The sequence below is a fragment of the Oncorhynchus clarkii genome, chromosome 12 (genome assembly GCF_045791955.1).
Source record: "Oncorhynchus clarkii lewisi isolate Uvic-CL-2024 chromosome 12, UVic_Ocla_1.0, whole genome shotgun sequence".
Taxonomy (NCBI): Eukaryota; Metazoa; Chordata; class Actinopteri; order Salmoniformes; family Salmonidae; genus Oncorhynchus; species Oncorhynchus clarkii.
This window is the reverse complement of record NC_092158.1, coordinates 30,650,040-30,916,768: the sequence shown is the minus strand read 5'-3', so window position 1 is coordinate 30,916,768 and position 266,729 is coordinate 30,650,040. Positions and strand designations below refer to the sequence as shown.

General features: G+C 42.5%; 13 protein-coding genes across 34 annotated transcripts; 2 read left to right on the top strand and 11 right to left on the bottom strand.

The window, feature by feature from the left end:
- Window positions 1-5,699: 5,699 nt before the first annotated feature.
- On the bottom strand, window positions 5,700-7,264 carry LOC139421983 (probable E3 ubiquitin-protein ligase RNF144A). The gene is made up of 3 exons (XM_071173124.1): window positions 7,139-7,264; window positions 6,806-6,851; window positions 5,700-6,501 (listed from the first exon to the last, which is right to left on the bottom strand). The coding sequence occupies exons 2-3, from the start codon at window positions 6,830-6,832 to the stop codon at window positions 6,004-6,006; spliced, it is 525 nt and encodes a 174-aa protein (XP_071029225.1). The 5' UTR covers window positions 6,833-6,851; window positions 7,139-7,264; the 3' UTR covers window positions 5,700-6,003.
- Window positions 7,265-16,415: 9,151 nt separating this feature from the next.
- LOC139423042 (solute carrier family 12 member 9-like) lies at window positions 16,416-34,103 on the bottom strand. Of its 3 annotated transcripts, none has more exons than XM_071174635.1 (15): window positions 34,038-34,103; window positions 33,716-33,862; window positions 32,945-33,204; window positions 32,595-32,729; window positions 24,682-24,819; window positions 24,189-24,488; window positions 23,926-24,033; window positions 23,186-23,297; window positions 22,893-23,050; window positions 22,699-22,781; window positions 22,473-22,597; window positions 22,065-22,257; window positions 21,608-21,782; window positions 18,904-19,050; window positions 16,416-18,694 (listed from the first exon to the last, which is right to left on the bottom strand). In XM_071174635.1, the coding sequence occupies exons 3-15, from the start codon at window positions 33,144-33,146 to the stop codon at window positions 17,838-17,840; spliced, it is 2,733 nt and encodes a 910-aa protein (XP_071030736.1). In that variant the 5' UTR covers window positions 33,147-33,204; window positions 33,716-33,862; window positions 34,038-34,103; the 3' UTR covers window positions 16,416-17,837. The 3 variants fall into 3 exon arrangements, with proteins under 3 accessions (XP_071030736.1, XP_071030737.1, XP_071030735.1); XM_071174636.1 differs by having other exon boundaries at window positions 33,716-33,834; XM_071174634.1 differs by lacking the exon at window positions 34,038-34,103 and having other exon boundaries at window positions 33,716-34,035.
- Window positions 34,104-38,993: 4,890 nt separating this feature from the next.
- Window positions 38,994-43,956, bottom strand: LOC139423039 (uncharacterized). Its single transcript, XM_071174626.1, has 2 exons — window positions 42,956-43,956; window positions 38,994-41,748 (listed from the first exon to the last, which is right to left on the bottom strand). Exons 1-2 carry the CDS (start codon window positions 43,602-43,604, stop codon window positions 41,000-41,002), a joined length of 1,398 nt encoding a protein of 465 aa, XP_071030727.1. The 5' UTR covers window positions 43,605-43,956; the 3' UTR covers window positions 38,994-40,999.
- Window positions 43,957-55,313: 11,357 nt separating this feature from the next.
- LOC139423041 (guanine nucleotide-binding protein G(I)/G(S)/G(T) subunit beta-2-like) lies at window positions 55,314-64,722 on the top strand. The gene is made up of 10 exons (XM_071174633.1): window positions 55,314-56,239; window positions 59,832-59,939; window positions 60,240-60,278; window positions 60,521-60,627; window positions 60,769-60,832; window positions 61,234-61,396; window positions 62,160-62,226; window positions 62,395-62,596; window positions 62,781-62,997; window positions 63,298-64,722. The coding sequence occupies exons 2-10, from the start codon at window positions 59,883-59,885 to the stop codon at window positions 63,402-63,404; spliced, it is 1,023 nt and encodes a 340-aa protein (XP_071030734.1). The 5' UTR covers window positions 55,314-56,239; window positions 59,832-59,882; the 3' UTR covers window positions 63,405-64,722.
- Window positions 64,723-69,613: 4,891 nt separating this feature from the next.
- Window positions 69,614-102,789, bottom strand: LOC139423040 (misshapen-like kinase 1). Of its 5 annotated transcripts, none has more exons than XM_071174627.1 (32): window positions 101,762-102,038; window positions 98,986-99,051; window positions 98,342-98,524; window positions 98,030-98,140; window positions 97,784-97,874; window positions 96,758-96,888; window positions 96,629-96,683; window positions 94,175-94,253; window positions 88,297-88,472; window positions 87,524-87,593; window positions 87,136-87,349; window positions 82,076-82,183; window positions 81,412-81,498; window positions 80,879-81,058; window positions 80,405-80,575; window positions 79,697-79,960; window positions 75,306-75,385; window positions 74,727-74,830; window positions 74,516-74,616; window positions 74,181-74,204; window positions 73,833-73,984; window positions 73,474-73,591; window positions 73,187-73,303; window positions 72,924-73,035; window positions 72,474-72,629; window positions 72,117-72,260; window positions 71,749-71,883; window positions 71,467-71,567; window positions 71,187-71,336; window positions 70,713-70,872; window positions 70,463-70,602; window positions 70,101-70,325 (listed from the first exon to the last, which is right to left on the bottom strand). In XM_071174627.1, the coding sequence occupies exons 1-32, from the start codon at window positions 101,816-101,818 to the stop codon at window positions 70,242-70,244; spliced, it is 3,921 nt and encodes a 1,306-aa protein (XP_071030728.1). In that variant the 5' UTR covers window positions 101,819-102,038; the 3' UTR covers window positions 70,101-70,241. The 5 variants fall into 5 exon arrangements, with proteins under 5 accessions (XP_071030733.1, XP_071030728.1, XP_071030732.1 ...); XM_071174631.1 differs by having other exon boundaries at window positions 79,697-79,852; XM_071174629.1 differs by lacking the exon at window positions 74,181-74,204.
- A 4,159-nt stretch (window positions 102,790-106,948) lies between these two features.
- LOC139423037 (phospholipase D2-like) lies at window positions 106,949-138,810 on the bottom strand. Of its 5 annotated transcripts, none has more exons than XM_071174621.1 (24): window positions 138,685-138,810; window positions 136,480-136,633; window positions 136,194-136,324; window positions 134,338-134,480; window positions 134,074-134,167; window positions 125,358-125,423; window positions 125,209-125,267; window positions 124,830-125,075; window positions 122,047-122,190; window positions 121,831-121,914; window positions 121,384-121,462; window positions 118,133-118,243; window positions 117,747-117,965; window positions 117,438-117,612; window positions 117,192-117,310; window positions 116,911-117,027; window positions 116,675-116,779; window positions 116,194-116,282; window positions 112,742-112,855; window positions 112,479-112,525; window positions 112,004-112,138; window positions 111,078-111,231; window positions 108,273-108,390; window positions 106,949-108,135 (listed from the first exon to the last, which is right to left on the bottom strand). In XM_071174621.1, exons 2-24 carry the CDS (start codon window positions 136,619-136,621, stop codon window positions 107,911-107,913), a joined length of 2,916 nt encoding a protein of 971 aa, XP_071030722.1. In that variant the 5' UTR covers window positions 136,622-136,633; window positions 138,685-138,810; the 3' UTR covers window positions 106,949-107,910. The 5 variants fall into 5 exon arrangements, with proteins under 5 accessions (XP_071030722.1, XP_071030724.1, XP_071030723.1 ...); XM_071174623.1 differs by lacking the exon at window positions 138,685-138,810 and adding an exon at window positions 138,399-138,564 and having other exon boundaries at window positions 107,691-108,135; XM_071174622.1 differs by lacking the exon at window positions 138,685-138,810 and adding an exon at window positions 137,319-137,433 and having other exon boundaries at window positions 107,691-108,135.
- Window positions 138,811-141,654: 2,844 nt separating this feature from the next.
- On the bottom strand, window positions 141,655-153,928 carry LOC139423036 (acetylcholine receptor subunit gamma-like). Its single transcript, XM_071174620.1, has 11 exons — window positions 153,402-153,928; window positions 152,692-152,825; window positions 149,144-149,188; window positions 147,195-147,304; window positions 146,739-146,998; window positions 146,270-146,470; window positions 145,695-145,809; window positions 145,458-145,572; window positions 145,030-145,237; window positions 143,430-143,563; window positions 141,655-143,172 (listed from the first exon to the last, which is right to left on the bottom strand). The coding sequence occupies exons 1-11, from the start codon at window positions 153,481-153,483 to the stop codon at window positions 143,005-143,007; spliced, it is 1,572 nt and encodes a 523-aa protein (XP_071030721.1). The 5' UTR covers window positions 153,484-153,928; the 3' UTR covers window positions 141,655-143,004.
- A 16,713-nt stretch (window positions 153,929-170,641) lies between these two features.
- On the bottom strand, window positions 170,642-181,995 carry LOC139423035 (sodium/potassium-transporting ATPase subunit beta-2-like). Of its 2 annotated transcripts, XM_071174618.1 has the most exons (8): window positions 181,558-181,995; window positions 176,812-176,940; window positions 176,498-176,602; window positions 176,184-176,389; window positions 175,839-175,898; window positions 175,425-175,451; window positions 175,010-175,105; window positions 170,642-174,789 (listed from the first exon to the last, which is right to left on the bottom strand). In XM_071174618.1, the coding sequence occupies exons 1-8, from the start codon at window positions 181,646-181,648 to the stop codon at window positions 174,622-174,624; spliced, it is 882 nt and encodes a 293-aa protein (XP_071030719.1). In that variant the 5' UTR covers window positions 181,649-181,995; the 3' UTR covers window positions 170,642-174,621. The 2 variants fall into 2 exon arrangements, with proteins under 2 accessions (XP_071030719.1, XP_071030720.1); XM_071174619.1 differs by lacking the exon at window positions 175,425-175,451.
- A 4,871-nt stretch (window positions 181,996-186,866) lies between these two features.
- On the bottom strand, window positions 186,867-213,270 carry LOC139421981 (neuronal tyrosine-phosphorylated phosphoinositide-3-kinase adapter 1-like). The gene is made up of 7 exons (XM_071173123.1): window positions 213,190-213,270; window positions 195,260-195,507; window positions 191,862-192,241; window positions 190,025-191,743; window positions 189,582-189,827; window positions 189,068-189,174; window positions 186,867-187,506 (listed from the first exon to the last, which is right to left on the bottom strand). The coding sequence occupies exons 2-7, from the start codon at window positions 195,445-195,447 to the stop codon at window positions 187,081-187,083; spliced, it is 3,066 nt and encodes a 1,021-aa protein (XP_071029224.1). The 5' UTR covers window positions 195,448-195,507; window positions 213,190-213,270; the 3' UTR covers window positions 186,867-187,080.
- An 11,720-nt stretch (window positions 213,271-224,990) lies between these two features.
- LOC139421980 (zinc finger, HIT-type containing 1) lies at window positions 224,991-226,296 on the bottom strand. Its single transcript, XM_071173122.1, has 5 exons — window positions 226,275-226,296; window positions 225,741-225,911; window positions 225,556-225,635; window positions 225,267-225,436; window positions 224,991-225,124 (listed from the first exon to the last, which is right to left on the bottom strand). Exons 1-5 carry the CDS (start codon window positions 226,294-226,296, stop codon window positions 225,103-225,105), a joined length of 465 nt encoding a protein of 154 aa, XP_071029223.1. The 3' UTR covers window positions 224,991-225,102.
- Window positions 226,297-230,748: 4,452 nt separating this feature from the next.
- Window positions 230,749-233,686, top strand: LOC139423034 (C-type lectin domain family 10 member A-like). Of its 2 annotated transcripts, XM_071174616.1 has the most exons (7): window positions 230,749-230,863; window positions 231,009-231,128; window positions 231,826-231,921; window positions 232,551-232,646; window positions 232,911-233,050; window positions 233,267-233,376; window positions 233,477-233,686. In XM_071174616.1, exons 1-7 carry the CDS (start codon window positions 230,827-230,829, stop codon window positions 233,625-233,627), a joined length of 750 nt encoding a protein of 249 aa, XP_071030717.1. In that variant the 5' UTR covers window positions 230,749-230,826; the 3' UTR covers window positions 233,628-233,686. The 2 variants fall into 2 exon arrangements, with proteins under 2 accessions (XP_071030717.1, XP_071030718.1); XM_071174617.1 differs by lacking the exon at window positions 231,826-231,921.
- A 129-nt stretch (window positions 233,687-233,815) lies between these two features.
- Window positions 233,816-247,554, bottom strand: LOC139423033 (serrate RNA effector molecule homolog). 7 transcript variants are annotated; one of them, XM_071174610.1, is made up of 20 exons: window positions 247,512-247,554; window positions 246,605-246,729; window positions 246,339-246,483; window positions 246,116-246,262; window positions 240,369-240,557; window positions 238,679-238,848; window positions 238,302-238,486; window positions 238,050-238,184; window positions 237,634-237,829; window positions 237,360-237,526; window positions 237,119-237,180; window positions 236,902-236,980; window positions 236,563-236,757; window positions 236,310-236,480; window positions 235,994-236,147; window positions 235,711-235,904; window positions 235,393-235,549; window positions 235,061-235,150; window positions 234,215-234,317; window positions 233,816-234,067 (listed from the first exon to the last, which is right to left on the bottom strand). In XM_071174610.1, the coding sequence occupies exons 2-20, from the start codon at window positions 246,723-246,725 to the stop codon at window positions 233,992-233,994; spliced, it is 2,736 nt and encodes a 911-aa protein (XP_071030711.1). In that variant the 5' UTR covers window positions 246,726-246,729; window positions 247,512-247,554; the 3' UTR covers window positions 233,816-233,991. The 7 variants fall into 7 exon arrangements, with proteins under 7 accessions (XP_071030711.1, XP_071030715.1, XP_071030709.1 ...); XM_071174614.1 differs by having other exon boundaries at window positions 234,204-234,317; window positions 246,605-246,732; window positions 247,485-247,551; XM_071174608.1 differs by having other exon boundaries at window positions 246,605-246,732; window positions 247,485-247,551.
- Window positions 247,555-254,531: 6,977 nt separating this feature from the next.
- LOC139423032 (E3 ubiquitin-protein ligase RNF167-like) lies at window positions 254,532-260,270 on the bottom strand. 4 transcript variants are annotated; one of them, XM_071174603.1, is made up of 10 exons: window positions 260,203-260,270; window positions 258,916-259,075; window positions 258,687-258,767; window positions 258,461-258,604; window positions 258,212-258,299; window positions 257,900-257,990; window positions 257,361-257,466; window positions 256,630-256,723; window positions 256,311-256,391; window positions 254,532-256,205 (listed from the first exon to the last, which is right to left on the bottom strand). In XM_071174603.1, the coding sequence occupies exons 2-10, from the start codon at window positions 259,012-259,014 to the stop codon at window positions 255,778-255,780; spliced, it is 1,212 nt and encodes a 403-aa protein (XP_071030704.1). In that variant the 5' UTR covers window positions 259,015-259,075; window positions 260,203-260,270; the 3' UTR covers window positions 254,532-255,777. The 4 variants fall into 4 exon arrangements, with proteins under 4 accessions (XP_071030704.1, XP_071030706.1, XP_071030707.1 ...); XM_071174605.1 differs by having other exon boundaries at window positions 260,026-260,222; XM_071174606.1 differs by having other exon boundaries at window positions 259,969-260,215.
- Between the last annotated feature and the right edge of the window lie 6,459 nt (window positions 260,271-266,729).

Sequence of the window (266,729 nt, the reverse complement as noted above, 5' to 3'; positions counted from 1 at the left end):
GGTAGAGGCCATTTCCGTCTTCTACAAAGTCCTGGTTCTGGCAGGAACCATGTAAACTTGCATGTTTATATGTGTTTTGGATTATGCTATGCGCACCAACATTGCAGACTGCTGCCATAACTCTACCTGAACCTGGAAATCCCCATTAGTGGTTACACTGATCTGGTGGTGAGATTGGAGTCATGGACTACAGTTAGTGTGACACTGACATTGCATGCCAATGCTGCGTTCCTAACTGAGTGGGAAGTGGGAATTTAACACATACGGCTGGGAAATCCACTTGAACGGCCCTCCAACTGGGGAAAGAAACTCATCTATCATCCTGAGCTCCCACTTCTCCCACATGCTGACGTCACCTACTAAGGAAATTACCTTGATAACAGCATTTTTGGACGTTAAATGCAACAACAAAACATTATTTATAAAAAGCAATCTATTACTATGGTTTTTAAACACTATCATTTGTTTACAAGCATGACAACGGTACTTTGAGTTTATGGTTTACAGTTTGTTGGCTATCAACAATCAGTGTTTCTTTACGAGTTCAAAGCATGTGAATGCAACTGGTATTTACGACTTCACAACTGGTAAATTCTCAACTTCCACTTGGTTACGAAAGTAGCATGAAACAAATCTAATGGGCTTTGATTGGTTTAGATGTCCCTCCTTGTTCCCTCCCCTGTTCTTCAGCTCCGTCCGATTGCCTAACAACAGTTCCATTGGATTGGCATTGCACCGGCTGTGTGACATGGCGAAGGGGATTCCACTTCCTGGAATGGATAAGTCTAGCATCCTTTGCCATTACACCGAACCAATTACTTTGAGATCTTGATTGCATGCTACCATGAGTTCATCCTCACAATTTCACACAGGCCACTGAGCCCATCATTTGTTTCATTCATTGTTTATTTACTTTATTGTTCATATGATGTCTGAGTGCTATCTACAGGTGGTTACAGGTGCTCCTTACATAATGGCAGAGGATGAGAAGGGGGGCTTAAGGAAAGAGAGCAGCTTGTATTTAAAGTGGACAAAGACTGTCCTGGCTATGTACAGGTATGGGCATTAGTGTTGTTTAAGTGATATTTAGTATGAAAGGATGTTTTGTGAGAACAATCTCACCTTCAATTTACAGACACCAATGGTGGTCTGAAATGGTGAATCTTAGAGAGCTGAAAATGTTTAATCTGAGAACAGATGATTGACAACTTTTAAAGATGTGAAAATAAGTTAACTATTTTTTCTTTGACAGTTTACAATGTGTGGACAATGCTTAGCATAATTTCATTACCTACTGTGGCACACCACAACGAACAACACTCTTTGTGCATCTAACCACCAGCTAACCAGAGAAAGGCAAATCTAACCACAACGATGACTATAACTCAGGACCATAAGATATTTAGAGGACAAAGTGCAAAGTGGTGACAGTGATAAAGATACCACGGCTGAAAATATCTTGGGGTGAGTTACAAGTCTGTCTTTGGCCTTTTGACCCAAGCCAGCCCATAGATTCAGATGCAATGTGTATGGTAGGTACAGTATATGGATGCCTGGAAATGGCCTGCTATACAGATAGAGGGGGGAATGGCCCAGTTGATTGGGCTGTGACTGGCTGCTTCTTAGGAGAAATCTCTCACACATGCAAACACATGCACACATACACTCACATATTGGGAGAATGCTGTCATACAGCTTTCTGGTCATACGATCACAAGTGTGTTCTTCTATGTCACGACTGGTAGAGTCCAGTTAAAGTAATCAGATTAGTCAGATGGGGTCCTGCTAAACTGAGCCGCTACCTGCAAGCCTCTTAGCAGCATGTGGGACAGGCTGACTGCACTGACACTGCAAGGTCACACTTAGGGATAAAGCCTCAAAAAGCTAGCAAACCCTTGCACTGGCCCTTTAACTGTAGCAACCACAGAGAGAGCACCCAGGAGGTGCAACGAGAGAACATGCTCTTTTGACCCGTGGTCACAGTGTAATTTGGTCTTAATACAGCCCAGTAAGGTCAGATCATCTAGGGCAAACACACATCCATACACATCACATGTAAAAAAGTACAATTGTAACAAATATTGCAAAGTGACATTGAAACATCTACCTGCCAAAGAGAGGGCCCTTGGAATATATCACATATAACAATGCCTTTTGGTTTATTGTCATGGACAGTTGTTTGAGGTATGTAATTCCATTGTTTCAATGTCTCACATTGTTACAATAGAAACACTTAAATATTCAATTCTGGAGGCAACTCTCTAAAATCAGCATAGAGTAGAAGGTAGTAAGTAGGACACAATCCTAGAAAGGTGCACTATACTATTGGAGCATCTGTCTTGAACGGAATTCTCTCTTCTTCTTTCCTTCTCCCTAAGCTTTAAGTCAAAGTGGCCACCGGCAGACCTGTAGGTGGAGGGAACATGAAAGCAGCTTAGGTACACAGCAGACATCCCCCCCCCCCCCCCCTCCTATTGATCGGGTGACTACATCAAATATCTTAGGGAAGTAATAGCAGCTATTCTGGCTCCAGCATTAATCTGTAGGCTATATGGAGTTACTCGACTATGAATAAGCAGGCTAAAAATAGATGTGCGTGTGTGAATGATATACTGACGTGTAATGTTGGAGTAGAACTACAGGGCAATTGTTTAACGGTTAAAGGGTCACTATGAGGGTCTGAGGACATCATTGTGACACATTTGGCATCTAAAGACGCAGGTATCTTAGTGGTTAAGAGCGTTGGGTCAGTAACTGAAAGGTTACTGGTTCGAATCCCCAATCTGACTAGGTGAGAAATCTGTTGATGTGCCCTTGAGCAAGGCACTTAACCCTAATTGCTCCTGTAAGTTGCTCTGGATAAGAGTGTCTGCTAAATGACTAAAATGTTTAAGAGTAGGCTGCTGAATCCAAGTGGGGCAGCCAGCTATCTCTGGTCTCACTCCATAAATAAAGGCCTTATGAAACAAACTTAGATCCCATTGGAAAACGCCTGATTATTAATCTCAGTGACCTCTTTACACCTGCAGATTACCTCCTACTGCCAGACACACTACTGTGAACACACAGACACCTAACCCCTTCATACACACTATTAGCACACCTTGCCACTGGGAATATCTCTCTCACGCACACAAGAACAAAGACTTCTAGTAGTGCACTTACTGAAATAACAAGTGATGGGGTAAGTAGCATACTAAAGCAATAAGGGGGTGTGGTATATGGCCAATATACCATGGCTAAGGGCTGTTATGCATGATGCAACGTGGAGTATATGACCATATATCACAAACCCCTGAGGTGCCTTATTGCTATTATAAACTTGCTACCAATGTAAGTAGGGCAGTAAAAATAACTGTTTTGACATACCCGTGGTATACCCGTGGTATACGTTCTGATATACCACGACTGTCACCCAATCAGCATTCAGGGCTCGAACCACCCAGTTTATAAAAATCATAAAAATCAGCATGGAAATATATGAAATCCAAAAGCATTATCCAGTTATCTCGTACTGCATATAGTTTAACATTTTTTTTTTTAAATGCCACCCCAAGAAGTAGGCCTACTACTATTTTCCAGCAGTAGTAACCCTGCTCTGTGTTCTATAAAGCCTTGAATTTACACCAGATTAAATGTAGATGGCTTTAAGTCCCTAAGCAGCAAATAAGCCTGTGCTAAAAATAGTGGTGAAGTCCCTATAGTTCAGACATATAGGCTATTTAAAATGCCACAGCCAGGTGCCAGTTATGTATGATATTATAACATGACAGTATATAGTGTCAGAGGCCAAAATAATTATTGTTAGAACACTAGTCTGGAATGGACGTTCCACCATCTGTGGATGCGAGAAATGGCAAATAATACATACAGAAAAATAGAAAGAATACATAAAAAAAACTAAAAACTGCATAGTTTTCTAAGGACTCGAAGAAAGGCGACCATCTCTGTCGACGCCATCTTGATTATGTGCTAAATATAGAGAGCAACCTCTGCATGTGACAAATGGGTTCAGCAATCATATCATGTCATAGACAGTTTATAATCACATTGTTACCCGAGGAAATCTTAAGTCTTATTACATACAGCCGTGAAGAACTATTGGATATAAGAGCGACGTCAACTTACCAACATTACGACCAGGAATACGACTTTCCCGAAGCAGATCCTCTGTCTGGACCATGGCTATGCCGCTCGGCCACCGCTCAACCATATATTATATATGTACATATATTTAGATTTGTGTGTATTAGGTAGTTGTTGGGAAACTGGTAGGTCTGTAATATCTAACAAATAATCTATTGGAACTAGAAGCACAAGCATTTCGCTACACTCACATAACATCTGCTAACCATGTCTGTGACCAATACAAATTGGATTTGATTTGATTTTGATTTGATGCGCCGAATAAAACAGGTGTTGACCTGACCGTGAAATGTTTACTTACATGCCCCTAACCAACAATGCAGTTGAAGAAATATAGTTAAGAAAATATTTACTAAATAAACAAAAGTACAAAAATTATATCAAAAAGTAACACAAGAAAATTACATAACAATAATGAGGCTATATACAGGGGGTAACAGTACCGAGTCGATGAGTGGGGGTACGTGTTAGTCTAGGTAAATTGTACATGTAGGTAGGGGTAAAGTGGCTATACATAGATAATAAACAGCGAGTAGCAGCAGTGAAAAAACAAAAGGGAGGCTGGGGGTTGGGGGGGCAATGTAAATAGTCCAGGTGGCTATTTGATTAATTGTTCAGCAGTATTATGGTTTGGGGGTAGAAGTTGTTAAGGAGCCTTTTGGACCTAGACTTGGCGCTCCGGTACCGCTTGCTGTGCAGTAGCAGAGAAAGTCTATGACTTGGGGGACTGGAGTCTTGACCATTTCTTGGACCTTCCTCTGACACCAACTAGAATATACACTACTGTTAAAAAGTTTGGGGTGACTTAGAAATGTCCCTGTTTTTTAAATAAAATCACATTTTTTTGTCTGTTAAAATAACATCAAATTGATCAGAAATACAGTGCAGACATTGTTAATGTTGTAAATGGTGTTGAACGCTGAGCTGTGGTCAATGAACAGCATTCTCACATAGGTGTTCCTTTTGTCCAGGTGGGATAGGGCAGTGTGGAGTGCGATTGAGATTGCGTCATCTGTGGATCTGTTGGGGCGGTATGCTAATTGGGGTGGGTCTAGGGTTTCCGGCATGATGATGTTAATGTGAGCCATGATCACTGGCCAGTACGGAGAAATAAGTAAAACCACAAGTCTAATCCCTTCTCCATCCATGGCTAATTTAGGAAAGGGCCGATTTTAGCTAGCTAACAACACAACATTTTAGCTAGGACAACAACACAATAAGACGCAACAATTCAAGTTGTTTCTGTCAATTACATATTTCTCTTGATGCGATGTGATAGGAGTAAAGTCAAATACAAACTGGCTTCCCTTGAGACTTTTTTGTGTGCCAGGACCATTCACAGCTGAGCTCACTCAGTTTAGCTTAACGCTGATTGGCTATTCTTTCCCTTGCATTCAATGCTTTGGGCGGCAACAATGTCATACTCTTTATGACCAGACAGAATCAGATAGATGGCCATCACAGGGCCACTGTTTCGCTCCCTCTGATGCTTTCTCAGGTGAGATACTGTGCATTCAGCCTTTTGTGAATTGAAAAAATTATATGAAAACACAAACGATTTTATATGTTTATTTCTTTGAATTTTTGGGGGGGAAGCCTGGCTTCCCTTGGCATCCATGAATACACGCCACTGGTGTGAAAACACAAATGATAACTTCTGGCTTTATTTATCTTTTACTTGAGTATTAGACAGATTGCATTTAACTATACAGAAGCAATGCAGCATAGCAATATGATGTCTTTGTACCATAGAACTAATGTAATAATTCCAATAGTAATTACAATCAAGATGATTTCCTTTTGCAAGTGGTAATGAATGAGGCCGTAAAATATGTTCTACAGACCGTTGCATAGCCCCTACAGTTCCAACTCTCTGAGAGACTGACTGTTATCCACCACAGTGCATGGTAAAGGATACTCAAAATCATCATCATCATCATCTTCCTCTTCATAATCATAGCACTCCTCCTTCAAGCAGCGGAAGCAGAACTCCTTTTGGCAGTGGGGACAGATGATATTGGGGCATCCCTCTCCAGTGTGAGTGAGGATGGCCTTACAGTGAGGACAGGCCCTGAAGAAGGGGCATCCCTGGGCTGAACTGCTTGGATCAACAATGACCTCTGGGGAGAGGAGGGCAGCCCTGAGGGCACAGCCTGGCAGAGGGCAGGAGAAATGGACCCCTTGGCCCTCCAGGGTTCCTCCTGACTGGTGCCACTCCCTCCCACAGGCCCAGCAGAACTGGTAGACACGGCGCAGGGTCTCGGAGCAGCGCTTACACACAGCACACTGACCTTTGACCTTTCTGGCCCCAGCCTGGTGGCAACTGGGGCACTTCAGTGTGGTTGGAAGAACAGACTGGTGGGGAGGGGAAAGAGAGAGACATATGTCATAAACAATTAGTTGTGAGATTAAGATGAACAACCTATTGATTAAATTGTCTGTAAATACTGTGGGTCAATAAACATATCACATTTTGACGTGTGCACATAACACATAGCCATTGAAATGCTCAACTTTACACTGTGGACAAGAATACATCTTAATAACTTAATGCTGTCCTATAGTGGCTCTGGACAGCCCGACTTGCTTGGCACCAAAAATAGTGAGTACAAGGCGCTGAAGCCGTACTTTGTCTCTGTGGAAGTGTTACACAGCTTACCTGTGCAAGCAGGGGTGAGCCACTCATTATCAACTGTCCTCAGAGGCTAGGGAAATAGAACATTGAAATTAGGTAGATGTATTCTAAGTAAAGGGCTCTTCTATTCTATGAAACTTTCAGAAACATGCCTTTTTATTGATTGCTATATTAACCACATTTAAAGAGATTCCTTGTGAAGATGCAGTACATACTGTTATTTCAAAACACATATCTCATGAATCAAAGAACACAGTTCAAAGATTGATTATGACCTACTTGGACGTACACTCCCTTATTAGACATCGATCTACCAATCTGCAAACATACCAATGACATACAATAATTTTGTATTACCTTTTAATCATAAGTTAGTCCCAACAGAAAAAAATGTCAGCTCGTCTTCCTTTCTCTTCTCGAATTCACTGTGAGAGGACGATATGTGCTTTTGCATTTCATTTCACAGAGCGGGGGTAATTCCGGGACTTGAAATGAAAGTTACTTGACATGGCCATTACATTTTCACTTTCACTTAGAACTAATTGGGTCTAATGCAGAGGGATCTTGCATTATTGTTCACTACGACACCACCATACTTTCTGAACCCTGTAATACATATATGACACCCTGACATTTATAAACTCTGGTAATTACAGTACATACAGTGTACATTTATTTCCTGTTGCTGTGAACATGAAAGTGCCATTTGCTCTTTCCATTAACTTTTAAAAGTGTAGTTGCACAAGAGAGAGAAAGGTTTTCAGGGTATTTATGTAAATCATAGGGTTTATTTTAATTTCCTGAGGTGCAGGAACACTCTCCGTGACAATAGAGTGATCAAATTAAGATATGACACCTGTAAAACTGAGGTGCCAGTAGCCCTGATATCAGTCTCTTTGTCGGCTTCTTTTAGGCTAATGTGCCAGTAAAAGCAATGCTGCTGGCTCCCTCTAGTGTTGTGTAGCGTCTACAGTCTGACTTTTATCAAATCAAATTGTATTTGTCACATGCGTCGAATTCAACTGGTGTAGATTGCACTGTGAAATGCTTGCTTACGAGCCCTTGCCAATGATGCAGAATGAAAAAATAATAATACAAAATAGTAACACGAGAAATCAAATTAAATACACAAGAATGGAGCTTTATACAGGAAGTACCAGTACCCGATCAATATGCATAGGTACAAGGTATTTGTGGTAGATACAGTGAGCCCCAAAAGTATTGGGACATTGAAAATGTTTTAGTTGTTCTGGCTCTGTACTCCAGCACTTTGGATTTTAAATGATACAATTTAATTTGAGGATATTTTTAATCTATATCAGGTGAACCGCTTAGAAATTACAACACTTTTTGTACATAGTCCCCCCATTTTAGGGGACCAAAACTATTGAGACAAATTCATTTGTAGTGTATTAAAGTAGTCAAAAGTTCAGTACTTGGTCCCATATTCCTAGTATGAAATGATTACATCAAGCTTGTGACTCTACAGACTTGTTGGATGCATTTGCTGTTTGTTTTGAATGAATAAATTGTGAATAATGATGAGTGAGAAAGTTAGGCATAAATGTCATAACCCCCCAAAAATGCTAACCTCCCCTGTTGTTGTAATGGTGAGAGGTTAGCATATCTTGGGGGTATGATATTTGTATGTCTAACATTCTCACTCATCATTATTCACAATTCATTACGGATTATCCCTAATCATGATAGCATCCGCATTAATAGAAAAATGTTTAGAAACATATTCTATTCTTATTTACACTAAAACTGAATCCAAAATTAACAAAACATTATTTAACATTTCTATTAGGCACAAAATAATCTGAAACACAACCTAAAACAAACAGCAAATGCAGTCACAAGCTTGATATAATCATTGCGTGCTAGGAATTTTTATTTTACTAGGCAAGTCAGTTAAGAACAAATTCTTATTTTCAATGACGGCCTAGGAACAGTGGGTTAACTGCCTGTTCAGGGGCAGAACGACAGATTTGTACCTTGTCAGCTCGGGGGTTTGAACTTCCAACGCTCTAACCAGTAGGCTACCCTGCCGCCCCGAATATGGGACCTACTAAACTTTTGATAACTTTAATACACATCAGTCAAGTTGTCATATCAAATCAAATTGTATTGGTCACATACACATATTTAGCAGATGTTATTGCAGGTGTAGCGAAATGCTTGTGCTCCTAGCTCCAATAGTGCAGTAGTATCTAAAACAATTCATAACAATACGCACAAATCTAAAAGTAAAGAATCTTAGATCGAGCAATGCCAGAGTGGCATTGACAAAAAATCTGTAGAATAGAATACAGTATATACATATGAGATGAGTGAAGCAGTATGTAAACATTATTCAAGTGACCAGTGATTCCATGTCTATGTACATAGGGCAGCAGCCTGGAATGTGCAGGGTTGCATTACCAGCTGGCAGCCGGCTAGTGATGTCTATTTAACAGTCTGATGGCCTTGAGATAGAAGCTGTTTTTCAGTCTCTTGGTCCCAGTACTTTTGGTCCCCTAAAATGAGGGGACTATGTATCAAAAGTGCTCTAATTTCTAAACGGTTCAGCCGATATGGACGAAAATACCCTCAATCGTGATCCCTTGATTTTTGTCAAGTTCATGCAGTCGACATGTATGTGCAAGTCGGACAGTTCTGATCCCCATAGTACAACACACTTTTAAAGGCGGTGACCAACAATGTTCCCTGATTTGACAAAAGTGATCTGCTCGAACACACCCATTATGTACAAATTAATGTGATATTTAAGTCTCTCTCTCTCTCTCACATATTTTCAGTTTGTGAGTGTGTGAAATGGAGGTTGGAGACATCTTTATATTTTCCCCAAGATGGCGTAGCAGTCAGACGTGTGTTTGTCTTATCCTGTGTCTTATCCTGTGTAAATAGTCGTTTTTTCATATATATTTTAATCTCACTTTTTATCTACGAACTAAATATACTTTCCTGCAACCCGCCTCACCCAAGGTGGTACGGATCTGCTATTGCTATTCCTTATAACTGGAACCTCCATCAGGAGCTAGCCAGCTAACTAGCTATTAGTCTTCGTTAGCCACGGCTAGCGGTCTTCACCGTTAGCTCGGACAGCAGCCAGCTTTAGCTCGGACAATACCTGCTAGTCTGCACAGCGTGATATCAACCCCGAGCATATCGGACTGCTTCTCTCTACCACATCCCCAGATTCCTGCCGCTCTGGATCATTACACCGGACCATCGCAGCTAGCTAGCTGCAACCGAGTGGCTACTGTTAGCTAACGCCTCTGTCCCGAAGCAAGCACCAGTTAGCCTCAAGCTAGGCCCATATACCAGCTAATTCTTCGGCTACAATGCCTCTTTGGCCAATTGGCCTGGACTCTTTATTGTCGACACGGAGCCCCGCCAATCCGTTTCGCCTTGTCTGACAACATAATCGTCCAATGTGGTTTCAACAGGCTTTTCCGTTGCGATGTCACCGAAGGCCCATCTGCTAGCCCCGGACCGCTAGCTTTCTGAACGCCGTGTCTCCCACTCACCTAGCGTAGTAGTGACTACAGAACTGCTCCCTGACTTACCTATTGCTGCTCATTGGACACTATGATCACACGGCTACACAGCTGATGCTCCCTGGACTGTTTCAATAACACGGTACCTCATTTTGCTTATCTATCAGCCCCAGCCTCGAACTCAGGTCCTGTATGTACCTAACTGACCTGCTCTGCCCATTCATCGCCATTTACCAGTTGTTGTCTTAGCTCTCCCGATCAACACCTGTGACTGTCACCACCGATAAATCCACTATAATTGATCATTTCAATAAGCATTTTTCCACGGCTGGCCATGCTTTCCACCTGGCTACCCCTACCCCGGTCAACAGCACTAGACCCCCCATAGCAACTCGCCCAAGCCTTCCCCATTTCTCCTTCTCCCAAATCCAGTCAGCTGATGTTCTGAAAGAGCTGCAAAATCTGGACCCCTACAAATCAGCCAGGCTAGACAATCTGGACCCTTTCTTTCTAAAAATGATCTGCCGAAATTGTTACAACCCCTATTACTAGCCTGTTCAACCTCTCTTTCGTGTCGTCTGAGGTTCCCAAAGATTGGAAAGAAGCTGCGGTCCTCCCCCTCTTCAAAGGGGGGGGACACTCTTGATCCAAACTGCTACAGACCTATATCTATCCTACTCTGCCTTTCTAAGGTCTTCGAAAGCCAAGTCAACAAACAGATTACCGACCATACCTTCTCCGCTATGCAATCTGGTTTCAGAGCTGGTCATGGGTGCACAGCAGCCACGCTCAAGGTCCTAAACGATATCTTAACCGCCATCAATAATAAACAATACTGTGCAGCCGTATTCATTGACCTGGCCAAGGCTTTCGACTCTGTCAATCACCACATCCTCATCGGCAGAATCGATAGCCTTGATTTCTCAAATGATTGCCTCGCCTGGTTCACCAACTACTCTGATAGAGTTCAGTGTGTCAAATCGGAGGGCCTGTTGTCCGGGCCTCTGGCAGTCTCTATGGGGGTGGCACAGGGTTCAATTCTTGGACCGACTCTCTTCTCTGTAAACATCAATGAAGTCGCTCTTGCTGCTGGTGAGTCTCTGATCCACCTCTACGCAGACGACACCATTCTGTATACTTCTGGCCCTACTTCTGGCCCTCCAGAAAAGCTTCAATGCCATTCAACTCTCCTTCCGTAGCCTCCAATTGCTCTTAAATACAAGTAAAACTAAATGCATGCTCTTTGTAGTTGTCCACATATTCTAGGTGTCTGGTTAGACTGTAAACTCTCCTTCCAGACTCACATCAAACATCTCCAATCCAAAGTTAAATCTAGAATTGGCTTCCTATTTCGCAACAAAGCATCCTTCACTCATGCTGCCAAATATACCCTTGTAAAACTGACCATCCTACCAATCCTCGACTTCGGCGATGTCATTTACAAAATAGCCTCCCAAACCCTACTCAATAAATTGGATGCAGTCTATCACAGTGCCATCCAAAGCTCCATATACTACCCACCACTGCAACCTGCATGCTCTCGTTGGCTGGCCCTCGCTTCATACTCGTCGCCAAACCCACTGCTCCAGGTCATATACAAGACCCTGCTAAGTAAAGTTCCCCCTTATCTCAGCTCGCTGGTCACCATAGTAGCACCCACCTGTTGCACACGCTCCAGCAGGGATATCTCTCAGGTCACCTCCAAAACCAATTCTTCCTTTGGTCACCTCTCCTTCCAGTTCTCTGCTGCCAATGACTGGAACAAACTACAAAAATCTCTGAAACTGGAAACACTTATCTCCCTCACTAGCTTTAAGCACCAGCTGTCAGAGCAGCTCACAGATTACTGCACCTGTACATAGCCCACCTATAATTTAGCCCAAACAACTACCTCTCCCCCTACTGTATTTATTTATTTTGCTCCTTTGCACCCCATTATTTCTCTCTACTTTGCACATTATTCCACTGCAAATCTACCATTCCAGTGTTTTACTTGCTATATTGTATTTACTTTGCCACCATGGCCTTTTTTTGCCTTTACCTCTCTTATCTCACCTCATTTGCTCACATTGTATATAGACTTATTTTCCGACTGTATTATTGACTGTATGTTTGTTTTACTCCATGTGTAACTCTGTGTTGTTGTATGTGTCGAACTGCTTTGCTTTATCTTGGCCAAGTCGCAATTGTAAATGAGAACTTGTTCTCAACTTTCCTACCTGGTTAAATAAAGGTGAAATAAATCAAAGAAAAATTGCTTTATGCCTCTCTCTAATGTCAATATGCCTTGTCTACTGCTGTCTTGGTTAGTTCTTATTGTTTTATTTCACTGTAGAGCCCTCAGTCCCGCTCAACATGCCTTAGATAGCACTTTTGTCCCACCCCCCACACATGCGGAGACCTCACCTGGCTTAACTGGTGCCTCCAAAGACGAAACCTCTCTCATCGTCACTCAACGCCTAGGTTTACCTCCCTGTACTCACATCCTACCATATCCTTGTCTGTACATTATGCCCTGAATCTATTCTACCACGCCCAGAAATCTGCTCCTTATATTCTCTGTTCCCAATGCACTAGACGACCAGTTCTTAGCCGTACCCTTATCCTACTCCTCCTCTGTTCCTCTGGTGATGTCGAGGTTAACCCCTGTAGCCCCCAGTACCACACCTATTCCCCAGGCGCTCTCATTTGTTGACTTTTGTAACCGTAAAAGCTTTGGTTTCATGCATGTTAACATCAGAAGCCTCCTCCCTAAGTTTGTTTTATTCACTGCTTTAGCACACTCCGCCAACCCTGATGTCCTAGCCGTGTCTGAATCCTGGCTCAGGAAGGCCACCAAAAATTCTGACATTTCCATCCCCAACTACAACAATTTCCATCAAGATAGAACTGCCGAATGGGGAGGAGTTGCAATCTACTGCAGAGATAGTCAGAGTTGTGTCATGCTATCCAGGTCTGTGCCCAAACAATTTGAGCTTCTACTTTTAAAAATTCACCTTTCCAGAAATAAGTCTCTCACTGTTGCCACTTGTTATAGACCCCAATCAGTCCTCAGCTGTGCCCTGGACACCATATGTGAATTGATTGCCACCCATTTATCTTCAGAGTGCGTACTGTTAGATGACCTAAACTGGGATATGCTTAACACCCCGGCCGTCCTACAATCTAAGATAGATGCCCTTAATCTCACAAAAATTATCAAGGAACCTACCAGGTACAACCCTAAATCCGTAAACACGGGCACCCTGATAGATATCATCCTGACCAACATGCCCTCTAAATACAACTGTGCTGTCTCCAGGATCTCAGCAATCACTGCCTCATTGCCTGCCTCCGTAATGGGTCCCCGGTAATTTGTAGATCTTTCAGTCGGCAGCCATCTGCACTGTCGAACAAGACCGTTCACTTCGCCTAGCCGAGTTCTGCTAGGACCATACTAAACCTAGTATGCAGACGCCTTAACCCCTACACTTACCCTTAACCATAACCCGTACCTAACTCTAACCCTCCCCTTAACCATTTTAAATGTAAACTTCAACGACGTGATGTCAGAGTTGGACATTCCAAGGACCCCGGATAGCAGGACCCGACCGTTAGACCGATGACGTGTTTCTGCACATGAGCTTAAATAGGGTGGCAGGTAGCCTCACAGTTAGAAGGGCAAGCCAGAAACCGGAGGGTTGCCAGTTTGAATTACGGGTCCGACAGGGAAAAAAATATATCAGGAAGTGAGCTGGAAACCGGAGGGTTGCTGGTATCAAATCTTAGATTTGTCTGCTATTATACCCTTGAGTAAGGCACTTAACCCCGAACAACAACAACTCCCAGGGTGTCCAATGTAGCAGCCCCTCGCACTGCTCCAAAACCTGTCTTTCGGATCTGTTAGGTTAAAAACGGAAGTCACATTTTGGTTGAAGACCTTATGTGCAATTGACCAATAAAGTGATCTTAAACATTGCCTACAAGTGTGAGCTAAGATTTATATTGAAGAAGCAGTTTCCCCTTCCCTTTTTCCAGTGTTACGTTACAGCCTCAATCCAAAATTGATTAAATAAATCCTAATCCTAATTAATCTACATACAATAGCCCATAATGAAAAAGTGAAAAGTTTTTTTTAATAAAAATTTTTAAAAAATTATTCAAAATAAAAAACATGAATACCTGGTGCATCCTGAATACCAGGTGCATCCTGTTTCCATTGATCATCCTTGAGATGTTTCTACAACTTGATTGGAGTCCACCTGTGGTAAATTCAACTGATTGGACATGATTTGGAAAGGCACACACCTGTCTATATAAGCTCCCACAGTTGACAGTACATGTCAGAGCAAAAACCAAGCAATGAGGTCGAAGGTATTGTCCATAGAGCTCCAAGACAGGATTGTGTCGAGGCATAGATCTGGGGAAGGGTACACAAACATTTATGTAGCATTCAAGGTTCCCAAGAACACAGTTGCCTCCATCATTCTTAAATGGAAAAAGTTTGGAACCACCAAGACTCTTCCTAGAGCTGGCCGCCCGGCAAAACTGAGCAATCGGGGGAGAAGGGGCTTGGTCAGGGAGGTGACCAAGAACTCGATGGTCACTCTGACAAAGCTCCAGAGTTCCTCTGTGGCGATGGGAGAACCATCCAGAAGGACAACCATCTCTGCAGCACTCCACCAATCAGGACTTCATGGTAGTGGCCAAACGGAAGCCACTTCTCAGTAAAAGGCACATGACAGCCTGCTTGGAGTTTACCATAAGGCACCTGAAGGACTCTCAGACCATGAGAAACAAGATTCTCTGGTCTGATGAAACCAAGATTGAACTCTTTGCCTGAATGCCAAGCATCACGTCTGGAGGAAACCTGACACCGTCCCTATGGTGAAGCATGGTGGAGGCAGCATCATACTGTGGGATGTTTTTCAGCGGCATGGACTGGGAGACTAGTCAGGATTGAGGGAAAGATGAACAGAGCAAAAATAACTGTGCAGCGACGCTCCCCACCAACTTGACAGAGCTTGAGAGGATCTGCAGAGAAGAATAGGAGAAACTCACCCAAATACAGGTGTGCCAAGCTTGTAGCATTATTCCCAAGAAGACTGGAGGCTGAAATTGCTGCCAACGGTGTTTCAACAAAGTACTGAGTAAAGGGTCTGAATACTTATGTAAATTTTATGCAACCTCATTTGCACTCATTAGTCCTCTTTTCTGGCAGAAGCTTCACACAGTAGGAAGATTGGCTGTGCCTATCAGGGAAGAATATCGACAGAGCAATGTGCTGTGGGATGGCAAAGATATTTACAATCACACAATAGCCTAAATGCATATACTGTACATTCTGCTGGCTCCGTTTTGGCTTAAGTAACAAACAGTATACAGTAGTTTGATTGGACTATGAGTTGATAAGAGTTCCTACCTGAAGAGTGCAAGTGAGACAGCCACTGGTGTTTCTGGAAAGACCCACTGTCTTTCCATATCGTGTGCAATCAATTGACTTTACCACAGGTGTAAAAACATCCCAAGGATGATCAATGGAAACAGGATGCACCTGAGCTCAATTTCAAGTCTCATAGCAAAGCGTCTGAATACTTATGTAAATAAGGTATGTTTTATTTTTATAAATTAACACATCTGTTTTTGCTTTTATGGGGTATTGTGTGTGTGTAGGTTGAGGCACTTTCTTTATCCATTTTAGAATAAGGCTTTAAAGTAAAAAAATGTGGAAAAAGGGGTCTAACTACTCTCAGAATGCCCTGTATGTGGTGCTTTTACTTCATGTTCTGTACTTGCATTGACTGCCATTGAAATATATTGGTAATAGGAAGACTGTAAAGTTGATATTGTGATGTAGCCTAAACAAGCTGACCCCAAATCTATCATGTCTTGTCCTGACCTATATAGCCTGAGTGAAGCAGAGAATGATCTGTGGGTAATCACTTCCAAAGCTTGTATTCTGCCTGGATACAGATGCAACTCTCAAACAGCTCAAATAAACTTCTATACTACACATTCTAGCTATATACTGGAGTAATATACCGATAGGGATATAGACTACAACCAAACTGGACTGTTGAAAATGTGCATGTTCTGTGGTTGATTTGGTCTTTTAATATAGTACCACTTCTGATATCAACCGTCACAAGTCATTTTTGTGATCTTGAAATGTTTTAATAAAAAAGACAAATTACTATTGTATATTACGAACCCATTCACAAATTACTGTCATATTTGTTACGGTTTCCTCGAGACATATGTTACTCAGTATGTTATACGTTGTCTATTCTTATTTTTGAATAATGTATGTCCTGCAGAACTAGCTTGTGGCCTATCTGGCACTCAATGAGATATCCACAGACGCTGGAGAACAGTCTGTGTCACACAACGAGAGAACAGTACATGGATTCTGCGCAGTCAGAAACATATAGTAACTTCAGTACTCTTTATAGTCCTATTTCTGCTTAAAGCACAAAAGTCCCATAATTCTAGGTAAATGTAGAAGCTTTCACATAGCGCCTAATACATGCTTCAATTAGTATTTAAAAATAGCTTGCATGAATACAAAACGCCTTGCAGTAACTCCGTAACATTCTGTTTCCTACGTCTGTACATAAGAAAAGCACAACAGAAGAATTCAAATACTTTCCCCAAGTAATAAATGAACGGAATGCGCCTTAGCATTTGGCATAAAGTTGATACATAAAAAAATTGGACAAAATAAATTAACAATTGATATTTAATCTGCCTGTTAGTGCCTTGGTGGTTGTGTAACATTACATAATATTGTCAAGCATTAGGGACTCTAGTTAGGAGTTAGGATCTAGTTAGGAGCGGGGTCAGGAACTTTGAACTCATGTTCCATCATGGACCAGATAATAGTCCAGAAAAGCAGCATTTCAAGCATGACCAATTAATGAATGACCTAAAATCCTAAGAGCTCATGTGGTCCAGACAGTCGTGAGCTCTCCCAAACTGGGTCACAATCTGAAGAGGAATATGCTGGGAAAAGGGGTCAATGGAAAGAGAATGTGTTCAACATCAAATAAAAGAACACAAAATTCTAGTTTTCATAGCAAGTAAACATATGTAGCCTTTTCTCCATTTCAGAATCCAGAGTTGGAACTCAACTCTTCTTCTACTCCATTAAATTACAGTATGAACAAATAAATATACACAGTGTACAAACCATGTCAGACTGACCAGGTGAATCCAGGTGAAAGCTATGATCCCTTATTGAGGTCACTTGTTAAATCCATTTAAATCAGTGTAGATGAAAGGGAGGAGACAGCTTAAAGAAGGATTTTTTTACTGTGACTGACTAGGTGCCAAATGTGTTCATTAATGAAATTAGTAGATGTGTAAATGAGTTACATTACAAGATGTGACACTATGTGCCTACAGAACAGAGCTATACTAATAGGTCCTGTTGTGTAGCGTGCCTATGTGTTTATTGTCTAACACATACATCATGTACCTCATATGTTAAGCATTCAACAGACTGCCCTTTCTATTATGTTCAGGATTGAGTTAGCTACATGATATATTGATCCCATAAACACACAGTGACACACTCAAAGCTCAGTGCACGTGACTGGGGTGAGACCATGAATCAAGAGGGTTGGGCCTAAACCGTGAGTCACAGCTTCCAACTGACTAAGGTATTGTTGTGATTGGCCAGAGTGAGTAGGGGGGCGTGGTAAATACAGAAAGCGGACAGCAGCCTGAGCACTGTGCTCCATCAGCAGGCAGTTGACTGCAGACAAGAAGTCCTCTGAGAGGGCTGGGGCCGGCCTCGTCAGGCCCAGCTCCCCCAGCTCTGTGTCCTGTGTCTGTTTCTGTCCGTATAGCTGCACCACAGAGTCCCAAGGCACTATCTTGATGGAGGCCCTGATCCTCAGCTTCCTCAACAGCTCCCGGAAGGTCTCCTCTTTAACCACCCAGCCCTGGTCGCTTGACTCTGCCTCCACACACAGAAATATTCTCATTCTGGCATGGCGCCATCTGCTGGCCATGTTGAGGACACACGCCATCTGCAGCAGGAAAAGGCTGCACACGTCAACAGAGGCTGCTGAGGTGCTGCCCGGACGCAGCAGGTTGAGGGGCCACACGTCGATGATCCTCTCAGCCCCGTCCATCTTGGTCCCCATGCTCTCCCCCTGCAGCTGGAAGAAGTAGCGGCCCAGACACACGTTCTTACTCATCTTGATGGCATCAGAGATGATTCCCACATACTCCTCTGGCGTGAGCCAGCGTGGGCTCTCCACATGGCGGACTGGAGGGAAGTGGGCTTGCAGAGAGGGCAGATCTACACCAAAATCATCCCCTCCGGCCTCTTCTGACTCATAGAAGGCAGGGTCTTGGAGGAAGTAGTCCTCAGGGGTGCAACTGTCGTAGAACCCCAAGACCAGAGTGTTGGGCTTCATGCCGCCTTGAAGAGGTAAAGAGTGGAGGAGGATAATCAAATGGATTAAAGAATACATTGCTTGACGGGTTAAACTGTTTTATGTTCCATTTTCCAAAAAGTAATATTATTTTTAATACAGTATGTCATCGCTCTTTACGACACAGTTGTGTGTGAAGAGGAGGAAAACAACAAACAATGATCCAGAATGGTAAATAGGAGGTTGTGTGACTCACCCAGGCCAGTGATGCGCAGCAGATGCTGTGTGCCCTGCCTCACAGAGGAGGACAGAGTCAGGTCCACAAAGGCCTTCACCCCCAGCTTATCCACCAGACTCAGCCAGAAGTTATACTGCTGCTGGACAGGGTCAGAGGGCAGGGTGTCTGAAACAGAAGAGAGGCTGGAATGCCTGGATTCCCAAACAAGAGCAGAGCCAAACTAGTTTCCTTTAATTTTCTATGGGGTCTGAAATGATTGACACACTTGATAAAGATGAGCAAAAATGACTGAATAAAACAAATAATTCATATTCCTACACTGAGTATACAAAACACCTCTTTCCATGACATAGACTGACCAGGTAAATCCAGGTGAAAACTATGATCCCTTATTGATGTCACTATTGGAGTCATATTTTAAGATATTACAAGGGTCATTTATACAGCTGAAACTTGTTTTAAATGCAAACAAAACACATTTTATGATTTTTAATAGGGGAAAAAAGTTGGTTGAAAATACACTTGCACTTACAAGCTTAGGTGGTTTTCGAATTAATCAGGTCTCTGCATATAAATACTTAGGGATATGGTTGGATGATAAACTGCCTTTTAAAATGCATATTGATGAACTTTGTAAACGGCTAAAAATCAAGCTAGGCTTCCTCTATAGAAACAGGACATGTTTGTCCTCTATAAATAAAAGACAAATTGTGCAAGCTACTTTTATGTCTGTTATAGATTATGGGGATATTATTTACATGCATTCTACGGCATCAACACTTAAATTGCTGGATGCTACTTGTTTATCATTGCGCACTTAGGTTTATTACGGGTGCTAGCTACAGTACTAACCACTGTGTTCTATATAAAAATGTGGGTTGGACTTCGCTGTCCGTGAGACGAGAACAACATGCTCTCGTGTTTTTCTATAAAGCACTTCATCATCACTCAATATGAGTATATTAGAATTATAATTCCTAAAACCAGGTCTCAAGCATGGATTATTCTTGAGGCCCATGGGATTTCCACAGAGTTGGGTATGGCTGCCTTTTCCTGTTACGCTCCTTGCCCATGGAATAGCCTGCAGACTAAAGTTAAACTTGAGACTCTTGTCCTCCTTGCCCATTTTAAACATTTATTGGAGGATTTTTATTTTTGTATTGCTTGTAACTGTTTCAGGTAATACAAGTTCTTATGCTGTTAGGGGAATAACCTGTGTAAATGTAATAATCTGTTTGTCTTGTTTAGTTTCTTAATCATTGTACCTAAACTGTATGTGTAAACATAGGGCCCAGCTGTAAAAGAGACCTTGGTCTCAGTCTGTGTTCCTCGTTGAAATAAAGGTATAATAACTTGTTAAATCCCATTCAAATCATTGTAGATGAAGGGGAGATAGGTTAAATAAGGATTTTTAAACCTCAAGACAATTGAGACATGGATTGTGTATGTGTGCCATTCAGAGGGTGAATGGGCATGATAACAGATTTAAGTGCCTTTGAACAGGGTATGATAGTAGGTGCCAGGAGCACCGGTTTGTGTCAAGGACTGAAATGCTGCTGGATTTTTGATGCTCAACAGTTTCCTGTGTGTATGAAGAATGGTCCACCACCCAAAGGACATCAGCAAATTTGACACAACTGTGGGAAGCATTGGAGTCAACATGGGGCAGCATCCCTGTGGAACATTTCCGACACCTTGTAGAGTCCATGCCCTGACAAATTGAGGCTGTTCTGAGGGCAAAAGGAGTTCCTAATATTTGGTATACACTCTTTACATTTTATGCTCCCCAGAAAATTGGTAAATTATAGTATTTTAAACTAATGCAATTGCTCATATGGTAGGGGTCAATATGATTGACACCACTTTTTTCAATGCCTGACCTTGTGACCTTTTCAATTAGCCTTTTCTCAAAATGTGTTATGAGCTGGAGAACACTTGGGAAGTGATCTTAGACCATTCCTCCATATAGAATCCTTCCAGATCATTGTTATCCTTCGTCTGTGCTTATGGACTCCCCTCTTCAATTTCAACCACAGGTTTCCAATGGGTTTCAAGTCTGGCGACTGAAAAGGCCATGGCAAAATGTTGATTTTGTGGTCAATTAACAATTTCTTTGTTAGGTACTGATGTGTGCTCTGGGTTATTGTCGTGCTGGAAGATCCGCAAGCGGTCAAGGTTCAGCCTCTGTCCTGGTACTGGGTAAAGTTTATGATGCCATTGACCCTGACAAGGGCCCCACAACCACATTTTAAAGTAGATATGGGTTTCTTTTCTGCTTATGCATTCTTATTATGAAGCCAAACCCACCACTAGTGTGCATGGCCTAAAAGCTCGATTTTTATGTCATCTGACTGTTTCCAATCCAAGTGCCAATGTCATTTAGCAAACTCCAGGTGTTTACATTTGTTGGATAACATAAAAATAGAGCAGCTCTTAGCATTAGTATAGAATATTTTTTTGGAGCATACAAAATCCAGTTTTTGGAGCATACAATATAGCTCAGTATTTGAACTATTTATTTTATACAGTATGTGTTGCACATCTTTTAGCAAGGGTGTCAATCATTTTGGACCCCAGAAATATCACACTCAGATTACTCCTTTTGTAATCAAATAGTGGAAGCTTTAGGTTTCATGCAGTCATACAAATTACAAGCATTTATTGTAAGAATCATATTATACCACTGGTACCAGAACCCCAGTCACCGTCCCTATAATGTTACCCAGATATCCCAGCTTCACGTGTCCCAGCACAAACAGGCCGCCCTTCTTCAGCTGATTGACAAAGTTGATGAGCTGGCAGGAGGAGCGAGGGTTGGCCACCATCAACAACACCTGGGGCCTCCAGAACTTCACATGGTCCTTCCTCACGTCCAGCATCAGCAGATACTTACGCACCTACAGGAGAGGGGGAATGGGGGAAAGTAGATTCAAAGCACCAAGAATGATAGCGGTGACACACCACAGGGTCCTGTTTAGTGGGGAACACCATAGCAAAATATTTTGCATCAGAAAACCTACATCTGTTTTCTAAACTGAAAACCTTCAGATAGTTCTTCACCGTTTCAAAATGTTTCCTCCCTGCTGAACATGACCCAGGAACTGGCCCATGAGCGCATGTTTGCTTTGGTACAAGTATATGCGTGTGGTGTGTGTGCGCACGTCGCCATGTGTGGGTACCTGATGGAAGATGAGAGCCTGGCTGATGTATCCCCAACTGCTGGTGGGTGATCTGTAGTGCAGGAAGAGCAACAGCAGCAAGAGGAGGATGATGCTGGCTGAAGAGTAGACAGGATTAATGACAAACATCATCACCAGACAGCTCACAATGCCCAGCAGACATGTGTGCCAGGAGAACACCTGGAAGGTGGGCCTGGGGAGATAGAATGGCAAGGGAAACCGGGGAAAGGTGAAAGACAGGTAAAAACTAGACTGGACAATGATGGTCAAAAGAATTCCAGATAAACGCTACTTCACTAAGGACAACGACATCCAAACACAAAAAGAGGAACATCAGCGCAAGGTCATTGTCTTCTTTTTTTATTTTATTTTATCGGATTGTACAGCATGATACTAGGATCTGATTACCTGAAGTTGGGGGCCGATGCCCATTCCAGAGCCAGACAGGCCAAGTCGACAGCAGCATAGGCCAGCAGGTAGAACACGGTCACAAGGCCAGCTATTGCATTAAGTTGGCCTGCAAACACCACACACTACAACACAGTCACACCAAAGACACTGTCTCAGAGCCTGTTTAAAATGCCAAAAGTAGCACTCCACAGCTCAATACAATACACCCATGTCCTCTCATCACCTGTGCCAACCCCCAGGTGTACAGCACTGCCACCCATGGGTTACCAGAGCTGGAAGTGATAGCAGCAGGAGCCAATGGAAAACCTATGGGTAACATCAACATTACATCAACATTATGCTCCTTATTCTGTGTCAGGCCAAAACATGTCCTTTACTCTGTTACTCTTTGCGAAACAATTTCAACAACATCCTTACCAAACAGCTGGTCCAGTGCAAGGGCATGGAGGATCCGGGACGCCCCAATCAGAGAGCACATGGCTGCTGATAGGGCGGAACAGTAGATCCCAATGGTTACAAATGGCGGCCAGATGTTTATACGCTGGAAGAACCCGTAATCCTGAACCAACAGGGTCCTAAACAAAATACATTAATTAGTTAAATATTTGAAAGTATATAGTAGCTACAGTATGATGAATAGTCGGGCAGTCAATTATGAGCAAATTAGGGATGACAGAGTTCCCACCACTCCCAGCCTCATCCATTCAGACCTTTCACATGTGGAGCTGGCCAGGATGAAGAGCAGGACATAGACTATGCAGGTGTAGAGGACTGCAATAATGGTGCCTTTGGGAATGGCAGCACTGGGGTTCTTCAGCTCTCCTACAGAGAACAGATTAAGGGAAAGATAGTTGAACATGTCAAGTTTGAGTCTGTATGTGAAGCTTAATAAGATGTTATCTAACGGAGCTAAAATATTCCATTACCTTTAGTCAGAATGCATATGGCACAGGTAAAGTAACAGCTACACTGAGGCTACAAAATTTAAGAACTGCTCTTTCCATGACAGACTGACCAGGTTAATCCAGGTGTGATCCATTATTGAGGTCACTTGTTAAATCCACTTAAATCAGTGTAGATGAAGGGAAGGGGACAGCTTAAAGATTGACTTTCAAGGTTGTGTATGTGTGCCATTCAGAGGGTGAATGGGAAAGACAAAAGATTTAAGCGCCTTTGAACAGCGTATGATAGTAGGTGCCAGGTGCACCAGTTTGTGTCAACAACTGCAACACTGCTGGGTTTCACCCTCAACAGTTTCCCGTCTGTATCAAGAATGGTCCACCATCCAAAGGACATCCTGCCAACTTGACACAACTGTGGGAAGCATTGGAGTCAACATAGGCCAGCATCCCTGTGGAATACTTTAGACACCTTGTAGAGTCTATGCCCTAACGAATTGAGGCTGTTCTGAGGGCAAAAGGGGGGGGTATATGATGCGTGTGGAGAGTACCTGACATGTTGGCTCCGGCCATGATTCCGGTACAGCTGGTGAACATGACAGCGAACACGGAAGCGAATGACATTTCTTTACCGGTGCTATAGTCCACAGTGTAGCTCGCTGAAGAGGAAAAAGAGGAAGAACACTGTTGCTATAACAGCTCTCTTTCAAACCATAAAACTAACAACTCTATACATGTACAGTTTCACCTCCCCATCAAGGCTTACTATGCCTATAATGCATCTGAAATATGACCCCAGCCAGACAGTACTCACAGCCCAGGTTGTCCCTCAGTGTTGTGCCGTTGAAGCCTGTGTAGCTGGCATTGTAGGTGAGGGTATGGTTGCCAGGGCCCTGGTGGGAGATGAGGAAGTTTAGGGGCGTGGTCAGCGCCAGGGGGCTGATGTAGATGGACAGCAAGGAGATGGTCACCACCAGCAGGATGAGAAAGGAGGTGCGGGCGAAGATGTGGGCGCCCACTAGGCACACCAACAGAACCAGCAGGAGAACTATGGAAGAGTACAGCACTGTGTACCAGTATCCCTGGGGAAGCACCCGCAATGCAGAGGAGGACGCTAGAGTGGGAGGTGGACAAAGAGGACAAGATAAAACACTGGTGGAATGACTCATTTGAATGCATGTGGCACCAACATTCTAAGAAATATTATATAGAATTTGTTTTCAGCAGAAGTACAAAATCTTGGCATGCATGCTTGGAATTTTAAGTATTAGGGCTTAAACTAGTAATTATAGAATGTCAAGACTAACCTGAATCCTGACCAAATATGTCAAGTATGGCCTCTACCAGACCAAGCACATACACTCCACACGCGCACACCTTGGCAAGGAAGAACATGAGGCCAATGCTTCCTCCAAACTCTGGGCCCAACGATCGACTGATCATGACTGGCAGACATTAGGTCAAGGGGTTAAATATCACTGATCTGGTGTGCTTCATTAATAAAGGTTAGCAAAGTCACTCTGCTCAGCTGGTTAAATCACATGATGCACACCAGCTGTTGTCATCAGTGTATTCAGATTCTGTAATCCAAAACACTTATCTATCTTTTTGACTACAAAACATAAACACCCGCTGGCACTATGATGATGTTAGGGTGGTTCTGGACATGATGAATATGGGGTTGAAAATTGATTAAATTTCCCATTAGAGATATAAGGGCTAGAATTGTCTAAAAAATTATGTGGCATCAAGTTTGAATAGTAAGAACTTTTAAAAACTTCACTCATACTTCAGACCAATACACATTTGCAAAATACAATACCTTCAGAATGTATTCACACCTGTTGACTTTTTCGACATTGTTGTGTTACAGCCTGAATTTAAAATGGATTATATTGAGATTTGTTTTGTCACTGGCTACACACAATACCCCATAATGTCAAAGTGAAATTGTTTTTAGAAATGTTTACAAATGAATAAAAACTGAAAAGCTGAAATGTCTTGAGTCAATAAGTATTCAACCCCTTTGTTAGAGCAGTTCAGGAGTAAAAATTAGCTTAACAAAATAAGTTGCATGGACTGTGTGCAATAAGTGTTTAACGTATTTTTTTATGACTGCCTCATCTCTGTACCCCACACATACAGATAATTGTAAGGTCCCTCTGTCGAGTAGTGAATTTCAAACACAGATTCAACCACAAAGACCAGGGTGGCTTTACAAGGCCTCGCAAAGGGCACCTATTGGTAGATGCAAAAAAAAAAAAAAAAAAAGCAGACATTGAATATCCCTTTGAGAATGGTGAAGTTACACCTAGTTACACCTCAATACACCTAGTTACTACATAGATAAGGTCCCTACAAAGGTACAAGGCCCTCCTTTCAGCAAATCTGATCACGACTCCATTTTGCTCCTCACTTACTATAGGTAGAAACTCAAAACAGGAAGTACCCATGCTAAGGACTATTCAACGCTGGTCTGACCAATCGGAATCCACGCTTCAAGATTGTTTTGATCACGCAGACTGGGATATGTTCCAGGTAGTCTCCGAGAACAATTTTGACGAATGCACTGACGGTGACTGAGTTGTACCCACTGTGACTAATAAAACGTACCCCAACCAGAAACCGTGGAGAGTTTGCAGCATTCACACAAAACTGAAAGCTCGAACCATCATATTTAACCATGGCAAGGTGACTGGGAATATGGCTGAATACAAACAGTGTAGTTATTCCCTCTGTAAGGCAATCAAACAGGCAAAACGTCAGTATAGAGACAAAGTGGAGTTGCAATTTCAATGGCTCAAACCTGAAACATATATGTGGCAGGGTCTACAGAAAATCACGGACTACAAAGGGACACCGAAATCTTGCTTCCGGACAAGTGAACACCGTCGCCCGCTTTGAGGATAACAGTGCCACCGACGAGGCCCGCTAACAAGGACTGTGGGCTCTCCTTCTCCGTGGCCGACGTGAGTAAGACATTTAAGCGTGTTAACCCTCGCAAGGCTGCCGGCCCAGATGGCATCCCTAGCCGTGTCCTCAGAGCATGCACAGACCAACTGGCTGGAGTGTTTACAAACATATTCAATCTCTCCATTTCCCAGTCTAGGGTCCCCACATGCTTCAAGATGTCCACCATTGTTCCTGTACCCAAGAAAGCTGTTCCTGTACCCCGTAGCACTCACTTGCCATCATGAAGTGATTTGAGAGACTAGTCAAGGATCATATCACCTTACCTGCTACCCTAGACCCACTTCAATTTGCTTACCACCCCAATAGATCCACAGACGATGCAATCGCAATCACACTACACACTGCCCTGTCCCATCTGGACAAGAGGAATACCTATGTAAGAATGCTGTTCATTGACTATAGCTCAGTATTCAACATCATAGTACTCATCATTAAGCTTCATCATTAAGCTTGAGACCCTGGGTCTCCACTCCGCTGATCCTTAACACTGGGGCCCCACAAGGGTGCGTTCTCAGCCCCCTCCTGTACTTCCTGTTCACCTACGACTGTGTGGCCATGCACACCTCCAACTCAAATCATCAAGTTTGCAGACGACACAACAGTGGTAGGCTTGATTACCAACAACGACGAGACAGCCTAGAGGGAGGTGAGGGCCCTCGGAGTGTGGTGTCAGGAAAATAACATCTTACTCAATGTCAGCAAAACAAAAGAGATGATCATGGACTTCAGGAAACAGCAAAGGGAACACCCCTCTATCCACAATGACAGGACAGCAGTGGAGAAGGTGGAAATGTAAGTTCCTCTGTGTTCATATCACAGACAATCTGAAATGGTCCACACAGACAGTGTGTTGAAGGCGGTGCAACAGAGCCTCTTCAACCTCAGGAGGCTGAAAAAAATGTGGCTTGTCACAAAAAACCCTCACTGACTTTTACAGGTGCACAATTGAGAGCATCCTGTCGGGCTGTATCACCGCCTGGTATGGCAACTGCACCGCCCACAACCTCAAGGCTCTCCAGAGGGTTGTGCTGTCCGCACAACACATCACCGGGGGCAAACTACCCACCCTCCAGGACACCTACAACACCTGATGTCACAGGAAGGCAAAAAGATTATCAAGGACAATAACCCCCCGAGCCTGTTCCCCCCCGCTTCCATCCAGAAGGTGAGGTCAGTACAGATGCATCAAAGCTGAAAAACAGCTTCTATCGCAAGGCCATCAGATTGTTAGACAACCATCACTAGCACAGAGTTGCTGCCTACCTACAGACTTGATATAATTGGCCACGTTAATAAATGGAATACTAGTCACTTTAATAATGCCACGTTAAGAATGTTTACATATCTAACATTACTCATCTCATATGTATATAATGTAATGTATTCTTCACTATCCTTTCTTTACTATCTATTGCATCTTAGCCGCTCTGTCACTGCTCATCCATATATTTTATACCTATATATTCTTATCCCATTCCTTTACTAGATTGTGTGTATTAGGTTTTGTTGTGGAATTGTTAGATATTACCTGTTAGATACTGCTGCATTGTCGGATCTAGAAGCATAAGCATTTTGCTACACTCGCAATAACATCTACTAACCATATGCATGTGACCAATAACATTTTATTTTATTTGATACACCTGGCTATGAGCGGAGCCTTGTCTGGCAGAAAAACAGTTTGTTCAGCCTCATTTATTGCCTTAAAAAAAAAAAAACATAGCTAATATAGCCAACTTTCTTAATAAACAAATGTGGTTTCTACTGACAATTGAGATGTACAAACTATGTCAGCAGGGGACAACAAGCAGATAAGAGGCAATCCGTAATTTCGATTAAGACAATGAGCGAGCTAGGACGGACGTAGTCAATATAACTATTTGTTCAGCACTTTTGAAATGTACAGCGACAGAATTCAGAACATGGGCCGTTCTTACAGTGTTCTCCCTGTACACAAAGTCAGAGCCGTAGGATAAATAAAGGTGGAATATAAGCAGACAATGAAAGCTATTACAATATTCGATGATGACATTTCTCACAAACAGGTTGTAGGCTACATGTACACCACCAAGTCAGAACAGTAGGTGAAATGAAGAGGTGAAAATAGACCAAATTATTAGGGTGAGGCACAAGGGATACGAATAGTTTACTACACAACATACACTTTACTTTGTATTACTTTCTTAACTACAGTATACATATCTCCCTGACATATTACATCATTTTTGCAGCAGCATACAAGACATTTTTGGACTCAACTTGTTGTGCTGTGCTCACTTGAAAAGGAAGGTGGTGTGGCGGTCCTTCGTGGGCAAATTTTGTCATCATAGTCTGGCACTCTCTGGATTTATGGTGCTTTCAAGACAACTTGGAACTCTGAGAAAAAAAGTTGAACCATGATGATGTCAATGATCTTCAGGTCGTAGCTCTATAAAGAAGCCCGGGTTCCGATTCACAATTCCGAGTTGGATGAAAAATCAAAACATATTTTCCCAGTTGTAGCTCGTTTTTCCCCGAGTTCCCAGTTGTCTTGAACTCACTAAAGTCAAACTTTGCAATTCCGAGTTAACAGTTGTTTTGAGCGCATCACAAATCATGCTTAATTGACAGCATGGCCAATGTTGAATGTTTATAATAGGAAAATATACCCTTAATCCTTGATTTGGGACAACACAGCCACTCCACTGTGAAAAGCTGGCTAATGATTGCGGCTCAACGCTGTCGTGGAAATTTCCTCTATTTACCAAATCATGAGCGCAAACCACACACAAGTCAGAGTTAGTTATCAAAGTCCATCTTTAATTATATGAGCTCTATCACAACCCTGTGACTCTCAGATCAATTCAGTGTCTATCAATGAATTCTCTGAGAGCCCCTTACACATTGCAGCTGAGATCCTTTAATAGCAAAAAACACACATAGACAGCATAGACATAATAAATTGTTCAGCTTTGTCTCCTTACTCAAACCCAGAACCATAAACCAATCCTCCATATCAACAGGCATATATCAAATCCATCCTATCTTGGCAAGATCACAGAGACACACTGATTGGCACACAGACATTGTGGAGCCAAGAGATACACGCTTGACCTCTCCCCGGCCCAAATAACTTAGTCTTGACAGAGAACAGATACTGCAACCCTGCCACAGTATTATACAACAATAACATTCTGATGAGAAGTAATTTACAAACATATGAATATAAAACATCTTACCTATGTTACCACCTAATTCTGATTATTCCCCAACAACGCTCCGTATTTTCTGCTGGCTTGCCCCACCACCACAGAAAGCACTGAGCTAGGCTGAAACACCTGCATGTTGGAGCTGCCTTACTCAGAAAACAAAAAAGAGACCATGTTTGCATGCAGGCATGTTAACTATTATATATTTGTATTTGTTTTACATTGTTGGCAAACTGATGTGTAACACGTATTAATGTCAAAAGAACATGCAAAACAGGCAAGACCCCAAACATTTATTATTATTTATTTTTTTAACAAAAAATGTGGGCCTATAACAGAGCCCCACCTGCCCTGAAAGACGGGTCGCCACTGCTCATCTCATATGTATATACTGAAATCTATCCAACTGTATCTTAGTCTATGCCGCTCTGACATTGCTCGCCCAAATATGTATATATTCTTAAATCCATTCCTTTACTTTAGATGTGTGTACTGTGAAATTGTTAGATATTGCGGTTAGATATCACTGCACTGTCAGAGCTAGAAACACAAGCATTTCGCTACACCTGCAATAACATCTGCTAAACACATGTACGTGATAAATAAAATGTGATTTTAATTTGATTTACAGGCATCCTTCCTAACTCAGTTGCCAGAAAGGAAGGAAACCGCTCATGGATTTCACTGTAAGTCCAAATGGTGACTAAAACAGTTACAGAGTTGAATGGCTGTGACAGGAGAAAACTGAGGATGGATCAACAACATTGTTGTTACGCAACAATACTAACCTACTTGACAGAGTGAAAAGAAGGAAACCTGTACATAAAAATATTCAAAAACATACTTTAGTGCCTTGTTGCAAACAGGATGTAATACTGCAAAAAAAATGTGGCAAAGAAATTACGTTTTTGCACTGAATACAAAGTGTTATGTTTGGGCCAAATCCATACACTCTCCATATTTTCAAGCATAGTGGTGGCTGCATCATGTTTTGGGTATGCTTGTAATTGTTAAGGAATATGGAATTTTTCAGGGGAAAAAAATTAACAGAATGGAGCGAAGCACATGCAAAATCCTAGCGGAAAACCCGATTGAGTCTGCTTTCCATCAGACACTGGGAGATGAATTCACCTTTCAACAGGACAATAACCTAAAACAAAAGGCCAAAATCTACATGGGAGTTGCTTACGAAGAAGACAGTGAATGTACCTGAGTGACCAAGTTATAGTTTTGACATAAATCTGCTTGAAAATCTATGGCAAGACCTGAAAATGGTTGTTTAGCAATGATGGACAATGCATTTGACAGAGCATCAAATAATTTTGACAAGAATAAATGGGCAAATGTTGCACAATCCAGGTGTATAAAGCTCTTCGAGACGTACCCAGAAAGACTCACAGCTGAAATTGCTGCAAAGGTGCTTCTACAAAGTAGTAATTTTACTATATTGTAGAACAAATGTGAAGACATCAAAGTTATGAAATAACACATATGGAATCATGTAGTAAGCAAAAAGTGTTCAACAAATCAAAATATTTTAGATTCTTCAAAGTATCCACCCTCTGCCTTGATGACAGCTTTGCACACTCTTGGCATTCTCTCAACCAGGTTCACCTGGAATGCTTTTCCAACCGTCTTGAAGGAGTTCCCACATATGCTGAGCACTTGTTGGCTGCTTTTCCTTCACTCTGCGGTCCAACTCATCCTAAACCATCTCAATTGGGTTGAGGTCAGGTGATTGTGGAGGCCAGGTCATCAGATGAAGCACTCCATCACTATCCTTCTTGGTCAAATATCCCTTACACAGCCTGGAGGTGTGTTGGGTCATTGTCCTGTTGAAAAACAAATGATAGTCCCAATAAGACCAAACCAGATGGGATGGCGTATCGCTGCAGAATGCTGTGGTAGCCATGCTGGTTAAGTGTGCCTTGAATTGTAAATAAACCATAGACAGTGTCACCAGCAAAGCACACCCACACCATCACACCTCCTCCTCCATGCTTCGCATTGGGAACCACACATGTGGAGATCATCCGTTCACCTACTTCGCGTCTCACAAAGACACGGCGGTTGGAACCAAAAATCTCACATTTGGACTCATCAGACCAAAGGACAGATTTCCATCGGTCTAATGTCCTTTGCTCGTGTTTCTTTGCAGCAATTCGACCATGAAGGCCTGATTCACGGAGTCTCCTCTGAACAGTTGATGTTGAGATGTGTCTGTTACTAGAACTCTGAAGCATTTATTTGGGCTGCAATTTCTTAGGCCGATAACTCAAATGAACTTATCCTCTGCAGCAGAGGTAACTCTGGGTCTTCCTTTCCTGTGGCGGTCCTCATGAGAGCCAGTTTCATCATAGCACTTGATGTATTTTTGCAACTGCACTTGAAGAAACTTTCAAAGTTTTTGAAATTTTCCAGATTTACTGAACTGTCTTAAAGCAATGATGGACTGTCGTTTCTCTTTGCTTATTTGAGCTGTTCTTACCATAATATGGACTTGGTCTTTTACCAAATAGGGCTATCTTCTGTATACCACCCCTACCTTGTCAGAACACAACTGATTGGCTTAAATGCAAGATGGAAAGAAATTCCACAAATTAACAAGAAACACATGTTAATTGAAACGCATTCCAGGTGACTACCTCATGAAAATGTTTGAGAGAATGCCAAGAGTGTGCAAAGCTGTCATCAATGAAGAATCTCAAATATTTTTGGTTACTAAATGATTCCATGTGTTATTTTATAGTATTGATGTCTTTACTATTATTCTACAATGTAGAAAGTAGTAAAAATAAAAAACCTGGAATGAGTCGGTGTGTCCAAACTTTTGACTTGTACTGTATGTAAATTACATATTTCTGTAATTCATTTTTAATAAATTTGCAAACATTTATAAAAACATATAAACATATAAAATCAATTGAACCTATTTTGAATTCAGGCTTGAATTCAGGCTGTAACACAGCAAAATGTGGAATAAGTCAAGGGGTATGAATACTTTGAGGGCACTGTATATGTTTTTTTGTGGGGTGCGAAAGAACCAGAGTTAAGGATACAATAGGCCCCGCCTCCCTGCACAGCACCATTGGTGGAAATAGCACAGATGGATAAGATGGTGAGGGAGATAATGATGTAGGCTACAAGCAGCATCACAAGACCCTGCAAGAGCCCCGCATGACCAACCACAAATCCTATGGGGAAACATCATTATACAGTATTAGTATTGTTACAGGAACACAGTACAGTAGACTAATGCATTCACACATACACCTTCTTAAAAAGATCTATCATAGCTTGGAGCCAACAGCAGCTTGACCATCAACAAGCATCACTGTATGTTGCATGGTGAATAATTCCACATTCACAGCCTATATTTGTAATTGTCTGTCATCGACGCTGCACTCACCAGTTCTGAGGAAGAGGACTATGCTGAACATGGAGAGGACGGTGGGCACTATCACCCCGAAGAATGTGTTGAGTTTTCGGGGTACAGCATTAGGAGTGCTGGCCTCCCCAGTGCCCTCTGACCCCCCCATGCCACATACTGCTGTGTCTACAGACAGACCACACACCCCATGGGCGAGGAGGGGTGCGTGTTCATTAGACATGGCCTTCGGGAGAAGCCTATTGTATATTTAGATGGTCTAGACGTCCTTTTTTGTAACCCTGTTAAAATGTTGACATTCTTTGTATAAATTAGATCATAAAAATAAGTTGGTAACAAAACTGACAATTTGACAGATTCCTGAAAACACAGTATAGCTTTATATTTACGAAAAATAGTAGGTTCTGCAAACAAAACAATAACGGGAGGGGGGAGGGTTTTACATTGGAAAAACATCTTCCGACTACGATCCACCAGAAAAAAAAGTCAGGCATTCAAAATAAATAGCATACTTCAAAGACGCGCGAGTTAAAACACTTAACTACAACAAATCATGCAACATCAACATACATCATATTGCATTTGTTACAATTTAACAAGAGTTGAGTTTACGTTTCTTTCATGTATCCAAAAAGGGGAAGTGGAGCTGGGACACAGAACGGTTTTTGGTGAGGTCATTCAACAATTCAAACTCGCAATTCCGTACACTTGGTGTTTGACTGAAGATAACATTTTTGTTTACTTTGCAATCATGGCTATTGTAGCTATAGCCAGATGAAAACAGCCACTCACCTATTCTCCGTCAGTGGGAATAAGCGCGCGCACTTCCGGTTGTTAAACACTCACCGTCTGCATCTGGCTGCCTACTGTAGCCCACTGCTCCGTTATTTCAGTTTACAGCTGAATGATCTCTGCAAAGTAATATAAAAGCATACACAACTGTGCTTTGTTAGTTGATCTAACTAGATTAGAAAACTACTGGCTATAGTTAGCATAGGCTACAGATAAATTCTCCAATAGCTCATAAAAGGTAGAAATTATAATGCCGCAATCTGACCAGCTTTCATTCAAATCTACATGTGTATTCAACCTATTACAATGAACATTGACCTACTTGCACACATCTAGTTACTTGCTATTTGTTATGTGCTGGTCACGGGACAGTAAAAACTGTTCATGTGACTGCCAAAAAGGGGAGGGTGAAAATCTGTCTGTAGCTAGGTTTCCATCCAATTGGCGACAGATTTTCATGCGAATATTCTAAACTGCGCATAAAAACAATATGCTAATTTTCCCACCAGAGATGTATTTCTATCAAATTGATAGAACATGTGCGTGATGACGTTGTGCACATACAAATACCATGTGCGGTTAAATGGGGTTTCCAACTCTACTAATGGTTCTCTCACAAACGTGCGCTCTAGCTAACAATTGCTGCTAACAAATAGCTAATATGCACACTTTTGGCTAGAGCGCATGTGTAACCTACATGAGATTATTATGGCCAAAAGAGCGAGATTTTATATTTTTCTTAAACGGCAGCATAACATCGATTATGTCACCAGAATACAATCATCACCTTCACGTATTTAATCTGTAGTGGTGGAAAATGTACCCAATCTTCATACTTAAAAAAAAAAAATGCCGACAGTAAAAGTCACCCAATAAAATACTACTCAGTAAAAGTCTAAAAGTATTACATTTTGAACATACTTAGGTATAAAAGTATAAATAATTTCAAATTCATTATATTAAGCAAAACAGACAGCAACATGTGTTTTTATATTTACGGATAGTCAGGGGCACACTCCAAAATTCAGACATAATTTACAAACAAAGCATGTGTGTTTAGTGAGTTGTAAATTGTTCTCTTGGTAAGTGCGTGAATTGGATCATTTTCTTGTCCTGCTAAGCATTCAAAATGTAAAGAGTAGGCCTACTTTTGTGTGTCAGGGAAAATGTATGGAGTAAAAAGTACATCATTTTGTTTAGGAATCTAGTGAAGTAAAAGTTGTCAAAAACATAAATAGTAAAGTACTGATACCCCCAAAAATTACTTTAGTACTTTAAATGATTGTTACATTCACTATATATACAACATTATGTGGAGGAATAAGCAGCCTGTAAGGTACAAAAAGGGGAAGTGGAGCTGTGACAGAACGGTTTTTGGTGAGGTCATTCAACAATTCAAGCTCTCTTGATAGGTAAACCTATCAAATTCTAGATTTACAATTACTTTATTTCCCCAAATGGTTTAATGTGAGTGATGTCAATTCAGGTACATACAAATCCATTGTGCTGATTTTACAATATCCTTTTAAGTGAAATACAGTAAAGTAGATTTTTTTTTCCACAGATGTGTGGTGTTGCCCAGTCCTCCACCTACCTGTTGGAGTTAAAGACCAGAGAGGTGAATAGCGCAGGTTGGTAGAGAGGAGAGGATGGGTTAGGGGTGCGTTTGACAGAGAGTCTGTCGCATCCCCCCCATGTGTCCTGTCAAGAGTGCTGATCCACATTGCACAAATAAGCCAAAGTCAGAGAGACACTGTCTGTCTTCAACACATTGCATTTGTTGCAGAGCAAAGATAACTTTTGCAAGGCACTGTTTCATCCCACTTGGCGTTTTTCCTATTTGTTGCATTATAACCTGTAATTTAAATTGATTTTTATTTGGATTTCATGTAATGGACATACACAAAATAGTCCAGATTGGTGAAAAAAATAACTTGTTTAAAAAAATTGTTTTTTTAAGTGGTGCGTGCATATGTATTCACCCACTTTGCTATGAAGCCCCTAAATTAGATCTGGTGCAACCAATTACCTTCAGAAGTCACATAATTTGTTAAATTAAGTCCACCTATGTGCAATCTAAATGTCCTGTCACATGATCTCAGTAATTATACACCTGTTCTGAAAGGCCCCAGAGTCTGCAACACCACTAAGCAAGCGGCAACATGAAGACCAAGGAGCTCTCCAAACAGGTCAGGGACAAAGTTGTGGAGAAGTACAGATCAGGGTTGGGTTATAAAAAATATCAGAAACTTTAAACATCCCACAGAGCACCATTAAATCCATTGTAAAAAATGGAAAGAATATGGCACCACAACAAAGCTGCAAAGAGAGGGCCACCCACCAAAACTCACAGAACAGGCAAGGAGAGCATTAACCAGAGAGGCAATAAAGAGAACAAAGAGACCAAAGATAACCCTGAAGGAGCTGCAAAGCTCCACAGCAGAGATGGGAGTATCTGTCCATAGGACCACTTTAATTCATACACTCCACAGAGCTGGGCTTTATGGAAGAGTGGCCAAAAAATGCCATTGCTTAAAGAAAAAAATAAGCAGACATGTTTGGTGTTCCCCAAAAGGCATGTGAGAGACTCCCCAAAGATATGGAAGAAGGCACTCTGGTCAGATGAGACTAAAATGTAGCTTTTTGGCCATCAAGGAAAACTTTATGTCTGGCGCAAACCCAACACCTCTCATCACCCCGAGAACACCATCCCAACACCAGTGAAGCGTGGTGGCAGCATCATGCTGTGGGGATGTGTCTCATCGGTAGGGACTGGGAAACTGGTCAGAATTGAAGGAATGATGGATGGCGCTAAATACAGGGAAATTCTTGAGGGAAACCTGTTTCAGTCTTCCAGAGATTTGAGACTGGGATGGAGGTTCACCTTCCAGCAGGACAATGACCATAAGCATACTACTAAAGCAACACTCGACTGGTTTAAGGGGAAACATTTAAATGTCTTGGAATGGCCTAGTCAACGCCCAGAACTCAATCCAATTGAGAATCTGTGGTATGACCTGAGATTGCTGTACACCAGCGGAACCCACCCAACTGGAAGGAGCTGGAGCAGTTTTGCCTTGAAGAATGGGCAGAAATTCCAGTGTTTAGATGTGCCAAGCTTTTGAGACATACCTCAAGAGACTTGCAGCTGTAATTTCTGCAAAAGGTGGCTTTACAAAGTATTGACTTTTGAGGGGTGAATAGTTATGCATGCTCAAGTTGTTTTTTTGTCTTATTTCTTTCACAATAAAAAATATTTTTCATCTTCAAAGTGGTAGACATGTTGTGTACATCAAATGATACAAACCCCACAAAAAATCATTTTAATTCCAGGTTGTAAGGCAACAAAATAGGAAAAATGCCAAGGGGGTGAATACTTTCGCAAGCCACTGTACATTTAAATAAGAGTTTATTAAATGTACTGTAGAGCATATGTGGGAAACAGTATGGATAAATAAAAGGGTATTACAATCATATACCAAATACACTTCAAATTAGTGGATATTGCTAATTCAGCCACATGACAGATGTATACAATCGAGCACACAGCAATGCAATCTCCAAAGACAAACAGTAGAATGGCCTTACTGAAGAGTTCAGTGACTTTCAATGTGGCACCATCATAGGATGCCACCTTCCCAAAAGTAATTTCATAAAATATCTGCCCTGCTAGAGCTGTCCCGGTCAATGGCAAGTGCTGTTATGGTGAAGTGGAAATGTCTAGGAGCAACAACGGCCCAGCCGCAAATTGGCAGGCCACACAAGCTCACAGAACGGGACCGCCAAATGCTGAAACGCATAAAAATATTTTGTTCTCAGTAGCAACCATCACTACAGTTACAAACTGCCTCTGGAAGCAACGTCAGCACAATAACTGTTAATTGGGCACTTAATGAAATGGGTTTCCATGGCCGAGCAGCTGCACATAAGCCCAAGGTCAACATGCGCAATGCCAAGCGTCAGCTGCAGCGGTCTAAAGCTCACCGCCATTGGGAAAGGGGGATACCTAGTCAGTTGTACAATTGAATGCCTTCAACTGAAATGTGTCTTCTGCATTTAACCCAACCCCTCTGAATCAGAGAGGTGCGGAGTGCTACCTTAATCGACATCCACATCTTTGGCGCCCGGGGAACAGTGAGTTAACTGTCTTGCTCAGGGTCAGAACAACATATTTTTTTACCTTGTCAGCTCAGGGATTCGATCCAGCAACCTTTCGGTTACTGGCCCAACGCTCTAACCAATAGTCTCATTGTACTCTGGAGCAGTGGAAACGCGTTCTTGGGAGTGAAGAATCAAGCTTCACCATCTAGCAGTCCGACGGACAAATCTGGGTTTGGCGGATGCCAGGAGAACGCTACCTGCCCGAATGCATAGTGCCAACTGTAAAGTTTGGTGAAGGAGGAATAATGGTCTGGGGTTGTTTTTCATGGTTCAGTGTAGGCCCCTTAGTTCCAGTGAAAGGAAATCTTAACGCTACAGCATACAACGACATTCTAAACGATTCTGAGCTTCCAACTTTGTAGCAGAGTTTGGGGAAGGCTCTTTCCTGTTTCAGCATGACAATGCACAAAGCACAAAGCGTGGACCATACAGAAATGGTTTGTCGAGATCGGTGTGGAAGAACTTGACTTGCCTCCACAGAGCCCTGACCTCAACCCCATCGAACACCTTTAGGATGAATTGGAACGCCGACTGTGAGTCAGACCTAATCACCCAACATCAGTGCCTGACCTCACTAATGCTCTTGTGGCTGAATGAAAGCGAGTCCCCGCAGCAATGTTCCAAAATCTAGTGGAAAGCCTTCCCAGAAGAGTAGAGGCTGTTAAAGCAGCAAAGGGGGGACCAACTCCATATTAATGCCCATGATTTTGGAATGAGATGTTCGATGAGCAGGTGTCCACATACTTTTGGTCATATAACATACTTTACGCCACTGTTCATCTGTAGTCTAATAAACTGCACGCTTTCCAGACAAGTCGTAGTGGGAGGACCACACACCATATCAAGTTTACTTCGATATGATGGTTATTATATCAATATATGCACATAAAGGCTTTTCCACTGCCATTATTCGCATAATTAATTTTACCGACACATAAAGATCCTACTATGTTGAATAAACAAATGATCTGTCAGCATTTATAAAATTGTACTAAAACATCCTGTTTCCATCGCAGCTGTCGTGATTATTTTTTTATATGGTATGACTTTACCTGCATAAAAACTGTGGATGGAAATGTGGTTTATGAAAACACAACAAATACAGTACCAGTCAAAATTTGGACACACCTACTAATTCAAGAGTTTTTCTTTATTTTTTACAATTTTCTACTTTGTTGAATGATAGTGAAGACATCAACACTATGAAATAACACATATGGAATCATGTAGTAACCAATGAAGTGTTAAACAAATCAAAATATATTTTAGGCCTGATTCACAGTCTCCTCTGAACAGTTGATGTTGAGATGTGTCTGTTACTTGAACTCTGTGAAGCATTTATTTGGGCTGCAATCTGAGGTGCGGTTATCTCTAATAAACTTATCCTCTGCAGCTGGGTCTTCCTTTCCTGTGGCAGTCCTCATGGAGAGCTAGTTTCATCATAGTACTTGGCTTTTGCAACTGCACTTGAAGAAACTGTCAAAGTTTCAGGATTGACTATTAGTTTTTTTTATTTAACTAGGAAGTCAGTTAAGAACAAATTCTTATTTACAATGATGGCCTCGGAACAGTGGGTTAACTGCCTTGTTCAGGGGCAGAACAACAGATTTTTACCTTGTCAGCTCGGGGATTCAATCCAACCTTCCGGTTACTGGCCCAACTCTCTAACCACTAGGCTACCCGACTGACGTTTGTCTTAAAGTAATGATGGACTGTCGTTTCTCTTTGCTTATTTGAGCAGTTCTTGCCATAGTACGTAACTTGGTCTTTAACCAAATAGGACTATCTTCTGTATACCATCCCTACCTTGTCACAACACAACTGATTGGCTCAAATGCATAAGGGAAAGAAATTCCACAAATTAACTTAAGGCACACCTGTTAATTGAAATGCATTCCAGGTGACTACCTCATGAAGCTGGTTGAGAGAATGCCAAGCATGTGCAAAGCTGTCATCAAGGCAAAGGGTGGCTACTTTGAATAATCTTTAATCTAAAATATATTTTGATTTGTGTAACACTTTTTTGGTTACTACATGATTCCATGTGTTATTTCATAGTTGATGTCTTCACTATTATTCTACAATGGAGAAAAATCTTGCTGTTACATGATTGTACAAAACACAGGGCCCTAGATGAGCAATGCCAGACAGCAAGGACGGGTAGTATAGCTATCTGCATTTTATGATGTGTAGAACATATTGTAATAACTATATTTTATCATGAATAAACTTTGTGTCTTGGGTACTGTTTATGAAGTCATATTTTACTGTAACAATATTAAACAAAATAATCCAACACCACTCTGAAAATGCGACTTTTTTTTAGGTAAATCAAAAACGTACAACATAAATTCATTGCTGTTCAAAATGAACAGGCTAATGTAAACAATATACAACAGAAGCATCACGTTAAATACATATTTTCCCTTCAGTTTTAGCTTTATAATTATAGTGTTAAACTGTTGATAAAGATCTGCATGTAAATCCAACTAAAATACACTATTAATTTCTGTATTGTGCTATCAACTCAGCCAAAGTGTTCTGTATTTCCATTTTACCAAGTGTGAAGTTAACGAAAATCAACCCTTGATGCTAAACTGTTGTATAAACCTTTCCAGGCAGAATCTGCAGACCTGCTCATATCTGTGACTGCATAATGAACACCATTTTATGCCAATTAAGAACATTGTGAACAAGCAGTAATAGAAATAGATTATTCTTTACTTTTTTTACCCTCCTTTCTCCCAAAATTTCGGAACCGCTAGAGTGCGATGAGCACTAACCCGGACGACGCTGGGCCAATTGTGCGCCATCCTATGGGACTCCCGGCCAAAGCTGGTTGTGGCACAGCCCGGGAATGAACCCGGGTCTGTAGTAACACCTCTAGCACCGCGATGCAGTGCCTTAGACCGCTGCTCCACTCGGGAGGCCCAGAAAAGGAAAGGGTAACTAACCACTCACTAGCTTACCTGAAATATATGATTCTTACATGATCAGCTTGTGTACATTGTCAATTAAATAATATTCACTTTGATTAGGGTGAACTTAACACACAAAATGAGTACCATCATATCATGTTTACAAAATATGTTTGTATGAATGGGTGTACCAAATCCATCCTGATTAGGAATCCAGGGACTGTGAGTGGAGGTGTGGCCATGTATAGGAGGGCCCTGCTTGGAGTAGAGACAGTGCCACTACCGGGTGGGGTGTGGTGGGAGCAGGTGAGTGGGTCAGCCTGTGCTTCTTGAGCTGGCCTAGCTCCCTGAAACAGCAGCCACACTGGGCACAGCGGTAGGGCCTCTCCCCAGTGTGGATGCGCTGGTGCTTATGCAGACTGTCCAGGTGTCGGAAACGCTTCTCGCAATACCTGCAGGGATATGGCCGCTCACCCGTGTGAATGCGCTGGTGTGTCTTCAGGCAGTAGAAGCGGCGGAATCCCCGGCCACACACATTGCAGCGATGCACCTTATCCGAGCTCTCCCTTCGGACTTCAAAAGCCCCTAGAAGACCAGCGTCCCCTGCAGAGGGTGGGACAGACCCCATGAAGTTACCATCATTGTCACCATCATTATCAATGTGAGCTGGCATCTGTGGCAGTTGTTGTGATGACCCAGGGAGGTGGGACTCCAGCATACTTGGGACCTCAGGGTCGTTTTCAATTTTAACTGTTCTTTTAACTTCATCCACCTCATCGAGCACCTGGATCAGGCCCAGGTCATTCACATTGCCTGCTGGGTGACTCTGTCCCATCTTCAACTCAAAGTTGGTAATAGAAGTTCTGTGAGGGTCCTCTGCTGCCACTGTTCCTCCCTCCTGCTCCTGTTGAATTATTCCAGAGTCCTCTCCTCCAGTTGCACGGACTTTGTACTCTGAGAGATAAATTATATCATCATGATCAGTAGGAGACTTTTCATTTGTTGAGTATGTGAAAATAGGGGAATTCCATGCCAGCATAGCCTGAATATATTTTTGGTATCTCAGATTGTTCTGACAATTATCACATAGAAACTTAATTGGGAAGATGGATGTTTGATATGCTTTTTACATTTGTAATCATGATAAAAAATAATTAAAAAATAAGTGGCAATTTGAGCCCTTTTTAGACCTATACATGGACCCAATGATCCATGAACCGTACATGATACAGACAACAGCTTAATGTCGTTATACTCCTAATAGAGTGCTCTAAAATATGGAGAATCGCTATATTATAAAATACAATTTTACACATGCATTTATTCAACATTAAAACTAATATTAATATTTCAAAAGTACCCTTTTTGATTTGGTACATTTTTAGACATTGTTTTAAACAATATACAAGTATGTCACATTTCCTGAGTGGGGACTGTTACTTTTAAAGTTCTGATAAATTTTATGAACAATACAGTGAATGAAAAAATGGATTCAAGGGGAACACAGTGGTCCTCTGTACCTCAGTTGGTAGAGCATGGCGCTTGTAATGTCAGGATAGTGGGTTAGATTCCCGGGACCACCCACATGTAAAATGTATGCACGCATGACTGCAGGGTGAATTGGATAACAGCATCTGCTAAATGGCATATATTATAACTCCCTCTGATGGTGATTTGCTGAATCCTACAGGTGGGTGGTGGTTGGTTAATGAACTATAATGTCAATTTCTATGTATAAAATTGATCATTTCTTCAAAAGTGGCAGAGCCCACTCTGGAAATGTGATGTGTTTGATGAGTATATTGTTGCAAACAATGTCTAAAAAATAAGCCAAATCAAAAAGGGCATCTTATGTTGAATACATTTGTGAATTTTTTTCTAAAGAATATAGCCACACTCCATATTTTAGAGCACACTATTGAGGAGTATAATGACACCAACATGTCTGAATCATGTACGGTTCACAAATCATAGTCTTTCAGGAACCACGTGTCATTTTTTTCTCAAATTGTTTGTGAAAAGGGTCAAATGCATGTTAAACATCCTTTCTCCCAATGAAGTTGTGAGAATTAACTATAAAATCTGAGATACCCTAAATATTTTTGGGCTGAGCTGGAGTGGAATCGCCCAGTATAAATGTCTGTGTAGGGCGTAAGCCTACCTTTCTCTGCAACCCCATCGTCTGTAATGTAGAATTGACCCTCTGTATCCTCCTCAGTGTGATGAGATGAGTTTCCAACCTCTAATTGTGGCACTTTTGATGTTTGTGAGGGATTGGTAGAAGAGACAGTGGAGGATGTCCGTATTCTTCTCAAGTTTTCGCTGCTCCTGGGCCATTCATGCTGCACTGTTGGTAAGCAAAGACCTACACTGGGGAGTGACTTAGAAAACTGTGATCGTGTGGATGAGGCTCGAAACGACTTGGGGCCACGGGTCGTGAGCATATTGGAAGGACTCCCCGAAGCAGTGGGGGGAAAGAGAAAAGGAGACTCTTCCGAACCAGGTCCTAAAGCACCCGATCTAGGCTGGTTGTGATTAAGAAGTAAACACTGTTTGATGTTCTTTTCGGCTGCTGTCATGTAGTACCGTGTTGCTTTGAGTTCACCCTCAGATACGTCAAGTCTCTCTCTCAAACTTTGGTTCTCACGATGAGACTCAGCAGCAGCAGTCCGAGCTGCGGCCAGTTTGATACCGACTACTCTAGCAGTTTCCTTCAAAACGGCTTCTACTGCACACCTCACTGCCTGTTCGATGGTCGACGCAAGTTCATATTTGAGGAAAGAGACACTGGTCTCCATCGTCAAACTCATGGTAGTGATTAGCTTGACGTTATGTTATCAACAGTTCGAAAAAGTTTCAAATGCAAAATAACAGAAGCCTCGGGATTCAGTCCTTGTGGTTTGGTAAGCAAGGTAACTAACGTTAACTGGCCACCGTGTTAGCTAGCTAACGTTGGTTCGATAGCAAGCCGTCTAGTTAGCCTCTGGCCAGACAACATACTTACTGTTTGCAATTCTTAAGAAAATAGCTTTTAACTCAAACAAATAAACAGCTAAATGAGTCAACTTGTTTCTCAAACAATCTCACTCAAAAACGTGATTTTTTTTCTTCCGCCAACTCACCTCCCCACGTATTCGTTTTTGAGTGTCGCATGGTTATGACGTCAAACGGTGTATTCTTCTTCTTTAACAGCAGTTGGCATCCAACGTTATGGTGCATTACCGCCACCTACTGTACTGGAGTGTGGGGCAGAGACAGGGAGAAACTAAATCCCACCTGCCGGCCCCGTTGCTATTAAAAAAAAGATAACAAAATATTTGAGACTATATCTAATGACGTTCTACTCAATATACTTTTTAAACTAATTTCCTGTATCCCCTTCTCCCTCATACAAGATCTCAGCCTCTCTTTCCCTCTGATACTGCCCACACTGTAGCAATACATGCTCCACAGTATGTGTTTCATGGCAATAACCATACTTTCCTGTTGGATGCTTTCCTATCACATTTAAGGTGTTATTCAACCGGCTGTGTCCCACCCTTAATCTTGTAAAAATAGCCTCCTCTCTTCTGTCCCTTCCTGTCGTCCTCCCCTCCCCAACTTTCTTCTGTACTTGAAATAAATGCCTGCCCTTAGTATCTCTATTCCATTGCTCCTGTCATCTGTGCAGCATCACTGTCCATAACAGGCTTTTTTCCTCTGCCTTGCTCTTTGAAACTACTTTACTTTACTGACTTTATTGTCCCCATGGGGAAATTGTGTTGCAGTGTCATGTACACGTTTAAGTGGCGTTTAACAACATCAACATCCCCACTATTAAGTGCTTGTGCCCAAGAACACTAAGGAAACCTGCCTAAATGACTACCGACCCATAGCACTCATGTCTGTAGCCATGAAGTGCTTTGAAAGGCTGGTCATGGCTCACATCAACCCATAAACCCTAGACCCAATCCACCAATCAGATGGATCAACACCCTCCCTATCTTTCTATAGTATCTCAAACACTTCTAGATCAAATACTAGCCATGTTGAATTTACAGGAATAGCTCCCGTTGGACTAAACTCCCTTCCATACAGTCCCATCTCCTTCGCATTACCCACCCACCCAAAACTTATGTTCTGTCTTTGCTTATGTACCCAGCATGCCTCTAAAATCCCTTTCACAGGATGAGACACCCCATGTCCCTGTAGGTTGACCCAATAATTCATTGCCAGCTGCTGTCTCCTAATCTGCAATGGCATATCCCCCATCTCCACCTGTAGTGTGTCTCATCACTAAAATGGGCCAACATAACATAGTACACCTCATCTTTCCCAGGTGAAGTTAACCCTGCCTTACCTATTGCCCTTTTCACCACTGCCATGGTAAATGGTGCATTCAAGGCATAATTTACATTCTCCTTCCTATCCAGCACTCCAGGATGCTTTTCTCTCATTCTCTCTCTCCCCCTCTGCTCCAGAGCTATTCACTTGGACAAACACTTAGGCCATCATCTCTGCCTTCTCCTCATGTTACTGCCACATCCTTCCCACTCATCAACTGTGGATAATCCCACTCTCTTCTGACCCCACTCATCCTTTTAATCATCCCCAACACTTCTCCCACAGGTGTCGTCCTTCCAATGGCGTCACAGGACTGACGCCAACATGACCTCTTTCCCTGACGGATAGTTATCCTCACCAGAGCCTGCTTATATTGAATCAGATGTTGGAAGTTATGTGTCCTTTTCAGTACTCTAAATGCCCTGTTCCTGCTCCTCACAATATCCCCACACTCCTCCGTCTACCATGGGACTATTTTCCTTCTCCTCCTCCCCCTTCCCTGAACTCTTAGGTACAGCCTCAGTAGCTGCCTCCATTAACACAGTTCTCACCCAGTTATTCATATTATCCACATCCCCTCTCATATCCACCCGAGCCATCACCTGCTCACTCAACTCCTGAAACAAATCCCACTTTGCCTACTCCATCCACTGACACCTCCTCCTCCCTCCGGCCTACTGTGCACACTATGGAGTAATGATCACTCCCTACTGTTGAGGTCCAAGGCAGACTTCACCACCCAAAAAATCTCCCCCCCCCTCCCTACAAAGCGTTTTGTATGCATTAAAATCCCCACACCACATTACCATAATTCTATCTTGGCCCTCCACCCTCTCCAGCACCCCCAGGTCCAATATCTGACATTATAGTAGTTCACTACCAATAGCACCCCTCCTCTCAACCACACCTCCACCATCACGTATTCCTGTTCAATAGCATTTGGCAACCAACTTTAAGGTGCCTTACCGCCATCAACTGGACCAGAGAGTGGACCAGAGACAGTGAAGGTCTAAATCCTACCCAATATTCTCATCTCCATAAGGAAACAAAATACATCATTAAATAATATATTCCCTGAAGATTTACCCAACAGTTCACTTAATCCTGGCTCTTCATCCGCATTACTCCTCAAATATAATAACAATCGCTCACTTTCTTCGCATATTTCTGGCACTGAACAAGAACAGATTCCACTGTCTCCATCTTCTCCTCCCAGTCGGATGTTTTCCGACCAATTTCAATGTACTATTGACCCTTGTGTGTCCCAGTCTTAGCCTTGTGTTTACACTTTCCTCCCTTCTCTCTTGGCCTGAGGACATCCTGCCCCCACCTCTTCCCGTATCTTATACAGGTGTCTTCCCTTTCTCTCCCTGTGCCAAAACTCTTGCCATTTGGTTTTAACCACTGTTCTAATTAACCCCTAATCTCTGCAGCACTCCACCAATCAGGCCTTTATAGTAGAGTGGCTAGAAGGAAGCCACTCCTCAGTAAAATGCACATGACAAACCCGCTGGGAGTTTGTCAAAAGGCACCCAAAGGACTCTTAGATTATGAGAAACAAGATTCTCTGGTCTGATGAAACCAAGATTGAACTCTTTGGCCTGAATGCTAATCGTCAAATCTGGAGGAAACCTGGCACCATCCCTACGGTGAAGCATGGTGGTGGCAGTATCATGCTGTGGGGATGTTTTTCAGTGGCAGGGACTGGGAGACTAGTCAGGATCGATTGAAAGATGAACAGAGCAAAGTACAGAGAGATCCTTGATGAAAACCTGCTCCAGAGCTCTCAGGACCTCAGACGGGGTCGAAGGTCCACCTTCCAACAGGACAATTACCCTAAGCACACAGTCAAGACATTGCAGGAGCTGCTTTGGGACAAGTCTCTGAATATCCTTGAGTGGCCCAGCCAGAGCCTGCACTTGAACCCGATCAAACATCTCTGGAGAGACCTGGATATAGCTATGCAGCGACACTCCCAATTCAACCTGACGGAGCTTGAGAGGATCTGCAGAGATGAATGGGAGAAAATCCCCAAATACAGGTGTGCCAAGCTTGTGGAGTCACAACCAAGAAGGCTCGAGGCTGTAATCATTGCCAAAGGTGCTTCAACAAAGTGCTCAGTAAAGGGTCTGAATATTTATGTAAATGGAATATTTTTATTTATTTATTTTTATAAATAAAACTGTTCACTTAACCTGGAAGCCAGCCGCACCAACGTGTCGGAGGAAGCATCATACAACTGGCGACCGTGTCAGTGTGCATGCGCCCAGACCGCCACAGGGGCCACTAGGGCGCGATGGGACAAGGTAATCCCGGGCCAAACTGCGATGCAGTGCTTGAAAATTAACCCAATAAAATAAAAAATAACGAGGCTATATAAAGGGGGTACCGGTACCAAGTCAATGTGCGGGGGTACTGGTTAGTCGAGGTAATTTGTACATGTAGTTAGGGGTAAAGTGACTATGCATAGATAATAAACAGTGAGTAGCAGCAGTGTAAAAAACAAACAAATAGTCTGGGTGGCTATTTGATTAATTGGCTTGGGGGTAGAAGCCGTTAAAACCTCTTAGGGCTAGGGGGCAGTGTTCGGAAGTTCGGATTAATGATTTGCCCAAAGTAAACTGCCTGTTACTCAGGCCCAGAAGCTAGGATATGCATATAATTGGCAACATTGGATAGAAAACACTCTGAAGTTTCTAGAATAATGTCTGTAAGTATAACAGAACTGATATTGCAGGCGAAAACCGAAAGAAAATCCATCTGGAAAATGATTTTTTGAGGTCACAGTCCATTTCAATGCTTGTCTATGGGATATACAAATAAATAGCTCCACGATTGCAGTTCATATGGCTTCCACTAGATGTCAACAGTCTTTAGAAAGGGTTTCAGGTTTGTTTTTTGAAAAATGATTAAGTAGTTGTAGTTTTTCCAAGGTGTCTCTCATTAGAAATGTAGTTTTGTTGCGCGTGAATGAGGTGGACGCTCTTCGTTATTTATCTTCCCTATTGAAAATACTATTGTCCGTCTTAAATTTGATTGTTTATTTAGATATAGAGTACCTGAGTATTAATTAGAAACCTCATTTGACTTGTTTGGACGAACTTTACTGGTTACTTTTTGGATTAGTTTGTATGCATGTTGAAAGAGTGGTTTACTGAATCAAGCGCGCCAAATAAACTGACATTTTTGGGATATAAAGAAAGACTTTATTGAACAAAATTACCATTTGTTGTGTAGCTGGGACCCTTTTTGAAATCTGACAAAGCGGTTGGATTAACAAGAAGTTAGGCTTTTAAACGATGGAAGACACTTGAATTTTCATGAATGTTTAATATTACGATTTTGTCAATTGAATTTGGCGCGCTCCAGCTTAACCGGATGTTGTCGATTTTGATCCCGCTAGCGGGATCCGTGCGCTAAGAGGGGCCTTTTGGACCTAGACTTGCTTTGAGGTAGCAGAGAGAACAGTCTATGAATAGGGTGACTGGAGTTTTTGACAATCTTTTGGGCCTTCCTATATACAGTTGAAGTCGGAAGTTTACATACACCTTAGCCAAATACATTCAAACTCAGTTTTTCTGACATTTAATCCTAGTAAAAATTCCCTGTCTTAGGTCAGTTAGGATCACCACTTTATTTTAAGAATGTGAAATGTCAGAAGAATAGTAGATATAATGATTTGTTTCCACTTTTATTTCTTTCATCACATTCCCAGTGGGTCAGAAAGAAATTCGGCTTGTCACCAAAAGCACTCACAAACTTCTACAGATGCACAATCGAGAGCATCCTGGCGGGCTGTATCACCGCCTGGTATGGCAACTGCACCGCCCTCAACCGTAAGGCTCTCCAGAGGGTAGTGAGGTCTGCACAACGCATCACCGGGGGCAAACTACCTGCCCTCCAGGACACCTACACCACCCGATGTCACAGGAAGGCCATAAAGATCATCAAGGACATCAACCACCCGAGCCACTGCCTGTTCACCCCGCTATCATCCAGAAGGCGAGGTCAGTACAGGTGCATCAAAGCTGGGACCGAGAGACTGAAAAACAGCTTCTATCTCAAGGCCATCAGACTGTTAAACAGCCACCACTAACACTGAGTGGCTGCTGCCAACACACTGACACTGACTCAACTCCAGCCACTTTAATAATGGGAATTGATGGGAAATGATGTAAATATATCACTAGCCACTTTAAACAATGCTACCTTATATAAATGTTACTTACCCTACATTATTCATCTCATACGCATACGTATATACTGTACTCTATATCATCGACGGTATCCTTATGTAATACATGTATCACTAGCCACTTTATACTATACTATGCCACTTTGTTTACATACTCATCTCATTTGTACATACTGTACCCGATACCATCTACTGTATCTTGCCTATGCTGCTCTGTACCATCACTCATTCATATATCCTTATGTACATATTCTTTATCCCCTTACACTGTGTACAAGACAGTAGTTTTGGAATTGTTAGTTAGATTACTTGTTATTACTGCATTGTCGGAACTAGAAGCACAAGCATTTCGCTACACTCGCATTAACATCTGCTAACCATGTGTATGTGACAAATAAAATTTGATTTGATTTGATTTGAAGTTTACGTACACTTGACTAATATTTGGTAGCATTGCCTTTAAATTGTTTAATTTGGGTCAAACATTTTGGGTAGCCTTCCACAAGCTTCCTACAATAAGTTGGGTGAATTTTGGCCCATTCCTCCGACAGAGCTGGTGGAACGGAGTCAGGTTTGTAGGCCTCCTTCCTTGCACACACAGCAAAGCACCGCCACAACATGATGCTGCCACCCACTTGCTTTACGGTTGGGATGGTGTTCTTCGGCTTGCAAGCCTCCATCTTTTTCCTACAAAACATAACGATGGTCATTCTGGCCAAACAGTTCTATTTTGTTTCATCAGACCATAAGACATGTCTCCAAAAAGTACGATCTTTGTCCCCATGTGCAGTTGCAAACCGTAGTCTGGCTTTTTTATGGCTGTTTTGGAGCAGTGGCTTCTTCCTTGCTGAGCGGCCTTTCAGGTCATGTCGATATAGGACTTGTTTTACTGTGGATATAGATACTTCTGTACCTGTTTCCCCCAGCATCTTCACAAGGTTCTTTGCTGTTGTTCTGAGATTGATTTGCACTTTTCGCACCAAAGTACGTTAATCTCTAGGAGACAGAATGCGTCTCCTTCCTGAGCGGTATGACGGCTGCGTGGTCCCATGGTGTTTATACTTGTGTACTATTGTTTGTACAGATGAACGTGGTACCTTCATGCATTTGGAAATTGCTCCCAAGGATGAACCAGACTTGTGGAGGTCTACAATTTTTTTCTGAGGCCTTGGCGGATTTCTTTTGATTTTCCCATAGTGTCAAGCAAAGTGGCACTGAGTTTGAAGGTAGGCCTTGAAATACATCCTCAGGTACACCTCCAATTGACTCAAATTATGTTAATTAGCAGATCAGAAGCTTCTTAAGCCATGACATCATTTTCTGGAATTTTCCAAGCTGTTTAAAGGCACAATCAACTTAGTGTATGTAAACTTCTGACCCACTGGAATTGTGATACAGTGAATTATAAGTGAAATAATATGTCTGTAAACAATTGGTGGAAATATTACTTGTGTCATGCACAAGGTAGATGTCCTAACCGACTTGACAAAACTATAGTTTGTTAACAAGAAATTTGTGGAGTGGTTGAAAAACAAGTTTTAATTACTCCAAATTAAGTGTATGTAACTTCCGACTTCAACTGTAGGTCCTTGTTGGCAGTAAGCTTAGTCACAGTGATGTACTGGGCCGTACACACTACCCTCTGTAGCGGCTTACGGTCAGATGCCGAGCAGTTGCCATACCATGTCACATACACATGGTTAGCAGATGTTAATGCAAGTGTAGCGGAATGCTTGTGTTTCTAGTTCAACAATTCCCCAACAACTGCCTAATACACACAACTCTAAAGGTGTGAATTAGAATGTGTACATGTAAGTTCATGGATGAGAGATGGCTGAGCGGTATTTACAAGGTGCAATAGATGGTCTAAAATATAGTATATACATGTGATATGAGTAATGTAAGATATGTAAACATTATTGAAGTGGCATTATTTAGTGTGCATTATATAAAGTGACTAGTGATCCATTTATTAAAGTGGCTAGTGATTGGGTGCACCGGGGCCTCCCACTCCTCTTTCTATTCTGGTCACCTCCCTGACCAAGGCCCTTCTCCCCCAATTGCTCAGTTTGTCCAGGAGGACAGCTCTTGGAAGAGTCTTGGTGGTTCCAAACTTCTTCCATTTAAGAATGATGGATGCCACTGTGTTCTTGGGGACCTCCAATGCTGCAGAAATGTTTTGGTACTCTTCCCCAAATCTGTACCTTGACACAATCCTGTCTCAGAGCTCTACAGACAATTCCTTCAACCTTATGGCTTGGTTTTTGCTCTGACATGTACTGTCAACTGTGGGACCTTATATAGACAGGTGTGTGCCTCTCCAAATCATGTCAAATCAATTCAATTTATCAAGTGGTAGAAACATCTCAAGGATGTTTCATTTTTTTTATATACATTTGCAAAAATGTCTAAAAACCTGTTTTCACTTTTTCGTTATGGGGTATTGTGTGTAGATTGAGTAAAAAATGCATGTAATCAATTTTAGAATAAGGCTGTAACGTAACAAAATATGGAAAAATGGAAGGGGTCTGAATACTTTCCGAATGCACTGTATATGGAATTGTTTTAAGTTGATTTTGAATTTTAAGACCTCTTGAGGCATAAAATAAATATATACAAAAATTATTTGATACATATTTTGGGTCCGTTAGTGCTATTAGCCAAAGCAAACGCATTGAATAACAGATTCTCTACATTGAACAAGAGATATACCCCCAAATCAATCTAAAGGAAGTTTCTATCCTATATCTGATAGATATTAAAAAAAGATCAGGAAACATTTTATTCATTTTTTTTTACATGTATGTAACCCCTTATTTTTTGCACAAAACAGTCTCCATAAATGTTCATATTTTTTTTGACTGGTACCGGGAGACCTTCAGACAACTGTACGTGTTCGTGAGAGAGTCTCACCTTTACACAGATGGGTCATTTTAGTGTGTAGTAGCCCAAACTGTTCGGCCGCTACAGGCAGAAGTTGGCAGATCGGCTGTACCGACTTCAGACAAGTCCCAAGACGCTTGTGGGGGTCGTAGACTTTAGAGCTGTTATGTAAAATAGATTTTTTTTTAATGCTTGATTATATGCAAAGTTCCATTTCTGAACCATAAATCATCTTTCCTGGTCAATTTCCAAAAGTACTGTACTTATGTATTTCTTCTTCTTAGAATTAGTTCTCTCCCCTATAACACGGATGCCACTTCAAGGGGCCAAGGGGTCGAATACAAGTAAGTGAAGCATTATTCATGACAAAATCCATTGGAGGATGTATTCTCTCCTGCTAAGTACTGAATGAATTTCAGAGGTGAAACAAGCCCCTTTATTGTAATCATTCTTTCAATTAGGACAAGCATCATATTCCCCAGCATCATATTCACCACAGCAGCATGTGGAGGACAGCCACGTATGTAATTCATTCACTTTTCCCAGATCACGTATCCTATCTGTTCTTTTGTGCACAGTATTTCATTTCAATGTACTGTTTCAAACAGGGCCTACATTGAGACACTTCAACGTGCCAAATGATGGCGGTAGACATGAAGGTAAGAACATGAAAGAAAACAGAAAGAAAACAGAGCCCTTAGGGAAGAAGTTAAGGTGTTAAGGAGTGGGCAATCAGGTGAGAACATAACTTGCATATCTATTGTTGGTGTATAATTGTTTTTAGGGGTGTGACAGTAATTAAGTGCTTATTTTTTTCTATAGGTCCAGGTGGTATCGGACCGATGGGCCAATGGGTCGGTAGGAGATTTGTCCTTGCCTGATGATTTCAATCTCCCGATGGGGGACCGACAAGGACTGGAGTTGCTGGAGACCTCAGAAATGTATATAGCCATTGCTTTTTCCGGGAAGGAGCAAGAGACGTTCAACTTTGACCCTGTTGTTGCGACCGTTGTCTCGGATTTACATTTACTATGTTACTTCTACCTCTAAGTCCAGGTTGGAAATGCACATTTGTGACTGCACTGGGCCATTAAGGGTAGGTTTAGTGTAGCTTAACTTCTTCCAGTGAGAAGTAATTGGTAGCTTGGTAAACTATATTTTCAGAGTAGCTACACCAGCACTGTTCCTATCCTACTCTTACAGTCAGTGTCCTTAGGAACTGGGCTTCATATTGATGTGACCCAACAATGTATCCAAGGACTTCATGGCCATAGTAGGTGACATTCTCATAAAATAGGAATACATTGCATTTTATGAAAATGATGGTCTCTGTTTTGTTGAATGTTCACTGCCACCCACTGTTTAAGCAAAGAACTGAGCATCGAATCAGCATCAGCCTCTCTTGCTTGCAAAAAAAATGGAGAGCGAAATGCACCATTGTGTTTATCTAAAGGTTTAATCAAAGTTTTATGGTGAAAAGATAAGAGCGGTCACCTGGTTTTGGAATTGAATCCAGTTAACAATGCCCTTTTAAGTAAAGCATATTAAATGTGGACTTTGCTCTGATTAGGGTAGACCCTATTGGAACAAAAACATCTGATAATTTATGCTTATGTGTAGTTAAGGAAGAGATTTTTAGTGGCATGTATAATATTTGCATGCATGTGTATTTTCAATCTGTGGATGTATGGCTCCTTGTGTCCATCTCTTTGCTCAAGCCCTTGCTGTTGCTAGGCAACCTATCCTCATTTACTACAGTCCCTTATGGCCTGCAGAGGGACAGGGCAGGTGGGATATACCATTGCCTTACTTTGTGTAGGGGAAGGATGCTTGTCCCTGACTATAATATTGCAGCCTCGCTGTTTCACTTCCTTGGATGTCCAAGCCCTATCACCCCTTTGTCTGACAGAGTGCACTGCAGCCAGATCCAGAGATGGTAGAGTCTACTTTATTCTGTTGAACTTCAAAGTACACCTTTCGACTTTTCCAATGACCTTTTGCAATACACTGACACACAGAGTGTCAACAAGAGCAAATCATGCATTCTCTTTAGATGTGTGTTGATCATTTACCTATCCACAGACTATGGCAGATCCTGACTCCCATTCAACCAAAACCAGTCACTAGATTTCTGGGGTCAGCCCCCCAAATCAGATTATGAGTTAGCTTTTTTGACTGATCGAGGGCCTAGGTAATCCCCCACCCTAGGGTCATTATTATAAATGATCATTAATGGTATGTTTGGTTAAACAATGGCCTGCTCTAGTCAAACCATGGGAATATATTTCTCAGGCCCATATGGCCATTTAGTACCAGCTGCTTGGTTCTGGTTTACTCCTGTCTTACAAATGCATTAAAATATAAGAATATAATTATGATGTATATATTGTGTGTGTGTTATGTGGGTCTCTAAGTTTAATGACAGTTTAATGACAGTTTAAAAATGCATTAGATATAAGAATACTGATTATGCATACTATGTAGTGTGTGTGTGTGTGTGGGGGGGGGGGGGGGGGGGTGTGTGCATGCACAGACCTCTGACCTTTTTATCACACTGTAACCTTCACACAGTCTTTTGACAGTAAATAAAGACCAAGGTTTTAAAAAATCTGGACAGAGAGGATTTAGAAATGAGCGGATTACTCACTATCATGAATATAAACCCATGGCTTGATAAAAACCCATCTCTCACCAGCCTATGGCCTTGCTCTCTCACACCCACATCTGCTAATTATAAAATAATCCTTAGGTGTATAGCCTACATCTCCTGGGATAATACAGTGCTTCGGAGTAATTAGTCTACTATGAGGTATTAATTACACAAGTAGTTTAATCAAAACGTGAAGGGGACGAAGTAAGAAATCTGCTATGAGTGATGAATTGAGGCCGATTGGAGCCACTTCAACAGTTATATTTTTCTAGGTGGGTGGGCTCTTGCAGTAATTTTCCTACATTGGAAGTAGTTAACGCTATAAGTGCACACTGTACTGTGAGATATAGTCGTAGGCCTAATCAATAACTAAGACGCGAAAAGGGTTCTCATAAAGGAGACAAATGCGGCCCTGTGATGTTCAAGATCTGCAGTAGATCGAGGACCATCTGAGAGTCATCCCACCCGTAGCCTATCGAGTAGACATCAGAGGGGGGTTCTAAAATGGTACAGTCTCTCCGAAATGGGTGTGGTTGAATCGTGTTTACGAGATCTAACGTTAGCAAGCGCAGACCGGGTGATTTAATCTGAAACTACGTTATTTTATTATAATACTGCAATTTAGAGCTTTGAATACAAAAACACCTCATGCGAATATGCATTAGGCCTATTGCATGTTTAAAAAAAAAATTGTGTACCAATGGGTGGGTTTCCTGCTCCTCCGGCAAGATAGCCCAGTCGCTTTTAAATTATAATTTAAATTTTTCTCTCAAGAGTTTAAACCTCTGTGTTTGGCAATTTATTTAATAATTCATTTTTTGACGAGGAGGCGACGGTCATTACGAAGCGAGGGAGTGAGGGGAGAGAAGGAGGAGGAAGATATCCGCGAACTAGCAGAGGAGGAAGGAAGCGAGGATCACGAAAAAACACAATCAAGAGAAAAACAAAAAAGCTATTTACTAATTTCATATGGTTCAATGCATTTTCTTTGATGCGTGGACAGATTGAAATTGTGTTCAATCCGCTCCAACAAAGATGTTTTCGAGTTTATGAAGGTCTCGGGCGTAGAAAGGCAAACCATTCTGAAGAGGAAACGGGAACACAACAGCAGAACTCATCTTTTCAAGGGGTCCAGTCAAACGGAGATATGGTGTCTCTGTACTTCGATCTAATATTTATTTGATGTGTAGCCTACATTGGAGATTCACTGAGCAAAAATCTAGAGAAGACAAGGAGCCGAGAGGATATTGAAAATATCTGCATATTTCTGTCCCTATATTGTTTTATTTTCTAAGGAAAAAGGGGCCAATAAACATCCCCAGCCTTTTTGAAACATTAAATCCAGACTGTATTCGAGAAAGACTACCAACCTCATCGGAAACATTACCTAACAGGTAGCCAGCCATCCATTATAAAATGCTGTCAGAATTGTCATGGATGTAAGATGGCTGGATGATGTAGCCTACCAGTGATGGGCCTATTCATGACTAGGCTCATCATTTCGCTGAAATTATATTTCAACTGTATGTTTTGGTAGCCTAAATATAGACATATGGACGAACCTCCCCACTGTACCAAATGTTTTTATATTTGCATATAGCATAGCTTGCTGTACATTCTTGCGATAACCTATATTAACACAGGCAACCCCGTAAAGTGTTTGCATATTGAGCGGCTTGGAAAATTACACGGTTGCCAGGGTGTCAGTGCCATTAACCACGAATGCCAGGGGTTTACTGCTATAATCGTGGAATTATGGCCTTAAATTCATCAAGTAGCCTAACAGCTACCTATATCAAGTAGCCTCCATACATTTGTTGGTACTGGGTAGGCTACTGTTGCTTGTAGTGAGGGAGTAGCCTAGCCGTCTGAGCTGCGCCCCAAGGCCGATGTAAGCAACCTATTTGTTGATGAGGGAGGGCTATTCTACAGTGTCTATGCTGCAATTTGACCTTAAAATGGATTTGACATTTGATGCAAGGAATTTATTTAGAATTCTATTATAGAAAATGATGCTGTAATGCACTCAATCCAATAAGGTTAATATAATGTGCTTATTACTTTAGCACTCTTGGTTCGCTGTGAAATGTCAACCGAATAGACCAAGCAGGCTATCGTTTACTGAGCATGAACATAAGGGGTGGGGCCACACTGTATTTTGCATTAATTTTTTCCAAATGAGAAGCAAGTCTTTGACCTATAGTTTTAGGTAGCTTCTGTCTGTCAGTGGTCATGGGTAATATATTGTCTTTGACCTATAGTTTAGGTAGCTTCTGTCTGTCAGTTGTCATGGGTAATATATTGTCTTTGACCTATAGTTTAGGTAGCTACTGTCTGTCAGTTGTCATGGGTAATATATTGTCTTTGACCTATAGTTTAGGTAGCTTCTGTCTGTCAGTTGTCATGGGTAATATATTGTCTTTGACCTATAGTTTAGGTAGCTTCTGTCTGTCAGTTGTCATGGGTAATATTGTCTTTGACCTATAGTTTAGGTAGCTTCTGTCTGTCAGTTGTCATGGGTAATATATTGTCTTGGAGAAAATGCTTAATAAGCTATTATGGTGACATTGATGGCCACCTATTCAGCACAGGACATGTGCTGAGGTCCACAACCACGTATAGTCAATAAGGATCATTTACATTTGTGTTTTGCATCATTTTATACATCTTTCAAAATGATTTTACTAGTGGACAAACACTTCTTGAACCAATTCTACCAGAAATGCTCCCTTAAAATGATGTTCTTGAGGGAGGGTTAGGAACTGGAACGTGTGTCCAGACAACAACGGAATGGGTTGGTGACTGCCTGACAATTGCACATACTGTCCAGAAAGCATTGGGGAAAGGAGGAAACCAAAAAAGGGCCATTTCATGATGTCAGTGGGCGATGGTGTATCATCCCATCCCATGATGCCCAGTCCTCTCCTCTCCCACCCTGGTATCTGATGGTGATGCACCACCACCAACCCCTCAGTGCTTTATTGGCTAAATGAGCAGCTGTGCCAGGAGACTGGGACAACACCAATTTCCCCTGGTCGCCTTCCATTAGTGCTGTGTGATCCATCTGGTTGGAGGTTCCTACCGGGAACAATGACCCAGTTAATTTCTCCTCTCCCTAGCCTAGTAGATGGTGATGATGTGGATGTTCCTGTTTGTTTGTGTATGTGGAGTTGGAGGCCTTTAATAACATGGCACATGTGATGTGAGTGTTAGGTAATGTTAACATTGAGGCACTGGGATTAGAGGAAATATGGAAAATGTGAACACTAAATGTGATATTACCTGACTCTGCTGCATGGGCAGTGTACCTGTCTGTGAATGCATTTTATTTTTTTAATATGTGTTTTTTACAAGTACCGGTACATCGCCACCGAAAGAGGTACAGTATCGACAGTGATGCAAATCGAATGTGCAAAGCAGAGTACAATGGTCAGAGGTGTTTCATCGGTGTCTTAACGGATTTGAATAGGCCCACAAACTCATGCAAATACTAGTGCCAATTTTTGAGTAGGATTTTAATGTGAAACCTCTCTCTCTTCGAATTCCCTGTGCATGTGATCAAAAACACGTCTGTAGTGCTAATCATGTTGATATGGAAGTGTATGGTACAGCAAATACTGTTTTGGTGAATTTAAATAATACAAATAGGCCTACCATAGTATTTTCAGTCACATTCAACTGTGACGGTAACAATCGAGGTCTAGCGGGGGAAAAAGGTAGTAATTTGGAAATGTAGTTTGTGATAATGCTAGTGTCAGCCATTTCACTATTTGTGTATTTCACTAGATGATCGAGATCTTGCTGTAAAATAGTTTTCATTCGTTTTGATACTGCAGCTTGAACAATGACATTTTGTGTCCACTAGAATCGACCATAATCGCAGCAATGTTGAATCATTAACAAGTCCTTGTTAAAACATAGTAATAGCAAGATAATAACATAGTAATTATGCAAATATCCCACTGGCAAATTCCAAATGTAATGATAGCTATGCTAAATAGAGATTCAAAATGTCATTTTTAACATTTCTATTTTATTTATTCAAGTAGGCAAGTCAGTTAAGAACAAATTCTTATTTACAATGGCGGCCTACCCCAGCCAAACCCTAACCCAGACGACGCTGGGCCAATTGTGCGCTGCCCTATGGGACTCCCAATCACATCTGGTTGTGATACAGCCTAGAATCGAACCAGGGTCTATAGTGACACCTCTAGCACTGAGATACTGTGATTTAGACCGCTGCGCCACCCAGGAGCCCCCTTTTAGAACACAACACAAACACGCATACATTTTGTTCAATGTGCTTGTAATGAATGATAAATGCCTGCCTGCCTGCCTGCAGTAATCCTAATCTTGTTTCTGTGCATTAAGTGGTTCGTGGATATCAGAGAGAGCCCATTAAATGATGAAGCTCTCTCTCAGATTATACCAGATTAGAGATTATTCTCCACAGTTAAACCAGACAAGGCTGTACTAGCATAAATATACAGATTACAGAGCTTTACGTATTTTAGATGTGCTATGTTAGTAAACCGTGCACTTAAAATACTGAATTAAGTATTATTTTATATGCCCAATTTACTCTGATTCTAGCTGCCGCTCTGCAGCCATGTTTGTGATGGTGTTAAACAACTAGCCTCCAGGTGAAATATGCCAAAATGATTAGGATCAGATCAAACCCATTGATCAGGTTGAGACCAGCAGAGGACCACGAGACCTCTGATGTAGTTGGAGTCGATTACTCACCATGATAACACTGCAATCAAATCATGCAATCTGATACGCATGCCATGTACAAACATAGCGCATATTACATTACAAGCAGATTGGTTTGTTCTGACGCAGGCACTGTCCATCATTCTAATTGGACATTTCTGCTCTTAGATGGAGTCCTAATTTTGAACTTGATATCTCAGTCTGGGCGATCTACATGAATGTTTTAAGTTTAAATTCTCATGCTGTTTTTCCATCCTTTGTCCCCACCAGGTGACTGACTGAGTGACAGAGGACTTCGACGAGGCCAGGGACCAATCCAAAATGAGCGAGCTGGAGCAGCTGCGTCAGGAGGCGGAGCAACTTAGGAACCAGATAAGAGTATGTGTGTCAGAGAATGTTACTGATCTGGGCACACATTTACAAAGAGTCCCAAAGGCTAGGCATGCTGATCTAGGATCAGTTTTGCCTTTTCGATTACAGGATATATCCTAGATCAGCAATCCTACTCTGAAACGCTTTATGATCTCAATGAAAGCAGTAAAACCATTGGGTCTAGAAGAGAAGGGGGTTGGTGGAAAAGGGAGTAGGTCTAACACACCATATTGAGAGGTGGGATATTTGCTTGGGTGAGATTGAGAGAGATTGCTGATGCTTGTCTAACCACTCTCTGTCTCTTAGGATGCCAGGAAAGCATGTGGGGACTCAACCCTGACACAGGTATGTATCACAGATACCCACATAAAAGAGAGTATGGCTGTGTTTTGACAGCCAGCCCAATTCTCATCTTTTTTTCACTAATTGATATTTTGCCCAATCAGATCAGCTCTGTAAAAGATCTGATGTGAAAAGATCTGATGTGCGAAAAAAGATCAGAATACAGTGCACTACATTGACACAGTAACCCTGTGATGAACTTTTCTTCTTTACATTGCTTTTCTGTGTGTTTGTGTGTCAACCAGATAACGTCAGGTCTGGATCCCGTGGGGAGGATTCAGATGCGGACGAGGCGCACTCTCCGTGGCCACCTGGCTAAGATCTATGCCATGCACTGGGGCACAGACTCTAGGTGGGTGTAACGTTATGCCAACCCATGAGGGGGCTTCTCCCTCTCTTCACACTCTCTCACTCATATACCACACATGGCGGTACAAGCGGTGCTTTTTTTGATGAGGTATAACACAATGGCTCTACCTCTTTGTCTCTGCAGGCTCCTGGTCAGCGCCTCTCAAGATGGAAAACTGATCATCTGGGACAGCTACACCACTAACAAGGTGAGAGCTGCACCCAAATAACAACATCTCCCCTGGTCTCACCAAGGGGCCTGGAAAGGTTGACTCACTCTCAGCAAACTAGGCAGCCTTCAGGGATTGGAAATGAAATGGGAGCCGACTGTGTGCTTTGACTCATCTCATACTTCTACTTACATCATAACCTACCAGAGTCACTTTGCCATTCAAACATTGTAAATTATATTATGCAATGGCTCCCCCTGAAAAGATCCCACAAATTCAATATAGAGGAAGCACAATGAACTACTATTCTGCTCCTGCTCTGTCTGGATGTGGACTTGGCTCTGGACTCCTGCCTGGCCCCGTTTACGATACTACGCTCTCCTTGTCCATGGCCATGGCCATGCCTTTATTCTGTGACCAACTCTTATCCCCCCCTCCAGATGCATGCTATCCCCCTGCGCTCCTCCTGGGTGATGACCTGTGCGTATGCCCCCTCTGGTAACTACGTGGCCTGTGGAGGTCTGGACAACATCTGTTCCATCTACTGCTTGAAGACCCGCGAGGGCAACGTCAGGGTCAGCAGGGAATTACCCGGACACACAGGTGAAGAAGAATTACTACACACAAATACCTATGTGACTAAGCTTGAGTCATTTTGTGTTCATTTCTATTGAGAAATCATGGAAGTGTCTTAGCTAGGTTATGTGAGTTTATTTGATCCTCCCTGATTCTAACTTCCCCAGTGACACTGCATATGGTTGTGTATGCAGTTCAGTTGAGTATTCCTACCTGTTCCCTGTCCCACTGGGATCCCCAGGTCCCAAACCCCTAAACAAGGAAGACTTTAATTCACATGGCTAATTAGTCACAGGGCAACACAATTATAACGAGCTGAGACATCAGCCAGAAAACCTAGTGAGTCCCTTAGCTGTGTTACAGCGCTAGCTCACCTGGGGCTTTTAAATTACTCACATTCGGGAGGACGGGTATTGTTGAAATGAAGTCTTCCTCCTCGATCACACCTACAGCATCATTTCGCAAAATGGTACGCAGCATCATCTGGATATGTGTGCAACAAAAGTTCCAACATTCACGTTCTGCTACCATTTCTGTCAAGCCGTCTACGCATACAGTCTGACACACGCACACGTTCAATAAATCCAACGTATGCACAGCACAGAACGCACTGCAACTGCCTCTGCAACTCAATGCTGCAAGGCAAACGCAGCATTCCATTGGAAATGAATGTACTTCTGGTGTACCAAAATGTAATGAAGCTGTTGGTGTGATGGAGGCGTTAGTAGGAGCACCATACATTGATATGGTGTGGTCAGTGTTCTACTAGATGTTTTTATTTGTGCTACAGGTTACCTGTCCTGTTGCCGTTTCATTGATGACAACCAAATCATCACAAGCTCAGGAGACACTACCTGGTGAGTCCTGATGGATCGGTAACCAAGGCTGATGGAGAATGCAAATATAAATATACTACAGTATATTGTCTATACGTAACTAGCTATGAGCTAGCCTAACCTTACACTCAAAATGATCTGATAGCAGTTGTTAAATCCAGTGGGTCGCTCTTCTGTTCTCTTACCCAGTGCACTGTGGGACATCGAGACAAGCCAGCAGACAACGGTGTTTTCGGGCCACAGCGGTGACGTCATGAGCCTGTCCCTGTCTCCAGACTTCCGCACCTTTGTGTCCGGAGCCTGTGACGCCTCCATTAAGCTGTGGGACATCAGGGACAGCATGTGCCGACAGACGTTCACGGGCCATGAGTCTGATATCAACGCAGTCTGTGTGAGTGTGCTGACCTGATTTCTGGTTCATGTCATGGCAGTAAGCCAGGAAACCATACTCTAAGACATGTCACCTTTCCCAAAGTCCTTCATGTTAGCTGCACTAGCTAATTCTGAGTGTCTAATGTACCTAATGCTAGCTGATATAACCCATGGCTGTCACTCCCTCTCTCTCTCCTCTACAGTTCTTTCCCAACGGCAGCGCCTTTGCCACCGGCTCCGACGACGCCACCTGCAGGCTGTTTGACCTGCGTGCCGACCAGGAGCTCAGCCTGTACTCTCACGACAACATCATCTGTGGCATCACCTCCGTGGCCTTCTCCCGCTCCGGACGGCTGCTGCTGGCCGGCTACGACGACTTCAACTGCAACATCTGGGATGCCATGAAGGGAGATCGAGCAGGTCAGTGGGGTGGAGTAGGAGCGAGCGGCTGTCATTTAGCTGGCAGCCATTGTTGTATAGTTGTGTCTGGCTATGCATCAGACCCGTGACTGAAAACAACTGATAAAAAAGGGAATGTTATATCTTCTGATTTCATTGAGATGTTAGACTTCAATTCACAAGCTGATCTCAGTCAAATGTAAATCAACCCTCAAAGGGGTCCCCGTGTTAACAGTTCAGGAGTATTTCAAGATGGTGGATTGATGAGATAGCTAACCAGGACACCATATGTTAACACTTGTTTGTCCCTCTCTGTGTCAGGAGTGTTAGCCGGCCATGACAATCGCGTGAGCTGTCTAGGTGTGACTGATGATGGCATGGCGGTGGCCACTGGGTCCTGGGACAGCTTCCTCAAGATCTGGAACTGACAAGTTACCTGAGCCATGCACACACACACACATTACACACACACACATAGACACATACATACAGACACACACATAGACACACACACACATACCCACACGCAAACACAATATTGATCATACAAAGTATTCACATCTCACATTTTGGTACACATAGTTTGCACACTGTATTCACACTGTACGTAAAGATGTACACATACACACATACACATTAAAACATTGTACATAATATATATATATAACGCCAATTAGGTATGAGTTTACACAGACACACAAATGCCACTTGCAATTGTACATGTTACCAATCACATTGTATGCAGGAAGAGTCCACCAGAATTACAAACAAATGCCCACACTACCCACAACAGATATATAGGTACACAATACACACACACAGTTATAATACATTTGTAATTGGAACTACCATTAAAGACGTGACCAAATTAAATAAAATCCTGACATATGCTAAACTAAAACACGCATTTGAAATGTCACAATTTACCAGATTTTTCAACACAAATGTGTTCACACACACACACACACACACACACACACAAACTTTAAGTGCATGCACACATACATGCGCACACAAACATACAAAAATATATACATGCACACACATCTACAGTACATGTTTATTTCTGAGCGAAACTCCAACTCTTGGAGCTAAATGGGGGAGACAATTCTGTTTTTCGTTTGTTTACTCTGAAGTCCCAAATATCCTTAAATCTGATTTTCTGTGCTACAGTAGGTTTGTGTGTCTCTGTAACAGGGTGAAAAAAGTCACAGTTGAAGGAATAGAGAGTGATGGGCTGGAAAAGCATGGTAATAAGTGAATCCAATAACACTCAAGACACTACAGACAGAAAGAAGAAAGAAAGAATGCCCAACTTTCCACAGTGACATTGTTAAAGGAAAATCAAGATAAACCATCAATTCTTAAAGTTTCTTCTGGCTCAAACAAAATGCTATCATGTAGTTACTGTTTTTATAGATATGTACACCCACATATATAAGTAAATATATGATAGTTTTGATTTTGATGTTTTTGTTGTATTAATTTTTTACGCCTATTTTATTCATGTTTTCCCTGTGTGCCTCAGATACACTTTAAGGATAATTAATAGAGAATAATGATGAAATTAAACTAAATGAAATCAAGAAAATGAGAGATTCATAAGGTGAGCGAGATTATCAAGAGACAACTCTCGAATAAGCAGGGGGCAATATTCATACTTTGACTTTGTCAATATATTATGTCAACTTTATGATGGTATACATTGTACATACTATTAATAAATACATGTAGCCTCTCTTGCCAGTTTTGGCCAGTTGTGTACTTCTTTTTTAACATGGTAATTTCTGTTTAAAACCATGCATGGTAGTTTTCAAGGGAGATATATGGGGATCCTGTTCAGCACACAACTTCAACATAAACAGTGAATTGTACATGCTTTGATGACCCAATTTAACCTTGATGAAACCTACCTGATGTCCAGATTTCTGCTCTAATTTCTCAACACACTACTTACTATAGACTGATTAATGATATAAATAGTTACTGGTCATTTTTAGAATGCTCAGATAATGTATTCATGTTGCGTTCCGATTCTTTACCCTTTTTCTAGAAGTGTGCACGCCTTCCCTCCCCCACATGGGGATTGGATTGGTGCATACCAAGACCAGAGGGAGTTCCCAACAATAGTTTATATATACACTAGATGATAACCTGTTTTGAAGCCACTGTTCCTCCATCTTGGCACACCCAACCGTTGTAAAACATATTTTGGAAGCTAAAGAAATGCATTTATTTAAACGTCTAAATTTGTGTTGACAAGTTTATTATATTAGACGCTTTAATGCATACTTATATGTGAGCTAAACATACAAATAAAACAAATATTCAAATGTTTTCCTTAAAGTATAATTGTTTAAAGTTCTAATGTTACTGTCCCCCACTACAACATTATTTAAATACATGTCATTTTGTCCTTGAAACATTTGATTGAAATACTGTCGAATTCCATTCATTAATTTGGACTGCTTCATCCGGAGTGCCAATATGGCCGACCACTGGCGTCAAAGCATCTCATTCGCCAATACATAGCATCAGCAATCCACGGTTTATATACATCATTGGTTTCCACCATGTTCTTTAAACCAGTCTATTCCTTTTAATTCCACAAGGTGGAGTATAAATCCACACTTCAGGGAAATGGTTGAGTATTGGACAGCAAGCATGATTAATGTGTCTGTTGGAGTGAAGTCCTGCATGATGGTGGTTGGGAACTGGAGGCCATTTATACAACACATGCTTAGCCCATTCTCTCATTGGATTCATTGTTCCTCATGCTTTACACCCAATCTATGAATACGGATACTATTATAGACCGTTTAAGATGAGATCAATATAGTTTTATTTTTCAAACAATTCTTCATCAAGACTTTTACAATGAGTTCATTCAACACAATCTTTTAAAATATTAAAGTTCATCAGTCTATTTAATACAATCTGAAGTTAACCCCTCAAAACAGAAACACTAAACAAACATGGTAAAAGACATTTCATTTCTCAAAAACAAGAGATTGAAAAAAAAAAAAAAAAAAAAAAAAGTAGAAGAGATTATAGACCCATCCAAAGAAATCAGCTTTTTCAGCTTTCAGACTTTCACCTGTACTGGTTCCCACAAGCACCTATTAAAAATCACAAATCCATTCATACTTTAATCTTATTCTACAAGATCCAAGATTATGTTGTACAGCAGGGATTCCCAAACTCGGTCCTGGGGCACATTTTGGTTTTTGCCCTAGCAGTACAGAGCTGATTCAAATAACCAAACCATCAAGCTTTGATTATTTGAATCAGATGTGTAGTACTAAGGCAAAAGCCCTGTTGTACAGTATTACTATATAATATATGTGAATGGAGTGTCTGATTAGTGTGTGACTACATTGGGTGGAGCAGGTAGCAAGAGGCAGGTAATAAAACACTACACAGAAGCAGGAAACCCACCCAACTGATTATCATGTATTATCATTTATCATTCATTTATTCATCCTCCTCATAAAGGCAATTACTGGATAAACGCATCAATGCAAAACTAGCATCACAACTGTTAGTGATGTTTGTGTATTATGCTGACTGTGGATTACAAAGTTGATTTTCTTGGGATTAAGACAAAAAAAACTGATTAAGCAGTGTATGGGTATCTCTCAATTATGAGACACAGACAAACAGTCCATCTTACATTCAGTTTGCTAAAGGCCACGATAAACACCCTCCCACCAAAGTCACACAGACAGAGACAGCAGAGAATTCAATTTAACACTCATATTGCTTATGAAGGAGAAGTGTCAACGTTTGATATGGCAAGGACAGCCTTCGTGATATGCCTCTGTTTTGTGGGGCTGAAAAATTGGATTTGCGTAACAAAGCCCATTGTACTGTTACAACTTTGTCGTAACACTACACTTGACTGATACTTTATATTTAGGATTGACAATAGAAACGTTGCTATACAAAAATTAGATGGCTCACTTGATGACAAATTGTTGACCCTCTCCATCCACCCACCTTTCTGTCTCAGCTGGCTACTCCTGCATCGAACAGTACATGTCCTCAATAGACTGGTCACTCCTAACTAGTAGTCATAGCATGACTACTAGTTAGGCTGTATCAAGAGGAATCTGTACTTCATCTGGAAAGACACGCAGTTCAGCCATCACTCTCATGCATCTGTCACACCCCCCAAAACAGTCCAAACATTCAGTCTTAAGGTACACACCCACATTCATAGCTTTCCCCTCACTACTGTAGATTAGAATACATTGTGCTTAGATTAATTAATATACCAGACAGTAAAGTATGTTATAGAAATCTGTTTTATAGACATACATTCATTTATTTAAATCTCTCAATATAATTTACATATCCTTTAATAAAATAGTCCTTTCAGAATATATTAAGTTGGTTACTTTCCCACTGCATCTCAGCCAGTCCACACACTTGACAACCAGCAAAAACCTGCTTCTTTATCGCCATGTCTCTAGCCCCTCTAACACCAGACAACAAAACCCAGGTCACTGGCTTCAGTTTCATTTGAACATATGAAATACTATTAGACTATTCGCAACAAATGTGAAGTAGCATATGGCTTTTCTATGGTATTTTGGCCCCCCTCCCACCGTCTAGAGAACCATCAAATCAAGAGATGCATTTTTATAGGCATATCATTTTCTACATTCCAAATTGGTTTGCTGACATCAACTGCACATTCTCCCTGTGCCTATATTCTAGTCACATGAATGTGTCATACAAGCAGATTGTATGTATTGAGTGAAATTGCATGAAATGAACGATGGTTGAAATTCTCTAGAGAATGTTTCCTCTTCCACATGGTGGCAACAGATACAATCCCTGTGAGTCCATTCAATGTTTAAAGAGCAGTAGGTAAACATTGCAGTTATTATTACAGAATGAAATATATAATCATCGACAATGTAAAACATTAAAAGTAGTTGAAACATATTGGGACGTTCTGGTTTCTATTTAAGTGCACTTAATTGGCACAGAACACCATTCTTAACGAGGGAGGCAACTATTTATTATGTTGTTCCGTCTGTCAGTAACACCTCTTCTTCATGAAGTTCAGCGTTAGAAGATTGAGTGGGGGGTCATATTCACCCCTCCCCCAACACCCATCTCCCAGTCTCTTCCCTACTCCAAGGCACTGCTTAAACTGTAAACATGGCAGTTTGGCTAACTAAGATATGAGGACTTTTTCACAGCTGCCAGGGGTACTTGCTGAGTGTGTGTAAAATGTGACATTCGCGATATCAGTCACAAATGGCACACAGCTGATATTGAATGCACTAGGCTAGCGAGAAACTCATCTAAGAATTGATACGGAATTGTGATACAGGATAAATGGCTCAGATATGTGCATGCAAGCATGCTCACATAAGAGTAAAATAGACAAATTGTAACTGAACTAAAAAAGTGTGTCAATCGATTCTGTTCTTTACTTCCTTATATATTTTAATATAGATTTAATGTTATAATATATATAACATTAATTTAGCATAAGCTACATAACATACCCACAGCTTAAGCATTTCCCCTGATCTCTAAAATAATCAAAGCTGATTCATGTATGTCCAGAGGACAATTGGGAACTTTGGTAGGGAAAACAATAGCAATTACACTATATTCAACAACTTGTTGCCTTACAACTAGTTTAGTAAGATGATAAATGAAAGTGCCCAATGAGTTTGAGTCCTCTGGTTCAGTATTGCAGAGACAAATATGACACAAAACTGGGCCTGGAAAACATCAGTGAGTGGATTTCAACACTGGCTCAAGAATCACACAGCTATTGCTTGGAACCACACTGATAGCCCAGTATTATCCACTGCAGCCCTATCCCTACAAACCAACATCTGAGTACAAACGTAACAAGATCCATACCAATGAACATAAAATACATCAATAACAGAGGTTACAGACAGAGTAGATCTAGCAAGAGGGAACTATTTTTCACTGGATTACAGCCACCAGATGAGAGCCTGAACCCCAGCACAATCCCCCAGGTAAGGATCATGGAGACCTGCTGCCATTATAATATTCTAACAAGCACATCACTCGCTCACCCAATTCCTATGTCCTCTATATTACGGTCACATCAAAACCTTCATACTTCATCACCCCTCGACCCCCACATCTTAAGTCACCTCACTGCCTACCTCTGGTACATTTTACACACTACATATTAATTCAACCTAAACTCCCCTCTCGGAACAAGAACTGCACTAGAACAGCATATATATTGCAATATAACGGCAATATAACAGTAGAGAGTAAAAGTAAGAATGCCAGTTAGGCTAATACCAAATACAGAAACAGTACAGATAATATCAATTGTTTGCAGTGATATTGTTTAAATTCTTAACAAGAGAAAAGTTTAATATCATAAGTCTGTTCGATAGGCTCCTACAATGGTAAATAGCTCCATCCCCGATATGAAACAAGGGGAGATAAAGACATATGAAAGCATGACGCGTGAACACAGCAATATGTTCCATTTTACCAGGGACTAGAATGTTACTATGTTCACATAATGGATAGTCTGTCTTCCGAGGAGTACAAAAAAAACTCCTTCCAAAAAAACCCCATCAAAATAAAAACATGAAATCAAGTTTTAATCAAACACCTATTTTTCTTTTTGAATGATGAGTTGAATAATTAAACCATAGGGAATCTGAAGCATTTTGAGTGTTGCAACAATACCTTAGGGTGTGCCAGTGCAGTACATATATCAGGTCAGTGGCCACACCCTGAATGGAATGGTTATATACACGTCTGCCGGTGACTTCAATCTACCCATGTTCTCTTCCATTTAAACATGTTAGATACCGTCTATTTACAATTCAATCTGGACTTATATTGGCTGAATCTTGCTTTCATTTAAAATGTATTTCACCAGGAAGGAATGTTTTTAACATACCCCTAATAAGAAGGAACTAACTACGGTAGTTTACAACTAAAACACAGGCGCACCAACTGACTGAGGTACAACAATACAGGACAAGTATATACAGTACAAAGTAGAGATACTACATTAGAAGCCTGTAGTGATGTCTCATAGGTAGCTACCATTCCAGAGGGAGATCAATCAGACCAGGGGAGTCAGAAGATGGCAGGTGAGATGGACTCATTGTCGTGAAGATTTAGGCTGGAATGGATTTACAGTATGCTTGTGTGTTGGCGAGCGCGCGTGCGTGTGTGTATATATATATATATGTGTATGAGTGTTTTGTGTCTGTGTATGGGACTATGTTGCTTCACCAGTTCATGATGCAGTTCCTGTTCAGGGTCATGAAGTAGACCTGGCTGCTGCCTCCGGAGCGCACAGAGGCAAAGAACACCTGAGACACACATTAACAAGACATGAGGCTTATTACTCATATTCAATGAGACTCCAGTGCCTACAGCTGTACGTACCGGAGGCATAAACATAGATCACTTAAGTAATATTTTGAATACCAATGTGTCTGTGACCCACCTTGTCATTCCTCTCACAGAGGAACTTGAGCCTCTGGGCTCTCTTGTGCATGAAGACTCCGTCCAAGTGGCCTGTCTCTACAGCACGGATCTCTATGGCCTTTTCTCCCCAGCCCATGATCTGGTTAGAGCAGATATGTGCTGCACACAGGGAGAGGGAGAACTCAGAACATGCCAACTCAGAACATGCCAATTTCAAGAGAAAGAAGTGTGTGTGCCTGTGACTGCGTGCAGGTACACATGTGCCATACCAACGGAGGTGGGCATCTCGCCCCACTGCAGCACCACATCTTTGATGATGCGTCCGTAGGTGTTGACGTAGACTCCCTCGTCCTCGTAGCACAGCAGCATCTCCATGCCGTCTGAGCTAGGCAGGAACACGATGGCATGTGGCATTATCTGGATCTGGATCTGGGGACACACACAGGGGCGAAGGACTAGAATCTTGTTTTACCTAACAGTTGAATGCATTGATTCTACGTCGCTCTGAATAAGAGTGAAGTGACTAACATATTATATATATATATATGTAAATCTTGAAAGAAAGTGTTAGAATCTGTGAGGTTTTCACATCAATACCTTTCAGGTCTGGGCATCTAATCAACGAAACGTATCATTATTCATGTTCTATAGATATTTTAGGTGTGAATTAATTCCAAAGCTTTATTTGATTTGGAAGAATTTGTCTGCGTGCGTCTTGTTCCATGAGGAACTCCTCCACTCACATGCACTGGGATGTAGATGTCATAGTTGTTCCCAGAGTCGACATCAATAGCGTGGAAGCCAGCACTGGAGCCGTAGATGACCTTCAACCTCTGTCCTTCCTCCACTGTGAGGTCAACCAACTGGGGCCTGTGGGGCAGGTCACCAAAGGACTAGAGGAGAGTGAGAGAGGCAAAGAGAGAGGAGAACATGGGGTGTTTTGAATGTTGTTCTGGTCGACTGGTTGAGGGGAAATAGAACTCCTGGCATTTAGAACAATGAGGCAGGAAAGGTGAGACCTACCTTGAAGGCCATGAATTTGTGATAAGGCTTGGGAGCCCAGGCGTATACCTCCACCGCGTTCTTCATAGCTATCACCAGGAACTTGATCCTCTCATATTTCACTAGACACATACAAAGCGGGATTAGAGCCATTATGTGCCACTATAAATAAACAGTGCCAAAAAGGCAAAACCAAATGTGTAAATATACATTGTTAGAAAAACAGAATGCATTGATAATAGATACACGGTTCAATAACGGGTCACATCACTGTTACTCCGTCTCCTCCCTTCCTTTACTCACCCACTTTGTAGTGGACACATCCCTCCATCTCCCCTACAGTGGTCCAGCCCTGCTTCTTCTCCACCTCCGGGTCATTGTGGAGGATCTTGTTCCTCAACCAGGCCAGGTAGTACACACGCACCTTGTTCTTCTTACCTGGGATGGACACACACACAGTTATATAGTGGATAAAGGGCTTAGTAGCAACAGATGGAGTTTGTGATGCACAGGTCCTTTTCCACAAGGTTTATTAAATGAAGTGAAACGTTCAGAACGTCGCAGATAGAAATGCTCAAGTCAGAATCCTGTTAGCTCTAGCTGAAGGTTTTGTGACGTTGCACTCTCCCAAACAGACCCCAGGTGAGTGCAGAGCAGTACCAATCAATCACCTGATATGGTGATGAGCAGGTTGAGTCCCTCCAGGACGTCCATCTGTTGGAACCTGCGGGAGTTGATGAGGGAGTAGACCTTCCCCTGACCACTACGGTCCAGCAGCTTCAGACCGTTTTCCGTCCCCACCAGCAGGTTCACACCTGGGGACCACACACGCTTAGATACAAATATCCCCCTTAATGTAATCAATCAGGACGTACAATGTGTGAAAAATTTGATATTCAAGCTGGGTGGAACAAAGCATGTTACATGTGGTCATTGAAATGCATATCATTCTATATTTCATTTGAATTCTGTGGCTCATATGATTAGAGTGTGGGCTATAGCCAAGACCAGTGTGCCGTCTGTCTCACCCCAGAGAGCAGCACAGAGGATCTCAGAGTTGAACCTCTTCTTGTACTTGCGGATCTCGGGGGTGTCGCTGTGGGGGCGTGTGTTGGTGGGGTTCACATTCACCATGGAGCCTTTCCTCACCTCCATTTTCAGCTGCTCAAACCTGGAGCCCAGGCCTGGACACAGCAGGAGCAGAGTTTAGAGGGAGGAGAGAAACACAAGCCGTAGTTCTCTATGAATGCTAAAATGATAATATTGAATCAAGCTACTGTGGGCAACTGCTGCCCTCCTGCTTGTGAGACATTTCCATGAGTTAGATTTACCAACAGCAGTAAGTAAGAGATGCTGATGATTGTGAGCCAAGTACTGAAAATAGAGGGACTAGAATAGGAAACTAGGTAAGTGAAGGTATATAGGGGAACCTCATTTAACCCTTTATGATAATGACCAGTTCTATTGTCTGTACTTACTGCCCACAGAGATGGCATCCACAGGGCCTGGTGGTTGATACATGCCCAGGTCGACAAAGGTGGTGAAGGAGGACTTGCCACTTGACGCCTTGACTAGACCCCTGGACTGATACTGGGGGAAACAAGAAGGGAGTAAGAAATACCACTGGGAATGGGGTTTATGGCAGAGAAACATGTACATGGAGAGACAGATTAACAGTCAGAGACAGACAGAGAGACAGTCATAGAGAGACAGAGACAGACAAATGGTCAGACAGACTTACATCATAGACAGAGTCTTTCCCAGGGGAGGAGTGCGAGGCGGAGTCAGTGGGGGAGTGGGAGGGCTGCACCACGTCAGGCAGGTTGGTGTATCCATTGTGGCTCCGCTTCTCTGGTGTCTGCCAGGCAATGGGGACAAACCAGTCAAACTCCCAACACAACCGCTACATAAGAGTAAGCTAACCACCCACACACCCCCCCACGTCAGTCCTATAGGTGTGTGTTTAATGCAGATTAGTCCAGTAGGCTACTTCCTGAGAGACTACTTCCTGAGAGACAGATGACTCACCCTCTGCACCAGCATGGTCTGGTCCCCGTAGCCTCCAGCCTGCCCCTCCTCCCCTCCCTCCCCCTCCTCCTCATGAACCACCATGGTGTTGACTGAGTCAGAGTCTGCATCCCGGGGACTAAAGAAAGACAGGAGAGGAAGTCAGGGAGGAAGACGGGAAGGAAACAGAGGAAGGTGACAGAGCAGAGGGCAGTGGAGGATATAGAGTGGACAGGAAAATAAAAAGACAAGGAATGGTCAGGGTGGCGGTAAAAGTGGACAATGGGCTTTCAATAACATTAAGTAGCTATGTCTCTAAAAAGCAGTTCCTTTTTTCTTCTTCCTGTTTGTCTGTGTGCCTCTCCCACCCTGGTACTGACCGGTCTGTGGGGCTGTCCTCCTCCTCATTCCCCTCTCCACTCTCACTCTCCTCACTGCTCTCACTGCCTTCGGAGGATGAAGAGTAGTCGTTGGCCTTCACCGGAGGTCTGGGCTGCTCCTCAGGGCGCTCCTTAGCATACAGCCCATGGTCCTGAACACAAACAGGCACACACGCAGACGACACAGACACGCAACAGACATTAGGGAATCATAGAGCTGGGCGTTTCCTCAATAGTTAACGTACTTTGCCAGCATACCAGGACTATGGCAGGCTTGTGTAACTTTTAACACAGCAGCCTGACATAGTGGAAGCAAAAACATATCACAGCACACACAGAGATACTAACCTCTCCTATTGCTCTCTTGTAACTCTGTGCATTGGAAGAAGCAGTGGACAAACAGGGAAGTGAGTGCAGAGGAAAGGGTGTGATCAACAGGTACAGAAAATAGGATCATAAAAAGAGAGCAACTGTTAGTGCAGGTGTCAATATCCAGGTGTAGGGATTGGGAGTGAGTGCAGATATTACAATAGTGCAGAATAGTCAGTGAAGAGAGCAATATAGATTTCTACAAGTGATAAGTATAAAAGAAGATGAGTGTGATAAGGGTGTATAAAGTGTTGTCTGATTATCCATCACGCAGTGTTCAGAGTGGGGGGGGGTTACAGGTGAGGGGTACTTACAGCAGGGCGACTGGGGCGGGACGAGGTGCGAGACTCCCCTGGCTTGTGCCCCTTCATGCGCCCGTCATGGCCTAGTATGGGGGAGTCCATTTTGGAGGAGCCTGAAACCAACACATTAATATCACATCATTGTTGGGGATCACTTTCATTTTGTAAGAGGGATCAAGAGATGGAGAGAAAAGCAGAGTCAGCAACAGTGTGATTAACTCACTGAGTATACGGTGCCTCTCCAGAGAGCCAGTCTGGGGCAGATTGGATACAAGGTGCATGCTATCTCCTCTCTCCCAGCGGTCGTTGCGGCTGAGGTCTGGGTTGCTGTTAAGGAAGACACCAAATCAGTTATCTGGCCTCAGCAGTCAATATCATAACTGTGTCATGATCTACCACCATTCATGTGTCATGATTAGAATCAGAGTAATCTACCCTGACATGCATCTAAAGGCAAATCTGTGAGAAAGGGAGTAAAACAGTTTCTGATGGGTGTGTTGGAACACAGTCAGCTGATTATTTTGATGAATCACGATAAACCAGATGTGTTGCTTAGAGTGGGAACAGGGATTTTAGCCACAAAATATTTTTGTGGAAAATGTCAGATACCTCCATGTTGTCAGCATTAGCAAAAAATATGAATAAACATAGGTGGACTTTCTGGAGAAGGAAGGAGGCACGGGCTTTGTTGAGACAGATTGGGAAGTGTTTTCCTCCAGAACCTAAATCAAGTAGTGGGAAATTGTGCGTTCTTGACACCGAGATTAGACAAGAGTAGCTCAAATGTGTCCGCCTGAGTTACCTGGCTCTGACTGGATGCCTGATGCCAGACGAAAGGTTGGTGTTGAGAGCTGTGGCAATGGAGGCTGTCCTCTGGGGAATCTGGGAAAGATACAGTGAAATACCACATTATCATATAGATCTATATACCCTTTAGAGAGCTCCAGACTGTGAGCATTTAGTACCATTTTGTGACCCCTCGACTTGGCTGTATTCTACATGGTCGCTTCTCTCAAAACGTCTAAACCCATGATTTGGTCAAACAGTAAAGCACATTATCCTTATGATTCCTGTCATTAAAGTGTCTGCCTGCCCCTGTAAACTGGGGCCTGCTGCTGTGTCGAGGGGGGAAAAAATGCTGCGGGATAATTTTTCTTTCGGATTGTATAAGATTTCAAAATCCAATTGCGGGGAAAACACAGCTATCCGGTTGTCACGGTCAAAGAGGTGGTTCTCAGCTTTCTGTAGTATCATTTATATAAACAAGAGATAAAAGTAACAAGTAATTAATGAGCAGCAGTAAAAAGTAACAATATATACAGGGGGGGGCACAGAGTCAATGTGCAGGGACACCGGTTAGTTGAGGTAGTATGTACATGTAGGTAGAGTTAATTAAAGTGACTATGAATAGATCACAGCAGAGAGTGGCAGTGGTGTGGAGAGGGTGGGCAATGCAAATAGTCTGGGTAGCCATTTGACTAGATGTTCAGGAGTCTTATGGCTTGAGGTTAGAAGCTGTCTAGAAGCCTCTTGGATCTAGACTTGGTGGTCTGGTACAGCTTGCCATGCTGTAGCAGAGATAACAGTCTATGACTTGGGTGACTGGTGTCTGACAATTTTTAGGGCCTTCCTCGAACACCGCCTGGTATAGAGGTCCTGGATGGCAAGAAGCTTGGCCCCAGTGATGTACTGGGCCATTTGCACTACCCTCTGTAGTGGCTTGCGGTCGAAGACTGAGCAGTTGCCTTACCAGGCAGTGATGCAACCAGATGCTCTCGATGGTGCAGCTGTAGACATTTTGAGGATCTGAGAACCCATGACAAATCTTTTCAGTCTCCTGAGGGGGAATAGGTTTTGTCGTGCCCGCTTCACGACTGTCATGGTGTGCTTGGACCATGTTAGTTTGTTGGTGATGTGGACACCAAGGAACTTGAAGCTCTGCTTTCAACCTGCTCCACTCATCCGTCGATGAGAATGGGGGAGTGCTCGGTCCTATTTTTCCTGTAGTCCACCATAAACTCCTTTGTCTTGATCACGTTGAGGGAGAGGTTGTTGTCCTGGCACCACACAACCAGGTCTCTGACCTCAGCCTGTAGGGAGGTCTCGTTGAAGTCGGTGATCAGGCCACTGTTGCGTCTTCGGCAAATTTAATGATGGTGTTGGAGTCGTGCCTGGCCGTGCAGTCATGAGTGAACAAGGAGTACAGGAGGGGGCTGAGCATGCACCCCTGAGGGGCCCCCGTGTTGAGGATCAGCGTGGCGGATGTATTGTTACCTACCCTTACCACATCCTTAGCTTAGTGATGAGCTTTAAGGGCACTATGGTGTTGAACGCTGAGCTGTAGTCAATGAATAGCATTCTCACATAGGTGTTCCTTTTGCCCTGGTGTGGAAATGGCAGTGTGGAGTGCAATAGAGATTGCATCATCTGTGGATCTGTTGGGGCGGTATGTAAATTGGAGTGGGTCTAGGGTTTCTGGGATGATGGTGTTGATGTGAGCCATGACTATCCTTTCAAAGCACTTCATGGCTACAGACGTGAGTGCTACGGGTCGATAGTCATTTAGGCAGGTTACCTTAGTGTTCTTGGGCACAGGCACTATGGAGGTCTGCTTAAAATATCTTGGTATTAGACTTGGACAAGGAGAGGTTGAAAATGTCAGTGAAGACACTTGCTAGTTGGTCAGCGCATGCTCGCAGTACACGTCCTGGTAATCCGTCTGGCCCTGCGGCCTTGTGAATGTTGACCTGTTTAAAGAGCGTGATCACAGTCTTCCGGTAAAGCTGGTGCTCTCATGCATGTTTTAGTGTTATTTGCCTCGAAGCGAGCATAGATGTAGTTCAGCTCATCTGGTAGTCTCGTGTCACTGGGCAACTCTAGGCTGTGCTTCCCTCTGTTGTCTGTAATGGGTTGCAGGCCCTGCCACATCTGACAAACGTCAGAGCCTGTGTAGTACGACTCGATCGTAGTCCTGTATTGACGCTTTGCCTGTTTTATGTGGCTTTGAGATACGGAGCGCAGGAGATGCGCATAGGCCACTGCGATTGCACAGGCCTTATGTTTATTGGGACATTAACATTAGATTATTATGTGGCCACTAGCAGTGGATATTATATTTAGAGTTAACGATCTAGCTAATGTGTTTTGAGTTTCCACTTACTCAGGCAGTGAACTAGCCCCAAATAAATTTAAATATGGATAATTCTGTAGCCCTGTTTTAACAGTAAAATATAACAATAGCTTAATTGTCAACCCAAAATGCATGACAATCACTGGTTTAGGTTGCACATTAAAATATTTTGAATCAAAACATGAAAAGATGACGAAAAAGTATTTATTGAATACTGTCTCAGTAGTCTATTACACTTAAATAACGCACTGAGAGTGACTTTATAAGATGATCAAAAGATATATACAGTGCCTTGTGAAAGTATTCGGCCCCCTTGAACTTTGCGAACTTTTGCCACATTTCAGGCTTCAAACATAAAGATATAAAACTATTTTTTTGTGAAGAATCAACAACAAGTGGGACACAATCATGAAGTGGAACGACATTTATTGGATATTTCAAACTTTTTTAACAAATCAAAAACTGAAAAATTGGGCGTGCAAAATTATTCAGCCCCTTTACTTTCAGTGCAGCAAACTCTCTCCAGAAGTTCAGTGAGGTTCTCTGAATGATCCAATGTTGACCTAAATGACTAATGATGATAAATACAATCCACCTGTGTGTAATCAAGTCTCGGTATAAATGCACCTGCACTGTGATAGTCTCAGAGGTCCGTTAAAAGCGCAGAGAGCATCATGAAGAACAAGGAACACACCAGGCAGGTCCGAGATACTGTTGTGAAGAAGTTTAAAGCCGGATTTGGATACAAAAAGATTTCCCAAGCTTTAAACATCCCAAGGAGCACTGTGCAAGCGATACTATTGAAATGGAAGGAGTATCAGACCACTGCAAATCTACCAAGACCTGGCCGTCCCTCTAAACTTTCAGCTCATACAAGGAGAAGACTGATCAGAGATGCAGCCAAGAGGCCCATGATCACTCTGGATGAACTGCAGAGATCTACAGCTGAGGTGGGAGACTCTGTCCATAGGACAACAATCAGTTGTATATTGCACAAATCTGGCCTTTATGGAAGAGTGGCAAGAAGAAAGCCATTTCTTAAAGATATCCATAAAAAGTGTTGGTTAAAGTTTGCCACAAGCCACCTGGGAGACACACCAAACATGTGGAAGAAGGTGCTCTGGTCAGATGAAACCAAAATTGAACTTTTTGGCAACAATGCAAAACGTTATGTTTGGCGTAAAAGCAACACAGCTGAACACACCATCCCCACTGTCAAACATGGTGGTGGCAGCATCATGGTTTGGGCCTGCTTTTCTTCAGCAGGGACAGGGAAGATGGTTAAAATTGATGGGAAGATGGATGGAGCCAAATACAGGACCATTCTGGAAGAAAACCTGATGGAGTCTGCAAAAGACCTGAGACTGGGACAGAGATTTGTCTTCCAACAAGACAATGATCCAAAACATAAAGCAAAATCTACAATGGATTGGTTCAAAAATAAACATATCCAGGTGTTAGAATGGCCAAGTCAAAGTCCAGACCTGAATCCAATCGAGAATCTGTGGAAAGAACTGAAAACTGCTGTTCACAAATGCTCTCCATCCAACCTCACTGAGCTCGAGCTGTTTTGCAAGGAGGAATGGGAAAAAAATTCAGTCTCTCGATGTGCAAAACTGATAGAGACATACCCCAAGCGACTTACAGCTGTAATCGCAGCAAAATGTGGCGCTACAAAGTATTAACTTAAGGGGGCAGAATAATTTTGCACGCCCAATTTTTCAGTTTTTGATTTGTTAAAAAAGTATGAAATATCCAATAAATGTCGTTCCACTTCATGATTGTGTCCCACTTGTTGTTGATTCTTCACAAAAAAAATACAGTTTTATATCTTTATGTTTGAAGCCTGAAATGTGGCAAAAGGTCACAAAGTTCAAGGGGGCCGAATACTTTCGCAAAGCACTGTATTACATAACGCTGTGAAAAATTGGTGTGACCAAATCCTGGGCTGGTGCCACCAACTGAAAAATGTAGTGGCACAAGCGCCACCAGGGAAAATTTTAGTCTGGAGCGCTGTCTTTAGTCAACATCTAAAGACTAAAACCCAGCAGGTGGTCTCTGACCTTGGGCGGCTGCTCCATCTCTGGCAGGCGGATCCAGGGGCCGCGGTCCTCCCTTGTGCGAGGCTGTGGGGCGGGGCTCTCGGAGGTGGGGTCGGAGTTCTGTCGGACCAGCTCCCTGGAGTGGACAGGGCGGGGGGGGGGGGTCGGGGATAGGTCCTGGGTGGGGAAGGCGGACATGGTCTTAGTGGGCTGGTCACACAGGGACTGGGAGCGGGGGACAGGGGCAGCGTAGGGCTTCAGCGGAACCAAGTGGGCCATCTGGAACTGCAAGGGGGCAGCGGTGAGGAAGGAGGGAAGGGAGTGTGAAGGTGGAGGAGCGGGAAGGGTAAGGCAGTGAGAGCAGGCAGGATAGAGTGGGACAGGATTGTGCATGTTGAGGATTGAGGATTGTGTATGTTTTAAGTTGGGGAATAGAGGGCTTTTTGCCATTTTATGAAATGGCAATAAAACAATATGAAAGCAATAAGAAGGGGAGAGGGTGGGTCCAGGAGGAGAAGGGAGAAAAGGAAGGTAAATAAGACTGGAAATAAATAAAGTTCAAAGAAGCATTATTAGACAAGGGGTAATGCAGCTCAAGAAAGAAAGACAACGCAGTCGCCACTGTGCTAAACCAGTATTTGACCAAAATGTCTGCAATGTTGTAACACGGGAAAACATACAAATAAAGTACACACTGACTAATACATTTCCAGATGAACACCAACACACCTTGCCCTGTCCCCCCTGAGGTTCAACAGGCCGCTGCATAGGCGGGGTCTGAGTAGCCTGGCCCCCTCCGGATTGGCTGATGGAGTCGGAGCGTGATTGGATGGCAGTGTCAGAGACAGTGGTGCAGATTTTGGGTGAGCCCTGCCTGTTGAGCTTACTGCGCTCCTCCACCTGAGACAAAGGGAGAGAAGGAAAGGGAGGCAAAGACGGGGGACAGGAGACAGGGAGAGGGAGGAAGAGAGCATATCACACAGAGATGTCGATTCAGACTAACTTTCAGGAAAAAAAGATGACACCTAAGGTGATACTACATAACTGCTTGTATATGCTAGCTTGTTACAGGGAAATCGCTAAATGTATTCCACTGGTATTACTCCAGGTTATAAAACACTATGTAATGAATGGTGTGGTTCCTAGGGTTATCTAAGGAAGTAAGAGCATGTTCCACTGTTCCTGTCTGTGTGGTTATTGTACCTCTCGGGCCCAGGCGGGCTTGTTGTTGGGCTCCAGGTTCTTGCTGTAGTGGTATAGGGGCTGGGGCTTCTTGTCCTGTTGCTGCTGCTGCAGAGACACCAGGTAGGCATGCTCCTGCTGCAGCTGCCTCTGCAGACGCTCAGACTGCCTCTGCTCCTCCAGCTGCTTACGTTTGTACTCCTGCACACACACCATGATACGGTCAAAGCAGACTTACTAAGGACTGAGCATGGCTAGTACACAATACACAACGCTTTGACATGCCCCCAAAACAGACACAATCCCACATACAACGATGGGGACATCATGCAGGGTATACATAGACAAGGGCTGATTCTCCAGTTCTCTCAAGAAACGTTCTCATCAAGTAAAAAGCAACATACAGAACATGGAGTGTTTGATGCCTCTAGTGGTGAGAGGTGTGAAGTGCCAGTAGGAGGAGGAGGGTAAGGTAAGCCCTGCAGGCAGAGGTAGGGGTAGACTAGGGCTGAGGAGAGGAGGTGACTGCAGGATAAAGGAAGGAAGAGAGTTACCATGAGCAGTGCCTGCTCCTGAAGCAGCTGCTGCTGAAGGATTTCTAACTGCCGCTGTTCCTCCTCTAACTTATGTCTTATGAACTCCTGAAGAGAGGTGGAGGAGGGGTGAAGAGGGAAAGACAATGGAGAAGAGGATAGATATAAATAGACCACGATGTAGAGGGGGGGGGGGGGGGGATTTATGACTGTCATACACTAGTTAGTATACAGCCCTAGTGATTTGTCGTGGCTTTAAAGTTATACATTCACACTAAAAGCTAAAATGGTATTAGCTATTTTCTATTGAATATATACTGTAAAGACTACAATACAGTTCCATATAGGCATCACGTCTATCAGTACTAGATGCAGGTTAGTTATTGTGAAGAAACGGGCCATGGTAGGAGAGGTTGGAGAAAAGAAGACTAGGAGAGTAGATTATAAAACGTAGGTTGACTGTGATATAATGCCAGTCACTGTGTGGTAGAGGTAGAGCGGAAACAGAGCAGCAGAAACTGAGCTCTTGCACAGAAAACACACTAATTTAGATCCCGGCTGCCATGGCAACCAGCACACGGACATTCCACAGCTAGAATGGCTTGCAGTAGGCTGCAGAGTAGGCTACACCCACACCTCTCCCCAATTGGCTGATTGTGCTCCTGTGCTTCTCGTGGTTGGTTACCTGCTCCCTCTCAGCCAGCCTCCTATCCTCCTCCCTCCGTATATCGTCAAGTCTCCGATGGGGGCCCTTTTCTTGCTGTCTCACCATCTCTCGCTCTTTTCTCTGTTGCTGAGAGGGATGACAGGAGAGAGAAATTTGTGTTGAGGCCACATTTTTTTTTTACATTAGTTGTGGTTATAATGGATGCCTTGCATAAACCTTTAGTTTTTTTCCCCCTCCACCGCGAGTGGAAATGGAAAGAAAGAGAGAGGAAATGGTGAGCGAGAGAGAGCAAAAGTAAAGAGAGCGAGAGAGAGAGAGCAAAAGAAAAGAGCGAGAGACACCGAGAGAGCAAAAGAGTGAGCGAGTGTGAAAGAGAGAAAGAGCATGTTAGTTGTGAGTCACTGCCAGCCCCCGTTACCAACAGCCACTGCAGCCCTGCTCCTCTGCTGAGACCGCACAGCTCCCTGATTCAAACAATTGGCCAGTTGTTCTTTTAATTGTTATCACCCTGAATAGTTAAGCCGCCTTCTGAAAAGACACTCCCTATTAAAACAACTCCCTTAAGAGAGGATGCCTCTTAGAATTAAGATAGAACTTGCTAATGACACGTTTTACATTTAAATGTCCGTCTTCTCTTTTGTTGTTGAGAATTAATGATTAACAATCTCGAGACAATATTGAGCTATCATTTTTAGTTCTCTCCCTGACGCTAAGTTGCTTCCTGACCTTGTGATAATCAATTCCCATCTACTCCACACTGTATGCAGGTAATCCAACATTAATTGAGATTTAAATCCAGTGGAAGTATTTTAATTGGCACAGAAATTGTGCAATTATTCATAATTATCATTAATAAAAAATGTATTATAGATATCGTCAAACCGTTGGTGTTACCAACTTGCCAATTTTAGCAAGCTTCATATCCTGCTGTATTACGGTATCTCCCTAAACAGTGGTAATGTACATAACAGCTTAGTACAATCCCAGTAAACCTGTCTACTGTGAAAGCCTTAACTTGGAGTGACATAAATAGCTAGATAAAAGGCTTGTGATGATTCATTCTTTGTAAGGTGGGATCAAGTCAGCTGAACCATGTTGGTCACAGGTTTTACCTCAAAGGGTAAAAACATGGTTTGATTAAGCAAGCTAAAGAACACAAACTGCAGTTGATAAGGTTGTCAGTGAGTGTGTGTATATGTGTGTGTATATATATATATATATGTGTATGTGTGTGTGTGTGTGTGTGTGTGTGTGTGTGTGTGTGTGTGTGTGTGTGTGTGTGTGTGTATTAGAGGTCGGCCGATTAATTAGGGACGATTTCAAGTTCATATAACAATTGGAAATCGGAATTTTTGGACACCAATTCGGCCGTTTTTTTTTTTTTTTTTACACCTTTATTTATCCTTTATTTAACTAGGCAAGTCAGTTAAGAACACATTCTTATTATCAATGACGACCTAGGAACGATGGGTTAACTGCTTCGTTCAGGGGCAGAACGACAGATTTTCACCTTGTCAGCTCGGGGGATTCAATGTTGCAACCTTACAGTTAACTAGTCCAACGCTCTAACCACCTGCCTCTCACTGCACTCCACGAGGAGATTGCCTGTTACGCGAATGCAGTAGAAGCCAAGGTAAGTTGCTAGCTAGCATTAAACTTAACTTATAAAAAACAATCAATCATAATCACTAGTTAACTACACATTGTTGATGATATTACTAGTTTATCTAGCGTTGCATATAATCGATGCGGTGTGTATCGTTGCTCCAATGTGTTCCTAACCATAAACATCAATGCCTTTCTTAAAATCAATGCACAGAAGTATATATTTTTAAACCTGCATATTTAGCTAAAAGAAATCCAGGTTAGCAGGCAATATTAACCAGGTGAAATTGTGTCACTTTTCTTGCATTCATTGCACACAGAGTCAGGGTATATGCTACAGTTTGGGCAGCCTAATTTGCCAGAATTTTACGTAATTATGACAAAACATTTAAGGTTGTGCAATGTAACATGAGTATTTCGACAAATGGATGCCATCCTTTAGATAAAATACGGAACGGTTCCGTATTTCACTGAAAGAATAAACGTCTTGTTTTCGAGATGATAGTTTCCGGATTCGACCATATTAATGCTCTTATTTCTGTGTGTTATTATGTTATAACTAAGTCTATGATTTGAGAGAGCAGTCTGAGCAGTGGTAGGCACCAGCAGGCTCGTAAGCATTCATTCAAACAGCATTTTCGTGCGTTTTGCCAGCAGCTCTTCGCTGTGCGTCAAGCATTGTGCTGTTTATGACTTCAAGCCTATCAACTTCAGAGATTAGGCTTGTGTCACCAATGTGAAATGGCTAGCTAGTTAGCGGGGTGCACGCTAATAGCGTTTCAAACGTCACTCGCTCTGAGACTTGGAGTAGTTGTTCCCCTTGCTCTGCATGGGTAACGCTGCTTCGAGGGTGGCTGTTGTCGTTGTGTTCCTGGTTCGAGCGAGGAGAGGGACGGAAGCTATTCTGTTACACTGGCAATACTAAAGTGCCGATAAGAACATCCAATAGTCAAAGGTATATGAAATACAAATGGTATAGAGAGAAATAGTCCTATAATAACTACAACCTTTAAACTTCTTACCTGGGAATATTGAAGACTCATGTTAAAAGGAACCACCAGCTTTCCTATGTTCTCATGTTCTGAGCTTTCTTACATGGCACATATTGCACTTTTACTTTCTTCTTCTCCACTTTATTTTTGCATTATGTAAACCAAATTGAACAGGTTTCATTATTTATTTGAGGCTAAATTGATTTTATTGATGTATTATATTAATTTAAAATAAGTGTTAATTCAGTATTGTTGTAATTGTCATTATTATATATAAATAAATAAATAAATAAATAAATAAATAAATATAGGCCGATTAATCGGTATCGGCTTTTTTTGGTCTCCAATAATCGGTATCGGTGTTGAAAAATCACAATCGGTCAACCTCTTGTGTGTGTGTGTGTGTGTGTGTGTGTGTGTGTGTGTGTGTGTGTGTGTGTGTGTGTATATATATATATATATATATATATATATATATATATATATATATATATATATATATATATATATATATATACACACACACACAGTGGGGCAAAAAAGTATTTAGTCAGCCACCAATTGTGCAAGTTCTCCCACTTAAAAAGATGAGAGAGGACTGTAATTTTCATAATAGATACACTTCAACTATGACAGACAAAATGAGAAAAAAATCCAGAAAATCACATTGTAGGATTTTTTATGAATTTATTTGCAAATTATGGTGGAAAATAAGTATTTGGTCACCTACAAACAAGCAAGATTTCTGGCTCTCACAGACCTGTAACTTCTTTAAGAGGCTCCTCTGTCCTCCACTCGTTGCCTGTATTAATGGCACCTGTTTGAACTTGTTATCAGTATAAAAGACACCTGTCCACAACCTCAAACAGTCACACTCCAAACTTCACTATGGCCAAGACCAAAAAGCTGTCAAAGGACACCAGAAACAAAATTGTAGACCTGCACCAGGCTGGGAAAGACTGAATCTGCAATAGGTAAGCAGTTTGGTTTGAAGAAATCAACTCTGGGAGCAATTATTAGGAAATGGAAGACATACAAGACCCACTGATAATCTCCCTCGATCTGGGGCTCCACGCAAGATCTCACCCCGTGGGGTCAAAATGATCACAAGAACGGTGAGCAAAAATCCCAAAACCACACGGGGGGACCTAGTGAATGACCTGCAGAGAGCTGGGACCAAAGTAACAAAGCCTACCATCAGTAACACACTACGCCGACAGGGACTCAAATCCTGCAGTGCCAGACGTGTCCCCTTGCTTAAGCCAGTACATGTCCAGGCCCGTCTGAAGTTTGCTAGAGAGCATTTGGATGATCCAGAAGAAGATTGGGAGAATGTCATATGGTCAGATGAAACCAAAATATAACTTTTTGGTAAAAACTCAACTCGTCGTGTTTGGAGGACAAAGAATGCTGAGTTGCATCCAAAGAACACCATACCTACTGTGAAGCATGGGGGTGGAAACATCATGCTCTGCGGCTGTTTTTCTGCAAAGGGACCAGGATGACTGATCCGTGTAAAGGAAAGAATGAATGGGGCCATGTACCGTGATTTTGAGTGAAAACCTCCTTCCATCAGCAAGGGCATTGAATATGAAACGTGGCTGGGTCTTTCAGCATGACAGTGATCCCAAACACACCGCCCAGGCAACGAAGGAGTGGCTTCGTAAGAAGCATTTCAAGTTCCTGGAGTGGCCTAGCCAGTCTCCAGATCTCAACCCCATAGAATTTTTTTGGAGAGAGTTTAAAGTCTGTGTTGCCCAGCAACTGCCCCAAAACATCACTGCTCTAGAGGAGATCTGCATGGAGGAATGGGACAAAATACCAGCAACAGTGTGTGAAAACCTTGTGAAGACTTATAGAAAACTTTTGACCTCTGTCATTGTTATATATACCCTTTGTTGGCAAAGTATTGAGATAAACTTTTGTTATTGACCAAATACTTATTTTCCACCATAATGTGATTTTATGGATTTTTTTCTCTCTCATTTTGTCTGTCATAGTTGAAGTGTACCTATGATGAAAATTACAGGCCTCTCTCATCTTTTTAAGTGGGAGAACTTGCACAATTGGTGGCTGACTAAATACTTTTTTGCCCCACTGTGTGTGTGTGTGTGTGTATGTATGTATGTATGTATGTATGTATGTATGTATGTATGTATGTATGTATATATATACACACACACACACACGAGGTTGACCGATTGTGATTTTTCAACACCGATACCGATTATTGGAGACCAAAAAAAGCCGATACCGATTAATCGGCCTATATTTATTTATTTATTTATATATAATAATGACAATTACAACAATACTGAATTAACACTTATTTTAACTTAATATAATACATCAATAAAATCAATTTAGCCTCAAATAAATAATGAAACCTGTTCAATTTGGTTTACATAATGCACAAATAAAGTGGAGAAGTAGTGTGTGTGTGTGTGTGTGTGTGTGTATGAGTGAGTATGTGTGTATTACCTCTTCCAGGCGGCGGCGCTGTTCTTTCTGCTCCTCGATGCGTTTCTGTCGGTCGTGCAGCAGCTGTCTCTTGTGTTCCTCTGGATCTCTACGCTGGGCAGCCAGCTGGGCCTGCTGTCTCTTCAGAGCCTCCGAGCGCTCCTTGTTCTCTTGCTGAAGACGCAAGAAGTCCCGCCTCAACGTCGACTCACCCGGCACATTCAGGATGGAGGTACTGGATGAGAGAGAGGTGGAAGGGTTAGAAAGGAGGATTTAGATATGGAGGAATATAGCAGGATGAGGTGATGAGAGATCATAGTAGAGAATCAGGAGATTGTGTCATTAATCTCAGGACACTATATTATTATATTACGGGGGTAGTAATGTTATATGGGTAGTGTTGTGTTACCTGGACTCCCTGTCTTCCCCACGGTTCTCATCCTCCTCATCACTGCCACTGTATTCATACTCTGTCTCCTCTGAGACAAAGGGAGTGAGAGAAAGAATTAACAGAAATGAGAAAGTATATCATATAGTAGTGAAAACATACTAGGTAACTGCCAAAAAGGAAACACATGAGTAAATGAGGGATACAAAGTATATTGAAAGCAGGTGCATCAACACAGGTGTGGTTCCTGAGTTAATTAAGCAATTAAAATCCCATCATGATTAGTCATGTATAAAAATGCCCAGTTGCCCATTATTTTGGCTACTATGGCTAGAAGAGATGTCAGTGACTTTGAAAGAAGAGCCTTAAAGGACCGCAGGGGGTTTAAAGGGTGTGTGGTTGTGTCTCAGTCACCAGATCTCAACCCAAATTAACACTTTGGAGCAGTGCCCGAGACAGCATTTTCCACCACCCTCAACAAAACACCAAATTATGGAATTTCTTGTGGAAGAATGACATCGCATCCCTCCAATAGAATTGCAGACACTTGTAGAATCTATGCCAAGGCGCATTGAAGCTGTTGTGGCCCAATGACCTATTAAAGACACTATTTTGGTGCTTCCTTTATTTTGGCCGTTATCTGTATGTACATATAATGACAATAATCCACCCAATCTTCTCAGTCAACCTCAACCCTCCAACCACTATGCACACAGACATGTGCAAAACACAATATCTCATGCCCAACCCAAACAGGCCTCAGTCGGGCCCAGGCCAGCCCTTCCCTCGCTCACCCTTCTCGCCCCTCTTCTTGCGTGTGCGGTCGATGTGGTCTTTGAGCTGGATGCGGACCTGGCGCTCCGTGGGCTGGTCCCGGATGAACGAGTGCTTCAGGAGCTGCTCTGTGGTTGGCCGGCTGGTGTACGTCTTCACCAGGCAGCCCTCTATAAAGTCTATAAACTTCTTAGACCTGGAGGTGGGGTGGGTGGGTCAGGTGAGGAAGAGGGAAGTGTTGAGTAACAGGTGTTTGGTGGAGAGAGATGGGCGAGCTGGTGTGAGTGGGAATTTTAGGAGGCCTGGTATCTCCTGTAGTTCGCATGTATTTGGGAATGAAAACTATTCCAAGATGAGTTTTCAGAAAGAAAGGAGAAGAACAGGGAAGGTCTGTGTGCGTGGGAGTGAAAGAGAGACAAAAAGACAGTCCGAGTATCCATACATTAAATGTACAACAGTGCCTCTATCGGTAGATTTTTCACTGCTATTTTCATTAGGATGTACTTGGGTGTATCAATTGCAGTAAAGTTGTCCACATGACTTGTACTTGTAAGTACATAACTTGTAAGGTATGTACTATAGGTCAACCAAATGAAACATGTGCATTGAGCAACAACTTCATTCAATACATTCTTGTCTTAGTCATTGAATAATTTGTATGAGTAGTTTAAAATACGTGATTTGCAGATGACTCGCTTGTTTGAGGTCTAAGAATGTCTTCCTACATGCCTGGTTTGTCAGGGAAAGAATAATGCAAGTAAAAAACAGGCTACGTTAGTTTAAGTTAGGGCTGTTGTGGTGACCGTATTACCGCCACACCGGCGGTCACAAGTCAGGAAGGCAGTCAAATTCTACATGACCGTTTAGTCGCGGTAATTAGGCTTCTCCAAGAACTGATGATGGTCATTAGTAGCCTACCAAACTTACTAACTGCCTGGCACTCAGCACTATTGTCCCTCTAAAATCATTTCAAATTTTATTTGTCACATGCGAATACAAAAAAGGTGTAGACCTTACCGTGAAATGCTTACTTACAAGGCCCTTAACTCCATTTATTGAACTGCATTTTTGGTTAAGAAAATATTAACAAAAATGTACATTTAAATTCAAAAAGTAAAAGAAAATGACATAACGAGGCTATATACAGGCGGTATCGAGCCAATGTGTGGGGGTACAGGTTAGTAGAGGTAATTTATAAAGTGACTATGCATAGATAAACAGAGGGTAGCAGCAGTGTAAAAGGAAGGGGGAGGGGGGGGTCAATGTAAATAGTCCAAGTGTTAATTTCATTAATCGTTCAGCAGTATTATGGCTTGGGCGTAGAAGCTGTTAAGGTCCCAAACTTGACTCTCCGGTACCGGTTGTAATGCGGTAGCAGAGAGAACAGTCTATGACTTAGGTGACTGGTGTCTTTGATTTTTTGGGACTTCCTCTGACACCGCCTTGTATAGAGGTCCTGGATGTCAGGAGGCTTGGCCCCAGTGATGTACTGGGCCGTACGCCTACCTTACGGACAGATGCCAAGCAGTTGCCATAACAGACAGTGATGCAAACAGTCAGGATGCTCTCGATGGTGCAGCTGTAGAACTTCTTGAGGATCTGGGGATCCATGCCAAATCTTTTCAGTCTCCTGAGGGGGAAAAGGTGTTGTCGTGCCCTCTTCACGTGGCGGTATGCAAATTGGAGATGGGTCTAAGATTTCTGGGATAATGGTGTTGTGAGCCATGACCAGCCTTTCAAAGCACTTACTGATGAAGCCAATGACTCCTCAATGCCATGGGAAGAAACCCGGAACATATTTCAGTCTGTGCTAGCAAAACAGTCGTGTAGCTTAGCATCTGCGTCATCTGACCACTTTTTTTATAGACCTGGTGCTTAATTAATTTATAGACCTGCTTAATTTTAGCTTGTAAGCAGGAATCAGGAGGATATAAATATGGTCAGATTTGCCAAATGGAGGGCAAGGGAGAGATGTGCATGTGTGTCTGGAGTTAAGGTGGTCCAGAGTTTTTTCCCTCTGGTTGCACATTTAACATGCTGGTTGAAATTAGGTAAAACAAATGTAAGTTTCCCTGCATTAAAGTCCCCGGCCACTAGGAGCGCTGCCTCTGGAAGAGCATTTTCCTGTTTGCTTGTGGCCGTATACAGCTCGTTGAGTGCAGTATTAGTTCCAGCATCAGTCTGTGGTGGTAAACAGACAGCTACGAAGAATATGATAAACTCTCTAGGTAGATAGTGTGGTCTACAACTTATCATGAGATGCACGCCTGAGGTAGAGTAAAACCTTGAGTCTTCCTTAGATATCGTGCACCAGCTGTTGTTTACAAATATACATAGACCGCCACCCCTTGTATTACCAGAGGCTGATGTTCTATCCTGCCGGTACAGTGTAAAACCCGCCAGCTCTATGTTTTTCATGTCGTCGTTCAGCCACGACTCAGTGAAACATAAGATTACAGCTTTTAATGTCAAGTTGGTAGGATATAGGTGCTTTTAGTTTGTCCACTTTATTATCCAGCGATTGTACGTTGGCCAATAGTATCAATGGCAAAGGCAGATTAGACACTCGTCACCGGATTCTCACAAGGAACCCTGATCTCCTTCCGCATAACCTCTTTCTCCTGTGAATGACGGGGATGAGGGCCTGTTCAAGTGTCTGGAGTAACCATGAGACCTATAGTCCACGATCAATGCAAATGTATTTGAAAATATAAAATCAAACAATTAATGAGAGCCCATGAGCTCATGTTGCGGAACATTTCTATCCCATCAGTTTTCTATAGACTAGGCCATATTTATCTCTCAGCTTTCCTAATATTAAGCACATTACTTATATTTACAACAGGAGTACAGCCTACCTGGCTGGCAGGAAGAAAAAAGAAACAGGGAAAAGCATCCTCCATTCGCTATTTAAGTACATAGATGACATGCATTTTTCACGCTGACTGTTTCGATTCAGGTGCTTGATAATGGTCCCTTATAAATCAAAAGTGACATATTATTTAGTATATGTGAAGACAAGATTAAACAAGTGTAGTCTGATGGGTGATAATATTATCCTATCACTTGTGAATTATATATTATCACTTGAGAATGATGCCCAGCATAAGAAACACTGCCTTTTTCTTTGTCACTTGTTTGAATCATAGCCCATTAGGCCAGACTGTTCTAACAAGGTATGTAGCACAACTAAGGTGGTCAAATAACTTCTTAGAATTAAGCAGATTAAGCCGCTTTACAAGGGTTGTAGAGCCTAACTGGCATATATAACAAATACTTATATCTTGCACAGAATAGGTTGACTTTTGTACTATGGGGGACAGTGGATTGACATAGGCTAGTGCTTTTGCTGTTCGTTAGGCCTACTCATCTTGTTGGCTGATGAAAAGTACATTTTGGACAGTTCTTCCAATATCTTCAATATGCACTTCGGAATTGGATGAGGACGCGGGCAGTTGTGTCCCAGATGTGCCTGTCTTAATTTATAGCCTATGAGAAAGACCCGATCAGGTGATGGAGAACCGTGCGAGTGAGAAATGCTTCGGATTGGGCAGCACACTCAGGGAGAAGGGCACAACGCAGCACTCCGGGCCGCAAAAGGAATGGATTTGTTTAGGGTGCATTACAGCCACAAAGGGGATGCCACCGTGAAATTAGAGGCAATATCAAGTGCTTGTCAAATTGTGAATGGAAGACTATTGGAGTGTGTACAGCCTGCGCAAAAAAACTAAGCAGAGCTCATGCCTTTCAAGAGACTTTTTTCAAATCATCATTAGAGTCGCATCATGCAGCCTTACAATGTATTAAAAATCAAAACATATAGCCCAACGTTTGTAGAACTAAAGTTACAATAATAACTCAATTAAGCACATAGGAGTACCTAAACTCAGCAAAAAAAAGAAACGTCCTCTCACTGTCAACTGCGTTTATTTTCAGCAAACTTAACATATGTAAATATTTGTATGAACATAATGTTCAACAACTGAGACATAAACTGAACAGGTTTCACAGACAAGGGGGGGGGGGGGGGTCAAAATAAAAAGTAACAGTCAGTATCTGGTGTGGCCACCAGCTGCAATAAGTACTGCAGTGCATCTCCTCCTCATGGACTTCTCCAGATTTGCCAGTTCTTGCTGTTTGATGTTACCCTACTCTTCCACCAAGGCACCTGCAAGTTCCTGGACATTTCTGGGGGGAATGGCTCTAGCCCTCACCCTCCGATCCAACAGGTCCCAGACGTGCTCAATGGGATTGAGATCCGGGCTCTTCGCTGGCCATGACAGAACACTGACATTCCTGTCTTGCAGGAAATCACGCACAGAACGAGCAGTATGGCTGGTGACATTGTCATGCTGGAGGGTCATGTCAGGATGAGCCTGCAGGAAGGGTACCACATGAGGGAGGAGGAAGTCTTCACAGCGTTGAGATTGGACTGAGCTTGTCATTGCAGGCAATGATGATGTGACACACCGCCCCAGACCATGACGGAACCTCCATCTCCAAATCGATCACGCTCCAGAGTACAGGCCTCGGTGTAAAGCTCATTCCTTCGACGATAAACGCGAATCCGACCATCACCCCTGGTGAGTCAAAACTGCGTCTCGTCAGTGAAGAGCACTTTTTGCCAGTCCTGTCTGGTCCAGCAACGGTGGTTTTGTGCACATAGGCGACGTTGTTGCCGGTGATGTCTGGTGAGGACCTGCCTTACAACAAGTCTACAAGCCCTCAGTCCAGCGCCTCTCAGCCTATAGCGGACAGTCTGAGCCCTGATGGAGGGATTGTGCGTTCCTGGTGTAACTCGGGCAGTTGTTGTTGCCATCCTGTACCTGTCCCGCAGGTGTGATGTTCGGATGTACCGATCCTGTGCAGGTGTTGTTACACGTGGTCTGCCACTGCGAGGACGATCAGCTGCCCGTCCTGTCTCCCTGTAGCTCTGTCTTTTGCGTCTCACAGTATGGACATTGCAATTTATTGCCCTGGCCACATCTGCAGTCCTCATGCCTCCTTGCAGCATGCCTAAGGCACGTTCACACAGATGAGCAGGGATCCTGAGCATCTTTCTTTTGGTGTTTTTCCAGAGTCAGGCCTCTTTAGTGTCCTAACTTTTCATAACTGACCGTAATTGCCTACCGTCTGTAAGCTGTTAGTGTCTTAACGACCGTTCCACAGGTGCATGTTCATTAATTGTTTATGGTTCATTGAACAAGCATTCCTTTTTTGCTGAGTTTACTTCTTTGATAACTGCTCAACACAGAATAGTTGCATGTGCGCACGCCCTCAAATCATTGAGAAAATATTTATATTTTATTCAACTTTGTTCAGTTGTAATCGTCATACTATAAAATAATGCCACAGAATTATAGCAAATCTTGTCTGCTAAATGAGCTAGTGTAGCCCACAGCTATTTGTCATAGCCAGATCAGGACCTAACATGGATAACTCAGAGTATGCTATTCTGTTCTTCTGAAATAGACTATGTTTTCTTCATATCATGCTTCTTTAGACCTGTCTAAAATAAAGTGGATTTATTGTGAAGGTGTAGGCTATATTACATGGATTTATTATGTGTGGAAACTAGGAGATGCTAAATGTGTTTATGTTAATTAACTGTCAACAAGCTTAAGATCGACAGTTACTTGCTTGACAATCACCAGCTGATGAAATTTCGTGACCACCACAGCCCTAGTGATAACATTTCTGTCATGCCACTGTACCATGGCCAGCTGGTGTTGGACGTAAATAGCGCAGTAAAGCACAGCAGGGCTATGGTAAGGAAGGAATCTTATCACTACAAAGGGAGGGCAATAGAGGGTGGGGAGCCAAGAGAACATAGCTATGTCCTAAAATAAAACTGACGTTTTAGGAAAAACAACAGCAGAAACCAAACCGCACACTCACCACTTCTTGGACTTAAGTTTGGGAGGGGGGTTCCTCGGGATGAGGAATAGAGCTCTCATAGGGTGCATGTCACACAGAGCTGGGGGGAGAGAGAGAGGAAGATAATGATGGATTGGTACAAAGCATTTCAATCAAAAGAGCATTAAAATACTGCCTGTACACTACTATACAGTATAAACATGTAATGATCACATAATCCTTATGCATACAACTGTAGTCCCAATCAATATAATGTGCTCTTGATAAACCCGATCCTTATCCTTTCTTTGTTGCCTCACACCAATTGCTCCATTGTCTTGTTTGAGCAACACGTACGTATTGTCTTCCAAGCATAGCGAGCTTAACCTGTCTGGTTAGGTTATCAGCACAACAATAAAATGCCCTTTGTTAGGACGAATACATTGACGTTAGTTCTGATACTGCCCAAGGCATTCAGTACTTTCAGTGACTACATGTGGACTTCAGGAAACAGCAAAGGGAGCACCCCCTATCCACATCGACGGGACAGTAGTGGAGAAGGAGGAAAGTTAAGTTCCTCGGCGTATACACCATGGACAAACTGAAATGGTCCACCCACACAGACAGCGTGGTGAAGAAGGTGCAACAGCGCCTCCTCAACCTCAGGAGGCTGAAGAAATTTGGCTTGTCACCGAAAACACTCAAACTTTTACCGATGCACAATCGAGAGGATCCTGTCCTCTCGATTGGATCCAGGCTGCATCACCGCCTGGTACGGAAACTGCTCCGCCCCACAACCGCAAGGCTCTCCAGAGGGTACTGAGGTCTGCACAACGCATCACCGGGGGCAAACTACCTGCCCTCCAGGACACCTACACCACCTGATGTCACAGGAAGGACAAAAAGATCATCAAGGACAACAACCACCCGAGCCACTGCCTGTTCACCCTGCTATCATCCAGAAGGCGAGGTCAGTACAGGTGCATCAAAGCTGGGACCAAGACTGAAAAACAGCTTCTATCTCAAGCCCATCCGACTGTTAAACAGCCATCACTAACATTGAGTGGCTGCTGCCAACATACTGACTCAAATCTGTAGCCACTTAATAATTAAAAATTGGATGTAATAAATGTATCACTAGTCACTTTAAACAATGTTTACATACCCTACATTACTCATGTCATATGTATATACTGTATGCTATACCATCTACTGCATCTTGCCATCTTGATGTAATGTATCACTAGCCACTTTAAACAATGCCACTTTATAGAATGATTACATACCCTACATTACTCATCTCATATGTATATACTGTACAATATACCATCTACTGCATCTTGCCTATGCCGTTCGGCCATCCCTCATCCATATATTTCTGTGTACATATTCATTCCTTTACACTTGTGTGTGTATAAGGTAGTTGTTGTGAAATTGTTAGACATTACTGCATGGAAGCACAAGCATTTTGCTACACTCGCATTAACATCTGCTAACCATGTGTGTGTGACCAATAACATTTGATACATGGTGATTACACGACCAGTTTAAGTATGTCATTCTTGACCATGTTTGTGAAGTATAAAAACAGTTTATGTGCATCTGTGGGAACTTTTTAATGGGGATACATGTACCAACGTGCACACTTCACCGTTTAGTCACATGAGTTAAATCAGTCTGCTCATGTCAGACCAGAGGGTGGTTTTATCAGGTTTTGAAAAACAACAGCAATGCTAGCTAACAATTAGCCAGTAGCCTCCCAGTCACCAGTAGAAACTCAGTGTTGGTGAGAATGTGAGAAAGTCCGTATTGCATAATTCATTGACAACAGGCATCTGACGACAACAGCCCTCGACAGTCTGCCTGTCTGGGCTGTGTCACGCATACTGGGTGGGTACAGCAACAGCAGGAGCTCCAGGGAGAGAATCCCTTCTCCAGGCAGGCATCCCACTTCAAAGCTGCCTACGGTGGGAGCAGTGTGCAGTGATATGTGCTTGTGTTATGCGGTTTGATATAGAGAAGGCTCTCTAACACCACAGATCAATAGCCCCCTCACCTCGTATCTTACCAGTGACGAGACAGGAGTTTCATAATGTGGGAGATGATTAAATCTCTCCACTGCAGGCTTATGTTATGCAGAATGTGCTTTTAAGAGTTTAGGAGATAAATATCAGCTGTTTGAGTGTGTGGGTGAGTGTGGATGAAAAGGGTAATAAAGTGGAGATAGATGTGTGTGGGTGGGTGTGGATGAAAAGGGTAATAAAGTGGAGATAGATGTGTGTGGGTGGGTGTGGATGAAAATGGTAATAAAGTGGAGATAGATGTGTGTGGGTGGGTGTGGATGAAAAGGGTAATAAAGTGGAGATAGATGTGTGTGGGTGGGTGTGGATGAAAATGGTAATAAAGTGGAGATAGATGTGTGTGGGTGGGTGTGGATGAAAAGGGTAATAAAGTGGAGATAGATACGTGTGGGTGGGTGCACTGAGCTGTACTTACGAGGAGCTCCCTCTGCTGTCTCTATGGCTGTGATCCCCAGGGACCAGATATCGCTCTGTGGAGACATGTGAGATTTACTACCCACTCTCACACACAGACAGACACGTTAGGATGGAAAGGGGTCATTACCCTGTAGTCATAGGTAGAGTCGGGGTTCTCGTCACAGGCGATGACCTCAGGGGCCATCCAATAAGGTGTGCCAATGAAGGTGTTCCTGCGCCCCACGGTCCTGTCCAGTTGAGCACTCACCCCAAAGTCCACTGCACACAGTAGAGGACAGAGACTCAGTATTACTGGCTACATTTACATTTTTCAAGTCTTGATTAAGTTAAGTTGTAGATAAAACCATAATACAAATATGTAGTGTGCTTGATGGTGAGACAATTGAGCAATTTCTTCAGACTTAGGGAAGCTGCTATAAAACACAGACTGGAAGATTACATATGGAAACAAAGAGCAGGAATACATATTCATCACAACCAGGGATTGGACCCGGTTCAGGGAACAGAACCAAAACATAACTAAAATGTTTGAGGAACGGTAACAGAACTGGGAACGAAAGTGATCTCTAGTGTTCTGGAACAGAACCGTTATTTTAAAATCTTGGGAACCGATTAATAATGTTGTTTTTTTCGTACAAAAATATTCCTGTCTAGTATATAATTGTCATTTGGTGTAGTTATAATACTAGTAATAGCTTAAACACAGTCCATTTCAAACGACGTCATGATGTTCAGCGCATCAAGCCAAGCCCCCTCCATGTCCACCCCACTCCCTCTCGAGCTCTCCCCACCAGTGAAATTCCAATCGCATCTTGCGTCTGCACTTTCTGACCAATTAAACGTGTAAACAACTAGCTTACGCGTTCCATAGAAAGCTTCTCTATCTGTGCTAATGGGTCGAGTAAATTAATGAGCCATTTTGTAAAAACGATGTTGACTTCACAGGTTCAAAAAAAGAACGAAAATGTACTATGAACAGTCACGTTCTCTTGGTTTGAACCAATTTTATAAATGTATTTTCTGTCCAGAAACACTGGAACGGAAAACATACAAATGTTTGATTACAACAAGCCCACACACAGTACAGAAACGCATGTAAACAACAAGCAGCGGCAGAGAAAACACATTAACAGTTTAGAATCAATCATCTCACCGAGTTTGACCTCTGCGTTCTCTGTCAACAGCACGTTCTGGCCCTTGATGTCTCTGTGGATGACCTTGTGTTGGTGGAGGTGCGAGAGGCCCTGGGTATTAGAGAGGGGTCAGAGTTCAGTCAGGGGTTTGAGGCTCTCTGGAGGGCGTCTGTAATGGCACTTTTCCAATGCAGGGATTTATACTGGTGCTTGGCCTAAAGACTGTTTTGTAATGGTTCTATAGTGGGTGCACTGTGGTTCCTCACCCTGAGGATCTCTCTGCAGATGTAAGCGATCCAGTCCTCCTTCAGAGAGTTGCCCTTGGTGTTCTTTACCAGGTCTGTCACTGAGCCCGCCCCACAGAACTCCATCACCAGCTATACACAGACAGGAAGGAACTTAGCACACATAAATACAATGTTCAGTGTGTCTGTAATAAATAATATTTGCTGCATGCAATAAACCTAATCTAGTTTCTATGCATTATGGGGTTCATGGATATCAGAGAGAGCCCTATAAATGATGAAGCTCTCTCTCAGATTATACCACCAGACAGGGACAGAATCCATCAGACTGACCCAGAGCTGGTCATCATGTCCAGGAGGGCTCTTCTTGACGAAGGCTCCGTAGTAGGTGGCAATATTGCGGTGATGGCTGTACTTCTTCAGCATGTTGATCTCAGCCTTGATCTCTTCCTCTTCCTCCTCAGTCACGTCCATCACCTTGATTGCAGCCAACTGGCCTGTCTTCACGTGACGCCCCTGATTAAAGGCAGAGCAGACTTGATCATCTTATCTGGTCAATCGAAAACGAGAAAATTAAGTGAGTACAACAGATGTCAGCTCTAAAAAAGAATACCCTACATTTGAGCCAAAAATCTCTAATAGTTGAACGAACTCCTACCCTGGTTTAATCTGTTTTGAGAGTGATTATGCTGTGTTTCACCACATAATTTACTCTTCTTCTCTCCCCATTATCTCATTACCACTACCCGTCTCCTGGGCTCCTCCAACTGACAGCCTTAGCGTGGTCCTGCACAGGTGCACTAATCTGGCCTAATCTCAGATTTACTACCACAGCTGGAGTTGGAGACACTCAGGGGAGTAACTCAGACAGCCTCAATCTGAGTTTCAACCAGCTCAGTGATTCATCTGACTCATCCCCTCAGTGTCTCAACTGGGTCACTGAACTAAACTGGGTCACTGGCCCAAACTCATCTTACCTTGTACACCTGTCCATAGGTCCCATTTCCCACCACCTCCACCAGCTCAAAGATCCCTGCTGGGTCCTTGAAGAAAGAGTGATAGATTCATTAAGATTGGTTGCTCTCTGGCAGACTGAGACCAGAACACCAGGCCAGACAGACTGGGAGACAAGATGCAGAGACAGACATGGTACATTTAAATAGACTGGCAAATATATAGGCCTAGACCACACAAGCAAGGAGGCCTGAGCGCTATTGAGATGTTCTGAGACACATAGAAGCTCTAGACATCCATCCACCACTTATGTTATAGAACAATTTGCAAGAATGTTTCTATTTTTCCCCACCATAAGATAAAACCACAGGTGATGTTCATAATTCTAGCTAAATGCTAAAATTAGCCATCGCTTTTTTCCCTGGATAGGGCAAAAAGACACCCAGTTCCACTTTCACAGTGTGATTCATTATGGCCTGTGTAGGATCTGTGGGCGTTGGGGCTGCTTTGGGATGGAAGCATACAGCGTGACCATCCTGCTTTCATCTGGTTCCAATAATGGGCCTGTCTCCTGACTTATTCAAGTGTTTGTCTTTAACAGAGAACGCATTTAAGGAGAGGAGAGAGGTGTACAAGAGAATGAGGCATAGATAGATGTGAGCATTAGGGCTAAGGGGGTTGAGAGAGAAATGAAATAAACATAATGGGAATGACAAATCGTCCAATTAGTGCATCTATGCTGTGTGTAAGAGGAGCACTGAGAGCAGGAGAAGCAGGATCAAACTGACAAAAGGGTTGGAGTAAAAGCGCTGGATAGAGAGAAAGAATGAGATGACAGGGGTGAGGGGGGGGGGGTGGTATAGAGGAGGCTAATGCAATTATTATTATATTATTATTATTATATTGCTAATGCAATTATCCAGGGGGAAGAGAGATGGCAGCATCGCCCACGTCCAACGCAGAGAGGGAAGGAAGGAAGAAAGAGATGAAGGTGGGGGGTGGGGGGGGCGGAAGCTAGGGAGTGTGGAGCGCTGTACCAGCAACAAAACTGTCAACATTGATCAGAAAGTGCATGAGAGGAATACACACTGTGGACCTGTTAACGTCACTTCAGTCAACTTAACTTGGGTGCAGAAGTGCAAACTCCACCCATTAATAATGCTGTTGGATCTTTGTGTCTGTCAGAAGACTCCCCCTAATGTCTGTACTTACCTAAAGAAAAACAGCTTTTCCTCTCTCCCTCGACAAATAGGCCTATCAAATTCACAGATAATTTGGCCTTTAGACTCACTGTCTACTATCAAAAACTAAACCATAACAGAAACCATAAAAAAATGTCAAATCGAGAAAAACAACTGTCTGCAAAGGGGTCGGTCGCTCAAGAAATAGCCTAGAACAGATTTGGAAGTTGGAAGGTAAGCGTTGATTCAATGTGTGTTGACACTTGTCCTACCACCTGACATTTGTTGATATGGGGACTCAAAGAATCCAAGGCTTCCCCCAAAAAATCCATTACACAAAGCCTGTTCTACTAGCTAACTTTTGAGTCTTCCACAGAAAACAGTCATGCACTAGTACTAGCCTTGATTGTACTTGTAGGCTATGTGAGTGTTTATGTGTAGCAGGCAGAGTGGGTGTTATATAGGACAGCAATCAAACAATGAGCTCTAGTGAATCATCCCTCTCAGAGCTCTCTCTCATCCCTCTTCTCTCAGAACGGAAAATTAAATAGCATTGCCTGGAGAGGTCTGGCCTGTAACTCGCTGTACTGAAATCACAAAAGTGTGTAGGTGAGATATACCGGTAGATATTAAATCTCCCTTTCTCAAACTAAAGTGCCTCTACTCTGTTGTTACATGCCACTAGTCTTTGTTTTGATGATATACTGACACTGGATCATGGTATCAGAACGGTCAACCTCCATGACGGTCCACATTACAAATAGATAACTTGAATGTCTATGGTCCTGGAGAATGAGCTCCCAGGTCTGGGTTTATTAATTATTTTTGTTCAACTTTCAACTTTCTGTTCAACTAATTTTAATGGTTTTGGAATATGCAAAACGGGAGTTTCACAATACACTTGTGGACCATTGTGTGCATGTCAGAGAGAGAGAGTGCAGTCAAAAACTCGGGTGAGTTTTTGAATTCCCACAAATCTATTTCAAATCATGCTTTGATAGCTCTTGGAAGAAATGTTTGAGATTACGTTTGTATTACTTCTAATGATACAAAAAAGAAAAGCCTACGAGGAAGTCGTGTAGCACACCACACTGTGGTAAATACACTTGTCAACACCTGTGTGTTGTGGTCTGTGAAGTTGTATGATAATATACGGGTAAAAAGTACACAAGATACAGTTCAACCGTTTGATAGATAGACTAGAAATCGATCAATGTGGGCTAGTTTTAAAATAATAAATGCAACGTAGATACAGGCCTGTTTTAAAAGCCATCGATCAAACGAATCAGGCCTTCATCCTATTCACCCAAGCATTTACAAAAATGGACTCAGATTGACCAAGGTGATATGGAAAAAAGCAAGATAGTGGAGTCAGTAGTGACACCCAATAGACTAAAATCTCGCAACCCTCTCTGTGCGTAACCCACAACTAGCCATTTACCTAAATATAACATTAGGTAGCTAACGTTAGTTAGCTCAAGCAAGCACCTCAAAACGTACAGCTCTAGTTGCAAGTTTCCAAAAAATGTATCATCAGTGAACTTTTGTCACGCTCATTGTGACAACTGGCTGCAGCTTTGAACTAACCTAGCTAACTAGATGTACAGTAGCCACTTACCCTCAAAGCTGCGAGGTCTATGTCATCCAAGCTTCGTGTGGTGGCGTTTTCAGACATGCTGGCAAAAGTCGTAGCTAACGTTAGTTAGCTAATAATTTAGCTACAAAATAAAAGCAGCAGCCAGTAGAAAATCCAGGTGGCCCAATGTTTAACTTAACTGTGTCCTGAGCTGTCAAGTCCCGCTCAGAACATCAATCCCTGATGAGACTCGACTTGCTAACTTAACTAGCTAACATAAACAAATGGTTGCAAAAATGGCAAGGTAAAACGCAGTTATCTAGCTAGTATACTAAGTTCAATTGCGTTACAGAGACCCAATCGTGTGCGGCACTCTCTTACTGCGTTCATTCTGGCAATAACGTCACTGCGTATATGCTGTTTGAAGGTCGTCGACAGATCATTTGAATGCTTCTAACTACAAATACAATGTAATTGTAATGTTAATGTTTGTGAGATTAAACAAGTAGATAGCTAGCTTGCCAAGTTAGCAGGCTAGATAATAACAGCGTAATACAAAGGTGGTCCGCAGCAGAGCTGTCACTTTTCAGTCTGCCACAACATGAACGCTATTCGCTAGCTAGCTACCCACGCACAAATCAAAAATAAGATTTATTGTACTTAAACATGGATTTTAACTACTCGCAATTCCCATCCTACAAATACTTAAAATGTTCCACAAATGAAGTAGCAAATGGCGAGCCGCACGATCAATGTGGAATGTACCGCTAGCCACGTCAAATGATCGACATCCGTACACAAACTTTCATTCCTTTCGCGTTGACAGTGATCGCGCCTTGCACTGCCAGTACCGACCGTGAAAAAACAAACAGTTTCTGTGCAGTCCCAATTGACCCTCGATCCATAAGCGTCATGGAGCTGATTCGTACTTCTACAATAGATACTTTAGGTAGAATAGTTGGTACCAATGATTAGGCAATTGATTTTCCGACAAATATAGTGCATAAACTTATTTCCTCGCCATGTTTTGGTATGGCCCATATGGATAGTCAGCGGACTCAACATTGTATGTTCTATGGCGTCTGTGATCGCATGGGCAGTGCATTCTTCTTTTATGGTATTATGGGGGTCCGTAAACAAATGTTAGAGGTGCATGCCGCCGCCAACTGGACAGGGGTGAATAAATACACAAAAGAAAAGTAAATTCGTTACAGGAATGGGGAAAAAACATGGATCTCTAAAAAAAACTACCCAACAATGATCATCAACAAAAATATTCCCACTCCTTCAGATAACTCATTCTTCCCTACTCAGGCTCTAGGGCCTGGGAGGGTGGGACTGCTCGAGACAGTACTCCAAGCAGCTCTTCAGATGTTAAATATTTTAATATTTTCCATTAAGCTATATGGTATTGTTTTAAATCATTTTGCTATTTGATTTGGAATTTTAAGACCCCTTGAAGTTTCCATTTATATGTATATATATATATATATATATATATATATATATATATATATATATATATATATATATATACACACTATCATTCAAAAGTTTGGGGTCACTTAGAAATGTCCTTGTTTCTTAAAGAAAAGCAAATTTTTTGTCCATTAAATTAACATCAAATTGATCAGAAATACATTGTAGAATTTGTTAATGTTGTAAATGACTATTGTAGCTGGAAATGGCTGGTTTTTAATGCAATATCTACATAGGCGTACAGAGGCCCATTATCAGCAACCATCACTCCTGTGTTCCAATGCTACATTGTGTTAGCTAATCCAAGTTTATAATTTTAAAAGGCTAATTGATCATTGGAAAACCCTTTTGCGATGATGTTAGCACAGCTGAAAACTGTTGTTCTGATTAAAGAAGCAAAAAACTGGCCTTTAGACTGGTTGAGTATCTGGAGCATCAGCATTTGTGGGTTCGATTACAGGCTCAAAATGGCCAGAAACAAATAACTTTCTTCTGAAACTCGTCAGTCTATTCTTGTTCTGAGAAATGAAGGCTATTCCATTTCAGAAATTGCCAAGAAACTGAAGATCTTGTACAACACTGTGTACTACTCCCTTCACAGAATAGAGCAAACTGGCTCTAACCAGAATATAAATAGGAGTTGGAGTCCCCAGTGCACAACTGAGCAAGAGGACAAGTACATTAGAGTGTCTAGTTTGAGAAACAGATGCCTCACAAGTCCTCAACTGGCAGCTTCATTAAATAGTACTCGCAAAACACTAGTCTCAACGTCAACAGTGAAGAGGCGACTCCGGGATGCTGGCCTTCTAGGCAGAGTTCCTCTGTCTAGTGTCTGTGTTATTTTGCCCATCTTCATCTTTTCTTTTTTATTGGCCAGTCTGAGATATGGCTTTTTCTTTGCAACTCTGCCTGTTATATTCGGCGCATGTGACAAATACAGTTTGATTTGATTTGATTCACACAGTCTCCTCTGAACAGTTGATGTTGAGATGTGTCTGCTACTTGAACTCTGTGAAGCATTTATTTGGGCTGCAAATTCTGAGGCTGGTAACTGAAATCATCCTTTGCAGCAGTGGTAACTCTGGATCTTCCTTTCCTGTGGCGGTCCTCATGAGAGCCAGTTTCATCATAGTGCTTGATGGTAGAAGTAGTATCAAATTAACTTTTAACAAGGCACACCAGTTAATTGAAATGCATTCCAGGTGACTACCTCATGAAGCTGATTGAGAGAATGCCAAGTGTGCAACACTGTCATCAAGGCAAAGGGTGGCCACTTTGAATAATCTCAAATACAACATACATTTTGATTTGTGTAACACTTTTTTGGTTACTACATGATTCCATATGTATTATTTCATAGTTTTGATGTCTTCACTATTATTGTAGAAAACAGTAAAATAAAGAAAACCCCTTGAATGAGTTGGTGTGTCCAAACGTTTGACTGGTACTGTACGTGTTCGTGAGAGTCTCATCTTTACACATCGGGGTGTGGTCCAAACTGTTTGGACGCTACAGACAGAAGTTGGCAGATCGGCTGTGCTTTTCCCATTCTTTTAGACAATTGTCCATTCCTCCTTGTTTCCACCGCCATAAGATTTAAGTTCACCATCTGCTTCCGCCATCTTCCTGCCGTCCATCCACCTCCCATAGTCCTCTACTCCGGAAACCGTCATCCTCCCTCCCCATGGGCAGTGCCAATGAGGCCATCTCCATTTTGAAGTAGTCAATGTTCTTCCTCCACTACTTCTATGAGTTGGTTAACAATCTGAAAGGGTGCATACTGCCACCTGGAGTGTGTTGTTTGAACAGTCATAAAGCCAAGGTTGGCGATTTACTGCTACCTGCAGTTATGGAATGTTTTCTCATGAGTATAATTCACTGGCTGACCCCTCCTGATGACCTGGATGGAATTATGTGATCCTTCATGAACACAAAAATTGTCCCACCCAGTTGAATATTTCAAAATGGTGAAAGTGCTCAATGGCGCTGCCCTGCTCAAACATGCATTTGGGCACTAAAATTCCTCTATCGCTGTTGTACAGCCCTTTTCATCTGTGTTGTCGGCTATTTCATCCCTTTCCAGCAAGTGTGTATACAACACCCTTTCCTTTCTACTCTTTTATTTGTTCTCTCTTCCCACTCCCCTCTGCCTACTGAAGAGTTCTATGGTACACCATCGGGGACAAATTACCTGAGAGGTGATCAGTAATGCATATTAGTGCGTTGTTCCTGTAGGCCCGGCTAGCCTACTGTTTACCTAGCTGACTAGGAAAATCAGATTGACATGAGACTTCAAAGTCAAAACCAGAGGCAAGTTAACTAATACTGTTCATAATAAAACTTTAAATGTTTAAATGTTAGGATGTTTATTAAATGTTACAAAGATACATTCTCACAGAAGATCCTTGAAAAAAATAAAAGCAGAGGCTATAACCTAGTTATTATAATAATTAGGTGATACATACATGTGATGCACATTAAAAGGTTTTAAAACATAGTGAAAGGTAGGCCTACACTGTTTAAAAGGTGGCAGACAGGTTTGTGAATAGACAGTGAATCTTTAACATTTCCATCTATAAATGGGGTTAAGACTCAGCATAAAGTATGAATGAATATAATAACCATTGATAGAGTTGAGAAATTATACATTTTATTTGGTGAAATGAAAATATGAAACCAATGCCAAAATCTAAAACAAAATTAGTAGTAGTTGTAGTAGGCATAGTATCATCAAATGAAATCAAATGTTATCTGGGGCGGAGGGCTGTTTTATGGACGAGACCTGGGCTCGGGAACATGACATTCCTCTCAGACAGTTAAGGGAGTCCACGGCCTTGTTCGCCCTGGATGGTAGTCCTCTCCCCAGGATTCAGCGTGAGACGCTACCTTTAACCCTCACTGTTTCTGGTAATCATAGCGAAACCATTTCTTTTTTAATTTTTCGTTCACCTTTTACACCTGTTGTTTTGGGCCATCCCTGGCTAGTTTGTCATAATCCTTCCATTAATTGGTCTAGTAATTCTATCCTTTCCTGGAACGTCTCTTGTCATGTGAAATGTTTAATGTCTGCTATCCCTCCTGTTTCCTCTGTCTCTTCTTCACAGGAGGAGCCTGGTGATTTGACAGGGGTGCCGGAGGAATATCACGATCTGCGCACGGTGTTCAGTCGGTCCAGGGCCACCTCTCTTCCTCCACACCGGTCGTATGATTGTAGTATTGATCTCCTTCCGGGAACCACTCCCCCCCGGGGTGGTCACATAGACATATTTAGCAGATGAAACAGTAGCAGTAGTAGGAGGAGGAGGAAGAGGAAAAGTAGTAGTGGTAGAAGTAGTATCACCAAATAAACATGACCATTTCAGTTAGTCTAAATAACTTGGTAAAATAAATTGGTTAAGCCTAATAATTTGATTATGCTGAGATAGGGACAACATGCTAGAATTCAGCATGCACATGAGACTATCAATGGAAACATAAACCTGTTACATGCATATAAACACTATGGCAGAAAATAGAACATCCCTGCTCCTTGTTCACCTGTCACTTGATTCCTCCCATCCCAGATTAGAAACGGTGCTTTACAAAAACACTATTTCCTTGCTCCCCTAGCTCAAAATGAAGTGGAATGTTCTGGACCACTGACAACCGGGTAAGTAATGTAACAATAATGTACTTGGTTGCCATGGTGACAGCAAAAATACGCAACAATTAAAGCACGCCAGGTGCACCCCCTGAATATCTTTTTCCTCATTCCCCTCTATTCACTCCATGACTCTCTTATGGTCCTTTGCCTTCCTCTTTTGCAATGGGCTCTCTCTCACATCCATGTCTTCCATATCACCTTCAATCTTTTCATAAAACTGTTTGATTCAGTCCATAGCTCATCGTACTCTGCCCCTGTTTAGCTCTCCTTTCCTCTTTGGCCACAATCTAGTCAGCTCTTTGTAACCATCACCATAACAACCACAAATGTTCTGACAGATTTGCTGGTACTGCATTGGGTAAGAGAGAGAGAGGCAGAGACAGAAAGAAAGAGGCAGAGAGAGAGAAAGAGGCAGTGAGAGAGAAAGAGGCAGTGAGAGAGAGGAGAGCTATCCACCCACAACCTTGCAACAACACATGTACTCAATGTTCTTCAATCATCTGAGACTCTTGACTTCTGATCGCCATTCCTCCCCCTGCCTATCATACAGTGGCATCCTGTTCCTGTTGTGTTCTATAATTGCAGACCCATACCTATGCCCTTTGAAAAAAGAAATACTCAGGTTCAGTATTATATCAACAAACACATTTGGTCAGTTGAGTGTAGCAATGATCTAACATCATAAAAATTTACTTTTAACATTACAAGAGTGGTAATCCTTCAAATAGCTATGTCTCAAAGTCACTTGGAGCACATACAAGGCTCATAATGCATTAGTATAGATTATCATCTAGTGTTTAATTTTTTCTTCCTCCATTTTAACAGAGTTCAAATTCACTCTGTATCATCTATGTAAACATCCTAAATGCCTTGCATTTATTTGCATTCTTCTAAGACACATCAGTTAGTGTTTTTTAGCTAGGTGAGTTGAGTATACATTTTGTTCCAATCTTTTGATTTACAATGGAGTGGAATCTGGTCAATGCGATACAAATCTATAAAGCTCTCTCCTGCTGGACTGGGCTTTTCCAGTGTCATCTTGGTCCTTGTGGCTGGTAGCCTGGTACTCTTATGTCCAGAGTTCTGTTGGAGCCATGCCCTCCTTGCTGCCCAGTGGGGGGAGCAGATTCTCCTCAGACAGGAAGTTGAGGGGGAAGTGGACCAGTAGCCCCCTGACGGCCTCCAGCTCCTCTTTAGCCTGCTGGGGGTGTGTGTCACACAGGCGCTCCAGGCCTGAATGCTCCTTCAGCTCCCTCATGTTGTGGACAGAGTTGCAGGGGAGGCAGCGGAAGATCTGTTCCGGGTAAAGGGACGGAACAGTCCATAGGGAAGGTGAGCAGCAGAGAGGACAGGGAGAAGGGAAAGAGAGAGTGGATGTCATTGAGGATGCACATAAAAGATAACAAAAATAGCTTTTAGTTCTATTCATACCTTGTCATAAATCTTAGCATTCAGTTTTGCCGTCGTGTTCCACCCCACAAAGAAGAACAGGTCACTGATTGGGTCATCGATGTCGATCTGGGGTTCAGAATCGGCTCCTAAAAGCACCCTGGGAAGTACATGCACATAGAGTTGTAAGTCAGTTACTGCCAAGCAGCTATGTTAACTGCACATTCAAACTGTTGCTAGAGTGACAGTTTGTATTACAGTATCTGAGTAGAGGTTGATGCAAAAATTCATATTTAATTTTTTTTTTTTTTAAATAAAAAAAATATTTCCTTCATACAGGGAATGATGACCACGCCTGCGCAAAATTGTCGTCTGAGATGGTTCCCTTGGAAACTAGAGGATATACTTGGTAGCTGCTGATTCGAAATGAATAGCTCTGCTGGCATAATAGGCTGCAGACAAGCTCTGTGAGAAGTATGCATATTCTGTCTAGGATCTTTAGGTACAGTGTCAGTGCATCACAAATGCCATCAATTGCTAATCAATAGATTCATCCACTAGCAGTGGAGTCAGCATTATTAGTATGTCAGTGCAGGGACCTTGGTTACAACCTCCCTCGCTAATATAAGGACGGCTATGTGAGAGTGGTTCATCTCGTTAGAAACCTTTCATGTCCAAACACCCCAGATTCAACACAGACACACTACATGACCAAAAGTATTGACCAAACTGTTGCCACAAAATTGGAAGCACAGAATCATCTAGAATGTCATTGTATGCTGTAGCGTTAAGATTTCCCTTCACTGGAACTAAGGGGCCTAGCCCAAACCATGAAAAACAGCCCCAGAGCATTATTCCTCCTCCACCATACGTTACAGTTGACACTATGCACTGGGGCAGGTAGCGTTCTCCTGGCATCCGCCAAACCCAGCTTAGTCCGTCAGTCTGCCAGATGGTGAAGGGTGTTTCATCACTCCAGAGAAAGCATTTCCACTGTTGCAGAGTCTGAGCAGTTGTTGCTCCTAGACATTTCCACTTCACAATAACAGCACTTACAGTTGACCGGGGCTGCTCTAGCAGGGCAGAAATTTGAGGAACTGACTTGTTGGAAAGGTGGCATCCTATGACGGTGCCACGTTGAAAGTCACTGAGATCTTCAGTAAGGCTATAATGAGTGCGCTGAGAGTCGGGAAGCAAGTTCAGGGAGTGAGTGTTTTAATAAATAAAAGAACCACAAACCACGTAACACAAACAACGCACCGACATGAGAACAGAGTGAATAACACCTGAGGAAAGAACCAAGGGGAGTGACAGATATAGGGAAGATAATCAAGGAAGTGATGGAGTCCAGTTGAGTGTCATGAGGCGCAGGTGAGCGAGACGATGGTGACAGGTGTCCGAGATAATCAGCAGCCTGATGACCTAGAGGCCGGAGAGGGAGTATATGTGACAAAGGCCATTCTACTGCCAATGTTTGTCTATGGAGATCACATGGCTGTGTGCTTGATTTTATACACCTGTCAGCAACGATTGTGGCTGAAATAAACACATCCACAAATTTGAAGGGGTGTCCACATACCTTTGCATATATAGTTGTATATCATTCCCATACCACTCAACGTCAGTAAACCTCTCTATCAGTGAACTGCCATACAACTCTCCGTCCGTGGCCTCCAACGGCTCTTAAACGCAAATAAAACTAAATGCATGCTATTCAACCGATCATTGCCCGCACCTGCCCGCCCATCCAGCATCACTGCTCTGGACGGCTCTGACTTAGAATACGTGGATAACTACAAATACCTAGGTGCCTGGCTAGACTGTAAACTCTCTTTCCAGATTCACATTAAGCATCTCCAATCAAAAATTAAATCTAGAATCGGCTTACTATTTCACAACAAAGCTTCCTTCACTCACCTTCGTAAAACTGACCATTCTACCGATCCTTGACTTCGGCGATGTCATCTATAAAATAGCCTCCAACACTCTACTCAGCAAACTGGATGTTGTCTATCACATTGCCATCCGTTTTGTCACCAAAGCCCCTTATACTACCCACCACTGCGACCTGTGCGCTCGCGTTGGCTGGCCCTCGCCAAACCCACTGGCTACAGGTTATCTACAAGTCTCTGCTAGGTAAAGCTCCGCCCTATCTCAGCTCGCTGGTCACCATAGCAGCACCCACTTGTAGCACACGCTCCAGCAGGTATATCTCACTGGTCATCCCCAAAGCCAATTCCTCCTTTGGTCGCCTTTCCTTCCAGTTCTCTGCTGCCACTGACTGGAACGAACTGCAAAAATCACTGAAGCTGGAGATTCCCACCTCCCTCACTAGCTTTAAGAACCAGCTGTCAGAGCAGCTCACAGATCACTGCCCCTGTTAATAGCCCATCTGTATACAGCCCATCTATCTACCTCATTCCCATACTGTATTTATTTATTCTGCTCCTTTTGCACCACAGTATCTCTACTTGCACATCCATCTTTTGCACATCTCCCATCCAGTGTTTAATTGCCATATTGTAATTACTCCGCCACCATGGCCTATTTATTGCCTTAACTCCCTTATTTGACCTTATTTGCACTCACTGTATATAGACTTTGTTTTCTTTTTTTCTACTGTATTATTGACTCTATGTTTTGTTCATTCCATGTTTAACTCTGTGTTGTTGTATGTGTCGAACTGCTATGCTTTGTCTTGGCCAGGTCGCAAATGAGAACTTGTTCTCAACTAGCTTACCTGGTTAAATAAATGTGAAATTTAAAAATAATTTTAAAAAATAAACTAATTTAATGTAAAATCACAGACAGTGCAGAAGTGTATGGACTCTTTTCCTGAGTCCGAACCTGAAACACTCTTTGCGCAGGGCCAGAGTGAGGGGTCCAGCCTGGTACTCCTCTCCCCCCATAATGGAGGGGATCCTCTCCTCATCCTCCACCAGCACAGCCAGCTCACTGTCCCGGCTCCCCAGCATACTGCGGTCATTGATGTTAGCTGAGCCTGGATGGAGGGAGCACAGAGAGAGTGGAGGGAATAGAAACCGGAGGAGAGAAAAAGAGAGACAGAGCCAGAGACAGAAAGAGAGTTGTGGCACTAATATCAGTGACGATGGCCATAGATGCTGCAGCGACTTGCTTACAACAAAGTATATGAGTTGGTAGCAGCAAACTTTCTTAATACCAAGACAGAGAAGATAGAAGGTTAACAAAAAACATTGTTTATAAAACACCTTTCCTGTGTTTCAAGGACTCATCCTTATCTAGCTGACAGAAGCATCATAATTACTGTACCCTACCCAGTCCCAGTGTAATCATAATAATATCATAGCATGGAGCCAAGCAAGCTCAAGAGTTTCAGTGGGTTGTACCTACATTACACAGTGTGGAGTGCATGTTTTTCTATAACGATTCCATCTACCTCGGGAAAAAATGCATTCATCTTCAATGAGGGGGGTGCCGTTTAAGTTCCCCTTCCCTCCCTCCCCTAAAGTCCAGTATGTTTCTATAGCTGAATATTTTATTAGCTCTGCATATCATTCACCTTGTGATTATTATGCAGAGACAGTAATTAGCAGCCTGTGATTGATCCCAGTGATGTCACAGTCACAAGCTGCGTCGGAAATGGAACCCTATTGCCTATAATACACTACTTTTGGCGAGAGCAAAGGTAGTGTACTACAGTATATAGGGAATAGGGGGCCATTTTGGAAACAGCCACAGTGATGCCCCATCCCGTCTCATCTGTAAGTGTGGCTGTGATGACAGTGGCTCACCGATGATGTAGCGGCGGTCGTCAGCTATGAGGGTCTTGCTGTGTACGTAGATGAGCTCTGTGACCAGGGACTGGGAGAGCTGGGAGTGTGTGCGCAGGCCACACAGGGTGATGTACTCGCTCCACTGGTCCTCAACTGGGGGTAGGGAGACATTGGTTGGCTGACACACTGGCATAGAGCTGAAGCCAATGAATAAATGAACGCTAACGAAGCAGGACCACAATTTAAACATGAGAAGACAGATGGGCGTTATAGGAAAAGAGGATGAAATGATTAAGTATGGGGAGAATGGAGAACTATACTATAGATAATATAGATAGTAAAGTTAGATACCTAGTATGAGCCTTCAGTTAGCGGAAGGGTAAGCCATACACAGGAGAGAAAGAAAAGCAGAAATATTATCAGAGATGAGACAGACAGACGGACAGTAATTCCAGATATTAGGTTGAATTGGAAATAAGGAAACAAAACTCACGTTCTCTCAGTCTCATCAGTATGGAGTACTCTCCACGGCACATGGTCCTGTCGTGAAAAATACATATTACTTACACCATCAAATCGACAAAAATCTTTAAAGTTGTTTTCTTAAAACACAAATCACTACACAAAATGTATGTTTTAAAATTATGCAGTATGATACTGTAAGTGATTGTGTGCTACCTTTTACTGTGTGTGTGTGTGTGTGTGTGTGTGTGTGTGTGTGTGTGTGTGTGTAGGCCCATAAGGGAGGGTTCTGACCTGTAGGTGAAGTGTAATATGGCCTGGATGGCTTTCCCACCCCCCTCGCTGATATCTCCTTCAAACCCAGGAAGCAGGGGCACCACCACAAACACCCTGTACTTCTTCTGCTCACTGAGGAACAGCAATAGAGTTAGGGAATGTGGTAGAAGAGGAGAGGGGGTTATATATAATTTAATTCAACATTGTTTTCAGGGAATATTCCATGAGTATGGAAATCAGCTCTCCATCAGGGCAGGGATAGTAGTGATCTTAATCATTATCGACCCATTTCAAGGCTCCGCGTCTGGCTAAGATTCTTGAATCCTGGGTAAATGTACAATTTATCTTTTTTTTTATTTTTTTTAAATCTGCGAAATGTATTTTAAATGTAAACCAATCAGGGTTTAAGCCTGGGCACAGCACTATTAAAGAAACAGCTTTGTTGTTAATGATCTTGTCAATGCTTTCGACACTAAAATGAAATGTGCTACTTTGTTTGTGGACCTGTCAAAAGCTTTTGATACTGTTGCCTGAGCTCTGACGCAGGGTTCATAGTTTCACGATTATCTCAGTGAAAGAACTCAGGCCATCGTGATACAATACCAGTCAGAAATTCGGACACACCAACTAATTCCAGGGTTTTTCTTTATTTTTACTGTTTTCTACATTGTAGAAAAATCAAAACTATGAAAAAAACAGACAGAATCGTGTATTAAGCAAAAAAGTGTCAAACATTTTTTTAGATTTGAGATTCTTCAAAGCAGCCACCCTTTGCCTCGATGACAGCTTTGCACACTTTTGGCAATCTCTCAACCAGCTTCATGAGGTAGTCACCTGGAATGCATTTCAATTAACCGGTGTGCCTTGTTAAAAGTTAATTTGTGGAATGTCTTTACTTCTTAATGCGTTTGAGCTAATCAGTTGTGTTGTGACAAGGTAGGGGTGGTATACAGAAGATAGTCCTAATTGGTAAAATACCAAGTTCATATTTTGCCAGAACTAGCTCAAATAAGCAGAGTGAAATGACAGTCCATCATTACTTTAAGACATGAAGTTCAGTCAACCAACCCGCAGCACGCGCTCCAGCAGGTATATTTCACTGGTCACCCCCAAAGCCAATTCCTCCTTCGGCCGGCTTTCCTTCCAGTTCTCTGCTGCCAATGACTGGAACGAACTGCAAAAATCACTGAAGCTGGAGACTCATATCTCCCTCACTAGCTTTAAGCACCAGCTGTCAGAGCAGCTCACAGATCACTGCACCTGTACATAGCCAATCTGTAAATAGCCCATCCTACTACCTCATCACCATATTGTTATCTATTTTATTTATTTTGCTCCTTTGCACCCCAGTACGTACCGCTACTTGCACACTCATCTTCTGCACATCTATCACCCCAATGTTTAATTTGCCATACTGTAATAATTTTGCCACTGTGTCCTATTTATTGCCTCACCCCCCTTATCCTACCTCATTTGCACACACTGTATATAGACTTTCTCTATTGTATTATTGACTGTAAGTTTGTTTATTCCATGTGTAACTCTGTGTTGTAGTTTGTGTCGCACTGCTTTGCTTTATCTTGGCCAGGTCGCAGTGGTAATTGAGAACTTGTTCTCAACTAGCCTACCTGGTTAAATAAAGTTTAAATAAAATAAGAAAAACTGAAAATGCGGAAAATGGCAAGAACTTTTCAGGTTTTCTCAAGTGCAGTCGCAAAAACCATCAAGCGCTATGATGAAACTGGACCGACACAGGAAAGGAAGACCCAGAGTTATCTCTACTGCAGAGGATAAGTTCATTAGTTAACTGCACCTCAGATTGCAGCCCAAATAAATGCTTTCAAGTTCAAGTAACAGACACATCAACTGTTCAGAGGAGACCGCGTGAATCAGGCCTTCGTGGTTGAATTGCTGCAAAGAAAACACTACTAAAGGACACCAATAATAAGAAGAGACTTGCTTGGGCCAAGAAACACGAGCAATGGACATTAGACTGGTGGAAATCTGGTCTCCAAAATCACCTGACCTCAACCCAATTGAGATGGTTTGGGATGAGTTGGACCGCAGAGTGAAGGAAAAGCAGCCAACAAGTGCTCAGCATATTTGGGAACTCCTTCAAGACTGTAGGAAAAACATTCCTCATGAAGCTGGTTGAGAGAATGCCAATAGTGTGCAAAGCGGTCATCAAGGCAAAGGGTGGCTATTTGAAGAATCTCACATAAAATATATTTTGATTTGTTTAACACTTTTTTGGTTACTACATGATTCCATGTGTGTTATTTCATAGTTTTTCTACAATGTAGAAAATTTTAAATATAAAGAAAAACCCTTGAATGAGTAGGTGTGTCCAAACTTTTGACTGGTACTGTACATAAAAGGTGAACCACGGGTAGATTATTTCTACATTTATATAAACAGCATTGGTCAATCTGTTAAAAATTGTAAACTTAATCTACAGTATATATATTGTGTATGTTTAAATTGTATTATACAGGGCGCATTTGGAAAAGAGAACTAGGTCTCAATATGTCTTCCCTGTTAAAATAAAGGTTAAATAAAACATTTAAGAAATATAAAAACAAGAAACAATGTGGTATTTGTGACATTAACAATATTGAATCATGATTATTTAAGTTGACTCGATACAGACCATCAACTAACAAGCAAGTATAAAACATGTATAACCAGGGGTGAAAGTAAGTAGATACTGTAAAATAAATAGTGTGGGTACGCCATACCGGTAAAATATGAGCCTATCACATTAATTCAAACAAAATGTATATCAAACTGTAAGCTATTACACCACTTTTTATCATTACCGCATGTCAGAGGCATGAACAATTTGAAAATGGACTTGAAAACAGGTGGTATGGTATAGCCTACCGTTCAAAATGCAATGTGGTTAGACGTGAACACTGAGATTTTGCCAAGGCAGAGTTGGGTGGCTGACACTGAGATCTTTGTGAACAGCGGTGGACTCATAAATTCTGGCCTAATGGCAATCGTCAAATGTCATGACACTTTGTGGTGGTTTGTGTAACAGATGTCTCTTTCCATTCACCACTTTGCTTGGAGGCTGGAAATATGTTGTGAGTGGAGGAAGGTGCGCGGGGAGCCTAGTGAAGGAGTCCTTTGACGTGACTACTTTGACAATCAGATGAAAACATCAGGATCGATGGTTTATGCCACAACAAAAGGTAATACTTTTTAAAAGTTAAATGGCAAGCATTTACGACTAGGCCCACAGAGGTGCTATTGAATGAAAAGGGATTCTGTATGTAATTCTATGATTGGGCGCAAGCACATATAGGAGGTCCCGAACCGGGAAGAAATTAATTCTACTTTCACCCCTGTGCATAACCCAGTGTGATGATCAGTCCAGTAAAATCATGTTATACAGTAAACCCAGCCGTGTGCTGACTGATTAAACCCAGACAGACAGAGTGAGAGACATGGTGGTAGAACCACACCTGTGTGCACGTAGTATCCTCTTCACGATTGCGTCACCGATGCCATTGTGCACGTTCTTCCCATCAGCACAGCTGATGAAGAACTGGTTCTGAGAGCAGAGAGGGGGACATTTGAGAATTTATACCACAACCCATGCATTCAATTGGACTTGATAGGACCATGTGGACTGCCGTTATCGCAACCTTGAGCTCCAAGTTGACTTTATTACAGAGATACAGTCACAAGACAGCATGGGTGAGGCCAGGGCACTGAATACCGTCTTGCATTACAAAAAACAACCTTGTCTCCTGGTTGATTTCTATGCGTTTACAGCAATCAAACAGATAGGTATGGAAGATAGATATGGCATAGAATTAGCATGGGTTTGACTCTGGTAAATTGGTGCAATGAGTCTGGTAAGAGTCTGAGTCTGGTAAATGGGTGTGATTAAATAATGTGTATGTGTATATAATTTATGTAGTGTGCTGGTAGCAGAGTTACCTCGATGTAGATGTAGTGTTCGCTGTTATCGATGGTATGGATGTAGGCATTGAGGATAGAGCTGTCACAAGTTCCGGCTGACCAGCAATCCACAGAACGCAACACCTGAGAGACAGAGAGAAGAAAATGAAAATCAATATACAATTGATCATCAAAAAAAGGAGAATGAGAGACATTTCTGTGAGCTTGTATGTGTCCGAGTGGGTTTGGTCACTCTTATGTGTGAGCATGTGTACCTGCACGGAGGCCTTCCCAGAGCCAGGCACAGTGAATGGCAGTGCATCAGCAGTACTGTGAGACTTGGGAAGGAGGCAGGGGAAAAACGTGCTTCTAATGTTCTTGTACTTAAAGATCTGTAGGCAGACAAAACAAAGATAATAAAAGCCAGATGTCTCGATCACATAACCCTAGTTGTGTCTAGGGTTGTCTTTTGGAACCTAGTTCAGAAGTAGTGTTTGTACATCCAAGTAAAGCCATGAAAGAAAGATCCTTAGGAACCTCTCATTTGACCTCTGACCTTGGCAAAGTTCCAGCGCTGGATGAAGTGGCGGGCCACGTCCCTGGCAGCTTTGCCATGGAGGGCAGCAGACAGGTCACGCCACGGCATACGGGGCACCTCAGTGCGGTCAATGTTGTCTGAGAAAACAAAACACATTAAAATGAAGGATTATCCCTCCGGTGTGTGTGTGTGTGTATGTTAGTAAGTTACAGAGAGAGTGGTAGTGGGTGTTATTAATGGGGGTATAATGTGTGTATGCTGCACCTTCAAATGGGCGGTCCAGTTGGACCCAGTCTCTCTTAATGAAGTTGCTGTAGTCCTTGCCAAGCCACAGCTGGGTGTTGTTCTTCAGATCCTCAGCATTGACCTCTTCCGGCTCTGGAGGCTTTGGATCCTGGGCTGAGTTTGACCCATCCACCTGGTCACCTGAATCAGCTGCCTAGGAGGCAGAATAGGACAGTCTGGCAATAAAGTCACTGCTTAACACCAGGTAACAATATGAACTATGGATTATCAGAACACAGGAGAAAGAGAAAGAAAGATTAATCTTGACTTTGTCTTGAGATGTATCACCTCTGGCTCAGAAATTGGAGCCTTTGGCACTTCTTCAGAGATGTGATTGGCTGTCTCCGTGGGAACTGTATCAGTCAACCGGTACTGGCTGTCGTCCCATCTCCCAAAGGCCAGGTCCAAGCCTCCAACGAAGGCCACTGATTGGTCGATGGCCACCATCTTCTCATGATGGGCCCAGAAAAATACCACAGCGGACATGTGGTTGGGGTGTCGCATCACCTGTTGGAGAGACATCAGTGAAGCTAAGGACACAAATCGGTTTTTGAATTTTAAATAATGACACAGTATAACACCAGCAATGAAAGCACGATGATGCTATGTGGGTTGGTTTATGAGGTTTATAGCACCACCTGATTGCAGAGCAGAGATTAGTGTCTCAGACAGACCTTGATGTTGGGGTGCATGTCCATCAGTGTCTTCTTGCTGTGGCCACTGTTTATACCCAGTGCCATCTCCACCTCCTTGTACAGGAGCACACACACTTTGACACCTTGTTCCTACACAGAGAAAAGAAAGGATGGATATACACAAAAGGTGGGAAGGAGGAAAAGTATGTTTTTGGTTTCAAATTGGTTGTGGGAACGAAGCCCAGTAAAACGGAATGTTTTTTAAATATTCTGAGGACAGAAGTGAAAATTGAACCTGTTCTGGGATTGTTTATTTTTAAGTTGCAGGGAGGTGTGCAGAAAGCTTTACTCAAGTTCATTGAACGTTTTATTAACGTTCTGAGATCTGAAAATATAGGTTATTTGATGGTAATTAAATAACATTCTGAGAATATTCAAATGTTGTGAAAGTTTTGTTATGGTTATTATTGACTCTAAGAACTACATTTTTGGGCTTCCCGGGTGGCGCAGTGGTTAAGGGCGCTATACTGCAGCGCCAGCTGTGCCATCAGAGTCTCTGGGTTCGCGCCCAGGCTCTGTCGTAACCGGCTGCGACCGGGAGGTCGACGCACAATTGGCCTAGCGTTGTCTGGGTTAGGGAGGGCTTGGTCGGTAGGGATGTCCTTGTCTCACCAGCAACTCCTGTGGCGGGCCGGGCGCAGTGCGCGCTAACCACGGTTGCCAGGTCCTCCGACACATTGGTGTGGCTGGCTTCCGGGTTGGATGCAGAAGCAGTACGGCTGGTTGGGTTGTGTATCGAAGGACCTTCGTCTCTCCTGAGCCCGTACAGGAGTTGTAGCGATGAGACAAGATACTACAACAATTGGATACCACGAAAATTGGGGAGAAAAGGGGTGTAAAAAAGAACTACATTTTTAGGTTATTTAGAGGTTTTTGAATAACTTTCACTGAATTTTTCGGAAGATTGCCAAGAACCTGCATAAAATAGAACCAACCATAAATTCTCTGAATGTGTCGGAAGTCACATAACCTCCCGGTCGCGGCCGGTTACGACAGAGCCTGGGCACGAACCCAGGGTCTCTGATGGCACAGCTAGCGCTGCAGTACAGCGCCCTTAACCACTGCGCCACCCGGGAGGCCCTCCGCATGGGAACTTGTGGGGTGGAATGATCTGTTAAGTACTGAAATTCCCACAGAAGAACATTGTTTCTTAAAGTTCTCTGAACAATTTGAGAACATGGCTTTAAATAGAACCATGAGGAAACCTGTAGGAAACGTTATGCCGAAAGTACTGAAATTCCCACAGAATAACATTGTTTCTTGACATTCTCTGAACTATTTGAGAACATTCCCAATGTCAAACCATTTGGAGAACGTCCATAGAACATTAACGAAAATGGAATTAAACGTAACCATGTTTGACTTTTTGGAAAACGTATACTGTTAAATTAAATACCAAGTAAATAATGTTTTTTTTTTGTGAATTCCTTAAATGTGCTGAGAATGTTCCAAAGTCAAGCAATTATCCAAAGTCAAGCAATCACCATTCCCATAAAGTTGGGGAATGTTGTATGCAAAATAACCAATAGGATAACTACACTCTCACCAAGCTCTAAGAAACAAATGGTTCTGAGAACATTATGTGCTGGCTGGGAAGGGATTAACCTTCAGTGCTTTCAGAGGAGAGGAGGGAGGAGGACAGGTATAAGGAGACTATAGACATACAGTGGGGAGAACAAGTATTTGATGCACTGCTGATTTTTCAGGTTTTCCTACTTACAAAGCATGTAGAGGTCTGTAATTCTCATAGGTACACTTCAACTGTGAGAGACAGAATTCCAGAAAAATTCCAGAAAAATCACATTGTATGATTTTTAAGTAATTCATTTGCATTTTATTGCATGACATAAGTATTTGATCACCTACCAACCAGTAAGAATTCCGGTTCTCACAGACCTGTTAGTTTTTCTTTAAGAGGCCCTCCTGTTCTCCACTCATTACCTGTATTAACTGCACCTGTTTGAACTCGTTACCTGTATAAAAGACACCTGTCCACACACTCAATCAAACAGACTCCAACCTCTCTACAATGGCCAAGAACAGAGGGCTGTGTAAGGACATCAGGGATAAAATTGTAGACCTGCACAAGACCTCTACATGCTTTGTAAGTAGGAAACCCTGCAAAATCTGCAGTGTATCAAATACTTGTTCTCCCCACTGTATATATAAACTCAGAAAAAAAGGAGGGATCAGCCCAGAACTACACAGCAGGACCTGGTCAATGTCCTGAAGAGAGCTGGGACCACAGTCTCAAAGAAAACCATTAGTAACACACTATGCCGTCATGGATTAAAATCCTGTAGAGCATGCAAGGTCACCCTGCTCAAGCCAGCGCATGTCCAGGTCCGTCTGAAGTTTGCCAATGACCATCTGGATGATCCAGAGGAGGAATGGGAGAAGGTAATGTGGTCTGATGAGACAAAAATGTAGCTTTTTGGTCTAAACTCCACTTGCGTGTTTGGAGGAAGAAGGATGATTACAAACCCAAGAACACCATGCCAACAGGGAAGCATGGAGGTAGAAACATCATTCTTTGGGGATGGTTTTCTGCAAAGGGGACAGGACGACTGCACCGTATTGAGGGGAGGATGGATGGGGCCATGTATCGCAAGATGTTGGCCAACAACCTCCTTCCCTCAGTAAGAGCATTGAAGATGGGTCGTGGCTGGGTCTTCCAGCATGACAACGACCCGAAAACACACAGCCAGGGCAACTAAGGAGTGGCTCCGTAAGAAGCATCTCAAGGTCCTGGAGTGGCCTAGCCAGTCTCCAGACCTGAATCCAATAGAAAATCTTTGGAGGGAGCTGAAAGTCCGTATTGCCCAGCGACAGACCCGAAACCTGAAGGATCTGGAGAAGGTCTGTATGGAGGAGTGGGCCAAAATCCCCGCTGCAGTGTGTGCAAACCTGGTCAAGAACTACAGGAAATGTATGATCTCTGTAATTGCAAACAAAGGTTTCTGTACCAAATATTAAGTTCTGCTTTTCTGATGTCTCAAATGCTTATGTCATGCAATAAAATGCAAATTAATTACTTAAAAATCATACAATGTGATTTTCTGGATTTTTGTTTTACATCCCGTCTCTCACAGTTGAAGCGTACCTATGATAAAAAATTACAGACCTCTACATGCTTTGTAAGTAGGAAAACCTGCAAAATCGGCAGTGTATCAAATACTTGTTCTCCCCACTGTATGTTGTCAGGAGAAAGGTGGGAAGTAGATTCGTACTGCTTTGCGTTTGAGGATCTGGTCCAGACGCCAGTACGTTCCTGTAGCTGGCCTCTTCAGGAAAACCTCTGGACTGAGCCTTGGAGGAAAATAAATATTCACCATGCAATATTAATAATTAACATATTTACACTGTGTCATGCTGTTTACAGACTAATTAGAAACAAACCTAATACATTTTGGAAAAAGTGGTCTCCGTTGTTATTGAGACAGTGAAATCAAACATTTGTTTTGTTTGCTGTATGCTCTAATTTAGCTAACGGCAGGGCAGAGCCATGTATACACTATACCATATAGGGCTCTGGATAACCTCTCTCTGTAATTACGGAGAGCACTGTGCTTACTGTACATGAAATTTGGAACACAGAGTATTCCTACTAGCCATCAAGATATAGTGTATAATATAACGTTCTATTCTATTTCGATTGTGCTAGCTCCGCTCCTCACCACCAGTCTGTGATGAAGATCTCCTCCTTGGCCTGCTCCAGAGCATCAGCCAGGTCTGCAAAGTAGCCACTGCCATTTACATACCTTTAATACAACCAGTTCATAAACAGAGACATTACATTCAAGTTAAGGGAGCACAAAGCTATGGATGTATACAGTAGGTACAAATACCACATCATCATCCAATGTGAAGCAATACACACACACACATCTGACCATTTAGTGAGTGTGTTCTCCCGTGGCGGGGCAAAGCCCCCAAAGCGTTGGACCTGGAGGAATTCACAAGGCTCAGCCAGCCTGTTGATCTCATGGCTCCACCAGTGAGCCTGTCTGTAGCTGTTACACTTGATGACCAGATTCCTAAAACACACACACACACAACGCTCATGTAAGAACACACATACACATATGAGGCAACACAGCGAGGCAATAGGGGAGAGTGGGGTATGTTGAACCAAATAATTATTGAGCCACCCTAATTGTTTCTAGAAAAACCATACACAAAATTAATCATGTGGCCAAATATTTAGGAAGAGTTCATCATTTCATAGAGTCTGTGAAGTAAGAAGCCATATGGGGAAAGTGGTAAGCAAGTTAGGTCCAAAAAACAGATTTTCACAAAGTCAAATTAATTTGTGTTATAAGTTTCATGATGCTTGTATCTAAACCAAAGTATATAGTTTAAATGTTTTATACATCAGTTGAGACTATAAGCTAAAATATGAGATCCTAAACATAGCATGAAAGTGTATCCTTGTAGCTGTGTGGGCTAATATAGTCAACATATTTGCTTTGGGGTAAGTTATGCCAATGCCCATGGGGTAAATTGAGCCAATCTCCACCATACCCCATACATATTATCATCACATTTAGTCAGTTTCGTGCATAATATGCATAGTATTTTTGCAATGTGTCCTGTATGAACTCAAGATGCATATTTTATTGTTACATAGCAGACATCTTCATGCCCCCTGTATATACACGTAAAACAAGCAGGGGTCTGGCCCCCCTTGAGATTCTGGAGAGAGAAGCGAAGGAAGAAGTGAGAAAGGAAGAAGTCCATTTGAGCAGCAGCAAGGGATGGAAAAAATAGACTGAATGACACTGAAGAGGTCCAATGACAAAAACCAAAATGAACATGTACCTGTGCGAATGAGGCTATGATAGAGTAGCAGAGGCACACAAGGTCTTATCTGACGACATGGAGTCTGAGCTTCCTAAACATATCAAGAATCTTGCGGGCCAGTTTCATGGGCTTTGTAGCCTCAAATGCAGAGAACTTACCTACTAATTGACACATTGAAACATCCCTGTCCCAGACAACTGGTCAAGAAATGGAAGGTTAAGTGATATTGAACAGAAAGATATATATCTGAATGTAGGCATACATTTAAGATATACAATACACCACATTAATTAATTAAACGTTGACCTATCAGCACCATTACCCACTGTCACAGGACACCATCAACCACTTTACCCCAAGGTGACTCAACTTACCCTGTCCCATTCTCAACTTACCCCAAGTTGTGCCAAGAGACCACTTATTTTTGGACAAGCTATGTTTTCAAAACTGTTATGTTTATATGAATTCAGATCATTTCCAGGGATACACAACATCCTGAAATATATGTGGATATCTTTGTTAGAATAATACTGTATGTGACACGTTCCAGGAATCTATGTGTATGTTGCACGTCACTACTACACAGGAGAGGCATTTTAACGTTTTTTTACATTTTTTAAAATCAAAATAAGTTCTGGGGGAGAAATGCCTTCTTGAACATGTGGACTGTCATTTGCCTTAATAACAAACGTGCATGCCATCTGTAAATAAATCAAATTAAAATAATAAATTACAAGCCTAGTTGGTTTAACAACGAAAAAAAGACAGGAACCTTCCTGCTAGCCATGATTGGCTGAGATAATGGATGGGCTGGACATGAGTTCGGATTGGTCTGCCATGTAGTATTCTTCTGCTTATAACACGAGTTGCTCATTATGTGTAGATAATCCTTTCTACCATGGATTTTTTTTAAAGATATCATGAAGAACTGAAATAGTGTTGCTATTGCTCAGTGGGAAGAAGTTGTGATGGACTATCATTTGCATTGCTAGTTATAGTCTAATGTTAGCTAACTTAACCTAGTTGGTTAGCTTAAGCTACCTGCAGATTCATGCATGGTACATGGTAGTATGGGTAGGGATTAAGGGTCTAAACAAAAGACTCCACTATGCAAGTAATCATTTCACTGTACCGTTTACACCTTCGGTATCCTGTGCATGTGACAAATAAACTTAGAATTTATTTAATTTAGTGTGTGTTTACCAGAGACGGTAACGAGAAGAACAACATGACCTGTCACCAAAGTCAGAATAGGATATAGGCCAAGGACTAGATAAAGTATATTTGTACTAATACTTTTTTCTACTACTTTTACCACTATCAATCTTAATCTTTGGTTGTTTACTACAATACCTTACTCACTCTGTTAAGTACATGGCCTCACACGTGAATCCTTAAGATGGGCGGGGCTAAGGCTTATATGGGTGATAACGATTCTGAATGGGTGAAGAAAAATAAGAGCTCTCCAGTTGGTGTAACAACATTTTCTCAAAAGTAGTGTTACAAGTTTATCAACTTTCAAAGCAGAATTACTTTCCCATTGTTCCTCTACTACAGTGTATGTTATACAATGTTCTGAGTCTCTACTTTTATCCAATGTAAAAAACAAATTCTAATTTTGCTACATAGAACCAAATCAAGGAGGTGGGTCACATACTGTATTCCCCTGCCGAATGTAAAAAAATCTAAATTTACCACACTCTCCTCTTCCTGCCTGCACGAATACACACACAGCTAGGGATTGACTCATAAATAAACAATTAGGTATACAAAATGTATACTTCACAAGTGTGATCTGTATTTGAGTGTACACTTTATGGGTGTGTCTGCCTACAAATAGATAATAACATTTTGGACACCACTGTGGACTTACCTGGTGAAGTTCTGAATACAGACCCCATACTTGGTATCAGTGTATGCACGGCCCACTTGAACTTTGAACTCTGGGTCAAAGACCAGTACAAAGCAGACGACCCCGTTTTCCCGGTTCATATAGAGCAGGAAGGAATCCTTGACCACCAGCCAGCGCTTTGACCAGCGGAAGCAGAACTGGTGATGACCAATACAGTTCAGCCCCTGGATACGATGACCTCCTGACCTTTTGAAGATGGAACCCTCCCTGAAATACAATGACATCACTAACATTGCTTTCACGGACAGAGAATTTGTCACATTAAAATATACTGAATAACACTCACTCTCACTTTCTCGTATACCATCACACACTCTCATAGACTATTAAACCTGCTTACAGGCCTTTGGGTCCAAGCTCACTGACAAAAGAGAGAGCACTGACATCAAGGAATTCCAGCTGGAATCAGAACAAGACAGACAGTGATGACAGCTCATCCTGACATTGAATGATAATTGGTGTGTGTGTGTGTGTGTCATCTTCACCCACCATGCCGTGGAAGTTCTTACAAAAGGAATTCTCCAGAAGGCCATTTAGATATTCTTCAAGGTATTTCTACAACAGAGAAATCAGAAATCAGGACTGATAGCCTACTAGCCCGCAGGGGGTTCTGAGAAGAAAAAAAAGTATATATATATATATACATACAGTTGAAGTCGGAAGTTTACATACACCTTAGCCAAATACATATAACTCAGTTTTTCACAATTCCTGACATTTAATCCTTGTAAAAATTCCCTTTCTTAGGTCAGTTAGGATCACCACTTTATTTTAAGAAAGTAAAATGTCAGAATAATAGTAGAGAGAATGATTTATTTCAGCTGTTATTTCTTTCATCACATTCCCAGTGGGTCAGAAGTTTACATACACTCAATTAGTATTTGGTAACATTGCCTTTACATTGTTTAACTTGGGTCAAACGTTTCAGGTAGCCTTCCACAAGCTTTCCACAATAAATTGGGGGAATTCTGGCCCATTCCTTCCGACAGAGCTGATGTAACTAAGTCAGGTTTGTAGGCCTCCTTGCTGGCACACGCTTTTTCAATTCTGCCCACATATTTTCTATAGGATTGAGGTCAGGGCTTTGTGATGGCCACTCCAATACCTTGACTTTGTTGTCCTTAAGCCATTTTGACACAACGTTGGAAGTATGCTTGGGGTCATTGTCCATTTGGAAGACCCATTTGCGACCAAGCTTTAACTTCCTGACTGATGTCTTGAGATGTATGTGGATATATTGAAGCAACATTTCCTCCCTCATTATGCCATCTATTTTGTGAAGTGCACCAGTCCCTCCTGCAGCAAAGCACCCCCACAACATGATGCTGCTACCCTCGTGCTTGCCGGTTTGGATGGTGTTCTTCGGCTTGCAAGCCTCCCCCGTTTTCCTCCAAACATAACGATGATCATTATGGCCAAACAGTTCTATTTTTGTTTCATCCGACCAGAGGACATTTCTACAAAAACTACGATCTTTGTCCCCATGTGGAGTTGCAAACCGTAGTCAGGCTTTTTTTAAGGCGGTTTTGGAGCAGTGGCTTCTTCCTTGCTGAGTGGCCTTTCAGGTTATGTCGATATAGGACTCGTTGTACTGGGGATATAGATACTTTTGGACCGGTTTCCGCCAGCATCTTCACAAGGTCCTTTGCAGTTGTTCTGGGATTGATTTGCATTTTTCGCACCAAATTACGTTCATCTCTAGGAGACAGAACGCTTCTCCTTCCTGACTGGTATGACGTATGCGTGGTCCCATGGTGTTTATACTTGTGTACTATTGTTTGTACAGATGAACGTGTTACCTTCAGGCATTTGGAAATTGCTCCCAAGTATGAACCAGACTTGTAGCGGTCTGCCATTTTTTTTCTGAGGTCTTGGCTGATTTTTTAAGATTTTCCCATGATGTCAAGCAGAAGCACTGAGTTTGAAGGTAGGCCTTGAAATACATCCACAGGTACACCTCCAATTGACTCAAATGATGTCAATTAGCCTATCAGAAGCTTCTAAAGCCATGATATAATTTTCTGGAATTTTCCAAGCTGTTTAAAGGCACAGTCAACTTAGTGTATGTAAATTTCTGACCCACTGGAATTGTGATACAGTGAATGATAAGTGAAATAATCTGTCTGTCAACAACTGTTGGAAAAATTACTTGAGTCATGCACAAAGTAGATGTCCAAACCGACTTGCCAAAACTATAGTTTGTTAACATGAAATTTGTGGAGTGGTTGAAAAATTTGTTTTAATGACGAAGTCAAGGATCGGTAGGATGGTCAGTTGTACGAGGGTATGTTTGGCAGCATGAGTGAGGCTTTGTTGCGAAATAGGAAGCCGATTCTAGATTTAATTTTGGATTGGAGATGCTTAACTTCTTATGGCTGCAGGGGCAGTATTGAGTAGCTTGGATGAAAGGTGCCCAGAGTAAACGGCCTGCTCCTCAGTCACAGTTGCTAATATATGCATAGTATTAATACATTTGAAAAGACAACACTCTGAAGTTTCTAAAACTGTTTGAATGATGTCTGTGAGTATAACAGAACTCATATGGCAGGCAAAAACCTGAGAAAATGTTTGTAGTTTTTGAACTCAGCCCTATCAAATACACAGTGGGATATGGTTCAAGTTGCACTTCCTGGGGCTTCCACTAGATGTCAACCGTCTTTAGAAACTTGAATGAGGCTTCTACTGTGATGTGGGGCCGGATGAGAGCTCTTTGAGTCAGTGGTCTGGCAGTTAGCCAGGTCCTGGTCACGCGCATTTCACATGAGAGCGACCTGCGTTCCATGGCTTTTCTACAGACATTGGAATTCTCTGGTTGGAACGTTGTTGAACATTTATGATAAAAACATCCTAAAGATTGATTCTATACTTAGTTTGAAATGTTTCTACGACCTGTAATATAACTTTTTCAACTTTTCGTCCAACGTTCAATTGGACCTGCACGAGCGTTTGGATTTGTGTACTAAACGCCCTAACAAAAGTAGCTACTTGGACATAAATAATGGACATTGTCGAACAAATCAAACATTTATTGTGGAACTAGGATTCCTGGGAGTGCATTCTGATGAAGATCATTAAAGGTAAGGGAATATTTATAATGTTATTTCTGATCTGTTGACTCCAACATGGCGGATAAAAAAAATAATTCTGAGGGCCGTTCTCAGATTATTGCATGGTTTGCTTTTTCCCTAAAGCTTTTTTGAAATCTGACACAGCGGTTGCATTAAGGAGAGGTATATCTATAATTCCATGTTTAACACTTGTATTTTTATCAACATTTATGATGAGTATTTCTGTAAAATTGATGTGGCTATGCAAAATCACTGGATGTTTTTGGAACTAGTGAATGTAACGCGCCAATGTAAACTCAGATTTTCTTTTTTTGAAATATGAACTTTATCAAACAAAACATACATGTATTGTGTAACATGAAGTCCTATGAGTGTCATCTGATGAAGGTCATCAAAGGTTAGTGATTAATTTTATCTCTATTTGTGCTTTTTGTGACTCTACTCTTTGGCTGGAAAAATGGCTGTGTGTGTTTTTGTGACTTGGCTCTGTCCTAACATAATCGTTCACAGTGTCCTATTTGAAATCAGACACTGTGGTGGGATTAACAACAAGATTACCTTTAAAACGGTATAAGATACATGTATGTTTGAGGAATTTTAATTATGAGATTTCTGTTGTTTTGAATTTGGCGCCCTGCACTTTCACTGGCTGTTGTCATATCGATCCCGTTAATGTGAGTCTGGAAGGAGAGTTTACAGTCTAACCAGACACCTAGGTATTTGTAGTTGTCCATATATTCTAGGTCAGAACCGTCCAGAGTAATTATACTAGTCAGGCGGGAGTGTGCGGGCAGCAATCGGTTGAAGAGCGTGCACTTAGTTTTACTAGCATTTAAAAGCAGTTGGAGGCCACAGAAGGAGTGTTTTATTTCGTTGAAGCTCGTTTAGAGGTTTGTTAGCACAGTGTCCGAAGAAGGACCAAATGTATACAGAATGGTGTCGTCTGCGTAGTGGTGAATCAGAGAATCACCAGCAGAAAGAGCGACATCACATTTATACAGAGAAAAGAGTCGGCCCGAGAATTGAATCCTGTGGCACCCCCATAGAGACTGCCAGAGGTCCGGACAACAGGCCCTCCGATTTGACACACTGAACTCTGTCTGCAAAGTAGTTGGTGAACCAGGCGAGGCAGTCATTAGAAAAACCAAGGCTATTGAGTCTGCCAATAAGAATGCGGTGATTGACAGAGTCGAAAGCCTTGGCCAGGTCGATGAAGACAGCTGCACAGTACTGTCTTTTATCGATGGTGGTTATGATATCGTTTAGGACCTTGGCTGAGGTGCACCCATGACCAGCTCAGAAACCAGATTGCATAGTGGAGAAGGTACAGTGGGATTCTAAATGGTCGGTGATCTGTTTATTAACTTGGCTTTCGAAGATTTTAGAAAGGTCAGGCAGGATGGATATCGGTCTGTAACAGTTTGGGTCTAGAGTGTCTCCCCCTTTGAAGAGGGGGATGACCGCGGCAGCTATCCAATCTTTGGGGATCTCAGACGACACGAAAGAGAGGTTGAATTGGCTAGTAAAAGGGGTTGCAACCATTTTGGAGGGTGATTTTAGAACGAGAGGGTGCCGATTGTCTAGCCCAGCTAATTTGTAGGGATCCAGATTTTGCAGTTCTTTCAGAACATCAGCTGCCTGGTTTTGGGTGAAGGAGGGCATGGGTGAAGTTGGGCAAGTTGCAGCAGGGGGTGCAGAGATGTTGGCCATGGTAGGGGTAGCCAGGTGGAAAGTATGGCCAGCCGTGGAAAAATGCTTATTGAAATTATCGATAATCGTAGATTTGTCGGTGGTGACAGTGTTTCCTAGCCTCAGTGCAGTGGGCAGATGGGAGGAGGTGCTCCTATTCTCTATGGACTTCCCAGTGTCCCAAAACTTTTTGGAATTAGTGCTACAGGAAGCAAATTTCTGTTTGAAAAAGCTAGCCTTAGCTTTCCTAACTGCCTGAGTATATTGGTTCCTGACTTCCCTGAAAAGTTGCATATCGCCGGGGCTATTCGATGCTAATGCAGAACGCCACAGGATGTTTTTGTGCAGTATTGATGGGTGGTCATTTGACCGCGGACCCAATACGCACGCAGGCAATGAGGCTGTGATTGCTGAGATCCTGGTTGAAGACAGCAGAGGTGTATTTAGAGGGCAGGTTGGTCAGGATGATATCTAAGAGGGTGCCCATGGTTACGGATTTAGGGATGTACCTGGTAGGTTCCTTGATGATTTGTGTGAGATTGAGGGCATCTAGCTTAGATTGTAGGACGGCCGGGGTGTTAAGCATGTCCCAGTTTAGGTCACCTAACAGTACAAACTTATATCATCATTGGTTAACCCATTTTCAACATAGACAAACCTTTTATAAGATATGTTCTATTTGTACCTCTATTTGAACATCAGATCTTCAACGTTATATTCACTATCATTATCCCAGGATAATTGATCTACCTAAAGCTATCCATTTGGTCTCCCATCCAGGGTTTAACCAATCCCAGTACTGCTTAGCTATGACATTTGTCACTACTACCAATGTGTTACCAATGTGCTCCAAAATGGTGCAGCTGTCTAAGGCACTGCATCTCAGTGCAAGAAGCGTCACTACAGTCCCTGGTTCGAATCCAGGCTGTATCACATCTGGCTGTGATTGGGAGACCCGTAGGGTGGCGCACAATTGGCCCAGCGTTGGCCAGGTTTGCCTGGGGTAGGCAGTCATTGTAAATAAGAATTTGTTCTTAAGTGACTTAGTTATGAAAGGTTAAATAAAGATGATATATTTTTTTGAATTATCGGGACAATTATTATTGAGCGATTAGGGCTATGGCGGTCATTACATTTTTTCAGACGGTGATTTTCAAGCAATTAACTGCCGGTCTCATGGTAATTGCCCGTTAATTAACATAAACACATTTAGCTTCTTCTGGATCCCACGCATAGCCTACAAGCCACTGATGCAGACCTTTGGAACATCTACATTTGACAAAAATCGAATAAATACATTTAATATAACCTACACCATCACAATAAATCAATTATTTATTTTAGACAGGTCTAAAGAAACACGATATGAAGAAAATGTAGTCTATTTCAGAAGAACAGAAAAGCATATTCTGGATTGTCTTTATGCTAGGCCCTAATCTGACTCTGCCATTGGGCTGTGGGCTACACTAGTTCATTTAGCAGACAAGATTTGTTTAGAATTCCGTGGCATTATTTTATATTGTTTTATAGTATGAAGAATACAATTGAACATAGCTGAAAAAAAATAGAAAGGATATTTTCTCAAAATGATTTCAGGGAGTGCATAGATGCGGCTATTCTGTGTTGAGCGTTGTGATAAAAATGTTGGGCTATATGTTTTGATTTTTAATACATTCTAAGGCTGCATGATGCGACTCTAATAATGATTTGAAAAAGGTTGCATGAAAGGCATGAGCTCTGCGTTGTTTTTTTTGCACAGGCTGTACACACGTCATCAGTCTCTCATTCACAATTTGACAAGCACTTGATATTGCCTTGAATTTACCGGCTGCATACCCTTTGCGTGGCCGTAATTCCCCCTAAAAAGAATCCATGCCTTTTGCGGCCAGTGGCCATTGTGCCCTTGGGTTGAATATAATAATTTAAATTCCCTTCTCCCGGCTGCACCTCTCACTCACATGGTTCTCAGTCACGTGATCGGGTCTTTCTCACAGGCTAGAAGTGAAGACAGACATATTAGGGATGCAACTGCACGCATCCTAATCCAATTCCGAGGTGCATATTGAAGATATTGGAAGAACTGTCCACATTTACTTTTTGTCAGCCAACAAGATGAGGAGGCCTAACGAACAGCAAAAGCACTAGCCTATGTCAATCTACTATTCCCCATAGTACAAAGGTTTACCTATTCTATTCTGTGCGAGAATTAAATATTCCATAGTCAGAGAGAACACCATTATCCAAAGTGACCACAAATGTGATTATGCATATAATGCTTTTATTATAAAGGTGCATTTCTATGTTGAAAATTATCTTCCCGAAACTTGAAATTCACGCGCTGCGTATGCATGCCAGTTAGGCTCTACAGCCGTTGGAAACCGGATTAATGTGCTTAAATTTGAAGAAGTTATTTGGTCACTTTAGTTGTGATACAAACTTTACAAAAACATATATTCTAATGTGCTACATTAGGTGTGTAATTATGATTTGAAAAAGTCACAAAAAAAGTGATAATATACAATTCCCAAGTGATAAGCTAATATTGTTACCCATCACACTATTCTTGATTTAATCTTGTCTTTACATATACTCAATATTATATGTGTGAAATTTGTTTTGATTTAGAATGAACCATTATCATGCAGCTATCTCAAAACAGGGGCACCGGGGGAAAAAATACGCCAACTACACAATTAAATAGCGAATGAAGGACACTTTTCCAGTGGTTAATTTTCATGCCAGCCAGACTATACTTCTGTTTTAAAGAGAAGCAATGTGCTCAATATTAGGAAGGCTGAGAAATAAATATACTAGACCTAGCCTGAAGAAAGCTGATGGGATCCTCCTCTTTTTAAGAGGCCATCACTCTGTTTTCTCATGCAATTGCATAGCCTATAGAAATGTTGCACAACATGAGGTCTCATGAAGTGTTGGATTATATTTTTTTGATTACATTTGCATTGATGTCACAGTGATTAGAGGGGCAATAGACTGAGGAGTATCAGACAGTTAGCAAGTTAGGTAGGCTACTAATGACCATCAGCAGCATCCGAGCTTGGAGAAGCCAATTACCGTAAATGGACACATGGAATTTGACTGCCATCATGACTCGTGACCGCCGGTGTGGCGGTAATACGGTCACGGTAACAGTCCTATGAGCGATCTCTTAATAACTAAATAGATTCCCTGTTGCTATTGACGTCATTCCAAAGGGTCAGTTCAACAGAGAAAAATCAAATGTAACCATACTTTATAAGTCATATATCATCAATATTTAGGCCTGTATAGCATTTGCAAAGTCATCAACAGCTATTGTTTCAATTCAACTCAGGGTTCAACTAAATATAGACAGTACATATAGGCCTAGGGTTTAAAGCTTTGGTTGTTTTTAAATTTTATCTTCAAGTTGTTAATTAATATGTTGGATTCTCCATCTCAACCAAAAAATCTATGTTAAAGAATAGGACTAAATCAAACAAACTTTAAATAGACTTTAATTAAGAATTGATTTGATTTAGTGCTATTCATTAACTTTGATTCTTGGAATACAAAATATCAATTATTAATTTGTAGACAAACTGGAATTAAAGCCAGACTAAGTCAGTGGAACAAAAGATACAAACTAATGTAACCGTTTTTATTCAACCTTAAAATGAGTAACACACCCATGGTCACATTTTGAGATTACTGTATCTATAAATGTATTATGTAATCATAGAAGGTGTGCATTGTGCATGTCCAAGATATCACGCAAAATTTGCAGGTCTGTGGAGATATTCACAATAATGCTATAATAATCTGTTTAGCATCTTGCACTACAGATGTAGGATCACAATTTTTCTGCACAGCAAGAAATGCAAATTTGTAATATATATAATGTTTAAAAAGGCTTAAAAGGTATGTAATTTCCACTTTAAAATTTCAGACTTGATTTTCCCTACTGAAAAATGTATCAACCCCTACAAAAAAATTCCATTAATTATAATCCACATAATAATTCAAATTTCCTGTTGCTGCAAGATTATTTTCCTGCTGTAGCAAACTTCCTCAAATTAAGATCCTACATCTGTATATACTTTTTATGTCATCTCAACTGCAATCCAGGTCATTTAGTTGTGCTATTATATGAAGCACATTTTATTCCCATTTGAACTTTGTTGTGCTTTTCAACAGTTGAAAGCAAAGTTATAACACATTGGGAATTCAACAAACTTCAGTCTGTCTTGAGTGGGTGCATAAAGGTGGAAATCTCATTGATCAACATCTCAACCAAATATTACCCACATTTCCATGTTGAAATGACATGGTGTGCCCAGTGGAGTGAGCCTTTATGTGAGACTGAGTTATGTGTGGGTCTCTGTCTGCGTGTGTACCATGGTGTTTATCAGAGTCTGTCTTTGTGCATACTGTATACAATTTGGGTGGGTCAATGAATGTAAGAGTGATACCGGTTTACTGGAGGTTTGTCTCATCCTCTCAGTGCCGTGTAGACTTGGCATCTCCTCTGTCATAGCCCTCAGCTGCGCTCTCTGGGCTGCAAATCTAAAAAGAGATATTTGAATATTCTAAAAATGTTCCTTCTTAAACTCATACAGAAATCACAACAGGCCTTCACTCTTATTTGAATTGCATCCCCTCTAAACAAATTACTCTCCACACAGATAATGGGTTGCTTTGCATGTCTGAGCTTTGATTGGTGCTCTGAGTCTGACCTTCCCAGAGGCAGGAAGTGAGCCATCATCTTGTGCTTGTAGAGGTCACGATGCAGCTCCTGGAAGTGCTTGTACTTCCTCTTGACCGTCCAGGTGAACTTGCCATGGGTCAGCTTCACAGTGTACAGAGAGCACACACTGACCTGACAGAGAATACAGTTCATGTCATACACCTACAGTTGAAGTCAGAAGTTTACATACACTTAGGTTGGAGTCATTAAAACTCATTTTTTAACCACTCCACAAATTTCATGTTAACAAACTATAGTTTTGGCAAGTCGGTTAGGTCGTCTACTTTGTGCATGACACAAGTAATTTTTCCAACAATTGTTGACAGACAGATTATTTCACTTATCATTCACTGTGTCACAATTCCAGTGGGTCAGAAGTTTACATACGCAAAGTTGACTGTGCCTTTAAACAGCTTGGAAAATTCCAGAAAATCATGTCATGGCTTAAGAAGCTTCTGATGGGCTAATTGACATCATTTGAGTCAATTGGAGGTGTACCTGTGGATGTATTTCAAGGCCTACCTTCAAACTTTGTGCCTTGTTGCTTGACATCATGGGAAAATCAAAAGAAATCAGCCAAGACCTCAGAAAAAAAAGTGTAGACCTCCACAAGTCTGGTTCATCCTTGGGAGCAATTTCCAAATGCCTGAAGGTACCACGTTCATCTGAACAAACAATAGTACGCAAGTATAAACACCATGGGACCACGCAGACGTCATACCAGTCAGGAAGGAGAAGCATTCTGTCTCAGAGAGATGAACGTACTTTGGTGTGAAAAGTGCAAATCAATTCCAGAACAACAGCAAAGGACCTTGTGAAGATGCTGGAGGAAACAGGTCCAAAAGTATCTATATCCACAGAAGAACATGTCCTATATCGACATAACCTGAAAGGCCGCTCAGCAAAGAAGAAGCCACTGCTCCAAAACCGCCATAAAAAAGCCAGACTACGTTTTGCAAATGCACATGGGGACAAAGATCGTACTTTTTTGTAGAAATGTCCTCTGGTCTGATGAAGCAAAAATAGAACTGTTTGTAATGACCAACATGATGTTTGGAGTAAAAAGTGGGAGGCTTGCAAGCCGAAGAACACCATCCCAACCATGAAGCACGGGGGTAGCAGCATCATGTTGTGGGGGTGCTTTGCTGCAGGAGGGACTGGTGCACTTCACAAAATAGATGGCATCATGAGGTAGGAAATGTATGTGGATATATTGAAGCAACATCTCAAGACATCAGTCAGGAAGTTATAGCTTGGTCACAAATGGGTCTTCCAAATGGACAATGACCCAAAGCATACTTTCAAATTTGTGGCAAAATGGCTTAAGGACAACAAAGACAAGGTATTGGAGTGGCCATCACAAAGCCCTGACCTCAATCCTATAGAAAATGTGTGGGCAGAACTGAAAAAGTGTGCGCGAGCAAGTAGGCCTACAAACCTGACTTAGTTACACCAGCTATGTCAGAAGGAATGGGCCAAAATTCACCCAACTTATTGTGGGAAGCTTGTGGAAGGCTACCTGAAACGTTTGACCCAAGTTAAGCAATGTAAAGGCAATGCTACCAAATACTAATTGAGTGTTTGTAAACTTCTGACCCACTGGGAATGTGATGAAAGAAATAACAGCTGAAATAAATCATTCGCTCTACTATTATTCTGACATTTCACATTCTAAAGATAAAGTGGTGATCCTAACTGACCTTAGACAGGGAATTTTTACTAGGATTAAATGTCAGGAATTGTGAAAAACTGAGTTTAAATGTATTTGGCTAAGGTGTAGGTAAACGTCCAACTACAACTGTATATACACATTTACAGTTCACACACACACACACACACACACACCTTGGAGCGTGTGGTGTATCTCTCAGTGCTGTCCACTCTGCATATGACCTGGGTCCCAGGCAATAATACCGGCACACCTGCCTCTTTTACATCCAGCAGATGATGGACCACCAGGAAGGGACGCTCTTCTTCTGTGGGGGGGGGGGCAATCCATCATCAGAGATTAATAAAACACCACAACTGGAGTCTCTCATCAGTCTGATGTGATGTAAAGTTATTTGGAAGGAGGGAATAAAAAGATGTATAGGCTATATAATATCAACAACTTATGTCTGTGTTTCCTCACCTCCTTCCTTCATGAGACCATCTAGCTCTTCCTTGCTTAGCTCATAGTTGTCCGTGATGAAGCGCTTTGTCTTTTGGGTCTCCGCCACTCCCCCCTCTGGACTGGAAGGGGTTTTGCAGCATGCTGGTGCTGGACTGGCCATGGTGGTCTATCCCTTTTATCACACAGAAAAGGAGCACTAAATATGAATCACAGTCCATCATCATAATCTTCAAGACATCTAGCTATGGTGTCCAAAAAGTTAAAAGCACAGGTGTCTCAACAAAAGTGTTGTTGAAGTTTGACTAAGTTAGGACTGCTACTGCCAAAATATATATTCAGAGGCTACACTGTTTGCAAGATTAGTTGGAGTATTGTTTTTCTCTATGAGAGAGGGGAACGCAAACATGGTTAAATAACAGGCCAATAGTGGCACTCTACAACACTACGACAGAGTCATTTAGACTAATTTCAGGCCTGTGCCAATAAGGCAGAGAACAATTTTTCAGACACGTTATGTAGGAAGTACAGTACCGTAAAGTATACATAACACAGCTAGGTAATAAATAGTGGGAACATTGATCTATGAACTAGGAGAAACTGGGGCTTCAAGTGTGTCTAAATATAATCCTCGGACCGCTCAAGTGCCTCAGACACCGCAGTAAACCAGACAGTTCACACCAATCACACCACAGCAGCAAGCAGGTGTAGAGAGACTAGTGTCAACAGCTAAATATGATGTGTGCACAATGACATATGGGTGGGTACTGAGGAGCTGAAGAGGGAAAAAATAAGAGATAACAGCTTTGAACAGCAAATACAGAGAGCAATCACCGCAATCATGTGTTGGTGGTGTTTACCTGGTTTATCATCGACAGTGTGATACATAAGAAGCCTGGGACACAATGAGAGAGAAGAAGGGTGTGTGCAAATGCATGTGGGTTGAGGGATCCGATTGGCTGACAAGATTTGTTTCTTGGGCAACCAGGTTCCAGGTGGAACACAATCCAGAGAGAGAAAGAGAGAGGGAAAGAGAAAGAGGGGGGGGGAGAGAAATAGAGAGAGAGAGAGAGGGGGGGGAGAGAGAGAGGGGGAGAGAGAGAGAAAGAGAGGGAGAGAGAGAGGCGGGGGGAGAAAGAGAGAGCGGGGGAGAAAGAGAGAGAAGGGGGGGTGAGAGAGAGAGAGAGAGAGGGGGGGGAGAGAGAGGGGGGGGGAGAGAAAGAGAGAGAGGGAGGGAGAGAGAGAGGGGGGGGAGAAAGCATTGGCAAAATGTGCACCAACGTTTCCTACAAGTCTCTTACTATGCAGAGTATAATTTCTAAAGAAAATATGTACTTTTTACCCCCATATATTTTCCCTGACACCCAAAAGTACTAGTTACAATTCGAATGCTCAGGCAGGACAGCAAATGGTCCAATTCACACACACCTATCAATATAACACATTGTCATCCCTACTGCCTCTGATCTGGCAGACTCACTAAACACAAATACTGCATTTGTAAATTATGTCTGAGTGTTGGAGTGTGCCCCTGACTATAAATAAATAAAAACAATAACATGTTGGTGTCTGGTTTGCTTAATATAAGGAGTTTGATCTATAGCATTTACTTTTACTTTTTCTCAAGTATGACAAGTTTTGACACTGTACTTAAGTACTGGGTGACTTTCACTTGAGTCATTTTCTATTAAGGTACTGTATCTTTACTTTTACTTAAGTATGACAATTGAGTATTTTTCACACAACTGGTGGCTCCATAATTATTGTAAAACAACCAGTACTCCCATGGAACCAAAATCTATGATCAGACAGATATTTGCTTCATTTATTACACCATAACCAACACTTTCTAAAAAGGTTCTATATTCTAGCTAGTTTGTCACTAAAATGACTGACTAGCTAGAAGATTTCCCCGCTTAAGCCATAATTCTTCATAGCACCTTTATAGCCTGTGGAAAGTTTTTGTCATAGCCTCCACCCATCCCAGTTTCACCATTGCAGTTATAGAGTTCCAAAACACTCCAGGGAAAAAACTAAAATCTTGCCATCCGAGCGTAGGAGCAGATTTGGCAATGTGAGACAATAATGAAGGGTCCAGTTGAAATGTCGCATAGGCCCTTTGTAGTAGCAGGCCTATTTACGTGTTGTTTAAAACAATTTCTAAATCACCGTAGTTCCCTTTAAAAAGTTAGAGGGGGTAATTTGGCAGAGGCGTATGCTACTTACTAAAGCGTCACACAGGAAACATCTGAAAGATGATGGTCAAATTCCAAATAATTCCGTATTGTTGAATCAAAAAATCAATGAACTTTTATCGTTTTTCATTCTAGTTCCTCCGTCCTAGTACACTTAACAGTAGATTTTTTAAGTAAAAGAGAAGAGGGAGACACGCCCGATACCGTAATCACTCTAAATGATGCACGCGTAAATGTTTCTTCTGGCTGCATGGTATGTTCATGCATTATTCATGAAATCATTCACCGAGACTAGATACTAATGTAGCATAATTAGTCATAAAGGTGTTTCAATATGATACAATAGCGCGTGATTAGTTGTCCGCATAAACATTGCATTATTGTATCAACAATGTATACATTTTCCTTACACATGACCTATCCATGATCATAGAAAATGTTGCATTGTGGCTGGCATAGGAGACAGCAGCGCTCCTGTTGTAGCCAGGTTGTCGGTGATTGTCAGCACACAACATTCGCCTGCATTGCGATTCTTCTATTAAAGGTCCAATGCAGCCGTTCTGCAGGCAAAAACGTAACCCCACCAAAACAGCTCTTTTCAAATAGCTCCTACACTAAAAGTGCATTATCATAATTATTTTTACAATTTCGCAGTATTATTCCAACCTCATAGTGTGGAAATATATATAAAACACAGGGAAATCATGTTTTTGACTGAACTAGGCCTTTAACATTTTGAAGTAACAACTACTTTTAACATAAAATCTTTGGGTGGAGACTGCAAATTAGGGTGAACCAGCAGACATTGTCCAGCCATAGTGCTCACATGATGGTCAGTCATTCAAGGTCAGACGGACTGAGCACACCCTGTACACTCAGTGGAAGTAGTAAATAAAATGTGTTCAACCTGAAAATATTTTTTATCTCAGGTTACATTGTTTTAATATTGTAAATACAATACATGATCTTAAAGGTCTGTAGCCTATACTTATGTCACTCAAATGTTTCATAATTATAGTGGTGTGAAATGTCTCAGACTTGTAGAGCCTACCCCTATAGGCTAGCACCCATGTGTACTTTCACCGTACACACTACACGCACTGATCAGAAATTGTATCCCATTAATATGCCTTAAGAATACCTTCATCTTCATTCCCAAAGGTTTTAATAATACTCTAGTGAAACAAAAAAATTAAACATTACAGTACTTGACAGTAGTAGACAAAATGAATCAGTACAGCCTTACTTGCATGTGAGTTGTTGGTAAGGTCAGGGGTTGAAGAAATATTTACTTTGCCTTTAATATTGAAACTACCTTCAAACTGTTGTGTTGCCTGGTAGGATGCCATGCTACTGCTCCATTTAATCCCTGGGAAAGCGGGGTTGTGCTTGGATTCCCATGTGATTTAATCCCTGGGAAAGCGGGGTTGTGCTTGGATTCCCATGTGATTTAATCCCTGGGAAAGCGGGGTTGTGCTTGGATTCCCATGTGATTTAATCCCTGGGAAAGCGGGGTTGTGCTTGGATTCCCATGTGATTTAATCCCTGGGAAAGCGGGGTTGTGCTTGGATTCCCATGTGATTTAATCCCTGGGAAAGCGGGGTTGTGCTTGGATTCCCATGTGATTTAATCCCTGGGAAAGCGAGGTTACGCTTGGATTCCCATGTGATTTAATCCCTGGGAAAGTGAGGTTGTGCTTGGATTCCCATGTGATTTTATCCCTGGGTAAGCGGGGTTGTGCTTGGATTCCCATGTGACTTATCCTTCCTGTTTGGCCCTGTCCGGGGGTGTCCTCGGATGGGGCCACAGTGTCTCCTGACCCCTCCTGTCTCAGCCTCCAGATTTTATGCTGCAGTAGTTTATGTGTCGGGGGGCTAGGGTCAGTTTGTTATATCTGGAGTACTTCTCCTGTCCTATTCGGTGTCCTGTGTGAATTTAAGTGTGCTCTCTCTAATTCTCTCTTTCTCTCTTTCTTTCTCTCTCTCGGAGGACCTGAGCCCTAGGACCATGCTGGTCATTTATGAACATTTGAACATCTTGGCCATGTTCTGTTATAATCTCCACCCGGCACAGCCAGAAGAGGACTGGCCACCCCACATAGCCTGGTTCCTCTCTAGGTTTCTTCCTAAGTTTTGGCCTTTCTAGGGAGTTTTTCCTAGCCACCGTGCTTCTACACCTGCATTGCTTGGGGTTTTAGGCTGGGTTTCTGTACAGCACTTTGAGATATCAGCTGATGTACGAAGGGCTATATAAATAAATTTGATTTGATTTGATTCTAATCAAGACTTGGACTCAGACAAGCAGTGTTTTGGAGGTGGTCTGGAGCTACCTTAATCTTCAACATTGTCTGATATTTCAAAACCATCTCAAACTGCCATTTCAAGATTGAATAGCCACATCTTGTATGTGCACCCTCTCTACAATGATCCCAACAGTCTTTTGATAAAACATTTATTATATTTAATTATTACATTATTAATAACATAAAATACTAATACCACTCATTATACAGTATTTTTTGTTGTTGTCTAAAACAAGTACAACACAGTACTTTCAAGTAATGGTTTGAATCTCAAAAGTTTGTACTGACTCTATGTACCATCCAACACATCCTCTTAATACTAAAACTCAATATATTCAATGTCCATAATGTTAAACCAGGCTGTATCACAACCGGCCGTGATTGGGAGTCCCATAAAGTGGCGCACAATTGGCCCAGCGTTGTCTGGGTTTGGCCGGTGTAGGCCGTCATTGTATATAAGAATTTGTTCTTAACTGACTTGCCTATTCGAATGCTCAGCTAAATAAAGGTTCAAATTAAAACATAAAAATACATTTAAAAAGTCACAAATTATTATATGCATTGTTGTTCATGATGATTACATAGATTTGATTTGTGTATGCTAACATCAGCAGAACAGGGGTTTTAATTGTGTAGGATTGTAATTGTATACAAAAATAAATTGTATATTTACATAACATTTTAAAAATGAGGCACAAATTGGACCGAAAGGAAGGCAAGGCCTCTGTTACTAACTTTTAATTAAGTCTCTGTGTCAATGTGTCATTCTTAGATATTAAACAGAACAATTCACTTAACCATGTAAATGTACTGTGTGTAAATTACAGTATCTAGTTAAATCAAATATTCTTACAGTATATGGTCTTCTTACATTACATTGTATCCATCAGTAAAGTCCTGTGTCACATATACACTGAGTATACCAAACATTAGGAACACTTTCCTAATATTGAGTTGAACACCCCCCTTTTTGCCCTCAGATCCATCTCAATTCGTCGGGGCATGGGCTCTACAAGGTGTTAAAAGCGTTCCACAGGGATCCTGGCCCATGTTGACTCCAATAGTTGCCACAGTTCTGTCAAGTTGTCTGGATGTCCTTTGGGTGGTGAACCATTCTTGATTTCTTGATACACATGGGAAACTGTTGAGCATTTAAAACCCAGCACTGTTGCAGTTCTTGACACAAACCAATGTGCCTGACACCTATTACCATACTCCTATTACCATACTCCTATTATTACCATACTCCTATTATTACCATACTCCTATTACCATACTCCTATTACCATACTCCTATTACCATACTCTACCATAAGGCTCTTACATTTTCTTTAAAATCCACCTTCTGAATGGCACACACACAATCCATGTCTCAATTGTCTCAAGGCTTAAAAATCCTTCTTTAACCTGTCTCGTCCCCTTCATCTACACTGATTGAAGTGGATTTAACAAGTGACATCAATAAGGGATCATAGCTTTCACCTGGATTCACCTGGTCAGTCTATATCATGGAAAGAGCATGTGTTTTGTGTGCTGAGTGCACCATACAGTGAGATACAAGAAAGACAAGAATTCCGCAGGGTATAGGTGATCTGCAGCGTCCTCCTAATGTGGTGTGTAAAGACTAAGGTATGAATAAGGTTGAAGGCTAAAATAGAGATCTAACTTTTTCATTTTGTTCTAACATAACAAAGCCCACAAAAGCCCACAGCAGACTTGTTGAATTAATTTCACAACTGCTTTGCCACTAACTGTTCGAGGTTTTTGGCATTTTCATGTCACGGGCCTTATAACAAATAAAATGCACACATGTAAATCACACATAACAAGAAATGGTTAAGCTAAAACTCAAAACACAGTATGAAATTTTAACAAAAAGGATTACATCATATCAAGACGATACCATTTTCAGTCATCTACTGCTAAAAAGACAAATAAATAAGTAAGTAAGAGTAAGAAGTGAATAAATCTTAGCTCTCAATGATATGAAGACGATGATGATGTGTCCTATAACCTGTGACCAGGTTAAGGGGGGGTTGCCTTGCCGCCCTAACTGGGGAGGTATCGTTTGTTTTCCCCAGGGAATGGAAAATCTGGGACAGAGTTGAAATGTCCCGTGAGGAAGATGGCGACCGTTCCGATGGAGAAGAGAGCCATGGCCACCCAGAAACAAACCTTGTCAATCATCTTCCCAATCAATACCCAGCTCTCCATTTCCTATGGGATAGTTAACAGTGAGTCAGAAGGGGGTAGAAGTGGGGAGATAATAACCCACAATGTTCTATCAGGATTTCTCAACTATCAGCTCATCGTGGGCCAGTATTCACAAAGTGTCTCAGAGTAGGCCTTTTTAATCATAATTATTTATTTTATCACAAATAAATCTGGATAAGCACTCTTTGTGAACATGGCCTTGCACTGGCTGAATTCAGATGAAATTGTCCCCTGATCCCCAGAGTAAAAGCAATACTTACTGATCCAATGTCATTTGCTTGCTTTGTGCTCTCAGTGATAAAGTTACAAGCATCCACACATTCCTTGATTTCAGGAGCAGCTTGTGCGAGGCTCTTGTACAGGCTGGCTGTGGTGCTCACATCAATCCCATCCACTAGAGAGTAGCAGAGACACATCAATACCATCCACTAGAGGGTAGCAGAGACACACCAATACCATCCACTAGAGGGTAGCAGAGACACATCAATACCATCCACTAGAGGGTAGCAGAGACACATCAATACCATCCACTAGAGGGTAGCAGAGACACATCAATATCATCCACTAGAGGGTAGCAGAGACACATCAATACCATCCACTAGAGGGTAGCAGAGACACATCAATATCATCCACTAGAGGGTAGCAGAGACACATCAATACCATCCACTAGAGGGTAGCAGAGACACATCAATATCATCCACTAGTGTAGCAGAGACACATACAGTTACCTAAAGGTACGCTGATGATGGACCACAGTGCTAATCTTTATACCCTCTCCTTTTCCCATTGATTGTGATACATATTTATAATAGCAAATATAACCAAAATGCTTTTTAAAACCAATTCAAATTGAGCCAGACACATCTATTCAGAAAAGTTGCTTGCTGGATAATGCACATACATTCCACTCCGTATTTATTTGGACAGGGAGGCTAAAACGTTTAATTTTGTTCTATACTACATAATTTGGGATTTGAGATCAAATGTTTAATATGAGGCGATAGTACAGAATGTTACCTTTTATTTGAGGGTATTTTCATACATATCTGTTTTACCGTTTAGAAATGAAAGCACTTTACATATTTAGTCCCCCAATTTGAAGGTGTCATATTTGGACAAATGAATTTATAGTGTATTAATGTAGTCAAAAGTTTAGTATTTGCTGTCATATTCCTAGCACACAATGACTACATCACGTTTGTCACTCTACAAACCTGTTGGATGCCTTTGCAATTTTTTTAGTTTCTGTTTAGGATTATCTTGTGCCCAATAGAATATAATATAATATGTTTCTAAACACTTTTAGAATAATGTGGGTCCTACCTTGATTACAGAGAATCATTAATAAATCGTGAATAATGATAAATGTGAAGAATTTACAGATGCACAAAGATCATACCCACAAAACATGCTAATCTCTCACCATTACTAATAACAGGGGAGGTTAGCATTTTCGGGGGGGGGGGGGGGGGGTGATATTTCTGCTTCTGTAATTTACTCACTCATCATTATTCACAATTCAACATAATCCAAAGACAAAATAAACTGCAAATACATGCAGCAAGTTTGTAGTGTCACATGTTTGATGTAGTCATTGCATGCTAGGGATATGGGACCAAATACTACACTTTTTACTACTTTAATTAATACACTATAAGTGCATTTTTCCAAATAGTTATGACACCTTCAGATGGGGTGACTAGATACATAAAATGTGTTCATTTCTAAATGGTACAACAGATACAGCATGTATGAAAATATCCTAAAATAAAAGGTGACATTCTGTACTGTCGCCTCAAATAAACATTCCCCCATGTGCTACCCTTCACTCCCTGCCAGTATCTCTTTCCTTAATCTTACCAACGGATCGTGTGAGGCCATGCCTCTCTCTCTGTTTGTCAAACATCATCTCGCTGCGTGGTTGTTTTAGCACATACTCCTCCGCTCTCTGCATCAGGCCGAACGAGCTACGCCGTCGCTCCCTCACTCCATTCACCTCCGCCTCCGCCTCTCCATCATCCACCAGAGGGTCCATACCCAGGAATCGAGGGACAAGCTCCAGGAAGACCTGAACAGAGGAGAGGAACGGTGGAATAGGTATTAGTTTGGCAAGAAAAAAGTTGAATATTCGTTCGGATAAATTAGCATTTTATCATATCGTATTGTTTCTTAATACAGATGACTTTTACTTTGTCCATTCTATGTCTGTTTGGGCCAGTGTTACAGGAGCCTTGACTTTGGTTTTGATTTCAACTTACCATGTTATTACACAGTTACTGTATACATACGTGTTTGATAGTGTGAGACATGGTGTGGGTGTTGGGACTGCGGAGGGAGATGTTGAGCACCACGATTTGGTTGGTGGCGATGAGCGTTGTCACAGACATGACAAAGATCAGGTACCTGGGAAGAGAAGAACAGACAGATGTGGACGGAGAGGGGATTGAGCTCTCTTATGGTGTTACAGAAATGCTGTGTATGGAGGAAGGCCGTAAGCAAAAGAGACTGGGGAAATTCTTACTCACTTGCCAATGAGAGGGACATTGAGAGATGTCTCAGGGACCTTCTGAGCAATAAGAAAGAGGAAGACAGTCTGAGCCAGCAGGACAGAGATGGACACAGTCAACTTCTGTCCCCCAGCTGTGAAGGGGACAATGGAGAGTCAGAGGGGTACAGAAAGGAGTGCAGTGCTTTTCCCATCATCATCCTCATAGATGACAACAGGCATATTATACTGTACTCTAGTAATTCCAGACATAACACGAGAGTGCTCTGGTGTTTCCAAATGCTTCCAAGTGCTTTAGTTGGGATGCAGAAACCTATTGACGTTCTATCGCACAGGCTAACCGAATCCAACTAAAGTCCAAACACATACAGTGCATTCTCTAGTTTGAAACTCAAAACCATTATATCTATGTTGGAGCATTTCTTAAATGTAAATAATTTGAAATAATAGTCAATATACAAAGCAACACTAGTAACACTAGCGGACAACTGCTAACTTCAGTTGGTGATGGCATACTGCATCATCTTCCTGTTTCACTAACCCTAAGTTACACCCTTCTACCACTGACCAATCAGCAGCAACGTTGCCACTGACCCTGTGCAGGTAGGAAGTAGGCCAGGACGACCAAGGAGGAGATAAGTGAGCAGGGCAGAATGATGTTGATGATGTAGAACAGAGGTTTCCTCTGGATGACCAGGTTGAAGGAGATCTCCTGGTACTCCAGGTCATCAGGAGTGTAGCGTGAGTTGATCAGCTTCCTGGCCGGCCGGTGCTTTATGGCCCACTCACCATTCTCTAACAGGTTGGAAACAAAGACACTGGGATGAGTAGAAACCATTTCATTAGGATTGGACCAGTTGACGGGTTGTGTCAGTTGTTTGCAGATAGGTGTAGGCCTACAGATTGATTTTGAGGAACTACAAAGTTTCATATGCTGTATTTTGGGTCACACATGCAGGGCCAGAGTAGTAGTGGGAAACTATCAAGGTGGGGTAGTAGGTTTTGAAATATAATGTATTCAAATCCATAAAAACAAAACATTGCAACATTAGTGTGTGTATACCAGTGAAGGCCTCAGGATCAATGTCCACCCACTCAATGGGCTGTTCAGTCTCCGTGTCAACAGCCAGCATGATTTCCAACTCATTTGCAGTGTATGTCTGGGACCTAAAGACTAAAGTGCAGTTCTGGTAGTCAAAGGGGAAGTAGGTGATTTCTATGGCACATGTGCTGCGGTAGATAGCTGGAGGCAGCCAGTACATGTAGCCACTGGAGTAGATTAACACATTGGCATAGTAGGCCACGTCAAACTTGCCATCAATGCTGCAGAGGAGGAGGGAGAGAGGAGAGGGAACGGAGGAGGGCAAGAGAGGAGGTGGAAGGAAAGGGTAGAGAGGGCGATGAAAATAGTTCAAGAGTCTATTGGTCAAAACATAGCAGTGCCACAGAAGGGGGGAAATCAGAATGAGGAAAAAAGCCAAAGGAAAAAGAAGTTGAAAGCCCTCCTCTACCGACTCACTTGTTCTCAAGGACAATGTCAGGAAGCCACACTGTGTTGTAAGGCACACGGATAACCTCGATGCCAAAATACTCAGAGGTGTTCCAGGCCAGGCGAATATCATTCCATTGCTGTGGGAGGGAGCAGGCAGAGTAGAGGGTGTAGGCAGAGTAGAGAGCGTGATAGGATCAGAGGGAAATAAAAGACACACAGCTAGAAATCAGGTAAAAGTAGGAGAAAATAAAAAAACTGAAATAATCTAGTCAAAGACGTACAGTGCCTTGCGAAAGTATTCGGCCCCCTTGAACTTTGCGACCTTTATCCACATTTCAGGCTTCAAACATAAAGATATAAAACTGTATTTTTTTGTGAAGAATCAACAACAAGTGGGACACAATCATGAAGTGGAACGACATTTATTGGATATTTCAAACTTTTTTAATAAATCAAAAACTGAAAAATTGGGCGTGCAAAATTATTCAGCCCCCTTAAGTTAATACTTTGTAGCGCCACCTTTTGCTGCGATTACAGCTGTAAGTCGCTTGGGGTATGTCTCTATCAGTTTTGCACATCGAGAGACTGACATTTTTTCCCATTCCTCCTTGCAAAACAGCTCGAGCTCAGTGAGGTTGGATGGAGAGCATTTGTGAACAGCAGTTTTCAGTTCTTTCCACAGATTCTCGATTGGATTCAGGTCTGGACTTTGACTTGGCCATTCTAACACCTGGATATGTTTATTTTTGAACCATTCCATTGTAGATTTTGCTTTATGTTTTGGATCATTGTCTTGTTGGAAGACAAATCTCCGTCCCAGTCTCAGGTCTTTTGCAGACTCCATCAGGTTTTCTTCCAGAATGGTCCTGTATTTGGCTCCATCCATCTTCCCATCAATTTTAACCATCTTCCCTGTCCCTGCTGAAGAAAAGCAGGCCCAAACCATGATGCTGCCACCACCATGTTTGACAGTGGGGATGGTGTGTTCAGCTGTGTTGCTTTTACGCCAAACACAACGTTTTGCATTGTTGCCAAAAAGTTCAATTTTGGTTTCATCTGACCAGAGCACCTTCTTCCACATGTTTGGTGTGTCTCCCAGGTGGCTTGTGGCAAACTTTAAACAACACTTTTTATGGATATCTTTAAGAAATGGCTTTCTTCTTGCCACTCTTCCATAAAGATTTGTGCAATATACGACTGATTGTTGTCCTATGGACAGAGTCTCCCACCTCAGCTGTAGATCTCTGCAGTTCATCCAGAGTGATCATGGGCCTCTTGGCTGCATCTCTGATCAGTCTTCTCCTTGTATGAGCTGAAAGTTTAGAGGGACGGCCAGGTCTTGGTAGATTTGCAGTGGTCTGATACTCCTTCCATTTCAATATTATCGCTTGCACAGTGCTCCTTGGGATGTTTAAAGCTTGGGAAATCTTTTTGTATCCAAATCCGGCTTTAAACTTCTTCACAACAGTATCTCGGACCTGCCTGGTGTGTTCCTTGTTCTTCATGATGCTCTCTGCGCTTTTAACGGACCTCTGAGACTATCACAGTGCAGGTGCATTTATACGGAGACTTGATTACACACAGGTGGATTGTATTTATCATCATTAGTCATTTAGGTCAACATTGGATCATTCAGAGATCCTCACTGAACTTCTTGAGAGAGTTTGCTGCACTGAAAGTAAAGGGGCTGAATAATTTTGCACGCCCAATTTTTCAGTTTTTGATTTGTTAAAAAAGTTTGAAATATCCAATAAATGTCGTTCCACTTCATGATTGTGTCCCACTTGTTGTTGATTCTTCACAAAAAAATACAGTTTTATATCTTTATGTTTGAAGCCTGAAATGTGGCAAAAGGTCGCAAAGTTCAAGGGGGCCGAATACTTTCGCAAGGCACTGTATGCAGGAAACACATAATAAACTAATTGAGAAGATATAATATCAAAAAACATTTGGTCAACAATGAGAGAAACACTCACAATCTCAATCCAGACATTAGTCGTGAGAGTCTCTTCCTTTTCGTTCTGTAACAGAGGACATATATAATGGTCTGATGCAGACATTTGTCTACTTTATTTGGGTAGCCTACATAACCTTACAGGAATACATGTGGAGGTGCAGTGAGATTGTGGGTAGTTGGTAACTGTGGCAACTCTATGGGATTATGCTGGACAGTTTGATATGTGATAGTACTGTAGTGCACCTAGGGCTGTTGCGGCCACACGGTTGCCACCATACCAGCGGTCACAAGTCATGAAGGCAGTCAAATTCCACATTACCGTTTAGTCATGGTAATTAGGCTTCTCCAAGCTCTGATGCTGCTGATGGTCATTAGTAGCATACCAAACTTGCTAACTGCCTGGTACTCAGCACTCTATTGTCCCTCTAATCACTCTGACATCCATTCAAATGTATTCAAAAATATAATCAAACACTTCATGAGAGCCCATGAGCTCATGTTGCGCAACATTTATATAGGCTATGCAATTGCAGGAGAAAACACAGTGATGACCACTAATAAAAATGATGCCATCAGCTTTCTATAGGCTGGGCCTACCATATTTATTTCTCAACTTTCCAACTACAGATGGCGCCGGGGAGGATAGCTGCCATTTCGTGGGCTCTTAACCAACCGTGCCTTTCTGTTAGTTTTTCACATTATTTGTCATTTGTTTTGTACATAATGCTGCTGCTGCCGTCTGTTATGACCGAAAAGAGATTCTGGAAATCAGAACAGTGATTACTCACCTTGAACTGTATGAAGAATTTCTCTTTAATTAATCAGATGAAAGGGATTTACTCCAGACACCCGAACAGGCCCTCATCCCCGTCATTCGGAGGAGAAAGAGACTGAAAAGATATCGCGGAAAGAGATCGGGGTGCCTTGTGAGGATCTGGCGACGAGTGGCTAATCTGCCCTTGCCATCCATACTACTGGCCAACGTACAATTGCTGGAAAATAAATTGGACGAACTAAAAGCACAGATATCCTACCAAAAGGACATTAAAAACGGTAATATCTTATGTTTCACCAAGCCATGGCTGAACGACGACATGAATAACATACAGCTGGCATTAAAGTGGCCGGGGACTTTAATGTAGGGAAACTTAAAACCCGTTTTACCTAATTTATATCAGCATGTTAAATGTGCAACCAGAGGGGAAAAAACTCTAGACCACCTTTACTCCACATACAGAGATGCGTACAAAGCTCTTCCTCGAACTCCACTTGGCAAATCTGACCATAATTCTATCCTCCTGATTCCTGCTTACAAGCAAAAATTAAAACAGGAAGCACGAGTGACTCGGTCAGTAAAAAAGTGGTCAGATGAAGCAGATGCTAAGCTATAGAACTGTTTTTCTAGCACAGACTGGAATATGTCCCGGTATTTTTTCAGATGGAATTGAGGAGTACACCACATCAGTCACTGGCTTCATCAATAAGTGCATCGATGACGTCGTCCCCACAGTGACTGTATGTACATACCCCAACCAGAAGCCATGGATTACAGGCTAGATCCACACTGAGCTAAAGGGTAGAGCTGCCGCTTTCAAGGAGCGAGACTCTAACCCGGACGCTTATAAGAAATCCCGCTATAACCTCCAACGAACCATCAAACAGGCAAAGCGTCAATACAGGACTAAGATCTTTTCAAAATATCATTAGAGTCACATCATGCAGCCTTACAATGAATTAAAAATCAAAACATATAGCCTAACGTTTGTAGAACAACTAAAGTTACATGAATAACTCTAAATTAAGCATATAGGAGTACCTATTTCTTTGTTAACCGCTCAGCACAGAATAGCCGCATGTGTGCACTCCCTCAAATAGTTTGGAGAAAATGTCCCTTCTATTTTATTCAGCTTTGTTCAATTGTATTCTTCATACTATAAAATAATGCCACAGAATTCTAGGCAAATCTTGTCTGCTAAATGAACTAGTGTAACCCACAGCCATTTGGCATAGCCGGATCAGGACCTAACATAAGGACAACTCAGAGTATGCTATTATTTTCTTCTGAAATAGACTACATTTTCTTCATATCATGCTTCTTTAGACCTGTCTAAAACAAATAATGTAATGATTTATTGTGAAGGTGTAGGCTGTATTACATGGATTTATTGTGAAGGTGTAGGCTATATTACATGGATTTATTGTGAAGGTGTAGGCTATATTACATGGATTTATTGTGAAGGTGTAGGCTATATTACATGGATTTATTGTGAAGGTGTAGGCTATATTACATGGATTTATTGTGAAGGTGTAGGCTATATTACATGGATTTATTGTGAAGGTGTAGGCTATATTACATGGATTTATTGTGAAGGTGTAGGCTATATTACATGGATTTATTGTGAAGGTGTAGGCTATATTACATGGATTTATTGTGAAGGTGTAGGCTATATTACATGGATTTATTGTGAAGGTGTAGGCTATATTACATGGATTTATTGTGAAGGTGTAGGCTATATTACATGGATTTATTGTGAAGGTGTAGGCTATATTACATGGATTTATTGTGAAGGTGTAGGCTATATTACATGGATTTATTGTGAAGGTGTAGGCTATATTACATGGATTTATTGTGAAGGTGTAGGCTATATTACATGGATTTATTGTGAAGGTGTAGGCTATATTACATGGATTTATTGTGAAGGTGTAGGCTATATTACATGGATTTATTGTGAAGGTGTAGGCTATATTACATGGATTTATTGTGAAGGTGTAGGCTATATTACATGGATTTATTGTGAAGGTGTAGGCTATATTACATGGATTTATTGTGAAGGTGTAGGCTATATTACATGGATTTATTGTGAAGGTGTAGGCTATATTACATGGATTTATTGTGAAGGTGTAGGCTATATTACATGGATTTATTAGACTTTTTTTGTTTTAAATGTACACATTCCAACGGTTTGTGTGTGGAAGCCAGGAGATACTAAATGTGTTTTTGTTAATTAAAGGTCAATTACCGTGAGGCCGACAGTTATTTGCTTGACAATCACTGGCTGACAAAATTTTGTGATCACCACAGCTCGCATGGTTGAAGCACAGGACTGTTTGGCAATGTGTATGGAATGTTGTTGGGTTGCAGCAGGTGTGTAATATGTGTGTGTAATATGTTTGGTATGTGTTGTGTGTTGTTATATGACATTGTTATGTTGCAGCAGTAAGTCAAGTCAAGTTTATTTGCATATGCACAGCAGAGGAGGCTGTTGGAAGGAGCTATAGGAGGACAGGCTCATCGTAATGGCTGGAATGGAATAAATGGAACAGAGTCAAACATGTGCTTTCCATATGTTGGATGTGTTCCATTTATTCCATTCTAGCCTTTACAATGTGCCCCTCCTATAGCTCCTTCCACCAGCCTCCTCTGATGCACAGGATACACAAGTTAAACAGGACAATGAAATGCTTGGTACAATGAAATTCTTATTGAGATGCGTAATGTGTGTAATGTGTGTGTGTGTACTAAGTGTTGTTGGCGTTATACTGCATCAGGTGTGGTCTGTCTCTCACCAGGGAGATGAGATTGGTGAGGATCAGCTTGACCTGCACCTCCACCTTGTCAGTGGGGTGTGCCGCTGGACGGATGTTCTTGTTGTAGCCTTTGAACAGGTCCCCAATCAGCTTAGACTCTTCATTACAACTCACTGCAGAAGGCAGTGAGAGAGAGAGAGAGAGAGAGAGAGAGAGAGAGAGAGAATGAGAGAGAATGAGAGAGAGAGAGAGCGAGAGAGAGTGAGTGAGTGAGTGAGTGAGTGAGTGAGTGAGTGAGTGAGTGAGCAAGAGGACACAGCAGAGTGCCATGGCAATATATGATGAGATATGGTAGAGTAAAACCCATAGGGACTGCAACACATAACACTTACCATTTCAAACGACCCATAACACTTAAAGTGCCAAATGACCTTAAAAGGTCAGTGACCGATTGCTTTGCTAAAGTCACCCATTGAACCATTTTCAATTAACATGTTTGACATTTAGGCATGTCAACCCTAACACCGAAAGTTGTAACAATGTTTGTGAAAGTTTTTACAGCGCCTATAAAAACATGAACATGACATCTGCCTCACAGGAACAATAATAACAAGCCCATAGAAACACCAAAACAACAGTCGCAGACACATTTGGCATGGAGACCGGAATGAATAGTCAACACCGAGAGGTGCCATTGCCAAGAGCCTTGATCCTGGCCATGAGAAAAAATAATCAATATACGCACTTACCTGGTATTGTCACACCCCAGAGTAGGCCTGCAGTTGCAATCAAACACGTCCAAAAGGAGTGCCTTGCCATCGCAAAGTTCATTGCTCTTTACGCACAGTTCCAGATTTGAGTGAAGTACAAATTCAAAGAAAGAGAAAGCGAGAGGTTATTTCCGAATGGCTCGTCGTCTCCCTTCTCCCGCTGCCCCTCGTCTCTCTCCTCCAGCTGTCGCTACCCTTGGCTCGGGTTACACACCAACCGGGAAGCGCTAAACTCGGTCTTAAAGTCACACTCGGGTCGTTCATAATAATAATCATTATCATTATTCTATGGGGTAGTTATGACAATACTCCGATTATGAAGGGGACCTTTTCTGCTTGATATGTCAGCGGGTTTAAAACTAGTAATAGCCCACAATGTTCTGAATGTAGGATGGAATGGGATAGTGTCCATTTAACAAAGTAGCCTATCTCTGTTTTACAAATATTGCATCTAGAGGCCCAATATGCCTAGACCACTGCTGACCACCTCGAAAACGTGTGTGTGTGTGCGTGTGCGTGTGTGTGTCGACGCTACTGGTGAGCAAGGTGAACAGGTGACGGGGATCCAGTTTGGAAGCCGTTCCATTGCACTGCCCCCACTCTCTACCCGGGGAGGGTATAAATAAATAGTGTCTATGCTGCGCTCCTTGCAGTTTGCACTGCGGGGCTCTGGTGAAACGGGAACAATCTCTGGGGGATTGGGGTGGGGTGATTTTGTCACGATGACGGCTGGTTATAGACGACAGATAGGACGGGGTCCCGTGAAGATTAATTATGTACCAGGGCATGTGTGTGTGTGTGTTTGTGTGTGTTCAGATTGGAGACGCCGGATGCGCCTGTTACATTTCGTTGAGTGACAAAACACCAGCCAGTGGCAGCAGTCGAGAGGTAAGAATCCAATCATCAGCATATCAGCATACAATTGTCGTTGGTATTTCATAACGACGTCAACCAACGTTAATTAACATTTCCATTGAATAAATAAAATGAAGGTCTAATGAACATTTATTGTCGATACCGGGAGGTATAAACCGAAATGTGTTGCAGCTTTTGATCAATTCGATTTTTCCCTCAAATTTGATCATGCAGCTAGCTGGATGTTAAGAAAATGTTGATGAAGTTGTCTATGTTAAACAACAAGACAAGAAGACAATTATGCCTTGTATAATGTGTTCCGTGTGAATTCCGCCGTCTGCGAAGTGCCTCTAAAAATACATGAGTGAAACGGAGATGCGCTCCTTTGAGGTAACCGGGACCTCTGTATCTGGGAGACCGATACGTATCTCACGGTCGCAGAGTTCACAAATGCAAGCCACAGAGCAGGACACATGTCCCACATGTCCCACATAACATAGACTATTATCATGCACACCTACCTTCAATGTTGCAATTGTCTAAATTATATTTATACTTTGATTGACCCTACACCCTCTCTCACACACCCCATCTCTCTCTCTCGTGTGCGCTCATACACACACACACACACACACGCACACCACATCAACACTTAAGACTTATCTCAATTGGTGTCTTCGGCTAAGTAGTCTTCACATGACCCAGCACTCCTTCCCCACATCCTTCCCTAGTGAATGCCCTTACTTTCACTTTTCTCTCCACCAACAAATGCACAATTATGCCTCCCCATCCTCTCCTTAGCACATGAGTATGATTAGTCTGTAGCTGTGTTCGAATACTCATACTAACCACACTAATATAAATTGAGTATGTAGTATGCTTATTAGTCACAATATGGATATAGTTATTATGCCAAAGGTTCCCAGATGATGGGAACATTCGCCGAAGTTTGAAGTATACAAGCAATGGACACTATTTCCGTGCTTTTAGGGCCCATAACACAATTTTTCAGAAAATTGGCATGGCTTCACAACGTTTTCAGATTTGAAGAGAATGGTGGAAAATATGCAGCCGAAGTCCAACGAGAGGGCATACAAATCTGTTGCTTTAACTAATTATGACAAATGTTAAGAAAAGGTTCAGCAATGTAATAAAGTAATGACTTTTCAAATAAGTTACGTTGCATGTTATGTTGGCTGACAATTTGTTACCTATGCTATCCTTACGAACTGCATTGCATATCATTACAGCAGTAATGTACCGGGTATGTTAGCTACCTACTGTAACGTTAGTTGGCTACTAATACATCGAACTTGCCAGAGTGCAGAATAACTGATGAATTTATGAATGCTCAACACCCGTTGAATGTGGCCGGTGCAGTAAATGTCGGCAAAAAAACTTAATTCAATTGTTGCCAGAAGCACAGTTACAGTCACCAACGGTCTCGAGAAAACTGCCTAACCAGCTCTGCTAGGGTGAGTAAAATTGTCAGAGTGCAACTCTGACCGCAAGGCACTACAGAGTGTAGTGCGTACGGCCCAGTACATCACCGTGGCCAAGCTTCCTGCCATCCAGGACCTCTATACCAGCCGGTGTCAGAGGAAGGCCTTAAAAGTTGTCAAAGACTCCAGCCACCCTAGTTACAGACTGTTCTCTCTGCTGCCACATGGCAAGCGGTACCGGAGAGCCAAGTCTCAGTCCAAGAGGCTTCTACCCCCAAGCCATAAGACTCCTGAATAGCTAATCAAATGGCTACCCAGACTATTTGCCGCCCCCCACGCTGCTGCTACTCTCTGTTATTATCTATGTATAGCCACTTTAATAACCCTGCCTGCATGTACATAATTACCTCTATTTGTATTGTATATTATTATTTCACCTTTATTTAACCAGGTAGGCTCGTTGAGAACAAGTTCTCATTTACAACTGTGACCTGGCAAAGATAAAGCAAAGCCGTATACATACAACAACACAGAGTTACACATGGAATAAACAAACATACAGTCAACAATACAGTAGAAAAAGTATATATACAGTGTGTGCAAATAAGGTAAGATAAGGGAGGTAAGGCAATAAATAGGCCATGGTGGCGAAGTAATTGCAATATAGCAATTAAACATTGGAGTGATAGATGTGCAAAAGATGAATGTGCAAGTAGAGAAACTGGGGTGCAAAGGAGCAAGATAAATAAATAAATAAATACAGTATGGGGATGGGGTAGTTGGATGGGCTATTTACAGATGGGCTATTTACAGATGGGCTATGTACAGGTCATCAAATCAAATCAAATCAAATGTATTTATATAGCCCTTCGTACATCAGCTGATATCTCAAAGTGCTGTACAGAAACCCAGCCTAAAACCCCAAACAGCAAGCAATGCAGGTGTAGAAACACGTGAGCTGGTGCAGCTGGTACAGGTGCAGTGATCTGTGAGCTGCTCTGACAGCTGGTGCTTAAAGTTAGTGAGGGAGATATGAGTCTCCAGCTTCAGTGATTTTTGCAGTTTGTTCCAGTCATTGGCAACAGAGAACTGGAAGGAAAGGCGACCAAAGGAGGAATTGGCTTTGGGGGTGACCAGTGAAAAATACCTGTTGGAGCGGGTGCTACGGGTGGGTGCTGCTATGGTGACCAGTGAACTGAGATAAGGCTGGGCTTTAACTAGCAAAGACTTGTAGATGACTTGGAGCCAGTGGGTTTGGCAAAGAGTATAAAGCAAGGGCCAGCCAACGAGAGCGTACAGGTTGCAGTGGTGGGTAGTATATGGGGCTTTGGTGACAAAACAGATGGCACTGTGATAGACTGCATCCAGTTTGTTGAGTAGAGTGTTGGAGGCTATTTTGTGATTGACATTGCCGAAATCGAGGTTTTACGAGGGTATGTTTGGCAGCATGAGTGAAGGATGCTTTGTTGCAAAATAGTAAGCCGATTCTAGATTTAATTTTGGATTGGAGATGCTTGATGTGAGTCTGGAATGAGAGTTTACAGTCTAACCAGACACCTAGGTATTTGTAGTTGTCCACATATTCTATGTCAGAACCATCCGGAGTAATGATGCTGGACAGGTGGGCAGGTGTGGGCAGCGATCGGTTGAAGAGCATGCAATTAGTTTCACTTACATTTAAGAGCAGTTGGACACCACTGAAGGGGAGTTGTATGGCCTTGAAGCTCGTCTAGAGGTTAGTTAACACAGTGTCCAAAGAAGGGCCAGAATATCAACCTATCCCTTAACGTAACCAAGACTAATGAGATGATTGTGGACTACAGGAAAAGGAGGCCCGAGCACGCCCCCATTCTCATCGACGGGGCTGTAGTGGAGCAGGTTGACATCATCAAGTTCCTTGGTGTCCACATCAACAACAAACTAGAATGGTCCAAACACACCAAGACAGCCGTGAAGAGGGCACGACAAAGCCTATTCCCCCTCAGGAAACTAGAAAGATTTGGCATGGGTCATGAGATCCTCAAAAGGTTCTACAGCTGCAACATCGAGAGCATGACTGGTTGCATCACTGTCTGGTATGGCAATTGATGGGCCTCTGACCGCAAGGCACTACAGAGGGTAGTGTAAGGCCCAGTACATCACTGGGGCTAAGCTGCCTGCCATCCAGGACCTCTACACCAGGTGGTGTCAGAGGAAGGCCCTCAAAATTGTCAAAGACCCCATCCACCCCAGTCATAGTCTTTACTCTCTACTACCGCATGGCAAGCGGTACTGGAGTGCCAAGTCTAGGACAAAAAGGCTTCACAACAGTTATTACCCCCAAGCCATATGACTCTTATACAGGTAATCAAATGGCTACCTGGACTATTTGCATTGTGTGCCTCCCCCTCAACCACCCCTTTTACGCTGCTGCTACCCTCTGTTTATCATATATGCATAGTCACTTTAACTATACATTCATGTACATACTACCTCAATTGGGCCGACCAACCAGTGCTCCCGCACATTGGCTAACCGGGCTATCTGCATTGTGTCCCACCACCCACCAACCCCTCTTTAACGCTACGGCTACTCTCTGTTCACCATATATGCATAGTAACTTTAACCATATCTACATGTACATACTACCTCAATCAGCCTGCAGAACGCACCCCCCTCTGGAGAGCCTTGCAGTTGTGGGCGGTGCAGTTGCCGTACCAGGCGGTGATACAGCCCAACAGGATGCTCTCAGTTGTGCACCTGTAAAAGTTAGTGAGGGTTTTCGGTGACAAGCCACATTCTTTCAGCCTCCTGAGGTTGAAGATGCGCTGTTGCGCCTTCTTCACCACACTGTCTGTGTGCATGAACCATTTCAGTTTGTCGGTGATATGAACACAGAGGAACTTAAAACTTTCCACCTTCTCCACTGCTGTCCCTTCGATGTGGATAGGGGGGTGCTCCCTTTGCTGTTTCCTGAAGTCCACGATCATCTCTTTTGTTTTGCTGACATTGAGTGAGAGGTTATTTTCCTGACACCACACTACGAGGGCCCTCACCTCCTCCCTGTAGGCTGTCTCGTCGTTGTTGGTAATCAAGCCTACCACTGTTGTGTCGTCTGCAAACTTGATGATTGAGTTGGAGACGTGCATGGCCACGTAGTCGTGGGTGAACAGGGAGTACAGGAGGGGGCTGAGAACGCACCCTTGTGGGGCCCCAGTGTTGAGGATCAGCGGAGTGGAGATGTTGTTTCCTACCTTCACCACCTGGGTTGCACAGGGAGGGGTTCAGACCCAGGGTCTCAAGCTTAATGATGAGTTTGGAGGGTACCATGGTGTTGAATGCTGAGCTTTAGTCAATGAACAGCATTCTTACAATAGGTATTCCTCTTGTCCAGATAGGATTGGGCAGTGTGCAGTGCGATGGTGATTGCATCGTTTGTGGATCTATTGGGGCGGTAAACCAATTGAAGTAGGTCTAGGGTGACAGGTAAGGTGGAGGTGATTTGATCCTTGACTAGGCAGTGCATAACCTTTTGTGACTAGGGGGCAGTATTTTCAGTAAACGGGATATTTTGTCAGGACAAGATGCTAGAATATGCATATAATTGACAGTTTAGGATAGAAAACACTTTACATTTTCCAAAACTGTAAAAATATTGTCTGTGAGTATAACAGAACTGATATTGCAAGCGAAAGCCTGAGAAAAATCCAATCCGGAAATGCCTCATGTTTTGAAAGCGCTGTGTTCCAATGCGTCCCTATTGAGCAGTGAATGGGCTATCAACCAGATTACCTTTTCTCCGTATTTCCCAAGGTGTCTACAGCATTGTGACGTAGTTTTACGCATTTATGTTGAAGTGGGAGAAGTTATCTTTTTAAGTGGGAGAACTTGCACAATTGGTGGCTGACTAAATACTTTTTTGCCCCACTGTACCTGTTGCTAGCTGGACAAAATGCTATGCTAGGCTATCGATAAACTTACACAAATGCTTGTCTAGCTTTGGCTGTAAAGCATATTTTGAAAATCTGAGATGACAGGGTGATTAACAAAAGGCTAAGCTGTGTCTCAATATATTTCACTTGTGATTTTCATGAATAGGAATATTTTCTAGGAATATTTATGTCCGTTGCGTTATGCTAATTAGTGTCAGTCGATGATTACGCTCCCTCACGCGGGATGGGGAGTCACTAGAGTTAAAGCACTACATTATGACAGAAGTGAGTGCTACGGGGCGATAGTCATTTAGTTCAGTTACCTTAGCTTTCTTGGGAACAGGAACAATGGTGGCCATCTTGAAGCATGTGGGGACAGCAGACTGGGATAGGGATTGATTGAATAAAACCAATAAAAGGACAGGGCAGACTTTGTGGAGTTATCGATTGACAAGCTCATTTGGCAAACTCATTGGCAAATTCTGCAATTTAATCAATTGCAGGAAAATATCCTATGACAAACCCCTCCTTTGTTGTGTGTGGGTTTTAACATGGTTAACATCACCATGGCAGCAAAAAACATCTAAGTGAACCCGCTGCTTTCATTTACATGTATCTGCAATTGATTGGTCTTGGCGCATATATTTGGAAACCCAAAACATTGAGTTCAGTAGTATGTAGATGACCATGGGACTCGGTAGTGCACGATGAGTGTGTGGACTGTGTTGACCTGCCATTGGATCAATAGTGGAATTTGAATAGTATAGAGGGCATGATAACATTGTCAGAGTATAGAGTCCACATTGGATGATAAACAAGCAACAGACGGGAACAACAAACAACTTATTTACTTAGAGCATAACCTGGCCTTTATTTACTGAACTGTGACTTCTGTGGTCAATGTGTTCTCTTACACTACCTCCCCTCTGATATATAAACATACTGGAGAATGGGTTTTGCTTTGATGGGACAGACCACACATGCTTAATCAGCTAGCGGCTGATTGACTCTTCCATTGGTCAACAAAGCTGAAGACTGACACAGAGAGATCAACAGTTTCGCAAATAAAGAGGGAGCCAGGAAAGGAGAAGGACAGAGCATAGAGAAAGAGAGCAGGACTAGGATGGTTTTTGAAACAGAGAAAGGGGAGAAGTTAGGGTGACAGATTTAGGAAGACAGTGGGGGTCAGAGATAAAGGGGCCAATAGAGAGACAGAAACAGAATCTGAGTGGAGAGATCAAAGAACTCACTCACATGAGGAAGAGGCAGTGGTATGGATAGATAGAGGCTGGCAGGCGTAGTAGCATATTCAGGGAGAGAGGGGTGAGAGAGAGGGCCAGGCTGACTGTGAGCATGGGAGCATGGGAGTAAAGGGCAAGGCAGCTGTGGCCACCGCAGTTCTAATGCTCTTCCTCAGCTCCATGTGGCAAGTGCACGAAAGCCAAAAGGGCACGAAAGCCAAAAGGCACGAAAGCCAAAAGGCACGAAAGCCAAAAGGTCACAAAAGCCAAAAGGGCACGAAAGCCAAAAGGGCACGAAAGTCAAAAGGTCACGAAAGCCAAAAGGTCACGAAAGCCAAAAGGGCACGAAAGCCAAAAGGTCACGAAAGCCAAAAGGGCACAAAAGCCAAAAGGTCACAAAAGCCAAAAGGTTACGAAAGCCAAAAGGGAACGAAAGCCAAAAGGCACGAAGGCCAAAAGGCACGAAGGCCAAAAGGCACGAAAGCCAAAAGGGAACGAAAGCCAAAAGGCACGAAAGCCAAAAGGGCACGAAAGCCAAAAGGGCACGAAAGCCAAAAGGCACGAAAGCCAAAAGGCACGAAAGCCAAAAGGTCACGAAAGCCAAAAGGCACGAAAGCCAAAAGGTCACGAAAGCCAAAAGGGCACGAAAGCCAAAAGGGCACGAAAGCCAAAAGGGCACGAAAGCCAAAAGGGCACGAAAGCCAAAAGGGCACGAAAGCCAAAAGGTCACGAAAGCCAAAAGGGCACGAAAGCCAAAAGGTCACGAAAGCCAAAAGGTTACGAAAGCCAAAAGGGAACGAAAGCCAAAAGGGCACGAAAGCCAAAAGGAACGAAAGCCAAAAGGGCACGAAAGCCAAAAGGCACGAAAGCCAAAAGGGCACGAAAGCCAAAAGGGCACGAAAGCCAAAAGGCACGAAAGCCAAAAGGGCACGAAAGCAAAAAGGTCACGAAAGCCAAAAGGTCACGAAAGCCAAAAGGGCACGAAAGTCAAAAGGGCACGAAAGCCAAAAGGCACGAAAGCCAAAAGGGCACGAAAGCCAAAAGGGCACGAAAGCCAAAAGGCACGAACGCCAAAAGGGCACGAAAGCCAAAAGGGCACGAAAGCCAAAAGGCACGAAAGCCAAAAGGGCACGAAAGCCAAAAGTAACGTATTTGTCTCAATCCAACACTGAGGGGAGGCTGTATGTGTGGCTGAGCATGTGTCCGGTATAATAAACATTCCATGTGTTAGCCAGCCTATGTAATGTAGCTTTATTGATTTACACATGCCTCACTTGTTTGCAATGTATATAATAATATTACATGGTGCCTGCTGTCACGTTGGTATGAAGAGATTCGGGAGACAGACGCAGGAATGCGTAATAGTTTTTTAATTAAGCCCCAAATTATGGCGCGCCGTGTAAAGGCACGGAGACAAAGACCAAACAAACACGGAACAAAAACACAGGGTTGAAACCCAAACAAAAGAGCGAGGAGTACCTCAAATAAATAACACTGGCGCACAATGATTATCATCTGTGCAATCCACATGTGCACGAAAGTCAAAACACACAGCACAGGTACTCACACGCACTAACAGACATTGTAACAATAATCGACAGCCCAATGGAAACCAAAGGGCACACTTATACAAGTACTAATCAGTGGGAATAGGGGACAGGTGTCCGTAATGAATGTTCCAGAGGGATCCGTGACACCTGCTAACCTAGGAATCTCTAGAAGTTTGGATTTCCTCCTGTGGTGGTTAGGTTGCTGGTTAGGCTGGGTTAACACCACACACCACCACATCTTGCTACTCTACACAATAATCAGGGCAAGCTTTGCCTCTATTCTAACTTCATCCAGCACCGTAACTTTCGTTGCAGTGAGGAAAACATAGACTTAACAAAGGTATTAGAATAGAGAAGGAGATAGGAGTGAAGCACAAAGAAATATTCCATTTCCAAGCAGTTAACTTCAGTTCACGATGCAAGGATGTGTGCTATACACACGTTTGCAATTATCAGTTTGATCTAAGCCTTTATTCCCCCCCCCCCCCCCCCCCCCAGTCAAGTACACGTTGTCATGAGGTCATGAAAGTGTGTGACAGCTTGGTAGAATGGTCAGGAAGAAGGACATAATCGAATAACTTTGTGATTATAAATCACGTCTGTCTGTCTAACAGAGTGAGGTTTTGTCACTATTCTAAAGGGTTAGATGTATTTGTTGCACTATGTTTTACAGTTCGTGACATTCCGGCGGGCTCATTTTTTTCACTGGATTGCCTATTTGTGCACGCGCTTTTAACAGTAAAAATGTATTCACTTTTTTGGGCTGTCCCCATAGGAGAACCCTTATTGGTTCCAGGTTGAACTTCCAGGTAAAAGCCTTTTGGGTTCCATGTAGAACCCTCTGTAGAAAGGGTTCTACATGGAACCCTAAAGGGTCCTTCTTTGAATCAAATGTTTCTACCTGCAACCGAAAAGGGTTATTCAAAGGGTTCTCTTATTGGCACAGCCAAAGAACCCTTTAAAGGTTCTAGATAGCACCTTTTCTTCTAAGAGTATACGCAGTCATTAGATATTGGAATGTTGTTATTTGGTTGGGTTGTCAAATAGTCGGAAGTTAAGTCTATCTTACAAACTAATGTAACAGGATTCAACCTTAAAATGAGTACCACATCCATGGTCACATTTTGAGTTAGTCTAGAGTAACTATACATTCTTATGTATTCATAGACAGCATGCATGTTCAAGATAGCATGCACAGGTCACAGGTCTGTGGAGATCTTCACAATTGCTGTAATAATCTGCACAGAATCTTGAACAGCATTGATCACTTGCACCATGTACTTTTAATGTAATCTCAACTGCAATCCAGGCCATTTGGTTGCGCTATTAGATGAAGCACAGTGATAACGCAGTAGCCCTTGTCTGCAGTCAAATGGGTGGAATGTTATTCATATTTGTCATAATTTCCTAATTAATAAACTTTTTTTTTTTAAATGCCAAAGATATGGTTTTGTTACATTTCAGTCATTTGTGATGTGTATAAAGTGTAAAATTGGGATGCAAACTCAACATTTTATACATTTCAACTCTACATCTGACATGGTACAGGTGTCTTCTTTTTTTAAGCCCATAACAATGTGTGTGAGGTGTGTACCTTTGTTTGAAAGTAGATTTGTTTAAGACTACCAAGAAACACTCTGTGTGACCGTGTTTTAGCCCACTGTAGTTAAAGGTTTTAAGTTGTTGTATACATACAAAATATCAGATACTGTATTACCATTTGAACATTGTGCTTTCAAATGGTTTAATGTGCAGTGATAACACATTTAGATGACAACTAAACCAAAAATCAGACATTGTTTTTCCATTTGGTTGTGATATTAGATGGGTGAAAGCATAGTGATAACAATATTGAAATATTGAAATCTTTCTCTTTACAGATATTTGGATTTCCAATGGGATTTGTGTCATACATGTTAAAATGAGATAAACAGGGTAAATCAACGAAAGAGAGAGAGAGAGATGTATGGTCAAATACAATTAAAACAATTCTAAACTTATTTGCACAGCTGGGTTTTATATGAATGGACTCAATATGGATAACCAAATTTACTCAAATTAATCTATTACTCTTTTTTTTCCCCCTTTCCCCCTCCCTCTCCACCGACAGCCTGGTGTGTGTGATGAACCAGGAGATGGCCACCAGAATGGGGCTGAACAGGGTGGTCCGGGTCATTGGAGAGGTGTACGACAGAACTCAGGGGGCCCTGGAGGAGCATGGCATGCTGGACCTGCCGTAGGAGAAGGGGGGGGGGGGGGGGGGGGGGGGGGGGATCTTTGCTACTAGGATCTTTGCTACTGTTATTGTCACGGTTTAAGCATTCCTACACATTTTACACTGTACAAATAATATTTTTGATTTGTTTACATTATCTAAATGAATCTCTGACTTGAAAAAATGAAGCAATCACACAATGATATGCAGTGGTATAATGTACTTAGGTAAAAATACTTTAAAGTACTACTTAAGTAGTTTTGGGGGTATCTGTAGTGTACTCCACTATTTATATGTTTGACTACTTTTACTTTTACTTCACTACATCACTTAAGAAAATAATGTACTTTTTCCTCCATACATTTTCCCTGACATCCAAAAGATGTCGTTACATTTTGAATGCTTAACAGGACAGGAAAATGGTCCAATTCACACACTTACCAAGAGAAAATCTCCAGTCATCTCTACTGCCTCTGATCTGCCAGACTCACTAAACACAAATGCTTTGTTTGTAAATGATTGTTTAGTGTTGGAGTGTTGGAGTGTGCCCCTGGCTATCCTTAAAAAAAACATGCCTTCTGGTTTGTTTAATGTAAGGAATTTGAAATGATTTATACTTTGACTTTATTCTTTTACTTTTGACACTTAAGTATATTTAAAACCCAATACTTCTAGACTTTTCCTCAGGTAGTTAAAGTACTGTCTGACTTTAACTTTTACATGAGTCATTTTCTATTAAGGTATCTTCTCTTTTACTCAAATATGACAATTAGTTACTTTTTGATCTCCTGTTGCAGTACTGGTCTATCTCCACTAGAGGTCACAGTGCACATTTAAATGCACATTTAAATGAGCATTTGTGACATAATCCCTTCTACCTCACAAGCACTCACCACTCACTTGGACACATGCTGTGAATGGCATAATACCACCATTGAAGAGATTTCTGAATGTAAGCTACAATGACTTTTTGACCTCAGAATATATTTGGGCGAATGAACTGTAATTAAAAAAACTATTAATAACCACCAAGTGTCTGACAGTACTGTGATGGTTAGAAAAAACGATGCTCAAAATGCTCTTGAGATTGATAATGGAGACAGAAATATTGCTTTAGGTTGTTAATGGAAAGAGTCGACATAAATCACTGTATGTCTGTGAGTCTCTCTCTGTGTGTGTGTGTGTGTGTGTGTGTGTGTGTGTGTGTGTGTGTGTGTGTGTGTGTGTGTGTGTGTGTGTGTGTGTGTGTGTGTGTGTGTGTGTGTGTCAGTATGTGTGTGTGTGTCTGTGTTTGTGTGTGTGTGTCTGTGTTTGTGTGTGTGTGAGAGAGAGAGAGAGAGCTGTTGCATGCACAGTATATCAGCCACCTGCGTTACACTTGATCACACTATTTTAAACCCACAAATACCTCTAATGCTATGTAATCCTTGCTCTCTCTCCCTGTCGTCCTCCACTGGATCTCATTCCCAGAAAGGATGATCGGAAAGAGAGAGGCAAGGAGAGAGCCAAAGGGCATAGCGCAGAGGAGGAAGTGAGGTAGAGAGAGTGAGCGAGAGAGAGAGAGAGAGCCAGAGAGAAAGCGAGACAGAGAGAGAGAGAGAATGTGAAGGATGGTGAGAGTTAAGGTGAAGGACAACGACTGGGTGTCGAGTTCTGTTATAAACTTGTAAAGTGGTCAGAGCAGGGTAGACAAGTCAGAACCACTATGACATTTTAACATCATGAAGCACTGTCCAATCTGAGAACAGAGTCCGAGTCTGACAGTCAGACTCTAACACATTTACTTATCTTGCACCTTTTATCAAGAAAGTGCTAAAATGTAGTGGTTTTTGTTCAATTGTTTCGAGGTTCGAATTATACATTGTAATTTAGGTTATCTGCAGTGCAAGCCAATGTCTCCCATGAAAGGTATTTAAATGAAATATTATTTGTCACATGCGCCGAGTACAACAGGTGTGTAAACCTTACTGTGAAATGCTTACAAGCCCTTAACCAACAATGTTTTACGAAAAATAAGAGTTCAGAAAAAAATATTTACTAAATCAACTAAAGTAAAAAATAAAAGAGCAACAATAAAATAGCAATAATGAGGCTATAAACAGGGGGTACCGGTACCAAGTCCATGAGCGGGGGCACCGGTTAGACAAGGTAATTCAGGTAATATGTACATGTAGGTAGGGGTAAAGTGAATATGCATAATAATAATAAACAGTGAGTAGCAGCAGTATAAAAAAAGGTGGGGAGGGGTGTCAATGCAAAAAGTCCGGGTAGCCATTTGATTAGCTGTTCAGCAGTCATATGGCATGTGGGTAGAAGCTGTTCAAAAGCCTTTTGGACCTAGAGTTGGCGCTCCGGTACCGCTTGCCGTGCGGTAGCAGAGAGAACAGTCTATGACTAGGATGGCTTGAGTTTTTGGCCATTTTTAGGGCCTTCCTCTGACAAGGCCTGGATGACAGGAATTTATGCTCTGGGTACTTGGCTAGATGCCTTGTCCTGATGTCAGGCTAGGTAAGTGGCCATCATCTGCCAGAGGAGAGCAGAGAATAGGATACATGAGTGTTGGAGGAGCTGCATAGGGATTATCATGGTGAATGAGATTACATTAGATTACATCCATCTGCCTGACGCTACCTCTTGACTCCCCCGGTACCTTACTTCCCCTTTCCCCACTAGGTTGAAAACCTAGTTCCCCCAGAGCCTCAGTATTGGGTAGCTTCGAATTTATACAAAATTAGTTTGGATCATCAAATAGTTTTGTTAAATTGCTGTTGACTTTACAGAACTCATTGTTGAAATATTTGACAATTGACTTGTGAATGATTCTGTTACAGCCCACAATAACAAATTCTATAACATACCATGGTATAAACACTATTTTGCAAACTTTACTGTAGTATTTAATGTAGTATACTGTAGTTTATTGAAGTATTAACAGTTAGTAAAATAAAACTGTTGTATATACTATAATAATTAACGTAGTGTTTTTGCTGATTGTAGTATACTATTGTATTTACTGTAGTCTTTTTTAGGACTGTACCAAGCTGTAGTATTTACTGTAGTCTTTTTTAGGACTGTACCAAGCTGTAGTATTTACTGTAGTCTTTTTTAGGACTGTACCAAGCTGTAGTATTTACTGTAGTCTTTTTTAGGACTGTACCAAGCTGTAGTATTTACTGTAGTGTTTTTAGGACTGTACCAAGCTGTAGTATTTACTGTAGTCTTTTTTAGGACTGTACCAAGCTGTAGTATTTACTGTAGTCTTTTTTAGGACTGTACCAAGCTGTAGTATTTACTGTAGTCTTTTTTAGGACTGTACCAAGCTGTACTATTTACTGTAGTGTTTTTAGGACTGTACCAAGCTGTAGTATTTACTGTAGTCTTTTTTAGGACTGTACCAAGCTGTACTATTTACTGTAGTCTTTTTTAGGACTGTACCAAGCTGTAGTATTTACTGTAGTCTTTTTTAGGACTGTACCAAGCTGTAGTATTTACTGTAGTGTTTTTAGGACTGTACCAAGCTGTAGTATTTACTGTAGTCTTTTTTAGGACTGTACCAAGCTGTACTATTTACTGTAGTGATTTTAGGACTGTACCAAGCTGTAGTATTTACTGTAGTCTTTTTTAGGACTGTACCAAGCTGTAGTATTTACTGTAGTCTTTTTTAGGACTGTACCAAGCTGTAGTATTTACTGTAGTCTTTTTTAGGACTGTACCAAGCTGTACTATTTACTGTAGTCTTTTTTAGGACTGTACCAAGCTGTAGTATTTACTGTAGTCTTTTTTAGGACTGTACCAAGCTGTAGTATTTACTGTAGTCTTTTTTAGGACTGTACCAAGCTGTAGTATTTACTGTAGTCTTTTTTAGGACTGTACCAAGCTGTAGTATTTACTGTAGTCTTTTTTAGGACTGTACCAAGCTGTACTATTTACTGTAGTGTTTTTGCAGACTGTAGAAATGACTGTAGATATTTTGCAGACTTTACTGTAGTATTTACTATAGTGTTTTGTTTTATTATCTTTGTCATAGAAGTGGAGGCTTCCTCCTTCAGAAAACCAACTAGAGAAATACTGCGGTCTGAATGGATAGTACAGCGCTTCTGCTCTATTCTATAACCTGTAGGGAACACAATAGGGTCTGTACTTGGCATGCAGGTTTCTCACTTATGAGTGGCACAAATTGCGAATTGGGTAAGAGGAATGGGCAGGGTATACAGTGCCTTGCAAAAGTATTCATCCCCCTTAATGTTTTTCTTATTTTGTTGCATTACAGCCGGTAATTAAAATATTTTTTATTTGGATTTCATGTAACGACCATACACAAAATAGTCCAAATTGGTGAAGTGAAATTAAAAAAATAACTTGTTTAAAAAAATTATACAAAATAAAAAACGGAAAAGTGGTGTGTGCATATGTATTCACCTCCTTTGCTATGAAGCCCCTAAATAAGATCTGGTGCAACCAATTACCTTCAGAAGTCACATAATTAGTTAAATAAAGTCCACCTGTGTGCAATCTAAGTGTCGCATGATCGGTCACATGATCTCAGTATATATACATCTGTTCTGAAAGGCCCCAGAGTCTGCAACACCACTAAGCAAGGGGCACCACCAAGAAAGTGGCACGGAGCACCATTAAATCCATTATTTTTAAAAATGGAAAGAATATGGCACAACAACAAACCTGCCAAGCGAGGGCCACCCTCCAAAACACACGGACCAGGTAAGGAGGGCATTATTCAGAATATCCAAAAGGTATGTGGGAGATTCCCCAAACATATGAAAGAAGTTACTCTGGTCAGATGAGACTAAAATTGAGTTTCTTGACCATCAAGGAAAATGTCTGGCGCAAACCCAACACCTCTCATTACCCCGAGAATACCATCCCCACAGTGAAGCATGGTGGTGGAGGCATCATGCTGCGGGGATGTTTTTCATCAGCAGGGACTGGAAAACTGGTCAGAATAGATGGAATGGTGAATGGTGATAAATACAGGGAAATTATTGAGGGAAACCTGTTTAAGTCTTCCAGAGATTTGAGACTGGGACGGAGGTTCACCTTCCAGCAGGACACTGACCTTAAGCATACTGCTAAAAACACTTGAGTGGTTTAATGGGAAACATTTACATGTCTTGGAATGGCCTAGTCAAAGCCCAGACCTCAATCCAATTGAGAATTTGTGGTATGACTTAAAGATTGCTGTACACCAGCGGAACCCATCCAACTTGAAGGAGCTGGAGCAGTTTTGCCTTGAAGAATTTTCAAAATTCCCAGTGGCTAGATGTGCCAAGCATATAGAGACATACCCCAAGAGACTTGCAGCGTAATTGCTGCAAAAGGTGGCTCTACAAAGTATTGCCTTGGGGGGGAGGGGGGGGGGTCAAGCTCAAGTTTTCAGTTTTTTTGTCTTCTCAAGAAAAAATATTTTGCATCTTCAAAATGGTAGGCCTGTGTAAATCAAATGATTCAAACCCCCCAAAAATATATTTCAATTCCAGGTTGTAAGGCAACAAAATAGTAAAAATGCCAAGGGGGTGAATACTTTCGCAAGCCACTGTATGCTAATTAAATACTGTAGTATTTACTATAGTTAAAAAAGTGTTGTGTTTTTGCGGACTGTAGAGTTTTACAGACTTTACTGTAGTGTTTACTGTAGTATTCTACAGTATTCTCCACCATTCTATAGTAAGTACTACACATTATCGAGAGATACCACAGTGTCTAGTGTAGTATTCTACAGTATACAACACTTTACTGCAGAATTATATAGTAAGTACTGTAGTATTTTATAGTAAAGTGTAATAAAAAAAATAATGTGGGAGATGTCTGCTTTTACTCTGTCAAGTCTTAGAATAGAGTTTATTTTTATGTCAGTGTTATATTATCCTGGGTATTCTATGTCTGACTGACTGACTGTGACTGAAGGAGGGATGAGGATAGACAGACACACTGAACTGAGATAAATAACTTATATAAAATGAAGAAAGGTAACAAAACAGACAGTCCGGTTGTGTTTCTTTCAATCACGTTTATTGATTTCTCTATCATTTTTTACAACGAACATGAGCAAAAAATATATATAAATACAATAACAGCAAAAAAAGATCTAAAGAAAATAGAATTATCAGCCATTTTCATTTTTTGGTGAGACTATCCCAATGTGTTTCAAAGGATTTCTGCCTTAGATCATTTTGAATTATCTGTCTGATTCAAGATAGTCTTAAATCAGGGATACGTTTGCTATTCTTTTCAGGGTGGACCTTTGTGAAAAGCTGTGTCTTGCTGCTTCAGAAGTGAGTTTGAAACAAATAGGTAGTTCACACTAGTTTGCCACATGCAGTGGTCACAGGCGAGTATTGTGCTGTTTGAGGATAAATCCATTGCAGTTACTGTAAATATGCAGCTTTCTGTTGAATCAGTGTAACTGATCAAACCAAGACGATACCCTCCTTCATCTCATCATACTGTGGCCCATATAAAGACATGCACTGTTCATCTGAAAGAGTATCCAGTAGACAATGACTGAGAAAGAGTGGAGCTCTCATCATTGCAAACATTCAATACTGCAAGGTTGAAAACAAAATAGAGAAAGATGGTAACCAAAAAAGAAACGTGTTCTACATTCAACCATACTTGGTATGTGTTCAACCAGAGTCAAGAGTTTACAGGTCAAACACCTACCAGGTAGCACCCCTGTCTTCTTACAATCCAAAGCTAATACATAATCTCCTCTTTACAACAAAATAACAATAAAAATACTTGATCTCTTTTGAAAACAAAACTGTTGAGTGTTTCTATTGTTCAATCTTGAAGATGTGCATTGGCAGACATATAACTGTATATCTATTTGTGAACATAATATTTACATGTTCTTTCTGTCTTCTTCCTCACTCTCATGATGATTAATGCTACTATAAACTTGTTACAGCCATTCCAAGAATAAAAACATCATCAGCAACACAGGAAATGAATATATTGCTTTTTGAAGACATCTCCAAATGATCATATAAAAACGGATATATGGAGACAACATTAAATAACATTCGGAACAACACATCTGTCCACCCACCAGGGGGCACTGTTGTTATTTAGTGACACCTGCTCCTTCTGTGCGTAGCATTCTAGAAGAATAGGAACTTCCTTCATCCTTCATAAATTAAACCCTTTCTCTTAGAGATCTGTGGTCTGTAGATGCAGCACGATTATTTCATACTGTTAAAATGATCATGAATATCTTTGGTTGGAGGGAATGTGGCAGGACTACTTTTTTGTGGGCAGAAAAGGAAAGCATTCATTTTACAATTGGAATATATCCACATATATGTATTTGTGTGGCTACACACACCATGGATACACGTTTACTTGTAGATTGAATTGTGAATGGAATGGGCTCATGGGACAAAACATCTTGTGATACAACATGGCAATACATGGGTCACATGGATAAAACCATGATAATAATAATATAGACCTTAAAGGAACTGTGGAACCAAGCACATAGTCATTCCTCACCTGACATCTTTTAACAGAAAGGGTGGATGATTCTGTGTGTGTGTGTGTGTGTGTGTGTGTGTGTGTGTGTGTGTGTGTGTGTGTGTGTGTGTGTGTGTGTGTGTGTGTGTGTGTGTGTGTGTGTGTGTGTGTGTGTGTGTGTGAGTGTGGACAAAAGAGAGAAGGAGGGGGTTGACACAGGAAGGAGGAACTACAAAGAGAGGATAAAGTACCTGCTCTAGATTATCTGACCAGATTAAGAGATTACAGTGAAATCTCAGCATGCGAAACAGACTGAGTGGAGCAGGAATGCTAATGAGGAAGTAGCACTGTTCACTCCATTGTCTCACAATGTCAAAAACAAGGACTATTGGTAGGCCACACGCAACATGGATGTTTAGCATGGAGTCAATTGACTTTGTTTAGTCAATCCTCAACGTGTATTATACAGCTATCAAACTAAACAGATAATTTATATACTGATTATTGTTATACTGTCAAGTGTTCATGATGATGATATTACTGAGGTGCAACTTCAACCAAAATGAAGGAAAATGTATTGATATACACCTTATACTGACTGAGCGAAGAAAGGTCCTAAAAGTCAACCCAACCCTTAAGCTGAGTGAACAGATGCTCGGGTTCTAAAAGTGTCGCTATGACGTTGAAGAAGGATCAGAGTCACATTGCCACAATGTCACAGCCAGTGTTCAGCAGCACTCGCTCAGATCCATAGATTCCTCAACTGGTTTTTCTCATTATGTGTACAGAATCAAGGGCTGGATTCAATCTGTATGCCGAAGTTTAGCGTTACGGATTGAATCCAGCCCCAAGTCAGCAGCACATCCAGGGCATCTGTGCGCCAGCACATTGACCATCATTCTAGAGCAAGTTCATAAACGCTCTTGCACATGCTCAACTGTAGCTGCTTTTAGTTATAGTACACCCTCCAACTACAAGGTTGGTTGGTCTGTTGCACCCTTTTTAAAGCAATGTAATGGTAGAGATTCCTACCAAAATAAAAATAAATCAAACAGATTACCGTTATCACCAAACCAGCCGTACAGACATTCTGGCCGATGTAATCAGATGTTGGAGACAGCCTTCAAACTGAGATGCACTATTACAGCGGTAACAAATCATGTACAACTGATTAAAATGGTACCACATGTTTGAATATACATTTCAACAAACGTAGAAACAAAACAAACTCTCTATTTTTCCTTCTCCACAGAACCATAAGCATCTCGTCTTCACAAGAAAAACACAAACCAGTGCAAATCAATACAAAATAGAAGAACAGCATCTCTTTCTTATATGTATAGGAGCATGTCAATAGATGCGATGCACATGCAAAAAACTATGAACAAACAAACTAGCCCTAAGCCTTGAGCTGTAGGAACACCGATGTGAACATAAACCATGTAAGGACAATGAAGTGTATATTCATGTTATGGAAGCCTAATCCGATTTATGACCATGTGCAATTCAAGTGTTTATGACAAAAGAGTCCTGTTGAATGTATATAATGTGCATGATGTGTCATTCTTAATTGATATTGCACGTTGCATATGCATCTTCCCGACCTACAGTATGCATTCTGTCTTGCAAATGGAATTTGGTCATACAAATTAAATGTACAGTACATACTCACACACATACAAACATACACACGCACACACAGACTCAAAGGTCTTGACCTCTGTAGCTCCCCATGTTGGAGATGCTATCTTCTTATGGGTTAAATTGGATGGTCACTGCAGAGTGCAGCGTGGTCCCTCCTGGTGGCCAGCAGTTTAACATAGCCTCGTTTATAATTCCCACATAGCAGAGCAGAGAGCTGAGACATGGGGCCTCCCGCCTTCTTAGGGCACTAAAGACAGTACACACATGCAAAATGTCTCCATCTCTCCCTTCATCCACAAAAATATGTTTTTTCATCGTATGTTTTAGCTGTTGGATTATTTTTAAGCGCAACAAAATAGACATACTGATATAAGGTTATGATATATAAATAGATATACACGGTTGTATTGTATTTTGTGTATATTTGTATATAGAGGGGCACTCTATAGGGAGGCAGAGATGAAGGAGCAACAGTAAACTGGTTAGAGGCGTTGCTTCTCCTTTGCAAACTTTGAAATCATTCATGTTTATGTCCACTATATCCCCTAGTTAGTCATGCAGTATAAACAGACTTCACCTCAAACTAATTTACAGAAAAGAATCAAAGCTCACACACAGAAACAGAGACAGAATTACCACCCGTTTAACTCCACCATTCTGACATCATCACTCCACTGGACATACAATGCCCGACATCTAGGGTAAATTGAAGTTGTAAACATATTCTATTCGACAAACGGAGGGTGTTAATTCTGTCTCTGTATGTGTGTATGTGTGTGTGTGTGTGTGTGTGTGTGTGTGTGTGTGTGTGTGTGTACCTGTGTACAGAAGGTAGAGGTGGGTGGACATGTTAGTGAGAGAGAATGTACATCTAGCCTTTAGTGTTGATCCTCAGTTTGAAAGACACTTTCCCCGCAAACTTGTCTCTTACACTCCCAGGAGGAATGTTGTTGGAGATGATCCTGCACTCGATGTTGATGTCTTCATTGAGGGTTATGTTGAGGAACTTGATGGCAACCAGCGGCTGGGAGTAGTTCACCTGGGAGCAGTTAACCGTTTTCAAGATATTGTTACATAAGCTTGAAGCATTCTTTTTCAGCAACATTTGATCTATAACATGTTGAAAGCACAGGCAACATAATGTGTAATAACATTAGAAATGACATTGGAACAAAAGATGAGTTAATCTAACCATAAAAGAAAGGTTTATAAGTGATGATTTCTGAGTGTTGCCAGGTTGGTATATGGGGGGTTCTCACCTGAGCTTTCTTGCCATAGTAAGGGTAGTACATGAGGTTGAAGGTGCCATTTTCAGGGTAGTACTCCACCTCTCCAATCTTATCAGAGTCTTCTTTCTGCAGGGGCAGAGGATCAAGGCCATTAGTTAGAGCATGTTAGAGCATGTTCTGTCGGAAGTGTGTGGGCGAGCAGGGAAAGACTGCCCAATCTGAAGGACTGGATGAGCTTTGAAAGGACACCATGACAATTAGAGTATACTATGTATTTACATTTACTTTAGCCATTGTGTCTACCTGTATATGCTATGCAATAAAGCTGTTGAACCTCTATATCTTGGATTATAAAATGACGAGGGTGCTAGCGTAGCGCTAGCAACTATACACCACATATCTACTTCTCTATCTGTCACTAAGATCACTACAGTGGCACCCTTACCCATTCATCTTTGCCAACCTTGTACCTCTGAGAGTGCAAGGACAAAATGGACGGTAATAGAAAAGAAGAGAACAACAACAACATACACATAGGGTTTGAAATGAGGAAATGACATTGTGTCATGCAACACAGACGAGCAAAGAAAGACACAGACATGAAGGATGGTAATGGGGGACATAGATGAGAACAAGAGATATGATGGGTTCATTCTGGGGGAGAGAGAGAGAGAGAGAGAGAGAGAGAGAGAGAGAGAGAGAGAGAGAGAGAGAGAGAGAGAGAGAGAGAGAGAGAGAGAGAGAGAGAGAGAGAGAGAGAGAGAGAGAGAACTGAAAGAGAGAGAGAGGGAGACAGAGAGGGAGAGAGAGAGAGAGAGCGAGAAAGAGAGAGAGAGAACTGAAAGAGAGAGAGGCTCACCTTCGCTCCACAGGTGACAAATGGAGCCTGGCCATCCTTTCCTGGCAACATCCCAATGACCTAGAATACAGACAGACCAACAGACAGACATGCGTTAACCTGGGAGTTCCACCACCATCCCCACTTCATCCCTCCTTAAAGCGGATCCAGTCAACTGATCATTGTTGTGATTGTCGATATAACAATTTCAAAAATGGCCAACATTGTTTGTATTTAATTAGTATGATCTCTTCCAGGCTCCCAACCATTCACATGACTGCTCCATCCCCATCTCCCTTACGTCTCCTAGCAACATGCCAAGTTCTTCCCTCCCCAGCCGTTCTCTGCTCTCTGCTTCTCCCATACCCGGTTCAGCTTGATGATGATGCATGGTTTGCCAGCCTGGTATCCATAGGTATGGTCATCAAGGCCAGAGCATTTTTCTAGAAAGGTGCGGTTGAACTGGCAGGAGCGCTTGGGGTTGTTCTTCACATCACCACTGTCTGCCTGAATAAAATACTGGTCCGGTGTGCACTCTTCATTCTTCTCAGCCTGCAGAGAGTTGTTGTAGGCTGGATGGGGGAGAAATACAGTTTCACCTTGTTGTTTTCCACAATAGAAATGTGATTTCGTGGGACAGACACACAGAGAGGCAGAGACAAGCTGACAGACAGACTCACGGGAGAGGAAGTTGTCCAGTGTCTTGATGTACATGTCCCAGGTCTCAGTGTTGGTGGTGTTGTAGGAGATCTCCATTGCCTGTCCCCTGGGTCTGATCATCATGCCTGCAGAACAGAGAAGAGAGAAGATGGGGAGGGCTTTTAGCCAACATCACATGTATACTACACAATGTGTGATTGTCCGGGCTGTTACTGACTATACAGTAGCAGTTGTAAAGAGACTTGCCAAAATGTTAGCTTGATTTCTGAGGTTTTAGTGTATCAAAACCTCTTAGAATGTGGTATTGGTGTGTTGGTGTAATAGTTCATCCTACCTGGTGTGCCAAGCCTGTCCTGCCAGGTGGGTTTGTAGTCATCCAAGGTCTGCAGCATGACATACATGGTGAGGCAGAACATGCCTGCTAGGAAGATGTAGAACACTAGGTAGAAGAGCAGGATGAGGCCTGGGAGGGAGACAACCAGCAAACAGATACAGCATTAACATCACACAAGATCAAAATAAAGGGAACATTCAACAAAATATGGCTATTCCCAAAATGGCACTCTACTACCTATACAGTGGGGCAATTTCAGTTGATGGCCATTCCATATTCCCCACTTATACGGAATAGGGTGCCATTTATTATTTGCCCTGTGTTATAACAAAGCCTGAAATGCTGACAAGTGAAAATGTCATGTGAGTAGGTGTTATGTTGTCTATGATCCAAGTCATTGTTTGGACACTTTCTCTGCATTTATCAAACTATACCACTCTCTCTATATTTATCACACTATACCGTGCCGACGATCAAATACATGAAAAGACACAGGAGGTAAGGAGTAATCCTCTTTACTTCAAACCAGAAGCCTTTACTTCCTTCTGTAGTGTATATATATATATCACTGGCTTTATATATATATGTATCTCTCTCTCTCTCAAACATACACTACAAACATTTTTTTTCAATGAATGGATATTGAATATCTATCTAGTTATGGAAACAGTAATTAGACATGCACACTTCTCCATACATGTCTGAACTCACACTGTCGACAACACACAACCTGCACATAAAGACACCCGCCCTTCCCCCAGTCTTAAACCAGGCTGATTAATCCAGGATGAATGTCTGGTCTTTGTCCTAATGAATTATTAAGTAACACTAACAATGAGGTAGTGAGCCGGCGATGAGGGGGAGGGTAAAAGAGAGGGAGGGAGGAGTGGTGACAGAAGTAGAAAGGGGAGGAGGAGAGAAGACCCCTGGAGATTAGGGCAGAGGGTCAGGGGATTAGCTGCCATGCACAGTATTCCACTAACACAAACCGTATGGAGACCAAACCAACACGGTAACATATCAGCATTGGGCCCAAAGGGAACGGGTGGCTATTGAACCATTCTGTTGGGTTGATAAGATAAAATCACCACAGCTGCTAAATATTATATGGTCATACAGGATGTGAGATATACAATTAATGTAAAATATAATTAATAAAACAGGTGAGTTGACTGAGCCTATCAGTAGCCCTCCTTCCCTTCCATCTGCCATCTCAGCATTGTCACCTGAGATCAGTCCTGGGGTGTAGGCCTGCTGTGTCTCTGCTAGATGGCCCCCAATGTGGAGCTCCACACCTGGGCCCTGTCAAAGAACAGCAAGAGGGTTCCCTCTGTCAGCAGGCCTAGAGCTGTGTGGAGCCATGGGCCTCACAGCACAGCCAGGCTTACAGGGATCCATAACCAAATAGCAAGGGGAATCTCCTCCATGGGATAAAGTTACGAACACTGGAGCTTCTTGGTGAGTGAGAGTGAATGTGTAAGTGTGTCTGTCTGCCAGTCCCCAGGGTGAGGGGATCTACGTAGACATGTAACCTTATAGAGAGGATCGTAAGCAGAGAGGAGAGCAGAGCGGCATCCTGTGGGGTGGGGTGAGATGTGGTGAAGAGAGATAGGGATGGAGCGGGAGCTGTGTTACATAGTGTGTTGGAAGGACAATGTCAGGCATATGTGTATAGGTGGCAGGGAAGTCAGGCGCAGGAGAGTCAAACGGAGTGTAAAATGGAGTCTTTTAATAATGTCATAAAAACATGCTCCATAACACTAAACAGGAAAAGAACATAAACAAATATGGGTACGAAGACCCGTCGTGCACCTATACAACAAAAACACTACACTGACAATAAACAATCTCTGACAAAGACATGAGGGGAAACAGAGGGTTAAATACACAACAGGTAATGAATGGAATTGAAAACAGGTGTGTGGGAAGACAAGACAAAACCAATGGAAAATGAGAAATGGATCGATGATGGCTAGAAGACCGGTGACGTCGAACGCCGAGCACCGCCCGAACAAGGAGAGGCGGTGCAAACCCTGCTGAGACAGACAAACCCTGCTGTGCAGGCCCTGGGTCTAGCCCTGGCTCTGGTACAACCAATGCCGAGAGGGACTACCATCAGGGAGGGGAACCTGACATTATTTATCTGATCTAACATTATGGGGCGTCATGGTAACCACAGATACCACCCATCCCTGTGGGGAGACAGACTGGGTGTTGTGTGCAAACCCAGAGAGAGGGTCAAGAGGAGTGTAGAGAGGGTCAGCTTCCCCCTCATCACACCAGGAGGGTGTCCAGTTCACTGGCTGTCCTGCTTGACCTCTCATCACCATGTCCCGGCCGATGATGGACACCGTGCCCTCTCTCTTTCACTCTTCCTCCGCATCTCTTCCCCCCCCCCATCACCGGGAGAGTTGAAAGCAAAGAACAAAATGGCGGGGCTGAATAGGCCGGTAGCATCCTGTGCTTTCCCTCCTACAATGGCAACATGGATGTCTCTTTTCTTTTTGTTTGTTTGATTAGTGTTCAAACGCGGTGGACACTGTTTTGGAGCTGGGTTATGAAACAAGAGGCTTTGAATGGAAAATGTGGTAAGGATAAAAGAATATGCATGTGATATGGCTGTTTTAATATTCATGTACTTTTGAAATTGCCGATGGATCTAAGAACTATTTCCATAATTGTGAAACACACACACACACACACACACACACACACACACACACACACACACACACACACACACACACACACACACACACACACACACACTTGCATTTCCACAAGGAACAGCAGTGCCACCATGACTGGGCTGGTTTTCTACCCCGTCTTATCTAAGCAGTGTGCACTATTAGTGGAAAAGTGGCCATTACACTAGCTAGATTACTGTGTGCATAAGATTGGTGTGGTTCGTCTATACGTCTCCATCTTTGTTCTGTGGGCTGTGGAGGAGGTCAGAGCTGATTAAAAGACAGATACATGTGGACTAGCTGGATACATGGGTCACTTAAGCGCAGACAGGTAATAAGGATGTACTAAGTTCAGGGACCATGTATAGGCTATAAACGTTTTGGCTCACTACAGAAATAGCCTAATTAACAAGCCTTAGAGAGTGCAGCTTAACCAGGCCACCAGTCCTCAAAGCATATGGGACACACTGAGCTGGATGAAGGAGTGCATTCTGGGAGAATTACTGCAAAGGAAACTACAGTCAGTGAACACACCACTCAGTAGACCTATGACTTACATTTCTCTCCATTCATCAATATCGTAGCAAGGGCACGGTTTCTTGTGGAAATGCGAAATGCAATGTGTGTGAGTATGTGTGGGTGTGTGTGTGACATCTCAAATCATTGCATTTACATTAAAGACAGATTACATCCGAAACCATTCTGATTAGCTGTACAATCAATTAAAGAGAATGTTCTGAAATTGATACAGTTTGATTTGACAGCTACAATTGATACTCCGCTAGCCAGCCAATGAAGTCATTAGATTAGGATTAAATCCTGCACAGATTTACTCACACTAAGAGAGGAGAGGGCTGGGGGGTTGGAGGTGATACAAATAGAATGTGGCCCTCAGCTTTACCCAGATTAAAACGCCTCAATGTCATTAGAAAAGAGCTATTTGAAATAGTTGCAGGCTATTAAGGGTGTTGTGGTCATCGCTTAAAATCTCGGATGCTAGACTACATTACCTATTTTATTTCAGATCTTGTCAATGCAGATTATTATGCTGATCTTGACACTAAGCAGACGATACAACTTTAATCTTATACATTTGATTGTTCATTGAAACAAAACGTACATTGTAACTGATTGCAAATAGCCTATAGTTGAAGTGAATACCGCAAACCCACTACATTTGTGTTTGGTAAAGCCAATTGAAGTAACTTTAATAACAGGTCAGGCTAATAACTTCTGAAGCTATTTGAAGTAACAACTGGCCCTCACATCTCAGGAAGGGGTGCTCTGCGACAGAAGACAGCTTAAGTAAAGACCATTAAATCTAAAGAGGCCTACTGTAGCCTTTAAAAAGTAGGCAACAACAGAGAATGGTATTTAAATGGTGTGCACTGGCATATTCATTTCATTAAAACTATTGGCACTGCCTCCACCCTTATGTCCAGACGCATTGCGCAGGAAAACTCAGTGGCATAAATTAATAAATGAAAAATAATAATGCAGGGAACATTTTGCCCGCTCCCACAAGGGCAATCCACACATAATGCCCGTATTTGAATTTCAGCACCGCCTTGCACTGGAAAGCGACCAATCTCATTAAGCGATCGCTCGGGTGAGGCTGCGGTTTCAAATTGCGCATTGAATGCTGCACACATTTTACATTTCTGCTGGGTCACATTATTTTACTCTTTACGCATTCATAAGTATTCAAGCAGCACAAATAAAGGGTGCTCATGACATCATTGTGAAACCTGTAGCCCACTAGAAGGTGCTACGGACCTGCAATTATGTTAGAGCAGGGATGGGCAACTCCATTCCTCCGGTGCCTGATTGGTGTCACACTTTTGCCCTAGCCCCAGCTAACACACCTGACTCCAATAAAAACTAATCATAGTCAGTTTAGAATGCAATTAGTTTCATCAGCTGTGTTTGCTAGGGATGGGGAAAAAGTGTGACACCACTCCGGTCCCTGGGGACTGGAGTTGCCCATCCCTGTGTTAGATGTAGAGGGGCCATCTGTACTGCATTGCTGCAGGCGACCATTACTAAGTAGAAGACTCACCCCAGCTGCTCCCTGTCCTGCCACAAAATTCTCGGGTCCTGGAGTTCCATATGAAGTCCTTCCAAGTGCTCTTCTCAGCATCCTTTGCCATTTTGCTAAATTTGTTTAATCCACGGACTGTTACCGGGCGTTATAACCTAATGTAATAGGCGTTTTGGTGAGATGTGAAATATTTTACTCAGATAGGATGCAGAAAGTCGTTAGCGAGCGCACAAATGACGAGCTGTTTGAAAGAAAAGGATGAACAATCCGGCGGCTCCGTGCTACTGTATCTAATTACAGTCAATCTATACTAAACGACGGTGGTGTTGACACTACACTCAGCACAAACCCGGTATCAGCCCTCCCCCAGATCTAGTTAGCATGCCGCAGAGTTTTGATGAGTGATGCAGAAATGTAGTGATACTGCGGTAAAGCGTTCTCTCTCTCTCTCTCTCTCTCTCTCTCTCTCTCTCTCTCTACCAGCCTCTGTCTCGCTCACCCTCACTTACCCCTCAAGCATCACCCCCTCCCCTACCCATCACTCCAACCCATCGGAGGAGAAAGCTACAATCATCCTCCTCCCCTCTCACCAGAGAACACCAGCAGCCAACCAGCTTGCCTCTCTAACCAATCATATGCGCGCTACAACCTGTGTTGCTCGCTTAATGGCAGAACAAGGATTTGAGTGAAAAGCATTCCAGCAAATGATATAAGCTCTTGGGATTCCTCATGCAGCTCGTGCATGTGTGTGAAGACAGTGGTGCTGCTCATAAATTAGGCTCTTGAACATAGCTCATATAATAACATCCATCTAAACAAAATGTCTCCCCCCTCAGCATCCCCTCCCTGAAACCCACAGTGTTGAATAATGCAGATTCCTCTGAGGATTTATTCATTATGTTGCGGTTAATTCCCATGCAGTCCTCTAAACCTGGCTGTCATGAGGGAAGGAGGAGAAGGAGGAAGGACCATATGGTGCTGCCTCACACAATATCAATATGATGCTTATTTGCACACAACTGGCAACTGATGTCTATGATATAGGGAATGTAGCTCACTGCTTATTTTCGAGGGAGTTGCCTTAGCTAAATTGAGTTGCCTTAGCTAAATTGATGCATTGTGTGGCAGGGGCGTCTGGTCTGCCAATCAGTCTCATAGCGGTGCAGAGGTCAAGTCTAAAGGTTGTTAGATTACTCTGCTGTACTTCTGGTGCCATAGGATGTGCCACCAGCATTCATTCGCATCTCAGTGTGTGTGTGTGTGTGTGTGTGTGTGTGTGTGTGTGTGTGTGTGTGTGTGTGTGTGTGTGTGTTTGCGTGTGTGCGTACGTGCGTGTACATATACTGAAATGATAGGTACATGAATCTCAGAGAGAGAATAGTAACCGGTACAGTTGATGTGAATGGTGCCCTCACTTGGAGATCTAAGACATTACAACACGTCTGTGTCTGGGCGGTGTCACCGGGTTCAAAGCCTTGCAGCAGAATCCTGTTAGAGTGCATTCTGTCTGTCTGCAATGTTTTAACCAGAGACAATGTTCTACATTCACCACTACTTATCGTACCAATGCTATTGAACGTGATACATAAGAGATGTGAAGAGATAAAGCAAATAGATCATATTTGTATGCTTCTGTTTGTCATGAAATGAAACATAAAGACATGCAAAAAATCCTGTTCATTATATAAAACTGATTTAATGACAATATCAATGTGAATATAGCACTACAGTGATTTCCAAGGTACACCGTATCTTACCATATCAATATAGTATGGCACTCATATAATGGCCACTGTTTTAGGCGACACGCAAAGCTGACAGCTTCTGTAAACTAGTTTGTAAATGATGCCTAAGTTATCAATTGTTGTAATAAATGTTTAAAAAGATGACTACTTGGTATATCTGAAATACAATTGGGCACACTTATCAATGGGTTTGGGATAGAATCCAAACTCTGACGTTTTCAATGTAAGGAATGCATTGCACTTCCCCTCTCTCCCTCAACATGGTTCTCATCTCTGTTTGTTTAGTTGAAATTATAGTCCAATGGGTGATAATAACCTTGAGTAGCAAAAAGTGAAGCAGTATCTTGGTAACATTGGTGCAATGTCACTTTGGATACTTTTTCACAGGGTGGCACTGGAACTGTACAGGTTGGTGCTAACTAGTAAAACAACAACATCAACCAGGAGACATTCAAGTGCCAGAATACAAGTACAGAGAGATTGACTCTTCACAGTACAAACTTCATCTCACATGGTTTTCAGTAAATCAATTAAAAGTATGTCACAATAAGCACAAGAGTAGTAATGTTAGATATGGTCACAAATGCCATTGTAATTCAATAAACAACAACAGTAGCTAGTAGTAGTTTGAGATAGCAGCAAAGTATTTCAGAAAATGTCCAAACAAATGGTAAAAGTGAGTTGTTCAAACCTGTACATAAATTCAATGTATGTAGAAAAGGGCATAAATACAACAACTGTATGTACTGCTTAAAGGGAATCTTGCATAAATATGATTCAACAATTGTGAGACTGCCTTTGTCTTGAGGGCTTGTCATGTATTGGTAAACGCGTACAGTAATGTCTGTGTGGACCAGTTGCAACAGATTAAGTACCCAATTAAAAAAAAGTTTTAAAAAAAATATATGAACAAATACATTTATACATTATATGCTACATTATATTTATTGATTACAAGTATGAAAGTGGAAATAATTGCTACATTTTCAATACAGCTGTACATATCTATTTACATATTATATAGGGGTATTCTGTGTTTTTGGGCAGGATCTTCCAGCATTCTGTTTGAGGTGTGTGTGTGTGATGGTGTTGCACTGCCTTATCAACTGCAGCATCTCCTACTATCTGTGTTGATATTATTGTTTTGTGGGATGGGACACTCATCAATAAGTTACTGTGAGTCCGCATGACCGGTGGTGTTTTTTGTCTTCGACCAGCGATGTTTTTTTGTACAATTTTCCGTTTGTATTTCATTTGAGTGTACAGTATGATTTGAGTGTACAGTATGATTTGAGTGCAGATTCCTTAGCCCGCGCTACAGACGGCTTTATCAGTCCACTAATACAAGTCTAGTAAATTCCCAGTGCACTACTTTTGTTACTAATAACAAAATATTAAACCCTCAGCATGCCTACTATGTTTGAGTGTACAGTAAGTGCCATCTGCCATTATATTAACTTGTTCAAAAGATTTCCCCGGCAACACATTCATCTTCTTTACACAACCACAACATAACATTTCAGCAGGACCTTTCATGGTGTATGTAGTGATATAATGGCATCTTCGAGATCTATGTGAAAATCGGACAATCTCACATGACCATCTCCACACGATAACTTGTAGTCGATTCATTGATATGGTTTTATACAGTACTTTATGTCTGTTCAATGACATGCATGATATGACATGTTAACTATGACTTAGAGTTCATGTCCGAGATATGTTTTGGCCAGCTGACATGTTTTAATATTAATGTTACGCTCACATTGGGAACATATTGCTGTAAAATTGCAGGAATGCTGAGAAAGTCTGTATATTTACATTACAAAAATGCAAACAGTTAGGTAGTATTTTCCCCCACTTCATCTCCACAATAACAATCTACTGATACCCAGACCACAAGGCAAACCAAACCATCTCATATGCATTCAACATGTTTCAATGTTTCTTTAATAATAAGAATCCTTTCTCATTTTTATCGAAGGCTAGAGAGTATACAGTTGAAGTCGGAAGTTTACATACACCTTAGCAAATACATTTAAACTCTGTTTTTCACAATTCCTGACATTTAATCCTAGTAAAAATTCCCTGTCTTAGGTCAGTTAGGATCACCACTTTATTTTAAGAATGTGAAATGTCAGAATAATAGTAGAGAGAATGATTTATTTCAGCTTTTATTTCTTTCATCACATTCCCAGTGGGTCAGAAGTTTACATACACTCAATTCATATTTGGTAGCATTGCCTTTAAATTGTTTAATTTGAGTGAAACGTTTCAGAGTGGTTGAAAAACAAGTTTTAATGATTCCAACCTAAGTGTATGTAAACTTCCAACTTCAACTGTAAGTGTGTGTGTGTGTGTGTGTGTGTGTGTGTGTGTGTGTGTGTGTGTGTGTGTGTGTGTGTGTGTGTGTGTGTGTGTGTGTGCGTATAAAATGGGACCAGAAGTCCCCACAAGAATAGTAGAAAAACAGAAATTTGACCAACTGGGGACATTTTGTTAGTCCCCATGAGGTCAAATGCTATTTCTAGGGGGTTTAGGGTTAAGGTTAGAATTAGTGTTAGGGTAGAATTATGTTAAGGGCTAAGGTTAGGAGCTTGGGTTCATTTGAGGGTTTTGGTTAGGAGTTAGGGTTGGGGTTAGAGTTAGGGTAAGATTAGGGTTAGGAGTTAGGGTTGGGGTTAGAGTTAGGGTAAGATTAGGGTTAGGAGTTAGGGTTGGGGTTAGAGTTAGGGTAAGATTAGGGTTAGGAGTTAGGGTTGGGGTTAGAGTTAGGGTAAGATTAGGGTTAGGAGTTAGGGTTGGGGTTAGAGTTAGGGTAAGATTAGGGTTAGGAGTTAGGAAAATAGGATTTTGAATGTGACTAAATTGTGTGTCCCCACAAGGTTAGCTGTACAATACTGTGTGTGTGTGTGTGTGTGTGTGTGTGTGTGTGTGTGTGTGTGTGTGTGTGTGTGTGTGTGTGTGTGTGTGTGTGTGTGTGTGTGTGTGTGTGTGTGTGTGTGTGTGTGTGTGTGTGTTTAAAGTGTCTGTGTCCGTGTGCTTGAACAAGATGTGTCTTGCTGAGGATCAACCTGAAGTCTCATTCAAATTCTCCCTTACCAACAGTCATTTGTGACAGTGGAGGGAGAGAAAATTCATGTAAACTGCAGTTAAGTTAGGGGAAATTAGGCCTAATTATTTAAACCAGCATTGCACTTATAGGATAAATTCTCCCCTTTTTTTGATTTAACAAAGTCTGAGTTGACTGGCGTTTAAGAAATGAATAAAGAGTCAAGGAAGGGCTTGTACAATACTAAAACTAAAGTGTAAGAAATCACACTGTACTGAAAGATTGTACATATGTCTCTTCTTGGTTTCAAATTGGATTGGTATATCCCTCAACTGAATCTTCCCAATCTTTGTATATCTCTACAAAGTAGAGTTGATCACTCTTGGCAAAATAACGATTTATGTTTCAGTTCATTATCTCTCTGGCCCACACACCTCAAAAAATCTTATTAACCTTGTAGACCTTGTATCAGATCCAAATAAAGTTTATTTTACTATGTGAGAGCACAAAACTCTCATCTTACTCTCATGTATATTTTCACCATTCTGTGGAGGTCGGCAGTAATCACACTGTCACTCCTAAGAGAGGAAATAGTCCTCCATCCTCTTTTCCTTTGTAGAGAGGGATTGTCACCATCTCTCTCCATGTGTAAACTTCTTGATTCTCACCACAATCGTACCAATAGTACTTATTTACTTGCCCCTGTTTTTCTACTGTACCTCCGTTGCCCCAACAACCCCCCACTCAGATGGCTGTGTCCCACACCACGGCCTGGGGCCTCTGACAGGGGGGCGTGCCCGTCTTCCGGGGCTCAGGGGTCCGTCTCCAGCTGGGCAGGATGGGCATGCTGTCCTGCTTAGACAGGTTCTTTTCTGGGCGGCGGTGGGCCTTGATCTCTTTGCATAGGCAGCGCTTCCTCTCAATGACCTCCAGCAGCTTGCCATCCCTCTGGGTTTGGGCTGCGGATGTGGCAGCGCCCCCGGTGGTGGGAGGCTGTCCCTGGGCCAGCTGGGCCAGGTGTTGGAACTGCAGCTGGAGGTGGTGCTGCTGCTGCAGCTGCTGGAGCTGTTGCTGTAACTGCAGCTGCTGCTGATGGAGCTGGAGCTGCTGCTGCTGTCTGGACAGGATAGGACTGCAGGGCGTTTGGGAGGATTGGGACAGCCCATGCAACTGGACAGAGAGAGGGGCAGGGAGGGTGGAAGGAGAGGAGTTAAATAAATATTTTTTTACCTAAAATCTAATGTGGGGTATGCATGAATACAGTTTGTCTTAGTGTGTTACATGTTATGTCACTCAATTAGCCATGTGAGCTAACAATTTGTTGATTGGTGAGGTCAATGAACCAAATCTCCCTCTAGTGGCATCATGGGTGGAATGTTAATTAAAACAAATAAAACAAACAAATAAAACACACTGAAAATCTGGTGTTTCTATGTCAAACGGTTTTGTTATATTTCAGTCTTCTGTGATGTCTATAAAGACTAATATTGGGAAGCAAACTCCAAATGTTATACTTTCAACTCTATATCTGACATGTATTTGTTTAAGCCCATAACAATGTGTGTGAGGTGTATACTTTTGTTTCAAAGTAGATTTGTTTAAGACTACCAAGAAAGACTCTGTGTGACCCTGATTAAGCCCACTGCAGTAAAAGGTCTAGCCAGCTATCTAAACTTGTAGTAATCATGGCCAAATAGCAATCTGGCATGCAGGGCATGTGCCCCATTGATTTTGTTGAGTCACTCTCACTCAGATATCATAATAACATGGCATAAGTTATGTCAGAATGAGTAGAATTGCATGAAATGTGTTAGAAAATGTACATATATTGTCTCCGCCACATGGCAAAATGTGTAGAACTGCAAATAAAATGTTTTCTCTTGGACGTCACGACGGGGCCAGTAAAATGTTTTGCCCTCAAGGTGGAGGTGGCCCCCAACCAAATCTCTTTTAGGGGCCCCAAAACGCTAGGGCTGGTCTTGGCTAATGGTATAAAGCATTTAGTTAAGAAAGTTAAGTAGTTTAACTGCACAAATCAGTAGACTGCATATGTGGGTAAGGATGTGGGTACGTAGACCCGTGAGCCACTGTGGCTCATGATGAGTTCAGATTTTTTTGTGGCCTCCAACCCCATCAAAGTTGCCCATCCCTGCTGTAAACACTGAATCTCTGTTGTAGCACTGAAGACCAAGCCCAGCAACCACAACAGCCATAAGAACGTGTTGCACCTAAGCCTGCCACCAGGCGGCAACGTGACACCATATTAGAGCCTGTAGCTCCCGTGGCGTGCAAGGGAGGGTTACGCAGCAACACGCCAACAGTCTCTGCAGCACAGCACAGCACAGCACACTCGAACTGCGTCAGCATTTGAGATGCAGCCAAGTGACTGGGCAAAATGCAACGCTATTGGACAGTGTCTCACTGCCCCAAAACACTGTAGAGAAGCATACTTCTTACATCCACGCGTCTCTGCATGCGTCAATTAGAGCATCGCTCTCCCCTGGACTTATTCTTTAAGACGCAACCTTATTCTGCTCACTGAACATATCTCCACACTATAAATAGCTCAGGAGGAGTGTTGTTGCTATCAGCACAGGGAATAATAAGAATGGCCATATTCTTCAGAATAATTCCAATACTACTACTTGTACAGATGACAGTAATCACAGTAATACCAAAGATCATCGTCATTATAATAATCATCGTCATTATAATAATAGGTATTATTCACCTGATTCAGTACCTCTCGATGGGGCAGGCTGCTCTGCCGCTGAACGTCGCTTCCACCCACCTGTCTCACCCCAGAGGTGGATGATGAGCGGCTCAATCGACCCAGTTCTGGAACAGAAAAAACAAGCACTGTTCATATAGCTGTCTATAACCACAAATCAACTGTGCTGTTCATGTTATCAGGGAGAATGGCTGTGCGTATAAAATGGATTGCATTATTTCATGTATCTATGTGCAACTATGCTTACATGTGGGGGGAGGTATGATGTGCCTGACTGTGTGTGTGTATATATAGCTCTGGTACTACATATGCTGCCACTGATGATCTTAACCCATAACATCATGATGATGCGACTGTGGATTTAAGAAATGCACGTAATAGGATCTTCAGATAAATCTGCTGATGTCGTCTCTTTTCTAAAGCGATGTTTGTGTGCTAGTGAAATCCTAGACATACCCCTTTCCTTGAAAATATTCTGGGTGAAGGAGTCTGTGCTGGGTGTCTTAGTGCTTACCTCCATTGCGGCAGGCTGGAAAGGTTTGGCACGGGAGGGGGAGACCCCCTCTAGGCAGGGCTCGGAACCCCAAGGACCCCCCCTCCATCCCAGCCAGGGACTCACTGTGGCCCAGCCCCCTCCCTCCAGTGAAGCGTACTGGGATCCCAGAGTGGCCTCCTCCTCCTCGACGTCCAGTGCCCAGGTCCTCCTTGTCTATCCTCAGGAGGGCATCGGCACTGCCATTCCACGCCCTCCCTTCATCCTCTGAGAGGGGAATGTCAGAGGGAATTGTTGAGTAAACATGGAATAATCGTCTATTGACAAAGTATAGTGTAGTGACAGATGTCACTTAGCTACAGTCTAATAGTCTGATTATCCCTTCCCCAGGGATCTGAGGAACGTCTGATACATTTCAATACTCAATTCAAACCCACGATGCCATCCAGCACATGTTAACTTACTCTCTCTCTCTGTCTCTCTGCTGCCTTGGCTGAAGGACAGTTTCCTCTGCATGGGCAAGTAAGACCCGTCGTCTCCAAAGCCACTGTTGTCCCAGGGCATGAACCCAGCCTTCCCCTGGACGGGCCCAGGCACCGTGCTGCTTTTAGAGGCCACATCACCGTGACCCTGGTAGTGCAAGGAGGGCAGATGAGACCCTCCTCGCAGGCTGTCGTACGCCGGGGGTCTCCGGAAGCCCACCGAGGGGTAGGTCCAGAGCAGGGGGCTGTCTGAGGAGGGGGGCTTGTAGGCGGGTAGGCCGTGGGGGGTGTGGTAGCGGTGGAGTTGGGAGCGAGAGTGAGGGCGAGAGTGGGAGGAAGAGGAGGAGGACGAGGTTGTGGCTGAACTGGCACTGGTCTGGGATGAAAGGTTGTTTGTGGTGTTCTCAGCCTGAGAGGAGGTAAAGTGGAACCCTGCTTCTCTGTCTCTCTCCCTGTGTCGCTCTCTGTCACTGTCCCTGTCTCTGTCTCTGTGACTGTCCCTGTGACCATCTCTGTCCCTCTCTCTGTCCTTATCCCTCTCTCTGTCCCTGTCCCTCTCTGCTTTGTCTAACTTCAAGCAGAAGCTCACAGACTTTCCCTCCTTGCCCGAGCCCTGGGTCTGGGTCTGGGAAATGGACTTGGAGAAGGTCTCCGAGCCATTCTTGTTGTTGGTGTTGGGGTTGGGCGAGTCTCCTCTTTCTGGCTTGCGGTAGTGGTGGTAGTGTGAGGGGCGGTGGTGAGGGTGGGGATGGTGGTGGTGGTGGTGGGAATAGGGGGAGGTGGACTTAGAGGAAGGGGGCAGGGGTGTGGAGTGGCTTCTGGCCCTTAGCCCTGGTGCAGGGCCGAGCTGGCTGTCTCTGTCTCTGTCCTTAGACTCCTTAGAGCCTGACAGGGGCACAGGGAGGTTAGAGGAGGGGGTGGTGGAGGAGGAGGAGGTGCTAGACGGAGCTGTCATACTGGAGGAGGTCTGAATGCTGATGGTCCCCAGTTTGGCAGAAGCAGCCTTGTGTTGGACCCCGACCCCACTGGAGGCAGCAGCAGGCTGGGGGAAGGCGAGCAGCGGGGGTCGGTGCTGCAGCAGGTTGGGGAAGGGGGCTGGGATCTTACTGTTGGACTCTGTCTCTGATTTGTTTCCCTGGAGGAGGTAGGGCGTAGGGGCTCGTGGGGGGTGCGGGCTGGAGGAGAGGGGCTGGGGGACAGGGGTGGAGGAGGTGGAGGAGGGGAGGGGCGAGGAGTGGGAGATGGACACTGTGGCTTTAGGTTTGGAGCAGGAGGGGGAGGAGGAGGGGCGAGGTAGATGGGCGGACGTGCCAGAGGAGGAGTGGTGGTGTTTGGAGGATTTGAGTCTCTCGTGTTTGAGAGGGAGGCGTTTGTGTCCCTCTCTGTCCTCTGGCAGTGGGTACTTCATCTCCTCATAGATGGCCTCGCTCTGGTCTGAGTCTGAATCAGGCGTGGTGGCTACGGGCGTGACAGGGTGAGGGGTGGCAGTCTGGCTCTCCCTGGTGAACACTTGGCCCACCATCTCTATGTAGACGGGCTCATCGTCCCCCTGAGGCTGACCCTCACCCCCCTGGATGGGCGTGGTAAGAGGGGGAACACAGGGAGTTGGGGGCTCAAACGAGAGCTGAGTACTGGGGCTTCGTTTGGGTTTCAAAGGCGGCACCTTTTTGGACATGTCCCTTGAGTCAGACTTCTTCATGGCTGCAGGGGAAAGGGAGAGAGCAATGAATGAGAGATAATTCAATAATTACAACAGGGAAAATAATATTAACACACATTTTCACACTTCACTGCCCTCATTACTGTTTCCATAGCCTACCGTTCTTCTTCTCTGAGTGTTTGGCCTGCGGGTGAGTGGGCGGAGGTGGCGGAGGGGCGTCCGGTGGGGCGTGAGGTGCTCTGGGGTCCGAGGAGGAGCTGAGACGGGTGCTGGGATGGCGTTTGGGTTTAGCAGGGGGGCAGCGCCCGCCGTGCTGTGACTGGGTGTCAGAGTAATCTTCCCCATTCTCCAGACCTGTGTCTCCAGCGCCCACGGCGTGGCACGACTGGGAGCGGGGAGCCATGGCGGAGGCACAGGAGTGAGGGGACAGGTCCTGGGAGGCAGGCATGGTCATGAAGCCCATGCGGAAGTGGCGCCGGAAGGATGCCAAGTCACGGACCTTGCCCACCGTGGCTGAGGAGGGGTCCTTCTGGCTGGAGCTGAACAACACAGGAAGAACAACATTCCCTCATTCAGCAGTTAATCACGTCCTATTGAAGGACGTTCATTGAAGGACGTTCCCATTGTGTTGCCTTCCCCTTTTCTGCCTCTCTCCTTTTTTCTTTTTCTGTTAAAAAATGGTCTCTACATAGCTTACATTCAATTGAATCTGCAGTCCTACGGCTCCCCCTACTCCTCTGCCTCTCTCTCTCTCTAACACACACACACACACACACACAGCTCCTCGTGCATGGATGGCACGGGGAGCGTAGTTTCCCGTTAGAGAGTGAGTGATGAGAGATTGGGCGAGGCAGTGCAGCAGCTGTGCATGCCGGTATCTGCATGGGGGGGGGGGGGAGGCCCCTCCCTCTTCAGAACTCTTCTATCCTTCCATTTCTATCGCTCCACATCTGCTCCCTTAGATCACAAACACATTCAATTAGGAAATTGCTTCCCCTGAAACCCTCCCAAATCTAGCTGCTCCTTTCTGACTATAATCCTCCTGTGTGTAACGTCACCGTGTTACTGGGTTTCTCTAACTAATTCTTTATCTGTTTCATTTCATTGTCCCTTTACTACACTCACCATGACCTCTGCCAAGTATTGTATTTGTTTCCATGGCAACTGGTTTGCCTGTTTATTTGTTTAGTGGTGTGTCTGAAACCTGAGAAAATGCACATGGTATTGCTTGCCAAAGTACTAAACATACTACAAACAAGAGCACAAAGGAAAAAGCACCCTTAAAACATATCATGTGTGAGGGGCGTTTAGTGCCTGAAGAAAGGTGTGGCAGTGCAGCATAAAAATCTCAACTGGAGTTTCCTTGACGAAAAGTAAATACATCGGAATTGAATGTATGAACTACTGTACTGTTCCTTTGATTAAACAGACAACTCAATTCTTAATTGCTTTCTAAAGCCAAAAACGTCAAATGGATCATCCCATCATGACCTCATCCAAACTACCATCATGCAGGAATGCCACAGATTCAGAACATCTTTGGTTTCCTAATAGGAGAAACCAAAATCAATATCTCACCAATCAAGCTAATGATGGATTACATTTGAGCAGAATACACATACAACGGTGTACCTTAACGGACAATTAAACGGGATGGGGAGTTGCAGCGGACATGGTCCAAATCTGGAGTTATTACATATAGAATATACGGTATAGCTCTGTAAATGAACCTTTATAGAGGTGACTCAGCCATAACAACAGTGGCTGAAGTCAGTAGAAAAACACTGCACAGCAATTACCATGAAAAGACCTCAAAATGAAACCGTTCTTCACTACAACCGCCTAGAAGGGATATATTGGCTGTATAGCACAGTATATAAAAAGCCTCTACTTAGTGTGTCAACTATGGATCATCACCATTTCAACCTGTCTCTCCGATTCCAAGACCAGTCCGAGAAGAAGGGAGGGGAGAGGTAGCCATGGTGAGGAAGGGAGGGGAGAGGTAGCCATGGTGAGGAAAGGAGGGGAGAGGTAGCCATGGTGAGGAAGGGAGGGGAGAGGTAGCCATGGTGAGGAAAGGAGGGGAGAGGTAGCCATGGTGAGGAAGGGAGGGGAGTGGTAGCCATGGTGAAGAAAGGAGGGGAGAGGTAGCCATGGTGAGGAAGGGAGGGGAGAGGTAGCCATGGTGAGGAAGGGAGGGGAGAGGTAGCCATGGTGAGGAAAGGAGGGGAGAGGTAGCCATGGTGAGGAAGGGAGGGGAGAGGTAGCCATGGTGAGGAAAGGAGGGGAGAGGTAGCCATGGTGAGGAAGGGAGGGGAGAGGTAGCCATGGTGAGAAAAGGAGGGGAGAGGTAGCCATGGTGAGGAAGGGAGGGGAGAGGTAGCCATGGTGAGGAAAGGAGGGGAGAGGTAGCCATGGTGAGGAAGGGAGGGGAGAGGTAGCCATGGTGAGGAAAGGAGGGGAGAGGTAGCCATGGTGAGGAAAGGAGGGGAGAGGTAGCCATGGTGAGGAAGGAACAAGGGGATGAATGGGTCAGATCTGACTTTCCTAGCAGGACCGGAGGAATGGAGCTGGAGGCTACGACCACCTTTTGTTTCCCTGCTGGGAAAGACTGGGAACTGAGTGCGTGGGTGCACACATATGTGTGTGTCTGATGTGTGTGTGTGTGTATTAGAATGAGAGAGAGAGAGAGAGAGAGAGAGAGAGAGAGAGAGCGGTAAACTGGGTCTCTTCGTGTGTGAGGAGAGGAGGAAGAGATGTTTTGCTTCCGAGCATGCAATCAAAGGCCTCATTTAGGAGGTTATTGCCTGTGAATGATCCCTGAGTGCAGGTTGCCATGTTTGTTTGAGGTAGAGGAAGCAAGAGCGATAAAACGTAACAAACTACACACATCTAAATGCATGCCTTGTTTATAGGTCACAATGAGTAGTCTTGTCCTACTGATGTGCCTTAACTCTGCCATCCTCCCTTATGAAGCAGTGAACCAGCAGGGAGACAATGTCATTGTACACCTTCCTATTGAGAGAGGGGAAGCTAGTGCAGGCAGCGAAAACAGCACTGAGCCTGTTCATCATGGAGAACAGAGATGCAACTGTTTTCTGTCTCATTCCATTACGTGAAGAAAAGCCAAGAGCAGAGCTCTGTGTGTGTGTGTGTGTGTGTGTGTGTGTGTGTGTGTGTGTGTGTGTGTGTGTGTGTGTGTGTGTGTGTGTGTGTGTGTGTGTGTGTGTGTGTGTGTGTGTGTGTGTGTGTGTGTGTATGTGTGTGTGTGTGTGTGTGTGCCTGCGGGTGTGTAAGTGTGTGTACGCTTGCCATAATCTACATAGGCACCAATGGGCCACATTGTCCCTATAATGAAGGCAATAAAGCTCCTCCCTTCTGATCCTCTCTTCTCTTGTTTCTCTACTTCCTTTCGACATGGTTACACATAAAATATGAACGAGAAAACTCTTCCACTTCAGCTCAGAGATTTACACCTCAACTCAACTGAATAATCGCATTCCATCACTCCAGTCCAGCATGCTGCTGTGAGTTGAGATCAGTTCACCTCTCCTCACCTCTTCTTATTGCCATCCTGGTCCTTGTGCCTCCAGTCCAGCCGGCTCTTACGATACAGCAGGTTCATGTCGCCGCGGGGACGCTGCTCCTCGCAACCAATCACAGCACAATGTAGCCGCTTGCCCCGCCTCTCTATGTCACGCAAGAAATGCTCCACCGCCACATCCTGGGCGGAGCCAGAGCTCATGGTATAGAAGACCAATAGGGAGAAGGGGATGGATGTCACTGCAGGCCACACTTCAATCACCTAGACACAGAGGAGATGGAGACAGTGGCATTGTTAATAGTCATCTACTACATGTTGAGCTGACATGACAGTCACTTCCAGTTCTCCTTTTACACAGCTCCCCTACACAGTTACACAGCTCTCATGTCGACATGCTGTATGTAGGGCAGTAGCAGTCACAGCACGATTATAGTACCTGGCTCCTCAGCCTTGTCTCATAGACTAGACGTAACATAGTAAATGTAAATCCGGGACACTCAAATTAGTATGATGTGTTACATTTGGTATGGTTACTTAAGACAGATGGCGACTTAAAATTAAGGTAGGATGGTTGGTCGTGGTGGATGGGTAGGCGTATAACGCGAACGTCTAGCAACCACAACAGTTTGAATGAGTTCGAATCTCATCATAGACAACTTTAGCATTTTAGCTAATTAGCAACTTTTCAACTACTTACTACTTTTTAGCTACTTTGCAACTACTTAGTATGTTAGCTAACCCTTCACCTAACCTTAACCCTAACCTTAACCCTTTATCTAACCCTTCCCCTAACCCTAACCCTTTAACCTAACTCTTAAACATAACCCTAACCCTATCCTAGCTAACGTTAGCCAGCTAGCTAACGTTAGCCACCTAGCCAACTAGCTAGTATTCGTAATAAATCATACGTTTTGCAAATTCGTAACATATAGTACATTTTGCAAATCTATAACATATAATATGAGTTGTAATTCGTAATATGTCATATGAAATGTCATCCACAAATTAATACATATAATAAGAAACGTCACATATAATACTAAACGGAGTGTCTCAGATTTACATATAGAATAAAATGAAATACTCCGAGACCAGGTTGGGGTCTTCCATACAGGTGAACAGACCAGGAGGGATTCAGGGTAGGAGTTCTGATCAGGAGGGAAAGTTAAAACAGAGATGAGACGCAGCATTATAAACTATGTCTGACAAAATACCTGACCAAAACATGGGAAAGCATCCAGACAAACGGACACTGCAATGCAGGAAACGTTGCTAATAAGGCTCCTTGTGTCATGGTGGATATCCTGTCCTCCAGGCTAAAACAAACTGTGCATTGGGCCAGGCACCCAGGCAGCCAGACAGTAAGGCACAGGTACTGTATGTTTACTCAGCCACTGTGTTGTTTACACCAATGCCCAACCTACAGTGGATCACATGAAAACACTATTTACAGTATATGTTCATTATCCAATTATGACTATCTGAGTAAGCATGGTAACTCAACTGCTGTGTTGCTCTATGACTGGGGGCCTTGGGGTTGCCTGACTAAAGCTGTCAGCTACCCAGGCAGTAATGTGGTTGGTCATATGTAGCGCACACAAGGCTTCGTGCACATGACATGAGGAGTCAGGCTTGTTGTGAGGCAGATATTTGAATGCCCAACAGTGTTGTGTGCATTGGAGTATGCAAGCACAGTGTTGCGATTGGCTAAGAAAAGCACAGCTGTCAGTGTGAGAGTTCAGGGGCTTTTGGTGGTTTTACTTATACTGCACGGGACTCTTTCCTTGCTATTGGTTTTGGTTTGAGAAGCATCACAAACACTGGATCAAAAGTATGCCAACATCCAATGTGGACAAAATCAATAATGGTCGACTAGTACACATTTAATATAGCACTCAAGGAATCCACCCACACATAACTGTATCAGCCCTTCTCCAACGGCACAGGGAATTAAACAAAATATACTCCACTAGATTATACGGAACTTATTGTACGTCTGTCTCTGTACGTTGTTGTTCATGTTGGACTTTACATCTTTTTTTTACAGGTTGGAATAGCCATATGTTGATTCAAATAGTAATTATTATTTGGATATCTTTACTAAAAGAGGCTGTGGAACTAGCTACTCATGCACTGCTTTTGACCTATAACACTTTCAACATACATATTTGACATGCATGACTACATTGTGCATGTTCATTATACAGTAATTATTATTTAACATGTCACCACCTGGGATTTGAACTCGCAAACTCTTGGTTCATGGCATATCATTCTTCCTGCTACGCCACCATGTCTGTGTCAGCGACTGATTCCAAATGTACTTTTACACCTTGCAATCCAAAGTAAATGTCAGCTTTGTTAAAAGTACTCTAAAGTAAAACAATTGTATTTGTTATAGTGATTAAGGAGTCAAATTAAAACAAAGTAATATGCCCACCAACATTACACAACTAATACAGAAAACCATAAATGCTGAAATAAGTAAATCAAATCAATCAGGAGAGAATAGTCACATTAACTGATAATTGACACAGATAGCAAGAGATATAGAGAGTGAGAAAGGGAGGAGTGGGCATGGGAGAGAGGGAGAGAGATACAGGTGGGGAGGAGGGGAGAGACAAACAGTCCTCAAGAGTAGGATGGATAGAGATGCATAGAAAGACAGGGAGAGAGAAAGGAGAGGGAAAGGGAGGGAGGAAGACAGCTCAGGCAGGAGCTCGAGGGAGAGAGGAGAGGAGCTATTGGAAAAGATGAGGGAAGCCGATAAAGAGAGCAGGGTAGAGATAAACATGAATAGACAAAAAACGAAGTGGGGACAGATTGATAGAGAGAAAAGGAGTGGGGATAAGTAACTGGAGAAAAAGGAGGCAATAGATAAACAGTGAAAAAGGAGAAGCTGGACTGTAAGAATTAGAGAAGAGTCAGATTAATAGAAGATCGGAATGCCATGAACCACATGGTTGTGAGTTCAAATCCCAAGTAGATTGCATATTGAATAATGACTACTGTAAAAATGAACATGCACAATGTAATTATGTATGTTGAAAACAGTGTATGTTAAAAGCACTGTTTGTGTGTGTAACCAATTGCACAGACTTTTTTAGTTAATAAAAAAGTAATAATAATAATCATTTCTAGTTGAATGAACATATGAGATAAGTTGCGCAAACAAATCATTTTAAGCACCTACGTTTTCTCAATTTTGAGCTGCCCTGACCCTGAGCCTGTCGTTCTGTACCTTTCGGACTCTGCTCTGGATCACTGACCTCTGCCTGCCCTTGACCTGTCGTTTGCCTGCCCCCTGTTTTTGTAATAAACCTTTGTTACTTCGAACTGTCTGCATCAGGGTCGTCTCATGAGCCGTAATAAGTTTGGGCCAACTACAAATTTTAAGTTTAGGTAACATTTGAATGAAAAGTTGAGTAAACAAAAAAAGGCTGTGGAACCAATTACTTAATAGTAATAAGTTGAAACAACTACATTTGTTTTTGAGAGATCATACAGAACGAGGTGTCATCCCATCATGGTTCTGAGATGGCCCTGTGTGTCATCGTAGCTCCCGTTATTCCTGTTGTCCAGAGCCCTGGCCTCCCTACCCACAATGCTCCGCTGCATGCTGCGGCCTGGCTACCCTCCGTGGTGTGGCGTAGTATGGTGTGGCGTGCTGTGTGACTCAGTGTTAATTAGGTTAGTGAGCTGAGAAAGTGTAGGTCGGCCTTCTGTTAACAGGGCCACTGAGTTGGGCTTCCAGGATTTGGTGGCTGAGCAGGCAGCCCTGCAATTGTCGCATTACAGCTGTTGAGAAGTGTGCAAGTACCCAGGCTGCTGAGGATTAGGACACTGCATGGGAGATGGTTCATCAGGTTCACTACTCCACCATACAGCAGCACACCATACACACCATGTACTCCTAGAGCATGTTCTTATCAGAGCCTAAATGAACGTGGAGGCAAAAGCAGCATTCACATGCAGTCTTATGCAGTCTTATTCAGTCTTATTGAGTGAGTGAGAGAGAGCGCGCGTGCACACAAGTGAGTGTCCGTACATGCATGCACACATGTACGGACACTCACTTGTGTGCACGCGCGCTCTCTCTCACTCACTCACTCACTCACACACACACACACACACACACACAATAGGCTATATTGTGTATGCGGCCCACAATTTATATATGCAACCAAAGCCCACACACTGACACATTAAAGCAGCAATTTGGGGATTTTAAAATCAGTTTAAGAGGCATTTACAGGGTCAGAAGTAATTTAAATCCACCTCATTGGAGCTAGGAGGCAGATGGAGACAGATGGAGGCAGATGGAGACAGATGGAGGCAGATGGAGACATATGGAGGCAAATGGAGACAGGTGGAGGCAGATGGAGACAGATGGAGACAGATGGAGGCAGATGGAGGTTGATGGAGGCAGATGGAGGCAGATGGAAGCAGATGGAGGTGTGATTCACATAACTGGATCTGCATGCAAGGCTGCAGATAATTTAGCCATTCAGGCACATGAGCAAACAAAACACACACTGACACATGGACACACACACTGAAACATGGACACACACACACTGCACTGACACACGGACACACACACTGACACATGGACACACACTGACACAAGGACATACACAATGACACACACACTGCACTGACACACGGACACACACACTGACACATGGACACACACTGCACTGACACATGGACATACACACTGACACATGGACACACACACTGCACTGACACATGGACACACACACTGACACATGGACACACACAAAACCCTTCGAGCTATAACCTCAAATGCTCACTGATTAAAAGGTAGAGAACTGAAACAGTAAATTATGTGGAAAAAATATGAAAATGAGATATGCCCACAGTTTGAACTAACCAAACAATAATTACTGTGAGAATCATCTCTGGTTGTAAAAAGGGAGTGGCTAACCTTACAGGCTTACAGTATATTGAGGATCTGTGGTGTCAAAGGACTGTGTCTGTGGCTGTTTCTACATCTCCTATTTAAACTCAACCTTGGATGACTTCTGAATCCACGCTTCGCATTCGCTGCCATCTGGGTTGTTTGTGGGAGACGGAGCTCCCGAGACAATGAGCCCTATATAAACTCCCCCTTCCCATTTCCCGATCCCTGTCTCCCCTCTCTCCCTGTCTCCCCCTTCTCCCCTCTCTCCCTCCCTCATCCCTCCCCGTCTCCCCCTTCTCCCCTCGTTCCCTCCCTCATCCCTCCCTGTCTCCCCTTTCTCCCCTCGTTCCTTCCCTCATCCCTCCCTGTCTCCCCCTTCTCCCCTCGTTCCCTCCCTCATCCCTCCCTGTCTCCCCCTTCTCCCCTCGTTCCTTCCCTCATCCCTCCCTGTCTCCCCTTTCTTCCCTCGTTCCCTCCCTCATCCCTCCCTGTCTCCCCTCGTTTCCTCGCTCATCCCTCCCTGTCTCCCCCTTCTCCCCTCGTTCCCTGCCTCATCCCTCCCTGTCTTCCCCTGCCACTCCTCCCCTCCCTCCTTTCCTACCCTGCCTCCCAGTGGTGGCAGAGAGAGCACCTGGCTGTCAGGCCGTCTGCTCTATTGGGCCATGGGGCTGCTGTCTGTCACGCCACAGTGCTGGCCTGTTACGGGGCACCACCACACCGCCACACTGTACAGCACCGCACTGTGTGCTATCATGGCTTGACCCCGCGCCACACGCATCCACACTGTCACCCTCACCACACTCTAACAAGCCTGACTGTACGCCGTGGCAGTCCAACACGCTGCAGCCAATCAGTCTGGGAAAGAAGGACTGGGAAGGAGGGAGGGAGAGGGAGGATAAGAGGGAGAAAGAGAGGAGGGAGGGGGACGGAGATAGATAGATAGATAGATAGATAGATAGATAGATAGATAGATAGATAGATAGATAGATAGATAGATAGATAGATAGATAGATATCGAAATGGAGGAAGGGAGAGAGGGGATACGTAAATGGAGAAAAGGGAGAAAAGAGGAGACGATAGACAAACAGTGAAAAGGGAGAAGAAGCTGGACTGTAAGAATTGGGGGAGGGCTGCCTGTGAAACCAGCCAGTCTCTCACGCCAGTCACTGAGTGTGTGGTCTCCTAGCAACACTGTCTGCATGTGTCTCTCTCCATCTACTAAATATTCACAAAGGGGGATGTTAGCCCTGTCGTTCATTATTATCTGAATGGGAAAGTTAACATGCTACGGATCCAATTTTACCCTGCTTAATTAGTATTTCTGTGTACACCTACATCATGTCTTAATTGTCATGGTATATCTGTAACAAATGGATGCCATTCTTATATATTCTCCAGATAATAGACAGTCAGCTCTCAGGCTACCAGCCAATCACACAAACATGCATTATGGAAATCCATATAGGCCTACTATGAAATTAGATTGGGAGCAACCATGGTTACCATGCTGTATTTGGTGTGTATGGTTGTTGTTGTTTTTGTTGTTGTTGTTTGGCTATAGGAATAGATAATGTACCTTTCTTATGACAGAACAAGGCAAGAGAATACAGTGTGTTGTTGAGTCACTGTGATGTAATGTATGGTCAGAGAGGAACCCTACTGGGATACCACATGGAATTACTGCCACCACTGGGCTGCTTACACCAAAACAAATGAATTCAAAGACCCAGAAAAAAGCATTCAATCATGCAACGCTTGGGAAATAGAGTGGTATTGGGTTTCTCCAAAAGAAAAATGAATGCATGTGACAGGCATTCGTATTTATTCAGTGGAACCCATTGAGATCAGGGTCTCATTTACAAAGGTGCCCAGAGGACAGCAGTACAACAATTAAAAATCTTCACCAAATTACAGAATCAACACTACAGTTACAAACACCACAAGTACAATGATTTACATTCAATCCAAATCGCTGCAATTCTCATTAAATTCATTTAACATTAAAGTCCTAAACTGTCCTAGAGGCACCAGAGAGTCAAAATGTAGGGAGATTTGTCCTCTATCCAAAAATGGGGGGCACTAAACTGAAGGTGGATTTATCCAGATCGGTACGGACTAGTGGAACCTCGAGAGTTAACCATCCCTGTGAATGGGTTTGGTGGTGTCTCATATTTTAAAATGTTAACAGTGAACACACATACACACGCAAACACACGTGCACGCGCCTGCGCACATACAGATAAACACACTGCACACATGTAGTACACCCTCCTTGTTTGGTATATTCCCTCTTCCACCCTCATTGGCTGCTCCTCTTCCTCTGCATTGTTCAAACTGAGTGACCAATGAATCTTTCATGGAGTTGGAACAGAAAATATACTCCAAATAAACGTCCTCCTTCCTCCTCTCACCCGGCTGACTGGGTTTCTGTTCCACTAGCACACATAACTGATTGATTGGCAGCAGCTAATGGAGGATGATAATATGGCTAACTTTCATTTATCTAATGAGTATTCTGCCAATAACACATTAATATGCTACATATACAGTACCAGTCAAAAGTTTGGACTTTTATACTATTTTCTACATTGTAGAATAGTAGTGAAGACATCAAAACTATGAAATAACACATATTGAATAATGTAGTAACCATAAACGTGTTAAACAAATCAAAATATATTTTATATTTGAGATTCTTCAAAGTAGCCACCCTTTGCCTTGATGACAGCCTGGCACCCTTTTGGTATTCTCTCAACCAGTTTCATGAGGTCACCTGGAATACATTTCAATTATCAGGTGTGCCTTGTTAAGGTGTGTGTTTGAGCCAATCAGTTGTGTTGTGACAAGGTAGGGGTGGTGTACAGAAGATAGACATATTTGGTAAAAGACCAAGTCCATATTATGGCAAGAACAGCTCAATTAAACAAAGAGAAACAACAGCCCATTATTACTTTAAGACATGAAGGTCAATCAATGCGGAAAATATCAAGAACTTTGAAAGTTTCTTCAAGTACAGTCGCAAAAACCATCAAGCGCTATGATGAAACTGGATCTCATGAGGGCCACCACAGGAAAGGAAGACCCAGAGTTACCTCTGCTGCAGAGTATAAGTTCATTAGATTTATCAGCCTCAGAATGTTCAGCCAAAGTAAATGCTTCACAGAGTTCACGTAACAGACACATCTCAACATCAACTGTTCAGAGGAGACTGTGTGAATCAGGCCTTCATGGTAGAATTGCTGCAAAGAAACCACTACTAAAGGACACCAATAAGAAGAATGTACTTTCTTGGGCCAAGAAACACAAGCAATGGACATTAGACCGGTGGAAATCTGTCCTTAGTTCTGATGAGTCCAAATTTGAGATTTCTGGTTCCAACCACCGTGTCTTTGTGAAACGCAGAGTAGATGAACAGATGATCTCCACATGTGTGGTTCCCATCATGAAGCATGGAGGAGGAGGTGTGATGGTGTGGGGGTGCTTTGCTGGTGACACTGTCAGTGATTTATTTAGAATTCAACTCACTTAACCAGCATGGCTACCACAGCATTCTGCAGCGATACGCCATCCCATCTGGTTTTTGCTTAGTGGGACTATCATTTGTTTTTCAACAGGACAATGATCCAAAACACATCCACCAGGCTGTGTAAGGGCTATGAGGTGCTGCATCAGATGACCTGGCCTCCACAATCACTTGACCTCAACCCAACTTTTATGTAACTTTTATTTAACTAGGCAAGTCAGTTAAGAAGAAATTCTTATTTACAATGACGGCCTACACTGGCCAAATCCGGACAACGCTGGGCCAACTGTGCACCACCCAATCACAGCTGGTTGTGATACAGCCTAGATTTGAACCAGGGTGTCTGTAGTGATGCCTCTAGAACTGAGATGCAGTGTCTTAGACCGCTGCGCCACTTGGGAGCCCCATTTGAGATGGATTGGGATGAGTTGGACAGCAGAGTGAAGAAAAAGCAGTCAACAAGTGCTCAGCATATGTGGGAACTCCTTCAAGACTGTTGGAAAATAATTTCTCATGAAGCTGGTTGAGAGAATGCCAAGAGTGTGCAAAGCTGTCATCAAGGCAAAGGGTGGCTACTTTGATGAATCTCAAATCTCAAATATATTATGATTTGTTTTTGGTTCCGTTTTTGGTTACTACATGATTCCATATGTGTTACTTCATAGTTGTGATGTCTTCACTATTATTCTACAATATAGAAAATAGTCAAAATAAAGAAAAACCCATGAATAACTGTGTCCAAACGTTTGACTTGTACTGTATATTTTACATTTATATATATGTTTATGTGTGTGTGTACACTTGCGTGCATAGTAAATTTGTATTACTTTTTTTGTATATTACCTTACAATGATTTTCTATTTTTGCAAGCATAAGAAAATTACAGTAAACTAGTTGTGCATACTCTCTCAACTCTCTCTCTCTCTCTATGGTGCAGTCAACATACGAAGGCACTCAGTGACCTCCATCTCTCCCCCTCCCTCCTGCAGTAACCTGCCTTTGGTTGTAATCTTCAGTAACCTGCTCTTGGCTTCATCATCTCTGGTTGGAATCTTCAGTAACCAAGGTGACTCAGTGCACTCAGTACATGAACATTCACAGGCTAACAACACACACGTGAACACACAAACACGTACAAGCATGTGCGCATTCACACACACACATACACACCTTATGCTCAAGAACATTTTTAATGGAGGAGAGGCCAAACACACACAACCACCTCTACTGTCTCAGACAAACACCCTCAGCAAGGAGTCCCAGACAATACCTTAGCTCTGCTTTGCTCTGCTCTGCGTGTGTGTGTGTGTGTGTGTTTGTTTGTGCGTGCGTGCTTGAGAGAGAGAGAGAGAGAGAGAGAGAGAGAGAGAAAAGAGAGAGGAAGAGAGGAAAAGAGAGTTAGAGAGAGGAAAAGAGAGAGGAAGAGAGAGAGGAAGAGAGAGAGGAAGAGAGAGGAAAAGAGAGAGGAAGAGAGAGAGGAAGAGAGAGAGGAAGAGAGAGAGGAAAAGAGAGAGGAAAAGAGAGAGGAAGAGAGAGCGTATATACCGGCACTGGAACCTCAGCATGTGTGGTACAGTATGTGCAGCATACGCGCCATGATGAGAGGAGCGGCACAGCAGCACACCACACTCCTTGGTGATACCATTGGGCTGCTGCTGAGTCTCTCATCCAACAGGACAGTCTGCCCTCGAGGGACAGACACAGACACACTCTGCCTCGGCTGGCTCTGTGAGCCTGAATTTACACACACTCTAAACGGCAAGGCCAGCATGACCTGCTGCTGGTGTCCCGCGTTGCCATGGGAAATTTGGTAGCCACCATCATGTCATAGACAGAAAGGCAGACAGACACACACACAAACTCAATCACTCACTCACATGCACGCACACAAATAAACAAACAAAACAGCACACATCATGCAAACAAAAACACACACACACACACTGATATCCCTCCCACTTCTAAATCTCTGGGGATCATCTTGGCTGGCTATGTCTGTCTACTGTCATGTGCTGTCTGTGCTGCTGCGTTCATCCCTCCCCTCTGGGTAGCTGAGGAATAGAGAGGGCATGTGTGTGTAGAAAGAGGGAAGGTGTGTTTGTGTGTGTGTGCGAGAGAGAGAGAGAGAGGAGGGAGAGAGAGAGGAGAGAGAGAGAGTGAGAGAGAGAGTGAGAGAGAGAGTGAGAGAGAGAGAGAGAGGAGAGAGAGAGGAGAGAGAGAGGAGGGTAGCAGTAATGACAATGGGAAAAATGCAGTTCCTCAGGGAGGAGGGGGCAGAAGCTTAAAGACGCACACACTCCAGAACACGAAGCCAGCATCCTTTTCTAAACAGGATCTGACTATCCTTTCGTATTTTATGCAAATGAACCTGCAACATTGCCCTGCCCCCTCCTTGTTGCTCTGAACTCCTCTATTGTATAATGCAGAGCATTTGTTTGTTTTATATGCAAACAAAATTGCATGGCAATAAAATAAGCACATTTCTTTTTAGGCAAACCTACAATGCCTCTGATATCATTGAAGATATTTAGTAGCATTATGAAGCAATGAACCAGGACTGTATGAATACAATCATCAATCGATCAAATGTATTTATGAAGCCCTTTTTACGTTAGCAGATGTCACAAAGTGCTATACAGAAACCCAGCCTAAAACCCCAAAGAGCAAGCAATGCAGATGTAGAAGCACGGTGGCTAGCAAAAACTCCCTAGAAAGGCAGGAACCTAGGAAGACACCTAGAGAGGAAACAGGCTCTGAGGGGTGGCCACTCCTCTTCTTACTGTGCCGGGGGATATTACAGGAGTACAAGGACTTTAAGGCTAGATCGTTCTTCAAGATATTCAAACGTTCATAGATGACCAGCAAGGTCAAATAATAATCACAGTGGTTGTAGAGGGTGCAACAGGTCCGTACCTCAGGAGTAAATGTCAGTTGGCTTTTCATAGCATTCAGAGGTCGACACGGCAGGTGCGGTAGAGAGAGATAGAGTGTACCAACCCCTTTAACTTTATAATGGTAGTCTAACATCTCCCCAAATTGCTAACGCATATTTTGTCTGAGAAGACAACCGTGTCTAAGAGTGACAACAAATACTGTAGATGGGGTCTATTACTGAGTGGAATATATTTACATACTGTATTGCAAACCCAGATGAGATCCATGACAATTAGCATGGTATAAGGAGAAGATAGAGCCGTCCCCCTGCTTATTAAACAGCATGATCATTACACAGGTGCACCGTGTGCTGAGAACAATAAAAGGCCACTCAAAAATGTGCAGTTTTGTCACACAATGCCACAGATGTCTAAAGTTTTGAGGGAGCGTGCAATTGGCTTGCTGACTGCAGGAATCTCCACCAGATAATTTTATGTTAATTTCTCTACCATAAGCCGCCTCAAACATCGTTTTAGAGAATTTGGCAGTACGTCCAACCGGCCTCACAACCACAGACCATGTGTAATCACGCCAGCTCAGGACCTCCACATCTGGCTTCTTCACCTGCGGGATGGTCTGAGACCAGCCAATCGTACAGCTGATGAAACTGTGGGTGTGCACAACTGAAGAATTTCTGTACAAACTGTCAGAAACCGTCTCAGGGAAACTCATCTGCGTGCTCGTCATCCTCATCAGGGTCTTGACCTGACTGCAGTTCGGCATTGTAACCAACTTCAGTTGGCAAATGCTCACCTTCAATGGCCACTGACACGCTGGAGAAGTGTGCTCTTCATGGATGAAGCCAAGCTAGAGCTCTGTTTGAAGTTCACAGCGAATGGGGCAGACGTTGTGATCAAGAGACCTTAAGAAAATACGCACATTTTCTCTAACCCTAAATATACAAATATGTATTTTACAGTTATAAGGAAGGTTAAATCTTATAGTTAGTTGTTTTGTTAATTGATTATACTACCTTTAGAACAAATATGTCATTCCAAGCCTTATTCAACCAGTTTTGTTCAATAGGAAATATATCATATAAAATATGTCATATTTTATCATTGTTGTACTGTGTACTTGAGCTTGTGTCCTCAAAAGTGACTACACCTACACCTAACTTTGAACCTTTCTTGGAGTATGCAGCATTACTAGTTATTGTTTATGGCCCTCTCATAATAAATCATTACTTTTGGGTATTATGTAGATTGCATTTTCGATTACATTTAGTTACACTTAAGAGTTTACTACCATATTTTGTAAGCAAAACTATTTGACTCATATTGTAATTAATTATAGATTATATTTCATAGAAATCTGGAAACACTGGACAGCTACTTTAAATAGGCTATGTTGTGCACTCCAATCGCACAGCAATACTTTATCCTACCCATACTATCACATTTAAATAGGCTACCGGTCTACTTACTTTCGAGTAATGAGCAATGGATAAATGGTAGACTAATATTTGTTGTGTTGCAGGAATAAATCAGTCATGTCAGAAAAGGAGAGACATGTCCTGAAATAGTATTAAGATGTAGGCCTATATAATACAAGTAAAATAAACACATTAGGGTTAACAGACATGCTGCTATGTGATCTTCTTGCCAACGCCAAATGAATCAGTTTTATCATTAGGCCTATACGTTTTAAGGTTTTCTTTAGTCTACCATTATTATAATTCCCATGCATCAAACACCTCCATTTCCCTCAAAATAACAATATTTGCTTGCATTACAGTTGATCAACCACTAGAAGTTGTGAGTACGCATGGTCTGAGATTTTGCGTGGAGATATGCTCACTTTCCAGACAAGTTCAAAATTGTTAACAACGTAGAACCTTTGCGGGAAAACTGGCACACGCATGTTTTAGAGTCTTTTCTCTGCCCACGCACTTTGATAAATGAGGCCCCTGAAGTGGAGCGAGCAGCAAGGAGCAGCCTGTCTGACATGTTTACCTCTGCTGTTTCTGGGCCAGCCAGTGGAAGAGAGGAGAGAGGGATGCTAATGGAGGGAGCTCTGCTGCTCTGATGTTTCTGGGCCAGCCAGTGGAAGAGAGGAGAGAGGGATGCTACTGGAGGGAGCTCTGCTGCTCTGCTGTTTCTGGGCCAGCCAGTGGAAGAGAGGAGAGAGGGATGCTACTGGAGGGAGCTCTGCTGCTCTGCTGTTTCTGGGCCAGCCAGTGGAAGAGAGGAGAGAGGGATGCTACTGGAGGGAGCTCTGCTGCTCTGCTGTTTCTGGGCCAGCCAGTGGAAGAGAGGAGAGAGGGATGCTACTGGAGGGAGCTCTGCTGCTCTGCTGTTTCTGGGCCAGCCAGTGGAAGAGAGGAGAGAGGGATGCTACTGGAGGGAGCTCTGCTGCTCTGCTGTTTCTGGGCCAGCCAGTGGAAGAGAGGAGAGAGGGATGCTACTGGAGGGAGCTCTGCTGCTCTGCTGTTTCTGGGCCAGCCAGTGGAAGAGAGGAGAGAGGGATGCTACTGGAGGGAGCTCTGCTGCTCTGCTGTTTCTGGGCCAGCCAGTGGAAGAGAGGAGAGAGGGATGCTACTGGAGGGAGCTCTGCTGCTCTGCTGTGTATGATTCATGTTCCGTTAAACCACTTATTTGAACCATTTACGTCGCTTATCTGTTTTTCCCTATCGCTGTCCTCCTCTGTTCCTTTCAACCGCCTCTGTTGATGAGCAGGGATTGTATTCTAAATCCAACTCTCTACTTCTCTGTCTCCCTCCCTCTCTTGTTTACTATAGTATAAATCCTCAATTAACCTTTTCCCCTTTTTTGAGTTTTTAGTAAATTCATGTGTGAGTTTCGATCAGATGGAGAGGAGCTCATCAACACAAGCTGAGTACTATGAGGAGATGAGAGGGCTGTTAGGAGAGACACACACACAGCACAGTCTCTTATTGAAACACTCATCTCTGTCGTGTTTATTAGTTGTGTAATGGTAGTTATTATGATTGATCTATACTTCCAGAACCTTACAAACTTTGAGGAGTTTCTGCGTAAACAAATAATTGCCATGTAGTTATGCAGGCTAGCTACTTCTCCTTTGCTATCTAGCCAACTAAATCTAGCACGCATCAAGCAGCTGAAATGACAGCAATTTAGTTTGTTTTACCTTTGTTTCTATTGCCATTCATTTGGATATATCCATTATAATGATCCTGATACATGAATTTGCCTGGCTCAGAGAAGCTGTCAGTCTCATCACGTTCATATGCATGGTACTGTGGAGATTGCACTAATCTACTACCAAATCTGGGATAGGTCTTCATCCTGTGAGCACCCAGCACCAGGCTCCAGCTCTCATCCATCCCCAGCTTTAGAGAGGACTACAGCTGGACTCCACAGTCACTCTGCAGTCTAATATTACTGCACCTGCTCTGGTTCCTTAACCCACACTCAGAGACACTCTCTCTCTCTCTCACCCTCCCTCTCTCTCACTCACCCGCTCGCTCCTTCCCTCCCCACAAACAGGGCTCCAAAGCATACTGTATATAATCATACTGCTCACATTCTGGTCCGGTCAAATACAATTTTGAGATTTCAGGAAAGCTGCGGTAAAAGATTCATCGCAGATCAGCCAGATCGGGAGCCCGGCAATGCCAGAATTCTAGTGGAGAAATGAGCTTTAAACGTGAGCATCTGCCATGTCTGTCTGACACTCGCCAGTTCCCCCCTCCGTCTCCCTCTCTGTCTCTCTTTCTCTCTCTCTCGCCCTCTGTAAAGCCTTTTCTTGCCCCCTGTCTGTCGGGCTCATTTGAGTATCCCTCCATCTTCCAATCACTCGTCATCTCTGGAATCCCACCATGTCTTTGTCTGGAACGACTAGCCCTCATCAAAGGAAAATGGCTAGATAGTGTTTGCCCTTCTCTCTTTCCCTCTCTCGTTCATTGCAGTGGACCCTCGTTTCCCTCCTTTAGTCATCATCCCCACTTACACACCTATCCACGCCGGTGTTGCTGTTTGCATCCTACTCATTGATATCTTGAAATAAAGGATACCAGAATTATGTGAGGTTTCCAACAATGCTGCTGAAACGTGTGTGTTTTTCATTCATGTTTCCTGAGTGAGAAGCTGCTCAAAATATAGAGGGTTCATTGGGTTCATTGGCACCAACTGTCCTTTCTCAGATGGAAGATAGCATTAGCAATGAAAACACTGAATTGTGTGACCTTCAGGGAGAAAGTGTTCGGTGGGAATTTGTACGTTACTACTGCATTGGCCACCTTTGTAGTAGGAGAAAGACGTTGGTGCTGTGTTCTTGTCCACCACCACTAGTAGTTGAGATTCTCTGTCTGCTATAATCACTGAACTTTGAAGGAGTTCAGGGACATTGGGTGAGGATGATGATGCTTTTAACTTCTGTTTAAACAATATTGTAGGACACCTTGGTACCTAAAGCACTCTCTAATAGACACACTGACACTAACAGAGATGCAAACACACACAGAAATCTCTATATGGAGATTTATTTTCAAACAGAAATATGATCCAACCCCAACATATACACGTACATCTATAGTATAATACCACTATGTAAGTAAGCTTTCACTATAAAAGCAAATCATAAAACAAACATAGAAGCGAGTAAGGAGTGGTGCCATCTAGATGCCAGTCAATTCATGTATTGCACTGGAAGTTGCAGTAAATTCAACTGACCAGAAATTCAATGGACACATATTACACACATACACTCCTGAACCTGAGTGTGTTTGACAGGATATGGAATTGCAGCCTGGTCTCAGACTAGACGCAACATAGTAAATGTCAATAAGGGACACACTCAAATTAGTATGATATGTAACGTTTGGTATGGTGCATAAGACAGAAGGCTACTTAAGGCAAAAATGAATAATAATAACGCGGATGTCTAGCAACCCAAAGGTTGCGTGTTCGAATCTCATCACGGACAACTTGAACATTTTATCAACTTTTCAACTACTTAATTATTTTTAGCTACTTTGCAACTACTTAGCATGCTAGCTAGCCCTTCCCCTAACCCTAACCTTTAACCCTAACCCCTAGCCAAGCTAACGTTAGTCAGCTAGCTAACATTAGTATTAGCCACCTTGCTAACATTAGCCACAACAATTTGGAATTCATAAACATATCATACATTTAGAAAATTCGTAACATAATGTACATTTAGTAAATTCATAACATATTGTACATTTAGAAAATTCGTAACATATCATATGAATTGTAATTCGTAATACATCATACGAAATGGACATGCACAAATTAATATATACCATACGAAATGTAACATATACTAAATGGAGTATCTCCGATTTACACAAAGAATAATATGAAATGTTCTGAGACCAGGTTGGGAATTGGATTCAGTCAAATAAATTGTTAGCCTACAGATGTGTGTAGACACCATTGCGCATGTGGAGTTGAGCTTCTTAACTAAAACTCCTCATTACGCCCATACAAATAAAATGTAATTATGATTATTATTTATGAAAAGCTTATAATTATTTGCATAGAATGTGTGTGTGTAGAAATGCTCCACATTGCTCTACAAGGGTGGGGACACATGTCTGCAGTCACAGTCACACAAAAAGCCTTGAAATCACCCACCCCACCAACCCCCCTACGGTAATTTAGTAGGTCTACATTTGGTGCTTATTTGTCAGTCTCAACAACATAAAAAAAATCTGCCTAAAATGTATTTGTGTGAGTGAGCGGGAGTCACGTTTGAGCCCGTATCCAGCACTGAAATGCTACACACACAACCCGGCACGCCTCCACCTCTATGTTTGTCCAATTCAACGACCGTGGATATGACATGTAGCATATGCATTCTCACGTTGGCATTACATTTATTTGAGATTAAATTATATTATCTGAAGCAATAATATAAATAGCTTCACGAACTCCTGAAAACAAATTATCATCCCGGCCAGACGAGCACATCCCCAACCCAACAGCCCAAATGGCAAACCAATTTACCTGACAACGCGCACAGGCGTGCGTAATGTCTACACCATAATATTTATCCACATAAACAAAATCAACAATGTAATTATTATGAATTCCAATGAAACTATCGGTATGTTTTACGTGACGACAACGTCTGACGAGTGGTTTTCTGACACAGTGGTCCGCTCATATGATTAAAACGATGCCATGCATGGGCTCCATCATCACAAGTCAGCTGATCGACTTCTTGTTATCCTGTGAAATATTTACGAGCACTAGCCACTACTGAATTTAAGACCTGGGCTACGTTATCTTTATACTTCTGTGGCAAATAAAGCAGACATGCTGACTACAGTTTTTGTAGAAAATTGCATCGCCTACAAACACACGATATGGCCTCTAGTAGACTAGGCTACTTGTGCTACAGCAGAAAGTGCGTAAATTGTTGTGGAAAAACACTTACACCTCTCGCTCCTATAAACATTGACTTCACATGCAATTAAACCGTAGGGTATATCACATGCAATTGCATATCAAGGGAATATGATTTCATCGATGACGTTTGGTTATTCAAATAAGAGGCAACATTTGCTGTTCCTATAACATGTTAAGGGAAATAAATGTAAAGGCATTACCTTGTAAAACAACGGAGGTATGGCTTGGCGCAGGGGTAAGTGCCAATATCCAGTAGTAAAATCAGACAACAACAAAACCACGCCGGGATGTTGATGATGACATTGCCGTCTTCCTGGAAGAACGGTAAAATTAATACACTTTTTCCAGATGTGTCGAGAAATACTGAAAGATAGAATATCGAAATGGGCGGATCTTAGAAGATTGCTGGCTCTTGTTTACATGCACAGCGTTTCTATTTGTTCACCGATTAAATTGGCACTATGGGCTACCCTTTAAGAATTCTGATTGAAATCCATGGTGCAGTTCATTGCGACGTTACAAAATGCTATTCTCCCCCCCAAAAAACCCATTCACAAATAAAATAATGGAACGCTCCTAAATTCTGCACGTTATCTGAACCATCCGATAAAACATGGATGGCTTAAATTTAAAAAATGAACAACTGCACAAATAAACACAAGCGGTGCGCTACCAGATATTTGCATTTATATTAATATTAATAATTGTTCTCCAGAGGAGGCCATTGGTTGATCAAATAGCGGATGCAACGAGGCAGGTTTATGAAGATTCCATAATGCGCGTCTCGCTCAACCGATGTGACGCTCGGTTTTTTTTTAAATTGTCGAGTCGACATATCTGACCGCCTTACCGATTATACATTTTCTAAGTATTTGTTTTCTACATTTCTATGTCTGCCCTTTTCCCCGCCTCTCTCTATCGACTCAGGTTGAGTAGTATTTACAATTTCGTCTGCGGTCTCATTGCAGACGTAAGCAGTCTGGCAGCGTGTGCTTTTTATATCCGAGGTTCACAGCAGCACATCTTTTTACCTTAGAAAATGACAGAGGCTACAACATATATTAATTCACACATACAATCACACACGGCTTGGAAAAAGCACAATGTTTACGGTTGACATGACACATATTTACATGAAACTCATTGAACACTAACAGACAGATTCAAAAAAAATATTCAGAGATACATTCAACCACTTCAAGACTTAAGCAATTCATCAATTTATCTGAATAGGCAGTTATGTTATGAACAGTTATGTTAAACATAGTTATTCACCCTATCACTTCATTGGGTTCTTCATATTGCGCCCCTTTAGGTCTGTTTTCATATTGAGAACTGCAAACTAAATAGTGAGCAGAGTGAGTTAAATTGGGATTTTATTCGCGGTGGAACTGTCCAAAAACTGTTTTACATTCCACGATCATTTTGAAAAACAGATATCATGTCTATTCAATTACCACTTTATAACAGTTGCCTATTATGCTACAAGTTCTAGGCTGTCTGTCGTGGTGGTATTATTTTAATCCATTCATGTTTCTCCTTGCCTTCTGCCTGCAATAAGAGGTTCACTCATTAGGCTGTCAAAAGTTATCTATTATATTGACAACATAGTTGAGTGATCAGGAGGAGAGATCAGGTGGGACCATTCTAGCCAATGAGAAGGCAGATAGGCGTGTGAATAACAGGCACATTTCCAATATAAAGTAGTTTTTTTTCAAAGTTGCCGAAATGCCATGCGCTTCCACTCATATAAGTGCATTCATAACAACCTAACCATTGCTAAACTTATATTTGATCAAATAAGCCTCACGTAGCATGTTAGAAATTATTTTCTGTTGTTGACCAAATTTAACATTCTCATTGAACATACAGACATTTCTCACCTCGTGGTCGTCTTTTCGTAGACAGATTTGGGGCAGAGTAAACACTTGTTTCGCCTCTTCCTCTCTGGCTATATGAGCTGTCAGGGCAAGGCGCTGTTCAGTGACGGTGGTGCTGAATAAACTGTCAGTCTCCTGTTTAGGCTACCTTATTTCACACTGGTCGCGGTACTGTCCATATTGCTGAATGTTTGTGGGCCTAGGCGCTGCCCTGTTCAGTTGCCGTGTTACTGAATAGGTAATAACTTATTATCTTTGAGCTGAACAAGCAACTGACCATTTTTATGAATGCTTGTGAGCCGGTAGGGCACATCAATGACGATAAAAGTCTTGTTAGACTTCAGTGCAGCTTTTGACGTTATCGATCATAGTCTGCTGCTGGAAAAACGTATGTGTTATGGCTTTGCACCCACAGTTATAATGTGGATAAAGAGCTACTAGTCTAACAGAACACAGAGGATGTTCTTTAATGGAAGCCTCTCAAACATAATCCAGGTAGAAGCAGGAATTCCCCCAGGGTATTGCCCTTTTTCAAGCCTTACTAGTAAGGCCAGTGTGTCTATGTATGCGGATGACTCAACACTATACACGTCAGCTACTACAGTGACTGAAATGACTGCAGCACTTAACAAAGAGCTGCAGTTGGTTTCGGAATAGGTAGCAATGAATAAGTTAGTCCTAAATATTTCCAAAAATAAAAGCATTGTATTTGGGACAAATCATTCACTAAACCCTATACCTCAACTACATATCATACTGAATAATTTGGAAATGAAGCAAGTTGAGGTGACTAAACTGCTTTGGAGTAACGCTGGACTGTAAACTGTCATGGTCAACACATATTGAAACAACATTAGCTAAGATGGGGAGAAGTCTGTGCATAATAAAGTGCTGCTCTGCCTTCTTAACAACACTATCAACAAGGCAGGTCCTACGGGCCCTGGTTTCTACCTTCTTAACAACACTATCAACAAGGCAGGTCCTACGGGCCCTGGTTTTGTCGCACCTGGACTACTGTTCAGTAGTGTGGTCAGGTGCCACAAAGAGGGTGCCACAAAGAGGGACTTGGAAAAATTGCAGTTGGCTCAGAACAGAGCAGCAGGGCTTAAAAGTAAAAGTACACTGAGAGCTAACATTAATGACATGCATGTCAATCTCATGACTCAAAGTGGAAGAGAGATTGACTTCATCATTACTTGTTTTTGTAAGAGGTGTTGACATGCTGAAGGTACAAATACTAGCACACAGCTCGGACACCCATGCATACCCCACAAGACATGCCACCAGAGGTCTCTTCACAGTCCCCAAGTCCCCCAGAACAGACTATGGGAGGTGCACAGTACAACATAGAGCCATAACTACATGGAAATCTATTCCACATCAGGTAACTGATGCAAGCAGTAGAATCAGATTTAAAAAGCAGGTAAAAATACACTTTATGGAACAGCGGGGACTATGAAGTAACACAAACATAGGCACAGACACATGCATACACACACATGATAACATACGCACTATACACACACACGTACACATGGATTTCTGCATTGTAGATATGTGGTAGTGGTGTATGGGCCTGAGGGCACACACTTAGTATGTTGTGACTTCTGTAATGATTGTATTGTAATCTTTTTAAAATTGTATAACTGCCTTAATTTTGCCAGACCCCAGTAAGAGTAGCTGCTGCCTTGGCAATGGAACAAAAATGGAACAAAAATAAGTTGATGCTGGATAGTGAACAATGTCGGAAAAGTCTTTGTGCAAAACAAACTTCCAGAAGTAATCAAGGCACTGCCATGTAGTGGAGCATTTTAAAAACCTGTATTGTTTTACGGCTTAAGAATGATTCCAGGCATCAGTCCATTACATGTTTTCTAAGTCTTGACCAGAGAAAATAGTCTTTGCCAGAGAAAATAGTCTTTGCCAGAGAAAATAGTCTTTACCAGAGAAAATAGTCTTTACCAGAGAAAATAGTCTTTACCAGAGAAAATAGTCTTTACCAGAGAAAATAGTCTTTACCAGAGAAAATAGTCTTTATCAGAGAAAATAGTCTTTGCCAGAGAAAATAGTCTTTGCCAGAGAAAATAGTATTTGCCAGAGAAAATAGTCTTTGCCAGAGAAAATAGTCTTTACCAGAGAAAATAGTCTTTACCAGAGAAAATAGTCTTTACCAGAGAAAATTGTAGTACTTTACCTGGTTCCTCCTGATAAGTTTTTTAAAGTGTTTTCATTGTCTGTATGTAGCCATAGATTCTCTATGATTATGTGTAAATATCACTTGGAGAAATCATATCCATTATGTACTGTGTATGGCTAAGCTCCAAAGCAGGGAGATGGAAGAAATTTGAGAAAGCTGAGGGTATAAGTGCAATACCCTTTCTAGATAGATAAAATAGTTATAGGCCTACCTTTAGTGCTTTATTCTCTTTGAAGGGCGACAGGTAACGCTAGGCCTGTAGAGCACCAGTTGCCTATTTGAGAATTGCGCCAGAGTTATATGGAGGATAATGAGTAGTCAAATTAATGAGAATCATGTACAAGATAATGTAGCATATAGTGAGTCCCTTTTAAAATGGATTCATATTTGGTGATAAGTCTACACCTTGTTTTTCATATTTCACAACCTCTGAAAGCCAGATGTGGTGTTCAAAACACCCCTTCGGAAGCGCCCTTCTGTCTCTACAGGGTGTAGGCCTACAGCAGGGGTCTTCAACCTTTTCTTGCCCAGGGACCCCCTCCCAGGTAAACCGGCGAACCAGACCCTAGCAAAAAAAAAAAAAGTGCTTCACATCTTGTCTTTATCATCAGGTGAATGATAATGGCAAGGAGAAGTAATAAACATTTTAAAATGAATAGATTTGGTAGACAGTTAATTATTTTGACCTCCAAATTATAATTGGAAGAGAAAGTAGAAACTCTAGCATCGCCTATTAGCTAGAAAGGGAACTCCAAACACATTTTCAGTATGTCACGATCTTGGAAATGAGCGGACCAAGGCGCAGCGTGAGTATAGTTCCACATATTTATTTAAGTGAAACTAACAAAACAAAATAACAAACTTACAAAGACCGTGAGGACGTATTGCCCAAACACACTAACACAAACAATCAATATCCCACAACCACAGGTGTGACAAATGCTACCTAAATATGATCCCCAATTAGAGGCAACGATTACCAGCTGCCTCTAATTGGGAACCAAACCAAAACACCAACATAGAAATGTAAAACTAGAACACCCCCACGTCATGCCCCGGCCCAAAGGTGACACCAAATGGGAGGGTTGGGGGGGGGTGACTAGAGTCAGGGTGGCGGCACTGGTGCGGGTCGAAGCCCCCCGCCCCCCCAAGACCCCGGATCCGACCATGGCACCGGGCTGTACGACGTGCCTGGACATCGGCGAGGCGGCGCTGAGGAAGGTTCCGGCCTAGGATCGGGACTGGACACCGATGCAGAGGAGGGCTCCTACCATGGAGCGGGACTGGACTTCGTGCCTGGACTGGACACCGACGCAGAGGAGGGCTCCTACCATGGAGCGGGACTGGACGCCGTGCTTGGACTGGACACCGGCGCAGAGGAAGGCTCCTGCCATGGAGCGGGACTGGACTCCGTGCCTGGACTCTCTGGACCGGGGACCGTCGCCGGAAGCTCTGGACCGGGACTGCGCACTGGAGGTCTAGTGCGTGGAGCCGGTACAGGTGGCACCGGACTGGTGACACGCACTTCAGGGAGAGTGCGGGGAGCAGGCACAGGACGCACCGGACTGGAGAGGTGCACCGGAGGCCTGTTGTGTGGAGCCGGCACAGGTGGCACCGGACTGGTGACACGCACTTCAGGGAGGGTGCGAGGAGCAGTCACAGGATGTACCGGACTGGGGAGACGCACTGGAGGCCTAGTGCGTGGAGCCGGCACAGGTGGCACCGGACTGGTGACACGCATTTCACGGCGAGTGCGGGAAGCTGACACAGGACGTACCGGACTGGGAAGGCGCACTGGAGGCCAGATGCGTAAAACCGGTGCAGATGGCACCGGACTTCAGCACACCTGTGCGGCAGCATTCTCATCGCTACCACCTCTCTCCGAAATCTTTCATTAAATTCCTCCTCCAACTCCCAAACAGGTTCTGGCACACTCTGCTGCTCGACCACCAGCTCCATGGGGTTTCTGTGGCCGTGGTCCCCGGTGTCCTTCCATGCTCCTTGGCGACTCCCGCCAAGGAAGGGTCTCATGTTCTCTCATGTCCTCCCAAGTCCAATGGTTGATGGTTGCTAATAATGGGCTTCTGTACGCCTATGTAAATATTCCATTAAAAACCAGCCGTTTCCAGCTACAATAGTAATTTACAACATTAACAATGTCTACAATGTATTTCTGATCGATTTGATGTTATTTTAATGAACAAAAAATGTGCTTTTCTTTCAAAAAAGGACATTTCTAAGTGACTCATATTTTGCATCCCTTCCTGTGGACTCACTCACCATCCCCTATTCCTCAGGTCTGGATTGTATTGGGTTGACGGTGTACCTTATGTTAACCTCTCTGTGCCCGCTGTCTACTCTCTACTTCATATGGCACAAAAGCCAAAACGGGTCCCCATTTTTTGTGTACCACATCATCCAATTGTGTACCACGTAATCCAATTATGTACTACGTCGGCCATTTCGTATGGCAATTTGCATGTTACAAATCCAATCGTACAATATGTTACAAATTTGCTGTGCTTAATTAAGATCCAGGACTGCATCTTTAACTCTCAAGTAAACAGTAAACAAAAATCTCATTCCTGATTGTGTGTAACTTTATTTGATTATGTGACAGTACTGCACTGTCACCACCAGGGGGAGGAGAACTGCATTTGTGAGAAACTGGAAAGAGCAAAGCATGTTAGGGACTACTTCCCAATGAAGGTACACTACATGACCAAAAGTATGTGGAAACATCCTCGTCGAACATTTCATTCTAAAAACATTGGCATTAATATGGAGTTTGTACCCCCTTTGCTGCTATAATAGCCTCTACTCATCTGGGAAGGCTTTCCACTAGATGTTGGAACATTGCTGCAGGGACTTGCTTCTCTTCAGCCACAAGAGCATTAGTGAGGTCGGGCACTGATGTTGGGCGATTAGGCTCGCAGTCGGCATTCCAATTCATCCCAAAGGTGTTTGATGTGGTTGAGGTCAGGGCTCTGTGCAGGCCAATCAAGTTCTTCCACGCCGATCTCGACAAATCATTTCTGTATGGACCTTGCTTTGTGCACTGGGGCATTGCCATGCTGAAACAGCAAAGGGCCTTCCCCAAACTGTTGCCACAAAGTTGGAAGCACAGAATCGTCTACAATGTCATTGTATGCTGTAGCATTAAGATTTCCCTTCACTAGAACTAAGGGGCCTAGCACGAACCATGAAAAACAGCCCCAGACCATTATTTCTCCTCCACTAAACTGTACAGTTGGCACTATGCATTCGGACAGGTAGCGTTCTCCTGGCAGACGCCAAACCCAGATGTGTCCGTCGGACTGCTAGATGGTGAAACGTGATACGTCACTGCAGAGAACGTGTTTCCATTGCTCCGAAGTCCAGTGGCATCGAGCTTTACACCACTCCAGCCGACGCTTGGCATTGTAGATGGTGAATTTAGGCTTGTGTGCGGCTGCATGGCCATGGAAACCCCTTTCATGAAGCTCCTGGCGAACAGTTCTTGTGCTTGTTGTTTCCAGAGGCAGTTTGGATCTCTGTAGCGTGTTGCAACTGAGGACAGATGATATTTACTCGTCAGTCTGTGACCTTGTATGGTCTACTTAAAAAAATAAAGGAGAGCTGCACACTCTAGGTGCTCAGATGCAAAAAAATTAAATAATGTTCCAACGTTTCGACAGACAAGCTGTCTTTATCAGGGTATGATGGAAATAGCTTGTCTGTCGAAACGTTGGACATAAAAATATATATTTTTTTTTTGCATCTGAGAGTACACTCCTAGAGTGTGCAGCTCTCCTTTACTTTTTAAAAGTGTCCACTCCGCTAGCCAGCACCTCACCTGCGTTTCTTTCACCTATAGATTACCTTGTGTGGTCGACCAACGGCTGAGCCGTTGTTGCTCCTAGAAGTTTCCACTTCACAAAAATAGCACTTACAGTTCACCGGGACAGCTCTAGCAGGGCAGAAATTTGACGAACTGAATTGTTGGCATCCTATGACAGAAAGTCACTGAGCTCTTCAGCAGGGCAATTCAACTGCCAATGTTTGTCTATGGAGATTGCATGGCTGCGTGCTCGATTTTATACACCTGTCAGCAACTGGTGTGGCCGAATCCTCGAATTTGAAGGGGTGTCCACATACTTTTGTATGTATAGTGTATGTATGGTGAATATGCCAAACTTTCTAAACTGACAGGATTATTTTTGGTCTTAATCATTTTAAACACCCCTCTATTCATTTTACAGCATTGAACACTGTTTCTACACATTAATGTCCCAGCTTCTATTCCTCAATCTGTATCTCTCTTTGCCTCTGCTCAGTAGGTGCTAAAAGTGAGAAAGGCAATGCGGTAGTGATTGTGATAGGGGGCGCTGCTGAGTCTCTTCTGAGTCTGCTTGGGGTCAACACTGTGGTTATGAAGCAGAGGAAAGGCTTTGTCCGGGTGACTCTGGAGTTTGGGTGAGTTATCTATTTTATGAATGGACCTGTAGTGAAAGGCCACAAATTCACAGGAAAGCACAGTGTTGTAGTTATAAAATAATTCAACCATACATCCCATAGCTACATTATTGATCCCTAGGTCCACCAAGCTGCCTGGCTTACTGCTTTAGGCTGGGTTTATGAATGACTTATTTGTACATTTATTAGATAGAGAGACCCATAATAACTCAGCGGGTCAGTTCTAATCTCTCTCGTTGTTCATCAGTGCTGATCTGATGCTCGTCTACTCGTATGGGGAGAACAATATCTTCCACAAGGTGATCTTCTCAGATGGAAATGTGGGCTGGAGGTTACAGCAACTCTTTAAGAAGATAATGGGCTTTGCCCAGTGTCTGTTAATGGGTGAACACTGGTTCTGGATTTCTTACCACTGCCCTGTCACCACTGTTTGTAATTTTGAAAATGTCTTATGATGCACAATCTCTTCCACAGAGTCGCCTTCGGTAACTGAGGTTTGTTTTTTTCTGTTACACAGTAGTGTGCAGAAGTAGTGGCTTCAGAAGTAATTTAGTAAGTTGATAGAAACCTTTGCAATTCACATATTCACAGAAAAACGCTTTGAGTAATCTGATTGTAGAACGCAGTGCTTGTGTAGATTTGAACAAATGCTCTCATTCTCTATGGTATACAGTATGTACAGCAACATTGTGTTAAATATCTCACTCTGCTTCACCCATTTTTTCATTGTGTATTCCTCTTCAGTGGGTGGTCCTATCCCAGTGCCAAAATGGCCTTCCCCCACTCAGGAGGAAGTGGACCTCTATCATGACCTCTACATGGAGGCCCTAGCCAAGCTCTTGGATGGACACAAGGCCAGCTGTGGACTCTCAGACAGCCACGAGCTGCAGAGCATGAAGGCCAATCATTAAAACTGCTCCCACAAGGACTATGTGAATTACCTACTTTGTCATGATGCCCTTCTGTCCCTATCAGTCAGATACTGTAGCCTACCAATCTCCACAGTGAGACTACTTGAATGAAAGGAACGCATTCCAACTCAGGATCTGATCCAGTGATGTCCCAATCATCGATTCCTGAATATACAAAGCTGCCAGGCAATTTGTTTTTGACTGAATTTACTGTAAGAATGACTACAAGGGAACAGTGCATGTGCTTAATATGTAGCAATAACTTAGCCATGAATCTGAATAACTCTAAGATGCACTCTCCATTATCTAACAAACAGAGATTGATTGTGTGACTAAGGATTTATAAAATAAAATAAATATTGTGCATACATGTTGAGTACAATCAATCAGACTTCGTAGCCACCTGCAGCATCTGAGCAGTTTGTCTGTGATCATAACATTCTTTCACTTATAATAACTCTACCTTTTTTTGGAATAACTTCCGCAGTAGAGCTGCCGAGTACTGACTATCTGTAATAGAGTAATATATTGAAAGTATGACTTACTGCTGATATCCATTTCAATAAATATGGTTTGTGGTCAGGGTCCACTTAGACCACAGGATATTGCCACAAGTTCAGAAATTAGTTTTTTGGCTACTGCTCAAAAGTAGCCCGTCTAAAGTGTTTGTAAATATATCGTCTTTCTATTAAAAAATATTCATGGCCCAAGTGCTGGTTTAAGGTTTTAATAATTAGTGTCCTTTTTTTGCTTTTAGACAAATATCACTCATACAAGGTATTTTTTGTTGTTGTTGATAAATTAAAAAAATTGCACTGAGGCGTCAAAAGTGCCCTGTTAATAAAATCCAGATTTGAATCTATACTGAACAGAAATATAAACGCAACATGTAAAGAGTTGGTCTGATGTTTCATGAGCTGAAATAAAATATCCCCGAAACTTGCCATACGCACACGAATAATATTTTGCTCTAATTTTGTGCACAAATTTGTTTACATGCCTGTTAGTGAGCATTTCTCCTTTCCAAGATAATCCACCCACCTGACAGATGTGGCATATCAAGAAGCTGATTAAACAGCATGATCACTACATAGGTGCACTTTGTTCTGGGGACAATAAAAGGCCACTCTATAAAACACAACACAATGCCTCAAATTTTGAGGGAGCATGCAATTGGCATGCTGACTGCAGGAATGTCCACCAGAGCTGTTGCCAGAGAACTGAATGTTAATTTCACTACTATAAGCCGCCTCCAATGTCATTTTAGAGAATTTGGCAGTACGTCCAACCGGCCACAAAACCGCAGACCGCATGTAACCACGCCAGTCCAGGACCTCCACATCCGGCTTCTTCAACTGCAGGATCATCTGAGACCAGCCACCCGGACAGCTGATGAAACTGAGGAGTATTTCTGTCTGTAATAATGTCCTTTTGTGAGGAAAAACTCATTCTGATTGGCAGGGCCTGGCTCCCAAGTGGGTGGGCCTACGTCCTCCCAGGCTCACCGATGGCTGTGCCCTGCACAGTTATGTAAAATCCATAGATTAGGGCCTAATTACCTGATTTCAATTGACTGATTTCCTTTTATGAACTTTAACTCAGTAAAATGGTTGAAATTGTTGCATGTTGCGTTTTGATTTTTGTTCAGTATATGATTGTCAAATTCAGGCCTAGGCTAAAGTGCAGACTCACACTATGGAGTGAACACCATTCACTTTCTGAGTTATCGCTATCTCATGCAGGGGCTCCCATTAGATCACCACATGCCTGTTGCGATAGCAACAGCACTGTCCCCATTCAGCCACTGTCTGGTGCTATGGAAGGGAGTCATACAGCTCATTCAGACTGACTGGATGGGTGTCATATGGCTCATTCAGACATACTGGATGGGAGTCATACAGCTCATTCAGACTGACTGGACTGGAGTCATACAGCTCATTCAGACTGACTGGACGGGAGTCATACAGCTCATTCAGACTGACTGGACGAGAGTGATATAGTTCATTCAAACGGACTGGACGGAAGTCATACAGCTCAATCAGACGGACAGGATGGGAGTCATACAGCTCATTCAGACAGACAGGATGGGAGTCATACAGCTCATTCAGACTGACTGGACGGGAGTCATATTGCTCATTCAGACTGACTGGGAGTCAAACAACTCATTCAGACTCACTGGATGAGAGTCATATAGCTCATACAGGCTGACTGGACGGGAGTCAAACAGCTCAATCAGACGGACAGGATGGGAGTCATACAGATCATTCAGACTGACTGGATGGGAGTCATATTGCTCATTCAGACTGACTGGGAGTCAAACAACTCATTCAGACTCACTGGATGAGAGTCATATAGCTCATACAGGCTGACTGGACGGGAGTCAAACAGCTCAATCAGACGGACAGGATGGGAGTCATACAGATCATTCAGACTCACTGGATGAGAGTCATATAACTCATACAGACTGACTGGACGGGAGTCATACAGCTCAATCAGACGGACAGGATGGGAGTCATACAGATCATTCAGACTGACTGGACGGGAGTCATACAGCTCATTCAGATACTCTGATGCTGCACAAAAAAGAAACCTGTCCTTCAGTTGATGACAGGATGACATATGATCAAGCAATAAAATGAGGCAGCCATTCACACGTACCAACTGAGAGCATCACACAGTCCACTTCAGACACCTGTGAGAGAAGGAGGGAGAGAGGGAGTCATGGAAAATGGTGCTAAATTAAGAGTGGAATAACTCTCACAAGTTCTACCCATCATAGCACTAACAACACTAAACCAAAAGAGAAGAGCCCTCTGCAGCGTCAGTGGTTTTACCTGGTTTCATGATGTGTGCCCAGGCAGCGGACACAGCAGTAGCGTGCCCCACAGGAAATGCAGGTGTAGGGAGACGGGAAGCCACACACGGCACAGAAGTGGCGCTGCGGCAGTTTGGAGGGCTCGGCACAAGCAGTCAGGTAGTTAGGTCCCTCATTCCCACTTAGTTCCTACAGGGAGCAGGTGGGAGAGGGAATGAAACTGAGAAGGATTGTAAAGAGAAGGAGCAGATAATTGAAGGGAGGGGAGGAAAGCATAGCTGCAGAGGGGGCTGACTTATGGACCTCACCTCTTCCTCCAGTAGAGCCTGGAAGTTCTTCCGAAATCTCAATTTGAAATGATCTCCTCTTGTCTTCTTCCTCTTCTTGCCTGAAGATATGAGTGGAGTGAGTCATGAATTGACAGAGCAGTCATTGCAAAACGTCTTGGAATATTAGTAATATTATATCTCTGATCTGATTATGTTTCCTTTACCAGACTCATTGCTGTCATCAAACTGAGGGAGCCTCTTGGCCAGCTGGGGTAGGCTGGCATGAGGATCATCCTGGAAATTGTCCTTTTCAAGTGCCTCTAGCTGTCTGGTTAAGCGTCGCTGGCGCGTAGCGCAGTCCAAAACGCGCCGCTGGCCTGGGTCCTGGGATCGCACTGTAAAAAAAAAAAGGATGTGATAGGAAACAAAATATGAATTTGCAAAAATAACGTATTTAGTATGAATTGTTGTAATCAATTAAGAGGACACTGTACAATCAATATATAAAGTATTGTAAATTACAATGGTGGGTTTTGAATTTGCCCCGGACCGTTACTAACGTTACTGATCTTGAGATGCGCGCGGAGGATGAGCAACATGCCGTTTATTTTCATTGTGATATCTAGTTGGAGAGTGTGCTAATGGGATCTCACTAGTGTAGCGTAAGGACATGCTGCGAGTAATTTTTTCATTTTAATTGATCACCAACAGCAGAGTAGATGAATCAGTTTAAGAAAACAAACACCACCAAACATTACCTGCTATTTTCTTCTCCACCATCGCTGCATAATAATTTCACCGGTGGGCGTGAGGGACATTTTATTGTTATTGGACCATAATAACGCGTTTTCGATTGTAATAAAACCTCATGTTACTGAAAACAACTGTAGTAAGCATATTATTTATGTAAAATTACTGATATCTCCATGTAAACATGATCTATTTTCCTAACAGCCATCTACTGTCGTCTAAATATTATGAATACTCAATATTTAGCCTAGTCTAAATTGGCCTACATTACATATGCTACTGCATGTGGTAGGGTGTTAGGGAACAAAATTAAACTTTGGTTCTGGTGTTATACTTTAAATTACAAATTATAAAGAAGCTTTGCAGTAACACAAAACACTATTTCATGAGGATTGGAGTTACTATTGCAGAGATAACTTATTTTTAAATTAATGGAAAAAGTTGTGGAGAGGTCCGTGTTAATCACAAGTTGGCTCCCGTGTGGCACAGCAGTTTAAGGCACTGCATCTCAGTGCTAGAGGCGTCACAACAGACCCATGCCATGCCAGAATTATGTATTCATTGGTTTTCCCTCATGTAACTGGTTGTTTGGCAAAAAAAAAAGAATGTACGGCTTAATTTCCTTTAGACTTGTATATATCGTACTGGGGCGCATATCATTCTTGTGTTATTATATAAAACGACGGTTGTTGGTGTGTACGGCTACGAGTAGTGATTTTAGCATGTAAATCTTGGTGGGGCAAACAAAAAATTGGGGATGCATGCCAGCAAAGCCACTACACAACACAACATTAAACAATATGTTAATTGCACTATAACAGTGACAAACGGTGCCCACAAACTGTTAGGGCCTAAATAAAGCTGTCCCAACAGCAGTCCCAACATCTTACCAATGCTACACCTGGCTATCAGCGGAGCCTTGTCTGGCAGCGAAACAATTCCTTCAGCCTCATTTACTGCATTTTAAGGAAACTTAACTGATATGGCTGACTTGCTTAAACAAACATGGTTTCTACTGAAAATTAAGATGTACACAACTATGGCATAAGGGTACGAAAAGTGGAAGAGGCAATCCATCATTTCGAATTAAGACATTAATGAGCAAGCTAGGACAGACGTAGTCAATATTACTATTTGTTCAACACTTTCGAAATGTTCAGCAACAGAAATCAGAACATGGGCTGTTCTTACAGTGTTCTCCCTGTACACCAAGTCAGAACCATATGATAAATAAAGGGGCCATATAAGCAGACAATGAAAGCTCTTACAATATTCAATGATTACATTTCTTCTTTAAAACAGGTTATAGGCTACATGTGCACCAACAAGTCAGAACAGTGGGCAAAATTAAGAGTGGAAAAGAAACCAAATTATTTGGCGTGAGGCACATGGGCTACTAACAGCTTAGAACACAACACACACTTAGTATTACTTTCTTAGTTACAGTATACATATCTCCCTGGCATATTACATCATTTATGCAGCAGCATACAAGACATTTTGGACTCACCTTGTTGTGCTGTGCTCACTTGAACAGGAAGGTGGCGCGGCGATCTTTCGTGGGCAAATTTTTCATCAAAGTCTGGGATTATCTGGATTTATGGTGCTTTCAGGACAACTGGGAACTCTGAAAAAAACAACGTTGAATCATGATAACCTCAGTGATCTTCAGGTCGTAGCTCTAGTAAGAGGCCTGAGGTCCCGACTTACAATGCCGAGTTGGATGACCATTCAAAACATACTTTCCAAGTCGAGCTCATATTTTCTCAGAGTTCCCAGTTGTCTTGAACTCACTGAAGTCAGATTTCCCAGTTCGAAGTTAACAGTTGTTTTGAGCGAGGCAGATATCATGCTGGATTGACAGCATGGCCAATGTTGAATGTTTTTAAGCTTGGAAAAGAGACCCTTAAACACAGATTTGGGACCACACACTCACTCCACTGAATAGCAGCCTAGTGATTGCTTTGCAATGCTTGCAGATAGCCAATGATTTCCTCCAATCCACTCATTGTTGAGCTTGCAATTTCCAACTTGTTGTGTAATGTTTATTTCCAATGGCCGATGAGCACCGATTCGTTTTATCTATATTTTCTCTTAATTATTTATCTTCATATGACAAGGATTAAAAAAGATTTGCCAGTAGATTGTCGACTTAATTCATGATGATGACGGCTAGCTAAGATTTTGAAAGTATGATGTTAACATGATCAGTCCAATCAAAGCTACCGTAGATACAGTGGGGCAAAAAAGTATTTAGTCAGCCACCAATTGTGTAAGTTCTCCCACTTAAAAGGATGAGAGAGGCCTGTAATTTTCATCATAGGTACACTTCAACTATGACAGACAAAATGAGAAAAAAAATCCAGAAAATCACATTAGTAGGATTTTTAATAAATGTATTTGCAAATTATGGTGGAAAATAAGTATTTAGAAAGCACTGAGCTAGGCTGAAACACCTGCAGTTTGGAGCTGCCTTCCTCAAAAAAGCAAAAAGAGACCATGTTTGTACGCGGCTTTATTAACGCAATGATTTTATATATTTTTTTACATTGTTTGCAAACTGTTATGTGACACTTGTAAATGAACTAATGAGGGAATAACACACACACCTGGCCATGGAAAAGCTGAGCAGCCAATTGTCCAATTAATTTTGAGGGGGTGGGGGGGTCACATATAAATGTGCTGTAATTCCTACACCGTTCACCTGATTTGGATGTAAATCTGTAAATTTAAGTCTGCACATTCAGCTCACAGCAACTCCAATATGCTGTGGTAGACAGCTAAAATAATAATAACTTGGACAGTGTCCAAATATTGATGGACCTGACTGTATGGAATTATGTAGATAGCAAAAAAGTGTTAAACAAATCAAAATATATGTTATATTTGAGATTCTTCAAAGTATCCACCCTTTGCCTTGATAACAGCTTTGCACATGCTTGGCATTCTCTCAACCAGCTTCATGAGTCACCTGGAATGCATTTCAATTAACAGGTGTGTCTTGTTAAAAGTTCTTTAGTGGAATTCCTTTCCTTCTTAATGCGTTTGAGTCAATCAGTTGTGTTGTGACAAGGTAGGTGTGATATACAGAAGATAGCCCTATTTGTTAAAAGACCAAGCCCATATTATGGCAAGAAAAGCACAAATATGCAAAGAGAAATGACAGGCCATCGTTACTTTATGACATGAAGGTCAGTCAATCCAGAAAATGTGTAGTCGCAAAAACCATCAAGCACTATGATGAAACTGTCTCTCAGGAGGACCGCCACAGGAAAGGAAGACCCAGAGTTACCTTTGCTGCAGAGGATAAGTTCATTGGAGTTAACTGCCCCTAAGATTGCAGCCCATAAATGCTTCCATAAATGCTTCACAGAGTTCAAGTAACAGACACATCTCATCATCAACTGTTCAGAGGAGAATGCATGAATCAAGCCTTCATGGTCGAATTTCCGCAAAGAAACCACTACTAAAGGACACCAATAATAAGAAGAGACTTACTTGGGGTCATGCATAGCAATGTTTCAGTAAGACATTGCCAAGTCTCTAATCGTAAAAAAGCAGAATTGAAACTAATAGCTTTAAATTCAACGAAAATGAAGGCTGGAAACACCCCACTCTGCAAAAACTGGTTGAATCAATGTTTTTTCCATATAATTTCAACCCAGAAAAACTATCAACATGGAAAAACTGATTGGATTTGCAAGAAATCCTCATAAGGGCATTGTCTTTTTTGCACCCAACTTTTACCCTGTGGTGTACTTACAGTAAGTAGTGTTTTGTGGTATCTGTACTTTACTATTTATATTTTTGACTACTTTTACTTGTATTCCACTACATTCCAAAATTTAAAAAAACAAATGTACTTTTAACTCCATGCATTTTCCCTGACACACAAAAGTGCTTTTTGAATGCTTAACGGGACAGGAAAATTGTCCAATTCACACTTATCAAGAGAACATCCCTGGTCATCCCTACTACCTCTGATATGACGGACTCACTAAACACAAATGCTTCATTTGTAAATTATGTCTGAGTGTTGGAGTGTGCCCTTGACTATCCGTAAATTAAAAAAAAAAACATGAAAATTGTGCTGTTTGGATTGCCTAATATAAGTAATTTGAAATGATGAATACTTTTACATTTACTTTTTTTAAACATTTAAAAACAAATACTTTTAGGCTTGTACTCAAGTAGTATTTTACTGATTGACTTTCACTTTAGTAATAATTTGGTTGATTTCACGTTGGTTGACAACTCAACCAAATGTAAATCAAAACTAGACGTTGAACCCAGTGGTATGTGCCCAGTGGGACTATAATGACCCCATGCTGACTCTAACATACTGTGCAAGTGACCTGTGTCAGCGATTATTTTCTGAGGAAATATGATAAGGGAATTGAAACTTCAACCGTCACCCTACCCTACCCCACCCCACCCCACCCCACCCCACCCACCCTCAATTCACAGGATACATAAGGACTAATCAAACATTGAACCAGTCTCTATCAGTTGCAGCAATCAATGACATGCACAAAATAATTGCTCCAAGAGCTATTCGCTATGGATGAAAATGAAGATAAAGCATGGTGGAGACCAGGTATGGAAATTTACTGTATACTATGTATTGAACAGGAACCTTGTGACTCCAGGATTGCCAAGAAAAGGGACAGGAGATATAACAACAACATCACCATGTATGGGCCAGGGCAAAATGAAAGTTCAAGTATCGTATGTGTTTCCAGAATCCTCTCATGGGTACGTTCATCTGCTGTCTGCTGGCCGGTCCCAGTGGTACCTGTGTGCAGCACTGTGTGTTACCCTCACTCTCTCCTTGTCTCTGCTCATCCTGATGCCAAGTCGGTGTGAGTACTGTACATGATTCCTCAAAAAATAAAGGATATATTATTTTTTACATTTATTTTACCTTTATTCATACAGGTTTTTCTCATTGAGATAACATCTCTTTTCCAAGAGAGACCTGGTCCAATAGCAGCAGGGGGAACAACATTTCAGACAAAACAACTTACATACACTAACACAACATTAAACAAAACTATAAACACACATACAGTACAACAAAAACATTTTATGTAAAAAAAAAACACGAAAGTCTTGACTAAAAACAATTACACTCTTATATGAAATATACATCGATCAAGTGTTTAAACTCCACCAACGAAACTAGATCATAATATTTAAAATGTTCAGGAGAGAATTCCAGGACCACGGAGCTAAGTAACTAAAACTATTTCTACCATGACCTGTTCTAATTGTTGGTACTGTTAGAAACAAATGAGAATGGGACCGTAATTGATGTGTATTTACCGACCTGACTAAAAAAGAACAGAGATAAAATGGCATTTTACCCAATATGGCCTTATTGGCAGTGTATACCAGTGTTTAAGCCTACGCAAATTCAATGACGTCCAGCCAACAGCGCATATCCCAAATCCGGACATGAGCTCTTACAAATTTTCCTTTTATTACCCATATATAGTCTATCTATATCAACATTTCCTGTTTTATTAACCTGTTTACCACCATGGGAATTTTCTGTAGTTGGCAGTGTGGACAGAAAGTTATCTGATTTGGAGAGATCCGTGTCAAATCTGACTGAATCTGTGTCCCTTCACTTATCAAAACTACATGAGAAAGGTTGGTCCATATTCAAATCCTTATTGATTATTGGTTATCTTGGACATTGTTGTATATTTTTTTTCAGCCTACTAGTTAGTTACAGTTTTTAGGAAACAGAATAGATTAGATTAAAATATATAGAACACAATCATCACTACGAATCTGATAGCATAACTTCTTATGCAGTTAAAAACAATAGCTACAGGAGCATGAGTGAAATGAGAAAAAAATATATAACACAAATGTATAACATGAAACAACACAACAGTTCAAGTCCATGGTCTACGATCCAATGGTTCAGGACAGAAGGTAGCCGACTAAACACAACGATTTATGATGGAATTGAGCGGACCTATTGTGGGTAGACGAGCGCCGACGTCACATAAAATTTAGCTTTTATCCGAAACTATTGATGACAGGACCCAAATAATAGAACGCTATTACATATATTTGTAATTGCGGGCTATTTTTTAGGTGTTGAAATCAGTAGTTTTTATAAAAACGTAATTGTATTTAACGTCGGACCTTAAGTCCGCCCACACTAGTCGCCGCACAATTTACGCTTCATCATAAATGGTGGAGTTGAGTTTAATCGGCTAGACAGAATATGACAATGTTTGTGTTATCATCACGTCCATTTTCTGCAGTTGGTAATCTGGAGACGAAGTTATCTGATTTGAAGAGATCAGTATTAAATATGACAGAACGTGTGTCCTTTCACTCATCAAAACTACCGAAGAAAGGTTGGTCCATTTTCAATGTCTTATTAATGGTTATCATGGACATTAGTGTATAAGATTTGTCAGCTGCAGTGCTTGGGATACTTTCTGATTAAAATATGGTCATCATGACTATGATTTGATTTCTGACACGCTCTTAACCCCGGTCCCTAGATTAGTCCTATTCAATCTCAGTATTATATAATAGTCAACTTCATGTGTCACACTCTTCAAATTAACTGTATATAGTGTTAGTGTATCCATCCGTATCTCTCCTACGTGTTAAAGTGGGCTGTCCTGATGGCTGGAATCTTCACAACTCCAGCTGCTACTTCTTCTCGGCTTACCAGGCTTCATGGTACACAGCCCGAGACTCCTGTAGGTCTATGGATGCCACACTGCTCATCCTAACTGACGAAGAAGAGTGGGTGCGTCACAGTTACACAAACCTACATCCGTTCTTAGAACTTCTTTGTTCGTTGCATTTAGTTCATTTTCAAAGTGGTTCAGTATGGACGCTGAAGATACGGAACTGGCGTAATTCGGGACTCTTGAGGGCTTTACACTGCCCTCTACTGATCATCAAATGCATTTAGACATTGCTTTAGAAGACCCTGTCCTGACACTCATTCCCGCTGTAACAGGTCTTTGTAAACATAATGAGTGTTGGTCGCCCCTTTTGGCTTGGCCTGTCAGATGAGAGGACTGGAGAGTGGGAGTGGGTCAACGAGAGTCCTTACATCATGAACCGGAGGCAAGTAAAATCAAGTCATTATGAGTTGGACAATTTCTGTTCTCATTGTTGTCGGGTGCTTGAATAGTACAATTACTGTATTTTCACTGTGTGTTTGCAGTAAATGGATGCCAGGCCAACCTGATAACTGGGCGGGGCATTCTATAGGGGGCACAGAGGACTGTGCCCATATCACATCTGGGAAACTCAATGACAACCACTGCACTGTTGCCTATACATTCATCTGCAAAGCCGGACCAGCACCCAACTAATAAAGCTAAACATTTCTAGGCTTTATGATTAAAAATATAACTAACATGATTGGCTTGAATTAAGCAAGTCCTGTTTTCTATTTGATTGTCACATTTGTTGATTTTTGTATGCCAAATATGTGGTTTGCTGTATTCCTGATCTAATACACCCATATAAAAAATATATATATATTTGTAAAAAATGGTGCTAATGTCAAATTAGTTTTTATTGAGGACATTTCTTACAATTCAAGTGTGTTCCAATTGCACCGAGCCTTTGCTCTGCAGACATAAAAAAAAATGCTAATGAATCGTTACTTTACATAAGGGGATGAGACAGGGAAATTACACAATGATTAAAAACAAAATAAATAAAATTAATAGTCTAGAAGAAGTCGATGTCATCAGGTGCATCGAGGTCACGATATTCAATGATGTTGCGTGGATCTCCCCGGGACATTCTGAAGGAAACAGCCAGGATGCAGAGCAGAGGGGAACAGTATAGAAATGGACAGAGAAAAATTAACAGAGGTTTCTAAATGCAAGTAAGTCATTTGCAGAAAAGGAGAAGCTAGTGGTGGTTTGTCCATAACTGACCAAGGTCTCACCTGTTGTTGCGGGGTTTACCAGGGTAGCCACCAGCCTGTCCACGAAAGTTGTCATAGTTACCCCGGCCGCCTCCGTACTGGTTTGGTGGGTAAGGAGGTCCACCTTGAAGAGAAAGGTAGTGTCATGTCAGAACACCTGAGAGCTGCAACCAAATTAATTCCATAGTTGTAAACTGCCTTTGAACAAAATGTCAGTAAGTGCAGTCAGTAAGTGCTAATGTAAAAACAGTGGTGTAAGGTACTTAAGTAAAAATACTTTAAAGTACTAAAGTAGTTTTTTGGGGTGTGTACTTTACTATTTATATTTTGGGCAACTTTTACTTCACTACATTCCTAAAGAAATTGAATGACTTTCTATTCCATGGATTTTCCTTGACACCCAAAAGTAGTCGTTATATTTTGAATCCTTAGCAGGACAGGAAAATGGTCCAAATCAAGCACTTATCAAGAGAACACCCCTGGTCATCCCTACTGCCTCTGATCTGGCAGACTTACTAAACACAAAAGCATCTTTTATAAATTATGTCTGAGTGTTGGAGTGTGCCCCTGTCTATCTGTAAATGTAAAAAACAAGAAAATGGTACTGTCTACTTTGCTTAATATAAAGAATTTGAAATTATTTATACTTTTACTTTTGATACTCATGTTAAAAACCTAATACTTTTAGTATTTTACTCAAGTAGTATTTTACTGGGTGACCTCCACTTTTACTTGAGTAACTTTCTATTAAAAAGGTATCTATACTTTTACTCAAGCATGACAATTGGGTACTTTTCCACCATTGTGGAAAAGTCCCTTTTACACAATGTGATTGGTAATATGACAGGTGGGGAGGTAGAGGCTCACCTCCGTAACCCATGACAGGAGGACGAGGCTGACCGGGCCCAAAGCCCATGAGGCCTTGGGGAGGGAAGGGCATGCCTGGAGAGAGAACTCCTACAGAAAGATGGAGAGACAAAGTCAGTGGAATAATAATAATATGGACAAAAAGGATTCAATGATACAGCATCACCTACACCTTAACTATTCTAGAAGCACTAGGGGCCTGTTCAGGAAGATGTAATGTTACAGAACGTTCAAATAAAACTGGATGGTGTAGAACAGATATGACTGTCAGAGAGAACAGGGAATCGTGTCAGGTCTACTGATTCTATTTGTATGTGCAACATGTCCCTCACCTTGTCCTGGGCCGAGCGGAGGAGGGGGCTTCATCTCTGGGAGGGAAGGTCGCTTGGCATCCATGAGAAAGTTGTTGAAAAACATCACCTCCCTTTTCACCTCCTCAATCTTGTCCCCGTGTTTGTTCAGGATGTGCTTGCGCACAAATTCTGGGCCCTGGCCAGGCAGAAGGAACAAATTCATTCACATTTTAATCTGCACCACACCTTGGCAAGGCAATAAAGACCAGTACATGCTCAATGCTCATTGGGTATGCAATATTTACTATTTGACCAATTTACTTCCATCCTAACACAGACACACAAATACAGATGCACCTTGAACTTCTTGCCACTGAGGGGGCAGAGCCACTTGTCCTTGCCCAGCTCCTGGGTGTTGGCCAACACAAACTTCTCCACCTCCTGCTCCGGGTCCTTCCGGCCCATTTTTACTGCCTCCTCCTCCGATAGCTTCTCCTTCACACTGAACAGGGGGCTCAACCTCTCCTCAAATGTCTTCTGCCACTCCAACACTGGGTGCATGACAGGGGGAGACAGTCAGTCAACGGTGTCAGTTTATGATGCCCAGCCAGTGTTGAATATACAGTATTGTGGTGCTCACCTTCCCCGTGTGCGATGCGATTGGGAGGGATGGGCCCACGCACATGGATCATGCCACAACGGTTGGGCATCTCATCCTCGCTGGGGTACTCGCAGTTGTTGTAGTAGTCGATGGAATGGACAATGCGCAGGTACAAGAGAAGACGGTCCAACACCTGGGAAGAGATTAAGGAAATCAAGTCACCATTAGATCATTTACTTTTCCCTTCTTAATTTGACCATTTGACTAGCGTCAGACAAAACCCACACAGTTCACTACCTACAAAGAGCATGTAAAGCGGCTGTGTATCAGTGTGAGCCAAGGCAGATGGACGGACCTTGACCAGCTTGTCGTCCCTTTCCACAGTGATCTCGGCTGGGTAGCCCTCCTTGGTGCCCTCCTCTGCGTCAGCTCCACCCACACTGCCCAGAAGCTCCTCCTCCTCAGCACTCACCTCCTCTATCAGGTAGTCAGTGATGTTCTTCAGGATGGGGTTCTGGGCCGCCACCTGATACCACATAATACAATATTAAACATACAAGAAACTCATATGTATTGCAAAGACACCCAATTGCTTTGTGTGTGTGTACCTCCACAGCAGACACTGCCTCTCCACGGGACTTGTGGCTCCACAGCCTGCCTCTGTGGTCCAGGGAGTGGATGAGTTTGGCTGACAGCTTGATGTCGTTTCGCAGCACCTGTTTGTGCTGAGTGATACCATTGATGTTGCGGACCCTCCTGGCCAGGTCTCTGTTGACCCCCGGAGCCAGCTCACAGTCACGCAGCTACATGCAGCAGAGAGGGGACATACAGGGTCAGAACACTCACTAACCAGCTGTGTGACTCAAGTGCAATATCTTGCTCATGACCGGGTTCAAGGTCCAGAACTACCTAATGTTGTAGTCTTGATTAGAGGTTGTTAAACTCACTCTGATGTTCTGGAGGTTCCAGCAGGTCTCTTTGATGTTGACACTACGGTCAAACGTCACCCAGCAGCGACGGAAGAACCTGACATTGGATGGAGGTGGTTAAAGGTATACAAACATGAGGTGAATGACAGAAGTTCCATTTTTAACAGTCCACTATAGTCCATTAGCAGCAGAGGGGGTCAGGCTGTGGGTATGGTCAGATGGAAGTGGAACTAACCTGCGCTCTGGTTGGGGATCAGACAAACACACTCGCATGAACCCAGGATATCTCCGACACAGCTGAGGCAGAAACAATAGGTTAGTTCATCCTCTTGGATGCCTATGGTCATTGTGTGTGTGGGTACAGCTGTATCGGAGTCCTTTGCATCAATGTAACTTTTCATACAGGAATCCAGAATAATTCTGACAGTCCATTCAAGTGTTCAGTATGATTGTACAGTCAGATTGAATGAACTTACAGCTATGATCTCTGCCTTGGAGATGGTGGGGGCGATGCTCCTCATGAATAGAGAGCAGGTCCTGTGGAGAGGCCGGGGTCTCGGTGGCTGGTCCTCCTTGGGTTTCTTCTCTTCCTTCTCCCTCTCTCTTTCCTTTGGTTTCTCGTCTTTGATTTTTTTTCTGTCAGCTACACAATTTGTGGGGTGCAGAGAAGGCATTACTAGAGACTTAAAACGTTTTAATATTCAAATATATTTTTAACAGTGACCCCATCTCAATCCTGTCGTCGCTCACCTTCACACTCTTCTTCCTCCTCTTCATCCTTGTCCTCCCCTTCCTCATCCTCATCCTCCTTTTCCTCACCCTCCTCCCTCTCGGCAGGTTTATCAGAGGAATGATGGGAGTTGGAGTCCGAGTCTGAGTCACTCTCAGAGGCACTGGCCTCATCTTCACTGTCTCCACTGTGCTTCCTCTTCCTCTTCTTACTCAGCTAACACATGTGAAGGAAAATAGGTTGTGGTAATAAATCCATGTCAATAAGCCCAAATCCTAACTTAAGATCTGTGTTTAATTCTCATTGTCATCAATACAAGACTACACTACACAAACGTTCACACAGATCTCAAGTTAGGATTCGGCCCCTTTAAGCGCACCACATTCATTCTAAAGACAGAAAGAGCGAATAAGACACATGGGTGCTAGATACTAACCTTAGGCTCAGGCACAACCTCTTTGCTTTTCGTCTCTTTTTCTCCTTCCTCCTCCTCTTCTCCCTCACTCCCTCCTTCTGCTGCCTCACCACCACCGTTTGCACCCTTCTCCATGCTGCAGGCATCATTCTCCCCCTGTGGCAGAGTTCGCTTACATTATTGACCAGCTGACAAGAGGGATTCCTGTTCTGAAGGGCAAGAGTAGAGCAGGCCAGGACAAAGAAAAAGTGGTTACGACAAGAGACAACATACCTTCTCTTTGTCAGCTGGGGGTTTGCTGTCATTGTCCATATCCTTAGGCTCCTCTTTTTTGGGGGGCTCAGTTCCCGGACCCCCAGCTGCCGCCCTGTCAGCTCTCCCTCTTTCCTCTTCCTCCTCAGACGGAAGCTCCAGGATGCGCAGGTCATAATCTGTCCCTCCCTCCATCTTTATCACAGCTAAAGGACAGGGGAAAGGACTGGGTTAGGATATAGAACCTGTTGAGGTTACTAATATTCACCAACAAATACAAACACTTCACTTTTCCTGACACTGCTTAAAACGAAGGTTGACAGCAAAATACTCTCCAACAAAAAGATGAATGAAGCCATTAGAGACACCTCCCAGAGCCTCCCCTCCCACGACTCTACCTGCATCCAAGACCTTCATGATAGCCTGGGCCTTCTCTATGTCCAACGAGACCGTGTCGAACCAGCTGTTCTCCATTAGGAACATGTAGACATTCAGCCGGTTCTGCAGGGCACTGTGGGACTCCGCCTTCCGCCGGCCCGCCTCATCTGGGTGGTACTTGGATCGGAACCTGCGTTTACAACAAATGTCCCCAAAAAGGCACAGGAAAGAGACGGGCAGGGATGGAGTGGAGGAATGTTAAAGAAAGCACTTGTATGCATGGCCAGGCCAAATAAACTGGCCTACAGCACTGAACTGGGCCCTATCTACTTCAGTTCTATACCCAAACAGTAAATCAAACATTACATTTAAAAAATACTAAGGACACCTGGTTTTTCTGAACCTTCCTGAATCCTGCAATGCTTTATTAGGGAGGAAAACAGCATGTCCATCAATTAAATGCAACTAGCTAGGCCTAATCAAGTGACTGCCATATGAAGAAACAGGGCCTGAAAATGCTAGGTGCTTTCTGGGGTTTGAGGTGCTACTGTAGATTTTTCACAAAGTTTGCATGGTGTTATGTTTGTGTGTGGGTATAGCTGTTTGTGAAACATATCAGGAAGCTTTAGATTAACTCACCAAAAATAAGGCAGAAAGGCAAAAAGGACAAAAAAAGAAAGAACATAACAGTTCAGAATGGCAAATTTGCCATGGTGTGGACTAAATTTACCTTTTCTTCTCCCAGTATAACAACACACATATATACTGAGAGGGGTCTCTTCTGTAAAAATGCGCTCCACTTCACCCCCCTACTGTGTTTGTGTGCACACAATTTCATTTTCGGGATTCGCTTTGATCCAAATACAAAAACAAAAATGGGGGAAAAAAGCATCACATACTAAAGAAAAGAAAAAATATTTCCATGCGCGCAAAGTGGTTTATTTGCCTGTCTAGCTAAGATTCCTGGTACTGTACGTCTAAGAGCAACTGCATTGTGCGCAGTGCAAGCCCTAGCTGTCTAACAACGATTCCTGTGAAGAGTTCCAGTGTCTCGTCTTCAAAAACCTTGTTGTGAAGGACGGGGGAGGAGTGGGAGGGAAGAAGGTTTGGTTAAGTTAAGAAAACTAAAAAAGGAGCATTGACAATGTATGATCCCTGGACACACCGGTGGAAAAAAATGGCGATAAGCACCAGAGACAACTGTATTCTATTTACAACTGACAATCCAATCAGATTAACTTCAGAGCTAAATCTTTATATCCTGTTTATTAGCTAGGCTATTTACTGACCATCAATGATAGTGCCCAACCATTGTAATAACCCACCATTCTTATCTAAAAGTGGCATGGTATGCATAATAAGCCTACCCCAAAAACTGTTTTCTTAACACTATCAATAACAGATCAAAGTAATTTTGAAAATAATGATGCATGTTCAGGATGCTTTAGATACCCCAATTTGTCCATACCATTTTTCAACTAGACTCAACTCTCACATGTCTTGATATTGCACCCGGTCAAATAAAGGTCTAATATCTTCCACAAACTACACTGTCTTTACCAAGCCATTAACAAAAGGCTCCAATCTCAACTATCAGATCTATTTGACAGAGACAATTTCTGTAAATAGAGGTTGTCACTGTAGACAGTCTAATTCACAGCACACTGATTATTAATACTATTAGTTCAGCAAAGGCTCTGATAAACGTACCACTCTTCATCTTTGTGAGCAAGGAAGAAGTCCTGCATCTGCTGCCGTCGGAAGTCTATCTTGTACTCATTATAACGCTTAACTGCCTCAGTCTCATCCACAGAGTCATCCAGGGACAGCAGGAACTCCTTAAAGCTCTTCATCACTGGAGGCGGTGGGCCCAGGTCCATATCATGGATGTTACCTAGCCTAGAAAACATAGGACAGGGTTAAAAAAAGTGTGTGAAATAACATTGACCTAAGGGCAAGATAATCTATTTGGTGGAACAGTCCAGTGTTAGTTTTGCCTGCAATTTTAGATTTAGTCTTAAAATACCTTTTAGTCATAGTCATATCTTCCTTCGTTAAGTTTGAGTTATTATCGCCTAAACGCTGGACAATTTTAGTCTAGTTTTAGACACACATTTTAGGTCACAATATTAAATAATGAATATATAGGCTACCTCTAACTTCCATCATGTGCACATTCAGATAGCCTTGTCCAACTAGGCCTATACTATCCCCTCATATTCCTTAGCTGAAAACATTGATGGTGCCAGATTGTAACCAATGCCAGCCATAATTAACCATATAGGTAATAAAGCCTTGGCTCCAGGTTAAACAATTTACAGCTCAGATTTTCTCCCCATCATAACCCTCAAGGGGGTAAATAACATTAGTTTCCTTGAAAAGGAGCTTCAGCATTACAAAAACGCAGAAGTACTACTATACTCCTAATATTCAATTCGCATTTGCAGGCCGCAGCGCGGGAGCAGCAACGCAGAGGAATGAATAACAGCGCACATGGGGAAAATAGAACTAGTGATATGATCTTAAAACAAAAATAGTCTACATGGAAGAAAGAGAGAGTAAACATGGTTTCTAGTTGACCTTAGTTACAAATCAAGTGTCCTGGCTTCGCATCAGTTCAAAAGATTGAGGAGTGACTGACGTGACCACCAGAGCTGTGTGGGAGAAAACTATATTCTAGTCATGGCTCATCCGAGATAACTACTGCTGTACACACCTTTTCTAGTCATATGCTGTCTTCATACACACAACAATATAAAATGCAACATGTAAAGTAAATGTAATGTAAAGTGTTGGTCCCATGTTTCATGAGCTGAAATTAAAGATCCCAGAAATGTCCCCATACGCACAAAAAGCTTTCATTTTTGCCACAAATTTGTTTACATGCCTGTTAGTGAGCATTTCTCCTTTGCCAAGATAACTCATCCACCCGACAGGTGTGGCATATCAAGAAGCTGATTAAATAGCATGAGTATTACAAAGGTGGTCCTTGTGTTGGGGACAATAGAAGGCCACTCTAAAATGTGCAGTTATGTCACAATGCCATAGATTAGGTCTCAAGCAGGACTGTCCACCAGAACTGTTGGCAGAGAATTGAATGTTAATTTCTTTACCATACTCCTCCGCCTTCAACGTCAGTCGAGAATTTGGCAGTATATCCAACCGGCCTCACATGCACAGACTACGCGTAACCACGCCAGCCCAGGACCTCCACATCCTGCGTCACCTGCGGGATCGTCAGACCAGCCACCCGGACAGCTGACGAAACTGTGGGTTTGCACAACCGTAGAATTTCTGCACAAACTGTCAGAAACCGTCCCAGGGAAGCTCATCTGCGTGCTCATCATCCTCACCAGGGTCTTGACCTGACTGAAATTAGGCTTTGTAAGCCACCTTTGATGGCCATTGGCACACTGGAGAAGTGTACTTTTCACAGATAAATCCCAGTTAACTGTACTGGGCAGATGGTAGACGTTGTGAACAGAGTGCCCCATGGTGGCGGTGGGGTTATGGTATGGGCAAGCATAAGCTACGGACAACGAACACAATTGGATTTTATCAATGGCAATTTGAATGGTCAGAGATACCGTGATGGGATCCTGGAGGCCCATTGTTGTGCCATTCATCCGCCACCACCACCTCGTTTCAGATTGCAGATGCACGGTCCCATGTTGCAAGGACCTGTACATAATTTCTGGAAGCTGAACATGTCCCAGTTCTTCCATGTCCTGCATACTTACAAGACACGCCATCCACTGAGCATGTATGTGATGCTTTGGATCGAAAGCATTTTCCAGTTCCCGCCAATAGCCAGCAACTTCGCGCAGCCATTGAAGAAGAGTGGGACAACATTCCACAATCAACAGCCTGATCAGCTCTACGTGAAGGCTATGTGTGGCGCTGCATGAGACAAAAAGTGGTCACACCAGAGACTGTTTTTTTAAATCCACAACCCTACCATGTCTGTATTCCAAGTCGTGAAATCCATAGATTAGGGCCTAATTGATTTATTACAATTGACTGATTTCTTTATATGAACTGTCACTCAGTAAAATACTTGAAATTGTTGCATTTACATTTTTGTTCAGTGTACATTATATGTATACATTTATATTCCGGTCTCTGACGTTGCGCCTTCTGAAATGTCTTAATTTTTCTGGATCATGTGTGTATTATTTTGTTTTTTAAATGTATTGCTAGGTATTACTGCACCGCTGGAGCTAGAAACACAATCATTTCACTGCAAATGCAACAAATAAACTGATTAAAGAGCCAGGCAGATCAGCCCAATCAGACAGCACAACTGAAAGATATAAATTCTGCCAATGAGATGTTTGAATTAAATAATCTGCATGCATACATGTTTAGGATTGGACAAAACAGAAAAGGAGATTCATGTCAAATTAAGTTTCCATTAGTATCATATGAAATTCTCGTCTTGTCACATTTTCATTGACTAAAATGAAAAGTAATATATATATATATATACACTGCTCAAAAAAATAAAGGGAACACTTAAACAACACAATGTAACTCCAAGTCAATCACACTTCTGTGAAATCCAACTGTCCACTTAGGAAGCAACACTAATTGACAAATGTCACACGCTGTTGTGCAAATGGAATAGACAGGTGGAATGGAATAGACAGGTGGAAATTATAGGCAATTAGCAAGACACCCCCAATAAAGGAGTGGTTCTGCAGGTGGTGACCACAGACCACTTCTCAGTTCCTATGCTTCCTGGCTGATGTTGTTTTGGTCACTTTTGAATAGTGGCGGTGCTTTCACTCTAGTGGTAGCATGAGACGGAGTCTACAACCCACACAAGTGGCTCAGGTAGTGCAGCTCATCCAGGATGGCACATCAATGCGAGCTGTGGCAAGAAGGTTTGCTGTGTCTGTCAGCGTAGTGTCCAGAGCATGGAGGCGCTACCAGGAGACAGGCCAGTACATCAGGAAACGTGGAGGAGGCCGTAGGAGGGCAACAACCCAGCAGCAGGACAGCTACCTCCGCCTTTGTGCAAGGAGGAGCACTGCCAGAGCCCTGCAAAATGACCTCCAGCAGGCCACAAATGTGCATGTGTCTGCTCAAACGGTCAGAAACAGACTCCATGAGGGTGGTATGAGGGCCCGACGTCCACAGGTGGGGTTTGTGCTTACAGCCCAACATCGTGCAGGACGTTTGGCATTTGCCAGAGAACACCAAGATTGTCAAATTTGCCACTGGCGCCCTGTGCTCTTCACAGATGAAAGCAGGTTCACACTGAGCACATGTGACAGACGTGAAGGAGTCTGGAGACGCCGTGGAGAACGTTCTGCTGCCTGCAACATCCTCCAGCATGACCGGTTTGGCGGTGGGTCAGTTATGGTGTGGGGTGGCATTTCTTTGGGGGGCCGCACAGCCCTCTATGTGCTCGCCAGAGGTAGCCTGACTGCCATTAGGCACCGAGATGAGATCCTCAGACCCCTTGTGAGACCATATGCTGGTGCGGTTGGCCCTGGGTTCCTCCTAATGCAAGACAATGCTAGACTTCATGTGGCTGGAGTGTGTCAGCAGTTCCTGCAAGAGGAAGGCATTGATGCTATGGACTGGCCCCGCCCGTTCCCCAGACCTGAATCCAATTGAGCACATCTGGGACATCACGTCTCGCTCCATCCACCAACGCCACATTGCACCACAGACTGTCCAGGAGTTGGCGGATGCTTTAGTCCAGGTCTGGGAGGAGATCCCTCAGGAGACCATCCGCCACCTCATCAGGAGCATGCCCAGGCGTTGTAGGGAGGTCATACAGGCACGTGGAGGCCACACACACTACTGAGCCTCATTTTGACTTGTTTTAAGGACATTAAATCAAAGTTGGATCAGCCTGTAGTGTGGATTTCCACTTTAATTTTGAGTGTGACTCCAAATCCAGACCTCCATGGGTTGATACATTTGATTTCCATTGATAATTTTTGTGTGATTTTGTTGTCAGCACATTCAACTATGTAAAGAAAAAGTATTTAATATGAATATTTAATTCATTCAGATCTAGGATGTGTTATTTTAGGCAAAGTATTTAGTCAGCCACCAATTGTGCAAGTTCTCCCACTTAAAAAGATGAGGCATGTAATTTTCATCATAGGTACACTTCAACTATGACAGACAAAATGAGAAAAAATATCTAGAAAATCACATTGTAGGATTTTTAATGAATTTATTTGCAAATTATGGTGGAAAATAAGTATTTGGTCACCTACAAACAAGCAAGATTTCTGGCTCTCACAGACCTCTTCTTTAAGAGGCTCCTCTGTCCTCTACTCATTACCTGTATTAATGGCACCTGTTTGAACTTGTTATCAGTATAAAAGACACCTGTCCACAACCTCACAGTCACACTCCAAACTCCACTATGGCCAAGACCAAAGAGCTGTCAAAGGACACCAGAAACAAAATTGTAGACCTGCACCAGGCTGGGAAGACTGAATCTGCAATAGGTAAGCAGCTTGGTTTGAAGAAATCAACTGTGGGAGCAATTATTAGGAAATGGAAGACCACTGATAATCTCCCTCGATCTGGGGCTCCACGCAAGATCTCACCCCGTGGGGTCAAAATGATCACAAGAACGGTGAGCAAAAATCCCAGAACCACACGGGGGGACCTAGTGAATGACCTGCAGAGAGCTGGGACCAAAGTAACAAAGCCTACCATCAGCAAGGGCATTGAAGATGAAACGTGGCTGGGTCTTTCAGCATGACAATAATCCCTAACACACTGCCCGGGCAACGAAGGAATGGCTTCGTAAGAAGCATTTCAAGGTCCTGGAGTGGCCTAGCCAGTCTCCAGATCTCAACCCCATAGAAAATCTTTGGAGGGAGTTGAAAGTCCATGTTGCCCAGCAACAGCCCCAAAACATCACTGCTCTAGAGGAGATCTGCATGGAGGAATGGGCCAAAATACCAGAAAGTGTGTGAAAACCTTGTGAAGACTTACAGAAAACGTTTGACCTCTGTCATTGCCAACTAAGGGTATATAACAAAGTATTGAGATAAACTTTTGTTATTGACCAAATACTTATTTTCCACCATAATTTGCAAATAAATTCATCAAAAATCCTACGATGTGATTTTCTGGATTTTTTTCTCTCGTTTTGTCTGTCATAGTTGAAGTGTACCTATGATGAAAATTACAGGCCTCTCTCATCTTTTTAAGTGGGAGAACTTGCACAATTGGTGGCTGACTAAATACTTTTTTGTCCCACTGTATTTATTTTACAGGGCATCTAGTCTCGTTATCATAGTTTCTTCAGGAAAAATAGTCAAGAGACAAATATTTTTTTGTCAGTTGTGGTTGACAAATTAAGCAATCACAGCACCAGTCAGGGACATGGTGCCATTTGATGGTTATCTGCTTTCCACATACAACTAAACGGCATCTCTGCATGAACAGGTTGATTGTGCCCAGTCTACTCTCCTCACCTTGCCTGGATGGGGATACCATGGTGAGGCTGCATGAGGTGCAGGTCAGGGTGGCCCCAGGGCTGTGGAGGAGCGTAGCTGGGGCCTCCACCACCACCATAACCCAAGTCATACCCCCCATGGTAGGGATCTCCTCCATGGTCATCCCTGATCAAAACAGAGGGAGGATTAGATCAAACATTTTAGATTTGAAGACAGTGATGTAGATTAATTTGATTCTCACCAGTCTCTCCTCATGCGTTTTTGTTGGGGACTCATGTCGTGCCTGGGTGGGGAGAACCTCTCCCTTCGACCCCTCTCGTAGTCCCGATACTCCCCCCGGCTACGACGCTCCCTGCCCCTGTCCCACTCCCTGGCAGATGGGCGCCAGTGAACAGAAAAAGCAAATATACATGTGAAATACCATGCATGAAATGGATAGGAAATGTTCTCTCATTTCGAATATAGTCACTTCCCATGTCGAATAAAGTCTATTCCCTCTTCCTCACCTGTCATTCCAGTCATCCCTACGCCTGTCCTCTCTCTCTCGGGAGCGGTCATAGTTGTCGCTCCTCTCACGACGGAACTTGTCTCTCCTTCTGCGATCATATTCATCATCACTGTCTGCCATCGCCCTAAATTTTAAGTCAGTCTACAAATTAGCATAAACGTTCAAATGGTAAATGGTAGTTAGCTTTCTAGGTACCAAGCAAATGAAATATATCAAGCTACACTGGGCCGCCCTTAACTAGTAATATCATCAAATGAACATCTACATGACTTTGTCCTTAACTATAATGTGTCGCAAAGCATTTGCCTGCTGATTGATCCCTGCTAGTGCTGCTACTGTGAATCACATGACAAATTATAGTAGCTAATCAACATCTTGTATGACATTTCAAGTAGGTACAAAGATACTAACTAACCCCCTTTAGTATGGTGTAGCTACCTAGCTGTTTATGTTTCTAGCTAACATTAGTGTTTGAGCCGCGTTATCTAGCTTGAATATGAGTTTCAAATTAGGTTTAGTGAAATTAGCTAGGTATTATACTTCTTTTTCAATGGTAGCCAGTTGTAGCTTAATTAGGTACTTCCAACTTACTAGTATCTTAGTTTACATTTTCAGAGTAGTAAGCTAACGTTAGCTACCTTACCCAACGCTGTAGCTAAGATAGCTAGCCAACTACCGTTAGCCGTTACTATTGTACTAAGAGCGGCAGACGCAAACAAAGCAAGGTTGGTGCTTTTACTAGGCCCAGGCCGAATGCCGTTATATTTTAAGTGCCACAAAGCGTAATATGCTGTTACTTCCTATACGTAACATGAACGTTAGTATAGCTACATCCATTGACAGCATGATATTAAACTTTATAGATGTACATATACCTATTTTTTTTTAACCGTTGTTTTAGCAAACCTTTATGGCCTCGCTTCCTGGCGTGTAATGGCGAAATGGCTTCTACTTCTTCGGTGGGATTTATCAGCGGTTGGCATCCAACGTTAAGGTGCATTACCGCCGCCTACTGTACTGGAGTGTGGGGCAGAGACAGGGAGAAACTAAATCCCACCTGCCGGCCCCGTTGCTTTAAAAAAAGATAACAACATATTTGAGAATATATCTAATGACGTTCATTCAATATACTCTTTAAATGAATTTCCTGTATCCCCTTCTCCCTCATACTAGATGTCATCCTCTCTCTTTCCCTCCAATAATGTCCACACTGTATCAATACATTCTCCGTGGTCTCTATTTCCTGGCAATACTCACATTTCCCTGTTGGATGCTTTCCTATCACATGTAAGGTCTTATTAAACTGGCTGTACCCTTAATCTTGTAAATATAGCCTCCTCTCCTCTGTTCCTTCCTGCTGCTCTCCCCTCCCCAACTTTCCTCTGCGCTTGAAATAAATGCATGCCCCTAGTATCTCTATTTCACTGCTCCTGCCAGTTCTCCACCATCACTGTCCATATCATGCTTTTTGCCTTGCTCATTGAAACTACCACATCAACATCCCCACTACTTAGTGCTTGTTTAGCCAGTACATCAACTGCCTCGTTCCCCTCCACTCCCACATGAGCTGTTTCACATCTCCTTGTGAAGCAGCTGTTTCTTCTTTTGAGTTTAACAACGGATGGCATCCAATATGTTACATTACCGCCCCCAACTGGACTATAATGTAAATCCATTATAATTTGTGATACTAAATGAGAAAGGAAAAAGGAAAACATTTAAAAGCAATAATAATAATAATACAAAAAATAAAACCCTTTCAACTAACCATACACTAAACACCCACTACCAAATTCCACTACTTTGACCATGTCTGCTCTGGCATCATCCAAAGGTCTGGGAGGACCCCCACTCAACACACCCTGTAACTCTTCTGAAGTCAAATCCTGTATGCCCAAAAACTTCTCTACATTCTGTGATTTACATTCCATGTCTGTGGTACAGTTGATAACCATTGCTATGAATGCCAAGAAGCCAACCTTACTGAAGCATATATCACTCGTTGGCCTATCCCTCTATGCTGGCACAGATCTACTACTCACATCAGTGGAGGCTGTTGAAGGGAAGACGGCTCATAATAATGGCTGGAACAGCGCAAATGGAATGGAATCAAACACGTAGAAATCATGTTTGATACTCATTCCGCAACTACCACTAGCCCATCCACAGGTGGATTGGAGTCCACCTGTGGCAAATTCAATTGATTGGACATGATTTGGAAAGGCACCTGACTATATAAGGTCCCACAGTTGACAGTGCCTGTCAGAGCAAAACCAAGTCATGAGGTCGAAGGAATTGTCCATAGAGCTCCGAGACAGGATTGTGTCGAAGCACAGATCTCCTGACCCCTCCTGTCTCAGCCTCCAGTATTTATGCTGCAGTAGTTTATGTGTCGGGGGGCTAGGGTCAGTTTGTTATATCTGGAGTACTTCTCCTGTCCTATTCGGTGTCCTGTGTGAATCTAAGTGTGTGTTCTCTAATTCTCTCCTTCTCTCTTTCTCTCTCTCGGAGGACCTGAGCCCTAGGACCATGCCCCAGGACTACCTGACATGATGACTCCTTGCTGTCACCAGTCCACCTGGCCGTGCTGCTGCTCCAGTTTCTTTCAACTGTTCTGCCTTATTATTATTCGACCATGCTGGTCATTTATGAACATTTGAACATCTTGGCCATGTTCTGTTATAATCTCCACCCGGCACAGCCAGAAGAGGACTGGCCATCCCACATATGCTCTCTCTAATTCTCTCTTTCTTTCTCTCTCTCGGAGGACCTGAGCCCTAGGACCATGCCCCAGGAATACCTGACATGATGACTCCTTGCTGTCCCCAGTCCACCTGACTGTTCTGCCTTATTATTATTCGACCATGCTGGTCATTTTTGAACATCTTGACCATGTTCTGTTATAATCTCCACCCGGCACAGCCAGAAGAGGACTGGCCATCCCACATATGCTCTCTCTAATTCTCTCTTTCTTTCTCTCTCTCTGAGGACCTGAGCCCTAGGACCATGCCCCAGGAATACCTGACATGATGACTCCTTGTTGTCCCCAGTCCACCTGACTGTGCTGCTGCTCCAGTTTCAACTGTTCTGCCTTATTATTATTCGACCATGCTGGTCATTTATGAACATTTGAACATCTTGACCATGTTCTGTTATAATCTCCACCCGGCACAGCCAGAAGAGGACTGGCCATCCCACATATGCTCTCTCTAATTCTCTCTTTCTTTCTCTCTCTCGGAGGACCTGAGCCCTAGGACCATGCCCCAGGAATACCTGACATGATGACTCCTTGCTGTCCCCAGTCCACCTGACTGTGCTGCTGCTCCAGTTTCAACTGTTCTGCCTTATTATTATTCGACCATGCTGGTCATTTATGAACATTTGAACATCTTGACCATGTTCTGTTATAATCTCCACCCGGCACAGCCAGAAGAGGACTGGCCACCCCACATAGCCTGGTTCCTCTCTAGGTTTCTTCCTAGGTTTTGGCCTTTCTAGGGAGTTTTTCCTAGCCACCGTGCTTCTACACCTGCATTGCTTGCTGTTTGGGGTTTTAGGCTGGGTTTCTGTACAGCACTTTGAGATATCAGCTGATGTACGAAGGGCTATATAAATTTGATTTGAAAATTTGATTTGATCTGGGGAAGGGTAACCAAAAAATGTCTGCAGCATTGAAGGTCCCCAAAAACACAGGGGCCTCCATCATTCTTAAATGGAAGAAGTTTGGAACCACCAAGACTCTTGCTAGAGCTGGCTGCCCAGCCAAACTGCGCAGTCGGAGGAGAAGGGCCTTGGTCAGGGAGGTGACCAATAACCCAATGGTCACTCTGACAAAGCACCAGAGTTCCTCTGTGGAGAGGGGAGAACCTTCCAGAAGGACAACCATCTCTGCAGCACTCCACCATTATGGTAGAGTGGCCAGACGGAAGCCACTCCTCAGTAAAAGCCACATGACAGCCCGCTTGGAGTTTGCCAAAAGGCACCTAAAGATGAGAAACAAGATTCTCTGGTCTAATGAAACCAAGATTGAACTCTTTAGCCTGAATGCCAAGCATCACGTCGGGAGGGAACCTGGCACAATCTCTACGGTGAAGCATGGTGGTGGCAGCATCATGCTTTGTGGACGTTTTTCAGGGACTGGGAGACTAGTCAGGATCGAGGGAAAGATGAACGGAGCAAAGTACATTTGCAAACATTTCTAAAAACCTGTTTTTGTTTTGTCATTATAGGGTATTGTGTGTAGATTGATGAAGAAAAAAAACAATTGAATCCATTTTAGAATAAGGCTGTAACAAAATGTGGAAAAAGTCAAGGGGTCTGAATACTTTCCGAATGCACTGTGTATGCTTTCAGAGTGACATCAAACGTTTTCAAAAAGGGCAAGTACACAACTGATGTGTTACGCCTTTTTTACTAACTGAATGTATTTTATAAATGCAAAGTAAAAAAAATAAAGTGTGTGGGGGAGCCTTGTTGAAAGAAAAACAGTCTGAGAATATTGTAGCCAGACTTGTTGAGCTATGCTCCATGTTAATCAGTGGTTTAAAGTACTACTTAAGTCGTTTTTTTGTGGTATCTGTACTGTACTTCACTGTTTTTGCCAACTTTTACTTCACTGCATTCCTAAAGAAAATAGTACATTATTTACTCCGTTAATTTTTTCCTGACACCCAAAAGTACTCATTACATTTTGACAGGAAAATGGTCCAATTCACACACTTATCAAGAGAACATCCCTGGTCATCCCTACTGCCTCTGATCTGGCGGACTCACTAAACACATGCTTCATTTGTTGGAGTGTGCCCCTGGCTATCCGTCAATAAAAAAATACAATTGTTCCGTCTGGTTTGTGTAAATAAGGAATTTGAAATGGTTTATACTTTTACTCTGGATACTTTAGTACATTTTTAGCAATTCCATTTACCTTTGATACTTAAGTATATTTAAAACCAAATACTTTTAGACTAACTCAAGCAGCATTTTACTGGGTGACTTTCACTTGAGTCATTTTCTATTAAGGTATCTTAACTTTTACTCAAGTATGACAATTGAGTACTTTTTCCACCACTGATGTTAATTAGCCTAATGACTGTACTCTGAGGCATACGCTTATAAATTAATTAATGGGTTTTTGACACAGTATAGGAACGACTCAGGCATTGTGACTGTTTCAATCCATTGACCATAACCATTCATGGCTGAAATGGAACTGCAGGGCTGGTAAACGGCTGGGTAATAGATGCCAATTCATGCTTATGGTACAGGACGAGTCACTAGATCTGCAGTTAGTTGGTAATGAACAGAACATTTATCTTTCAAGAAATTGCTTTTCAACGATTATTCTGATTTCAAAGACCAGTGTGAATCATATGACCGTTACTCTTCACTTTCCAACTCAGACAGTCAATACACCCTTCCTGTTACTCATGGTAGTTTGCTGGAGGGGGAGGGGTATCTATGGTTTTCTAACTGTGATGTCAATAGGCAGTTGATTCTTTGCTGATAAAAACTCAAGACCTAAAACAGATTGTGTGTGTAAATTTAGTTTTATGGCACCAACTTCAAATGTCACAAGACTCCCGAAATGTTCAGCAAAGTGAGGAAGGTGGTTATGGAAAAGCAGAAATCAAAGATTAACCAACAATGACAAAATAAATGAATGAAGAAGATATACATAGTTAAATATAACTTCAAACTTGGTCCCTATACTTGGCATGAGCACCACAGAAGCTTTTAGCCATGATTACTACTGTGAATATTGTTTTGATTATGTGCTTAAAAGTACATTTTGACAAAATACCTTCATCCAACACAAGTGATTTCAAATATATACATCATGTCATATGGGAGGACAGTTCACAATATAATTTGTCAACAAATAGTTGTGTATTCTGGTATCCCTAGGAAGGCAATGTATAGAGACAATCAATAAAAGGCATACAGAAAGCAATAGATTCATAGCTGTGATGGAGACAACCCATAAATATATAAAATACTTTAAGTACTGGTATCCCTCTTCTCCTGCTCTTTTCAGGGAGTGTAGTTTGATGCATGTGCATATGATCCTATAATGTTATATACAATGCATGGTAATAGTCCCTTAAAATACACACTATCCTCCTAACAATAATATGTACTTCTACAGGTAGACAAAGGATGATGTAAGGAGAGTTTAACCAAGAATTCTGATATGTCAATTCTATAAGGAGTGAACGTGTTCCTATTCCTGAGTTTGTTCAACTTCTTCAGAAAGCAGACGGAATCTCTTTTAAAAAGAGACCATATTATATATACATATTATAAGTGGAACTACATACATATTATATATACATATTATAAGTGGAACTACACACACACACACACTACCGGTCCAAAGTTTTAGAACACCTACTCATTGAAGGGTTTTTCTTCATTTTTACAACTTTCTACATTGTAGAATAGTGGTGAAGACATCAAAACTATGAAATAACACATATGGAATCATGTAGTAACCAAAAAAGTGTTAAACAAATCTAAATATATTTTATATTTACCTTGATGACAGCTTTGAACACTCTTGGCTTTCTCTCAACCAGCTTCATGAGGTAGTCACCTAGAATGCAATTTAATTAACAGGTGTGCCTTCTTAAAAGTTAATTTGTGGAATTTCTTTCCTTCCTAATGCATTTGAGCCAATCAGTTCTGTTGTGACAAGGTAAGACTGGGTATACAGAAGATAGCCCTATTTGGTAAAAGACCAAGTCCATATTTTGGCAAGAACAGCTCAAATAAGCAAAGAGAAATGACAGTCCATAATTAATTTAAGACATGAATGTCAGTCAATACGGAAAATTTCAAGAACTTTTCAAGTTTCTTCAAGTGGAGTTGCAAAAACCATGAAGCGCTATGATGAAACTGGCTCTCATGAGGACCGCCACAGGAATGCAAGACCCGGAGTTACCTCTGCTGCAGAGAATTAGTTAATTAGTTACCAGCTTCAGAAATTGCAGCCCCAATAAATGCTTCAGAGTTCAAGCAACAGACACATCTCAACATCAACTGTTCAGAGGAGAAGGCATGAATCAGGCCTTCATGGTAAAATTGCTGCAAAGAAACCACTAATGGACACCAATAGAAATAAGAGACTTGCTTGGGCCAAGAAACACGAGTAAAGGACATTAGTCCGGTGGAAATCTGTCCTTTGGTCTGATGAGTCCAAATTTGAGATTTTTGATTCTAACCGCCGTGTCTTTGTGAGACACAGAGTAGGTGAACAGATGAGTGGTTCCCACCGTGAAGCATGGAGGTGGTGCTTTGCTGGTGACATTGTCAGTGATTTCTTTAGAATTCAAGGCACACTTAACCAGCATGGCTACCTCAGCCTTCTGCAGCGATACACCATTCCATCTGTTTTGCTCTTACTGGGACTATCATTAGTTTTTCAACAGGACATTGACCCAACACACCTCAAGGCTGTGTAAGGGCTAGTTGACCAAGGAGAGTGATGGAATGCTGCATCAGATGATCTGGCCTCCACAATCAACCGACCTCAACCCAATTGAGATCGTTTGGGATGAGTTGGACAGGAGAGTGAAGGCTCAGCATATATGGGAACTCCTTCAAGACTGTTGGACAAGCATTCCAGGTGAAGCTGGAGAGAATGCCAAGAGTGTGCAAAGCTATCATCAAGGCAAAGGGTGGCTACTTTGAAGAATCTCAAATATATTTTGATTTGTTTAACACTTGGTTACTACACGATTCCATATGTGTTATTTCATAGTTTATGTCTTCACTATTGTTCTACAATGTAGAAGATAGTAGAAAATAGTAAAAAATAAAGAAAAACCCTTGAATGAGTAGGTGTCCAAACTTTTGACTGGCACTGTAGGACACCATATCACAGGACCAGCCATACCAAAAATAAACAGAGAGAAAACCCAAAAAATATTACATCATTAAGATTTTTTTATAGAAGAGGTTGAAATAAAATGACACTGGACAAATTCGGACCTTTTAAAAGGAGTAAAAGTAGTTAAAAGAAACGATGCTGGACAATAAAAACGTATTACAGTGGGGTTTACAATATATATATTCTCCTTTGACATGCCACAGGATTACTGGTCCAGGGCAAATTAACTGTCCAACAGATCCATCAGAGACGAAAAAAAACTCCATAAAACAGTGAATGAAACTCACCATAGAGTAAATTTAACTCCCACTTACCGACAATATCATGAAAGAAACCAGTTACAGAGATGCATACAGGTTACAGTATACTACTAGCATGGGGAAGATATGTTATTTGTGAGACAGCAGCACTGCAGTTTCCTTTCTGGTGAATGAGTTGAGTCTCTATTCAATCACTACCAAAGAAAATCATGCTACATTGATTTTACCGTCATCTCAGGTGGGTTATCTCCTGGTATGTTAATTGAAAATAAGAATTTGGGGTATGTCAATTGTCAAGTAGTGCATTGACAGGATTTCTTCAACCAAAATACCTACAGTTAAAGAGAAATGTCCAAATGTTTCAACGTTATATTTATAATCTCCGACACCACCCCAACATCAACCTGCAGTATGTGAAAATGGTACGTTTCTATGTTTTGCAGTAAAAAAGATAAGTGTTTCCAATGACATCATCAACCAATTAGTAGACAATTAGTAAGCAATGCCGACTCATAATTGGTTAAAATCACACAATAAACACCGATGATGTCATTGGAAACAATTTTGTTTTACTACAGAACATAGAAACGCACTATTTTCACATGTTGATGTTGGGGTGGTGCTTGAGAAGAAGAATATGAAGTTGAAAAATATAGAAATGACCTTTTAAGATTGAGACTACCTGGTTGTCACATCATTTTGTGAAAATATTAAGTTCAGGAGGAGGGCAAAGACTTAAAGCAAAATGTTTAACTGATTCACTGTACTTAATGTGTGGCTCATGTTTAAGACAGATTTAAAAAGGACTGCTAAAATCTAGCAGAATCTTGGCTTTATATTACCATCTTAGAGCTAGCAACATTGAGTGACAATAGTGTTCTAGAAAGTCTATGACTGAGACAACTTCATAGCCACAGCTCCATAAACCAGTTTATCTTTTCGTGTGATAAAAATCACACTGGGGGACAAGACTGACCCTTTTCAGCTAGCAGAAAGTAATTTCATCTCATCTACCTCCAGGCTCTCAGACCCCCACTGTGCCCCTACCAATGAGCTGGGCAGTGTCATCGTCTGAGGGGTGGGAGTCTACCACTCCCTCCTCAGTATCAGAGTCTGACACCTCCTGAGGGGAGTAGTAGCCCTTATACTCCAGGATGGGCGAGTCGCAGTGAGTGGGAGAGGCTAGGCACTGCGCGGTGGTTACTGTGGTGACAGTGGCAGAATAGGCCCCTGGATGGCCAGAGGGGAAGCCTGGGTTGGAGGGGCGGAGGAGAGGGGTGCGCTCGGTGTCAGCTTCGCCCTCCCCCCTCTCTTCGTCTCCACCACGTGCCCTCTCATCCTCAGACTCGGACTCAGAGTACTCCGGATTGGGCCGGGTTACACGTTGTTTGCACACAGGGCAAGTTTTCTTAGTCCCTGTAAGCCAGGGGTCCACACACTTGCTGTGGTACGCTGAAGAGATGACAGAAATAAAACAGTTACTGCAACCATGACCTTGGAACTGTGAGAAAAACAATTGCGAGTTATACAGGGACAAACATTAGAATTTATAATTACCGTGTGAGCAAGGCAAAACTCGCAGTTTGTCTCCCTCTTCATACTCATCCAGACAAATAGCACAAACATCATATTCATCACCTAGAAAAAGAATAAGATTCACATGTATGTGTAAATGCATTGTAATGCTAACTGTAATGTAACGATAACAGGAGCAGAATGATAACAGGAGCAGACAATCAGATTGGTATTATTGTTATTCGGGTTTCTCAACATTCTAGCGAAGAAATAGAGTACTGCTGTTCCAGAATGTGTTTGACCAGTTATACTGGTGACTGATTCTCATTTGAATATGTGGTGGGACACTCCCCCTAGTTACCTTTAGTGAACTTGTGAATGGGGATCCTCTTTAGTTGTTCCCTGGTCAGCCTATTTTTCCTCATCCTTTTCCTGTACTGCACACAGCGCACAATCTAAACCAAGACCAGACAGGGAATGAAGAGACAGAGGCTGTGTCCAGAAACCCATACTTAAGTTCTAAACAGTAGGCAATGCTAAAATATAAAGTTTTATAGTATGTGAAATTTCAAAAAATGAGTATGCTTTAAAAGCCAGGATGTCATTACACATTTTGGCTTTTCAACATCCTGGTTTTTCATCTAGTAGAATTCGCTGCACCCTATTGACAAAAGCTTCCTTTTTCCAAGAGCCACGTGTGTTTGATAACATTATCAGTTAGAGTCACGCCCTGTACCAGAATGAACAAATGGTGGGAATAAATGCAATTGCACACTAGATGACGCACTCCCAGTATTGATGAGCCTAGTATGTTGATATGTGTTGCTCACTGAATTTGATTTAACTAAACAATACATTCTAAATAGTTTGTAGTACGATTAGTACACAGCATGCTGTTTTAGTAAGTAGTAGGCAAGACAGATTTCAGACATAGCCAGTGACCACACCAAGACCTAAGGATGACAGTCATAGGGCTTTTAATATCCGGGGGTGGGGGGGGGTGATTTACGAAGTAGCAATGAAATCAATAACTATTCAATTGTGAAATTCCACATTCATTACAAAATGAGGCTGTTCCCCAAGGGCACTTACCAGGAAGACAACCATCACAAGGACGATCATGCCCACCACTCCGGTGAAGGGGATGAGATAATACGAGAGTGGAAAGGCAAATTCCGGCTTGAGGATCACATAGGCCCTGCATACCAAATACAGCACCATCAGCTTTGTATGGTGGTATTTTTCCGAAAAGCGACTATGACTAAGAGGAACAACACTGCCAGACAATACCATCACCAACATGCTGATGACGTCCACATAGGACCAGACACACAGCGGGGCTGACATCATGATGAGTGCAAAGATGTTGTGAAGAATATGACAAAATGTCAGTGCAACTCTAATCAATAAAGGTCCCATCTTCATTACGGTGCAAGACCATTACCAAAGAGCCAATACACACCCATGTTGAATGTTTACATTAGCAACCATAACTCATCAGCATATAGTTAAGTCGAACCCCCATCTAACATTGTGAATAGCTCTAGAAAGAACCTCTGTGATGTCACTCATGAACAGGTTGTCATGGAAGTTGCGCTTGACAAAAATAATTGAACATCAATGGAAATCACCCTTGTTCAGGAATGATGAAGGTCCTGAGAATTTGGGAGGCGTAGTAGCTGGTGAATACTGAGGGGATCTCAATCTCCTCTGCAATGGTTTCTACACACACAAACAAACAAAAAGGGGAGCACTGTCACTCAGCATTACCAAAGTATTTACTTCCTGGGAGGATCATACTGGTTAAAGACTACTTGAGGTTTTGAGAAGTGAGAACACAAATCAGTCAACCTGGTTAAGGGGAAGTAAACTAACGGAACTGATTCTGTCAGAAATGGGAAAAGGCAGCTTAGGGAAGTTGAAGACGATTTCAGGATCCTCACCATTGCTGTAGTTCATGTTGAGTAGAGTCTCCGAGTACATGTTGTGAACGATGGCTGCACTGAATCCTGCTTGCTGTGCATGCAGCACCTGCATTAAATACAAAATCATAATTCACACTATAATAATTGTAAACACTACACGCAGTGTGGTTTTACACTGAATATGTTGCAATAAATAAATAGGTTGAATTCAAATGGAAAAACACGATATGTCCTAAGCAACCCAACAGCATAGCGACACACACTAACCTTGATATCAAAATTGCAGTCATAGCGTCGGATGAGGACTATGTACTTAGTAGTGGTAGTGTTGGAATCACTAGATGTGGGCCGTGGTGGTGGAGGTTTTATCGGAGTGCAGCCGTTGAGTGGACGGGACTCTACTAACACACCCTTAACGACAAAGAGAAAGAAAATTAGGTAATTTTAGAGCCAATTTATCCATTGGATGAATTATCCCCTCCCCTCCTCTCACCATAAGTCCCTCTTTGGGTAGTGATGATCCAAACAAGGCAGACAGGTCCTCAAACAACATGTTAGTCATATTGCTGTAATGCTACCAGACAGAGAGACACAAGTTTTAAAATCAATGCCAGCACACAGGGACTGTAAACTGCATTTGTTTATGACAAATGCAATGGCAAACATCACTTGTAAATCCACAACAAACTTGATCATACAGTTCTACAATTATGAGGACTCACAGCATAGATGTATGCGTGCGCAGGTAAGGGAGCCAGTGTGCAGCACAGCACCAGAGTGAGAAGGCCCAGTTGGGCATCCATGCACCACAGACCCAGCATCCTGCCTCACTGTCTGTTTGGAGAATGGGATGAGTATGGCAAGGTAGCAGGGAAGCTCAGCCTGAGGAGTGAAAATAATCCCTTGATTATAGTAATCCCTTACAAAAAAATATGGTAGTTTTGAAACTGCAGTAAATGTGCAGTAACTGCAGTCAACTGTGGTATTTTGAACGCAGTAATTGCAGTGTACTGCAAAATTACTGCAGTAAAAAAAATATATATTTTTGACGCAGTATTTGCAGCAGTTATACTGCACTCTAACTGCAGTAATAAACTGGATGGTTCGAGCCCTGAATGCTGATTGGCGACAGCCGTAGTATATCAGACAGTATACCATGGGTATGACAAAACATACATTTTTGCTGCTCTAATCACGTTAGTAACCAGTTTATAATAGCAATAAGGCACCTCGGGGGCTTGTGATATATGGCATATATAACAAGACTAGGGGCTGTGTCCAGGCACTCCGCGTTACGTCGTGCGTAAGAACAACTCTTAGCCGTGGTATATTAGCCATATACCACACCCCCTCAGGCCTTATTGCTTAATTATACTGCTCTCTGACTGCAATCATTTTTCGTAAGGGATTAATAGCATTATAATAAATTATTCCAATACCAGTCCAAATAAACGAAGAAAAAAAATCACAGTATAACGTTAATAGTTTCTATGATCAACGTTTAGATGTGTTGGTGCCTGTATACAAAACACAAATACAGTACAGTAGCTAGCTAACATTACTCGTCAGTGATAACTACAGTAGCTAACTAGTTTATACGTAGCTAGCTAGCAACCTAGCCAGCTAACGTTAAATTAACACACAGCTAAAACACATTTTGGAATCAATGCTTGCGGACAAAAATAACACATTAGGTCCAGTGGACAAAACTATGATTTTCCTTAATAACTCTGTTAGCTAGCTAGTTTACTTCGCTATTGGCTGAACAATCTGACCTTAGCTAGGTAACATTAGGTGTGCTGCTAACAACAACAAAGACGAATTTCATTTACCACGGCACGGATAACAAACGTTAGCTAATGTTCTAAGATTGTAACTAGCGATCTGAAAGTTACAGAATTTTATGTCAGGCAGCTCCTCAATACTGATAATCAGAACAGTCTCAATTAAGGAAATGTAAACATATCTATCTAGCTAGCTATCTGGGGAAAATGGTGTGATCCTTGTACCAGTCAGTGTCTTGTTGTTTGGTCCAATTCTTCACTGCGATAAAGTTATTACCGTTCTCCTAGCAGCAGGATATTATGGCGGTAGCGCGATCGCGGATTTTATGTTTTCAAAATAAGAGTTCCCAGCAAAGACATACTACATGTTGGGAATATTGCACTCAATTGCAGTACAACTGTTTTTCACAGAATTTTAAATGTTATTTATACCAACATGTATTTTAAAGTTTACACAGATACTGGTATGTTGAAATGTATTGTGTAGGCTATGTTTAAAGAAATACACTTAAACTAAAATACACATTTATTGTAATGACTGAGAATAAAACATAAATGAGCGAATGTCCACAACAATTCTAAAATCGCTGTCCACCAACCCCAAGGACGCCTGGCACTGAAACATCCCAGCTATTCCATTGATTGACAGACAGCAGGGGGACTGGCATGCAACTTTGCAGGGAAGTTAGGAACCAATATGCACAGGCAGTTAGGAAAGCAAATGCTAGCTTTTCAAACAGAAATTTGCATCCTGTCGCACAAACTCAAAAAAGTTCTGGGACACTGTAAAGTCCATGGAGAATAAGAGCACCTCCTCCCAGCTGACCACTGCACTGATGCTATGAAACACTGTCACCACCAATAAATCTACGATATTTGAGAATTTCAATAAGTATTTTTCTACGGCTGGCCATGTTTGCCACCTAGCCACCCCTACCCCGGGCAACAGCTCTGCACCCCCCACAGCAACTTGACCAAGCCTCCCCTGCTTCTCCTTCACCCAAATCCAGATAGCTGATGTTCTGAAAGAGCTGCAAAATCTGGACCCCTACAAATCAGCTGGGCTAGGCAAATCTGGACCCTCTCTTTCTTAAATTATCCGCCGCAATTGTTGCAACCTCTATTTTTAGCCTGTTCAACCTCTCTTTCGTATCGTCTGAGATCCCTAAAGATTGGATAGCTGCCGCGGTCATCCCCTTCTTCAAAGGGGGAGACACTCTAGACCTAAAGTCTTCGAAAGCCAAGTTAACAAACAGATCACCAACCATTTCGAATCCCACCGTACCTTCTCCGCTATGCAATCTGGTTTCAGAGCTGGTCAATGGGTGCACCTCAGCTATGCTCAAGGTCCTAAAAGATATCATAACCGCCATCGATAAAAGACGATACTGTGCAGCCGTCTTCATCGACCTGGCCAAGTCTTTCGACTGTCAATCACCACATTCTTATCAGCAGACTCAACAGCCTTGGTTTCTCAAATGACTGCCTAGCCTGGTTCACCAACTACTTCTCAGATAGAGTTCAGTGCGTCAAATCGGAGGGCCTGTTGTCCGAAACTCTGGCAGTCTCTATGGGGCCACAGGGTTCAATTCTCGGGCCGACTCTTTTCTCTGTATACATCAAGGATGTCGCTCTTGCTGCTGGTGATTATCTGATCCACCTCTACGCAGACGACACCATTCTGCATACTTCTGGCCCTTCTTTGGACGCTGTGTTAACTAACCTCCAGACGAGCTTCAATGCCATACAACTCTCCTTCCGTGGCCTCCAACTGCTCTTCCTAATCTTACTTCATTTGCACACACTGTATATAGATTTTTCTATTGTGTTATTGACTGTACGTTTGTTTATCCCATGTGTAACTCTGTTGTTTGTGTCACACTGCTTTGCTTTATCTTGGCCAGGTCGCAGTTCTAAATGAGAACTTGTTCTCAACTGGCCTACCTGGTTAAATAAAGGGGAAATAAATAAAAAATAAAATGAACTAAATGCTAGACCCTGCGAAACAAATAAACATGACCAGAAACTCATAAACAGTTACACATAACTGACCAGCAGGGAGAACAAACAAAGATTCGGAGGTCTACTTTGTCTGCACAGGCGTGATGGGGACAGAGTGTCCACTCGTGGCAAAGGGAGTGCAGTCTGTGGCATGGGGCTGTCCCGCTTGTGCACAGGGGATGAGGGCAGGGACAGGGGGAAAAGGATGCGGCTACAGGGGACCTATCAGTGACACAGGGGGTTAAGGTCCCTCGGGTGTCCGTGGGCGAAGAGGCGCCTCTGTATGGGGATAACCTGTCCCGGTGCAGTGCCACCTTTCTCCCCCTGGGAGACAGCTGGACCTGGTACACCACCTCCCCCATCCTCTCAAGGATGCTGCAGGACCCCACCCAGTGCCTGTCGAACTTGGGGCAACAGCCTTTCTTCCTCAGGGGGCTGTAGACCCAGACCATGTCTCAGCCTCAAAGTGCCTCCCCAGGTGTACACAACGTAGTTTATTTTCTGCCTCACATCTGAATTCCCCAGATTCTCCCTAACGAAGGTGTGGGCTGTCTCAAGACAGTCCTGGAGTCTCCTGGCTTATTCTGGCACCAGTGGAACAGAAGGGCTATCAGGGGGTCGGCCCAAATGCCATCTCTGCAGGAGTGCGGATCTCTCTCCCCAGCATGAGTAAGGCAGGCATGCAGGAGGTGGAGTCTTGGACAGCGGTGCAGCATGCCATGAGTACCATGGGCAGGTGCTTGTCCCAGTCACGCTGGTATCTGGCAGAGATGATGGCCAGCGTTTTGTTGAAATGCTCCATGAGGCCATCACTCTGTTGGGGAAACGGTCTTGTGCACACCCAGCCGTTCACATATGGTTGCAAACACAAAGGACTCAAAGTTTCTGCCTTGGTCGCTGTGAATGGACTCTGCAGCGCCAAACCTGCTGTACATACCCCCTGTGATGGCGTTGATGGTGGTCTTTGCTTTCTGGTCAGGCAGAGCATTGACCCCAGTGCACAACTGAGCAAGAGGACAAGTACATTAGAGTGTCTAGTTTGAGGAACAGACACCTCACAAGTCCTCAACTGGCAGCTTCATTAAATAGTAACCGCAAAACACCAGTCTCAACATCAACAGTGAAGCGGCGACTCAGGGATGCTGGCCTTTTTGGCAGAGTTGCAAAGAAAAAATATATATATCTCAGACTGGCCAATAAAAATAAAAGTTGAAGAAAAGAACACAGACACTGGACAGAAGAACTCTGCCTAGAAGGCCAGCATCCCGGAGTCGCCTCTTCACACAGTATATTTTACAATAGTTATCTTTTGTTTGTTTTTAGTCCCATCCTTAAGCTCCACTTAACCACTCCCATCTATCTCTGAACAACATCCAGTTTTGATTTCTATGTGCCATATATTTTTTAAACTGTTCTGTGATGTTACACAACATTTCTGAACCTTTCTATTCTCATACATTCTACATATTGTAAATTAAATATATATTTTTTTGCTAAGAGTATTATTATATTATTGATCGATTGACTATTACTTTTTAAATCACCCAGCAGTGCTATCTGCAGAGGGGGACATAACTTGCAGGGGGTCTGGGGGTCCTCCCACTACGTTGCCTAGAAATTGGCCTAAATATTGATCACCCATATCTCTCCAACTCTGCTCTTTTCAATCTACATCTAGCATATTGGCAGATATAGCCTAGTAATACAATATAAGGGCCATGTGAGAATCTCTGGTAATTTAACCTATTTCTTAATTAAGTTATTTTGTGCATTTGATATTGCCTATAGGGAGCAACATTTCTGGGACCATGGCTGGCAAGTGAGCTACGTCACATACGCCTAACTTAACATTGTGGGACTGCGGTTGGGTTTGGGACCAGTCCTTGCAGTAGCAGATGGGAGTCGGACAGAAAGCCAGCTTGGACAGAGGAGGGATGAAGAAATCGGTCCACGCAGACCTCTACTGTGCACCATGACACTGAAGCCTGTAACACTTTAGAGCTGTTTATTATTGTGTCAGCGTGAAAAGTAGGGACTTAGCTAAGGAAACTGACAGATCAATAACGTTACATTGACATACTGGCTAATATAACTCACATTGCACTGAAAAAACATCAAAATGTCAATCTTCAATCGTTTGGCAGATGGTTTCATAATTTCATTCAGGTCTAGTTTGATTGAGGCAAAAAATAATAGCTAAGCCAACTTTTGGCCAGCTCTCTCTGTAACGGTTCATCAACGGTGAAAGCTTGCCAAGTTTATTTAATTCTGTAATGTGACAAAACAAAAGCTACAAAACATGTTCATACAAACAGCTGCAGTTACATAGTAATAATAGCCACCTCATATCGCTATCTGACAGATAACTAGAGGCTAGAGCTGACCTGGCTGTGGTATCTACTCACTAGTGTATTCATTCACCTCAGTCGAGAGGGGATGAAACATTAGCTAAAGTTACAATACTAGCTCAGCACTATGGGCTCCTAACCAACTGTGCTGTTTTGTTTGTTTTTTTGCATTGTTTGTAACTTATTTTGTACATAAAGTTACTGCTACCGTCTCTTATGACCGAAAAGAGCTTCTGGACATCAGAACAGCGATTACTCACCCCGAACTGGGCGAAGATATTTTCTTTAATGAGTCCGACGCAAAGGATATACTGCTTCCCTGAGACCAGGCCCAAATCCCCGTCATTCGTGTGAAGAAAGGACGGGGATACAGGGGGAGAAGGTCGGGGTGCCTTGTGAGAATTCGTAGGCGAGTGATTAAACCACTGATACCATCCGTTCTATTGACCAACATGCAATCACTGGAAAACAAACTGAATGATCTACGGTCGAGACTATCCTACCAATGGGACATTAAAACTGTAATATTTTATGTTTCTCCAAGTTGTGGCTGAACGACGACATGGATAATATAGAGCTGGCTGGGTTTGTGTTTCTATTTGTCAATAACAGCTGGTGCGCGATGTCTAATATTAAAGAAGTCTCTAGGTATTGCTCGCCTGAGGTAGAGTGCCTCATGATAAGCTGTAGCCCACACTCTCTACCAAGAGAGTTTTCCTCTATATTATTCGTAGCCATCTATTTACCACCACAAACCGAGACCGCACTCAAAAAGCTGTATAAGGCCAAACAAGAAAAATGCTCATCCAGAAGTGGTGCTCCTAGTGGCCAGGGACTTTAATGCAGGTAAACTAAAATCAATTTACCTCATTTATACCAGCATGTCACATCCACTCCATCCAGCCAGCTCCATGCCCCAGGTAGATGGGGGGAGAGGGGAAGGGTGTTCTGGGGCCGTCCTACCGACCCTGCTATGCCCCTCCAGAAGGACAGAGTCAATCATCCAGTCATCCAGCCCAAGCTGTAGTAGGCCTAAGCCAGCCCTCCACACTTGCCTGGCTACCCAGACATTTGTGAAAACATTCAGGGCCATCTGATTGGTCCAGAAACCGTTGGGCCAGAGGCTGAACACACATTAGTAAAGCGGCAGTTTGAACATTTGTCATAGGCTTTGATACTCTGATTGGTAAGAGGCGATCTAATCACTGATGACTTTGTTTTGTACAACAGTCCTTGTACCTCTTGTCTCCAGAAACGACTTCAATGATGTCAGTCTCAGACTACAGTATGTAACGAATGACAGACCTCCAGGCTTCTAGGCCCTATACTCTCGGCCCTGCCTGCCTGCCTACATGCCCTTTCCCTGGGCCTATGTGTCCAACTTACTCCCCCCCAATAAATAAATGTTTCCTCTCCACATCGAGACCTCTAGGCCTTTTCTCCCTGCCCTGCTTGCCTACCCAGTTGTGTAGCTAGCTAGTGCTGTTCGTTGTTGAATCTCAGATCACTTGTCATGATGTGCGCACACACCCCTCCCTACCAATGATTGTATATTAAGCTCCCTCCCTACTACTTACTCATTCACTTACTCAGCAACAGCCTGCCTCACTGCCTGATAGTCAGCAGCAGGTCACAGTGAAATTAATACATGTAAAAAATAAATAAAATAAATAAAAAATGCCATGGTGGCCGTGGAGCAATTTAGAAGTAGCCCAAAACCCATAACCAATACATTTTCACCCACAACATAGTTCTCAAAGTAGCCCAATTTGCAGTAAAACCATGGACATGGCAACACTGGTTGTGATTGAAGGGCAAAGACCCACCCAAGAAACACTCACATCAAACCACACCCCCAAGACAACCTTTGTTTGCCTTCAGTCATGAAATTAACTCCACAACTGGGTTATTAGCTACCAGTTCCCAAAACAGAAAACGGCCAGCAAGGTTTGGGGACGTGCATCACAAGAGGTCACTGAGGGGAGACCATTTCACTAATCCGCTCCAGTCATTACCACAAGCCCGTTCTCCCCAATTAAGGTGCATGTTACATCTACAATGGGGAAAGCAGCCCCCATTAGGAGCAACTTAGATTTACAGGCATTACGGAACTAGATATTGGACAGACAATTTATGGCACTCAACAGTCACCCAGTACCCATTTCTGTAGATAACGCAGAACTAACTGTTTTTCTGCAGCAGCTTAAACTAAAGCAAGGTTTCCTAAACTTGGTCCCCGGGACTCCAACCTTATTGTTTTTTCTCTAGCTCTACACAGCTGATTCAAATAATCAACTAATCATCAAGCTTTGATAATTGGAATTAGCTGTGTAGTGTTAGGACAAAACAACTAAACATGCACTGCTTGTGGTACCGATGACCGAGTTTGGGAAACTCTGAACT

Bases quoted from the DNA above. Each gene is read 5' to 3' on its own strand.
- LOC139421983 (XM_071173124.1), bottom strand. From the start codon at position 6,832: ATGAGTGGCTCACCCCTGCTTGCACAG. The intron at 6,502-6,805 runs GTAAGCTGTGTA...CCTCCCCACCAG, and splicing joins GCTCACCCCTGCTTGCACAG to TCTGTTCTTCCAACCACACT.
- LOC139423037 (XM_071174621.1), bottom strand. From the start codon at position 136,621: ATGGCCAGTCCAGCACCAGCATGCTGCAAAACCCCTTCCAGTCCAGAG. The intron at 117,613-117,746 runs GTGATACATCTC...TCTGCCTCCTAG, and splicing joins CTCCAATTTCTGAGCCAGAG to GCAGCTGATTCAGGTGACCA. The intron at 111,232-112,003 runs GTGAGCCACTGT...CCCTCCATCCAG, and splicing joins CGACCGCCGCTACATCATCG to GCTCAGCTAACATCAATGAC.
- LOC139423041 (XM_071174633.1), top strand. From the start codon at position 59,883: ATGAGCGAGCTGGAGCAGCTGCGTCAGGAGGCGGAGCAACTTAGGAAC. The intron at 60,628-60,768 runs GTGGGTGTAACG...TTGTCTCTGCAG, and splicing joins CACTGGGGCACAGACTCTAG to GCTCCTGGTCAGCGCCTCTC. The intron at 62,597-62,780 runs GTGAGTGTGCTG...TCTCCTCTACAG, and splicing joins CTGATATCAACGCAGTCTGT to TTCTTTCCCAACGGCAGCGC.
- LOC139423039 (XM_071174626.1), bottom strand. From the start codon at position 43,604: ATGAGTTTGACGATGGAGACCAGTGTCTCTTTCCTCAAATATGAACTT. The intron at 41,749-42,955 runs GTAGGCTTACGC...TTTATCTCTCAG, and splicing joins CGATGGGGTTGCAGAGAAAG to AGTACAAAGTCCGTGCAACT.
- LOC139423034 (XM_071174616.1), top strand. From the start codon at position 230,827: ATGGATGAAAATGAAGATAAAGCATGGTGGAGACCAG. The intron at 231,129-231,825 runs GTGAGTACTGTA...AATTTTCTGTAG, and splicing joins CATCCTGATGCCAAGTCGGT to TTGGCAGTGTGGACAGAAAG. The intron at 232,647-232,910 runs GTTGGTCCATTT...TACGTGTTAAAG, and splicing joins ATCAAAACTACCGAAGAAAG to TGGGCTGTCCTGATGGCTGG.
- LOC139421981 (XM_071173123.1), bottom strand. From the start codon at position 195,447: ATGAGCTCTGGCTCCGCCCAGGATGTGGCGGTGGAGCATTTCTTGCGT. The intron at 189,175-189,581 runs GTAAGCACTAAG...TTTCTGTTCCAG, and splicing joins TCCAGCCTGCCGCAATGGAG to AACTGGGTCGATTGAGCCGC. The intron at 187,507-189,067 runs GTGAATAATACC...CTCTCTGTCCAG, and splicing joins ATCGAGAGGTACTGAATCAG to TTGCATGGGCTGTCCCAATC.
- LOC139423035 (XM_071174618.1), bottom strand. From the start codon at position 181,648: ATGGCAAAGGATGCTGAGAAGAGCACTTGGAAGGACTTCATATGGAAC. The intron at 176,603-176,811 runs GTAGGATGAACT...TCTGTTCTGCAG, and splicing joins GGACAGGCTTGGCACACCAG to GCATGATGATCAGACCCAGG. The intron at 176,390-176,497 runs GTGAGTCTGTCT...TCCCCCATCCAG, and splicing joins ACTGGACAACTTCCTCTCCC to CCTACAACAACTCTCTGCAG.
- LOC139423040 (XM_071174627.1), bottom strand. From the start codon at position 101,818: ATGTCTGAAAACGCCACCACACGAAGCTTGGATGACATAGACCTCGCA. The intron at 74,617-74,726 runs GTGAGTTAATCA...TGTTGGTTTCAG, and splicing joins GGAGAGGCACCGTATACTCA to GCTCCTCCAAAATGGACTCC. The intron at 70,326-70,462 runs GTGGGTCACAGA...TGTGTGTCTCAG, and splicing joins TCTGTGAGAGGAATGACAAG to GTGTTCTTTGCCTCTGTGCG.
- LOC139423042 (XM_071174635.1), bottom strand. From the start codon at position 33,146: ATGTCTAATGAACACGCACCCCTCCTCGCCCATGGGGTGTGTGGTCTG. The intron at 32,730-32,944 runs GTGAGTGCAGCG...GTTTCCCCATAG, and splicing joins AGTCCTCTTCCTCAGAACTG to GATTTGTGGTTGGTCATGCG. The intron at 23,298-23,925 runs GTACTCTCCACA...TGTTCTCTGTAG, and splicing joins GGCCGGAGCCAACATGTCAG to GAGAGCTGAAGAACCCCAGT.
- LOC139423033 (XM_071174610.1), bottom strand. From the start codon at position 246,725: ATGGCAGACAGTGATGATGAATATGATCGCAGAAGGAGAGACAAGTTC. The intron at 238,185-238,301 runs GTATGTTGTCTC...ACTCTGCCACAG, and splicing joins CCCCAGCTGACAAAGAGAAG to GGGGAGAATGATGCCTGCAG. The intron at 235,905-235,993 runs GTGAGCACCACA...TCATGCACCCAG, and splicing joins TCGCATCGCACACGGGGAAG to TGTTGGAGTGGCAGAAGACA.
- LOC139423032 (XM_071174603.1), bottom strand. From the start codon at position 259,014: ATGCTGGGTCTGTGGTGCATGGATGCCCAACTGGGCCTTCTCACTCTG. The intron at 257,467-257,899 runs GTGATTTCCATT...TTTGGTATGCAG, and splicing joins TTCATCATTCCTGAACAAGG to GGCCTATGTGATCCTCAAGC. The intron at 256,206-256,310 runs GTAATTATAAAT...TCATCTCTTCAG, and splicing joins AGTTTTGCCTTGCTCACACG to CGTACCACAGCAAGTGTGTG.
- LOC139423036 (XM_071174620.1), bottom strand. From the start codon at position 153,483: ATGAACTTTGCGATGGCAAGGCACTCCTTTTGGACGTGTTTGATTGCA. The intron at 145,810-146,269 runs GTCAGTGGCAAC...TCCCCTTCACAG, and splicing joins CTACTTCCTACCTGCACAGG to CTGGGGGACAGAAGTTGACT. The intron at 143,173-143,429 runs GTAAGTATTGCT...ACTATCCCATAG, and splicing joins AAGCAAATGACATTGGATCA to GAAATGGAGAGCTGGGTATT.
- LOC139421980 (XM_071173122.1), bottom strand. From the start codon at position 226,296: ATGGTGGAGAAGAAAATAGCAG. The intron at 225,437-225,555 runs GTGAGGTCCATA...TGCTCCCTGTAG, and splicing joins AGGCTCTACTGGAGGAAGAG to GAACTAAGTGGGAATGAGGG. The intron at 225,125-225,266 runs GTAAAACCACTG...CTTCTCTCACAG, and splicing joins GGCACACATCATGAAACCAG to GTGTCTGAAGTGGACTGTGT.